At 37.3% G+C, this 288,358-nt stretch overlaps 16 protein-coding genes and 4 long non-coding RNA genes across 45 annotated transcripts in view; 6 read left to right on the top strand and 14 right to left on the bottom strand.

Annotated features, from left to right (window-relative positions):
• The window catches only part of ubap2a (ubiquitin associated protein 2a), a 19,863-nt gene extending 3,793 nt beyond the window's left edge, over positions 1-16,070 (bottom strand). Inside the window, exons 1-20 of one of the 6 annotated variants that reach the window (XM_081390860.1) lie at positions 15,948-16,070; positions 10,092-10,229; positions 9,502-9,579; positions 9,309-9,419; positions 8,505-8,667; positions 7,440-7,517; positions 6,768-6,831; positions 6,574-6,671; positions 6,431-6,489; positions 5,693-5,763; positions 5,361-5,538; positions 4,874-5,123; positions 4,412-4,701; positions 3,415-3,608; positions 2,941-3,196; positions 2,244-2,283; positions 1,953-2,124; positions 1,768-1,825; positions 1,477-1,681; positions 24-115 (exon numbers count right to left, since the gene is read on the bottom strand). In XM_081390860.1, coding sequence (XP_081246986.1) covers positions 24-115; positions 1,477-1,681; positions 1,768-1,825; positions 1,953-2,124; positions 2,244-2,283; positions 2,941-3,196; positions 3,415-3,608; positions 4,412-4,701; positions 4,874-5,123; positions 5,361-5,538; positions 5,693-5,763; positions 6,431-6,489; positions 6,574-6,671; positions 6,768-6,831; positions 7,440-7,517; positions 8,505-8,667; positions 9,309-9,419; positions 9,502-9,579; positions 10,092-10,187 — 2,553 coding nt within the window. In that variant the 5' untranslated portion in view covers positions 10,188-10,229; positions 15,948-16,070. Of the gene's footprint in view, positions 1-23; positions 116-1,476; positions 1,682-1,767; positions 1,826-1,952; positions 2,125-2,243; positions 2,284-2,940; positions 3,197-3,414; positions 3,609-4,411; positions 4,702-4,873; positions 5,124-5,360; positions 5,539-5,692; positions 5,764-6,430; positions 6,490-6,573; positions 6,672-6,767; positions 6,832-7,439; positions 7,518-8,504; positions 8,668-9,246; positions 9,420-9,501; positions 9,580-10,091; positions 10,230-15,947 lie in introns of all 6 variants that reach the window. The other 5 variants (XM_081390857.1, XM_081390859.1, XM_081390861.1 and 2 more) reach the window with 5 other exon arrangements.
• A 4,538-nt stretch (positions 16,071-20,608) lies between these two features.
• dcaf12 (DDB1 and CUL4 associated factor 12) lies at positions 20,609-33,354 on the bottom strand. Its single transcript, XM_081391283.1, has 9 exons — positions 32,914-33,354; positions 29,394-29,684; positions 26,770-27,048; positions 26,522-26,582; positions 25,765-25,958; positions 25,582-25,647; positions 25,309-25,471; positions 25,014-25,192; positions 20,609-22,307 (listed from the first exon to the last, which is right to left on the bottom strand). The coding sequence occupies exons 1-9, from the start codon at positions 32,968-32,970 to the stop codon at positions 22,149-22,151; spliced, it is 1,449 nt and encodes a 482-aa protein (XP_081247409.1). The 5' UTR covers positions 32,971-33,354; the 3' UTR covers positions 20,609-22,148.
• A 2,721-nt stretch (positions 33,355-36,075) lies between these two features.
• On the bottom strand, positions 36,076-46,041 carry ubap1 (ubiquitin associated protein 1). 2 transcript variants are annotated; one of them, XM_081391407.1, is made up of 7 exons: positions 45,832-46,041; positions 44,112-44,160; positions 43,867-43,991; positions 43,000-43,788; positions 39,979-40,137; positions 39,760-39,861; positions 36,076-38,784 (listed from the first exon to the last, which is right to left on the bottom strand). In XM_081391407.1, exons 2-7 carry the CDS (start codon positions 44,149-44,151, stop codon positions 38,644-38,646), a joined length of 1,356 nt encoding a protein of 451 aa, XP_081247533.1. In that variant the 5' UTR covers positions 44,152-44,160; positions 45,832-46,041; the 3' UTR covers positions 36,076-38,643. The 2 variants fall into 2 exon arrangements, with proteins under 2 accessions (XP_081247533.1, XP_081247534.1); XM_081391408.1 differs by lacking the exon at positions 39,979-40,137 and having other exon boundaries at positions 45,832-46,006.
• A 4,171-nt stretch (positions 46,042-50,212) lies between these two features.
• On the top strand, positions 50,213-60,617 carry ube2r2 (ubiquitin-conjugating enzyme E2R 2). The gene is made up of 7 exons (XM_081390034.1): positions 50,213-50,464; positions 50,785-50,965; positions 51,844-52,044; positions 54,090-54,176; positions 54,312-54,409; positions 55,264-55,398; positions 57,620-60,617. Exons 3-7 carry the CDS (start codon positions 51,868-51,870, stop codon positions 57,873-57,875), a joined length of 753 nt encoding a protein of 250 aa, XP_081246160.1. The 5' UTR covers positions 50,213-50,464; positions 50,785-50,965; positions 51,844-51,867; the 3' UTR covers positions 57,876-60,617.
• Positions 60,618-60,918: 301 nt separating this feature from the next.
• Positions 60,919-64,071, bottom strand: nudt2 (nudix (nucleoside diphosphate linked moiety X)-type motif 2). The gene is made up of 3 exons (XM_081391099.1): positions 63,937-64,071; positions 63,079-63,205; positions 60,919-62,003 (listed from the first exon to the last, which is right to left on the bottom strand). Exons 2-3 carry the CDS (start codon positions 63,200-63,202, stop codon positions 61,693-61,695), a joined length of 435 nt encoding a protein of 144 aa, XP_081247225.1. The 5' UTR covers positions 63,203-63,205; positions 63,937-64,071; the 3' UTR covers positions 60,919-61,692.
• Positions 64,072-64,201: 130 nt separating this feature from the next.
• Positions 64,202-66,464, top strand: rfesd (Rieske (Fe-S) domain containing). Of its 3 annotated transcripts, none has more exons than XM_081391098.1 (4): positions 64,202-64,523; positions 65,350-65,528; positions 65,729-65,763; positions 65,876-66,464. In XM_081391098.1, exons 2-4 carry the CDS (start codon positions 65,378-65,380, stop codon positions 66,185-66,187), a joined length of 498 nt encoding a protein of 165 aa, XP_081247224.1. In that variant the 5' UTR covers positions 64,202-64,523; positions 65,350-65,377; the 3' UTR covers positions 66,188-66,464. The 3 variants fall into 3 exon arrangements, with proteins under 3 accessions (XP_081247224.1, XP_081247223.1, XP_081247222.1); XM_081391097.1 differs by having other exon boundaries at positions 64,437-64,523; positions 65,353-65,528; positions 65,876-66,327; XM_081391096.1 differs by lacking the exon at positions 64,202-64,523 and having other exon boundaries at positions 65,259-65,528; positions 65,876-66,327.
• Positions 66,465-77,876: 11,412 nt separating this feature from the next.
• On the top strand, positions 77,877-102,539 carry rhobtb3 (Rho related BTB domain containing 3). The gene is made up of 12 exons (XM_081391095.1): positions 77,877-78,328; positions 79,156-79,396; positions 79,619-79,811; positions 83,628-83,785; positions 86,069-86,177; positions 88,109-88,498; positions 93,014-93,123; positions 95,288-95,390; positions 95,642-95,815; positions 98,100-98,266; positions 101,708-101,804; positions 102,403-102,539. Coding segments are annotated over exons 1-12 (1,863 nt in total). The 5' UTR covers positions 77,877-78,326; the 3' UTR covers positions 102,522-102,539.
• On the bottom strand, positions 102,397-104,400 carry glrx (glutaredoxin (thioltransferase)). Its single transcript, XM_081391100.1, has 3 exons — positions 104,101-104,400; positions 103,671-103,786; positions 102,397-102,536 (listed from the first exon to the last, which is right to left on the bottom strand). The coding sequence occupies exons 1-2, from the start codon at positions 104,302-104,304 to the stop codon at positions 103,673-103,675; spliced, it is 318 nt and encodes a 105-aa protein (XP_081247226.1). The 5' UTR covers positions 104,305-104,400; the 3' UTR covers positions 102,397-102,536; positions 103,671-103,672.
• A 2,768-nt stretch (positions 104,401-107,168) lies between these two features.
• Positions 107,169-120,904, bottom strand: ell2 (elongation factor for RNA polymerase II 2). Of its 2 annotated transcripts, none has more exons than XM_081390659.1 (12): positions 120,559-120,904; positions 116,530-116,577; positions 115,204-115,325; positions 114,955-115,118; positions 112,920-113,179; positions 110,836-110,960; positions 110,630-110,696; positions 109,320-109,983; positions 108,834-108,897; positions 108,483-108,654; positions 108,306-108,350; positions 107,169-108,204 (listed from the first exon to the last, which is right to left on the bottom strand). In XM_081390659.1, exons 1-12 carry the CDS (start codon positions 120,688-120,690, stop codon positions 108,088-108,090), a joined length of 1,980 nt encoding a protein of 659 aa, XP_081246785.1. In that variant the 5' UTR covers positions 120,691-120,904; the 3' UTR covers positions 107,169-108,087. The 2 variants fall into 2 exon arrangements, with proteins under 2 accessions (XP_081246785.1, XP_081246786.1); XM_081390660.1 differs by having other exon boundaries at positions 107,169-108,199; positions 108,300-108,350; positions 120,559-120,850.
• Positions 120,905-132,305: 11,401 nt separating this feature from the next.
• pcsk1 (proprotein convertase subtilisin/kexin type 1) lies at positions 132,306-170,542 on the bottom strand. Its single transcript, XM_081391306.1, has 16 exons — positions 170,407-170,542; positions 168,315-168,409; positions 151,392-151,530; positions 150,621-150,725; positions 150,054-150,179; positions 145,087-145,233; positions 143,342-143,418; positions 140,284-140,372; positions 139,807-139,979; positions 139,393-139,605; positions 138,932-139,032; positions 138,288-138,521; positions 136,899-137,056; positions 136,686-136,819; positions 136,399-136,560; positions 132,306-133,505 (listed from the first exon to the last, which is right to left on the bottom strand). Exons 2-16 carry the CDS (start codon positions 168,389-168,391, stop codon positions 133,101-133,103), a joined length of 2,340 nt encoding a protein of 779 aa, XP_081247432.1. The 5' UTR covers positions 168,392-168,409; positions 170,407-170,542; the 3' UTR covers positions 132,306-133,100.
• cast (calpastatin) lies at positions 167,595-209,491 on the top strand. Of its 14 annotated transcripts, none has more exons than XM_081391297.1 (33): positions 167,612-167,756; positions 172,127-172,183; positions 191,106-191,168; positions 192,165-192,323; positions 192,703-192,831; positions 193,186-193,290; positions 194,379-194,423; positions 194,531-194,626; positions 195,289-195,369; positions 197,064-197,114; positions 198,066-198,149; positions 198,746-198,823; positions 198,900-199,013; positions 199,148-199,255; positions 199,737-199,853; positions 200,035-200,133; positions 200,218-200,268; positions 201,117-201,167; positions 201,302-201,352; positions 201,739-201,813; positions 202,433-202,489; positions 202,677-202,763; positions 202,880-202,996; positions 203,128-203,241; positions 204,623-204,739; positions 204,829-204,933; positions 205,445-205,537; positions 205,619-205,672; positions 206,492-206,617; positions 206,712-206,795; positions 207,431-207,463; positions 207,809-207,914; positions 208,359-209,491. In XM_081391297.1, exons 1-32 carry the CDS (start codon positions 167,712-167,714, stop codon positions 207,905-207,907), a joined length of 2,745 nt encoding a protein of 914 aa, XP_081247423.1. In that variant the 5' UTR covers positions 167,612-167,711; the 3' UTR covers positions 207,908-207,914; positions 208,359-209,491. The 14 variants fall into 14 exon arrangements, with proteins under 14 accessions (XP_081247429.1, XP_081247423.1, XP_081247424.1 ...); XM_081391298.1 differs by lacking the exon at positions 167,612-167,756 and adding an exon at positions 170,413-171,504; XM_081391299.1 differs by lacking the exons at positions 167,612-167,756; positions 172,127-172,183 and adding an exon at positions 176,844-176,990.
• Positions 209,492-209,889: 398 nt separating this feature from the next.
• On the bottom strand, positions 209,890-213,408 carry LOC308705971. The gene is made up of 4 exons (XR_014031990.1): positions 213,199-213,408; positions 212,849-212,942; positions 212,259-212,737; positions 209,890-212,068 (listed from the first exon to the last, which is right to left on the bottom strand). It is a non-coding gene; the product is annotated as an uncharacterized lncRNA (long non-coding RNA).
• Positions 213,409-215,023: 1,615 nt separating this feature from the next.
• Positions 215,024-218,250, bottom strand: cd8a (CD8a molecule). The gene is made up of 6 exons (XM_081391290.1): positions 218,113-218,250; positions 217,291-217,605; positions 216,787-216,891; positions 216,579-216,680; positions 216,147-216,186; positions 215,024-215,791 (listed from the first exon to the last, which is right to left on the bottom strand). Exons 1-6 carry the CDS (start codon positions 218,183-218,185, stop codon positions 215,740-215,742), a joined length of 687 nt encoding a protein of 228 aa, XP_081247416.1. The 5' UTR covers positions 218,186-218,250; the 3' UTR covers positions 215,024-215,739.
• A 9,102-nt stretch (positions 218,251-227,352) lies between these two features.
• On the bottom strand, positions 227,353-237,132 carry cd8b (cd8 beta). Its single transcript, XM_081391195.1, has 8 exons — positions 236,967-237,132; positions 233,271-233,436; positions 231,367-231,717; positions 230,667-230,762; positions 230,491-230,577; positions 230,200-230,233; positions 229,802-229,854; positions 227,353-227,614 (listed from the first exon to the last, which is right to left on the bottom strand). The coding sequence occupies exons 2-7, from the start codon at positions 233,314-233,316 to the stop codon at positions 229,836-229,838; spliced, it is 633 nt and encodes a 210-aa protein (XP_081247321.1). The 5' UTR covers positions 233,317-233,436; positions 236,967-237,132; the 3' UTR covers positions 227,353-227,614; positions 229,802-229,835.
• Positions 236,434-244,378, bottom strand: zmat1 (zinc finger matrin-type 1). The gene is made up of 7 exons (XM_081391194.1): positions 244,083-244,378; positions 242,431-242,537; positions 242,260-242,346; positions 242,034-242,166; positions 240,511-240,771; positions 239,645-239,735; positions 236,434-239,101 (listed from the first exon to the last, which is right to left on the bottom strand). The coding sequence occupies exons 1-7, from the start codon at positions 244,210-244,212 to the stop codon at positions 238,126-238,128; spliced, it is 1,785 nt and encodes a 594-aa protein (XP_081247320.1). The 5' UTR covers positions 244,213-244,378; the 3' UTR covers positions 236,434-238,125.
• Positions 244,379-244,812: 434 nt separating this feature from the next.
• Positions 244,813-250,366, bottom strand: entpd2b (ectonucleoside triphosphate diphosphohydrolase 2b). Its single transcript, XM_081390683.1, has 9 exons — positions 250,167-250,366; positions 249,229-249,346; positions 248,879-249,029; positions 248,075-248,234; positions 247,276-247,503; positions 246,846-247,115; positions 246,655-246,774; positions 245,805-245,939; positions 244,813-245,616 (listed from the first exon to the last, which is right to left on the bottom strand). The coding sequence occupies exons 1-9, from the start codon at positions 250,281-250,283 to the stop codon at positions 245,407-245,409; spliced, it is 1,509 nt and encodes a 502-aa protein (XP_081246809.1). The 5' UTR covers positions 250,284-250,366; the 3' UTR covers positions 244,813-245,406.
• Positions 250,367-251,876: 1,510 nt separating this feature from the next.
• LOC308706336 lies at positions 251,877-253,784 on the bottom strand. Its single transcript, XR_014032027.1, has 2 exons — positions 253,594-253,784; positions 251,877-252,584 (listed from the first exon to the last, which is right to left on the bottom strand). It is a non-coding gene; the product is annotated as an uncharacterized lncRNA (long non-coding RNA).
• Positions 253,785-255,973: 2,189 nt separating this feature from the next.
• On the bottom strand, positions 255,974-278,463 carry grin1a (glutamate receptor, ionotropic, N-methyl D-aspartate 1a; the record flags this gene model as incomplete). 4 transcript variants are annotated; one of them, XM_081390064.1, is made up of 21 exons in its annotated part: positions 255,974-256,042; positions 259,727-259,837; positions 262,825-262,970; positions 263,309-263,418; positions 263,668-263,829; positions 264,278-264,435; positions 264,512-264,660; positions 264,753-264,865; positions 265,316-265,434; positions 265,622-265,786; positions 265,882-266,009; positions 266,844-266,979; positions 267,111-267,197; positions 267,406-267,550; positions 267,786-267,960; positions 269,751-269,872; positions 270,871-270,968; positions 271,741-271,803; positions 274,560-274,736; positions 275,534-275,668; positions 278,215-278,463. In XM_081390064.1, the coding sequence occupies 21 exons, from the start codon at positions 278,461-278,463 to the stop codon at positions 255,974-255,976; spliced, it is 2,817 nt and encodes a 938-aa protein (XP_081246190.1). The 4 variants fall into 4 exon arrangements, with proteins under 4 accessions (XP_081246190.1, XP_081246191.1, XP_081246192.1 ...); XM_081390065.1 differs by lacking the exon at positions 271,741-271,803 and adding an exon at positions 260,262-260,288; XM_081390066.1 differs by lacking the exon at positions 259,727-259,837.
• On the top strand, positions 258,877-260,196 carry LOC308705175. The gene is made up of 3 exons (XR_014031884.1): positions 258,877-259,391; positions 259,488-259,768; positions 260,093-260,196. It is a non-coding gene; the product is annotated as an uncharacterized lncRNA (long non-coding RNA).
• On the top strand, positions 274,625-276,462 carry LOC308705174. Its single transcript, XR_014031883.1, has 3 exons — positions 274,625-274,766; positions 275,529-275,739; positions 276,294-276,462. It is a non-coding gene; the product is annotated as an uncharacterized lncRNA (long non-coding RNA).
• Positions 278,464-288,358: the final 9,895 nt, after the last annotated feature.

The following is a 288,358-nucleotide window of genomic DNA, read 5'->3' as shown; positions in this document are numbered from 1 at the left end:
TTTAAGAGGATGAGTGTTCTTACCGGGTAGGCAGGCAGCAGACCTCCGGGTCCCATGATGTACTGGTTAGGTAGCAGTGGAGGAACCCCCTGAGAGAGATTAGGAGGAGCTTTACCTGCAACACAGACAAGGAAGAGTTGTTGGAGAATGAAGATTGCAGATAAGGGACTGAACTAAAATGGATGCATGAGTAGCTGATACGATTTAGGGATGTCACTGAGAGGAAATTTTCACACTGGTATATAAACTTGCGACAAAACCAGTATTACTGATGACACCGGGGGGAGGGGGGGTGTTTTGAATGCACTCTTTTTTTTTTTTTTTTTGCTTTTGAATTTGTGATCACACATACTCTGTGTATAGGCCTATAATTTGCGGGCATCAAGGAGCCGCTATCTATACGCTGAGTATTGAAATCGCTTTTAAATGCACGCACTTTCGCTTTTACGTTCCCCATCATGCGTACTCTGTGTATAGGGAGCAGCGGTCCTGACCGCACATGATTTTACAAGATGAGATATTTATCAATGACGCTCAGTATCTGTTACCAAATTCTCCGTCCTGTCAGTCATCTCTCCTTACTCTCTTCGTGTGATAAGTGATACTGCCCTGTGACTGCAGCCACTGCTGTACGGAGCAGAACAGACTCTTTCAGTTTATAATTGTAGTGTCCATTGTCCAACTGAACTAAATGGTTTTTATTTGTATAAAATAGCAAAACGACAGTGGCCTAATTAGATTAAAAGTAAATATGAAAATTATAAACACCTTTTCGTGTTTAAATATTATACATGCTTGGAACATGTTGACAGAATTATTACACAATTGTCCATAAATTGGCCATTCCTGATGTATCACAGATTTCACAAAAATATTAAGCAACTGTTTTCAACATTGCTAGTAGTAAGAAATGTTTCTTAAACACTAAATCAGCATATTAAAAAGATTTCCAAAGGATCATGTGACACTGGAGTAATTCAGCTTTGCCATCACAGGAATAAATTACATTTTAAACTATATTAAAATAGAAAACAGTTACTTTAAATTGTAGTAATATTTCACAATATTACTATTTTACTGTATTTTTTTATATCAAATTAATGACGTCTTGCTGGGCATAAGACTTCTTACATAAGACTTCATAAAAAAAATCTTACTCCAAACTTTTTAATGGTAGTGTTTGTACAAAAATCATTAGTTGGACAGCAAATTTCTCCTCAACAAGCCACATGATTTGAGGCATCATTCATGTCCGTAGCAAAACTCATAAGATGTCTTGCACGCCCAACCATGAAAAATTGCTTGGTGATTATTTCAAATCCCAAGTTTAATTAGTGAAGCTTTGTAGAAATAAATTAAGCAATAAGACTTCACGACACTCAACATCTAAATGACACAGATGATGTCATGATACTACATGGTATTGTGATAATTGCTGTGTGATCACAATATCGTAATGCGTGTGTGCTCTCTCACCGCTGGAGGAAGACAGTAGCGGGGCAGCCCTGATACCGGAAAGTGCGCTACCATTGGTACCATGACCCAAAATTCCAGACCCGTGCAGACTGTTGCCGCCACTCGTAGCACTGTTCACGCTGCCGCTGGACAGAGCGGACACAGGCTGGGAGGAAAATGCCATCGATGAGGGGGCGAGAGAGTTCACGCTGTCCACACTTGTATACTGAGGACACATACACACACGGAGTTGTTACAGACAGTGGAGGTGGTGAGGAGAGAGTGTGTGTCATTGTATCCTACAGCACTCACTGTAAGTGAAGATGTGGTGCAAAGTGCCGACACAGAGGGATGGCCACTGCTCACATGACTACAGGAAAAACAGGCAGTGTCACAGATATATGTAGCCCACATAACACTTGTCAAAACATTAAATCAAATCAAATGAAAATAAATGGGTAATACAAAGAAAAGGTATAAATAAACATCTCGCTCACCTGCTGAGGGGAGGTAAGCTGGCAGAGGACAGCTCAGATGCCAGGCTGGGCAGAACCGAGCTGTGTGGTGTAACAGAAGGGGGCAACAGTGAGGATGGGGCAGAGGGGGCAACACTTGTGCTGCTGACCAGAGAAGGAGACTCTTGTTTTGGAGTGGAGGAACTCGATGTGGCTGATGGAGAAGGCATAAAATGTCATACATTACAAAAAATTAAGCAGTTTAAAAAGCGTGAAGTTAAATCTTTAATGCATGACACAGAAAGAAGGGTAAAACTGATGAGTGTGACTTACTGTCTAAAGCAGCAGAGGTCCTCGCACCATTGAAACCGTTCTGTCAGAGATGCAAACAAAGTATACTGAATCAAATCTATATTAGCAGCATAACCTCCTTGATGTACGGTGCACTAAAGAAATAGTGCATCCATGGTACAACATGAGAGCTTGTGCACAACCGTTCAAAAGTTTGGGGTCACTAAGATTTAATTTTTTTGAAAGAAGTCCCTTTTTCTTACCATAGCTGCATTTATTCAATCAAAAATGCAGTATAAACAGTAAAAATGTGAAATATTCCTACAATTTAAAATAACTGTTTTAATATAGTTTAAAATGTAATTTAAACCTGTGATGGCAAAGCTAAATTTTTCAGCATCATTACACCAGTCTTCAGTGTAACATGATCCTTCAGAGATCATTCTAATATGCTGATTTGGTGCAAGAAACATTTCTTACTATCAATGTTGAAAACAGTTTCTGATTTCTTTCATGAATAGAAAGTTCAAAACATCAGCATTTATTTGAAATAGAAATCTTTTGTAACATTATAAATATCCATGCATATTTGCTGAATAAAAGTATTATAAAAAGAAAATCTTACTAACCCCAAAATTTTAGACGGTAACGTGACAATTTTGATTTTTGGTTGACGTAGCCCTTTAACTGAGAATAGCTCTGTAGCTGTGAAAACTAAGGTTTCTCTGTGTGCACCTACCGTCACAGGTCCAGAAAGCTCCTTGCTCTGAGAAAAGGTCAGTCTTGAGTGAGGGGCCACACCGCAGTCAAAGCTGTTACCCGCCGATGATGCAGCGGAGGAGGAAGAGGAAGATGAGGAGGACGAGGGGGCTGTCACAGAGCTGGGGGTGGTGTGGGAGGGGGCGAGGCTGGGGAGAGGTACCGAGGGAGAGGGGTAGATGCTGTCAGAAGAGGCCAGAGGCAGCAGCAAAGGGACCGGACTGGTCAGAGATTCACTGCAGGGGAGATCATGGGAAACATATTAGCATGCAGAATGGAGAGTTTTAAAGCTAAAGACAGCACACTGGTTTGAAAGACATGCGTTGAGAGATTTAGGAAAATCAGCAATACATGAAGTCCACTGCTCAAAGAAGAAGAAAAAGCACTTAAATTCAATTTAGACAACAGCGAGACCATTTTGTCTTCATTATGTCCATTTCTCCCACCGACTGACCTGATTGGTTTAGAGTAAAGGCTGCTCTGTGACTGAGGAACCACTGCAGCCTCCCTTAAGGGTTCACTGTTGCAGTTCTCCGACTGGCCGAAGTCTGGCAGGGCAGATTCTGAACCAAAGTCCAGGGCACCAAACTGCACATTTAGACCGGACACATCTGCTGACCCGGGCATCTCTACCGCTGATGCAGGAATCTGGATGTGTACAAACACATGTAAATTACACAGCATATACTGAAAAAAACATCAACGAAAACAAAAAAGCTATGTAACAGTTAGAGGTAAATGTTGTAAAACCATTCTAAAAGGACACATTAAATTGATCAAAACTGAAGTTTCCACTTTTTTCTACAATAATAATAAATGTTTCTTGATCACCAAATCAGAATATTAGAATGATTTCTGAAGAATCATTTGACACTGAAGACTGGAGTAATGATGCTGATAATCAGGAATAAATTACATTTTAAAATATATGAAAAAAAAAACCTGTTGTTTTAAATTGTAATATTTCACAATATTACTGCTTTTACTGTATTCCTGATCAAATAAATGCAGCCTTGGTGAGCACTTTTTGACTTTTCAAAAATGTTAATCTTACCGACCCAAATTCTTTAAACGGTAATACTGTTTACAGGAGTAAACACATATGCAAAAGAAAAATTTCAACAAATTCAAAATGGACTATCTAATTTCCTAAACCATGCTTGAGCAATTCATCTGTGTATTTTCTTCTTCATAACTTGCTCCCCCCTCCATTCTGGTAACACCCAGTTTTTACGATTTAATAAATTCCAGATGGATAAAATCAAGCCCCACCCTATACTCTTTTTGGCTGAAAATCTCACTGAACCCAGAAATAAGCCAGATTATATAAGCAAAATAGGTTGCGACGGCCATTTTATGAATGTTCATTTACAAACTGTACCAGGTAATAGAGAGCTCACCAAGAGATCTTACAAAGCATTCCACTTCAATGTTTTTTAAATCTCAGTCACCTTGGAAGTGGGAGGTATCCGTCGCTTTTGGGTCTTTATCTGCCGCTGCTGTGTGCTGCTGCCCTGAGACTCGGCAGCCTGTGAGGGGGCCATTGAGGGCCCGTCACGGTGCTGTGATGGTTCCGGCGCTTTCGGAAAGGCTTCCAGTGTTCCCGAGGCAGGCGAAGGGGCACTCAGTGGGGGAGGGCTGGGCTGCCTGGCTAGAGGCCCCGTGTGGGTCAGGGAGCCCTGCTGTCGCTGGGCAAGTTGGCTTAGCACCAAAGATGGCTCTGGCTGCATCTGAAACTCCCCTACAGGGCAAACAATACAGAAAAAGCCCATTCACACTTAGTCACGTGTGACTAAATAAGAAAAAAAGTCTGATTTGGAATGAATAGGTTAATAGTGTTAATGCATAGCTACGTGTTTGCAAGTATGACCAAGTTTGTGTTTCCGAGCCAGTAAAGCAATTCTAAAACTCACGACTGAATTGGGACGGGAGTGAAGCAGAGCTCTGTGTTCCAGGAGGTTTTATGTCCCAAGAAGAGGAGGGCACTGAAATCCCTGTCCCTACCAGCCCCCCTACAGGGGTGCAGTTGGTCCCTGTGCTGGAGGGCGGGGAGGTAAGCTGCCCAAGACCAGGCCCCTTCAGCTGTTCCAGTATTTGCTGCCCGGCCGTCTGCCCGAGTTTTGGACCACCAAGCTCCCCAAAACCAGAACCCAAAACAGAGGACTGGGAAAAGACACAAAGGAAAGGTGCCATTAGGAAATCCATTCAGATCTCGCTGTTTCAGCACTAATGATGTTGCACAATACACTCAGTCTTTTAAATTACTAGCTAGAAAATAAACACCTGAAAATGGATAAAGTTTCTGAAAAGGACCTATAAGAACCCTGCCAGTCACTGCCATTCATTCTCTAGGAAAACATTTGTGTAAGTGCTGTAAATCATGGCTGTGGATTGTCTCACCAGAGTGGCGTGTGTGTAGCTGTTGGAGCCAGAAGATGTGCCTCCGTTTCGAGCAGGCTGGTGGTGGGAGTTGGTGAAGACCAGACTGTGGCCGAGCCCCTGAGAGGAGCCCACGGCCTTCAGACCCCCCGCCTCTTCTCGATCCACAGGCTTCTGCAGCAGAGACGACAGATCCAGACTACAACAAACACACAATACAGTCAGTGAAATAAACAAGACGTTAATATTCACAATGCAATGCTATGATTGGTATTAAAAGAATAGATTTCCTAAAATTTGTCTTTGCTAAACTCAAACACATGAAAACAGAACCCCAGCTTTGACTTTATTACCTCTGGCCAGGTGTGATGTGGTTCTCAGTTGGAGGTGCACAAGAGGATGTGAACACTTTGGTCTCAGAGAGCTTTAGAGATCAAAATATGCCAGTTAGTGCTTTTATGTTTGTGGCAGAAAAATGCTAAATATAGTATATGACTATAGTGTACAAATATGAGAGAGATATAAAATAATACAAGAAAAATAGAAATAGTATATAAAATAATAATATATAATAATTATATTGCAATTCTATAGAATTATTATAGTATATATATATATTTGTTTCTTATATAATATATATAATATATGAAAAGAGATTACACAGATGTACAAAATATAAACACAGTGAATATAAATATAAATTACGGTGGTAATAATAATAATAATAATTGTACATAAAAACAAAAAAGAGACACTGTGTAATTAGTGATAATAAATAATTTGTATTATTCATATATCATCTACATTATATGATTCTTTAACATTTCATGTATAATTATATATTAAAGAATTATAACTATAAATAAATAATACGGTGGCAATAATAATAATAATTGTACATAAAAAAACATAAAAAAGAGATACTGTGTAATTAGTGATGATAAATAATTTGTATTATTCATATATCATCTACATTATATGATTCTTTAACATTTCTGGACAACACATATACCATGTCTTTTCAGGCTTATTCATTTCAAGCTCTGTAAATCCCATAATTCATAGGAGGTTAATTATAGAGCATGACTCACACTCACATCTTCACTCCAGTCTTCAGCTGCCCACTCGTCCAGAGTATTCTGCCATGGCACTGAATGTGTCAAAGAGAGAAAGAGAGACGAGAGTGGGCCAAAGGATTGTGAAAAGTTATGTGCAACAGAGGCGAGTCTCTCACCTGTCCCATCTGTAGTGTCGTTGGCCCCCGTCTCCCAGACATCAGCGTGCGAGTTTGATGTCCCACTGTCTGTGGTGTAGTCTGCAGGGTTAAAGGTCCTGCAGGAGGATACACAGAGTGTGAGAAGGGGTTTTAGTGGCTGTATGATAATGAAAATTGATTATAGGTTTAAATAACATTTGAGTGATACTCACCCCATCCCCTGTGCTGTAAACCTGCTGGTAACCGGAGCCCGACCTCTGCCTCTACCTCCAGACACTGTAAATAAATAAATAAATAAAACCTCATAAGCACTTATAAAAACTCAAGCACTAGGGATGGGTCAGGATGGTCAAACACCCCAATTGTCCAACAGCTCAATTTTTTTTCTTAGAGCTTCATCTTTAAGGTATTTAGCACTTCAAATGAGGAAACGAAACTTCTCAGAGGTTTTAATTCACTGCTGACAGGCTATAGCTACTATAACTGTCAGGGGGATAAAACCCACTAAAATCCCAGGAGAAATTCATCCCCTTTAAAGCACCACCAGACATCAAAGCACTGCTCTCAACAATAAAGACTTCAAATCACCTACTGGAAGTAACATTCTTATCTCAGTGTTTTATGAGGACCATGGTCAATTTGGTGTAACAAAAGGTTTGGTGGATTTATTTGTTGAATATGTGTCAGTGACCCTCTACTGAAGAGCCATAAAGCTCTAAAAACAAAACATGTCTGATTGGTGCCGGTTGGTTATGAGACTAATTATGCAAGGCTTCCCTAATAGAGAAAACCTGACTAATTGAATTTGTAAATGTAGATTTGCACATCCCTAGTAAGCACCATTGATGTGAATGATATGATGTTTATACTGTGTGTGGGCTCACCCCTGCCTCTTCCCCTGCGGCCACGGTCAGCACCTCTCTCAACAGGAGCAGGCTCGACACCATTCTCCTCTGTCCTTGCTATACAGATAAACAAAATTAGATCACAGATAAGCCTTTTAAATTTTAAAACCTACTTGACACAATCAAACTGAAAAAAAAAAAAAAAAAAAAGTACAAAAGTTGTTGCACAATCACTATTCCCTCTGAATCTGATGCCAATTTTCGTTTTATTATTAAGGAGGGTGGGGGTGGACTCCTGAATGAATTTTTGCCGTCCACACAATTAAATAACAATTAATAGGCATACTATAACTATAACCACAACGCAAATAAGAAAATAGGTCACAAGCAGGCAGATGTGGCGGCATTGATATCCATGTTCAAAATTGGACCTAAATATTGTCTAAATATTGCTGTTGGATACACTTATCCACTTTATGCGCTCTCTCTGATTGAATAGCTATACCAGGTGTAAATGCCCTCCGAAACAGACTGCAATCCGATCACCACAAAGGTGGTCTGAGACGCATTCCAGATGCAACTGGACAAGTGTAAATGTGTCTGGTTGTTGAAGCCAGATATGTACATTTTACTCCTCCTAAAATGGCAAAAACAAAGGTGTGAGCGTGTTATACTGGCTCCCGATAGCCAGATGTGAGACACATAGCCAGATATATACTGCTACTCGCGTCGCCACAGAAATGGCCCACCACAGATGAGTTGCCTCTTCAGCAAGCCGACACACATACAGCCACAATTAAACTGAAATTGCGGCATCGCATCCTGAAGCTCAACACGGTCATCTTCATTAAAGTGAGACTAAATTATCATACCAGTGTTGATGCCGCTCTTATTTGATCAGCTGCTTTTGTTGATGTGAACTGAATGTGTATATAATGCTGGAATTGAAGATCAGATTTTTATTTGTTTTGCGAACACAGTGTAAATGAACAATTTTAACAAGCGGGTTGCTATCCGATCAGTAAAAACGCATTAAGAGAGAAGTGTAAATAGGCCCTAAACAGCTATGTAAAAAAAACAAGGAAACCTCATCAACACACTCACCTGGCCTGTTGCGACTGGTCCCTCTGCCACGGCGACTCGCTCCTCCACGACCCCTGCTGCTTTCCCTCTCTTTCTTCTCCCTGTTCTCCTTGTTCTCCTTACTCTCAGTGGAGGTGCCATCCTTCCCAAGACTCTTCTTTTTCCCCACCGTTTCCCAAGAGGTCTGCAAGTAATAAAATGTCTACTAGTCAGAACAAACAAAAAGAAGTAAAAGAAGATAATTGTTCAGCAGATGTTAGGTGTCAATGAAGTGCCATTTACATAACCGATTTAAATACAGGTTTGCTAATCATCATTGTTGAATCCTTATTACTGATGAAGGACATTTGGGAGCTTGTATTTTGACACAGTGGTGGAGGCAGAGGTCTGTTATGACACAGGATTACCTTCTGATCAACACTACAGAAGTGACCCACTTTCTATTTTTGAGTTTCCTTCCCAGAAATAATTCAAACAAATCCTAGTCTATAAGAAGAGGCCTCTCAAATTTCACCACATAAGTCCCAGACTCTATATCTCTGAAATAGATTAGCATCAATCACATATGAATATGGGCATTACGTGCTGTTATGTTTGTTAAGCTGAAAAAGGAAAGAAAAAAAAACCATGCAGAAAAATAATAAAGCCCAGCTTGACAAATCATTGTTTTGCATTTTAAAGCCCAGCCACAAAACAGCTGACAGTAGCAACAACAACATTTTCAATAAAACCAGTTTTACTTCACCTTTTTTGAATAACTCACGCGTTTTAGTGCCTACTAAGTAGTCTAAGATCACATGTGCATCTGTTAGATGGAATTCTTACAGCATCAGAGGTTCCCTCAAGCAGGAAGTTGATGGCTCTGTTGACATCCTCGTTGCAGTCATGGAGAGCAACCATGCAATCGTCTTGGTTCTTCCCTGTGACCTCTATGAGCTATGAGCAAATATGGTCATCACTGGGGTTATCAGAGGATTTTAATCATAACTTTACTCTGATGGAAGAGAGCTTCTTATACCTGTTTCACTTTATCCTCAAAATCTGCATCGTTCTTGTCATAGATCATCTGAGCCAGTCGGATCTGTTCGGCTGTAGCCTGCAATCGGAAGCACAAGTTATCAGAATTCATTTAGCAGTTATCATCTCTGAAATAAAAATGTAGAAATTTAATCTAGTGAAAAATGTGTTGACTTTTAGTAGTGTAATTAAATAGCAACTGACTAATCAATTAGGGATGACGACTAGATTGTTAAATTCATCCTCTTTAAAGCCAAAACACATTAGTCTTGCTCTGATTTTTGAGGATCCTAGCATAAGCACTGTGTGAAGATTTCACTTTAAAACTGTTCAACTTAGTTGTTAGTTTAAAGGTGCGGCTTAAAACCCCAGCCATCCGTTTCCCTTTGTGCTCCATCTAGCTGTTATTTTTTAATGAAAGAGTGTCTTATGAAAATCCCCCTAAGGAAACTGGAAGGTCTAGCATATTGCATTCTGGGATACATTCCAGCAGAGTATGGTCATACTATATACTGCAGAAATAGTAAGAGCAGCATGGTAGTGTGTTATTCCTAACATAGCATATGTTTCAGTATGTTGTTGTCCACTCACCTGAAGCTGTTTCTGTGGCTGTGTGGTCTGTGTGGTAGTGGGCAGCGCTTTGTCCCGAGTGCCCCGGGCTCGTTCGATGCCCACCGAGGTCATCATATACAGTATATACAAAACAATGTATGTACAAAACAGAAAAATCTAGAAGAAAAACAAGGCCAAAAACAGGAAGTGGTTATTATTCGGAAAACACTTCCATGTCCTAGTTTCTAGTCCAAATATTTGCCGACACGAGATGAGGTTTTGTTCAAGCGAGCTAGCTGACGTTTTCTGCAGATCTTCCCTTCAGTGTCCCGCGCAGTGTTGGAGCAAACGCACAGGGGCCGTATCGGATTTCCTTTCTCCTAAACCCAGTTGGGCAAGATTGAGCAATACTCTGACCGCCAGAAACCCTTGTAGAAAAAACAATCAAGCTTATCCGAGCCCCGCTGAAATGAAGACCACGCCACAGCCCACACTGGTGTCCGCTAACACTTCGCAACTATCCTGTAGTGTCCTTCTAAAACGCTCACACTCCGATCACATCACATAGACATTCCTTATGCATACAAAACAATAACTTAGCCTTCTGGCATGAGGACATTAATGTTTATTACCGAAAATCCTTGAATCTACACTGAAGCATGTACTGGTGATCTAAAAATCTAGCTATTTCACAGACGAAATGTTTACATTACAGAAATTTTCTTTTTAAGGTGCCAGACTGACAGTCTTGCTCGTAAGTGACCCGTTTCATTAACCACGAAAAGCACATTGACATAACAACTTAAAACGTTGAAACAAGGTAATTTAAAGGGATGGCTCACCTTAAAATGAAAATTCTGTCATCATTGACTCATGTGGTTTCAAAACCTGTAAGATTTTCCATCTTTAATTATTTTCTTTTCATATAAGCTGTCCGTTTAGAAAAAAAAAAGCATCATAATTAGTACGATTAATGCTCTATTTTACAAGTCTTCTCAGTCCATACAATAGTTCTGTGTGAGAAAAAGGTTAATATTAACAATTAAATCCAGGGCTAGATGCTAAGGATTTTTCTACTGGGCCAAACAGGATAGTGGTTCAGATTTTTACTTGCCCTATCAAAACTTTCACTGGCCCAGTCACAAAAAAAGTGAACAATAATTTTTGTGTTACCGTTTTCAACCTTGTACTCTAATAAATAAGGTTCTGACGACGCCAACATTTTAGATACAAGTGAAATTTCAAAGTTCTAGACTAACTAAATAAAAATTATTAAACAAGAATCAGTTATAACCATAGACTGTAAAAAAGAAATATGGACGTAGTGTCCATGACTTCACCCGTAGGTTTCTGAAGAGCATTTTTGAAGCCCAAAGTGGAGCCGGCCGTCGCCATCTTGGCAGCGCGTCACTCCCGGATAAACGAAAATGGGCAAAAAGGCGAGATTAGCTGGCTAACAGACAGCAGACAAACTGCTAAATATATTTTTTTCTGCTGTAAAGTCGGGCATTGACTCACTTTTGGAGCCTGTCTCTAGCAGCCAGTCCATGAATTGCAGTTTAAGTCCCGTCCGTGTTGGATTCAAGAGAGAGACCGGAAGGTTGACGCTTAGTTTATTTAATTTGCATCTTTGTTCAATTGTTTATTTGATTATTTTTTCTTATTTTATTACAGACTGACAGTTTACTTGACTTTGTAATGTTCTTGCATTTCACGTAAACATTTTGGTGAGTAAAATAAAAAATGTACTAGCCAATGGCAACTCGAGATAATAGTGTGTCCATAGAGAGTTGATGTTTTTCTTTAACTAATTTGTGTAGTCTCAAAAATGCTCAAAAAATAAATAGATGCCTATGGTAACTAAGGGGCTATGTAAAATACATCTGGCAAGTGGCAACTGACTGTTGAAATCGACATCAGGGCACTTGTGAGATATCGTTATATGATAATATCATTACATTGCCCAGCCCTAATGGATAGGAAGTAGATTTTTAATGGATTATAATTTGGTCTGTTTTTCACACAAAGCAATCATATGGCTTCGACAGACTTGGAATATAGGGCACAAGTAAAGTAGAGTTTTTATGATACTTTTAAAGTGATTTTTGGAGGGTACCGGAGCTGGATAGCCACTGTCCTCTTTCTCTATCAATGCAGGATGTAGGGTAAGTGTACCTATTAAGCCCACCAAAGTCTAGTTTTTTTTCGTAGATACTGACATAGTTTATAAGAAAAAATATTTGTTAAGATGCAAGATTTATCTCTCATTTGAAAATGTATTAATTAGTTGATGTACATTATAGAATATAAAATTAAGATAATTTATGAATAAAGTCAGATGTCTGGCATGGGCTTAATTGGTACTTTGGCACCATTTAAGCCCGCATGTGTTCAAAATAAGCCCACATCATCACTGATTCACAAAATATAAAAATGAATTGATTTTAAGGAAGTAAAACATCAATATATTTATTCAGTGACAGGGAAGTATAAAAAAAGAGGCTCCAGACTCTGGGGTTTCGGGGGGTCTCCTAGTGGGCCCCCTACGGCTTGGCTCTCGAATTATGCCCGGTAATACATAAGGGGCTTTAGGACAAAATGGGCTCTATCTCATTTGAATGAATGTGTGTAATTTGTAGGCCTATCTAAATATAGCAGTAAATTAAGGTAGTAAGTAAGGTAAGGTTAAAAGGTTAGTAAGGTCAAAGCAGACAAAGAAATTATCAAAAACCAGTCCTGATTGAAAGAAAACAAGTTGACAAAAAGATTGAATCTAGTATTGGTGATAATATAGTATAACAAGTGATTTATAAGCTAGTTTTTATTGGCCGGTCATTTTTGACCGGGAACATCAAAAGTGTTATAGGGTTTTGAACACAACCAGAGGGTTAAAACAATTTATGATGTATTTATTTGTAAATTAATGTAAAATGAATCACAAAACATTTATTGTTTGCAGTTCACATGCTTAATTCTTGCCATCTGTAATGCAGTCTAGCCTTTCTGTAAGGCTAATGGTTTGACCTAGAGATTAAGCTTTGAACGCAAGCTAATAAAACTCATCTTTCCATTTAAAGGAAAATTATATAAAATGATAAAGTACTATTTGTTCATAAAAAAATAATACATTTATCTCTTATTTGTCATAATAACAATGTAGTTACCAAAGAAATGGCTGAAAATTGCAGAAATGTGTTGATTCTGAAGGGTCCCGAAACACCAAAGTTTTGGGGTGACTTTACCCCTTTTCCACCAAAAAAGAACTGGTCCGGAACTGGTGCTGGTTCAAAGTTGGTTCAACTTGCGAACCTTCTCAGAACCTGTTTGTTTTTCCACTGACTAGAGAGCCCAGCGAACGACATCGTTACGTCACTGTGTACGTTGCCATACGTCTTAGCTTTCCCAGAAACGCTAGCGCCAACTTCAAGCATAACAATTACATCGTCTTTCTGCAAATGTTTCTCCTGGCTTTGCGATCCTATATTGGGGTCAGAAGACGACGTTTAGAACACATTTGTGCTGCTCGTCTGGATAATTATAGACGGAGATTGCGTTCGAGAAGAAGTTCGACAATAACCCCGCCCCCAGCTCCCGACGTAAGCATGACGTGGTAAAAGAATGGTTCTAGACCAGCAAAGAGTTGGTACCGCTTTGGAACCAATTTTCCTGGCCGAGAACCGGTTCTTTGGCTGTCGAAACATAAAGAACTGGTTCGCGAGTAGACACCGGCTCCGAACCGGCACCAGCACTGCCTTGGTGGAAAAGGGGTATTTGTGTGAGGTCCCCTGAGACAGCATGCACATGGGTGGGGCTAACTCAACATTGCCAAATGTGATTGGTATGCAATACAAAATGCAAGGGAAGTAACAAATCACTGGACTGGTTAAAATAATAAACAGCATAAAATATTATTTTCTCTTTTAATTTGACTTCAGAGTTGAAAGTGGGTTTAAGGGGTACATGGGCTTAATGGGTGCACTTTACCCTATGCTACATTTCTGCTTTTGTGTTCCAAAGAAATCCGTCAAATGGGTTTGGAATGACATGGGTAAGTGACAGGATTTTCATTTTTCGATTAGCTATTCCTGAAAAACCTTCTTTAGATGATTTTCCACCAAATTAAAAACTCCACTTGTGAGACTACAGTACATTAGATTCTTCACATCCATGAAACTAAAGACTAAAACATCAGCAAGAATCACTGCTCACACAGAAGACAAGGCAACACACATAACATCTGTGATGGATACAGTGGGCTTCTTGGCTGCTAGACGAGATCTTATTGTGCATGTTTAATGCTTCTACGCAGTCACACAGAAAATGCCCGACAACAACGTTCCAGCTAGATTCTGATGTATAGAGATCACCAGATAATATCCGGCAAAAATTCCCTGCTTGCAGAATACATACACTAATAAAGATCTTGCTGGGGTGAAACTGGCTGTGCAAGCGCTGCTGGTCACCAACCATTTAATGATGACAGCAAGCAAAACAACCCACAAAAGTGATTCCACCAGCTGACAATGGTCTCATGTGGGGACATTTCTGAGATCGTTACAAAATGGAAAAACAAAGCCTTTCTCTTGGTCAGCAGACCACCCATAGTGTCCTCGAATTCACAGATATTCTGTGTATAAAGCACATTTAGAAATGCAGATTGATAAATAAGCCAAAAAACTCAGAAATTTCAATCAGTTTCATCTTTGATTATGAATAGGTAGCTAATGGAATAATTAGTGATCCATAATTAAACAGAAATTATTATGAAGATTAAAATTTACACTAAAAAAAGAATGGGGAAAAAAAAGGGAGGGGGGGGGGGATTTAATGAACATTGACTTTGACAACATTCACCAGAAATGCGCCAAAATGTAGGAAAACAGAAAATGTGAATTCTGAAATAGCAAAGTTATCAGATTTATTTTTTAGCTTTTACATAAGCATAATACCACTTCTGTTAACTGATCAAATGAGCATATTGGCGAGTTATTATGGCCAAATGATCTCAAAATGGGCAAATATTAGCCAAATAATTAGTTTATCACTAAAACAGACAACTTGGTTTGGGTTTTTCAGTTTCGAACAGTAAAATCTATAAAACTAGCAACTACTGACAAATTGCAATAAACATTCGTAATCAAAACAAAATACGTGATGGCTGCTCGCTCACATTAGAAAACTTTACACAAACGACCATAATCAAAGCACATGCACAGATGACTTTGTTTGCTTTCTGAGTTTCTATAACCATGTTCCATATACCCCCTCAAAAACTACATGCATAAACATAACAAGGTTAAAAAATATATATGTGACGGCTCAAACAAAGGGAATTTAGACCCAGGACCAGCATCCTGGTTTAGCTTTACAGATTCATTAGAGATGTTCGGATGGATTAAGTTACATATGGCATATTTTTGACCACATGAATGTGCAAACACTGAGTTTGTGAAGAGCATAAGCGCATACAGTCTCTGCTCTCCTTTGTCCATGATCTCTAATGTCATTTCCTCTCTCCAATTGTTGTAGCTTAGCTGGCTAACTCACGACCGCCCGGCGTCCTTGTTCATAACATTTAAACCCTTATGAGCATTTAAACACCAAGATGTATATCAATATGACGTTTTTAATGTAAGAAAAACTGGCTTAATAGTGATACGGGCTTGTTGTGAAGGGATATTTGAGGAAAACGGTCTCACAACAGAGCTACAGCCGAGTAAGCTAAACTGAGGAAAAACAAAGCCATCCAAAAGGCAACATAACCTCGAAAAACAGTCAGCGACGGATTAAAACAGATGAGCGACAAAGAAATAGAAATATTAATTACGTAACATCGGATATATAAATACCAGTTAAAGAGTCTGAAAGAGAGATTTGTTTTTTTTTATTTATTACCTGCTAACACGCTTCACTCAGCCAGCAGCAGACTCCGTCACGTGACCGTCACCGCTGCTGCCGATTCTCTCCATGCAGATCCTACAGGCGCGCTCCCGCACCAGCAGGCACATTCACAAGTGCGCGCACACGTACACAACAACACAATTTAACCTCTTAACAATATACAAGTAATGAATTAAAATGCAATTCATAAATTGTATAACATCTTAAAGAATCATTACTCGCCATTTCTCACTTCTCCATTTCTGAAAGGATATATTCTTTATGCTTCTGGATTTTAAAATAAAAGTTGTCTATTCTCTCTATTCTCTATTCATCTACTGAATGATGCTTTATTGTATCGAGTGATTGTACATGTATATTGCGGGTCCCTACAGATCATAATCGTGAACGAGCATTCTGTCACGCCACTGTTTATAGTCACAACCTATGGTCACAAATTCACAATACGATTTGCGCCCCCAGCGGTCAAATGAATCACTACAGTGCAGTGTTCCTCACAAAATGGATAAAAAAAAACATATATATAGTGAAAATACAATTACAGATATCAATAATTATAGTTTTTACTAATTGAAATTAAATTGTTGATATCAAGAATTAGCATTTTAACTAGTGAAAATAGTATTACAGATATCTAGAAATGTAATTTTTACAGGTAAGAATAGCTATGGTAATGAGTTTATGAATATTAATGAGAACTGGATTTCCCACACTCCTCTTTTAGCGCCAGTATAGACCAAAAATGGAGGAAGAACATCCAGTTAGAGAAACGCCTCCTTGTTTATTTATTTATTAGTTTCTTTGTTTTTGTTTTGTCAGTTTCCACAAATCCCTTCACTCGATTGGGATGTTCTCTTTTATTCTGGACGGCAAGGGCAGTGACTGTAACATCGAGCGTATTAAACACGTATTTATACCGATTTCATCAGGCTTCGAAAATTCTTCAAAACGAACATTTTTTGTTTTCTTCACTCTTTGTTCTAATGCATCAAATGAAAACACAATACAACCAAAACGAAAAATAAAACTTTTTTTGTAAATATTAGCTACCATTTGTACAGTTAAGTTCTCCAACTTTGTAGGCTATCGTACCCTTAACATCCTTCTGTGTATCCCCTCTCTGCAGTCACACCTTTTTCAGTAAGGGGCAATATTTTCCAGTGCATTTTTTACCTTTATAATATAAATAATGCTTTAAATAAAATAAAAATGTTCAATAGAGAAATATGCAATGATGGTAAAAAAGTGATGCTTTTAAATATTAAATTAAAACCGCCATTAGTTATTATGAGTGAGTCATCGAGTCATTCATTCATTCATTCATTCAGTAAGGAAGCAAGTGGCTGTAATTATGAATGAATCATTGATGCATTGACTCTCACGATTTGTTGCAGATTCATCCACAAACACTGCTGTGTGCTGCTGTTCTACTGTGGCTTTCGTGGAGCTATTATTTTGTTGAAAAAAATACGGACAATAGGCCTACTGTGTTTAAAATTAACATCACTTAATATTAATACCTTTCGTTTGTTGAACTGTTGTATAAAATCAATGTCACATTTGGAATCATGTGGATATTCGATTAATGTGATCAACATTAAACACTCACACAGTGTATGTTTTTGTATCGTAGAGTTTAAATCTTAAATCGATCTCTATGCACAGTCTGTGTTCATATTTGTCCTTCATGCTAGTAAGTGCTAAATCCCCAATTTTACAAGGCTACATGGTCAAGAACGGCAGTAGGCTATAGCGACTGCAGTTTTGACTCTTGACAAGTGCATGGACACCAACCGTCTCCGGAACGGACACCGGCAGGGACACCATAGTCTCCAGCACGGACACCATAGTCTCCAGCACGAACACCATCGTCTCCGGCACAGACACCAACATCTCCGGCACGGACACCCTCCGGAAAGGAAACCACCGTCTCCAGCACAGACACCAACGTCTCCGGCACGGACACCACCGTCTCCGGCACTGACACCAACGTCTCCGGCACGGACACCACCGTCTCCAGCACAGACACCAACGGCTCCGGCACGGACACCACCGTCTCCGGCACTGACACCAACGTCTCTGCCACGGACACAAACGTCTCTGGCACGTCTCTGCTGTCTCCGGCATGGACACCACCGTCTCCGGAATGGACACCACCGTTTCTGCCACGGACACCAACGTCTCTGGCACGTCTCCGTCTTCTCCGGCACGGACACCACCGTCTCCGGAACGGACACCACCCACCGTCTCCGGCACAGACACCGGCAGGGACACCACAGTCTCAGGCACGGACAACCACAGTCTCCGGAACGGACACCAAAGTCTCCGACACGGACACCACCGTCTCCGGCACGGACACCACAGTCTTCGGCACGAACACCATCGTTTCCAGCACAGACAACAACATCTCCGGCACGGACACCGGCACGGACACCAGTATCTCTGGCACGTCTCCGCTGTCTCAGGCACGGACAAGTGCACGGACACCACCGTCTCCGGAAAGGACACCAACGTCTCTGGCACGTCTCCAGAGTCTCTGGCACAGACACCACCATCTCCGGCACAGACACCACCGTCTCCGGAAAGGACACCACCGTCTCCAGCACAGACACCAACGTCTCCGGCACGGACACCACCGTCTCCGGCACGGACACCAACGTCTCTGGCACTTCTCCACCGTCTCTGGCACAGACACCACCGTCTCCGGCACGGACACCAACGTCTCCGGCACGGACATCACCGTCTCCGGAAAGGACACCAACATATCTGGCACGTCTCCGGCACAGACACCACCGTCTCTGGCACGGACATCACCGTCTCCGGAAAGGACACCAACGTATCTGGCACGTCTCCGGCACAGACACCACCGTCTCTGGCACGGACACCACCGTCTCCGGAAAGGACACCACCGTCTCCGGCATGGACACCAACATCTCTGGCACAGACACCAACGTCTCCGGCACGGACACCAACGTCTCTGGCACGTCTCCACCGTCTCTGGCACAGACACCATCGTCTCCAGCACAGACACCACCATCTCCGGCACAGACACCACCATCTCCGGCACAGACACCAACGTCTCCAGAAAGGACACCACCGTCTCCGGCACGGACACCAACGTATCTGGCACGTCTCCGGCACGGAAACCACTGTCTCCGGAAAGGACACCACCGTCTCTGGCTTGGACACCAACGTCTCTGGCACATCTCTGCCGTCTCCGGCACGGACACCACCGTCTCCGGAATGGACACCACCGCCTCTGGCACGGACACCAACGTCTCTGGCACGTCTCCGCCACGGACAACATCGTCTCCGGAAAGGACACCACCGTCTCTGGCACATCTCCAGTATGGACACCATCGTCTCAGGCACGGACACCAAAGTCTCTGGCACATCTCCGCCTTCTCCACCACAGACACCACTTTCTCCAGCACAGACACCACCGTCTCAAGCACTGACACCAACTTCTCTGGCACGTCTCCGGAACAGACATCAACGTCTCTGGCACGTCTCCGCCATCTCCAACACAGACAAGTGCACGGACAGTACCGTCTCCGGCACGGACACCACAGTCTCCGGCACGGACACCGTCTCCGGCACGGACACCAACGTCTCCGGCACGGACACCAACGTCTCCAGCACGGACACCAACATCTCCGTCACGGACACCATCGTCTCCAGCACGGACACCATGCACGGACACCATTAAAATTAACAGGGTAGGTGTGGCTACAGTGCCAGGGCTAAACTTTTGTCCCAGTCCGCCCCTGACAACTGCTGTTTTAGCCAGAGCAAGTGGATGTAGCAGTGGAGTTAAGTCAAAGGTGAAGTAGGCTAATGTCAAATTTACATAATTGTGGTTGTGATTTATTTCTGTTTTATTACATGGCTTGGCTGAATTCCAATATAGAATGCGGTCTGTTATTTCTTTATAACAGACCGCTGCGAAGTATAACAGACCGTTGCCATGAAAAACAGCGCGTTGCTATGGACGCGGAACGGACTATTTTCTTTAGCGGAAGCAATACAATCGTTTTTAAATCAATAACCCCTTTTTAAATCAATAATTCGCAGCAAACTATTTATTTATTTTGTAGGTAGCCATGTAATAAGCGGGATAATGTATAGTGAGCCGGTTGTTATAGTGAATAACAACCCCTTCAGGCTGATTCAAGATCCCTCCGCTTCGCGTCGGGATCCCGTTCAGCCTGTCGGGGTTGTTATTCACTATAACAACCGGCTCACACTATACATTATCCCTTACATAGTTGTCTTCAGCCATTTTTATGTTTGAATTTACATTCTGAAAAACAAGGTTTTGCAATTTTAACATAGTATCGTCATCATATCAGTGTAGATGTAGATGGACCAAAATAACCATTAAAATATCTTATTGTGCCACAGTGACACAGTGGCAAAAGTATTGCTATACCACAATACTCAATATGTTGTCCCACAGTGAGTTATTTGTCCCCGTTGCACCTACACAAAATTTGAGGGTTCCCCCACCTGCCAAATCCCACTTTAACCACTCTGTGCGTGTCTGTGTATATATATTGTTTTTTTCTCAATACGAATTATGAATTGATATTAAAAGCTTTAAAAGTCCTCAGCATACAGAAACATCATGATGCAAAGCCAGAATGGAAGAAAAATACATCAATAAAGTTTTATTCATTTTCTTTTTGAAGAATGTCTCATGTTACTGTTCTTTCGCTTGTTTTGTTTTTATATTGTACAATATCTTTACACTTCTGTAATCTGTAAAAACATTCAGGAAGTGTGTATAAAAAAGGGCACCACCAAAATAATGACAGATTAGTTCACTCACACACACACACATATATCCTCTGACATTTACATAAACTGTATTCTCCCTCTATTAGATTCCAAATATGTATACATATACATTTTATATATAAAATACATTTTAAAAGTGATGGTTAATTTCTGCTTAATATATGCCTGTTACTGTGGTCATTGTACTAACAATTTCGTGACAATTTCATGAAAGTTTCCATGTAAAAAAAAAAAGAAAAAAAAAGAAAAGAAAAAAAGAAAAGAAAAGCCTAAACAAATTCAATCTGCAAAAGTCTTTCACAGAAAGACTCTGGAAAGGCAACAATGTCACACAAAACTGCCCTGCCTTTGAGCAGAGAAGATAAGAAGCAACAATGCTAACAAATATGATTGTACCTGAACGTCATGAGTGCTAGTGATGGCAACAATACAAAATAAATAAGATGTCTAAATGTCACAGAGGGAAAATTGCAATCTTGATGCGAGTGTGTGCGTGCGTTAGTACAGAATCAGCAATAAAAGAGGCATTATCTAAAATACCTCCAACAGAACACAAACTGTATCTGATTTCCTTCAATTGTCTCTCCCTGCCATTATTTTTGAAAACATAAGGGAAAAATGAAAACAACGGGCAAGTCTTCATTGACCGCTATGCGATTCATGTCCATGTTTACTCCGTGCTCTTCATATATATGCAGTCTTGACTCCAGTGTCCAGTACTGCACAGTGAGGTTACAGGTCAGGCTGTCCGTTTAATTTACCAAGATTCATCTCCAAATGCCGATTCTTAGCCTTTTCAGGATGCACAATGTCAGTCCACTGCGAGCCATGAAAGAGGGCTGATCAGCAGGTCTTCGAAAATCACACAACAAAACAAACTCAACACGCCATGTTTCTAGCAACCAAAAAAAAAAAAAAAAAAGAAAGATGCAAACAAAAAAATAAATCTTAAGAGTAATGCCCAGCGAGACTGTTAAATATTTTCATATATTTTTACACTATTCCACAGTTCTCAAAGGTTCAGGCAGCCAATGCACATAAGAGGAAACCTCCTCCATTTTTTTCAGGACTCAAACGAACTTCTCCAGGAGATCAGACATCAGCCAGGGTCACATCTCTGCTTTTTTCTTTGCCGTTTTTTTCGTCACACACACAAACAGATGTCAATTCAGGAGTACAATAGGCAAATGAAAATTTAAAGACAGAAGAACAAGCACACACAAAAAAAAAAAAAACAGCTGAGAATCACATCTATGCTCCTGAGTCCTTTGAGAAATAGAGGATGATCTTTGATAGAAGCTAAACTGAAAGTGAAAAAGATTGAGGAGGAAAAATGGAAGATGGCCTATAAGCCCATGGTACGTGAGAGCGAAATGGAGGGATGAAGGACGGAGGTTAGCTCCAGAGGCCGGCGTAGTTTCCGTGTAGGCCAGAACACAGGGGTCCGCCGGCCACAAAGAGTTTGGTGCCGGAGTCGTCGTAGCAGTGTGTGTACACGGCGTTCGGGAAGGAGCGCACGTCGGAAAAGTAGCTTCTCCACGTTTCATCGTGATTCTGTGGGAGAAGAATCTGAATTTTAGCAACGGTACAAGAACCTGACTGATATTTTTGCTTTTCTGATATTAATTCAGCCTCAATAAATATGCATACACTACTGTTCATTTTGGGGTCGGTAAGATTATTTAAATGTTGGTTCAATTTAAATGAAAGATGTCTTTTATGTTCATTGATGCTGCATTTATTTGATAAAAAATACAGTATAAACAGTAATATTGTGAAATATTATTAGAATTTAAAATACCGGTTTTCTGTTTTAATATATTTTAAAATGTAATTTATTCCTGTGATGGCAAAGTTGAATTTCAGCATCATTGCTCCAGTCTTAAAGGGGTGGTATAATGCCCTTTTTTACAAGACGAATAAATAAGTGTTTGATGTCCCCAGAGTGTGTATGTGAAGTGTTAGCTCACAGATAATTTTTTATAGCATGTTAAAATTGTTAAAATACATTAAAATACATTTTTGAGGGTGAGCAAAAACGCATCGTTTTGTGTCTGTTCCTTTAAATGCAAATGAGCTGCTGCTCCCGGCACAGAGGGCGGAGCTTCGAGAGCTTGTGTGTTAGCAGCTCCTATTACCTCTTCTCAACATGGACTCACCCCCTTTGTTGTGTGTTCCCAGGGGTGGGGTTTATGTAAATTTTAGGGTTTGTGATGTCACTAACCCGTGAGGAAGCTCATGTAGTCTCTACCAGCCGTTTGTTGTAGTCCTTAAAAAAACGATTTCTTTAAAAAGCAAACATCTCCCTTTACTTTGAACTTTGAAAGTTGTAACTTTGCAGATGTTGTTTATGCTCAAACAGCAACATTATACACTAACTAAAGTTAAAAAAGTGAAATCATAATCAACCACCCCTTTAAGTGTCACATGATCCTTCAGAAATCATTCTAATATGCTGATTTGGTGAAAATTTTAGGATTCTTTAATGAATAGAAAGTTCAAAAGAACAGCATTTAATTGAAATAGAATTTTTTTCTAGTATTATAAATGTTTTTACTAACACTTTTGATCAATTTAATGTATCCCTGCTGAATGAAAGTATTCATTTCTTTTTTAAAAGAAAACTTTCTTGCTGACCCCAAACTTTTGAACAGTGCGTATATGTATGTAATAAGCAGGATAATGTACAGTTGGCACTTCATTATGACAAAATAGTCTCAGACAGGGAAATAAGGACCCTGATGTATGGAGTTGTTTATTTTTGCAATAATGAGTGGCTAACTGTGCATTATCCCTTACATAGTAAAATTATTCAAAGTTTTAACTAAAGGGCAGCAAATTAAGTGGGTCAATTAAACCAATCAAATAGCAGTTATACTTCCATGTGGACTCCTGATTAATGCAGCAGACAGCATTTCTGCTTAATGAACTTCCATATGGCAAGCAGAGGCTGATGCTGCAGGCAACCGACTGCTTAAGTAAGCACTTTGTAAAGGAGCTTATATATAGACTAATTAATTGCAAGGTTTGCCCATGGTAAAAATTAGGTAGTGGGTTGGTGTATAAAGCAAAAGAAGAAAATAGCAATATTACGTGTACATCAAATGAGTATGAAAGTTCCATAAATAAACAAAATGCAAAACAATTGTTTAGGTATGAGATTTAATTTAAAACGTTTGGTAATAGTTAGACTTTGGCTTAAACTGATGAAAAGTAACTAAAGATATTTATAATGTTATTTGAAATAAATGCTGCTCTATTGAACTTTCTATTAATCTATAAATATGCTTATATAAAATAAGTATAATGGTTTCCACAAAATATATGGCAGTACAACCGTTTTCAACATTGATGATAATAAAAACTGTTTCTTGAGCAGCAAATCAGTATGTAAGAATGATTTCTGAAGGATCACGTGACACTGAAGACTCGAGTAATGATGCTGAAAATTCAGCTTTGACATCACAGGAATAAATTACATTTTTAAATATATCAATAAATGTTTTAAATAATAATATTTCACAATATTACTGTTTTACAGTATTTTTGATCAAAGAAATGCAGCCTTGCTGAGACTTAAAAAAAAAATGTACCCACCCCAAACTTCTGAATGGTAGTGTATATTAGAGCTGCACAATTAATCGTGGAAAGATCGCAATCTCAATTTAAACAGCCACATGATCTTAGCCAGACAGAGCAGTTGTAACATGAATGAAACCGTTTCAGTTTTTTCAACCACACATTATCTCCGTCTTAAAATAATTCAAATGATCACAGAAGTACTGAGATAAAAGTTTATAGTTATATAAACACTAATGTCTACAGTAGTAAACAAAATGGCTACATATGACAGTTAAAAATGTATTTGACATTGAATCATTCATGCAAGACATTTATTCACAAACACTGATTCATCCCGTAAAACAAGTTAAGTCTTTATGAGTTAACTGATTTAAAAAAAAAAAATTAATGAAACACTTTTAAATAGACTGCAGCAACTTACATTTAGTAAGAACCTCTAGTGAATTACATGTTATTTGTTTTAGCTGTCAGTTCAGAATCGTGGGAGAATCTTGATCTTTAATTTTTTTTTACTCAATTTTTCCAGATTCATGCAGCTCTAATGTATGTAAAATATATTAAAAAATAAAACATTTATTTATTAAGTGCCTGCAATGGCCTACATCAAATAAAAGATACATAATCAATCAAGGTCTAATCAATATGTAAAATTTCAGCAAGCAAAATGGACAATCTTACCAGCCATCCTCTCCCTGTGGAGAGTTTAAGGATGCCCTCTGCTGTGCGATTCCGGTACCCGCCGGGTGTGCTGGATGGGCCATCCAGAAAACGCTGGGCCCTGATATCGTAGAAGAGCAGGGAACCTTGGCCAGTGCCTACTGTCACTATGTGTTCATAGAAGCTCACAGAGCGAATACCTAAGAAATAATCATTTTTAAGAAAAACAACAGAAAAATGAACACCAGTTTGCATTGCAAAATATCACTTTTTAACTTTGTGTGAACTATCTTGGAAGGGGAAAAAAAAAACATACCACTGCCACGCTCCCTGGAGCTCACGGATTTGATGTTCTGAGTCGATTCCCGGGGGTCAAGGAAGGAAACGTGAGCCTGAGACCCGACTGCATAAACAGACCAGTCCATCCCGTACGCCAGACACACATTCTCCTTACAGTAAGGAAGTTTGGTAGAAAGTTCCTGAAAATAAATTTAACGGAAAAAAACAGTAAAAATCTAATATTGAGCTAGGCATAAAAAGCCAACAGATGAGAGAAAAAAAATACTGGTACTGATACTGGTAACTGTACCTTACAAAGGTTGTCTTGTGCTTTCCACAGATGGAAATATCCATCTAGAGAAACGGCACCCAACTCCTAATGGATGAATGAAAAAGATAAAAGTGGAATTGGAGAAACGGTGAGCTTGAATAACGCACAAAGACAATTCATTTTGAGTCAGTACAGCCACACGAGTCAAAGACAGCCGCTGACCTTATGGCTGTTGTTGAAGGCTAGTGCGCGCACTTTGCAGTTGTAGGGGTGGGTGTACTCTTTCGGGATGTCCTTGAGAGCGCGGTGAGAAATGTGGGAGTAACTAGGAACACCTTTCTCATTCTGATGCTTCTCCGCTTGAGACAACACCTCCTCTGATATCTCCCACAGACCCATGGAACCGTCACGAGATCCTGCTCCAGTGAACAAAAAACATGCATTCTCCTTTAATGGAACAGTAGAATCTGTAAACCATGTACAGCATAGGATTGTGCACAACAAGAGATAATGTATAATTAATCTCAAAACACACCCAAACAGGGTAGTCAGGGAAAGCATGTTACAGGAGTATTGCATTGTGACAAATTCAAGACAATTTAGAGAAGAAAATCATTACTAGAACTCAAAATGTCATTCTCATTACTGTAATAAATGAAAGCCATCATGTCCTGACATTTTTTCTTTTTTATTCAAATCAGAATGAAATAGATTTATCTAAAAGATATAAATTACATGACAGTATGTTACTAAGAAATGCATGCAAGGCTGTGCTAAACTGTAATGAAAATAATATCAATCTTAATGTTCCGGAACTAGGCCACATTTTCTTCATGCAAAACATACTTTCTATTTCTTTTCTCCCTTTGCGCTTGGGGTGAAATATGACTTTGGCAATTCTTGAAATGTACACTCGTACTTAATGTGTTAGGACACGGTGTTAAGTGTTTGCTCAAAACTGGATCTGCAAGCTTCTTACCTGAGACTGCCATGGTATCACTGATCCACGCAATGGAGAATATCCAGTCGTTGTGCCCATCCTGTTAGAAATATAGAACCAAACTTTTGAGTCTTTAAATAACATAATTGTTTTCAATTAGGTTAGTTAAAGCTAGCCACTAAGAGCACTTTTGTTTTTCCTTTTTATGGAGGCAAAGGCTAAAACCACTAATCCATTGACATTTACACTACTTGCACAACTAGAAAGGGAGCAAAAGGCGGACTCACATCCCCGACACAGACAGGATCAAGTGTGGGAAGCCTGTACACTGCCAGGCTGTTGGGGTTGTCACCTCCGGTGGCCAGCAAAGTTTGAGAGGGGTTCAGCTCTATGGCATGGATGCCACATCCCTGCTGGACATCCAGGCCACCGACTGATCCTGGATTTTGGAAATGGAAATGGCCTCCCACTCCACCCAAACCCTGGGAGACATCTCCCATGCCCTCTCTGTCAATCAGCATGGGTATTCTGGTTATCTGTCCTGAGAGGACGTCCACCACAAATAGCTAAAAAAAAAAAAAAAAACAGGATTAGTAAAAGTCATCCTTGTAGGAATACTGTTTCAATCATAATTAGATCATTTTGGAAATCCACACATAAATAAAACACATAAATATGTGAAATCTATCAAGCTCTAAATTGTAGTCTGGAACACCTCAGAACCACGGTGAAAGTCTTAGAAGCATATAGCAAAACAGCTGGACATATTCTTTGTACTTTTGTGTCATATTGGAGCTTGACAGTTGCCATTCTCTTTCGTTGTATGGAAAAGCATGATGGAGATAAAAGAATTTGCATTTTTAGGTGAACTATACCTTTAAAGGAATATTAAAAGCCCCCTGTGGAGAAAATCAAGTTTTTAATGTTGTTTATAAAATGTCTATGTGGTGTTTTTAATATGCTTTAAGACAAATCATGTGCAAATTCATCAGTTAACACCATTGCTGAGTATTTTCTCATTAAACCTGCAGTGAAAAAATACCTTCTCTAAAACTTCTCTACATCACGAACGTGAAAAATCAGGTACATAAAGCAATACAGCGGGAGAATTATGTTCATGATATATATTATGTTATGATGGACTATTTGCCTTTCTCCACTGGCTTTCTAAGTTGTTCAAAGCATTTCTAAGGATACTGATTTTCAGAAGGCAGCCATATGACTCCGAGATGGTGAACGGGAACATGGTTTGAACATGTAAAATTAGCAACAACACATTATTAGTTGTTTGCTAAAGTAGTCAAGCCAAAGGCTAATCATCAACTTGTAGAAAAGCCTGTATAATTCGTTCTTCGGAATCAGTTTTTGGTTCAAACATATATGGCTGAATTAAACCAGTATTTCCTCTTGCCATCGTGTAGCGTGTGAGTGGAGGAGGAGACTAATATGCATATTAATGATTCCACGTATACTAAATTAAGCAAGGGTGTAGAGTTACATTGAAGCTATTTTAGGGCATGAAGAAATTATTTTGACAGGAAAAAAACATTTAAATATTTTAGATGAGTTTTAAGATGAGTTTTAAGGGGGACTTTAAATAAGTTAAACTCTATAACAGCATCAATTTACAGGCCAAAATTATATTCTGTTTCAATCAACAGCAAGTCACAGTTAGCCGTCAATAGAGCTCATTTAACCAGGAATATTCTTGTAGGGTGACATGTGCCTCGAAAACCTTTTGCAAACTGGTAGGGAGTGTTATTTTAGTATCAATGAGATTCAACATTTTTATTAATATTTTAAATTTTAGTTAAAGTTTAAGTAATTTTGCTGGGTTTTTGTCATTAAAGGGGTGGTAATGCCCTTTTCACAAGATTTAAAATAAGTCTTTGATGTCCCCAGAGTGTGTATGTGAAGTTTTAGCCCAAAAGATATTTTTATATAGCATGTTAAATTTGACACTTTTTGAGGGTGAGCAAAAACGCACTGTTTTGTGTCTGTTCCTTTAAATGCAAATGAGCCGCTGCTCCCAGCACAGGGGGCGGAGCTTCAAGACCTTGTGTCCTTTTACCTCACACAGACACACACTGAAAATTTCAACAACTTTTAGCCTTTTATATTCAAACCAGAAAGATGGAGAGACTCAAGAAGAAGTGACGACATGTAGAGTAACATTTCTGAATGGTTATTTGATGAATTTATGTAGCTTATGTGTAGTTATCTTCTAGTCATCTTCTAGTCATTGATTAGCATATTTTGTCTTGATAACCTATAAATCACGTTCCCGGGGGCGGGGTTCATGTAAATTTTAGGGTTAGTGATGTTATTAACCTGGGAGGAAGCTTGTGCCTACCAGCTGTTTGTTGTAGTCCTTAAAAAGCAATGTTTTTAAAAGAAAATATCTCCCTTTGCTTTGAACTTTGAGCATTGTAACTTTGCAGATGTTGTTTATGCTCAAACAGCAACATTACACACTAACTAAAGTTAGAAAAGTGAAATCATATTCAACCACCCCTTTAAAAAAAATACTAGTTGAATATATATAGATTGTAAACCATAATAATAGGAGGTCTACTTTTTTGCCTTTTCTCTTGGAAGATTTATGTCTTGCACTTTAGTAATGTAAATACCCAACTCATATGCAGAATATCCAGCAAGTGTCTCAGGGAAATTAAGTACGGTTAAGTAAATCTGGAGAATATAAGTAACTTGCATCCTGTATGTGTGGGGAGTGAAAACAAAAGAGTAAAAGAAAGTGTAAACTGTGAAATAGAGTAAACTATTTCCCAGTTTACACCAAACATCAAAATTAACAGTAAACTTTCAAATATTTCACGATTCAAATGTGAGGAGAGACCAGTACAGCATTGATGACATTACATACTGAAGTACTAATCATAAACCACCTCACCGTGTTGCATTTGGTCCCGCACACCACCTGCCTGTGGTTGAGCCATTGGGAAGCGAACACCTTGTTGAGGCGGCCGAGGGAGAACTCTCTCTCTCTGAGGATCCCGGGGATGCGTCCAGCAGCGAATCCACGCAGACTCCGCTGGAAGCTCCACTCGTGCTGCTGCTGTGGGCGAAACTCCCTCCCTCTCACAGAGCACACAACCGACCGCCGACTCTGCCACCAGTGCTGGGCATGACGCGCTGAGCTGGACACGCGGGCACGCTTGAATGCACTCTGACACCAGTCAAACTGTCAGAGGGACAAAAAGGATGTAACAAAATCTAAATGAAAACAATTTACTTTCATAATAAATGTGATTTTAAAAAATGCTATAATCTAAAACAAACTGTAAAGCATTTACTGGCAGTTACTGATATTTTCGGCATGGTTTCACAGACAGGGCTTAGACTAAAACTAAGCCTTTAAGTTCAATTAGGACATTTAAGTAGCTTTTATAAACGTGTCTTAGAAAATTAATGGCGCTGACATATTTTAAGATATGTCATAATGTCACTGAAAGGTGCTTTTAGTTAAAACAGCTCAAACATGCATTTTAGGCTGGGATTAGACTTAACCCTTGTCTGTGAAACCAGGCATTCACGTTTCATCTGATAAAAATCACAAAATAAATCAAATATATTTAACTAAAATTTAAATGAATTCAATGAATTACTAAAAACTCAAATCAATCATGTTAAATGCTACAAATAAATTTAAGCATCATAACATTAAAAAATTGATATTAATTTGGAAATTTACTAAAAATGATTATTAGTGTTTGCAAGAGTAGCTTTGAGTGAGCATTAGATACTCTTCATAAAACTTTGCTAATTTAAACCGTAATTCACAAAAATGCTCCTTGTTAGTAAACTGCATATTCTCTCTCTCATTCTGATTAACGTTGTGTAACTTTTTTCAAACAGAAACCATAAATTATGAGAACAACCTCACAGGACATCAGGTTTAAGGTGGCTCCTTTGCGATCCAGCACTGTGTATGCACTTTTGCAGCTTTTAAAAACAGCTTGCATTCGAAGAAAAACACCTGGTGGCACTGAAAATGCATCACCTCACCCTGCTAACAGCACTCTATACAATCAAACACAATATATTGCACCTAAACAGCCAAACAACAAAAGTGAGGGCATCCATCTGATGCTAACGCCAGCTGGCAGACAAAGCGATTCTGTGCTCCCGGCAAATCCAATATAGCCATGACAGGGGCGTGTAAAACCAATGGCTTGAAGTATATCAGCTCCCGTAGGCCCCACAATCAGTGTGTGTGAGACGGAGACTCATTCATTTTAATGCTTGTTCCCGCTAAACAGCACTGACATCATAATGCTTATAATCAAGACATCATCACCCATTTAAATAACTCTCGCTGAAATGACATAATCTGTCCTACGCGAGATCTAGTCATAAACACTGATGCGTTTCTACTCTAGTAAAGCTCTTCCAATCCTCCTTCAGGCCAGTGAACGTTGGCCCTCTATCTGACTGACCCAGATCCTAACGGCCAAATAGTTCAGGATAGGATCTTAGTCAATACACGGCCACCTTCCCATTCACAAGTGCAAGTGTATAATCATACCAAAAAAAAAGACCTTCAAGAGTGTTAAAAGTAAACTGTGGGAAAACCTCAAAGTATCAACATTAACAATCAAGCTGTACTACAAAAACATCTCATCTGACTAGTCCCGCCCCCAAATTCACACCATTGGTTGCTGCTGGGTTGTGCTGGTCGGGATCCACAAACAAACATTTTTAGAGGAATAAACCCTGCCTGTCTCAATATATTAAGCTATGATATGTGACCCTGGATCACAAAACCAATCATAAGTCGCACGGGTATATTTGTGGCAAAAGCCAACAATAGCCTACATTGTATGGGTCAAAATGATCGATTTTTCTTTTATGCCAAAAATGATTAGGATATTAAGTAAAGATCATCTTCCATGAAGATATTTTGTAAATTTCCTACCGTAAATATAGAAAACATTTATTTTTGTGAGTGAATGCAGGACAATCGAGAACATAAATGGACAAATTTAAAGGCGATTTTCTCAATGTTTCTATTTTTTTGGCACCCTCAGATTCCAGATCTTCAAATAGTTGTATCTCGGCCAAATATCCCATCCTAAGAAAACACAGGCATACATCAATCGAAAGTTTATTAATTCAGCTTTCAGATGATGCATAAATCTCAATTTAAAAAAATTGACTATGAGAAAATTGAGGCCTATGATATCAGTGATTTTTCAGCCTATGATATCAGTGATTTTTTTTTTAAATGATTTTCTCTTCTATATATGGCTGTCACACAGGGATACGTTTAGTGATAACCTGTGATAACAGAAATAAACCTTCAACAAAACCAAATAAGGAAAGCAACTAGTCAGTGTGTTGCACTGAAGACCACCTTCCCCCCATATGCCGGAACTCTATCCTGTCCTGTGAATCCACATTAACATCACTACAAGGCCATAATTAAGCCATTACTGGCCAATCAATCCATACAGATAAATAATCAACAGATTCAAAATAATTATGTGTCAGATATTCATCATGAATATTGATAAAACTAGACAAGTTAAAAATATTGACATTGACAATTGTTTTAAATTCAACAGCGCCTATATGACCTTGTTGAACTCATAGCAGGTAAAATACAGAAAGAGGACCATTCAGGATGAAGGTTGACTTTGATATTGTCTTTTTATATAAATGTTTTCATTAAAACGTCAGTTTTGACAGAAAGTACAGACACATCTGTGAACTGTGGCTAAGATTAAACTCTTCCTGCTGTCAGGACATAGTAGTATAGTAATGTTTCTTGTGTTTAAAATATATCTAATTATATACAATATTGAATAAGTCTGAAGAAATGTGGCTTTATGGTTATATAACAATAAAGAGATAATCGAATACATTGATACATATGTTAAGAACATTGAATGTTGATATTGAGACAATATCATTGTGCAGCAAAAAAAAAAAAAAAAAAATACATTGTGTTATTGATATTTCTCATCTTAATGATGGAATAATGGATATCTTAATGAACTATAGCAGATCTCAGTCCTACTGGGCGACTAACCAGCTAATGCTGTCTATAACGTATCTTGCAGGAGTATCATTATCCTGTAATCTAGTGCAGGATTAAGACGTACTCAGACACATAACCTCAATGTCCAAGGCAACTGATAAATGATTACACATTAATAAACCAGCTCACCAATGCCAGATCAATGTCAACAACAACTAAGTTAACAACCACACCATTAACGTTAGCCTTTAGCCAGCTGGTGCTAACATTAGACTGCAATCTGTTCCTGTTTGTAAAGTGTCACATTTCGAGCTTCTGTTTTACATTATACGTGGTTATTATTTCATATAAAACGAGAGGTTAGCATATGGCTACATATAGTGCTTTTTTTTAGGTATAACAGAGATCTGTATTTTTATTTTTTTTTTACCTGTTGTTCCTTGGGCTCCTCTGCTTTCCTTTTCCTGCTAACTGTTTTTCTCGCCATAGCCCGACACGCACAGTTCCCTCACCCACATGGAGGGTAGCAGCGACGCTGGGAAGTGGATCATATAATGGCGATGGGGTTATTTCGGCGGCCTCTGGGCTGGTAAAGCGGCGCGACTAATCGAATCCAACCAAGTCGCGTCGGCCGAGGATGAATCGAATAACCGTCCGATTCTGTTTTAGTGGCCGATCCCCGATCCGTTTGATTGAGATCTTTTTCAGGGCAGGATTGTTTGTTTTCCGTCTGTGTGGAGGAGCTACAACGGTACAGCTGCCCCTCCCCTGCACCCAGCTCACTTTTCACCTATCTTCTTTCTCTCTCTCTATCCGTCGTTCTCCTGACAAAACGCGTCATCCTTCAACGTACATCGCCGCGCGCAGCCGCACTCTAGTCAAACATCAACAAAAACAAGGTCAAGCGTACGCGTGCGCGTCGGTTGCGTGCGCGCGAAAGCTCTACCGTCTCACGTTTTACGGCTCACGTTTCATTTTCCGCTTGTAAATGATTTGTTCTGCTGTAGATATATATTCATTCTTACAATTCTGTGCTCCACAAAAAAGTTTATGGCATTTATAATGTACAATGTCTCCTTTTTATAATTATAATTGGCTAGATAAAAATAAGCTTGGTCATCAAACTCAAATTCAAGTCAACATAATGTATTTGGTGGTCGTCGCCTACATTTAATCGTAGTAGAAAATTATTTATTAGGTTAAAAAAGTCTATAATGCTATGATTTATTAGGGACCTCGCTAAGTTGTCAGTCAGTTTAAAATATTCCTGCAAATTATATGATTGTAGATCATTGAAATTAACCTGTATAACTTATGAATTTTAAATATGAAATATATAAACATTATTTAAATTACTTTTTAAGAGAAATATAAAGTAGGCTATTAAAGTTTGTTTTAAAAGGATGACTGAACAGTGAAGGAAAAGAGGAAATAAGTGTCCATGAAGTTGGTTGAAAGAAAGTCCAGAGTGTAAAGAGCTACATAATAACAAATTACTCATTTATTTAATTAATGAAATTTTGGAAATTCGCATTACTGAATGTGATGTATTGGATTATAATGTCCTCCTCTCTAATTATTGGATTGATTAATATCTGAACAGGATGAAAATGTTTCCCCAGTTTTAGCAATGCCATCTTCTGATTCATGGCTGATGGTTTATTTTGTCCAGCACACAATATGCTGTGTAACAACCTCATTCAACATGTGGGGTGTGAATTTCCTTAAACCGTGACCTTTGTTGCTGCTTACTTTCTGTTCCACTAGAAGTTTCACCATTGCTGCTCCTGGCCAAAATCTGTGCATCATAAACACCAGTGCAGTGACAGCCACACTTTTTTGAAAAGAAGATTAAGTTTTATCATACTGAAGTCTGAAATCATTTTAAATAAAACGAAACATTTTTAAACACTTTTAAGAGCAACAGATCTCTGTATCGTCAAGACAAAAGCCCTCTGATCTGCTCTACCTGTCCGTCAGGTTCAGCACATTTCCCCATTTACAATTATAACAATAGATCTGCATTTGAGCGCTGACTCACTCCAAGCCAGAATGCTCTTTGTGATGCATCCAGCAATGGGTTTGCTCTGTTCTTTTCAGCCTTTTCTAGTCCGTTCAGCCTAGACTGAGGGATGCTGACACAAACAGACGAGGAAGAATCATGTTTACTTTATTTGAATAATCAGTCCTGTATGGGATGGGTGAACCTCTTGAAATCTGTCAAGAACATATGCAGGTCATATTTCATCAAAAAAAAAAAAAAAAAAAAGTAGATTTTGCAATTTCACGACTATATATATATATATATATATATATATATATATATAGGGGTTGGACAATGAAACTGAAACACTGTCTAATATAGTGTTGGAGGTTTCACGTCTATATATGATATAATATGATATAATATTAACTGATTTTACATTCCATCAGTAAGAGCAGTGTGTGAAGGTTGAATTAGCAGAGCAATAGAACAGCTGAACATCAAATATTGCAATCCACACAACATAATGGGAGACATATCAGAGTTCAAAAAAAGCGGATCTGTGACCAGGACAGCAAGTCTTTTTGGTGTATTGAGAGCTATGGTATCCAGGGTAATGTCGGCATACCACCACGTAGGACGAACCACATTCAACAGGAGTAACTGTTGACGCAAGTGGAAGCTGTCTGAAAGGGATGTCCAGGCACTAACCCGGTTTGTATCCAAAAAACAGAAAAATACTGCAGAATTAAATGCACACCTTGACTCTCCTGTTTCCAACTAAATTGTTCATCAGGAGCTCCACTGAGTTAACATTCATGGTCGGGCTGCCAAAGGTTGATACTCGTGTCAATGCCAAGTCAGTTTCATTGGTGCCAACAGTGCAAATCTTGGGCTGTAGACAATGTGAAACATGTTCTCTGATGAGACCACCGTCTTTCCCACATTCGTGGGAGTTACGATGTGGAGAAGCCCCAAAGAGGCTTAACTTCCCAACTGTTGCTGCCCAGAGTGAAGCATGGAGGTGGATCAGTGATGTTTTTGGGAATGGCGTTCCCAACTGTGCTTGATGGGCGCTGCCAAGGACAAGCGAACCATTCCAGAGGACCATGTGCACCTAATGGTTCAAACATTGTACCCTGAAGGAGGTGCCGTGTTTCAGCATGATAATGCACTAATACACACACCAAGACTTGTGACAGAATGGTTTGATGTACATGAAAGTGAAGTTGAAAATCACAGTCACCACATCTAAACATTTTTGAGACACTTTGGAGTATTTTGAGGAGCAAGTCAGAAAACGTTTTCTTCCACCAGCATCACATAGTGACTTGGCCAATGTTCTAAGAGGAATGGCTCAAAATCAATCTGGCCACTGTGAAGAACTTGTATCTATCATTCCCAAGACGAATTGAAGCAGTACTGGCCGCAAAAGGAGGCCCTACACCATACTAACCAGGTGTTTCAGTTTCATTGTCCAACCCTTGTTTTATCTATATCTAGAGAGAGAGGAATGTATGTTTACGTAATGGTAACTCATTATAAGAAAATCCTAATATTCTAAATGCAAAGTTCACTTTCTTATTTTTTCTTTTGATTTTTGGGTGACCTTGACTACATGAGATCCACCTGCATCAACAAGCACCTACGCCATGTGGCACATCACAATTTAATCATGATTTTGAAGCAACACTTGTCAAAATAAATTGCACATGGAAAGTGAGCTTAAACAGGCTGTTTTTGTACCTATAAAGGTGAAAATTAAAAAATTAAAAACAAAATGATAACGCAGCATTTTTATTCATAATGGGCATTATGAGGTCCCCAATAACCTATATATCTGCCCCAGAGACATCTTTCAAAAGTGATTCCATACATATCAGAGGAAATTGCTTGGTATAATTTGAAGAGTATCAACAGTAACACACTCATGTTTCTCTGGACTATCTTGATTGAGGTTTTTAGTACCGTCTCATGCCAGGTAAAAGCCTTTTACAACTGAAGACTGCTGTATATTTGAAAACGTTAAAGAGTCAAATAAGGGTCTCTGGCAGCTGGGGCATTACAAATCTACATCTCAACCTAAATTAATTGGTGTGATGGGAACTGACACAAAGTAAAAAAAAAATGGCACACAATTTTTTAGGCAAATGTCACAAAACCTCTCAAGAACATATACAGGTCATGTTTCACTACAAAAAAAAACAAAACAAAAACCTTTTTTTTAAATTAAAGTCTATTTCTAATTAAGTATCATAAAGACCATTATTGCAGTGAAATTGAGATATTTTTTTGTTTTGTTACAAAATTCAGAAAAAGAAGAGAAGAAAACAAACAAACAAACAAACAAACAACAACTTATTGGTCCTAAAAATAGGCTTGGTTTTCTCCAATACACAAATACATTTTTTTAGGATTTTGGGGTGGAATATGACCTGGACATTTTTTTCATGACATTCACCCGCTGATAGGTCAAAATTCAGTATCAAAAAGTATGAGGTTAGACATTGGATCTACATTTGAGCCAAAAAATTCTACCGGAGTCAGATATGTTAATAAATTATGTCAGTAAAGTTCCAACATTGCACAGTTTCGCCTCTTTTTTCTGCTTTCCTCTAAAGAGAAAGCCATTCTCTGAGCAAGTTGGCCAGTATTTTAACAGACATGCACTTTACCTCTTGTGATCAAAGCTCAAAGTCCATTCAAAGAGTTTCTACTGGCCCAAAAGATGTGCCACAAGAATTCACAGTCTCAACTTCAGATCTATTGCACAACTATCATTTAAGGACACTACGGCTCAAAAGTTTGGGGTCGGTAAGATTCATTCATGTTTTCTAAGAAGTCGTCTCTTATGCTCAGGTCGGTTTGAGGTGTACACGTTATATCAATCAATTTCCTCAATTTGTAATAATTTACATGTATACATACATGTATACATGTAAAAAAATCTTGTCTAAAGTGTCACATGATCCTTAAGAAATCATTCTAATATGCTGATTTGGTAACATATCTAATTATCAAACTGAAACTTGTGCTGCCTAATATTTCTGTGGAAATGTGGTTTTCACATATCTCTTCAGTTCAGGAGCCTTTGATGAATAGAGGATTTATTTGAAATAGAAATCTTTCTAATCATAAAGGTCACTTTTGATCAATATTTGGCATCCTTGCTTAAGAAAAATATAAATTTCTTTAAAACAAAATCTTACTGATCCCAAACTTTTGAGTGCTAGTGTACACCTCCATTTTTCTTCTGCTTCGTCCAATAGATTTCAGAATAAATCTCATATTAATGTGTTAACCTCAGTAGGGTGTGTTAATGTTCTCAATTTCTTTATTACAGATGGAAACCGACAGTGTATCTTTACAGATCTTTAAATATGTTTATATTAACATCTGTGATTCAGTGTGCCTGTGCAGTATTCGCATGTCATTTGTTTGAAAACGTGGCGGCATCATTAAAATTTTGCAGCTCCAGCCGAACTTACCAATTTCTCTTGCCAAATGTGTTCATTCCAGTGCAAAAGCCAACTGGGCAAACTTACATAATGCTGATTAGTTCTGTTAAAGCAGTTCCTAACCATAGAGCAAAGAAACACAATCTCAAAAAAGGACAAATGAAGAAAGATAAAGTATTTCCACCTGTCAAACATATAAACAATGTATGAACAAACAAACAGCAGAGACAGAATAGAGAGAGGGCACTTCAGTGGGGTTTCTGTTTAGCCATGGGTTGTATGAGTGTTCAGGTTTCAATTTTCGAAAGCCTGCGTCCAGCAGCGGGAGATGGCAGCGTAATAGCTTCGAGTGTCACTCCGAGTCCGTAATCTGTCAAACCTGGCGTCAATGGGGCTCCGCTCAATTCTGTTTCTCCAGTCCCGCCCAGTCTAGCCTGTCACCATGGCAACAGAGACACTAGCCAATGCCGATTCTCGGATGAGGGTTTGAGCTCCTCCCACTCGTCACCGTTCTAAGATCACTTAACAGACATACAGCTGAAGAGGGATGAATGCACAGTTGAGCGGTGCCATCAATCCCTACTCCAAGAGGTATATCTTTATTAGGATACAAAATCAGTCGTCCTGTCTTAGAGAGAAGAGAATCACATCCTTCCACAGCCAGGACCCCTCGGAGGGCCAGGGGAGGGGTGGCTCCAGGCGGACGGACTCTCGAAGCTCAGCTCGCAGCCGCTCGGGCCATCAGATCCTCCAGCGCCTTATCCTGGTCATTATTGTGCACGAGTAGTACCTCTTTAATAGTGTCTCTCTCAAAGCCCATTTCCCCAAACCGTGACATCAGCTGCAGAAACTCAAGAGCCTATGGGAGAGAATGTTGCATAAATATAACAACGCACAACTGGAAAGGAAATGAAAATGTCATCATTTACAAACAACCTTGTTTTGTTTCAAATATTTATGAATTTTTATTCCATGGAATGTAATGCAAAATGTCCAGAATGGGCACAGGGATCCAAAAATAACAATTAAAGAGGAGACATAAGAGTAGCCGATATATTCCAGGGATTCAAAAACCGTGCAATAGCTTTGTGTGAATATAAAATGTTTAAGTCAATGTTATATATATTTAATGACATATTTGAACTGGATTTGTTACTGAACTGCCATATTTCAACTGAATTTGATGAAATCTGATTTTATTAAAAATACAGAAAAACAGTAATATTGCGAAAATGACAATTTAAAATGTCTGTTCTCTATTTGAATATGTTTAAAAATGTAATTTATTACTGTGATGCAAAGCTGCGTTTTTCAGCATCATTACTCCAGTCTTCAGAGTCACATGATCCTTCAGAAATCATTCTAATATGCAGATTTGCTGCTCAAAAAACATTTCTTATTATCAATGTTGAAAAACTGTTGTGCTGCTTAATATTTTCACAATATTTTTTCTTCAGGATTCTTTGATGAATAAAAAGATTCAAAGTACAGTAAATATTTTAAAACTAACCCTTTAATAAAACATGTTAATGTTACATATAAACGTAATAATCATGTTATGTGATTATTGTGAGCTAATGGTCAATAAAAGTTTGACCTTTGATCAGACAAGTTTTGTTACGTTTGCATCTGAAATGAACTATCTATTATGTTGCTGTAAAGACATTATATTTACCTCACAGACTCCTAAACGGCACTTGGTTCATACAAAGTATAATTCTTTTTAAATTCTTTATAGGATCAGTGTTTTCAAGTTCACATGGAAACAAGTATAGATGCAAATGTATATTCAAATTAGTAATTTAGTCATTTGTGGCTGTCAGAATTCACCAACCTTTTCCTCAGAGCCCTGGTACATCTCCAAGCACTCCTCCACAGCAGTCACATCAAAACCTCGATCGCACAGTCGACTGAGAGTAAACAGGTAGTCCAGCACCTACGAATGAGAGAAGTGGAATAACAACTAAGTAATTAAAGAGTCTCATTTAATCGTTTACATAAACAACACTATCACAGAGACTGGTAGTAAGGATAACCAAGCCTAAAAAGTGACCTGTTCCACATTCTGTCCTTGTCTTTGCATGGCTCTGAGAACACCCTCGTAAGAATAACCCATGCCCACAATTGTCTCCACACACTGTCGTTCACTGGGCGAAAGGCCGAGAAGGATCGTGGCAGCAGGCGGATGGTTAGTAGCTGTGACGGGGTTTGACTGCAAAGACGTTTAGAAGAAAATTAGTTGAACTATTTTCAACCTTGGCTCATTGGAAAATGTGGCTCTGTAACATAAGTACATAATATAGATAAGATTCACTGCAGTTTCCAGTTGAAATGACCAATAGTGACAGTAAAATATCAACCTTTATTCCTTTTTCACATAAATTATGATTAAAAGGCAGATTATTATAGATTGGTTAAAGTCCCCCTGTAGTCAATAATTTTATCCTTTCAAATTCATCTTTGATCACCAAAATTGATCGTTAAAAAATTTGTGAAAAAACACTCTTCGTGCCTTAAAATAGCTTGAAAGTAACTCTACACCCTTGCTTCATTTAGTACATGCAGATCTATGAATATGCTAATTAGCCCCACCTCCACTCATTCACACCAGCTCACAGATTCACTCGGTCAACTTAGGCAAACCACGTCGGACACATACCGGTAATTAATATAATTAGCCTTTTGCTTGACTGTGTTATAAAACAGCTAATAACGTGTTGCTAATGTTACATTAACCATGTTCCCGTTCCCCATCTCAGAGTCAGACAGCTGCCTCAGAATCCTTAGAAATGCTTTGAACAGAAGAAGTACTTATTTACATATGATTTGGGAACGTTCTTTAGTTCACCCATTCTGATGGAAAATTCTGGCAGTACTTGAATGGATGGGGTCTAATTTACCTGTGGAACCATGACTATACCTTCTTGGAGATAAATCAGTGATACCCAACATAGCAAAAGATACATTTACCCTTATTAAGAGTGGTTGTATTACAGGTGCCAGGATGATTTTACAAAATTGGAAATGCCCCAAAACCCAAGACCTGAAAGACTGGATTGATGGGATGATTGAAATTGCTTCATATGAAAGAATGTTGGGGAGACTGCATAATGAGAGAGAAAAATAAATAAATAACATGGGATCATTTTTGGCAGCATATAAATATGGTGTAAATGAATAGGGCTGCTTAACAATTGTTTAATTTCCATGTGCTTTTGTTTTGGTTGTATTCCACTGATGGTGACTAGTGGCTGAATGTGTAACCGCAAATGTGATTACTGATTAATGTGGTGACGTACTCTGAAGTTTTGACTGTTGAACAATAAAAAAGTTGAATTATAAAAAAGAAATGCTTTGAACAATTCAGAATGTCAGTGTAGAAAGGCATATAGTTCATCAGAACATCGTAATATACATAATTCACCCGCAATATCGTTAAATCTATCTGATTTTTCATATCAACAGAAAAATATACCAGGACAACCTGGCTTTTCTTGAGACTTCACTGCTTCAGAGCGGTCATAGTTAATGATATGCTAAAGCCCGCCAGCAAATATGTTATTGGTTACATGGTAGTTTGTGACGTCTTTAGATCACCGCAGTTTTAAAGAGAAAATACTCAGCAATAGTAATGACTTATGAATTTGCACATGGTTTGTCTTAAAGCATATTACACCACATAGACATATAAACAACATTAAAAACTTGATTTTCACCACAGGGGGACTTTAAGAAAGACTTGATTTACTATGTTATGACTTGATTTGTAGTGAACGATTTGTGAACTAATACATTTGGCGTCCGCATCACATAACCAGCTCCATTTGTATGGCTTTGCTGACGTAGTAAAATTGCTCGGTAGCTCACCTGGTACAGCTAGTCAGCAACCATTTGATTCTAGTGAAACGAGTCAAGAAAAAGAGCTCAAAGCAAGCTAAAACGGCATGGTTGCTTTAGCAAATACTTTGATGTCTCACGTTTGCTTATGTTATGGTCTGCGTGAACCAGAAATTGCAAACTTCCTCCAGAGTTGTGACGTATTTCCCAGTGAAAAGGAATATTGAACAGAGGGCAGGGTTTTACTCTAGCGCTCCTCCTCTCCATCTCTGCTCATAACAGACTAACGGTACGTTCACACGGGGCGTCAGCGTCAACGCTTGACGGAAAGCGTGGCTGAAGTTTGGCACTGACGCCATGGTCATAGCAGCGTCAGCCAATGAAATTTAAAATGTATCCTCAGTTTGCTGCTCTTGAACAGGATGAACGTGATTGGCTGCCGCCTGGCTACTGTATTTGCATAGAGCGATCCTATTGGCTGATGCTTCCGTCTGCGGCGCTTCACTGGCGTTGCTTGCGGCAGAAGTTGAAAAATTCTCAACTTCTGCCGCAAGCAACGCCAGTGAAGCACCGCCGACGGATCCACAATTCTTTTCGGCAACGCTTGACGTCACCCATTCAAAGTCAATGGGAAGCGTTGACGCTGACGCCCCGTGTGAACGTACCGTAACGGTTTGAGGGGAGTGGTTAAGCGTTTCCCAAACCAAGCCGTCAAACCTACGTCATCAAAGGTCCTCCAAAGCAGAGGGGAGGGGCATTTTCAGATTTTGATCAAAGATTACAAAGCCAAAAAATGTTTTTGTGTGGATTGACTTGCATGGATGAATTGTTCACCACAAAACAATCAATTTAGGCAAACAACGTAAATATGGTCAATTTTGATTTCATGTGGACTTTAACACTATCGGATAAGATTAGGGTATGGTTCAATGTAGGGGCTATGACATTTTCAAATGCGATTAAGCACGACTCACTGGACATTTCACTTCGATACGTACAACAAGCAATGAAATAAAACGTTGCCAGATTCAAGTTCATGGGTTTCCGATAAAACTAGAACACGCGTTTATCGCCACTCACTGGAGATTTTACTTTTTGCGAAACATGCAAGAAACTCCGTAATATAATTTTGCAGAAATGTCGTCAAATTCATGTTTTTCCACTGAACCTGTGTTGACTATTTTACATGCTAACAATCAGCACTGAAATGCAAATGTTTTCATCTATTTTTCGCTACCTGCTTCGTTGTTCCATTCTGAGCATAGACAGGTTGCTCTTGGGGGAGTGTCGTGTTGGATGCTGTTCTCTGCAGGGATGGTGGCATGCCGTTGGACAGACTGCGTGGTGGGTAAACGCTGAGAGGAGGCTCTGAGGGGGAGTCTCCTGGGTCTGAAAGCTTGGGGAAAGTCAGTGAGCGAATATTACATGGGCGGTCGGCATCAATCTGTCCCCGAGAGGTCCCCACAACCCCACCTCGTTCTAAGTCCAGCAGTCCAACCAGTCCGTTGGGTTTATGGAACATTCCTGCTTTGGCCTGAAGAGGAGGCGTAGTACTTGGAGAAGTGGGGCGATTTTCGGCTGGAGGAAGCTGAGGAGGTGAAATGGATGACTGCGGTTGACTCTGCAGGATATTTCGCAACTCTTCTTTGTCGTCCAGTGTCTTAAGCTCCAGTTTGTCAAAAGGGTCCTCCTCTCGCTCAAAGTCAGCTAAGTTCAGACTCTGCGGGGCCGGGCTGCTAGGTGCTGGTTGCGTCGGTCCAAAAGAGGGGGCTGGGAGAGGCGTAAGGATTGCGTTGTGCCACAGGCCAGCTAAAACCGGGTTCAATGCTGGTGGGAGAGCATCCTGCTCATCAGAGGGGCGGGCTTTCTTCCCCCCAACCAATCCAACATCTGCATCCTGAACAGCAGCTTGCCTTTCATTTTCAGAGTCCACCCGGGCGACCTCCGCCGCTCGAGCTTCGGCGGCTCGTGCTTTGGCAAGCTCCTCCCCCCACTGAACGCTCCGCCGCTCTAGACTGAAGTCATACTGGAGTAAAAGCAAAGCATTCATTATTTCTGACAAAAACACTTATATGATGAAAATTAGAGGGAAAATCCGACTTACTTGCAGATCTAAGAGTTTGGAATTACAGTCGGACAAAGAGAAGCCAATGGGAAGACCCACTTTTGAGGGACAGCGGAATTTCTCATTGAGCTTGAAGGGAACATCCTCAAGGTAGCAGACGGGTCCTTGAAACATCAAGTAAAGCAACAGAAGAACAAGGAAACCAAATGTGTTAAAATTAGTCATTTAAATGTTATATTTTTAAAATATAATAAACAGTCATGACAGCTGCTTGGCTGACTCACCGTTGTTGTGGATATCTGATCCAGACTTCCTCGCAGCCATTTAGAGTAACTAAAGAAATAAACAAACAACAGAAATTCACACAAACTGAGGACAGTTGCCTATTTTCTCTTCCTTGTACTTTGATTTTCTCGACAGAAGTTACTATTTTAACATAAGAAATTACAATATATATATCCTATATCACATAACAAGCAAGTTGTGAAAATCTTTTGGTAATACTCTGTTACAATTTGCTGAGAAGTATAAGAAATACAGAATTAGAATTATATTAAGATAACAACAGAATTGCTTGGTTGTGAGTGATTATGCCAACACAATACTAAAGAGATTTAAGACTCTACTGAAATATGCTATTTAAATTCAACGTTAAGAGCTGTAGTAATCTTACTATTGCTCTTAAATACAAAGAATTACACAAACTAAATTGAAACTATGTCATAACCAATGGAAAAAAGTTTGACCTATATTATACACTACTGTTTAAAAGTTTGATGTCAGTACAATTTTGAAACTGTTTTTTTTTTTTCAGGCCAGGGCTGTATTTATTTGATTAAAATACAGCAAATTCAGGAATATCATGAAGTATTATTACAATTTAAGATGAAATGTATTCCCCTGATGGCAAAAGTGTTGTTGTTGAATGCTGAAAACAGAAGTGATACTTTTTTAGGATTGTTTGATGAATAGAAAGTGAATTTGAAATAATAAAATTATGAAAAAAAATCTTTACTGGCACTTTTAAACAATTTGATGAATCCTGACTGAACAAAAATGTATTTAAAAAAACTCTACTGTGTATATTGTTTGCATTAATTACTCTTTACATAACATTTAATCTCAAGTGTAAAATGCATACCGTTTTAAGTTTAACAGTTAACCATTCCCAAAACAACAATAATAAAGCATATTAGGGCATGTTGTCGTTGTCGAATGATTTGATTACGTCAAAATGTAAAAGAATGGATATTGCATATTGGTAATCGGATACTGTAGAACATTTAAAAAAACAATATTGTCAGATCACTAGAAAACAAAGCACAGGCATAGTCCAAACAGCATTAAGTTACAAGAATCGCTTGGACTTTTCTTTTGAAACTGTAAACACACAAGCTTCTACATTTACAGGAAGTTTAGCACAACTGTCAATCTGCTTCATGATAACCAGGGAGGGAACTAGCCCAAAACTGTATCACATGCTGACATACAGGCTGATAAAACCGGTTTTGAAGTCATTTCACCACCCATGATGTCTTACATAAAAAAGCATAACAGCTGATCGTCTGTTATTACTACATACAGCCAACAGATTTGTTGCGTACTAAAGACAATGTAAAATGCATACAGACAGCAAGCTAGATGAGTCCAATACCAGTTTAAATTTAACAATAAATATTTAGATATACTGATGAGACAGCCTTTCGAAGTTGTTTTATATTGAAACTGGATGATGACACATATTTGTTCCTGGCATCTTACCAAGCTACTACGATTTTCTCTTTTCGATCTGACATGTCAATCAAATAACGAAAATATGTATGACCTAAAACCAAAGATTTGGTACTTCAGAACTAGAGAAGCAAAGAAATGAATGTGGACGCCTGGTTAAAAACAACTGTCTAGTTTTGTTCCAGTCCAGGTTAGTGAAGCGACCTAACAGGGCCCGACTTCCTCTGCCACCGCCCCTCAAACTGTCCCTGCACGTCCCACCGGTGTCCTTACCAATATCTGCTCTGTCTTCAGTCTCCGAATAAGTCTCTCACTTGTCCTCGGACATACAAGCTCCGGTCGACGCTCTCAAATGAGGAGATTTACTGAAAACCGAGTATATTTCCTGCTTCATCGCGGAACGCCATCTTGGTTTGACCGCCTCCTTCGGTTCCTGCTGTGACGACATGCGCTGCCACTGAATGATTACAGATTCGACCAATCAGCGAGGAGCAGTTGAGAAGACGTCATCTGTGTCGGACTTTGCACATGGGTTCAGCACGGGTTTGAAAAGGAATGTTTTGATCTATTTTAGTTTGTTGGATATTGTTGGTTAGTGTTATAACCATTAAGTAAAACATTGATAAAGTAGATCATTTGTGTTTGTCCATACACTTTCAATCTATCTATCTATCTATCTATCTATCTATCTATCTATCTATCTATCTATCTATCTATCTATCTATCTATCTATCTATCTATCTATCTATCTATCTATCTATCTATCTATCTATCCATCCATCCATCCATCCATCCATCCATCCATCTATCCATCCATCAGACTACACATTAAAGTTTGATCAACTCATACCAAAAAAACTCATTAAATAGACATTATGCAAAGTAGATTATTTTGACACAATAAGAATGATATACAGGCAAACATAGTAAGGCTTTTTTGAGGGAATTTAATTTTATTTCCCCTTACTTTTCCATTTTGATTTTGTCTTATTATTACAGTTTTTCTCAGTCGCTTTGGTGCATTTCTCACATCACTATTTACATTTGCACAACAGTTAGTTCAATCTCCACAACATTTAGTCATTTGTGCACATCATAGTAGCAGTTTCTCATTCCTTCCAACAAATTGCAAAGGCTTTTGGACATGCATCAATTGCTTTCATACAACTCTCTGCTGTTTTATAAAATGATCATTTGCTTATGTCATGTCAGTCAAAATTAACTATACTTGTGAATGCTGAATAGTCAGAGGTGGGTAGAGTACCCAAAAACTGTACTCAAGTAAAAGTACAAGTACTTATAGAAATATTTACTCAAAGTAAAAGTAAAAGTAATAATCTTAATAGTTACTTGAGTAAGAGTAAAAAAGTATCCAATGAAAAAACTACTCAAGTAGTGAGTAACTAGTTACTTCGGATCATATAGGCCTATATATATATATATATATATATATATATATATATATATATATATATATATATATATATATAATATATATATATATAGGAAGACTTCATGATGCAAAAGCCTCTTGAGTGCCATCTGAAATTTTCTTCTAAAACAATCATTTGTATCAAGCTTGTATATTTAAGTTCAGTAATTTCACTTTAATGACAATTAATAGGTAGGCTACTTTTCATTGACATTTAAGTGTGAACATAAACATACAAGCTTGATAAAAATGCTCTTTTAGAAGAAAATTTCAGATGGTACTTACAGGCTTTTGCCTCTGAAGTCGTCATATATATAAAATGATATTATTTAGATTTTGTTTATTTAAATGACTATTATTATCAGCTATCTTTGCAACAAAAACAGAAGAGAGACGTAAGCATTATTTCTGCCATCTGTATAGCTCGAAAATCATTGCCTGTCCTCTGGTTTGTAAAATAGTAACTTATACAACTACATTTGGATTATTAGACAATGTCGAAATAAAGTGAATCTGCAGAGTGTTGCATTCAAAGGTAGGCTATTTACAGAGAAGAGTTAAAAACTCTTCACATGTGCTCGCGCTCATGACTGCTACTGAACATCTGAACACACACAAAAAACAAGACAAATAAAAGTACATCAATGTCAAATGTATATTTCTGCAAGCATGTTTAAACTGGTTAACTGTCTACGGCAGGCAAAGGCATTCGTTTTCAAGTCGAGTTCGCACGCCACTGCGCAACAATACACACACACTACCGCGGGATGGCGGGTGTTCATAAACTGTGAACAGTGGTAGCTTTATTTAATGTAAATTAATTTATATGTCCAAAAAACGGGTAATGTCATACTTTCTAGTATCGTGGCGTAATAATCTGTTTGGTTGTAAAATGTATTACCTGAGTAAAATGAAATCCAATATATCGTCCTGACTCCTGTGGAATCATTCATTCACAGACTGCTTACGAAGATGTTCAACTAATAAAGATCTTCATCGCTGGCAAAAATATGATGCATTTGAAGATTTGCTCTCACTTGACTGTAGCTACTGTCGGTCCTCTGCCACTTCATCTAACGCTCTTGATGTGCTTAAATCTTCCTGTTACGACTCCGAGTCGAGTGTGAATTGAAAGGGCTTCAGACGATTCAGTGCGTCCAGGAACTGAACAGTTCATTCAAACTGATTCGCGAACCGATTTAGACAGATCTGCCAACTTGTTTGATGAAGTCTTTGAACAGAATCGACTCAAAAGAGTCATTCATTTGTGAATTGAGCATCGCTCAAGTCCAGAAAAAAGATACAGCGCGCTTGGAATAAACTACGCATTTAACAACACATATTGCATTAAAATAAAGTAACGAGAGGAACGTGGCCCAATGTAACGAAGTAAAAGTACAGTTTTTTCATTAGAAATGTACTCGAGTAAAAGTAATAAGTACCCACATTCAAATCTACTCTTAAAAGTACAATTTTTCTAAAAAAGTACTCAAGTAAATGTAACGAAGTAAATGTACTTCGTTACTACCCACCTCTGTGAATAGTCATTCCATATAAAACTAATAGTTCTCATTTCATTGCTTGAGTCATTACATACAAAAATGTTGAACTAGTTGTCAAAATCTGTCAAGCAAATTTTACACATTTTTTAAAATCTTTTTTTTTTTCTGAAAATGTCTCCTAAACTGAACAATTTCTCTCAGGTGAATCTCAGCTTTCACTGATGAGGAACGTCTGGATGTGCATGAATGATTACAATACTATGTATGTTGTATGTTCAGTTCCAATATGTACTGCAATATTGTTTACAGTTGTGCACAGCTCTACCAAAAGGGAGTTTATGTTTGTTGTAAATAAGGGTGTATTTTTTCTTTTGCACAATGCTATGAACAAATTAGAATTGCAAAGAGCATATGCAGTAAAAATGTGAAACATACATATTCAGTGTCTTGTACTCAGTAACCTTACTACAGTAAATATAGTAATGTGTAACTTTACTGTATTTTTCAAATGGCTGTGCAAATAGTATATAGTGCTGTCTTGAGCATTTTCAGGTAGTGTCATCAAGATTTGACTTTTTTGCATTGGAAAACATTTACAGAGTAAACTGTCATAATGAAAACAGGATAAAGGCATTTGACTATCTTGTTCATAAACAATGGTGTCAGGACTTTTCATCTTGATGACACTGACACTTTCATTGACATGAATACTTGCTTTTGAGGAATGAGCTATCCATTTTGAGCAAGTGACACACTTTTCCAGGTTATCAACTAGGTTTTGCAGTTTACTAATTGTTTTGAGAACTGCATTAACTGTTGTGCAAATGTAAATAGTGATGTGAGAAATGCACCAAAGCGACTGAGAAAAACTGTAGTATTATTAGTATTATCTATATTACTTCCTTACGTTTACATACTTAAATCGACTAAATCTTCTCCCCTTAATTCCCATATATATATATATATATATGAAGACTTCAAATGCAAAAGTCTCTAAGTGCCATCTGAAATTTTCTTCTAAAATGAGCATTTTTATCAAGCTCGTATATTTAGGTTCAGTAATTTCCCTTTAATGACAATTAATAGGTAATTTTCATTGCCATTAAAGTGAAATAACTGAACATAAACATACAAGCCTGATAAAAATGATCATTCTAGAAAAAAAATTCAGATGGCACTTAGAGGCTTTTGCATCTCTTCATATATGCTATACTATATATATATATATATATATATATATATTTATATATATATATATATATATATATATATATATATATATATATATATATATATATATATATATATATATATATATATATGCACATTACTACCTATGTAATAATGCATAACATTATGCTGTGTAGGCTACATATGTAATACATAACTCTATGGGACTGTACTATGGACTGTACTGTACTACTGTAAATTAAATAAATACTGAACATTTTCCCCAAGCAGAAAAGGGTTAAGCCTAGTCCCAGACTAAAAAATGTTTGAGCAGTTTTATCTGAAAATAACTTTCTGTGACATATCTTTAAATATGAGAGTGCAATTGCTTTGTCTCAAGATGCACACCAGTAATGTTTTCTTCAGAGGCACGTTTATAAAACCTACTTAAATATCCTAATTGAACTAAGGAATACCAAACATAATCTAAACCCTGATTGTGAAAACGGGCCTAAAAGTGTATTTACAGTTGAGTGTCTTGCGTCATGACGCACACGCGTAAAGACGTATTCAGGCACGCACTGTGATAACCGGAAGCATCGATAGACGCGATTGAGAAACGGCGAAAGAAATCATCACCTGTCGATATCGTTCATATCTGTATCTCTACTGCGCTCTCTTTAATCTCCATATCCCACTACCATAACACCCATACCATTACGTTAATTCGCTGTCGAGTCGGTCTGGACGGATAAAGCAGAGTTTGCAGTGTAATTCTGTGCGCAAACGGGGGGTTTTGAAGGTGCGTTGAAGCCTCGCACCAGAACAAATGTAAACAAGCAGCTGATCAGCTGTGCGGCCGAAGACCCGCAACGAAACGGCGTGATGACAGCGACCCGCAGGGTTTGACAAACATATTCTGCACCATATAAAGCGAATTTAGAGGTTTATTTGCATGCTGTAGAGTTTTTAGGCGTTAGGGCAGTACACGAGGACAATTCCCGACCCATCGCCTTCACCTCCATTGCGGGCAGCAGTAGATACTGAACAAACGGCTGCTTTATTTTTTTACTGTTTGTAATCGCGATAAATTGATTGATTTGTCTTTATTTCTGCTTGAAGACTGGACTACTTCACGGCTAACAGGAAAAGCAACAGGATTCGAAAAATAACAAAGGAAAATTGATGTTAATAATCCCTTCTGGGCCCCAAGGAATAAATAAATATCAGCAACGTATTAATACTTACATGAAGCTGGAAGTTTAAGGAACTCCAACATCACATTTCCTGAGGAGCTGCGCTGGTAATTAACAGTCTATCAACGTTTTTATTTATCAGAATGTTGTTGCATAGTTTTTTCTTACTAATCTAATAACATAAATTTGTAAACAAGTGTTTTTCTTTTTTCTTTTTGCAATTTTCTTTACCCCTCTCTCTCTCTCTCTCTCTCTCTCTCTCTCTCTCTCTCTCTCTCTCTCTCTCTCTCTCTCTATATATATATATATATATATATATATATATATATATATATACATATATATATATATATATATATATATATATATATATATATATATATATATATATGTGTGTGTGTGTGTGTGTGTGTGTGTGTGTGTGTGTGTGTGTATGAAGAGTTCAGATCCAAAAGTGCCATCTGAAATTTTCTTCTAGAATTATCATTTTTATCAAGCTCGTATATTTAAGTTCAGTAATTTCACTTAAATGGCAATGAAAAATACCTATACCTAATTTCAGATGGCACTTAGAGGCTTTTGCATCTGAACTCCTCATATATATATATATTAGTGCTGTCAAATTGATTAATCGCATCTAACAAAAGTTTATGATGTTTACATAATGTCTGTATATATATATACATATATATATATATATATATATATATATATATATATATATATATATATATATATATATAATTATATTTATATATAATTTATTCTTTATAATGTCTGTGTGTGTACACTGTATATCTTTTTTACTAGTAATAATACCTCTGTTAATACCACTATGCATAAATAATGAGTTGAGCAGCAAGATATTATGAAATATTATTATTATTATTGTCATAATGGAATTGCTAAAAAAAATATATAAAATAATAGATTATTCTGTAAAAAAAAAAAAAAAAAAAAATCCACATTTTCTTTGCATCCACAGTAAGGCTGAAGGATTGGGACTGCCATGGCACACCAGCAAATGCCGAGCTCTCAGAAGGCTCTGATGCTGGAGCTGAAATCCCTGCAGGAGGAGCCAGTGGAAGGTTTCCGCATCACTCTGGTGGAGGAGTCGGACCTCTACAACTGGGAGGTGGCCATCTTTGGCCCTCCAAACACACTTTATGAAGGGGGCTACTTCAAGGTAAGCCTGAAAAATGTTCTTGAATGCTTCCCATCGGATCAGGGTGTTTCGAGTCAGATCAACAATCACAGTTTTTATAATTATATTTCATTTTATAGTATATCTCACACCCCATGTTCTCCCATGTTTTGCAATCTCTAGTTCTTCTCTCCCTGGTGGTGTGTTCCTTATACTCTAGATCTCTATTAATAGCCTTGACAGATATTAATGCCATCTCAATATGAGAGCTAAAAAGAGAAGGACAGTGTGTTTCAACCATATCCCCCATAGTTATTTATTCTCAGTGGAATATTATCAACTGCAATAGTCAGTACTTTCACAGTGACGCATCATCAACTTTACCACAACAGAGTTCCTCCGCATTCCTTCAGAGTTATGTTATTGTATCATAACCACAGGTTACAGTCTTTTGGGATGTTTTAGTATTTTGAGTTTATGGTAGCAATTCAGTTTGACGGATTCATATAGTTTTAAAATGTGTCTTTATGTGCACATAAAAATAAACAATAAAATAAAATACATTTTTTCAGTCCCTTAAAAAGTTTTGTTTGTAGATTGATCCCTCATGAGTTTTGATCACCTTTTTATCTGAATTGTAAAACATTGATTATTTTAATGTGGTGCATTTTAATGTGGATTTAGCTGGGTGATATATGGATACAGCATGTTTTGAGGAAGATTATGGTATCTTTGTGAGCACAGGCTTGGGTTCCACCCATCAGACAAAGTATTTGCATTGATATAAATTTTGCATCTTTGGGAAACAGCATTTCTAGTTTGTTATAGATCAGATGTAATGTTCATTTACTATATATTTATGTAAGGTTTCCAGTAAAAAAAAAAAAAAAAGTTTTTCTAGCTTCAAAGAGCAGTATCGTTTGTTCCCATTTATTCCTAATGATCCCTAATGAAGTTAGATTACATCAGGTTGTTGCTTTCTAAGGCTTTCTAATTTATTTGACTGTGACACAGATCTTCATTCACACCGTCACAGTCACGCTACACTTAAGCACCAGCCAGTTCATCTGGTCACACATAATCAGCGGCCAACAACAGTAGCGAGTAGCAGGATTTCCTAAGGCAGAGAAGCAGCAGCACCGCACTCATGTTCAAAGCAATAGTTCACCCAAAAATGACAATTCTCTTATTATCTGTAGGGCTTCGAACATCCAAAAAGATGCAGAAGCAGTAAAAAATGACCATAAAAGTAGTCCATATTACTTATGGAGTATATTCCAAGTCCTACAAGTCATACGTTGTGAGGAACAGACTGAAATTTAAGTTGTTTTCACTGTTATTCACTGCAAAGTGCAAACCATGAGAAACCTGCCATAGCTCTACTTGGTGTGTTTGTGAGCAATGTCTACATAAACTAATCAAAAAATGTTTATTCTGATCCATTCAATTAATCAGTTCCTAAATCAGACTTATTGTCGCTCTGGTGTAACTCACTCAATTATCTGGTCGGAGGGGAAGATAATATAACTTTAATGATTTTTTTATGGTTCTTTTTGCAGCTTGAAAGACATTGTTTATTGTGTCTGAAAGCTAGTGCACTGTTCAAAATTTCTCCTTTTGTGTTCCATGTGAGAAAGAAAGTCGTATTGGTACATAATGCAGAATTTTCATTTTTGGCTGAACTAGTCCTTTAAAACAGTACTCATAGCCAAATAACAGCGACTGCAGTTGTTATAACTAAACTCAAAGCCACAATCACTTTCAAAATCACTGGTGTTATAATAACCACAATCACAAAAGTCAGCACAAAACAGTACTATATCAACAGTGGGCTGAAGAGAGTGCAGCATTTAACACAGCACTGCACTGTTTAGTTGAACTGCACTGTCGTCTCAAGCTCCCTTTTGGCTTCATATCAGAAACCTGATGAAGAGTACATGATGTTGAGATACATGAGCATTATATTTATACCAACCCTTTTAGTCTAATGTGTCCTTTCCATTTTGGGACTGATTTATAACGGCTCATTTACTAGCTATACTACGGCTCACATGCAGGCCAATAATGCGCCATGTCTTTTTCTCCAGGCCCATATCAAATTTCCTATTGACTACCCCTACTCTCCTCCGACTTTTCGATTCCTCACCAAGATGTGGCATCCAAACATCTATGAGGTGAACATGCTTGTGTGTGCATTTGATGTGTGTTTACTGCACCACCAAATGGATTACAACAGCTTAAAACTTACATTAGTAATCATATAGTAACAATGCTGCAATTGTTGCTTAATATACATCTCTCAACCCCAGAATGGCGATGTTTGTATTTCCATCCTCCATCCTCCTGTGGATGACCCCCAGAGCGGAGAGCTGCCCTCGGAGCGATGGAACCCCACACAGAATGTCAGGTATTAGGGTGAAAATACCCACAATTACCCACAAACCGCCCTGAATGACTATGGCTATATTTACACTACTGTTTAAAAGTTTGGTGTCAGTAAGGTTTTTTAATACTTTTATTCAGCAAAGGTGCATTAAATTCTGTCATTATTTACTCACCCTCATGTTGTTTCAAACCTGTGTGAATTTCTTTCTTCTGTTGAACACAAAAGAAGATATTTTGAAGAATGTCGGTAACCAAACAGTTTCTTGGTCCCCATTGACTTCCATAGTGTTTTTGTTCCATACATCAGTTGTTTGGTTACCCATATTCTTAAAAATATCTTCTTTTTTGTTCAGCGGAAGAAAGAAATTCATACAGGTTTGGAACGACTTGAGGGCGAGTAAATGATGACAGAATTATCATTTTTGGGTGAACTATCCCTAAGCGACAGTAAAGATATTTATAATGTTACAAATAAGTTTCAAGTAAATGCTGTTCTCTTGTACTTTCTTATCAACAGATAATCCTGAAAAAATCTATTAACACCAAAATATTAACTGTTTTCAACATTGATAATAATAAAAAATGTTTTTTGGGCACCAAATCAGCATATTAGTATAATTTCTGAAGGATCATGTTACACTGAAAACTGGAGTAATGATGCTGAAAATTCAGTTTTGATATTACAGGAATAAATTACACTTTCAAATGTATTAAGTTAAAACATTTATTTTAAAATGTAGTATTTCACAATATTACTGTTTTTACTGTATTTTTGATCAAATAAATGCAGCCACAATGAGCATAAGACACTTATTTCAAAACATTAAAAAATGTTACCTAACCCAAACTTATGGTAGTGTGTGTGTTTGTTTGCAGAACAATCCTGTTGAGCGTGATCTCACTGCTGAATGAACCCAACACCTTTTCTCCTGCAAATGTGGACGCCTCAGTCATGTTTCGCAAGTGGAGGGACAGCAAAGGCAAGGACAAGGAATACGCAGAGATTATAAGGTACCATCACTTTATCATTTAAACGACTTGCATTAAAAAAAAAACAGTCAGCTTTTTCCATCAAATTATATTAAGTTTAAAGGTCAGTCTGTTGCCTTTTTCCTGCTCTTGAATTTTTAATATAAACAAGATTTTGCTGGACCAATTTTACAGAATTTCACAGTTATTTATTTTGCGCAATGTAGAAAGTGCATAGCATATGCATACAGTTAAATGATTAATATATTATTTGAGATGCTAGCTAAAGTTTTTAAACTCTAAGTATTAAACTTCAGTGTATAACTTTTCCTGCACTGTCTGTGCTACTACAGAACTGAATAATATTTCAAAGTGTGAGGCTTGTTGTATCAGACTTACAATTGTAGCCTATTGAACCGTAAAACGTGTGAAAAAAAATCCATAGACTTACTTTGAAGTTGGGGTACTAAGACATTTCTAGAGATGAGAATATCATAGACATGTATGGTTTTGATCATTTAAGCAGTGAAGCTTAATTAATTTGTTGAGTGCAGTGATCAGAATTCATCAACATACTAACACACAAAAACTCAATAGCAACTGTATAGCAATGCTCTAACAGCAACATGAGGATCTACAACATAGCAGCGCTACTTACATATTCTTCAGGAAATGCCAAAATTGAATTATACCTCTGAAGTTGGCTGAGATCTAGAGTAAACATTGGCTGAGGCCAAATTTTGGCCCAACACGCTTACATTGCACCATCCCACTGAAGTTTAGGACATACTGTCCTGAGTGTCTTTGTTCCACTTTGGGCAAGTAAACATTAGTGGAAAATTTTTGAACTTTTCTCTTATTGACAATCTTTTCTAACAAAACATCCCTCAATAGAAAACTGAATGATTTTCTTGTTCTTTGGAAAAAGAAGTGAAATTATACAGTAACGTAAAAAAAAAAAAAAAGATATGTTTTTGAAAGAAGTCTCTCACCAAGGCTGCATTTATTTGATCAAAAATACAGTAAAAACAGTAATGTTGTAAAATATTATTGCATTTTAAAATCAGTGTTTTATTTATTTTAATGTAATTTATTCCTGTGATGGCAAAGCTGAATTTTCAGCAACATTACACCAGTTTTCAGCGTCACATTATCCTTCAGAAATCATTCTAATATACTGATTTGCTGCTTAAGAAACATTTCTTATTATTATCAGTGTTGAAAAGTTGTGCTGCCTAATATTTTTGTGGATTCCTTAATTAATAGATAGTTCAAAAGAACAATATTTATTTGAAATTGGAATTATTGATAACATTATAAATGTCTTTACTGCCACTTTTGATCAATTTAATGCATCCTTGCTTTCTTTACCATTCGAAATTATTTGGTCTGTACGTTTATTTTTTATTTTTTTTTGTGTATATTTGAGGAGCTCTTTTCCAAAATGCTATAAATCCATTTAAATAGTTTTCAGGAAAATTCAATTTTTTACCTAGACCCACGCATTTTGTGAATATTCAATTTATCCTGTTAAAATGTTTTTTTTTTTTTTTTTTTTTTGGCTCAGTCTGAACATATTGAACAATGATTATTAAATCAAACAACAAAATTGTTGATGATAAATTCAAAGTTTTTTTTTTTCTTTTTTTTTTCAAAATGCTATAAAAAAGAAAAAGAAAAAAAAAGGCAAGTCAGCCAGTAATAAATACATTGGCATTCAGTAAAGTGTCGAACCCATAAAAAGTAGAACCATTGTCCACTTTACATAGAACAAATCACGACATGACCATGTGTGAGTGAGTGAGTGGCGTTCATACCAAACGCGAATAGAGCGTCTGTCGCAAGTGATTTTCATGTTAAGTCAATGTAAGACGAGTTTACGCGCATGTGGAGGTCCTGCGGCGCGAATGAGGCGAATTGAGCGTCTGGTGCGATACGCGTGAGTGATTTGAGGGTGAGAGAGAGAGAGAATTCTGATTAGTCCAGAGGATGTATCGCGTTTAGGCTAAAAATAGGTTCGGCGCTTATCGCGGTTTGGAAAGGAACTGCATCTAGCAGTACATTTTAAAGAAGGAAATATAGCGATTTGGCATGAAATGTTGATGGAGCAGTGACTAGGTTCAGTACACAGCAAAATGACATAAACTAATTTTATTTTAAATGGCGTTTATCGCGTTTTGGAAAAGAGCTCTTCATTTGTAGACTGTGGTTACATTTAATAAACTGAATTGATTTTCTGACACTGTGTCTGCGTTGTACACAGGAAGCAGGTGATGTCCACTAAGGCAGATGCAGAGCGGGATGGAGTAAAAGTACCAACTACGCTAGCCGAGTACTGCATCCAGACCAAAGTGCCTTCCCACGACAGTAGCTCCGACCTGCTCTACGACGATCTATATGACGACGATATAGAGGAGGATGATGATGACGATGACGAGGCAGAGGCCATTGGGATTGGCAGCGAAATGGTCGGGGACTGTTTTGGCGACGAAGACGACTCTGGCAATGAGGAGTCTTGACCTCCTTCCACCATTTCCGTGACACTGACCTTCGCCTTCTCACTATTCTTTACCCCGACAGCCTCATGTTTCAGATTCTCTTTTCTCTTTTCCTATGCTTAAAGCTTTCATTTTTCACTCTGTTCCAAAAACCTTCAGATCTCTGTCCTTACAGCACCTCCCAGTTCCTCAGTAAAGTACACTATGGGTTCATAAAACCAGTCATTTGTAGTTACATTTCACATCCCACCTTCTCCTGCCTCTTAACCTCAGGGCTTTTGGATATTCAGAGCTTGTCAGGCCACCTTAAACATGTTCATTTAAAAAAATATTAAAAACTTTAAGGGCTAGTTCCCACAAAAATTTAAATTCTGTCATGATTCATCCGCCCTCGTGTTGTTCCAAAACCTGTAGGACATTCTTTCTTCCATGGAACAAAAAAATAGACATTTTGAAGGATGGTTGAGCTGCTTTTTCCCATAGATTATAACCAAAAAATCCCTGCCTCTGAATATGCCTACTTTCCTGCTATATAGTAGGTGTAAAACAGTACATGAAAATAGTATTTCTGAATTCATAGTATTAATACAAAAAATATCCGGATGACCTACTACTTCCAGCGAGATTCTAAAGTGAGCATCTGATGGACGCTTTACTATCCCATGAGGCCACGGGAGAGGAGTTGTGGCGTCAGCTGTGTTGCTTCACTGCCGTTCACAAGTAACATGACCGTTGCAAAGTTCGTTCTTTGTCAAATGTACTATGTGATTTCAGACAAGCTCCTAAAACGACACTAAAAACACCATAATAGTATGACTAGTGAGCTATATTCTAAATATTTTGTAGCCATACGATGGCTTCAGAAGAGGAATAGGCCAAAACTTAAGTTGTTATTCATTCTAAAATTTCATTTAAGCATTCATGTGCCAAATTTGCTTGATTCTTGCGGGTTTCGTAACCGAATTCAGTGTGCCAGTTTGAATCAAGGGAGCCACACAGGTTTGGAATGACATGAGGGTGAGTAAATAATGATAAAATATATATTTGAGGTAACTAACCCTTTAAACTCAACCATTAGCTAGTTATGCCTGGTAAAATCACCAACAAATGAATGTTCTGTTCTTTTCCCAGATTTTCAAGTATGTACAGATTCTTCATAACTGTCTTTACAGTATAGGGCTTCACTGATTCCACTCTACAGTATGTACCTAATTTACCACTTTTCCACAAAAAAGGTAAGTATTCAAGGGTGGAAAAAATGGACAATGAATAGACAAATGTTTCTTCCTCATAAAATTTAATTGTCATCATTTTGACCAGCCATCCACATCAGCAGGGTCACCTTCACAACTACTAACTACATACACCCTTTTATGCGCAGCTCGTACCCCCAAATCACTTAAGCTTTTTGAGCCATTAAATCACGGTGTCAGATTATATGGCACATGAAGGTGCTTTCAAGTGCTCAGCAACACAAGCATTACAGCTACTTCCAGCACACCTTCATTCGCTGACCCAGAAACTATGAGGAGACTGTTTAAGTCACTACGATGATGTCCCACGTTTGGCTTCGAATATTTGATCCACCGATTTTGGCTGAAGGTAATCATACTGTTATGCTTTTAAGCGTACACATACTCTTGGTAAGTGATCACGTATGACTGTCTGAGCTGCTGTACCAAACCATTTCTATTTCTCCTTTTCCTCACTGATTTTGGGGATAATCTTGGGTGTTTAAGTTCGGGGTTTGAGATCAGTGACTGCTGAGGACATTTCGCTTACCAATGTGAGCCCTCTCATCCCCGGTCTTATGCTTTTTTTTGCGTTGGCCGCGGTGGGCCGTAGCTTTCAAGAGCATGCTTGTGTGTTTTAATGTGTTTTATATGATGTGTCAATCATCCAATGAGGCACGCGAATCCCTAAGGTCTCATTAATGGGGGTGGAAGCGTATACGTTTATGCACATGGGGTCTCAGGTACACCTTTATTCCCGCAAACCAGCCAAGGACACGGATGCTGATTCCTCGTCCTACGAAACCCCTCCAAAAGGGAGTGTGGATCTGAGGATCTTGAGGGAACGGTGCTCTCTTATTCTGTCGAGCATCTGGAACTCACTGAACTATCAAGAACAATCGTTCCCGACTCAATCGCTCTCTTGAACCTCTGGACTATGAGCCAAGGGGGCTCAAAAGGGACGTGAATCGATTAAAATGGACTGGATTTTTCACGTTCAGCAAGAGACTCTGTGTATTTACACCCCTGTGCACAGCAAAACAACCAAGTTCATTTCAAAGTGTTGTGACATTAGTCAACTGTGGATTTGTCTTGAAGGATTTTATTATTTGTGTCATGATTGTTTTTAATGTTTCATTAAGGATTTTTTGTTTTTCATATGCTAATTCTTAGACAGGATTTGTGGTCCTCATCAAAACAGCCGGATTCATTATTTGCTCTTAAGTTCAATGCATTTCCTTTTTCTTGTAATGTTGTTAAAGGGAATATCATTCTAAAGATTCACGTAAAGAAGAATGGAAAAACAGTAAGAATGAATCTAAATTGATACCTATTTCTATTCTAAACGTAAGTATTTGAGTTTTGTGGTGGAGGTGCAGGTACGGGGCGGGTTGGGTGGGCTGGGGTGGGTGGGTGATATGTCCAGTATGATCATTTTAAGACTGCTTGTATGATCACAATTCAATTCATTTTTGTTTGTGTGTATGTACAGGAGTTAATGCTCCTTAGCAATTAAACCATTAGACAACACATTTATAGGTGCTTTCACTTCATGACAGTGTTGTAATTGTTATTAAAATTACAACACTGAACACAAAATTACAAAAAATATTTTTGTTAATTGAAATAAAGCAACTAACCGTAGCAACTTAAGTTTAAATTTAAGTACTAAAATAATTTAGAAATATATTTTTTAAAACTAATAAAAAAAATTACAAAAGCACATATAAATTAAAAAATATTTTAACTAAAATGAAAAAATAAAATTAAAAGCTAATTAAAAATATTATTAAAAACTACAATATATAAATAATACTAAAACAGCACTGGTTCACGAGCATTGTTTTTTATTTACTGGCTTCATTATAATTAATTTAGGACAATCTGCATAATTCAGGAGTTCACAAAATAACTTGCATACAATTCATAAATAATTTCTGATTCACTTGCTTAATTACTAGTCACATAAACTGCAACTTGGAAAAAATTTACAGTACGCAGAGAAACTTTTGTGGAAACAAGTGATAATTAGATTGGATAGTTAGGTGTATAAAAAGTGACCAAAGACCACATAGTCTTCTCTCGCAAAACTTGCCTTAAAGAAATGTTTCAGGTTAAATTCAATGAAAGCTTTATGAGGCACACTGTTGATTACCACAGATTTTTTATTTTATTTAATATGTTTATGGTGTCAAAATGCATTTACAAGCCTGGTAGACTTCCATTTTAAGTGTACTTTTTCAGTGTGTTTTTTTGTAGGGTGACTCAAAATTATTTTCTGGTAATTAGCAGCTTGGCGTCATTAGAGCTTAACTTGTATTGAAGCCGGAACATTCTTTGAAATGAATGGCAGCTTTGTTTTGTTTGTTGGTGGAGATTTAGTGGTTGTGAGTTTATCTTACCATTTTTAGCTATGTGGAAGCAATTTATTATGAGTTCAAATTAAATTCAGCTTAGCAAGTAGAGACGCAAAAAGCATGGGAGCAAAAAGGACGGATGTCAAATGTCTCTTTACACATAAATCATTTTCACTATAACAAATTTAGAAAGATGAATGCAAGTGTTCAACTCTGTCAGTGTCTAAATGTCAAAACCAAGTGTAAATGTTACTGTGTTTCTAGATGCCGCTGTGCTGCTGTAAGTGTGTCCTGTAAGTCCTGGTATTTTGCCAGCTTGCAGGCTTCCTCTAGTTTTGCCCAGCGGTAATCCTGGTGTTCTTCTGAGAGAATGACCTGTGTGTTTGGGTCACGGAGCTCTGCCAACCAGTAGAGGACTTCTTTGTCCTTTCCCCGGACCTGATAGCGCAACCTCTGCAGGAAGCCATCGACGATACGCAGGTGATCTTTACCTAAACCCGCTTCTTCCTGTGTTTCTCTCAAGGCGGTGGTGAAGTCGTCCTCTCCAGGGTCAACATGACCTTAGAGGGGGAGGACAATGTTATTCTTCCAGTAACAATACTAAGAAATTGCAGATAGCCACATGGTTTTACTGATAGATCATGTGACAAATTGTTGTAGTTGATTTAAAAAATAATTTCATATTTAAAATAGAAAAATGCAATACACGGTTAAATAATTATTATTTGTTTTATATATATTTTTTAACTCATGCTTATTAGTGTCTGTTGACATGGTGCATATCTTGACATGTTGCAGTGTGTGAGAAGACCTATTGTAGATATTTACCTTCTAGGTATTTGTTATTTTTGTAGAATTAGTCTCTCTCTCTCTCTCTCTGCTTCTGGTCATGTGACTTAAAGGTAGGGTAGGTCACTAAGTTAAGTGGTCTAAATGTATTTATATGTGTATATATCGTCTGTGGAAGGTGTAGGAGGACCATAAAATGTTCGCCCAATCATTGCATTCGGACCGAATTCACACCATAACTACAGTAATTTGGAAGAGATGGAAACCTGTGACGTTATACTCAGAGTGGTTCATTACTCGAATTTATGCGTTTCCATGGCAACACTATCGACGCCGAAATGAATCTGCAGCAGTCAGGTGGTACAGCTCTTTAAGCTGTTTATAATCATTATTATTTTAATGACATGTGGTTTGAGACATGATGCAGTTTAACGCCATCTCTCGTCTCATGCTCTGAAAGGAGGATGGGATCTTATACTTTCAAAGATAGCTTGCTCTTGCTAGCCACTCTGAAAACTGCCTACCCTACCTTTAATCACCAGTACTTGTGGCAGCGGTTGTGTTTTACTTTAATTCCTCAGCAAAATGTTTTTTTTTTTTTTTTTACTTGAACTGTAAATTTGTGTAAATCTTCATTTCAAGTGAGGATATTTATAGGTGGAGGATCTTCTGGTAATGCCTTATGGACTCATTTTCTGTTAGTAGAGATAGACTTTATGTTGAAAATAACCCATAATATGTTCTTTTAAATTGGCAGAGCTAAAGATAAACCTTGTGGTTTCAAAAGAAATTGATAGTCCAGTGAGTTCAACCCTAAAAAGCATCATGAGAAGCTGTGAGATGCACCTTTGGGTGGTGTCCAGTGGTGTTCTCCATAGGATGTCTGCAGCAGCAGGAACTCTATATTATCAGGGGGAGGGTGCTGGGCCAAACGCCGAAAAATGACAAATCCACATGCCCGCAATGCCATGACCTGGAAATACACACTCTAGTAAAGCACATGCAACTGTCAATTATAGTTTTAACATAGAACATGTTTCACTTTGCTTTCTTTATGAAAATTATATAATAATTATAATCACATTTTGAGATGAGACAATGTTTGAGAAGGCCTAATTTATCTAGATATTTGATTTTTTTTTTTTTTATCTTAGAATAAAAATGCTTGTTAAATCACATGCAACTGTCTTACAGTTTTAACACAAAGAGGTTTCAGCTTTCTAAAAGGAAACTGCAAAATACCTACTCAAAAACCCAACATAACTACTCTTTTATACTTTGATTTGTAGAATCCCAGCTGAGAAAACCACATTAAACCACTCAAAGTTGGTCTTAGCAGGTCTGTTTGATGGTTTTATAGGAGTTCCAAAGTCTTTACTGTCATGTTTAGCACATCGCATGGCAATGGATATAACTTATATGAAAAACAACAGTGAAACATAGTAGACAATTTGGGCACAAGACTTTTAAACCACCTGGTTTAAGATGATTTTTGCCCACGGCCACAGGTAATGCGCCCTACAAGTCTCTTGAAAGCGTTTTCAGTTATTTAAAATTGTGGGTTAGAAATAATAATGGACTAAATTGGACTCGTAAGTGTAGCATGCATGTACTTCCTAATCTAGACAAAACAGCAGGCTAACACCATTCAATAGCTAATCTTAAATTCTGGTTTGTTTTCATTTAAGAAATGATTCCACTTACGTCTAGCCGGTAATGATAGAATGTTCCTTTTTGTTTAGAACAGATGAGACATAACCTTGTTCATTAATAAGCGAATGACATAAAAAGAGCTAAATATGAAGGCTACTTTCTGTTTTGGCTGCGCAGCTGTGGCGGAACGATGATGCACAAGAGTACGCAGTCTAAGTCGCTATCTGATTGGCTCCCTAAGTGGTAATTTAAATAATAGGAGTGTATGCATTTTATTGTCTGTTTTAAAGGTAAAACATATATAAAATGTTATTTGGATGGGTAGAACGTATTATTTAATGAAAATAAAAATTCAAGAAATAATTGGTTTAAATAATATGATGCCACTAACAGATAGTTGGGCAAATTACAATCAAATGCAACTTTTTAAAACTTAGCTCTCGAAGTGTATTAATCTGTCAGTTAATGATGTGACGTTAAGTTTTATACGCGTTGAGTGGGTCCTGATCTGCAGGGCTGATAGTGCTGGACGCAACACCCGGTGGGCTTGAGATAACGGGATCCTTCAGACCAGAAGACATTTAAACGTTACTGGACGCACATTTCACAAGATTCACAACGACCAAGACAAGGACAAGGTAAAACTGTTTAAAGTTTTTGATCTGCAATGTCCATATATATTAGCATATATGTACAGTTAAAGAGTTCATTTAAATGATGGATTAAAACGATTAAATGTGTTAAATGCTAATGCATTTTGTCTTTTTAACTGATTTGAAACGGGGTTTGAGAAGCCTAGCTGATTTATCTTATAGATATTGGACCTATTATAGGCCTATTTGTATTCACTTTAGAACAATATCAGACTACTTTATACAAAATTTGATAGTATATAATAAAATTTTAGAAATTGGTATATTTTATTTTATTTGTAACTAGAAGGCCTGTGGTTTATATAATATTGCACAAACATTGGCACTTTGAAAAAAAGCCTAATATGCAGGCAACTTATTTTGATGATATGTTTGTGTGTATGTATATGTGTGTGTGTATATATATATATATATATATATATATGTATATGTGTGTATATGTGTGTGTGTATATGTGTGTATAATATATATATATATATGTATGTATGTATGTATGTATGTATGTATGTATGTATGTGTGTGTGTGTGTGTGTGTGTGTATATATGTATATGTATATGTATATATATATATATTATGGTGAATTCAGGTTGATTGGGACACTTTTTGCCCATTGAGATGACTGGATGATATATATATATATATATATATATATATATATATATATATATATATATATATATATATATGTATATGTATATATATATGTGTGTATAGTAAAGTGTCACTGAAATTATTTATTATAAATTTTGGTGACTAGTAGGTGGATTGCATTGAAATAAGAGAGTTATATTTATAAAACTGTTTCCACAGAAGACATAATTAAAAACCCACCACATCCATGGATGAAAAGAAGCCTTCCCGTTTGTATTTTATCGGCAAGAAAGAAGATCTCATTCAGGCCAAGAGAATGACTGTAACTCTGGACGGAAGAGACATTCTTATTATATATCATCAGAGAACTTTCCACGCAATGGACCTGCAGTGTTACCGTGAGTGGCATGAAAAGCATCTTTGCATATTTTTCTGCACTAGAGGGAGACAGAGTAGCAGACTGAGCACTGTGGCACTGCTGTTGAGCATGTGTGCCAACTATAATACTAACAGCACAAGCAAAGAACCAGAGGTCATTTGCTCGGGTCAGATGATTCTATATGTCTGCTAATGACACTTTTTTTTTTTTTTTATACAGATGCTGGCAGTAGCTTGGAGACAGGAGATATTGAGGTAAAACCATTTCTGCTCAAGCAGCTGAATCATTCAGTGATCCATAGAAGCACTTGAAACGCTTTGTTACCTCCCATTTGAACTCTGACCCTGTTTAATGTTTCATGCATAGGAAATCAACAACAAGCACTGTATTGTGTGCCCAAAGCACAAGTATAAGATCACTCTGGCTGAAGGTGAGGGGTTATACAGGGCTAAAAACCCCATGGAAGAAGACCCTACCCTGCGGTGGTATTCCAAAGGCATAAAGCAGAGAGTGCACAAAGTGACAGAAGTAGATGAAGACATCTTTGTGACATTGTCCCATTGCCCCGGGTGGATTGAGTCAGACTATTATCAGACTGAGACGGGCAGGGCAGAACTGAGAAAAGCGCAGGAATCGGAGGATGGAGAAGCAGACGTGTATGCAGATGAAGATTTTTAGTCTGGCAGCAACAGTGAGACGAGAGCTTCAGAGATCCTAAGGGAACTGCATATATTAAGATTGATGATTTCAGAGTCAGGCTACTTGAATAAAACTGCCATTTGACATCATGAATCAAAAAATATCATACCCTTTTTTGTGACCGTGCCAGGCTCTCTGTACACCTCCATGATAGTGATGGCTGTCTTTCAGCCCAATCTTCTCAACTGAACAATGACATACTGGAAATTGTTTTGTATTAGATGAAAAAGTGCATTCTTAAATGGATAATTTTTGGAAAAATAAAATACATACCATATATATATATATATATATATATATATATATATATATATATATATATATATAGTATACAGTATACACATATTTTGTATATGTGTATATACTTTTTACATTTATGCATTTGATACATGTTCTAAATGCTCTACTGTTTTAGTTACAGGAATGCAATAATAATTGTAAAATAAAGAAAATGAGACATTAAAAAAGATTTTAAAGATGGTTTAATAATTGGCCTACACTTTTCTCGTATTATGATATCTTCGGGTATAACAGAAAGTTAGTTCAATCTATTTTTTAAGCCGTGAGCTCATTGACATTGATAATGCCATGTTTAGTTTCCAAAATTTCAATTAATTACCAAGTTGATTACTGCACGAATATTTAACTTTGCATTCGATTATTATTCCATGCATGAAATATACTGAAGAGAAACAATGACCATCAGGCGAAGCAGAAAGAGTAAATGGCAAAGTGCAGGAAATTAGACAGTCTTGGCATACATCATAATTAATTTTCATATTGTAATAAATAATTCCATTTGTTTGGCTCCTGAATGCCTAGACATCGTCCCTTGTTGGAATGGTTTTACATTATAGCATAGTCTGAATGTGTTGTCTAATGGACTACTTGCACAACTATTTCCGCGTTCTAGTTAATAGTACATACCGGGAGTTTCCGGTTAGCGCGTTCAGCGCTCCTACGTTCATGAGAATGTAGATTATCACTATGTTTTATGGCTGCCAAATTAATTGATTAAAACTATGAATAATGATCTCTGTATTAATTATATTGAGTTGAGCCTGCTGAAATGTTCCTTTAAATATATTTTCTTTCCAACTGTGCATTCTGAATAAGAAATAGGCTAAATATATTTATCCACTAAGCTGCAGCAATCATATGCTCGTCTTCTCATTAACAGCTTTTTTTCTCTTTCTGACATTTCATACCTGTTGGGTTTACATTTTTAAATGAAATTGATTACTAAAAGGATTGCTTGTGTGCGCTGGTGTTTATTCCAGTCTTTTAAAATAGTCGAATGAATGAATGCTCGCGGGTGCCTGTAACGATGTTAAATAGGCTAGGCTATTTAATCAAGAACGTACACAGCTTAGAAGAGAATGACAGTCAACTACTTCGAATAGGCCTATTATGGCATTTTGGGCATAAACATGTAAATAGTGAAAAGATTGACATTGAAAAAATGACACAGAATTATTAAAATATTTAATCCAAATAAATAAATGTTCGTGGTTCGTACTGATGTTATTCATCTGTTCTCCTACACTTTAGTGTCACGAACACTGACACCCTGTGGAGAAATAATGCCGTATTTTTCAAGGGGACCTATTATGCAAAATTCATTTTTGCATGCTGTTTGGACATAAATGTGTGTTGGCAGTGTGTGTACACAACCATCCAATAGTGATAAAAATCCACTCTTTTTTATTAATCACCAGAAATCATCAGCAGTGTCTCCCAACGACCTGTTTCCAGAATGCGGCTTTAGTGACGTCACTAAAGCCACAGGCCCCGCCCACGAGTGTTGACAGACACTGCCGTTTTAACATAGACCCACCCTGATCGAGTTCACAGCGAGTTGTACCCATAGACAGTAAAATAAATGGACACAGCGACCCCATTGGATTCAACGGAGACAAGTGAAGTAAATTAGAAGCACTCACTTCCTGATGGCTGAGCGTACTGCGCAGACTCAAACTGAGCTTGACGACGTAGATGCGACGTGAGCAACCCGTCTGTCTTCTAGTAGCTGTGCCAAGAGAAATCTGAATCATTCCCTTCCGAATCTTGCAGAGACGGAGAGTGTGAGTAGGCGGTGTCCATGAGTTAGGAGCCGGAGAAACTTTTGCTAAGTATTCTGATTAATTACTTTGTCATTTTGCCTCCACGTCCCCCCGATTGCCCGCAAGCTTCTCCTCCTGTCCATACGGTAATTTCTCTACTGTGCGACAGAGAGTCGCGTGGTTATGACGCAATCGTTAGCCTATTTTTACAAAACCTGCATCTACGGGGGCATAAAGTAAGATACAAGGTAATGGAGCCTTTTATACATTTTCGTGTTTCTTTAGAAATAAATAAGGGACAAATGGAGTCTTTTAACGCCTCAGATGTAAAGTTATTTGCTGTCAAAGTGACGCCAAAATGAATGGGAGTCAATTGAATGCTAACAGCTGGTCCGCTAATTAATGGCGGCGCCCGGGGAAGCTTCAATGCTTTATGAAACCCTGCCCCCGTGGTTGTACCAGAGAATGTCTAATAGGAATCAGGCTCTGGTTGTACCAGAGAATGTCTATTACTTCCGGTTTCTGGACTGGCTGCAGTAACACGTCTCTGTCCATGCGGGGGCGCTCACAGGACGAGTGCAGAATGAATGGAGGTCTATGGTGCTATACCCATCAAAATCCACTTTTCTCAGAATATAATTTTTTGTCTAGTAATTTGAATGTTGTATTCGAAAGGAGATGCAAAGAAATTACACATGGCTGGGTGTTAGATTTTTTAGAGTCACTTATTTGCTTTAAAAAGTATTTTAAAGTGTCAGTGACGTCATACACATCGTACGACCAGAGATACTGCTTTACGGCAATCCCTCAGTCACTTTGGTGCTTTCGCGTTCTGCACTTTCTTTTCTCTCGAGGCATCGACAACACAGCTGACACAGGTAAATACACGCGCTAGAAGAGTTTTTGTTTTGTTTGTTTGTGGTCCCGCTTCAGATGCCACGATGCCATCAAGTGGTATCTCTGGTCGTAATCAGTCCTTCACTGACCAATCAGCGTTCATTAGCAGAATGCTAGCGTGTTATGGGCAACAATAACTCAACCTGTAAGAAATCGAAAGGACATAAGTACTCGTTCATTCAACTTTCGACCTATAACCCATGTTGAACTTGCAAAACCTACAATCAAATCTGAGATTTCTCAACGGCAATCGGGTGAAAGAGACAAATTTAGCCGTCTAGCCCCATAGACTCCCATTCATTTTGCACTCATGGGCGATTACCCCCAGTGGAACTCTGGTGGAACTACAACCACAATTCGGTACAATAGGACTTAACCCTCTGGGCTTCTTCGTCCGAAAAAGACCGAAACCTTGAACGTTTCGAATTGTTTAATTTTTTTGCTTCATCAGATGGGGGTGAAACTTGGTGACTTTTGTTGTATTACCTATATGAACACACACAAAAATCAAGGAGATGATTCTGATATGTTAAAGGGTCGTAAAAAAAAAAAAGTCACACTTAGCTTCCCGGTCAAAAACGGGCGACATAGGAAATGAATGGGAAATACGAAAAAATAGGAAAACTCAGAGAAACTTTTGGTGGTACAAGCTACAGATCAGCCACTGTGCTGAAAAAAAGTGTACAGCAATGAAGGGGTGACACTCTAGAACATCAAGAGTGCAAATAAGACACCCTCCCCCCCACACCCACACACACAAACACACACACTCACAGAGAGAAATGAACTGGTAAGACTGAAACAGCAAATTTTGCCCCAAACTATATAAAAATTATATAATCATAATAACTCCAAAACTATAGCAAGGAGAGTCAAAAGGTAGGTATCGTTTGAAAGAACTCTTTTTAAATTTTTTGAAAATATAAATTACATTGCATTTGGACATTGTCCTGCCAAGAAACGGCGGATAAAAGACAATATATATATATATATTTTTTTTATAATTTTGCATATCTTTCTTATTTGTCATGGAATAACTCAGGAAGGAAATAAGGTAGGAGGAAAATTCTTTTTTAGCGAAGTCCCCCTACATGTTAGCTGCATCTGGATAAAAAATAATAATTTTTGGATAAAGGAATCAAAAGTTACAGCATTTGGAAAAGAGATAGCCTTTTTGTACAGTCTTTGACACCCCATCATGGGCAATTTTTTCTCCATGAAGAATATCTTGTCATAAAAGCAATAGATTATGTTAATTTTGGCCTCATTTTAATTGTAATAATATGCTGTAAAAAATTAAGTGCCATTTTCAATTATCTGAGAATGTTTCATGAGCTGTATGATGTTTTTGACACATTGCAGTACATTATTTTATAGATTATAAAAAAAAAGAAATTATATTTATCAGCAAATAACTCAGCAATACTTAAGAGTTTTTCAAAGTGGATACATTCACTGTAAAGTTCAGACTCTAAGCTTTCAAATGACATCAACTTTGTGTTAATCAAGGCAAGATTTTTGAAAAATATGGTAATGAATATTTTTTAGCAGCTAGGTGGCGCCTGCTGGCGGTACACTCGGTTTTAGAGGGATTACTCAGCACTCGTTAGGAGTTAATACATATAATTAGATGCATTAAAAAGCTGAGATCCTAGGCTTTAAAATGATATATAATGTGTGTTGTTCCATTCAGTGGTTGCTTAGTCAAATAAATAAATAAAAAAGCTATAGGCCGCCTATGGGCGGTTATAGGACATGACACATATTTATACATTTTGAAGCCACTAGATGGCGCTCTTCTCAGTTGAATTTTTGTTTTTTTTAGGCCTGCACTCTATTTTGATGTAAAATGTTGCATTTATTGAAAAATAAAATAAAATAAAAATATATATATTAATTCTAATGGAAAAAATAGCTCATAAAAATGATATAATTAATGCAAAGTATCATAAAAAAATCTAAAAATTCTAAATAATAATCAGAAAACATTATAGAACAAAAATATATTTGATTGGTTATCCTGGGAAAAAGTAAAGTAAAATTTTAAGGCTTCGTCCGTTTTCGGGCGGGAGGAAGCTAAGTGTAACCAGAGAATGTCTAATAAGGCCATGAGGGCGCTCACAGGACGAGTGCAGAATGAATGGAGGTCTATGGTGCTATACCAATAAAAATCCACTTTTCTCAGGATATAATTTTTTGTCTAGTAATTTGAATGTTGTATTCGAAAGGAGATGCAAAGAAATTACACATTGCTGGGTGTTAGATTTTTTTGAGTCACTTATTTGCTTTAAAAAGTCTTTTAAAGTGTCAATGACGTCATACACATGTACGACCAGAGATACTGCTTTATGGCAATCCTTCAGTCACTTTGGTGCTTTCGCGTTCTGCACTTTCTTTTCTCTCGAGGCATCGACAACACAGCTGACACAGGTAAACACACGTGCTAGACTTGTTTTTGTTTTGTTTGTTTGTGGTCCCGCTTTGGATGCCACGATGCCATCAAGCGGGATCTCTGGTCGTAATCAGTCCTTCACTGACCAATCAGCGTTCATTAGCAGAATGCTAGCGTGTTATGGGCAACAATAACTCAACCTGTAAGAAATCGAAAGGACATAAGTACTCGTTCATTCACCTTTCGACCTATAACCCATGTTGAACTTGCAAAACCTACAATCAAATCTGAGATTTCTCAACGGCAATCGGGTGAAAGAGACAGATTTAGCCGTCTAGCCCCATAGACTCCCATTCATTTTGCACTCATGGGCGATTACCCCCAGTGGAACTCTGGTGGAACTACAACCACAATTCGGTACAATAGGACTTAACAGGAAGTGCCAAGGCTCTCCGTAGACGGGCTCTGGTTGTACACATCCGCCATTGCTGCACTGACGAGAATGTCTCCCAAGCGTTGTAGGTGTTGTGTGGCTGGATGTATTAATCCACATAGCTCTCTATTTACTCCCGAAAACTGAGGCAGCCGCTGAAGACGAGATGGAATTATTTTGTTTTTAAAGAAAATGCTCCATCAACTCTACCGAAATTCGTTTACTTGCGCACTTCTTATACTGTGTTTACTCAGCTCTTACGGTGATTTTCTGGAGTAAAACTGACGCTTCATCTTTTGTGTGATGTACAATTAACTTTATTAAACTCATCGGTATATTTTTGATCATCATTCGGACAGGGTCTGCTACAGCAGACTTGTAGGCTAGGATACAAGCAGATGACAAATATGTTATAACCGTAATTAAACTAAACTATACCTGTTCCATCTCTATACAGCACTCTGACTCTGTAGGCATTATTGTCCGACTCGAAATGAACACCGTTACTGAGAGTTTCTGATATTATCATCATTCCGTGAGATGAAATTGTCCTGAGACTGAGCGCGAGCTCATGAAGCTCCGCCCCCTGTGCCGGGCAGCAGCAGCTTATTTGCATTTAAAGGGCACACACTAAAACAGCGTGTTTTTCTGAGCACCAAAAAGTGACAATTTAAACATGCTGTAAAAAATGATCTGTTGGGTATTTTGAGCTGAAACTTCACATACACACTCTGGGGACATCAGAGACTTATTTTACATCTTGTGAAAAGAGGCATAATAGGTCCCCTTTAACACCCGCTGCTCTCTCAGAGCGGCTTGGGTTGGATTAAAACTTCATGTTCCGATTAATTTGGAAAATTATGCACACAGTAACCATCAGAATATACCTTCTCCTGTCAATAAAAATTTGTCAAATTTTAAAATCTTTTTGCGGACACTCATTTTAGGTGGCTTTTGTTCAACTCATTGACCACAGTATATTGAAAGTAAACATAACCGGAAATAAGTGAGACGTACTTTTCTAAACGGAAGTGCGTCACGAAGCTCAGTGCAAGTGGTCCATAGATGTTATATTCTAGGAATGATAAAACTGAGCTAGATGCACTGATCAGTGGCTAGACGTTTTCTGAAGAAGGGCCATGGTAGGGACCTTTTTGAGATGCGTTTATTATATAGTGGTTTTCAATTTGCAATGCAGTTACTGTAAAATATGTATTTTAAGTGTGGGAATGGTATATTTTGAGTTTTGATATTTGGGATATGACCAATAGGCTATTTTTGACTGGCCATTGGATTTTGTTACACAGACCTGGCAACCTATTCCACACTTCTGATTTGTCCTTTACAACTGACCCTTTTGCTCCTCAGGACAGTGGGTCCAAGATCAACGCTGAGCCAACAGCAGACGTCTTAGACCAATGGACACTGCTGGACTGAGGGGTCGCAGATAACATTTGACCTATTGAGTGTGGTTAGTATGGCATTTACTTTACACAACCGTGGGTTTTGAAATATGACTGCTTTTCTTATTATTGCTGTTATATTGTGTTGTGCTGATGCATACTTGTTTAGCCTGTATACTTTTGTGAGTGTTTTGAGTATGCTTTAATAATGTGCAGTTCTAAACTCTGCAGAATTGACAGACCTTTATTGAATACTTGATTCTGATTGGCCAGTAGGCCTGTATCACGTTCACTTACACTACTGTGCAAAAAGTTTATGGTTGGTAAGATTTTTTAAATAGAAATCTCTAATGCCACCAGGGATGCATGTATAGATTAAAAAATACAGTAAAAACAGTAATATTGTGAAATATTATTATACTATAAAATAACTTTTCTATTTTAACAAATTTTAAATTTTCATTTTAAAGCTGGCTATTCCTTCAGAAATCATTGTAATATGATGTATTGCGCTTAAGAAACATTTCTTAATATTATCAATTGTTGATTTTTTTTTCAAGATTATTTGACACATAGAAAGTTAAAAAGAACAGCATTTATTTGAAATGGTAATATTTTGTAACATTATTAATGTCTTTACTGCCTCTTTTGATAAATGTAATGCATCCTCGCTGAATTAAAGTAATATTAAAAATAATTAATAAATAATAAAATAAATGTAATGTAATGTTGCATAACTTGCCACAATATCTGGAAGATAATGCCATAGCATTCACTGGTTTAACAAAAGATAAACTATGCAGCAGTGTGCTGAGTAAGTGAAATTTATTAAATGATCCAGAATTATTGATTATGAATTTATTTAGCTGAGAGCAGAATCTTTAATAAACTCAAATGGTGCCTGTTTAACAAATCCCATGTTTCTCTCTTACACTAGGAACAAAGAAAGGACAAGAAAAGACTGCCTAGTCTTGACTAACTATAGATAGATATCCATTCATGCCTTCTCTTCTCATACTGCAGTTATGGACTCATAAACATAAACAAGGCCTGTTGTTGTTTAATGTCACTGAATGGACTGTTATTCCCGTTCTCAATGAGGGATAATGTGTGTAGCGTGTGTAAGATCAGGGGTCACACTTCCCTGTGGTGGTTGTGATTTCCGAGCCAAGAATGTACACGACGGGCACGTGATTGTGTGTTGGAGTAGAAATAAGATTCTGCATGGCAGATGACCTACAATAACCCACCCTGCCTTTTAGAAACCAATGTTCTCAATGGTACACCAACCAAGCAGCCTTAAAATAGCATATACACCTCTCAGCAATACTTGTAAAAAATGCATGTTTTTGAAGCGTTGACAAACAGAAATAATTTCTTTTTGCTTGAATGGAAAGGACTGTAGCTTGATGTCTGTCATGATAAATCCTCGTTAGATCATGAATTCTTATTTAAAGTAAATCCTACTGCACTGTAAAAAGGGATTTTTTTGAGGTTGTCAAAATGTGAGTGGTGCTCCCATGTGTAAACAATGTTATGGTGCTGAGATATGGCTTGTTTATGTTGCTATATGGTTGCTGGGGTGTGGATAGGCAATCGCCAGGGGGGTATTTAAAGACGACTTGGCAGTCTGAGTCAAAAGAGCAAACCCCCACGTCTTTATGTTGTTTTGATCCAGAGTTATGGCCCATTTGATTTACTACACGATTGCTTGGGTGCCCTTAATGGTTGCTAGGGTGTGGCTAGACAGTTGCCGGGATGAAACCTAAAGCCTACTGACATCCTGTATCGAAAGATACAACTTACATGTCTCTACGCTGTTCTGCACGTTGTTCTGATAATTAGAAAGTGCTAGCCAGTCTAAAAAGAGTCCAAAAAGACCACCCCCATGTCTCTACAATGTTCTGATCCAGAGATATCCATCTCATTCTTTTTCAGTGGAAGTCTATGGGGTAGTATCTAGGGTGCTGTAACTGCACTGTAAAAAATAAATGTTTCAACTTAAAAAAGTAAGTGTTTGTGCTGTTTAGTCAACTTGAAATGTGAAGTTGTACTAAGTGACAACTTGGATATTTGAGTTGACTAAACTAGACTACATTTTAAGGCAGCATAAACACTTACTTTTTTAAGTTGAAACAAAATAACTTTACAGTGCGGTTGCTAAGGCATGGCTAGGAAGTTGAAATGTTTATTGGCCCTATTTATTGGCTGCTTGCCAGGCCGAGTGAAATGAGCCCACTGCCAAGTCTCTACCACATTCTGATGTGGAGATATTGATGTCACAAAGTTATCGCTGGACAAAAATGGTATACACCCTATTGCTTTGCTTCACTTCGCAAGCACCACTAATAAAGAAAATACTATTTCGATTTTTCTATTTCAAAATTTCACGTTTAATTAAATTTATTGCTTGCCGTTTCTTTGTAGTTGTTTGTGAAATTTACTAGCTATGCAAATTGTTTCTACACCAAATAGTTTTTCAGTTTAGGTCAGTGAAATGAAATAACAACACCTCTATTGCATCCTGTAATTCAGCAATCTTCCTGCATGTAACGATAATGCAAAGCTTTTCTCTTCGTGTTCAACGTCGATGGGTGATGGACTATATTAGACCTGTTTGGATAAAAAGCTTGTTATGGTAGAATTAAAATAATCCTTTCAGGAGATCACAGACTGACTGATGGAAATAAGGTGGAATGGGAGCTTAGACTCGCTGCGGCTCAGGAGAGATGATGCTATTTTGGGGATCTCAGGGGGGGATCTGAAGGGTGCTGAGGCTTTTTTGATGTCATATTGTGGCAAACAAGGCAAATTAAAATATACACAACACTTGGCTAAAAATAGAAGTGTCAGATTTACTGAAGTAATGCAGCTTGTTTATTAGTAAATGGCATGTTGGGATAGAATTGTGGAAGTCTAATGGCAACTAATTCCTGGAGACAAAGAGAACAAACACCAGCTTTTATTCTTTGCAGATTAGGTTACAGGGTCAAATGCTATTTTTAAACAGCGTTTTCAGCGTCAATACTTCGCCTCAAGGAAATCGACTCTGAATTTACTACACCTTTGTTCTACACCAGTGGTTCACTAGGGGGCTTCAGTTAACGAAAAATGTTTTAAAAGATTTCGAACAAATCCTCTTGTTGCTGCAAACAATATTTAAAATATTTGTATTCTCAGATAAAATAGACTGTTTTTCACTATTCAGAAGCTGATTGAGCTGAAATTCTATAGCTATATATATATATATATATAATTTCATTTATTTATATATATATATTATTTATATATATATTCATTTATTTATAAATATATAATATATATATATTTAATAAATAAATCAGTTACCTGTTCCCTTTGTTCTAGTTTCCCGCCACTCATTAGTTACTATGGACACTTGTGCCATCAGCACACCTGTTCGTCATTTAGTTTGTTATCATTGTGTATTTAAATTCCTCCTTATGTTCAGTTCATGGTTGGGTGTTGTCATAGTTTGCACGCTGTGGATTACCTGAGTTTGTTTTATTAATAAATCTTTTGTTCATTGGAACCTTTTTGGACTCGTCATCATCATCATCTGGGCTAAACTGTGACAGATGCACTAAACTGATCAAAAGTGACAGTAAAGACATTTTAAAACGGTATAATTTTGTCACAAAAATATTAAGCAGCACAACTGTTTTCAACATTGATAATAATAAGAAATGTTTCTTGATCCAAAAATCGGCATATCAGAATGATTTCTGAAGGATCATGTGCCATCACAGGCATAAATAAAATTTTACAATAGAAAGTTATTTTAAATTGTAATAATATTTCACAATTTCAATGTATTTTTGATCAAATGCATGAGACCTCTCAATAACATTAAAACAAAAATCTTACTGAATTAGCTTTTGAAAAAAAGAAACCTCCAGCCTAAGTGATGCTCAAATATGGAGTCTAATCAATGTTTATTTGTTTATATCATGCAACAAATGCCTATTATTACCACTGCAACCTTTTATTAGCGGATCAGTGCATTGAAAGCCTATAATATTGAGGTAGTACAGTTGTGTGGGTCAGTACACGCGTCCCACTCGCATCATACAGTGGTGTCAGCATGCAGCATGTCTAATTTGTGTTGCTTGTGAAAGCAAAGCATAAATATTGTTATCTCACACCCAAAGGGCCTCTTGGTGCCCCTACGGGCCCCTGCCATGTCTCAGCTCAGGCATTGCGGTGGGCTTTTTTGACTTTGGCTAGTGTACTGAAGGACTGTGGCGGGCTCCCTGGGGCCCAAAAGCGAAGTGTTTTGTTTTGCATGCGAGCGTTATGCTTGTGAAAATCTGGCAGTGAGACTGCATTTTTATTTGTTGGGAGTAAGACTTTATAATATCATGTATTAATGACTGAAAGTGCCATTGGTTTGAACAGACAAAACAGCAGAGGCACAGCACTAACACGACCAGCCTGTGTGCGGTGTGGACAGCAAGTGTTCACGTCCGTCCGATCGTTTGCTGAGTCAGGAGGCTCCCACTCGCGCTGCCGCTGGTCTTTCTTGTTTAACCCTATATTCTTATCTCGTTGACCCATGAGCTTTGACGTTATGCTCAAGTGACGTCTGGTTACAGTGCTCACATCGTGCCATGCGTCCCGGGAAGCGCTGGATCCCTGTTTTCTGTGGAGTATGAACTTGTTTCTTCTAGCGCAGGATCCACTGGATCTTTTCTGCCTGGATGTGTGTGTTTACAGCCGGATCGTTGCGCACCTGACACTCTTTCACTTTTACAGCGCGTGTTTAATGAATGAACCGTTCGCTTTTTCATTCTGCTGACGGATTGTACCGTGCCCGACCTTCATTGCGGAAAAAAGCCGGAGACTGATGTGAAAACCCGCCGCTGAAGTACGTGCTCTACGAGCCTTGTTCCAGCGGACTGCTGTTGTGATCATGTAAGTATGCATATGATTCATGCTTTGCCATGCCCCAATAGCGCAAAATTGACAGTTATGCTACAGTACACTGAGGTAAATATCAATGCACTGTAACTGTTACTATGCATTGACATTTGCACGCATGCATAGGTTGCGTGTGCTATGACAACAGTTACTATGTATCTAGAAAATGGTCGATAAATAGATTATAAAAATGTGCACTATATGAATATAATACATGCATATTAATGCACTATAACATGCAATAATAATATTAGCCATTTTGGGCTCATATGTTATTATTTGGCCCTGCTTATTTTACCAATCAACATGCTCATAAAAAAATTCATTGTAATATTTTACCATAAAAATGTATTCTCATTAAATTGTTCATTTATACTTATCTTTAACATCATTTAACAGTACAACTACTTTGGTTTTATACATATATATATATACACACACACCGTAAGGTTACTTACAGTTTTTCGATTTAAACCCAATTTTCCCGTTAAAATTAATTGCAAATTTTTGTTTATTGTAAATTGTTAGATCCAGCTTTCTCTGTCATCTGTTTATTGGTAATTCATAGTTTTTACTTTCAAAAACCATACATTTACCTGTAGCCTATTTTACAGTTCTTCACCGTATATGGTAAGCTGTGTAAGTATGCTACAGTAAAAGCCCGTTAATTGGTTAACTGTATGGAGCATTTTTAGAGTTACTTCTGTAAAAATTACAAAAAAAATTAGAGTGTATCAGAGTAACTGAATGACTGTGTGAATGCTAGGCTTTGTCTGCTTATAAAAAGACAAATGGTTGTATTGTAATTTAAACCGCTGCAGGTCTATACACATAGTGGCGCTGGGTAGTGAGTGTCCTGGGGGCGTCGGTCCTGGGGATGAGACTGCCGGCCCGGGACAGATCCAGAGTGGTTTGTTGTGGAGTTACCTGGGCCACGGAGCTCGGGAATTGGATCCAAACTCCATGACGCCATCAAGACATCCCCTGAACCCTGCGTTTATAGAGTACCAGTCAAGAGTATTCGGGGATGTCAGAGTGATGGTGCGGGATTGTCCCAGTTGGGTGAGTAACAGAGTGAATGAGAGAGGGATGATGGGATTCAAAAGCAGGATTAGGGTTTCTGCAGACTCTGGGAAGGGAGTTGTTTTCACAATGATTGGAGGACTAAGAGGAATTTAGCTACAGCAGTGATATCCATAAGCTGATTGATGGAACAGATGCTGAGCTACTGAGATATGCCCTCTAAAACATCCCAGGTCGTTTCATCCTTCATTTTAATCGCAGGACCTTTTGGACAGTGACTGGGCGAGCGTGCGGAGCGTTCTGGAGCAGGCCGACATCGTGGTCATTAAGTACTCGGTCAACGACAAACTGGCCTTTCAGCAGGTTAGAAACGGCTATGCTCCAAGACTTCGCCCTCTTCTTCGACACTGGGGTCTTCCTGTGATTCTGGTAGCCATTGGGGCAAGACTAAATGGTGAGACTTCTGTTTTGCATTTGTTTAGTGTTCATTTAATTTATTTTTTCTATATTATGAAGTAGAAAACTAAAAGATAAGTCAGCCTTTGCAGTGCAGATGTGGAAGATAATGGACTTAATGGAAACAATTTAACTAAACTCTGGTTAAAAATTGGCATATGGTTTTCCTTATGGAATGTGAGCTTAAGAACTGTAAGCAGAGAAAATAATGTCAAGCAGTAATGATGCATTTAAGCCTAATTACTTAATGTCAATCAAATTATTAGACACTTAAATTGACTTTTAAACATTCCTAAAATGACAAAATGCAACATTCAATTCATTTAAATGGATGAAACATAGAAACACTATGGTATTATGATGTTGAACTGGTTATGCCTGCTACAGACTGTCCGATTTCGGCAATCCTAAGATCATTACAAATCACACTGTACGGTGTGATCTAATAATCTTGGGTACGACATGCAAGTCAGTAGACGTAGGTTGTAGCAGCAAAAACTGTGAGATGAGCATGCTAGATTTATGACACTGTCAGAAAATATTGCAGGCTATCCTTGGTTGCAAGGCCAAGACAGTGGCCATCTTTGAACCTCTCTCACTGTACGACCACCGTTTAGGCCACAGAAATCACCACAATTGGTCATCTTTCGTCTGGGACAGGCCAAAATTGATCTTCAAATGCAGCACAGCAGCAAATGAGAAGCTTCTGACTTCAAAGAAAAGGAAAAAGTGTGATCGAGCTGAGATTTGGCACTCTTTTGATGTGCTGAGCACGGTTGCACCGTGAGCGTTTGTTGAATATGCTCATAGCATAGGTAAACATTTATAGACTCATAGACTCAAAGCACTTAGACCACAGATTTGGCTCCATTCACTGTAGAAGTGGCGGCTCTTTGCTCACTGCATGACCTTTGAGATGTATAATTCAAGATGTGATTTCATCCAGCTACGACATTTATCCTGGAAGGATAATGGAGAAGGAACAAACACATTGCAAAAAGTTCCTGTAGCACAGGCTTTTTTAAACCGGGGTTCGCGAGTTGATGAAAAGCTAATAATTAATAAAAAAAGTAATACAAATATTATAAGTTATAAATTTTTTTATTATAAGTAATAAAAAATGTAAAATTTAAATAAATAAAAATAAAAACACTTACTAAATATTTAGTTTACCTGCATGTGATGTGATTATTAACCAACATTTGAACCGTGAATTTACAGAAAAAATTACTTAGAGCAAATGTTTTAAGTCAAAGGAGCTCCGCTGACAAAACTGCTGTAAAGTTTTGCTTGTCATAACTATATTTTTTATACTGTGAAGATAATGTGTGTTGCTTGCCCATGCAAAGCTCAGTTTGATGCTAGGGTGTTGATATGCAATTGCTAGGTTGTTTCTTACAAGTGGGGATCATACGTTTGATCACTAGAAAAGCAACAAGCATGTGTGTATTACAAACATAGACTGTAAAAAATATGGACAAAGCGTCTGTGACGTCACCCATAGACTTTCTGAAGAACGGTTTTGAGGCCGTTTATGGGGGGTATGGGCGGCGCCATCTTGGAAAATATTTCAATACAAATGTTCAGAAAGGATACAGAGGTGGTATGATGTGTTGTGTCAGATCATGGCCGAGACGTCAAATTTCAGGAATTCCACTCGGCGCAGCCTATGCTCATTATCAGCTGTCAATCAAGCTGTCGATCAAAGTTAACCACGCCCTTATTTATCATACATTTTATATCTAAATACGATCTAAACTAACGAGTTAGAAAAAAATTCACCCCCCTCACAGTTGTCAGGCACTCGGAACCTATCGAAAAATACAATAAAAGTCCATGGGACCAACCTGTAAAAACATGAATTTATGCTGGACATTTGCTCCCTTTTGGGACCTGCCCCTAGCGGATTTTCGATGTTTTGCAGTTTTTCGCACTTCCGGGTAGGCTTCATTTTTCAGATTAGAATGTTGCCGCTTGATTACAAAAGTGCAGAATGAGTTATGCAGAAAGTTTAAAGGGATAGTTCACCCAAAAATGTAAGTTCTGTCATCATTTACTCACCGTCATGTCATTCTAAACCTGTATGACTCTTTTCCTGTAGCTAAGACTTCGCTACAGCTACAGAGCTACATTTACATGCACCCAAATAATCGATTAATAGCTCAATCGGATTGAAAAGCCAAATTTCAGATGATCCAATTAAACTCAATATGAATGAAATTTCTTGGAGTGGTGTAGACCTGAAATAATCTCATCAACAGGGAAACAATTAAGCATTTAAACAAATGAATCTACAGTAACTATTTTCTTAATCGAATTCAAAAATAACTTGCATGCATGTGCAATACCGTGATGCCTATATTTACATTCGTTTTGTCAGACGAATGTTCATATTTACTTATATCTTATGTCTTACAGTGGATGAGACTGTATATTTACAAAATATTTGCTAAAAAGCCATTTTTCTTTTTAGATATGTCTTCAAGGCAAAAAGGACAATTAGCTCACAGCAGCGATGGTGATATTCTCGTGGTTCTAAACGTTGTGCATGCGCTGAAGTTTTGTTCTAAATACATGTAAATTAAATTGCCTTAAATTTTTAAGTACAATCAACTTGGATGTTTAAGTCATTTCAACTTAAATTACATTAAACTGACTTAAAAGATGAGTTGAATCTTGTATAACTTATAAAACAAGTTGACTTCAAATAAACTTATTTTGATGAGATAAAGCTATGTAAAAACATACTGTATGTTGTCATAACTTTTTTTTACAGTGAATATGTGAATCAGATTGCAACATTTGGGTTGGGTTATTCTGATTGGTAAAAATTAGTGCATGCAAACATACTATGGGGAACCCAAAAAGAGATATTTGAAAAATACAATGAAAGACAGTTGGGTCCCATGTTATTCAGAACCCAATGACTTTCAAAATATCTTCTTTTGAGTTCCACAGAAGACATAAAGCCATGCAGGTTTGGAACGACATGAGTTGAGTAAATAATGTCAGAATTTACATTTTTGGGTGAACTATACCTTTAGGACTTAAACTTAGTGGTTTTCTAATATAAGCATGAGAAATAGTAATATTGATGCTAATGAATTCATGTCATGATAATCATGCTGTATTTGCTTTTGCTCTGTACTGGAGAGACCCAAGGCAAAATGAGAGTGTAAACATGGTCAAAACATGCTCACACATACTCACACAGTACATCTTTTTCCATTTCTCTGAGGGGGGTTTATTAGCTACAGTGATTCATATCTCTTCCTGCCCGTGCCCTGTTCAAGTCTTTTTCTTCCACTCTTCAATTCCCACTCAATCTATCCCTCTCTCCATTTAGCTGTCTTTTCTTGCTATCATTTTACTGGCTCTTCTTTTCCCTGAGGCATTCACCCTACTGGCCGGCCAACTCCTCCTAACACACACACACACACACACACACACACACACACACACACACACACACACACACACACACACAAGCACTTTGTTTTTATCCAGCTATCCTGTTCTCTCATTCTGTCACTGCCACTCTCTCTCCACCCGTCCCCACAAACACATGATGTTTAAATTTACGCTGGTATAAACTTGAGCTGGCATGCATTGTTACGTAATAAAGACTCTGATTCCATCGCTCCATATGTCTGCCAGTTGACATGGCTCTGAATGTTATGTAGTCTCTGTCAGTACGAATCTAGATGGTTGCCTGCTTTATTTGGCCCCTTGCTCTACAAATGTCATTTGTGCTGTGCCTCAGTAATGCGTTTATATATGCATATATCACGTTTTTATTGTGTATCTTCCACAGATGAAGGCCCGCCGTGCACATGTCCTCTGTGTGCGTCCGACTGGAGCAGCTGTGTGCCCCACAGTGAAGGGCTCCAGCTGTCCAGGGACCTGGGGGCCACTTACCTGGAGCTGCCCTCTCTAAACAACTTTTTTGTGGGTCGTTACTTTGGCAGTGTGGTAAGTGTCTCTTTCTCTCTTAATCATTGTTAAAAAGTCTCATTAGTATGCAGAGGAACTACTTGAGGTTTAGTGGTTCCAGGCTAGTAACCATAAGGTTGGACGTTCAAACCTAGTAAGGGGTAATTTAAAAACTCCATGCCTGGGGTGAAACATAAAACCCATCCATCTCCACTAAGACCTTGAGGCCCGGTTGCTCCAGGGGGCCTGTAATAAGTGTACCGTAAGTCATTTTGGATAAAAGCTTCTGCTAAATGGCTAATTAGAATTTATATTTTGGGAGCGTTTAAGGTTTCTCGTCAGTATCTATCACATGCAATAAGGAGGCAATCATTTTCTCATTCTTAAGCTTGTAAACCCAAGCAAAACATGTTTATAGAAATGCTCTTACAATGGAAGTCTATGGGGCAAGACATTCCGGAAAGAACCCTCAAAGGCACAATATGTAAGATTATTAGATTAAAATATCCAAAAACCACTAGAACAATGTTACATATTTTGTTGAATTGTGTACTTACATTATCCCAAATGTTTCCAACAATGCAATTTAAACCAGTGTAATGGCCGTGTCATTGTGTCGCGTTGACTTCAAATCTGCGTAACCCTCGGTTACCGGTTTTACTTCCATATAAACCACGGAATCACCAAAGACGCTTTAATATATTATGTGTTTTATTACACAGGTGAGCAACTGTTTGGATACCTTTATCCACAGAAAAAATAATCATTGTTATATAGCCCAACACTGTTAGTCTTATTGTTTGAATCTCTTGATTTCTTGATTTACCGCGAGTAACATGTTTGTACCATGACTCTGAGACAACACTATTTTGTCAAGCGGCTTAAATAGCAAAATCAGAAAGAGCTTTAACTGTAGTAACAGTAATACAGTATTTTTTTCTGACATACAATATATTTTAAAATGAACTGTATGCCGTTTAGAAACACATCATCCAGCTTTTATTAATATGATATTCTAATATCAATCTAGCTTACTGCAATGTGCAACAAGTGTCTCACACACCCACTGAGCGAATGAAAAGAGAAACGTTATAACACAACTTTCAACACTCTCAAATGTGTTTTTAGTATGATTGTTTTGACCGAGTAAAATAGCGCTGCGTTACCTCACAATTTTAATTGGTCAAATAAAGTGACCTGATTACGGCTTTTTTATAATAATGTGAATTTAAAGGTGCTCTAAGTGATGTTGGGTGACGTCACTTCTTGTTGACGTTTAAAGTATTGTCAAACAAAACGGAGGCTAGCTGGGCCCTCCCTCCTCCTCATCCGCGCACTAACCCCCCTAACCCCCACCCCCAAATCCTTCTTGTCGGTTATTGGCTGGAACAGTTTGTTATGTTTCGTGGTGCAGGTTGGCCCAGTTTGTTTTTGTTGCCGTTTGTGGAGCCTGGGCTGTCTACAGAGACCGCGTTTTTTTACAGTGTGTTCAGGGGACAGGCGGCTAGCGGATAGTGAGGAGATGTTTGCTGTATGTGACAAAAAATGTTTTGGCCTAAAAAACGTGTGACATCGCTTAGAGCACCTTTAAGTGATCAAACTTAACTGTAACAAAGTTCAGGGAAGAAGGAGGCAGGCGTTAAACATAACTTTATTCGTAAAATAAACATAAACAACAATACGAAAGGACCGGCTGTTGATGACTTTTCATGTGGTCTTAACATAACAAAAAGTTGGTTTTAGACTTCATCTGTAAGTGAATAACTGTAAATGTGATTTTTGTTCATTTTTATATATTGACTGCTGAAAAATATTTTCTGTGGTGGTAATTGAGTCACAGATGCTATATTGAACATGTATGAAATCCGGACTTTTTTTATTGATGTTAAAATGTCAGAAATATCTATTTACATTGCAAACTCCAGATAATTTACCCATAATGCACATATCACTCCTATTTAACATCTATCGCTAATCTATCATTATTTTTGCACATAATGTAAAATAAATCTATTTGTTGCTATTTAAACTTGGTGCAAACTGTATCTATCACTATTCATACTCGATGCACAAAGCATCTAACAAAAAACTGTCAAAATTAGTAACTTTAGAGCACTAATATTCACCTTTTATGGGTAGATAAGGTACAAATTTGTCCTTTTACTGCCTCATCGGCAAGCTGTTGTACCCCTAAAGGTAATTTTTTTTATTTTTTTTACAGTTTTTAAAATCTAAATAAACACAAATATCCCATTATATTACTCTTGGCGTGATTGTGGTATATTTAGATGTTATTTACATGACCTTTGAATCTTCACACAGCTGGAATACTTCATGATTCAGTGTCTGAAGCAGAAAGCCAAAGAACGGCCAGACAAACGGCGAGGTCACAGGCTCAACGAGCCCCGCCCCCCTCATTTGGACCAGCCAGGTTAGTGATTTGTCCTCATTATTATGTACATTATGTGTCTAGACGTCGACCTTCCATTTTACTATAGGATATTTAGGCATCTTTCGACTTTTCTGTTTCCCTTCAAACCTGCATAATTTTGGCTAATCTCAGTATTGACTACTTGCAATTTGCTGGACATTTTATCTTAATCTCTGCAAACCACTCGGGCAGCACAATACGCACGAAATGACAATATTCATCAGTAACTGAGCCAATGTACTCATCTGCCATTTAGATAAAGGACTGTCTGCTGAAGGCTAGTAGCATTCTGCACGAGATGAGCATTGCTACCAGCACTGACACTTGGAAAGAGAAGCCAAGGCTTTCTGTAGTCTTCTGGTGTGGCTCCAGCACCACTTAGGCTCTTTTTATAGAGCACAGCACATAAAATATGAAGGGTATTGAATGCTGGGAAACCATTGGCGTGGCCTCAAATGAATGGTTATGGACGAGTGCATAAAAGTACAGCGGTAATATATAAAAAATGTGCCTATAATACAGACATGATGACTAAACAACATCTGTTTGTTGTATTTGTTCTGTTTCTTTTTAATGCCTGATGTTAATGTGCCCTTCTCTCATTTGGGATTTGCTTTCACGTCACTTTTCCTGTTGCTCCCGTCTTATTACATTATCCCTTACTCATCCCGTCTTCTCTGCTTTGCTTGTCTCATCATTCTTTTTCTCCACCTTGTTTCCATCACACTAAAAAATTCCTTACCCATCATCCTCCTCTGCTTAGCTCACCTTGTTTATCCCCCTATTTCAACTATTCCTTTTATCTTAATCCCGCTCACATCCTCTGTGCGTCCAACAGTTCCCTACAGGAAACAATTATCACAAATTAGATCTTTTTAATATCTCAGTTGATTCTCCTAGACATCATTCAAATTCATTTGAACAGCTGTGAGCAATATTGAACACATGCAAAGATGCATACTTTGAAAATGCATTGGAAATAGAGGTTTAGCATACTTTCAACATACTATGATTTGCAATTTGAGAATATTATTTTGAATTCTGATTTGAATGTAAGCAAGTAGAATTAAAAAAAGAAAAACACATTTAACTATATATTTTTCACTAGAAAGCATGACTTTTGGAATAAAAAAAGTGTACACTGGAAATAGTATGCGTCCGAGCATCTTTAGCATACTTGTGTCAACAAACTATGATTTTTATAATACTATGATCTCAATTGTTTCTCAGGCATCAATGAGACTAAATGGAGAGCAAATAGAGACTGTTGGTTAGTTTACCTACTTTATAGGGGTTTTTTTCTTGAGAAAAAGACCCCAGAATCTGATATATTACCTTTCAAAAGTATTGAAGGAATGGATGCATTGATCAAAAGTGACAGTAAAGACATTTATAATGTTGCAAAAGATTTTTCAAATAAATGTTATTTCAAATAAATGCTGTTATTTTGAACTTTCTATTCATCAAAGAATCATGTAGCATGCTTTCCACAAAAATATTAGGTAGCACAACCGTTTTTGACATTGATAATAATTAGAAATGTTTCTTGAGCAGCAAATCAGCATATTAGAACGATTTCTGAAGGATCATGTGACACCGAAGACTGTGGTTTTAAAGTGCATCTTAAAATATTTTCATATTGTCATTTTAAATTATAATAATATTTCACAGTCTTACAGTTTTACTGTATTTTTGATCAAACAAATGCAGTCAAGACACCAAAGTCTGCAATCAGAAGTCAGAGATTACCCTTTGAACGCATCTACTTACTGCATGTCAACAGCCGTCTCATTTGTGTCTATTTTAAGGCATTTAAGGAGAAACATCTGCGATCTGAAGTTAATATATGAATGAATCCTACCAACATTTAGTCGCCTGAGCTATGAAAGAGCAACATCTGTGCAATAAAGCTGTTCTATAATGTCTTCTAGCGCGTCTTCCCCCGGTGAGAGTGGAGGAGTCCAGCTTCTCTCAGGACCTGCAGTGGCTGCTCGAACGCGGCGTTCAGTTCGCAGATGTGGCGTTCTACGCTGGGGACGCTGGGAAGGAGCTGGGCTGGGCGCACGCGTCTGTTCTGTGTGCCATCAGCCCATACTTCAGACAGCTGTTGGTGGGACGGCAAGCCTGGGAAAGGCCCATCTCGCGCTGCACCTGTAGGGAAAGAGATGGCCCCCCCCACTCGCTTTTATCCACCTGGGATGGAGGTGTTGATGATCTACCCAGAGCTGACGGGCACCCTCCAGGACACCTCTCACGGCTGGTTGTGAAGGACCCGCTGCTGTGTTTGTGCCTGTGGGAGACGTTAATGTTTCTTTACAGAGGTGAGAGAGAACGTGCACTGCTTGCAATATTACGGCTGGTGTTGTTCAAGGCAACTGCTGTTAGATAAAGGTTACAGTATATTGACGTTTAGACACTCAAAAAAAGGTTTAAGCCTTTTTTTCAAGATTTACACATTTTAATTAATTGTAATATTCCATCAAATTGAATTGAATAATTATTACATATTATTAATATTATGAATGAGGAGCAAAAAAACAAAATAGAGCTTAATAACACTTTTTTTTATTAAAAGTCCCCCTGTGGTGAAAATCAAGTTTTTAATGTTGTTTATATGTCCATGTGGTGTATTTAATATGCTTTAAGACAAACCATGTGCAAATTCATGTCAACACCTTTGCTCAGTATTTTTAAAACTGCAGTGAAAAAAAGACAGTCTCAAAAACGCGGTTTGAAATCGCTGCTGTTTCTGATGTCACAAACCTTGTAACCAATCACGTATGTGCTGGCGGGCTCTAGCATATCATTAACTGCTGTGTGAAGCAGGGGAGTCTCAAGAGAAGCCAGATAATTTCTGTTGATATGAATAATCGGGTACATTTAGCAATATAGGGGGTGAATTATGTATTTGATGTATATTACCATATTGTGATGAACTATATACCTTTCTCCACTGACTTTCTGAGTTGTTTTAAAGCATTTCTAAGGATGCTGATGTTCAGAAGGCAATGAGATGACTCTGAGATGGCAAACGGGAACATGGTTCATGTAACATTAGTAACACATTATTAGCTGTTTGATAACATAATTACTGTTTTGTGTCCGACGCTGTAGAGAGCGATTTCCATTCTGATACATCTAGCTTGTATGGGTGAGTGGAGGCGGGGCTCATTTGCATATTAATGAATTTACATGTACTAAATGAAGCAAGGGTCTAGAGTCACATTCAAGCTATTTTAAGGCATGATTTATTTTATTTTTTTAATATTTAAATATGCCATTTTGGGTGATCAAATATGAGTTTTAAGGGATACAATTATTGACTACAGGAGGACTTTAATCTTAAACATTTTTTTTTCCGCACAAGTCGGATAAAATAAATGGTCCAATCCCTCGTTCCATTAAGATTTATACAAAATGTTTTAAGCTCTAGTTTTTTTTACTCATTTAAAATTCTTAATTCATAATATGAATAATATGCAAGGATTATTCAATTCAATTTGATGTAATTTTACTATTAGATGAAATGCGTAAATCTTGAACAAATTGAGTGTAGCTTTTCATATTCATAAGAAAATAAAACAGATTCTCAGTACTTTCTTTCTCAGTACTCAGCTGTTTCTGTTAGACGAAAATGAGATTAAATGGAGAGCAAATGGAGACCTTTGCACAATAATAATAAGTAATAATCAATATGAATGTGAATATTTTAAATCAATTTTAAATATTTGTTTTAATTTTTTTATTTACAGAGAACCTAATTCTCCTGAGCTATGAAAAAAACACTAATAATATATATATATTTTATTAGAGAACCTATTCTCCTGAGCTATGAAAGAGCTCATTTCCTCTGGGAACAGCTTTTATTGCTGGTGTGCTGGCGGCGTTTCTCTTTCCATGTTCAATCCTGTCACAACTGTAAATATGAAGCGAGATTAGCATTATTGAAGGAAACAGTTTGAAAATGCTTCCTCGGTTCTGCTGGTTTAGGCGATATAATTGAGTTACGCTTGGAATTTTCTCTCCCTTTCTCTGGCTTATCTCTTCAGCTCTGCAATTGTGTTTTCTTTTGTGTTTGAAAAAGAATGATATTTATAGGATTGTTTCAATATTAAAATGGCTATAGTTTGGAGGCTGTCTGTTTGTGTCTAAAGCCTGTTTGATTTATAGTTCTCTACACGTTCGTGTATGACGACAGTCCGCTCTATGAGACCCTGGAGGCTGATTATCATGGTTGGGAGGACAGAGAGATCTGTGTGTTTGTGTGTGTGCGCTTGTTTTTCTGCTTAAGTGTGTGTGTGTGACTGTACATGCAGATGTGGAAAATTAAAGAGAGAAACCAGGAGATGATCATAATTATGTATACTCAGCAAAAAAGCAATGTCTTCTCACTCTTTAACTTACTTTTTACCCAGCAAATTTCTTAATATGTGTAAATATTTGTGTGAACATAAAAAGATTGAACAGCTGAGAGCATGTCTATGGCATGGTACACATGTAATCGGGGATCATGGACATCTTTCTCATGGTGTTTTTCAGAGTCAGTGGAAAGGGCTAAATTATTGTCCTAAATTATTGTAACTGTGACTTTAATTGTCTACCGCCTGTAAACTGTTAGTGTCTTTGGTGTTTATGGTTCATTGAACAAGCATGAAAAACATTGTTTAAACCCTTTCCAATAAAGATATATAAAGTTTATTTGGATTTTACATAATTATCTTTAATACACAGTATTGCAAAAAATGGGACGTTTCTTTTCTTGCTTAGTATATGTGCCTCTGTAGAATGTTGTGAGTTTATGGTTATGCCATATTTTATTCCAAAATCAAAAGAAAGAATTCAAAAATTATGCTTTGTCTAATATTCTAAAAATGTTTTTGGACCGTTAAGAGTGGTTGCTTTGTGACATTATTTCCATGATTATTAAGTACATTTTCCTCCCAAATTCCCATAACAAACAAACAAACAATAAATCAAAATAAATAAATGTTATATAACCCAACATTAAAATAAATGCTAAAAAATTGTTTTGTTTAAATAAAATGTTGACTGTTTTTGGAACATTAAGATTTTCACCATTGTGACAATATGTTTTTATGACAATTAAGCACATTTTCATTCCAAATTCTCATTACCGTAATGTAAACATAAATAAAGCCTTTATTTTACCCCAAAATCAACAGAAAACTTTTAGCATTGTGACATAATTTTTTTTATGACAATTAAGTACATTTTCCTAAGAAATTCTCCTCACCGCAATGAAATAAGTAATTCGATACATTTTAAATTGTAAAAATGTATATTCCTGTCTTAATTTATTAAATTATATTTATGTAATTTACAGTACAAATTGAGTGACATACCACTCAGAATAGTGGAAATAACACAACAATTAAAAAATAAAGGTCATTACAGATTCATTAGGATTGCACTCAGTAATTTTTGGTCTTCCTATATATATATATATATATACACACACACATATATACGTAAATATATGATGTTTACTGTACATATATACTGTATATACTGTATATATATATATATATATATATATATATATATATATATATATATATATATATATATATATTTTACTGGCACCTAGTGGTATAAAAACAGCATCATGCAAAAGCAAATGTTTTCAGTTGCTGATGCTGTTGTAGAAATGTGCTATTCACAGTCAGCCATGTTTAATTTATTATGTGAGCTGAACTGTCTAATAAGGAGGTTACCAAAATAAAGCAAGTAGGATTCAGCTGGTCATGTGATCTCAACATGGCTGCCTCCAAGAGGCATGCACTCCACGTGTAAACCGCTTTTTTTAGGCCATCTCATGTCATTTTAAACAAGTACTGTTAATTTCGCTACGTTTAAAAAATTGAATGAGGGGGAAATCACTTTTAAATGTCATGCGAATAATGTCACAGAGCATTTTCCATATGCAAACTATATTTTTTCTTCTGATTTTGGGCTGAAGTGTGTTCTGGACGTTTCTGAGGTGTGCTCTGGATGTTTTCGTGACATTCACCCAAATACACAATTGTGATTCTATGCTCGTATAAGCCCGCCACAAAAATGCATTCCTCATAAGCCGGGAATATTACCTCCTGTTCACCGTTCTTTGGAGCCTCTGATGCAAAATGGAGGCTGGAAGGATGGACATGCATCTCAATCAGGAGGCTTTAACAGTTCAGGAAACAGGAATGGATATTATAAACTCATTTATCAGAGTGAAGCCATGCTCAGAAGGTGAGAAGGTGAGGCCCATACTGATGAGACCATCTCACCCCGCTGATATATCATGTGATTTTGCAGAGGCCGTTTTCATTCCTTGAGCCAAGGGCGGTCGCTACATTAACAGAAATGAAAAACCCGCTCGGTCTGTCTAGACAGATTTACGAATAAGGCTGGGTTAACATTACCTGAGCTGTGATGGATGAAAATTTGTATGTGATAGAACTGTGGTCTTCACTATGAAATAACAGTTAATATAACAAGTTAAATATTGGTTTAATATTCTTAGCTGTCACCAAGAAGAAGAAAAAAATCTTTCACAATTTAATTATTATGGAAAACAGCCGTATCACCTCATTTGTTGCCTGCTAGTATATCGAGACGAGAATGCTGAGAAAAGTGCTTGTTTTTAAAGTTGTAACTGAATTCACCAGCCCTGAGAGGTTGAACTATTAGTGAAAGTCCAGCAGATCTGAACAGCCAGTGTAAAAGGTCAAGATTCACTCCACGGTCAGCCGGACAGCCAGTTAATGCACGTGCGAGCAGGATGCGTTCATGGGTCAGTGCGTGTTGGTGATGATGATGTGTGTACTTCGCAGGAGCCTGGGAATGGGAATACCTGGAGGAAGCCATCGCTGAAAAACTGAAGAACCCTTTGGCAGTGGCCCAGCTGATGGACAGGATACGCTCATTCGTTGGGAGAGAAAAGGTATCACTCTGACAGACAGGAGGATGATTGGATCTATAGAACTGAGGCTGCATCCGAAATCACATACTCTCTTGAGTAGGTAATTATTTTAAATAAGTACTAACTTTGTAAGCGCTAAAAAAGTATGTTCTATGTAGTATGAATGCGTTTAGTATGAATGAAATCCGGACATACTACATGTTGTCATTATCATGTGACCTACCAGTGTCAGTTAAAGGGATACTTCACCGATTAGCATTAAGCTTTGTATCAGTAGAAACCCGGTAGTATTTTCCAATGACCGTGCTTCCCTCCCTCATGTCCCCCTGAGACGAGAGATTTCTGTATTGTGTGTCTGGAAAAAAAGCTCAGATGATGCAAAAATCGTAATTTTGCGTCATCGGAGGCTGTTTTGGCCAGAGGCTAGAGACTACAGCCAGTAGTTGGAGCTCGTTCCGCATGTTTTCAACCCGCCTTTAGGGGGATCTCACGATAAAACGGCGTCTTTTCAGTTTCGAGTCAACTAGTAGCCTAGTTGTATCATTTCTTCCGATACTGCCCTCTGTAACCGGGAGGCGAGGCTTGGGAGTGTCCTCGTAGGGCAGCGAAGCAAGTGCATTCTGGGAGTTGTAGTCTTTCATCCACATGAGCCAAAAATAAATTTTCTGGCTTTTCTCAGTCTAGAAGGCACCAACTTCTAAATTAATTTCACATTTCTACTACATAAATGACCCAATTTAAATACACATTCATCTTTCCATCGGTGAAATATCCCTTTAAGTCGCTTCACTGGCATTTGCAAATTCTCTCGCGGGATTTTTTTTTTAAAAATCCTCTTCCGTGGCCTCATGGGATAGTAAAGTGTCCATTGGATGTGCACTTCAGAATCTCGCTGGAAGTAGTAGGTCATCCGCATACTTTTTATCAGGGTACTGTGGATTTTGACCCTTTTTTTTTGGTCACTTACTGTTTTTCACCTACTATATAGAAGGGAAGTATATGATTTCGGATGCACTCTTGAGTTTTTGTTTCGCTGGCTGATACAAGACTCAAAACTTTATACTGACACCTTTTGGTGTGGTTGCAGCACTGAGTTTCTACCAATGCCAGAAATTGCCTGTTCTGGGATTTTATGATTATTTATTTATTTATTTATTATTCACCTATAATTTTATTCTGTAACCAAAAGTGTCCAAAAATAAGTGTGTTACTGAGATAAATTAGCATTTGTTAGTCTAAGTTAATACATTATAAATAATAATTATATTAAAATATCATTTAGATTATTAGAGGTGGCTGATATGACCAAATCAACTGTAAATACAATACACTGGATAGTTTCCATTGCATGAATTAATTAAATATACATTTATTCTTTTTTAAAGCTACTGAAGTTATTCAGTCAAGATCAATGTGTAATTTCATTTTTCTTTAGTTGTTTGATTAACATTACATTTCTAATTTATTTTTGTTAATATATGTTTTATATATACATCCATAAAAAGTTGCATTTATTAAAAATAGAAATCTTTACTAAAAATATTAAACTTGACTATCACTTTTTATCAATTGAACACATCTTTGATGAATAAAAGCATTAATTTCTTTTGAACGGTAAGTGTATATTGTTACAAAAGAAAGCAGCATAACTGTTTCCAAAAGTAACAATAAATCAGCATATTAGAATGATTTCTGAAGGATCATGTGACACTGAAGACTGGAGTAATGATGCTGAAAATTCAGCTTTGATCTCAGGAATAAATTATATTTTAAAGTATATTCAAATAGAAGACCCTTATTTTAAATTGTAATACTATTTCACAATATTACTGTTTTTTTTTTTTTTTTAGCAAATAATTGCAGGCTTGATGAGCATAAGAGACTTCTTTCAAAAACATAAATTATTATTATTATCTTCATTGCTACTTCTAGCACATTTACGTCATTTGTATAAAATCTACAATTATAAATGCCATAAATGTAATAGTAGGAAGATTATTTATTATTACGGTTTCCATTTTTTTAAATATCACACCTGCAGTTGGTGTTACTACAGTAAATCCATTGTGAATTTTTCCAAGGATTTGCATGGCTAACCTGGTTTCTCAATTATAAATGTTAAAGGTACTACCAGTATTCATCGCCTCAAATTGTGCACTGCAGTGTTGATTCGTTTTGGTTGCAGGCTCCCAGGGACACACCCACATCCCGCTCTCAACAAGGTCCTTTGACATTGGGAAGCCTCTTCAATTCCCCTCTGTACTCTGATGTCATCTTCATGGTCCAAGGCAAGAGTCAATGCTAACCCTGCATGTGCATGGACATGTAAACATAGACGTATTAATTTATTTTAGTTAGTTGCTAAGGCAACATGTCTAATGATTTTTAATAGTATTAGTTAACAAAAACAACCCTGAAACACACACACAGGCACACACAATGGCACATTGATTCTGAGTTTAAAGTGGTACTGTAAGTACAAGAGAAGGGCTTGTGTGTGTGTCAGAGCTCCTCTGTAATGCTGTGCGTGTGTTTTTAGGAAGCGTGCTGCCAGCGCACAGAGCCGTGCTTGTGGCCCGCTGCGATGTTATGGCTGCCATGTTTAGTGGGAAGTACGCAGAGGCACGAAGTCGCGTGGTGCCAATCCACGGAGTTTCGTCTGATACCTTCCTAGCTTTCCTGGAGTACCTCTACACTGACACCTGCTGTCCAGGTAAGGATGTGCTTTTCAAGACTTGTAAAAGGGATAACAATGCAAACAGACCTTACTCAGAGCGGCGCCATGACAGGTATGAAAGCGAGGCTGTACGGGAAAGGCTTGGTGTGTTTTCAATGGCATCTAGATCACTTATAATTTTCCACAGATCAGATTGTTGGGAGTTTTTTGTCTACTGAAATTTCTTGGAAACATATTTTTGCTGTGTTTTGTCAGCAGAACAATCCAAAAACACATTAAATAACAGTACAAGCCACTGAAGGGATGTCACAGCCTTACTTTCATTCCCGCTAAAAATCAAAGATGGCGCTACTGTGAAGGTCTATTGTCATCATTTACTCACCCTCATGCCCTTCCAAACCTGAATGACTTTCTTTCTTCTGTTAAACACTAAAGATCTTTTGAAGAATATTTCTGCTTTTGTACATACAATGAAAGTCATTGGAGTCCAAAGCAATACTGGGCTCCATTGACTTTCATTGTATGACAAAAAACAACAACCAAAAAATGTGAAACATTTTTCAAAATATCTTCTTTTTGTTTGGAACAACATGAAGGGTGAGTATAGGATGTCAGAGATTTCATTTTGGGGCAAACTGTCCCTCTCAATGCTCTTATCAAATAGATCGTTCAGGTCAATAAAGTGTTTCAACTGTGCTCAAATACACTATGTGATTCAGAAGACTTCTTGGACCAATGTCTGAGTATCAAATGATACATTAGAGGACAAATGAACACTTTTTTTTTTTTACCAAAAATCCTGGAATTTTCATGAATAATTTAAAACTTACAGTAATGCTTAAAAGTTTGGGCCTGGAAAGATAAAAAATAAATAATAATTTCTACAATTGTGCTTCTAAAAAGGATGGTTCAGAGTAATTTCAACCTAGGGTCCTTTGCACCATGACCTGACATTGGTCGAACATTATTAAAGTTAGAGCTTATTTAGAGATATCAGCTGAATGGCTTAGTGCAGGCGCTAATGGATCCAAGGTTGTATCTCGTAAATTACCCCACTAATAATGCCCAGAATGGTACCAAACTTCTACAGTAGTACAAATATGTTCTGTACTCATAAAACGAGGCATCGGAAAATTTGCAAGTACATCAGGAGTTTATTTAAATAACACTTGCCTGATGGCTAATGCTACCGCTAACCCAGACATCAAGGTCACTAACGTGATATGAGAAAAGCCCGTAAAAGTCCTGGCAGAAAGCGATGCATAAGGATGTAACGACAAATTATTATTTTTTCCGAAGTGTTGACAACTTTGTGTTAACTAATAATTGTTGAAAACTGGTACTACCAACAAAATATTAGTGCATTCCTGGAACTGGGCGTCGTTACACTACATCCTTATGCATCGCTTTCTGCCAGGACTTTTACGGGCTTTTCCCAAATCACGGAAGTGACCTCGACGTCCGGGTTAGCGGTAGCATTAGCCATCAGACAAGTGTTGTACTTACAAACTTTCCAATGCCTCGTTTTATGAGTACAGAGCCTATTTGTACTACTGTAGAAGTTTGGTACCATTCTGGGCATTATTAGTGGGGTAATTTACCAGATACAACCTTGGATCCATTAGCGCCTGCACTAAGCCATCCGGCTCATATCTCTAAATAAGCTCTAACTTTAATAATGTTCGAGCAAGGGAAAAAAGCTTCTGGGGGGGTGTTTGGCTCGAGGTCATGGTGCAAAAGAGCCTAGGTTGAAATTACTCCGAACCATCCCTTTAATAGTTGTGTAGAAACCATGATACATTTTTCTCAGGATTTTCTTATTAATAGTAATTTCAAAAGAACAGCATTTATTTTAAATAAAAATATTTTCTAACATTATTTATAAATGTCTTTACTGTCACTTTTGATCAATTAATGTCTTTTAAAAAATCATACTTACTCCAAACTTTTGAATGCTACTGTATGGTTCTTAATATTTGTATTATTAAGTAATAAAATATTAAATGTTATGAAGTGTGAATGAAGAGGCCTAACAATGGCCTTTTATATTCACTGTACAGTGCAACATAATCCAGAGGTTTCAATCATAATGACATGTAGTGATTCAGGTCATATTTGTTTTTTTAAACAATGGTTTAAAATGTCAGATTGCTTTACTCATTCTGTCAGTCAGTGTGTGATGGATGCTTTGCTGTTTATATCAAAGACATTAAACAACACTTGTGAAAAAAGATGCTAACAATGACTGAGCTTGATTGACAGTGGGCGAATATGAGCCGAGGTTGATGGATGGATGGTGGTGTGTGCGTTGTGTGTTCAGCCAGTGTGTTGCAGGCCATGGCCGTGCTCGTGTGCGCAGAGATGTACCAGGTGAAACGACTGCAGCACCTGTGTGAGGTATGCGTCTGCGCGTATCTTCAGAACATGCCCAGTCGAGAGCTGGCGTCTACGGGCATCAGCGTGATTCGCTTACTGAAGAAAGCAAAGGTGGGTCAAAGGGGTTTGTTTGATTACTTTTTAAAGGTTTCACTCATTTGCTTTGAGTGCTTTGGATCTGTAATATCACTATAAAAGTGCAACTATGTATGGAAGAAAAATGAACAATACTGGGATGTTTTATAGGCCACGTTCACACAGCAGCAGAATACAGTTGTCAGTGCTACATTCAGTATTTGAGTCCTTAATACGTTCACAGTTATTTACGGTAGGCTATAGCGACAACCACATTCTATAACCAGACTCACACAAGTACATTTCCAGGACTCACAACCACATTCTTGGAAAATACCCGCCCTGTGTGAACGGAAGCACACTGGACGACTAGCAGTCTGTCACGTCATACAGTGCGAGAGAGCTGCTCTGGGTTGCGCAAATGTGTGTCAGCCATGTGTTGTTGGTTTGGATGTGTGGTTTTGCTTTCGGTAACTTACAGCGATGGAGATATGAGGGTTTTAGATCCAGTCAACAGAGCTTCTCCCGTCAGTTTTGTGTTTTATGCGTGACTCAAATGCACTCTCCAGCAGATATAAACGTGGTTGACACTCATGTTCTCCTCGTTTCCTGTTTACACTCGTGGTGTTTGGGGTCAGAGCGACCTCAAAAAAAATGTACAGGGATTTTTTTGAATATACAAATGATTTTTTCTTCTCATCTTTATGTTTATGCTGTGTTTTAGGAGGTATGAATTACTTTTTAACCTATTTACTGCACAATTCCTCAACTAAACCATTAGCATGCATATGAAAAATTACATATTTATGAAAAAAAAAAAAACACTGTAATGATCAAAATTAAATATGAGTTGTTTCTGAATATTTATCTAGGTGTTAGATGCAGAATTCTGCCTTCTGCTGGTTAGAGAAAAATCTGTAGGAAACAGTTTTAGAAAAGTGTAATAACCATATACATCCAGCAGAGGCCCATTAGAGATCCATTCATTTTTCTCAATGTGGCCAACTGCTCCTATAACAGCGGTTGTCATATATATTTTGTGAATATACATTTAAAAATTAAATCAGTATTTCTGTCAAAGTTTAGAATTTGTTGTTGCTTGAAGTGTCTTGTTTTTGCAATAATTCCATATAAGTTCCCACTAAAGGATAAGACTTGATTGTAAGCACATATTATTTCAATAATTCAACTGTATAAAAAATAATACTTTTTTAAAAGTAAATACAACCAACAACAAAAAAATAAATAAATGCAATTAGTAGATATGAACAGGAGTGAAGAGTGAACACCTGTGTTTGTTTGTTTATTCCACAGTTCATTTGTGCTCTAGTACCAGGCCTTCATTTATATTTGGATATTTTCAGATTTATGCTGGATTAATTTTTTTGACAAACGAAAAATAAAACATTTTTTTCCGCTTTTCCCATTCATTTTTAATTGGGCCAAACGAGTGTGACTTTTTTTTTTTTTACTCACCTTCAGAACAACCAAATCAAGCCCAGGTTTTTGTGTGTTTGTGTATAGATAGATAATGTAGAAAAAGTCACACAATTTTATTTAACTGAGATGAAAGGAAACTATGTTTTTTAACTAAGAAAAGTCCCTTGGGGTCATCACGGTTGATTCATTACACTGAAAATGAAGGGTCAAGAACAATGCAACATGGGATATAATATGGGCAGTGTGTTTCTACCAGTGTTAGCCTATTTTATTATTAATAGTATTATTTAGGGTACGTTTACACAACAACAATATATGCTTAAAACGGAGAGGTTTCCGCGTATAGACAACACCATTGTCAAAACGATCCCCATTCACATGGATCTGCGAAAACGACTAAAAACATTATTCTGCTGCCAGGCCATTTGATGGCGATGAAACACTATAGATAGAACACGATTATGCATGACATCATCGTCTTCAGAGATACGTGTTTTTGTTGTTTACAGGTACCCTGGAAATCCAGAGTTCTCGCAAGAGCACAAGTTGAATTTGCTCAGCGAGTTTACTCTGGCGTCGAGTAATGATGCTCATTAAATATGCCCTTGTATCCGAGCTGCACCAATCACATCGGGTTATCTGATATAGGCGGGCCAGAGGCGAGCTAAACAGATGACGACAGTGCTGCGACGTCGAAGTCATAAGTAAACATTGAAAGATGGCTATAAATGAACACCAGTTGTTTGAAACGGCTTTGGCCGCTACAATGAATGAGTTAGACTTGACTTTTTATCTAAAAGAGAAACAGAAGACGGCGCTCGAATCGTTCCTTTGCAAGAAGGGCGTTTTTGCTGTTTTGCCGACCGGACACGGCAAGAGTCTAATCTACCAGTTAGCTCCGCTGGAAGCTAAGCATATGGGGCTTGTTGTGATTGGTCATAGTGTTAGCCAATTGCGTGCAGTGAGATTTTCAAACGCATGCTTGGTGCCGCCCCTCGAGCTGGCCGATTTTCATTAGTCGATGCCAGACCATTAATCTTTCAGATTTAGGTCTGGATGTCCAGGCTAGTTTAGAGGGAGACCGTGTTCAAAAATGTGCATTTTGAAACCCATTTTCAAAAGTTTATATTATTTCTATTCCATGCACCCAAAACGCCGTTGTCATGTAAATGAACGACCGAAACGCATAAAAAGTTTTGAATTTTTAGTTGAAATCGGTGTCATGTAAACAGCCCCTTATATTGTATTTTTAAACATTTTAAATTAGCTTTTATATTTTCAGTTTTCATTTTAATTTATCATTTTTTCTAATTTATGTGCTTTTGTCAGCTTTTTATATTAATACATTTAATTTGTTTTTATTTCAATTAATTTTTTGTGCTTCAGCTTAAACTTATTTCAAATAGCTAAGGGTATACACTAGAACGATGTACTAAAAACAGAAAAGGTTTTCCATCGCGTTTTTTCGCGTACAAACGTCAATGTTGTCAAAACAACCCCGTTCACAAGGATCTGCGAAATCTATTAAAAACACTGTATTATGCATGTCAGGCCAGTAGTTGGCGATGTCACTTTCTAATCTAAAGAAACACTACGCACCTATAGACTGAACACATGACGTCACCATTTTCACAAATTCACGTTTTTGTAATTTATATGGCGATGATAAAACTTGCACTTTGAAACCTGTTTTCAAAAGTTTGAGTTTTTCAAGTTCCAAAAATGCCATTGTTGTGTAAATGCACATTACAAAACGCTTGAAAAACTGTTCCTTTTTAGTTGGTGTCATGTAAACGGCCCCTACTATTTATATTTTATTTCAGCATTTGTTAAGTACTGAAAATTACTTGAAATATTTTTAGTTAAGTATGTAAACTACACATTTTATCACCTGTATCAGGTCCTTGATTTTTCCAAAAATTGGTAAAAAAATATATTTTTATGGTAGTTTGCTATTTGAAAAATACCTTCTGTGATACTTCCAACTTGTTTGTTAGTTAACATTCTGTGATCTTTTGTCACTCTCTGCCATCACAGTGTCACAACGCTGAGCAACTATATGTCTGGCTCCTGCATTTCATCGCTAATAATTACCTGATCTTCAGCCACAAGCCTGACTTCCTGGAGCTATCAGGTGAGCCGTCCGCTTGACCACCTGGAAAGGATGTTTAAGCGCATTAGAATACAAGCACACGCAATTATCTCTGACTGCCACAAAAACCAGTTACCAGCGTCCCGAGAGCGCTCCGAACAGCTGCTGCTGCAGACAAGCCCATGCAAATCACGACCGGCTTCTGTCAACAGCTTTATTATGAAACACTAAGAGCATTTGTAAGGTCACTTTTGAAACAAATGAATCATTTTCACACCCTATTAGTACATCTTGCCCTTCCACGTGCACTTGGCAAATAAATAAAGCAGTCACCTCATGGATGGTGTATGGATTTGTGAGTCAATGAATACAATAAGCAAGCAGTGACAGGAAAAGTTTTATTTTCATCATTCTCCCATTAGGGTTTTAAAGCAACCTTATAATTTATTCATGCATTATCTAATGAGAAACACATATAGACATTATAGAGACAATTACATATATTTCAATGGAAGTGCGAGATAAAGAGAAATCCGGTGGACGGATATAATGCTCCGTTTAAATGCTTTTTCAAGGGGTGGGTGGCAGCCAGGTGTTGTCGCAATACTTTCTTAGTCCCGATGATGCTTTTTTTTGGCAGATGAGGAGCGCGAGCAGGTGGAACGTCTGCGCTGGCCCTCCAGAGGTTACCTACAGGAGCTCAGCGAGTACCAGCAACGCAGGCGGCAGATCCGCAAGTCTCGCTGCAGCATCATGTGACCCCTTCTTGACGCCCTACGGACCGGAAGGGAGGGCGTAAAACAGAGGATGCAAGATCCATTTACATGCAGGATAAAAGAGACCTATGTTTGACCTCTGGTGGATTCTGATATACTGTATTTACACATGAACTTTGACCACTGAGCCTGTGATATAAAGCGGACAGCTGTGAACTCTCACCGGATTTGAGTGGATCCTGTGTGACGATGTCTTATAGAGCCCTTCTATGTGGATACTGTATCTTCTGTACAAACAATTACACCTGATTGGTGCAATAAACTTCCTCTGCGATGGATTAAACCCCAAAGTATTAAACAGGGTAGAGTCAACCTTATACTCTCTCCAGAGATTGATATTTCACTCTCATGGTCAGCCATGTTTTGTCATGGTGAGATTTCTTTCTTTATGAATTCAGTGGTTACTCCGGCAATATGACTTGAATAAACTCCCCTCCCCCCATGAGATTGATTTGAATTTGATGCAACTATTTTTGTAACATGTACATCTGAGATTTTTATTTCAACTAATAACATACGAAGTACGCATCCAGCATGTGGATCGCCTGTTAGTGCAGTTGGTGTGGTCAACGTAGAGCCGATTCTGGCTGTCTTTAGTCTAGTCCAGTTTTGTTGACCATCATCTCATGCTGAATAAAGACATTTTAGAAGGATGCGTGTTTGTTCTGAGAGTCTGTGACTTAAATCTAAACCTGTGGTTCTCAACGGATGGGTTACGACCCAAAAATGGGGCATAGGTCTGTTCTGATATGGTTGGTGATGATGGGAAAAACAATGCAACTGTAGATGAAAGCTATGCATGGTAAAAGGCATGATTATTAAATAATTAGAATAACTATAATCTCAATGATATTAAAAAAAACACTTTTTTTTGCCAGATTGCATTTAAATTAGAGGACAAATATGTTTTGTTTTGACTATGATATGTTTTGTGAAATTAAATTACTTGACGCTGAGAGAAAAGGCAGTTTTTGAAAACATTTGTGTGTACAATACACAGTAATGGCACTGTGGGCACTTCAGATCCCAATGTAAAATGTGGGCCCTGAAGCAAAACCAGTTGATAACCACTTGTGTAATTATGCTGTGTATTATTTACAATATTTCATAAAGAAGGACTGTGAAGTAATACCCTCACTGCAGAGATCCGATAGCCTGCAACATGCCTTTCAGTTCTCCAGAACGGTCAAGACTTTCGACATCACTTCCTCCTCCAATACACTTCTCCCCTATGAAGACTCGAGGAACCTACACATTGTACATGGAAAAAAAGCATAGGTCTAAATAAACTTAATAAATGACAATGGAAATTAATCAAACCTAAATACTCATAAAGCATTTGTAAGTTGAAATACATACGCTATATGTATTAAATATTTAATATCTGTAATGATCATGATTCATGGCCACGTGTGCAGGTCATGCTCTTTGGTGACTCAGCTAAAAATTCGCTAATTAAACTTTTAATTTATTTATTTAAAGTTATTTAAAGATTATCGCACATTACACTTTTTAGTCAATGTAATGTTACGGTCTTATTGTAACATTGTAAAAGTACTCACGGTGCGCCCGCCCGTGATCTGTTGCAGATAGTCTTGTATGCTGCCCATGTCACTGCGTCCGCTGATATCGATCAACTCCAAATGTCCGCCTTTGAATTTATACTTTGACAAAACATCCTTCGCGAGTACGCAGTAAGGACAGGACGGCTTCAAAAACACAACTACTTTGTCACCCTTAATTTGCGCTCTAACAAATTCTGCCATTGTTCTTTACGTAGCCTAACTAGCACAGCTTTTCATCACAGGAGTCAGCCTAGTGAAACAGAAACGAATCTTCCTTTGTTTACACCCTTAAAGCGTAGGGCGGGATTTAAGTTAACCACTCCTTGATCAAATAAAAATAAAAATAGACAATTTGTTGGAGGCAGGGACTATGATGTTTGTTAAAGAATGAATTCGGGTTCTGGAACGAATCCTTTAGAAAACGAATAGTTTTATTTCACTTTTGTGCACGGATGTCTCTTTTTGAATTGTGTGACCGCATTCCTGACTTCACAGACTGACGAACCAGAGCCGTTGAAAATAGGAATCGACTGTGGACTGTGTTAGAGTATTTAATCGGTTGGGTATATGTAAGGAATTATTGACGACGGGACTATTCCACTTTCTTTTGTGGGGAAATATATTTATTTATTATTCAGATTGCAGAGTTCGAAAGAAAATATATGTAGGCGAACATTTTAGCTGATTCAAGATGATTCATGTTAACGCAGAGAAGATGCTTCATTATTTTAATCATGACAGCCATAAAATATAAGGTTGGAGAAGGTACTTGTTTTGAGTAAGTAAATACTTCACCACGACTGCTAAAAAAAAGTACGTTCTTAATATGCATGTGCGTAGTATGAATGTAATCTGGACGTACAGCATGTTGTCATTATCATGTGACCTACCAGCATCAGTTGTGTCCCTTCATGGCCATTCACAAATCCTCTCCCGTGGCCTCATGGGATAGTAAAGTGTCCATCTTATGAACACTTCAAAATCTCACCAGAAGAAGTAGGTCATCCGAGGACTTTTTGCCTACTCTTTTGTCAGTACTGTGAATCCAGACATCCTTTGTCACATACTGTTTTTTTGCCTATAGTAGGGAAGTATGCAATTTCGGATGCAGCCTATAGCTTACTATTCCACTTTACTATTTGTGAATGGTAGTGAAGTGATGAAACTGACACTTGTAGGCCACATGACAATGACAACATAGCGATTGTGGTACGTCTTGGATTACATTCATGCTACACACATGTATAGAACCTATTTTTCAGCGCTCGCAAAGGACCTATGCGGTTCTGAATTCAGACACTGCGCTAGCTGTGACATAAAGATCTAACCTGTAGAATCAATCATTGAATGAGAACAGATTCATAAGATTCAAGTCACAAGGAGGAATCAAAATGTCTACCTAAACATTTAAATAATAGTAGCATACTAGTGCACTACTCAAATTTTTCAATTACATCACAAAAATGTTCAATATTTTGAACAAAGTTGAATAAAAAGCTAAAAAGATATGAAGATATCTAAACACTTGAATTATGCTGAGTTCTGGTCCTGTTAATACTAGTTAGATGACCGCAAAACATACACATTTATCATCTTTCAATTGGTTAATTTAGATCTTTGATGCATGGGTGTTTTAGTGAACAACTGTTCATTAAGTGTTAAGTGATGCGCATTCATGGGTGGAAGAAAAAAAAAAGAAGAAAAAAAAAATCAAGGCAGCAGATATGTTGTCAAGTTCACATTTTATTGAACTGATTTAATATATTTTAGGTGGACAGGTCAGGAATTCTTACAGTCTGAAACAACCCCCATCCCACCTTTAAAACAAGAGATGACAGTGTTATGAGATTCTTGGCTTATTATCCAACATTAACATCTCTCTTTAGTGGTGTCAGAGGCACAGTCTCTTCAAAAGGGAAAGAATACAGGTGTTGGTCACACACACCACCAAATACTTCCCCACCCAACCCAAATTACAATGATGCCAGGTTCTGTGTAGATGCACATTCTCCCTTCCAAGCAACACTTCTTGGTGTCATCCCAAAATCTTTAGGGTTCAGTGTGGAGGCTATGTGAATGCTGAGGATATAAGCATCTGTGAAGTAAAGTGCTGCTAAATTTCTGTTAAATAGCCACGACTTTGTAATCAGACATTGCGATCAGCCTATACATGGGGACTAAAATGAACAGAAGCTCACACAAAACATCTTGGTGAGTCTGAGAACACGCAAGTCCCTGAACGAAGCAGATAAGATGCCATCTGCCAACCCAAATACTGAAAACCAACATTTGTCGATGGCTATTTTGAGAATGGCTCACCCAGGTTTTTAAATTTCAATGAACAACACTGGAAAACAAAGGGAACACCTCCCCGCTTTTAACAATGGAATAATTATGATTCTAAGACGAGAGAGATCATTTGTTTTCAGATCTCAAAACGACATCCTAAAATGTGCAAATACAATGCAGCAAGCCTCAAGAATCACCTAGCCAATCAGAATCCACCATGGAGTTATTTGATCCAGTGAGAATTTGCATAATTGCAAGCAAAGGCTGATTCACACAGCTGCATTCTGGATATTTTCCCTAAACAAAGATCAAAGAAAATAAATATTACCAAGACACCATAAGTGTTCGACCACCATCTTCTTTTAGATACCAAAGCGTCGCTCAGAGAAAAGTCTTATTCCAGACTATCAACATAAGATTAAAAGGATTTTTGTTTCCTTTTTATTACTTTTTTGGCAAAACTTCCTACCACACAGGTTTTGTAAACATAATGTTTCCCTTAATCTTAAAGAGGTTTATCACTCATGATACCGTCAAATAAAGACTTCTATTTTTACGTAAATTTGATAAGTTTCTTTTTAATACTCAAAATTCCAGCAATTCCTTTTAATTCAAAAAAACAAAAACATAATATATATTGCTATTCATATTTCATAAATAACTCTGCGACTTGCAATAATTAATGAATACATTTGAAATGGATATACAGGTCTGCCTCTGCTCGATGCATTTCCTTATAAATCAGTAGCACCTTTGCCATTAAGATGGTTCGATCATTTTCTTAAACAGAGCAGGCCCAAATTAAGAACATGTAACATGAGCCAGGTTGATCCCGAATGCTCTGGCTGTTCAAAGGAGGAAAAAAAAAAAATATATATATATAGCAGCTTTTTTGGGGATTTTTGTTTTCCGTTTTTTTTTTCCTCTTTTAGTCTATATCCAACCCTCCTCCCCGAGCCTCTCTCTTCCTGTATTTTCTGACCCACAATCTTTCCCAAGAATGAACAAAAACACTGAATATTTGTCACACTCTCTCTCTCTCTCTCTCTCACTCACACACACACACTCACTCACTCACTCACTCCACACCTTCCATGAATGTGCGGTGGACCTGTGACCAGGTCATAACTTCTCCCCACTGCCCCGGGTGCTTGTAAGTCTCACTGATGCCACACTGTTATGTGTCTGTATTAATACCGTAAGGCATCATTTGCACTGTGGGCGTGAATACTGATGCTGTTCAAAAAAAAAAACAAAAAAAAAAACAGGGCCACAGGGAGAAAGGAAGTCTCAAGGCTCTTGGAAACACCCTCTTCTATGGCCACTTTTCACATACTGGCTCGATCACCCCTGTGCAAAAGGCTTCAAGAAATATGCGTCGTAAGGCCCACGGTTTTGCGTTGCGTAACTTTTCTTTTTGCGTTCAAACATGTTGAATTTTTCTTTGTCCTTTTTTTCTTTCAAAAAGTCCTTCAAAAAGAAAGAGAATGAAGAATAAAAGGTATGGGAAAGGATGAACAGGGAAGAAAATAAGAAAAAGAGTGATGAAGGCGGCCAGGTATGGGAAATCGGCGAGTGGGGAATCTGTAAATAGAATAAATAAGGAGCTGTTTGATCCCCACACTCCCCCACACAAGATGGTACTCCGGCTGAGGAGCGCTCTGATTGGCCGAGGTGTTTGCTTGGTCCCGTGCCCTACAGCCAGGACTGCGCCCTCCGCTGGTCGAAGTCAGCGATCAGCCTTTTGATGTGGGCCAGTTTGTTGTGCAGGTACTCACAGCGCTGTTTTTCTTCATAGTAGTTTGGGCTATGCTGTAAAACAAAGTGTGTCAATATACCATTTTCATTTGATTTGACAGTATGTTTGTTTACCAAAGGACCCAGATGGGCAAGACATGCTCAGTTACACTTACTTGTTTAATTTTTTTGTATTCTTGCAGCACCTGTTCATGTACTTCCTGGAAGGAAAAGACAGACACTTATTGCATGCAATACAAATAAATGTAAACATAAATCATAGTTCTTCATATAAAGAAAGTGTCACACAGTAAAGTACATTAAAGCAAAACAAACAAGTCTTGTTCTTTTACCTGGTACTCTTTAGTTCCTGGAGCAAGCCGCCTACACCGGTTGTCCAGTTTTGTAAAACGACGCGTAACGCTCTCAACACGGGCATGAAGGATACGATACTCATCATATTCAGCATTGAAGTCATCCTTATAATGCTGCCTCTGATCCATAGATATCACTGCAGTGTACTTACTGGAATAAAACAACAAAAACACAATGAGACTCTAGATAGGCATTTTGTTCATTTCTTATATATAGTTTGTCCATTGAAGTAAATGCAGAGGGTTTATGCGGAAACGCAATATAAAGGAGTCAAAGTTCACTTCCACTATGCAGAAACATGCACTACAAAGTAGTCAAAGTTCACTCACATTATGTAATCAGGCTTCGTTGGGATTGGCATTTCAGTGCTTTTGACAGGCTTGTCTTTGCCAGCTGTAAAGAGACACACCAGTCATGTACAAACATGAAAATCTGCCATTTCACAAGAACACGTAACACATGATCTTTGGGTCTTTAGGAACAGAATAACCTATATGATGTTGTGAACTAAAGTTCATGTTTCTAAGCCAAATGTAGCATAAAGCTATCAATCAGGTCTGACAATATGCTTACATTTTTAATTCACAATTCCTGGCATGCAGCTAATCATTTTTGGATCTTTGAAATTTGGCTGTTATTCGACTTAGTGGTACGGTTAACAAACATTGGTTGCATTGCAGGTTTTCTGTCGACTTTGATTCAGATCTTGCTGCTATTTGATTCAATGATTTATTAATTCAGTGACTTGTTCAACCAATGACCAATGATCAATTAATCATTAATGCGAATGCCACATGAAGTGCCACAAAACAAACCTTCTTTGTCCGATTCGTGGCTGATGTTGGCAGGAATGTGTTTATGTTCTGCCTCACTCCGGTGTTTCTTTCTGGGCTGTGCTTCCTTGTCACAGTGATCCTCCTTGCGATGCGCTCTATCCCTCTTCCGATCCTTTTCCTTATCCATCTCTCGTTCTCCTTCTCGCTTCTTCTCTTTATCTTTGTGCTTCTTGGCCTTCTTGGGCTTTTTGCTGCCATTGCCGTCACGGCTGGCCGTAGGAGACGCGGCAGAGGAAACGTGGAGGCCGCTGCTGGTGGTAGTGGTGGAGGTGATGGTGGTTGTCGAGACAGTACAGGTGGAGAAGGATGAGGGGGAGGTCGTGGAAACCGGCTGGCTGGGAGGGCTAGGCGTGTGGTTGCGGGGCGCGTAGCCCGAGGAGTTCCCACATATCGAGCTCTGGTCCAGGGGCAGATCCTGAGACCCCCGGCCCTCCGGCGTGCTGGGGGAATTTGAACTAGAGCCTGTGACAGGGGGAGGGTGAAAAGCGGGTCCAGGGCAGGCGGCCGTGGGTGCAGGTTTTTTGTCCCCAGTTTCCGAAGAATGACGACCAGACGAGGAGGGGGGTCCTCGGTTACTGAGATGGGAGATTCGAGGCTTCTTAGACATCAGAGGATCGATGAAGTCGGCCTCAGGTTGCTGTTTCTGAAGAGCAAGGAACAAAACATGATTCTTGTTTCTGGAAATTTCATGGAAATGCAATTAGTGACTATTTTTGTATGAAGCTAAAAAAAAAAAAATCTTATGTAAAAATATTAATACAAAATAAAGTATATATTGTTTATGTAATTTTTTTTTTTTTTTCAGTCATTAAACTCCAGAGGGCACAGGCTGATAGGTCCTTTACATCCAATCAAGCTCTGCTGATCCTGCAGCCAATTTGGTTGCTTGCTTAATATTTAAATAGTCTGGTTCAGTGTAGCACATTATCAGATCCTCTGAAACCCTCCACCTCCCCCAGTTCCACCTGTCTAGATCTGCTATGGGATTTATGTACGTCTATTCATGCAGCAGCAGCATATCTATTAGCATAGGGTGCTAACAGATATGTCCCTGTATCTATTAGCAGTAGCAAGTCTAAGTTTGCTCAGCAGCAGCATAGCAGATTTAGTCCTCCAAGACCAAATACATTAACATTGCCATATTCCAACAACAAGCTAAAACTATTTTGACAGTTGTCATGATTGAATATACACATACATGTGTGTGTGTGTGTCTGTGTATATGTATATATAAATAATTTATATATATGAAGAGTATCAAAATTAAAATGTTTATGTATGCGTCATACCAGTGGGGATGTTGGCTCTTTGGTTGGACTGCTGGATGAGACGGACTCTGAATTCAAGCCCAATTTACTGTTGGAGGGGGACAAAATCAAACTAATTCAAGCTTTGCAAAATACTCTTTAGATCTCCTGTACTGGCTCTCAAAAATGATTCATGCTCAATTACAAAGTCATTCTTCTTTTAATTGCATGTGACCCGCAAATCTTACCGTGCCAGGATCCTGTCAACCTGAACCCGTTCATCCTCCGTATAGCCCGGCCAGTCCCTCTGGACCTCACGGAAGATAAAGTCTTTAAGCGAATACGAGTTATCCTTAGGGTTAAGATTGGCCACCTATAGGAATGGAAAATATAGTGTTAATTGCTTTTTCTTTGATCAAAATACAGGACATAGATTTTTTTTTAAAGGACCAGTTTTAATATTTTTTAAATGGATAAAATAAATAAAAAAAGACAATCAATTTGGGTCTTAAAATAGGTTTTAAGTTTAATTTATTTCATTTAATTAGTGGTGCTTGCTAAGGCAAGCTTGAATTTTGAACAAACATTGAATAAAGTAATAACCTAGCTCGTCTTAAAACTGTAAAAATCTAGAAAATTCTCTTTAATGTAAAAATGTAAATGACCAATACGGTTTTATCAATTTTTGCATTTTTCTTTTTTTTCTTTTTAGCAACTAACTACTTATACACATTTGATAGGCAGGAGAATGAACATTTTGCATCCTTGTTAAGTCGGCATACTTAAGAGCGACAGATACACACACACACTATAAATAGTAATGCAAATGGACAGTTAGGCAAAGGGATATAGTGTTACTTCTTACATTACAACCCAACGAGGGGACCGTTTCAGATTCTCAGTCCTTCCTTAATTTCCAAAGAAGGAGAGAAGCTGTTTTCATACTTCCCTATTCAAATTCCTTCTATACTTGATAGAAAAGGATGAAAACCATGATATTTCTCCTTTGAAACTACTGGGGAGAACCGAAATTGCTCCTTCTACCCCTTTTGATGACAAAAGCCATTCAAATATGATGTCTGTCAACAGCATGACCTTGGATCAACTGAAATGAACTATGCAGGTCTCTTCAGCATGTGAGCTGTTTGAGTAAGCATGCATGTGCATAATTACACTAATAAGGTTAATTTATGGTTGCCTAATCTCCCACGTGCTATACATTCAGCTGTGGTGAATGCAAGTCTTTGTGTTTGGGCAGTTAAATGGTGACTTGCATTACGTGACACTGTGTTTCTGCAAAAGTGCCGCGAGTCAGTAGCCAGCTAGATCACAGCTGTGATTTGATGCTATCTATGCTTCAAGTCTCTGTCACCTATCCTGAACTAATATGAATGATTATGACAGTCCTCAAGCTGCATTCACAGAACTTGCACAGCAAGTTAAGTGCCATTAATGCCTTTCGAGTCTGTCATCTTGCTCTTTAAACATATTAAAGAATATGCGGATTGAACACAAGTTAAATGTAAATCAACAGCACTTTCAGCATAATGTTGATTAATTTATTTTGAGTCATCTCCCGTTTCCTTTCAAAAAAATGAGGTTGCAGTGAGGCACTTACAATGGAAGTGAATGGAGACAATTTGAAGATTTAAAGCAGAAATGTGGAGCTTATTTTGTAAAAAAGCTTTAGTTTAAACTCTCTTTTCAGTCGTTTTAAGGTTTTAGGCATAGCAAAATTTTAAGAATGTGTCAAAAATGTGATTTACCTTTACACAGAAAAGGTACACTACCATTCAAAAGTTTAAACAATTAATACTTTTATGCAGTAAAGATGCATTAAATTGATCAAAAGTGACAGTAAAGACATATTAAGTTATTTAAAAAATAAAACATTTAAATAACTACTGGTCTTTTGAACTTTCTATTCATTAATTAATCCTGAAAAAAAAAAATCATGTTTACGCAATATTAAACTGTTTTCAACATTGATAAATGTTTTACTGAGCAGCAAATCAGCATATAAGACTGATTTCTGAAGGATCATGTGACACTGAAGACTGGAGAAATGATACTGAAAATTCAGATTTGCCATGACAGATATAAATTACATTCAAATATATTAAAGACTTATTTTAAACTAATAATATTTCACAGTATTACTGTATTTTAATCATATAAATGCAGCCTCGGTGAGGTATCTTACAAAAACATCAAAAAACATCTTAAACTTAATTGCGTGGTGAATTAACATTAAGCCAGCTGTCGATTGATCTTAACTTTTTGCTTAAATCCTGAGACCTAAACTGATTCCACTCCACAATCTCACTCTCACCTGGTGTAGTGTTGTGCCCATAGAGTTGCGGTCTTTCTGGCTGACGCCGTCTCTTTGGAGTCTGGCGAGCACCTCTAGCTTCTTGTAGGAGCGCAGGGCCAGGAGGTGAATGACACGGTCCCGGTACGGACGTTGTGATACGGGGTTGTTGGTAAGGCACTTGCGGATGGTGTTGGCTGGGTTGAGGGGAGTGGTCTGCTTCCTCTCTGGAACCGGGTCGGGGGCTGAGGGGGCCGGTTTTCGATGCTGGATTTTTTTGTCTATGCAAAAAAAACATTCACAGAGAGACGGCCAATCAGAGAAGTAGTTAAAACAGTGAAATTTATTCTAAGAAATTCTGTGAAAGTCTCTTAGCACTTTACTGGCACTGGTATATTATATGTGGATATATGTAGGATTAGTGCTAAAGATGGTATATAATTTCCATTGGTGGGTAATACTGTCTAAGGGGCCATTTACACAGAACAAGTTTTTTCCATTCCAATGCTCTACTTTTCCATTGTTTTTCTATGTAAAAATGCAATACACTGACGTCTTTAACCGTCGCAGCGTCTCGCGCATGGCATTCTAAAAATGTGGCGCTCCAAACAATACTGAAGTACCTACATGTGCCTCAGAAAAGTTTCCTCAATTCTGAAATTCCTCAAAAGTTATTTAAAAGATTTAGGGTAGCGACTCTTTAACCATCGCTAACCGACTCTCTCTTACAGACTCTCCCTTGGTTTGCCCGAACATGTGCCGATGACTAGACGACATCAAGATACAAACTTTCGCTGTCTCACCTCCTGCCAGTCAGGTGAAACCCTTGCGTCAGTGGATAATAAGCTTTGGCCGTCACACATGTAACAGTGTACAGAAGACTGGGAGGAATCAAGGAAGGGAAGATCTTTTCAATTTAGGATAATACAGCAATTCTGCACAATTTTGAACTCTTGCTTGTGACTCTCAGATTACCCACACAAACAAAAGAGTGTGACTAGGCTTCCTGAGCACCAGCTGCTGCAAAGCCTTCCTTTTTTTGCACTTCCTTTTGCTGTGAAAAATGCACACGCACCCGATCGCTCCTCCCCTGCGGCTCAGTGCCGAGGGAGGGGAGTGAAACTAACTTTTCCAGTTTTGCCAGCTGTGGTGCGGAGATCGGGGGCTCCCAGAGGGGAGTGACAGCTGAACAGGTGCTGAGAGACAGGTTGTGTCTAGAAGGGGTGAAATATAATGAGCTGCATTTGAGTGTTAGTTAAAGACACTCTAAAAAACCTCAAGGGTTCTCCTTTTTTCTAAATTGTGATACCTTTTTACCTAAAACAGGAGATAAAGTGGGTCTCTAGAGTTTTTAAAACGCAAGAACGGCTGTTTTCATTTAACAACCTAAGCAGGTGTCTTTGCAGGTGACAAGAACCATATAAGATTTGAAAGATTCAGTCACTTCACAATAAACACTGGGACACACTGGTAATCTCAGAGATATGGGTGCACCACGACTTAGCCACGTCAGATAAATAGGATGAACTTTTACTTGCTTTTTCTCTTGACCCTAATCCATACATCACTCCCTCTAAAGCTCCCAATTGGTTTAACGCACATGGTTACGTGCTCAGGGACAACTGAACTGGGCAAATGTTAGAGGTCTATGTGAAAAATGAGGAGATCTGCATGATGGGAGATCACAAAATTATTATTTTTTTAAATCCATTCCAATCTAAAAAAATTAGCAAACTCATGTAACATTGTACTACACGAATGGAAATGAAAACAGAAACCGAAAAGAAAACCGCATCCTGTGTAGAAAGATTCGTTGAAACAGAAACATCTTGACTGAAACTAGCCCGAAATTAAATGGAAATGCTTGAAATGCTAAATTAACTGGACAGAGATTTAAAAAAAAGCCCCTTTATGGGCTTTTTACATGTTCAATTGTTAACATAGGGTCATTTTTAACTAATTAATGTAATACTGGGTACTCCCCTTATCTACTTGACCAGAATGTGTTGGTGTGTGCATGTTACAGGAGTTAAAATGCACTGGATTAATATCAAACCTCTGAACGGTCCTCCGGGTTTGATGAATTTGGTGCTGTTTTTGCCTTTATCCTCCTCTGCTTTGGTCACGCGCTCTTTGGTCACCTGGTAGGAGTCATTGGTGGCACATACTGTCATTTTGTCTTGAATCGTTCCCAAGGAGGACAGATTGGGGACCCCAGAGCTAACAGGCACAAAGAGTATTTAAAAATGAGAAACAACAGCAAAATGAGCAGTGGTTTTTGACAAGAAATTCACTCTACCCTTACCTAGATATGTACTGGTGGATACACTCAAAGCTTCCTTGAGGATTGTCTTTGCCGAAGTTGGACAGATAAAAGTCGAAGTTTTGAGAGCCATCGGAAGCATCTGTCGTTGGGATTTTAATGCGCTGAAGGGGTGGAGATAAAAAGTTTATTTGAATGCTAATAGGGGCAATCATCATAAAAAAAAAAAATGTAAAAAAAAAATCTACAACTAATATTAGATTACTACCTAGACAGTAATTTAAGGCATCTTAGGTTTTTATTTTTTGGCTGTTTCAAAAAGCAGTCATTATGCTGCCTTGTACCTAGTTTTGGACAAGTTTTAGGGTAGCATTGCATTGCAATCCCACAATGACAATATGGCAGATGGCAGAGTTGAGAGAAATTACAGTAATAAATGCTTTTATTTCACTCAATACTGATAACTATTGATAAAAATAGTCCTCTCTGATTACTAACAAATTAGAACTGTTGCCTAACTAACTGAGATAAAAAGTTTAAGTTGAGGCACTAAAATGAAAATAAATTGAAGCTAAATAGAAATAAACAAAAATGTATTTAAAAAAAATTACAAAAGCACATAACCACCATAACAGAATTACTGAGACGTAAACTAAAATGAAAATATAAAAATTCTAAATATTAACAAATACTACAATAATATATAAACAATACTAAAACAACACTGCCAATCACCTAGTAATTTCATATATTTATTTTCTGGGTTTAGGGTTATTAGCATAGCAACATGCAAATGCCAAACTATTGGGATCAACAGTCAGCATGAGTCAAGTCTTTTGACCATTTCTCATGAAGAGCACTATTTGCGATGTGCTTGACTGACAGTTAAAAAAACTGGCACCCATGTAGAGCGTTATAAATTATTCACCTATGAGGATCCATCACTGTTGATGGATCTTGCCTAAGACGACAGCTACCGAGATAGCAAGGCAGTTTTAGAACAGACTCATTGTGACACAACAGTCAGACTGCAGCACAGACACTAGTTAAGTAGACTATGTATTTAGAGAGAGTATCCATGGGCGTAAAACCAGAACCTTACTCGCCGACCCAGTATTTATAGTCACACAGCGTCTGAAGTAAACTACAGCGTGGTGCGCAGGGTCAGAGGTTAAACGGGTGCTTTCAAAGTGTAAAAGTGAGATACCTCCCAATTAAAGCACAGAAGGCTCAGGGCTCTCTATAAAGAGTCCACAAGGGCGCTTTGATGAGTAACTCACACCCTTCAGCCAGTGATGATACTCATTCAGACGCTGTAAAACTCTTATCAATTGGGTCTATTCCACAGGCAATGGAAAGTCAACTTACCCCATGAAGACCCTGAAAACGTATCGTCGCCTGTGGGGATGGTGCATTCTGGAAAAGATGAGAATATTCAAATGTCAACAAATTCATAAATGAAACCTGCCTTTAAAAAGTTAATCTAGCAAAAACATTCAAATACAAGTGACCGAATGGGTATCTGCTAATTTAAGAAAAACTATGAATTGCAGCGAGATTAATGCAACTATGCTCAACACAGCATACTTTTCATATTATTTCTGCAGCATGTATTTATACTTTGCACAGTTACAGTATGTGCATTTTCTGCATGCATAGGTTACCAGCAAGACCTACTACATCTGTTAAAATTGGCAGTTTATGACTAGACCACACTGCAAAAAATACCATATCCCTCAATGCAACGGACTTGACTTGAACTTTCAATTCCACTGGAACAGGTGTGATTTTATTTTATAGTACCTACCATGTTTAGAGTACATTCTGTGCAGAATTCATTCAATTGTTAAAGGAACAGATGCACGTGCATAGACCAAACTCTTTACTTCCCAGCAACCACACACCTTTAGATATATTCAAATACTTCCCAAAGCCTCCTCCATCTGTATAAGCTTGTTTAACCAGATAAGTTTCACAAGCACCCACCCCCCCCACCCAAAACACACTTGCACACAGACTAGATCAGATCACATTACACAGAAGTACCAAGAAGTGCGATTAAACACTCTGATGATTTGGAAACCTAAACCAGTGGTTCTCAACTCTTAAAACAGGGTTGCACATCTGTCTGTGTTGAGTCAGGGTCACGGACACAATGCTAAATGCAAATAATAAAACACCACTGTCCATATAATCGTGCATAATTAAGATAGTAAAATTCATCCATGACATACATTTGCATATTTCTGGGCTATGCGGTCCAGTGTTATTTTAATACATTTCAATATCTGACTTTAACAACTTTTTGGTGCTTCGTCAAGTCCCAAGTTTCGCAACTTGATGTCCAACATAAATTTTGCAGCAAAACCACCCTAATCCACAAGTGACAGACACAGGCAATGCAGTTAAAACAGCTTCCTTAGTAAATCAAACATTAAAAATAAATATAGACATGCTTTTGCAACTTGAGATCTATTATCAACATTTAGGGCCGTTAAAGAGATAAGGCACGGCTCCAGGATCATCACTGAGGTTCACGCATTCCCTGTCTTTGCCCCGACTGTCTTGTCCCATTGCCGAGAGACGAATAATGATTAACCAAGAGCTCAGCTAAAAACGGTAGCGAAAGACAAACAGAGCTGGAACATGACAACATGTGCCAAGACACTGTAAATAAATGCCAAATTCTGGTCAGTGAATCAAGCTAGCTGAAGACACAAAGTACATTAAGCATTCTGTCTATTTTGCAGTATTACGCCAAAGCTAGAGCAGGTATGGTACGGATGAACTAAAGTAATCCCTAACTATTATCTGATTAATATAGGAGGACGCTAAGCCCTGCATGATATGATCACTACAGTGCATTCTTTACACTAACTCACACTTCATACACAACAACATTGTTATGCAACCTTCTGCAGCCCTTTAATATTTCGTCATAGCATTTTTCGAACACGTTAGATATTGTCAACTGAACAGCAAGTACTTTGCTTGAAAACTAAAATATGTAATGATATAAATCACTTTTGTTGACTGAAATAGTAACAATATAAATATTAGATGAAAGTCTTAAACATAAGTTACATGAATATTGAAATGTTGCCTTGGCGACTGAGAAAAATAAGTACTAATAGTACTAAAACTAAAATAAGAATTAATTAGAGATGAATGCAAATATTAAAAAATTAAATGTCATTCTGAAACAAACTAAAATTAAAGTAAAAAAACAAACAGAAGATCTATATAAAAAATGCTAATTCAAAATATTAATAAACACTACAATAGTGCTAGATTAAATCAAAAGGAATGGTATGCGTGTTTTGGTGAGCTCTGAGCTTAAAGGGATAGGCTAGTTCACCCAAACATGAAAATTCTATCATTATTTACTCACCCTCAAGTTGTTTCAAACCTGTATGAGATATATATATGTATATAAATATATATATAAAGGTATTTTGAATAATGTCGGTAACCAAACAGTTTATGCGCACCATTGACTTCCATAGTATGGAAACAAAATACTTTGGAAGTCAATGGTGCCGCACAACTGTCTGGTTACCGACATTCTTCAAAATATCTTCTTTTGTGTTCAACAGAAGAAAGAATTTCATACAGGTTTGGAACAACTTGAGGGCGAGTAAATGATGACAGAATTTTCATTTTTGGGTGAACTATCCCTTTAAGCCTCATTCAGCTGGCCTCTCCAAGGGTGTGTTGTAACATTTTGAGTATCAACCAAACTGCAAGTCCTAATCAACAAAGACAAACAGAAACAGTGCCAGTCTAAAGCAGCCAGGAACTTGATGGATTATGAAGCTAATTTTAGTCCCAAACAAGCTTCAAGGTTCAACTTAACTCTTTTGAGAGGAATTCCAAACTATATGGGTTGACTAACTTTATAGGTGGCCTGGATCAGATGCATTGGGTGAATGTCCAATCATTCACAACCTAAAGCAAATCTTGGGCCTAAAAGTTTAGCTGGATTTGGCCTTTCAGGATTGAACGAACCTTCTCTATGAACCCGGTGCACAGTTTTTTTTCCCCTTCTTTTTTACAACGGGCCAGCTGTAGCTTTAAGTCAAACACTGCCTCGTAAGCACTTTGAGCAGTGTAGAGCTTTAAAAAAATCCAGACAATGCAGCTCTTCATTGAAGCTGCCTGATTTCTCCTAGTAAGCCAGTAGAAACTCTTTCAGGCTTTTGAAATGATAGAAATGTCCAGAAGGTCTTTTTTGTTTTTATCAATTTCCTAATCTTAGTGACATAGGCCTATTCATTACAGTTTTACACATCTTACTCACGGTTTGTACTCACTTGAAATGACCCAGATGGAAAGAATCATACACATCGTTTGTGGTCATGACTAGTTAAGAAAAGTTTATCAAAATTACATGAAAGATAATTTGTGCACCATTAAAAATGTACAAGCTAAATGGGTTTCCCCACTTTGTCACATGCCACACATCAAAAGCAAAAAGACTCCTTTCTGATGAATAATGAATTATATACTGTGTTTTTTAAGATAGATATGGATGCCTAGCACATGATAAACGACGGTTATGGTATAAAACGACAAAGTATCTTAATAAATCAAACTCCTCAGGTGTGTATAACTCTTCCAAGCTAACTAGCTAGCTCAGCAACAATATTTAGACGTTAATTAGACAAACTTAGATCTCATTTGGTTTCATTGTGTCTCTAAACCATGTTTATTTGGACTAAGAGTCATGAATATAAAACAAATTACAAAAATATCGCCACATTTGTGAACTTAATCATTGTTGGAGGACTGCCAGCTAGAAACATTAGCCATGCTATCAGCTAGCTCACCAAACTTCAATTTTCGTCAAACCCAAAGACTTTTTCGTATGTAACACGAAATATTTACTTTAACGAGTCTGTAAACTAACTAAAATGATCAAGATGTCGAAATGACAGACAGCTGATTCGACGTTATTCGTTTGTACAGAAAGTTTTATCTAACCGTTAGCATTGTAGCTCATATTTCGAGGATAAAACACAATAAAACATACAACCTACACAACATCATCGTTTTATCCAGTTTATATAAGCTCTAGCAATCACTCAGACTTCATAAATGTATAAAAATTTATTACATGTGGTTTTTAAGTGTTCAAATTACATGCAGAGTTCATAGCAGGTAATGGTGTGTTGGCATAATGCTCACTTCCTAGAGTCTTTTTTCTTTAATAAAATTTTTTTTCCAATCAATTCTGCCAGGACATCAGCCAACTGAAACCATTTATCAACTTTTAAGAGATGTTCTATTGTTTAGAGATAAATAAAACATAATTATTTGACACTAAGGCTTTTTGTGGGCGAGCAAGCTCTCGCTGCTCTTTTCTCTCTATAAAACTGTAAGTTTTCCAGCACTCACCTTACAGTTTTGGTAATTTTCTAGCGCTTTAAAGGCTGATTCTGTCAGTTTGACATGTAAAACTGATATTCTGTCGCTCTTGCGACCACAACTGAGTCCATATGTGCCATCCTCGCAGAGAGCTGCCATCATCTTCACCAGCCCTCCACCATAGTCCCTCTGACATACGTGCAAACTCTCTCTCTAATGCGGACACAGAGGGAGGGACCTTTGCAAAAGTAAGTTCCTTTCTGCTCTATAGCCTAACTGTTAGAAAGATAGGAGACTAGTTGGGTCTTTTCTCTCTATGTGTGTTACTTTGCAAATTTTTTTTCCCCCTATGCTTCTTATCCTGTTCCACAAGTATCCCAGTATTTGTATGATGATCAGATTTATGCTTGTTATTTCCACCATGCTTTTTTTTTTAAATTTGATAAATAAAATACATTAAAAATATACAAATTCTTGAAATGCTTCAATTATTGATAGATTAATTAATCTGCTGATATCTGGACATTTTGAGTTTAATTATGGGTCATTAAGCATGCCCGGTTGGCTGATTGGTAGTTAACCTTGTGTCAGTTTCAAAATCAGCCTTGTCAATTAACAATCAACATTTTCAGTTTTTATTAAGTATTAATTAAGTATGGCAGTAATGTATTATATAAAAATGTAATAATTGTCATTTAAATCCAGATATTTTAATTTGGTGTCATTAAATTTGCATACGTTTATGCTTATTTCCTCTGTGCTTGTTATTTGATAAATAAAAACATTTTAAAAATAGCATATCTTGAAATGTCCTAATTATTTGTAGACCAGTTAATCTGTTGAAATTTAGCTATTTTGAGATTAATTATGGGTCAATATCCATGTCCAGTTGGCTGATTAACAGTAGCGCTAGTAAACCATTGCTGAATTCGGAACCGCATACTAGCATACTACTCTTACTATTTCTGCCATAGAAAGATATGGTAAACGTAGTATGAGTAGTGTCCTAGAATGCGATTCCAAATTCAGTTTCAAAATCAGTCATGGCAATTAATAATTAACATTTTATTTTCAGAACTTTTTTGAAGTGAATTTAAATCTTACAATGAATATTCTGTAATGAGTTGAATGACAAATGATTATTTTTTAATTTGCTTGCTTTTTCTTCTGCGCCCTTGCTGTAATTTAAAGGATTATCAAACACAAAAACAAACTAACTACAGTAATTATAGTGTCCAGCTTTACTTTGGTGAAAAGGTGTGTTTTCTCCACCGCTGCTAAGATTGGAGTCAGATTTGGTTTGCCAGCTGTCATACTTTCCGCTCCCTGTTTTTACCATGGTATTCCTGAAAACACTACATGTGAAACAATTTGGCGGGTTGGGTCCAGCCTGCAGGTGTGTTATTGGACATGTCTCAGTGTAAGTAGTAAGAGACTGCAGCCATTTACAGTAATTTGCAGGAACAAGTTGAACAAGGAACAAGTTTCCAGAAATGTTTTTACAAGTAGGTGTGACAAACTACTACATTATTCAAATTCAGCATTATTCAGCAAACAAACCAAGCCTGAACAGGTATTTTAATGAACTAATTCTGAAGGTAGATCATCTAGACTGGATTTGGCCAAAGTGTCCGCTGAGAAGGTTATTCGTGAGCCAGCCTCGTCGTAAAACTTGTTTGGCAGCTTCTGGCTATTTCCCCCCAGCATGCACACCTGCTGTGTCTTACAGAGTCACACTCTGGGATGGAGTGATTATGCAAGAGTGTTTTGGTGTGGTGCAGTAGTTTTAGGTTGGGTGAAGGGAAGCCACTGTGAATCCTTGAGATTAGACCTGCATAAAAAAAAGCCTGCCACACCCTTGATTAAAAACTAGTTTATTTAGTGTTTTAAAATCAGCCCTGCAATGCATGCTGGTCCAGAATGCTAATGGGATTATATAAGTTGTGTTTGTATGGGATATTCTTAAAGTGATTTTTTAGCTGAACAGAGAATGAGTATTAATTAAGAGGGTGTTAATTAGTTTCTCATCATGCTGATGCATCAGTGTCACAATGACTGAAGAGTGGAAACATTCAAGGACATTAAAGTCAATGCATCTGATTACATTTCCAAGGCATTGTTGACACATTGTTGTCATTGTTGAATCTTGCATGTCTGGACTGCTTTTTCATAAACCCTCGTGCCATTCTGGAACACAATAGAGAACAGGCAGGACTGAAGCAATTAATTTGGTCGCCTTTGATTAATAAGAGAAACCATTAGTAAAGCTTCAACTTTAAGTCAAGACTATGAAGTTACACAAGAGCAAACAGAGACTTCTTCTTCTCGGATAATAGTTTCCAAACATATGTCAACAGTGTCATTTTATCTGTTTTTATTTCTCCAAATAAATTTTACATGAAACATCTGAGACAAAGTTGATTAAATTAAACATAATTAAAAGTCCATTAAGCTTTGTAAGCGCAAACTTAATATACTATCTTCCTCAAGGAATTTAGCATTGTTCAAATGGGTGTGAGTCTATGTGCAGTCACCTCAGCATGTTCTGCTTACTATCTGCCTGCATTAGATTACAGAGTTAGATTGTGGATCTTTTGGCATTAGTACTCCATGTGGAACTGAGACACATGCCTGTGTCCACAGAGACCAAGAAATGTGAGAGAAACCCACCTGGCCTTAAAGGGGTAGGAAAAATGGATAAACATAGTACAATATAATGCCAATGCTGTTGTGAAAGTATGAACAAACAGTGTCAATATTTAATAAAAAAAAAAACAATAACAAAAAGATTACATAAATGAATTTTCAATATAAAACTCTGTTTTAAAATCATTTTTGGCCTATGTGTAAGCATGCCATAGTCATCTCATTGAGTTTCACTGCAAGTGCATTAAAGCAAATTCCACCCACTGGAAACACATCAGTAACACATGAACCAGAAGGTCATTCTTTTAGAAAAGTAGTTTAATCTCAAATGGTCCATTTAGATGACGTCAAAGATGAAATGAAACCTTTCTTTTTATATCTTTTTTATTTTAATTTATTTTTTTACAAAAATCAATTTAGTGCATATAAGTCTGGCATGCAACTGGAAAATGTCAAATAATTTGATTGGACACCGGACACATGACCTTTAACTGCCATGCTCCGGCTTGGACGGACACGATGACCAGAACAAAGTTAAAACTCAAATTTGCATATGTAGGCTACGTGAGGAACAATTCATAAACGGGTAAGAGATGATACTTAAGCTCATTAGCAGATGATATACAGACTTGTATTGTTGACTTTGAGTCATTATCTTACATAATAGTTGGAACACACACACACACACACACACACGCACGCACACACACAACGGGATAACGTTGAGACAAGGGAGGACTGGAAGGTTGGATGATGGGAAATGCAGTCCGTGCCATTAACACAAACGGGAAGCCCTCCCCTCCCCTCCTTTAAAAAGTCGATAAGCCCATTTATTTTGCCATCCTAGATATGCACTATATAGTGCCTATGATAGTTGTATTTTCCCATTTAAAAACGTTTAGCTAACGTTCCCATTAAGTTATGAAAACATGATGTTTTTTGAACATTCAAAATGTCCCGTTCTTTTTTTTTATGTGCATAATTTAATGGAACATTCCATTTTATAATTTTGCAAACTTTATGGCAATGATACTTTTGAATGTTCACTAAACATTCTGAAACAAGTAGCCTAATATTTTAAAATGTTATAATATCCAACCAAAACTTTTTCCAAAAACAAATACCATGAACGTTGTATAGGCTAGCCTAAATAATGCTTTTCTGCTACATTTTGAAAACACCAAAACGAAATAACTTTGAATGAACGTTCTGTTAAAGTTATGGAAGAATGTTTTTTAATAACTCTGAGAGAACCTTGCCAGAACAATCGCCAATGTTCCCTATTAGCTGGTAGGCCTATTTATTTTGATCTAGCACCATGTGAACCAATTTCTTTTTTTTTTTTTTTTTTTTTTTTGAGAAAAAGTTGAGAAGCGCTGCTTTGATTAGTTGAAAGCCTATCGGTGACGAAACAATAGACTTTGAGCAGGCGAAATTCCCGAAATCCGATACTACTTCTCATGAGCACGCGTTTCCGGTCTCCAGCATTCGTTTGCATGAATGGACGTCAATGGAACGAAAAGTGTAGTGTGACCGCCTTTTAAACCATCTAGCAACCGTAAAAATTTGCACTTTACACTAATTCATTGCTTTGTCAACATACTCAGAGCGCAGAGTATACAATGCACACTTAAGTGCCACGCGACGACGTCAGAACAGGCCGTCTCTCAGGAAGGACATGACGAGTTTAGTATAGGTGATGCCGTTGTCCCGCTTGTCAGTTCTTTTTCAGTCATTTCCGGCGTTTTAAAGGCCTTGAAACGGCAAGCCCTGTTAATGTTTGACCATCATCTGGGAATACAAGTGGCACCAGCTGCAATGGTTCTTATCACATGAAAACACTAATGTTTGAGCCTTATCTCCCTACAGACACAGATGGCGTGGCTGGTCTCATGTTTCAAAACAGAGGTCTCTTTTTTAAAATAAAATACTGGCCCATCTGTATAATATGGTGGTACATTCCTCAAGTCTATGCATATTTTTCACTCATTGAAATGTCCAAAAGCACACCTCTCCACACGATTTGAAATATCTTTCATGTAGCATGGTAATCGTTTTAGTTGCCTCAAGTGCTATCAAAATCGTTCTTGAATTTTTGCAGAAAGTTCACATGCAGGATATTGAAATATCCAGTGTAGCCTATATGTATGTCTGTGTGAGGCCATAATCTCCCCTGCATAGCCTACTGTTGTTGTGGAGCTGCATAATCTTGTGAAGACAATCTCAGCACATTTTCATAACTTCCAAACACCTTTCACATCACCTCAGGCTGGATGGAATACCACAACATTCTGATGATTCCAGAAAAATGCAAAATGCTTCCTCGTGAATGCAAAGCAGAAGATGAGATTTACAGTGAGAGAGAGAGAGTGAGAGAGACGATCCACACGATCCCCCCTTCATACCCTCTTATTTCTCATCCCCACCAAGTCTCTTCTATTTGCACCTGTTCCATCAGTTTTATCCTAATGTTTTCTTTTCATTTTCAGCTTCTTAACTCTACTTTTCTTGTTCTTTATTTTATGTCCTCTCTGCTGGTTCTCTCACAAAATATCTCTGCTTCTTTCTCATCATCTGACTGGTGGAATCTGGAATCTGTTTCTCTGGCTCTCGACCAAAGCAGCCAGATTTGGAAGGAATCTGGGCAGAATAAACTCTTGGAGGACAGTTGATTCTAGCGAGGAGCAAGAGAGAATGAGAGAAATGAAGAGAGTCTAAAAGACACGAAATTGTAACCTGTTTCTTAACAGAATCTTTAAAAAGTGCAATATGCTAATGTAATGTATAATTCCACAAATCCTGTTTCATACATTTTGGTGCAACACATTTTGAGCTTGTTAAAGGTAAAGTATGTAATTTGGAGTGCAATTGCATACATTCAAAAAAGGAGGTCCAGAATGCGTGAAGCCAGATGAAGGGGGAAAATACAAAAATAAAAATGTAAATCTATTTTACATTATTTACCCTCCAAAACCAAATTGTCGCTAGCAAAACTACTAGGAATTTACTAACTTACCAACTATTTGGAATTTATACGTTGCAATATGATGAAATATTTGGGATTTATACGTTGCAATATGATGAAATATTTGGGATTTATATGTTGCTTACAAAAAAATATTCAGTCAGAATACACAGCTGTTTTGAATGGCTGTCAACAGACCTTAGTCAGATTAGATGCCTTATTGAATTTAAAGTCCCCATGAAATCAAAACTGAAGTTTTTTTGGCTTAGTATGAATATGTTAACCTGTTATCTATAAGATAGCGTGCTCCAAAACAATGACAAAATCCCCATTTAATCTCTCACTTCTGCCAATATGGATTAATGCACTCTGCACTTCTTCTCATCAGATTTTCTGTCAAATCAAATGCTCAGAATCTAAAGCGTCCCGCCCCTACATTATAAATAGACACTGAAGCTGCAGCTGAAATCGGTCACTTGTTTGTACATTTTCAACATGATGAATGGCACATTGTGCACTATATAGGTGATTTGCTTTTCCATTGGAGCGAATGAAGTCTGGTTTCACTCTATTGTCACGGGAACTGTCGCAGCGCGCACACAGTCTGCTCTGGTCCAGAGACACTATAGACCTCATGCGCCAGAGAAACGAGGGCACCACCATCTTTAGAATATTGTCTTTTAACTTCCGTTTCTGCGGTCGCGCTGCTGTCCAGGAGTAATTCGCTTTTTAAGTGGATTTACTTAATATAAAGTTAACGAAAGTTATCATGAGGACTGTAATGTTTAAAGCAGATGTCTTAACAAATGTCAGTATACCGGGAAGATTTTAAAACGAGCCGTTCATTCATAAATACGCAAGATCGCTGTGAAAATACAGACCGGAAGTCAAAAGACGAGCGCAGCGCTAAAAAGGGGCGGGGCTACATAAGGTCTTAATGTCTAATAGAGAGCCTAAGTCCCGCCCCTCCACTTCCGGCTCATGGGACCTTACTTCGGAAAAAATATGTATGGAAGTCAATGGCGAGAGATAACTTATCTTTTTATTCCGTCTGAACTGTGCCCTGAATTACACATATGATGTTTGTCAATTTAAAAGGTAATTATGAAAGTCAAGAAAGTCGCAGTTTGTCATAAAACAGAAGAGTAACGTTTAGTTTTATGTGAAAATCGCTCAATGAACTACATCTCTCGTCTCGCACTATGTACGTCACAAGATCCGTTGCTCGTATGTGTGTATTCTGGCTCAAAACACTCAGGCATGACGGCGTTGCGTTACGATTATAAGGTAAGACTATAGAAAAAATGACAGACGTTAGCTTCAGTAAAGTTAGCTTCATTCATTGAGAGAAAAGGCATGACGTCGCATGCGCGCCTTCTGGGTTTGTAGTCTTTCTAATTACGTATTTTCACAGTCTTATACCTCAGCAGTTTTACATCAAGCTGCGACTTCCTTGACTTTAAAATGTATCTTTTAAATTGATAAACATCATATGTGTAAATCAGGGCACAATTCAAACGAGATCAAAATATTTGTTGTCTCTCGCCATTGACTACCATACAATATTTTTCCGAAATAAGGTCCCATGGTGGTCGACCGGAAGGGGAGGGACTTAGGCTCTCTATAGGAAGAGAATTGGCACTCTGCTTACTTCCGGTTTCTGGACTGGCTGCAGTAACACGTCTCTGTCCATGCGGGGGCGCTCGCAGGCGAGTGCAGAATGAATGGAGGTCTATGGCGAAAAACCCTCAAAATCCACTTTTCTCAGGATATAATTTTTTGTCTAGTAATTTGAATGTTGTATTCGAAAGGAGATGCAAAGAAATTACACATTGCTGGGTGTTAGATTTTTTTAGAGTCACTTATTTGGTTTAAAAAGTCTTTTAAAATGTCAATGACGTCATTAGCAGAATGCTAGCATGTTATGGGCAACAACAACTCAACCTGTAAGAAATTGAAAAGAAATAAGTACTCGTTCATTCAACTTTCGACCTATAACCCATGTTGAACTTGCAAAACCTACAATAAAATCTGAGATTTTTCAAAGGCAATCGGGTGAAAGAGACACATTTAGCCGTCTAGCCCCATAGACTCCCATTCAGTCTGCACTCGCCCGCGATCACCTCCAGTGGAATTTTAATGGAACTGCAACCAAGATCGATACAATATGGGGCTAATAGGAAGTGCCAAGGCTCTCCATAGACGGGCTCTGTTATAACACATATGTGCGAGTCTGCGCAGACCAGGAAACGTATCAAATTTGGACCCATTAGAATTCTGCACATAATGCTATATTTTAAAGCGATATGGAGTAGATCAGGAGTAGAAACGGTTAGAGATTAGGAGAAAATTGCGGCTTTACCGACCTCAACGGCTCTGGCCGATCTGATTTAAATTAAACACAATTGGCTATTTTTAAAAGGGGGAGGAGCTGTTCGATATGTTCCACCCATAGACAGTAAAGGTTCCACCCTGTCTTCCTGTTTCAGTGGAAATACACTGGGAGTGGGAGTTCACCCAAAAATTTTGACAATTTACTCACCCTCATGTTGTTCCAAACCTGTATGAGTTTCTTTCTTCTGTTGAACACAAAATAAGGTATTTTTTAAGAATGTTGGTAACCAGACAGTTGACGGTAGCCATTGACTTCCATGGTATTTTTTTCCTACTATGGAAGTCAATGAAAATGAGCAGATGAAAATGAGGCTGTGAGGGATAGACGTAGGCCTACGTACAGTCTTTACAATGACACACACTGTATAAATGTCTTATTTCACGTAATTTTCACAACTCAAAAGTTTTTTTTTTTCTCGGAAACACGTTTCGTCAGTTAAACAACCGGATGTTAAACGACAGTAAACTCCATTGAACGCACTCCCTTACAGCCTCGAATTAATTCCTGTAAAAAAATAAATGTTGCGCTATCTAGAGGGAAAGATGCTATTTGCAGACATCTGTCAGCAGAGGCAAAAGGGTGACCCGATGAGTGACACCAAATAATGCGTTTCCAGCCCTGAACTTTGCTGTTTTAGTGTGCATTTTGTGTCACAAGATGGCGCAATGTTTCTTTATGAAATATCAAACACGTAAGTCTTTATTAAAACATGCAGTGGGAATATTAAACCAAAGCCAATTCTATCAGCCCATCAAAGCAAAAACAAAAAGCTTGCTTGATTAAGCCAGTGTTCGTTTCATTTTTAATCTTTGTTATGATCACAAGAACAGTTCAGGTTGTGACTCGCTAATTTACTGATTTAATGCAATTATGTGTTGTTGCATGTCCTTCAGCAAGAATATATTGGCCAGTTTACGGTTTATTGAGGTATGTTACTTTCGACATGCATGAGGAATAGCTGTTAAAGCTCTCACAAACCAGAGATGTTTGAATTATTAATGAAGTGAAGCAGGAAATGAAGTACTTACTCTCTTTCTCCACATGTGTGGAGGTGTCATTGAAAAAAAGCTCTTCCGCAATCCAACATGCATCCATACAAATGCATCATGGTATTTGAACTTTAAAAATTAAGAATGATTATTGAGTGAGTCTTACACAATGCATATACAAGAAATTTGCTTGCAATATTACTGTTCAGTTTATTATGATAAAAGTCATTTCATATTGATATACATAAACTATATATTTTGTAAACAACTTTGGACAGAAGCGTAAATTGGTATAAACACCAACCAAAAATTACAAGGTGTGTGTGTGTAAATGGTCACCTTTTTTTTTTTTTTTTTTTGTCACCTTAACACATTCTATTTGGATCAGAAGATCAGGCTACAGTTAAAGCCACCAAACCTGGCCTGGCTATTTTTAAATATAGGCTACTGTACAATTCATAATTTCCTCCACTCTGAAAAATAAAATAAAATTATGTGCTGAACCATGACAAACATTTATTAAATCATTTCTTTTTGACAAACTGGCATTTCCAACAATTTCAGATTATATCTTTAAAAAATAAAAACAGAACTGTGGTTTCTGAATTACTTTTGCATTCAACTTAAAAGGTAACTTAAAGGAACACTTTCACCGTTTTTTGAAATAGGGCTTATTCACCTTCTTTCCTACATTTAGATAGGTGGGCAAATGCATTTTTGTCTCAGTGCATTGTTTTAGTTTGACAGGGTCAGCGCTAGCTTAGCTTAGCATAATGAATAGAGTCCTTTGTTGCCAGCTAGCATGTCCTGAGTAAAAGTGATATATAAAAAAACCCCACCTAATTACTTCTTGTGGCCTGCCTATTCACAACGAGTACAAATAGCGATGTAGATTAACACTAGGCGATTTCCTATGCAGATATTGACTTGGGACTATATTAGGGGGAAGCACAGGCGAAGCACTGCTACTTGGGCGCAGAGATATCACGCCCAAGTAGCAGTGCTTCGCCTGTGCTTCCCCCTAATATAGTCCTTAATATATAAGTCAATATCTGCCTAGGAAATCGCCTAGTGTTAATCTACATCGCTATTTGTACTCGTTGTGAATACGCAGGCCACAAGAAGTAATTAGGTGGGTTTTTTTATTTTTTATATTACTTTTACTCAGGACATGCTAGCTGGCAACAAAGGATTCCATTCATTATGCTAAGCTAAGCTAGTGCCGACCCTGTCAAACTAAAACAATGCATGCACTGAGACAAAAATGCATTCGCCCACCTATCTAAATGTAGGAAAGAAGGTGAATAAGCCCTATTTCAAAAAACGGTGGAGTGTTCCTTTAACATAGTTAACTTAAAATGATAAACATTTGCACTAGGTTGTGCGAAAATAGAATAGAGCAGGAACATTCAAGCCTGTTTTACAAATGCAAATCACAGACAATCCCTTTCAGAGCATCATCACAACAGCTGGATAAAGTTTATTGGAAATAAGTCCAGAGACATTCAGGCTAAAGGTACAACAACATATACTCATAAGAGACAGGTAGGAATTGCGATTTAGGCTTATGAGGTAAATAGTGATTTAATATATTAGGGTTCTATATAGATATTCCTTTGTGTACTCATAAACTACTATGAACTCTTAGAAAAATAAAACTTTATCTTTGTTTTATGAATTTTAAAATACAAAACCAGTTGATACGTACTCGGTTGCTTGGGATCACTTTTCCATGAGTTCTAAAACCATAATTGAACTATTTAGAGATAATTTATAAAGCTGATGTTTCTAGAGAGAGCAGGGGAGAGGTACATGGTAACATTTGTGCAAAAAAGGGCAGAGAAATTTAGGCTTCAAGGTGTCCCACAGGTACATGTCCTCGGTACTGTACAGTTTACCGAATGATAGTTCTCTAATGTTGTCATCTTAAGTGTTACACTGATCTATAAACACTCAGTAGTAGAACCAGGTGTTACTGATGTCTTTTAGTCTAAAACAAGGTTTCCCAAACTTTTCTGTCTGCTAAACCACCTATATGACCTCAATTATAGTTATTATATATTATATAATTATATATATATCAAATGGTTAATCATTTAGTTTATCAAACATTTATTTTTTCAAGTACTTGTTTTTTGTTTTAGATAACAATAATTTAATATTAATAGATAATAATAAATTAATAATTTTAGCAAATTTCAGTATTTTAGACAAACACTTATCCCCTTCAATACATAATTATTAGCTTTAATTATGAATTTTATCATTTTGAATGGTCACGATGCTTCTATCATCCACCCAATTTAGAATAAAAGAGTGAGTATATATCTTTGTAAGTACAATTTTGTTTACAGATAAAATATGTTTACAGGAAAAAGTTTCCCAGTGCACCTTTTATTTGGCATTGGGATTTCTATCACAGTCTCACAGACTCCCTGTAGTTCCATCATTAATCACCCTAGGTCCATAAACCCTGGTTGAGAAACCCTGCTCTAGAAAAACAACAGTATTTAAATAATAAAAGCTATCAATTTGACCTGTGAAAAGTGTGTGTTTTATTTCAGAAAAGAACCATGGACGGATTGAAAGAGAAATTTGTGACTTCAGTCAAAAAGGCAAGTCGTTATATTTTGTTTAAGTATTAAGACAAACATTTATGTACTTGGAATAGCTTGCACTCACAAATGGTGCACAAGAACGTGCATCGAGTAAATCGGGTCAGTTTAGATTTCGTGTTAAGGACTGATTCTGCGAAGAATGAGAATTTCCCAAATCTTTACAATTTACAATCATCATCTTTATAATAGAATATTCTCATAAGATCCTATTGTAAACGGTTTCATAGCATGCAAAAGTTGGTGGCAGTGAAGGCAACATGAGAAAAATCATCAAGAGGGCAAATGGCAAGAGACGCCATGATTGGTCCTGTCATTGGTTTTATAACGTAGCAACCTGGTTCAAAACTGAGAGATAAATACAGCTGGCTGTTCACCACAGATATACAAACACTCACACTGACAGACACAGGCCTTAGAATGCTTATACTTGATAACTACATGTGCAGATAAAAACAAGCTTGTCTGGAAGAGAACAATATGCCATGTTCCTCTATGCATCTCATTTCATCCCCGTTAAGTTCCTCTACGTACCATTTTACTTATCTTGCCCATTCGCCCTGCTGAAAAGACTAGCTTGTCAGGTTCACCAGCTGCATTTATATAAGTTGCAATGCATAACTTGCTAAACTTAAATACCAAGACCAGTTTAACATGCTGTTTCACTAACAAAACCTTCCGAATCCAGTTTTTGCTGGTGAACAACCATGGCTATGTTGCTGGGAATGCTAAAGGCCCCAATATACTTCAAGCGAAATGAAGAACGAACTGCTGTGATGTAAAAACAGTGAACTTCCTGGTGTCGGGATGTTTGCTAACAGTATAGCGCTGCAAAGGTATTTCTTTTTACCCCCACAGCGAAGAATGAAAAAGTATATTGGGGCCTTAAGCTGGTCTTTTCAGCAGGGCATCCGGCCTCTTTTACCTACTCTTCCTGTCCTTCATTTTCCGTCCCGCTTGTCTCATTGCTGGTCGTCTCCGAGCATGTCAAACAGCGCCTGAAGCAGCCGGTCGTCTCTGTGCCTGTACGGTTGGGCTCTGTAGAAGTTGTCGCTGTAGTCACTGAACAGGCCGTTCTTGGAGCCCCTGAAGCGGTTCAGCTGGTCGAGGGCCTGGTACAGCTTCTGCGGTGGGATCCTTTCGCGCTGAAAGGTCTTGGGAGGAGCCGCAAGAACGTGCGGAGGAACCGCCGGCATCTGCCTGTTGAAGGCCGACTGGAGGAGACGCAGCAGGGCCAGATTGGAGAAGGAGGGGCCTGGAGCAACAGCTGGATTTTCCTCAGGGACACTGAAGGAGGCAGTGGAAGGAAGTGAGTCTGGATCCACCGGACTTGAAATTTCAGGTTTGTGAGCTGGAGTCGGAGGTTCCTGCCGGTCAGAGGGATAGGAGATTGAGTTAAAGGGCACCTATTATGCAAAATTCACTTTTACATGGTGTTTGAACATAAATGTGTGTTGGCAGTGTGTGAGCAAAACCACCCTAGAATGATAAAAATCCACCCAGTAGTTTTTTTACTATCTCAATAAATCATAAGCACTGTCTCAGAACACCCTGTTCTAGATTTTCCTCATTGTGACGTAGAAATGAGCTAAGCCCCACCGACGTGATTTGATTGACATCTGGTTTTGGCATAGACCCCGCCCTCGGTGATCTGCATCCTCCATTGTTCGACAGCCGGTAATGTCTCCTAAGAAGTGTGTTGTGGGATGTAAGAATGGACATACTAGTCTTCACTGACATCAGAGCCACTGAAAACGCAGCGGATGGATTCTATTTATGAAGAAAAGGCACCACTTAAACTTCCTAAATACGAGATTCATTTTCTGACTGACTGTTTAGTGAACGAGGGTCAAAGTTAATCCTCAAGTGTGGATCGTTGCCTACAGTTCGCGATCCAACGTCACCTCCAGAAGAAGTAAGTGTATTTTATGAATTTTGAGCAAATAGTCATTTCAATCGATGTCAGCAAGTTCAACAACAAATGCGTCTAAAGCTATTTATTGTCGTCGTCAACTCGTCATAGGATGTCTCAACAAACAACTTCAGACAGTTTTATGTCACGTAGGCATTTTTTTGCAGGATTTACAAATGTAAATAAATTAAGGTCTGCTCTATCTCCATAGACAGTAGGCTATATAAACGTCTATCTCCCTCCCCTTAAGAAATAAATAAAAAAAATTGTTTGTACTTCACAGTAATGTGTGTGTGTGTAGTTTCAAAAAATTGCGCGAACGTTATCACAGTTCGTGTGTGTGTGTGTGTGTGTGTGTGTGTGTGTGTTGCACATCCATAATGGCAAAAGGGACGCGATTAAAACTTTGTAAGTACATAAATGTATCAAATAACCATTCCGATACGTTTAGTCCATTCTCATTCGTGTTTATTCTGTGCCGGAGTCTCTTCATCATCTAGGTCCAGCAGGGCGGGGATTATGCAGCTCATTTACATTTAAAGTGGTACACCAAAAACAGGTCTTTTTAAAACAGGCCCCAAAAATGACATTTTCAAATGGTTATAATAAATTAACTGTGGCGTATTTTGTGCTGAAACTTCACAAATGCATTCTGGGGACACCCAAGACCAATATTACATCTTCTAAAAAGGGGCATAATAGGTGCCCTTTAAGACTGGAGGAATTGCATACCACTTCTTTCCAACAGGTCCATCAGACGCATGCAAATAACAGAACAGAAGACAACAAAAGCATGCATCCACAACTAATGCCGTTTTTGAAGTTCGATGTTTGGCCAGAGAGTGTATAAATTGTTAACACCCCCTTAGTGAAAAATAAATATACTAAAATATATTTGAACTAAATTTATTTTACGCTACAAATACATTTACATACTATGTACTTAAAGGGATAGTTCACTTTGAAATTAAATTTTGGTATGTTTTAGCTTACCTCAAGAGCATCCAAGATGTAGGTGTCTTTTTTTTTTCCACAGTAGTTTCAATTTTGATATTTTTAGGTCAAACCGTTCTTGTCTGTCAGTCATATCATGCAGGTCTATGGTTACTGTCTCAAAGAGCATGCACAGAGTCCAAATTAAAACAATTCCCCATCGTCCAAATTAAACAATTCCCCATCGTAAGTACACATTGATGGCCTAAGACACGAAACGAGCGGTTTGTGTGAGAAAACGAACAGTATTTATATCGTTTTTACCTCTTGTAACACAACCATGTCCAAGTGATCTGAGGGTGCGCGGCTGCGCGCGCATCCTGGTGTGTGACGTGTGCGCAGACTGGTGCATATATACACTAGATGTCGCCTTGGCTACGGCAGTTCATGAACGAATGTCTTTAAGGCGACATCTAGTGTATATATCTATGCACCAGTCTGCGCACACGTCACACAGCAGGAAGCGCCCCGCGCCCTCAGATCACTTGGACGTGGCTGTGTATAAGAGGTAAAAACGATATAAATACTGTTCGTTTTCTCACACAAACCGCTCGTTTCGTGTCTTAGGCCATCAATGTGTACTTACGATGGGGAATTGTTTAATTTGGACGATGGGGAATTGTTTTAATTTGGACTCTGTGCATGCTCTTTGAGACAGTAACCATAGACCTGCATGATATGACTGTCAGACAAGAACGGTTTGACCTAAAAATATCAAAATTGAAACTACTGCGAGAAAAAAAAAAAAAAAAAAAAGACACCTACATCTTGGATGCCCTTGAGGTAAGCTAAAACATACCAAAATTTAATTTCAAAGTGAACTATCCCTTTAATATAAATACCCTGCATTTGTACATTTGGTATACTAAACAGAAATACTTAAAATCTGCTAAATTGGAACAATTAATTTTGTACTTGATGCACTTTAGTTATCCGGAAATAGTGCTGAAGTCCAAATAAAGATTGATTGTGCTAAAGTGGAACTATTACAAGTATACTTTAGGTACACTTTAAATATCTTGAATTTAAAGACTGACCTTATAGAGAATGACCATCATTCTATCCTTACTAAGAGTGATATTAAAACACATTTTAAGGCTTAATATTAAGAAATGTGCATTGTGCAATACAGAAGTACTCCAAATAAAGTTTAAATATAATATTTATATCAGTAACCCTCAAGCATTACTGTATGTCAGTAAATATGTTAATGCATTTGTAGTATACTTAGTATGAAATAAATATATTTTGGTATAGGTTTTTTTCACCAGGGTCAGTATAGAAACTGTAGATATAGTGAACCTAAATTTCAACATTCTTCTCTGCATCTTCTAAAGTTTTGCTCCTTTTCTGACCTTGATCATGTCTTCCATCGGTTCCACTCCTCTGCGATCGTTTTGTACAGCATTATAGGGCAGGTACACCCTCGCCATCTTCATGTGGTCAGGCTTCTCAGATGTCCCGTGCAAAATCAACTTCCAGCTAAGAATCTGACCCTCATTCTCCATCCGTCCTGACTGTTAGCAAGAGAGAGAGAGAGAGAGAGAGAGAGAGAGAGAAAGAGAGAGGGAGGGAAATGGATTGTGATTAGCAGACGCTCCATGTGCATTTGATATTTGTTTGCGGAGATGCTGATATATACCGTATCAGTAATCTTCAGGGTCCAAGTGCCAGTGGGATTCTCTCCCCAGGAGTGCACGGACATGAAGGCCCAGTTTCGGAAACCATTGGATGATGTGTCCCTCTCTCTCTCCGCCAGCAGGACTGTGGTAGTACCTAATGGGACAAACCCAACAATCAGTGTTCTCATTCCCAAATGTGCACGTGCTAGTGTTTCATTTAGTATATGTCTCACCTGACGGAGATGTCAATGTGATGTGGAGGTCTCCTCTCCGTGTGTACTCAATGCTGACCTCCACCTGCACATGCTCCAAGGACACCACAGAATTCGCCTGTCCTGCGCAGGACTTAGTGGGGATCTCGATGGATATCTCTCCTGCAGCCTTCAATGGTCTGTATACAAAAAAAGTGTTAACAGTTAAACATTTTTTTGCAAATAGTGATTCATGTAGCTCGACAGGCAAAGCATGGCTTAAGCAACGACAAGATGGACAAGTGGAATACTAGTGTACTTTGAGCAGCAAATCAGCATATTAGAATGATTTCTGAAGGATCATGTGACACTGAAGACTGGAGTAATGATGCTGAAATTTTAGCTTTGCCTTCACAGGAATAAATTACATTTTAAAATAGTTTTTAAGAATAAAATGTATTTTAAAATGTAATAATATATCACAATATTGGTGTGTTTTTTTATCAAATGCATTCTCAGTGAGCATAAAACTCATTTCAAAAACATTTGAAAAAATTTATATTATTTATGTGTATAATGTCTCTATCTAGCCTGTAGCCATTTGTTTCACATGATAAATTTAGAAAGGATGCTAAAACGTGCTTTTATCATCAGCTTCGATCACTGAGTTTGAACATTAATGAAGGGATTTTTCTGCCCACTCTTCCATAGACAGATATGCATCAGTGAAATGCACTATAATCCCTGCAGATTTATTACATTGAAAAGCACAGAATTTGCATCAAACAAGAGCCGTGGTGATAATGCGCACCAAATGGTAAAACAATGGCGGATGGATAGGGGTGGGTGGATGGATGAATGGACGGACTCTCATTCTACAGTGTTTTAAATAAGGTGTAGCAAATACCAAAAATGCCAAGTGCTTCGCAACGTGCTGCTGTGTGTGATTGCGTGGCATTCTATAAACAACATTATGATGTGTGTCGTGACATTTGCATTAGAACATCCGGTTATAGTGAAATTCAGTTCCAGGAAAATAAAACATCTGTTCAGGTGCAGTTTTTCTAGCTGAGCTTTGTCTGAACACTAAAGCTTCACAATCTCAAGAGTTTTTATGATTTAAATGTAGGAGTGGATTCCAGTTCTAAGTTCTCAAAATATATCTTCCTATTAAATCCTTCTGTAGGAATTACAAAAGCCGTTGTAAAGAACCAACAGATGGGCGCAAATGCACACGCACACACACACGGAATCTATTGCATTAATGTGTCTATTAATGAATTGCCATAGCTGAGCGCAGTAGCAGATGGCAGGAGATCAGGCTGGCTTTGTCTTCCATGCGTGAGGTGCAACACCACTGCCTTGCCTCTGCTGAAAAAAAAGCTGAATTTTCTGCACCTAACATCTGGAAGCAAACTCATTAAACTCTACCTTGGTTGGAACGTCTCATCTCTGACGATGCACTGTTTCTTCTCCGGAACATGCTTCCAGACTTTGGGATCAGCCAGGTCCACCAGAGCTTTGGCGTTCAGGAGGCCAAACCCAAACCGACTGTTGACCATCAATCCAGCTCCGTTCCTTTTCCAGCCTGGGTTATTGGCCAGGGGGTCAAACTCAGACGTCCAAACCACCAAGTGCTGAAGGTCTCTCCAGGTCAGATCAGGACTAGGGTGGAGAGCAAGAGAATAGATGCACGTTTTTATTGAAATGCACACTCAAACTTAAGATTACATTTTTTATTTGAATTGCAAATAAAATTTGCATCCATTTTATTCCCATCAATTGCATTTCGAAAGTATGATTATTTAAATAAATAAAATATGCAAATAGTGAGTAATAAACTATGACATGATTTTTTGAGTGCAGAAATCGTACCTGTTTTCCTAAACTTTTTATTCATGCATGACTGATAAATATGCATGACATTAAATTTACTTAAAAATGGGTGGACATTTTATATGATATTCAAATACTTAAAATCGCTTCTTGTAAAAATAATTAACTCTGAAAACTGATGTAAATCCAATGAAATCCTACAAACAATATAACATACAAAATGCAAGATGTTGACATACTTTTGCTCCAAAGCCAGAGCAAATATCCCAGCAGCCAATGGGGCAGATGCAGACGTGCCAGTGTGTGTCTCTGTGCATTCATTGTGCAAATCGGCACTAGTCTGCAAGACAACCAGATAAAAGATTAAATGCCAACATAATAAAACCCAATAGAGAACAAGCTAACACACCAACAAAAAAAGACTCAACTGTCAAACAATCTATTTTTATTAGTGCTGCAAATCGATTAATCAATTCTACTAATATATATATATATATATATATATATATATATATATATATATATATATATATATATATATATATTTTAAACTTGAACTTTTATGTGAGCAGCACTAATTGACAGTTTTTAGTTTTTATTGATCTCCAAAGAGAAATCAAGTTATTTGACATAAGGAAAACCGAAAGCAATATAATAATTACGATCATAAGAGCAAGAAAATGTATAAGTGAAGACTCACAATTCTCTGGTCCGTGTAGTCTCCGCTGCTGTAGGCTGTGGCAAGCGTAGAGGAGCATTTCTCAGCGTACCACGGAGACAAACCCTGCTGAGATGCACTGCTGATGGAGATTGTGTAGAGACTGTCTGTGTATCCATCACAATCGCAGTTGTCGCCCTGACGCCCACCGTTACCAGACGCCCAGACGAAAATGGAGCCCTTCCCACCACGCCCCTGGAGTGAAAACAATTATTTCGAGATTATTAGATTATAACAGGTTTGTGCTAAGAGATCCATGCCATACGCACAATGCATTAGCTGGGTGGTTGCTAGGGTGTTCTGAATGGTTGTTAGGTGGTTTCTAATGTGTTCTGGTGATTGCTAGGATGGTAGTTTTAGATTTGGTCCAGTAAAACCAATTCCCACACTTCTCACCTTCTGGATACCATACTCAAAAGCTTTCTGGGCCAGACGCCCGGGCCCCTCCACGGTCTTCCCGTCATCGTTAGGGCCCCAGCTAGCACTGTAGATGTCCACGTGGTCAGGGTTGAAGCCAATCGAACTGGCTTCAATGGCATCTGTCACGATTCCATCCAGCATTCGTATTCCTGCAGATGGGAAGCACAAAAGATTACCCTTCATGGAGAGGTCAAAACAATCTAATGTACAATTGTTCATTGTGTTTGAATTGTGACGATTAAATGTGCTGCTGTAATGTTATGACTCACTAACGCTTATATGTCCAAGTGGACATGGACAGGTGGATTTTGTATTTGTATGACTGGTTGTACAGGTCAGTGCTGTTAAATAATCATGTTGTCATCTCATTGTTGCTGAATACAAACACCTGACTGGTTAAAAAAAAAAAAAAAAGATACCAAAAGTGGACAAACACATTTTGACAACACACACCTCCCACTTTCGAGTTAAAGGCCACTCCGACGCCACATTTGTTGTTGTCTGCTTGCATGGCAATCTCTCCAGCACATCTGGTACCATGCCTGAGGGCATACAACAGAGAATAGGGTTACAATTCAGTTCCATTCAAATTTAATATAGCTGGCAAGTTCAAAACCCATCTAAATGTGTGCACCAACACAGATTTGCAAGGTTACATAGTGGACTGGTGTGTGGTTGCTAAGGTCTTAGTGGTTTTTAGGGCATTACTACATGCTTTGGTGTTCTGTATAGTTGTAGGTGGTTGCTAGGGTGTTCTGGCTGGTTGCTCTGTGGTTTCTAGGGTGTTTTGTGTGGTTGCTATATAGTTGTTATTGTGTTCTGGCTGGTTGCATGACAGTAGTGTGTTTTAGTGGTTGATAAATGGTTGCTAGGTAGTTGTTAGGGGATCCTGGCTGGTTGCTTGGTGGTTTCTAGGGTATTCTGGATGGTTGCTGAATTTGGTCTGACTCTCAGCTTGAAGAAAACTGAAGTTATGTACCAGAACCCTTCAAAAGACACCTATAATCTACCCAAGATCAACATCAATGGCCATCCTCTGAACGCAGTGGACCAATTCACCTATTTGGGAAGCATCATTTAAAATGATGCAACAATATCCAAGGACGTGGACCACCAACTCGCCAAAGCCTGCTCCTTTGGCCGCCTCCAAAAATGTGCCTGGCAGAACCGCTCATTGCACCTGCTGTGCACTCTGCTGTGTGGTTCTGAATCATGGGTCGTGTACAGAAAGCACATCCGCCTGATTGAGCGCTTTCATCAACGGTGTCGCTGTTCCATTATGGAAACTCAGTGGCAAGACTTCAAGACAAATACAGAAGTTCTGGAAGAAGCGGGCTTGCCAAGCATTGAGAATATGTTGCTACTGTGTCAGGTTCGCTGGGCAGGACATGTGTTACGCATGGGTGATAAGAGGCTGCCAAAAGCAGTGTTTTATGGGGAACTTTGCCAGGGCACGTGAAATCGGGACCAGGACCAGCTGAAGCAACAGATACAAGCTGATACTAACCCTCAAGACTGGGAGATACTGGCATCTGATAGATCTAAGTGAGAAACATCACATTGAAGGCTGCCAGGGAATTTGAAGAACACAGAGCGAAAACTGCCCAAGCGAAGCGTAAATGAAAGAAAGAATTGGCTGCCCAAGACAGTACCCAACGACAGCGACCCATCCTTTCCCTGTCCCATCTGCTCTAAAGTCTGCAAGTAAGTTGAGTCTTTGTAGCCAATTGAGAGCTTGTCGCCTTAGACAAAATCCTTGTCATTGATCTTCGGACACAAGGAATACGCCAAGAGATGGTTGCTAAGGTGTTCTGGATAGTTGCTAGGTGGTTGCTAAGGTGTTCTGGATTGTTGCTAGGTGGTTGCTAGTGTGTTCTGGGTGGTTGCTAGTGTGTTTGGTGGTTGGTAGGTATTTTGTGTGGTTGCTCACTGATCCAAAACACAGGATATAGTTTATAAGATGTTTCTGACCATTTAATTGTCTGCCAAGTGAAAATCAAAAGTCCAGTCTCTTATAAAAGCAATCTTTTCTTAAGAAATCATATGATTTGAGACATCATATCATGCACTATGGGTATTAATATGGGTATCAATATTAATGAAGATGCTAGGTTTGTTCATATGCCTTATCCTGAGTGTAAGCAATATTAAAGATGATGCTAGTTTTAGCAATCACCAAAAAAAAAAAAAATTATATATATATATATATATATATATATATATATATATATATATATATATATATATATATATATATATATTCACAGAAGAAAAATAGTACTCAGTGGCTGATGTCAAAGATTAGACTATCAATGGATAACTGTTGAATTACATTACATTTTGCAGGGAATAATTTGCGTATAAATGATTATTTGTTTCCCTCCTCCGTGATAACCATCATCTGAAACACCAATGCATTTGATGCATGTAACACGGTACAGACAATCATAGCAAAGCACCTTGAGCACAGTTGACAAAAGAATAAGTTGATATGTGCGGACGAGAGGTTGAACGAGCTTGAATGTGCCTTTATAAGTGTTATGAGTGTTCGTGTGTGTGTGTGAGCAAAACAAAAAACTAGCTGCACAGTATGAGTCATTCACTGACATAGACACACAACCACATGGATGAAGAATAATGAGTGTTTCTATTTTTATGACCACTTATTTTTCTGTTTCAAAGCTTAATTTTCACTAGGACTGTCAATTTATCATGTTGATTTAATTAATAAATAACACAACACGAAATTACTGCAATTACATTATGCTCTCTGACCTGTATGCAAATGTGAAATTTGCTTGAATGTTCCCTGAGGCACTAATGATGTGAGACACTAATCTGCATTTGTACATAAAACAAAAAACACTGAGGGTACTTATAGTATATGTATATATATGTGTGTGTGCGTTTATAACAGTATAATACTTTGTCATTTTTGTAATCTGTTTATGCTTTCCTCTGGCACAGATATGTAGTATTGTAATATGGGATTAATTTGATTAAATTAAACAATTAATTCAAGAAAAAAAAATATATATAAATATTTTTGCTTATGCATGTATGCACTTTGATTACAAGTAATAGATGTGCATGAATTCTGATCCTCTTATGTAAGACAGCTCAAGTGATGTGTGTACCATTGGAATGGATTACACTCGTTCCCTGATGGAGAACAGACCTTCTTAGATCAGACCTACTGACAATGTCAGTTCTCTTTCATAGCAGCTTAAAGATGGAAAGCAATGCCAGCTTGGTCTAATTCTCCCTGAACAGATTTAGTTTGATGTTAAATAAATCTACAAATCTCTTTAAAGAGGGCAGAAAACAACTATGACACTCCAAGGCTTGTAACATTTTCCAGTCACTAATCAGTTATCGCTCCATGTATGTGATGCTAAAGATAATTGAAAGGCTAAAAACTTTGGATCAGCAGTTATGATCCTAAGATCTCTTGAGATTTTGTGTCCATTCATCTGGAGATATTAAAGAGTATGGGGATTCATTCACTCACTTGTTTTCATTGGTGGAGTCGTATCTGGGGAAGGGATCAGGATCGTTGTCATTAAAATCATAGCTAGCAGCAGGATCCTACATCGAGGAGAGCAGACAATTAGGGTTTCAATGATTGCAGACATTTTTTTCTAGCATACATAGAACAAATGTGACCCTGGATCACAGAACCAGTCATAAGTTGCACGGGTATATTTGTGGTAATAGCCAACAATCCATTGTATGGGTAAAAATTATAATTTTTTCTTTTATGGCAAAAATAATTAGGATATTAAGTAAAGATCATGGTCCATGAAGATATTTAGTAAATTTCCAACCGTAAATATATAAACCATTTATTTTTGTGAGTGAATGCAGCACAATCGCGAACATAAATGGACAATTTTAAAGGCGATTTTCTCAATGTTAAGATTTTGTTGCAGCCTCAGAGATTTTCAATAGTTGTATCTCGACCAAATATTGTCCGATCATAACAAACCTTACATCAATGGAAAGCTTATTTATTCAGCTTTCAGATGATGTATAAATCTCAATTTCAAAAAAAATTTACCCATGTGACTGGTTTTGTCGTCCAGGGTCACAAGTAGGCTATCAGTAGTGTCAGTATGTTGCAGACAGATGTTTTATAGGAAGAGAGAAACTACAGATATGTTCGTATTAGAAGCACACTACTCTTACTGTTTCTAATTACACTGAATTGCAAAGAGTTTTACTAGTACATATTAACTAGTGCTGTCAAATCGATTAATCGCAATTAAATCGCAATTAATCGCATCTAACAGAATATCATAAATATATATGCAAACATACACATACTTTTATGTTAGATGTGATTAATTGCAAGTAATCGATTTGAAAGCACAAATTTTATGTAAAATTGTATAAAAATATGTTAGGCCCTATATCCTGAGATGATGACTAAATGCCGAATTATGCTGTGTTCCCATAGTCAAATTACTGTAATTAACAAGATTATACTCAGAGCCGTTCACACATACGTGGCGTGATTTCAGCATGGCGTGAATGCAGCAACCTATGAATTCACGAGACAGTGTTTACAGATGCATACTTATTTACATAAAATTTTATAGTTTAATATTTACTGTGTTGGTTGTTACTACCTACTTTATTTATTTTAGTTTATTATATTTATATGCTGTTTTTTAAGTGACCTGTAAAACACTTTGAATGTGATGTACAAGTTTATGCAAATAAAGCTAAAAGGCATTATTAACTAATTTTCTATGTTTATTTCTATTCAGTGTGAGGGTGTGCGCACACATGAGTCTGTATTAAGCGGTCATTGCCACACTTGCCAGCATCAGACACATACGGGTCTCTTTTAAGGGTTTCTTTTTGTGAGACTGCTGTTTGTAAACAAGCCAACAGCAGCGCGACGGCTGATGCTACTATGTACTCAAATCCTAATAGGAGACAGATGTTTGATATTATCCTGTGATTTATGAGTCGTCTCTATTGCAAAAAAAGGGATGCTGGGCTCACTGCAGTCTTATGTAATTGGCACACATTCAGACTGAATTTTTAAATAGCTTTGAATGAGCGAGTGAGATTTTGTTTGTGGCCTTCTGTACTGGAAGTCCTTATCAAATGGCTTTGCTCGTGTCGTGGTAGGTGTCACTATGGATAATCCTCCGCACGGTTGAAGGGGTAGCCGTTGGCATGGAAACTACAGCGCAGAGGTTTACGGATGGTAGTCGAGTAGGCGTTGCATGACGACACACTCACGTAGTTAGGGTATATGTCGGTGTGGTTCCACTCCAGGCCGTCATCTAGCACGGTGATGACCACTCCTTTGCCTGTGATGCCCTTCTTCCAGACCGGGATCACGTGTAGATCCAATTTGGGGAGGGATGAAGACGTCCGGGTGTCTTGCTGATAGGGGAGGATGAGGAAAGACAAGACAGTTTAAGTGTGCTGAGTGAATATGTGAGTAATTCAGCGTCATATACATGAGTACCACTCAACGTTCTGAGGTACTCTCAACCTCTTCACAAAGACAAAAGCCTCTTTGTATGACACATCCACTGACCCTTCCAACAATAGCTTGTTTGCTTGAAAATGAAAGCCGGCGATATAATCGCCCATGCTGACCTTTTAGTATGTGGAGAGTATTTTCAGTCCATACTAGACCATGAGGGGATTTTTTCTTATTGACCGATAATTAAATATCAGAGAGCTTCTGCGCAGTGTTGAGAAATAAAGTCTAAGCAGCTAGTATATAAAATGCAGTTAACCAGAGTAGTGTCAAATGTATTAGCAGAGTTTGCCATCCAGTTAGGATTATTAGGATTTGGATTGATTGAATCTTTTGATTCTATTCACTAAAATGAATCAGATTAGTTCACTGATTCACTCAGTGACTCTTTCTGTAGATCACGACGAAATCGCCCCCTATACCCTCATTCACTATTCCCTACATCACTCCACTAATATAGTTCACTTGAAGGAGTGAATGAAAACGAGAGAGTGAATTCGGACACTGAAGGGCTGCCGCTTTTGCATAGTTTGTGCTTGCCGTTTAATAATCATTTGAAACTTAGCAAACTGGCAGCTCCAGTAGTAAGATGAAAAGATTTATCTTGAACTCTGTCATGGAAACTAGCATGTATAAACCTTACTTAATCAATTTAATAATCAAGTTAAAAGGAATTTATATCTGTATGATATTACGCTGTAGCCACATTGGACCAGCGGTTTGAAAAATGGATGGATTCAGCTGCGCATAGATTTGTATATATTTATCTATGGTTGTACACTCGTTATTGCGGTGCATAGTGAGATCGAATGAGTGCACTTGATGACTTCCACTGTGGTTTCCGACACTACAAATGGCTGTCCCCTCAAATAGTGCCCCATTTAAGGCGATTTTAGACACAGCCCACGACATATAGAAAGTGGTCACAAATGAGAGTCTTTTTGAAGTAATAATAATAAAATTAATGCTTTCATGTCATAACTATCCCATGTCCGAATTTGAGATAAGGTTGAAATTATGAGATATAAAGTCAAAATTATCACATCAAAAGATATTATGTGATTATTATGTAAGATATTATGTATATTATTAGATACAAAGTTGAAATGATGAGATCATACGTAGGTATATGGCATATATCATAATTACAACAGAGAAATTAAGCTTTTTATGTCAATGACGTTTCTCTTAATTTTGACTTTATGTAGTTATGCCTTAGCATCTCACTTTTATGATTTACCAAAGCATTTTTTTTATGTGAAAAAAGAGCTTCCATCACTTCTGGCTAAAAGGAAAAAAAGACAAAAATGGCCTAAACTACAAGCTTCAATAATGCCTCATCTATTCAGTTAATCCAAAAACAACAAGTTCCAGTCTATTCTGTTTGCTCACAATGCAGATATCTAGTTAAATCTGTGCAGATTTAAAACACCTACTCCATTAGAGAAGGGGTGTATTCACTCCCTATGCTTGTCCCACACAGCCTAGGCTATTTTCCTAGAATTGCTCTTTGGAAGCTAAAAAGCTATTAAAAGTGCTTCACAAAACACTTACATGGAAAATAATGAAAATGATTCGGTCATTAAAAAAAATCTTGTCACTTTATTCAAAACACAGCTATATGTATAGTATACATAGTTATGTACCAAAGCTTCTTGAAGCTTAATAGTGATAGAATAAAGGACAGAGAGGAAGAAAGAGGTCTATGATCTGCTCACGAATTATGCATAGACGCTGCAGTAACTCTACCATGAAGCATGACTCATAGCTGAGGTCTCACTCTGGAAAGACAGGAGGGGGAAGGGGGAGTGAAAGAAACGACCCGCCACACATGACGCCTCTGCCACACAGCACAATCACAACCAACATAACCTCAGGAGGACTGTAAACCGCACGTCACTCATCTGCTACCTCCATAGCACCTTTAAAGTGAGTCAAGAACTTTTACTAGGTGTCTCAGATATTGGTAGGTGCATAAACACTCTAGCTTGATCATGGCCTCAAAAGAGACGCAGTCAAACACAGTGCTACGTCTAAAAATGTTCCATGTACACAGATACAATACAAATAGAACCACACAGTGTTTTCAATACAGAGAAAAAAAGATATGATATGAGTCATCTCTTTAATTGAATTATCAGCAGTCCTCTCTGGTGAAATGTAATCTATTCTCCGAGCAGCCTTTCTCCTCCATAAATCCATATCCTTCTTTTCTATCTATCCTTTCATCTCCTTAGATTGAACGTCATTCTTTCTGTCCCCTTTTAACCACCTGCCTTCACTGCATCATCACTCAAATTGACCAATGGAGCACAAGGAGGCCGCCCACTTTTCAGCAGCATTTTTTTTTTCTGTTCATTTTCTCCATAGGGATTTCAAAAGATTCTGCATTAGAAAGGGTTAGAAGCCAAGCCAAACCAAACCAACATCTGAGATGAATCAAAGCATTACAAACTTTAATTTTAAGCAAAAACAACAACAAAAAACTATTAGCTAATAAACTATGCATTCCTTGAAGCTTTGCAAAAGACATGATTTAATCAGAAACAATGCATAATGTAAATATATGAATTATAGTCAAGAAAACGAGATGTATACTGTATAACAATATTTTTGCATTTTAATCACATATTGCTAAAAACTCAAATATACATAAAAAATACATTCAAATAGTAGGGAAACAGCTATGTCAATGCTTCATGGGAGTGAGAGGTCACTTCTAAGCACTTTTGGCACAATTTACGTGTATCGTTTTGCGCAGAATTCAGCAATTAATCTTTATTATTAGTAAAAATCACAGTTGTGGTTTGTACAGTAGCTTATACCATCACTTCACAACCTTTGAGCCCATGGTAGGTCTGCTTCAAAAGGTTCATACATTACTGTTTAAAATCCAATGAATGGGATATTTAGTTGAACTCAATTTTTCCTTTTGTATCTTTCATCTTGTTAGCCTCATGAGTTGATTCTGAATAAACGAACATCAGCTAATGAGCTAAATTTAGTGATGGGCACTGTTTAAAATAAACTGGGCAGGAACTTCATGAGCAATTAGGTTAAGAGGTGGCGGCGCTCGCACAAACAGGCTCGACACAGGAATGAAGAGGTTTAGAAACTTGTTGAAGCAAAAAGAACAAAAGGTCACTGCCGGTTCGTGCCACCGCTAAATTGCGTTTTAGAGTAAAATGTTTGTCCAAAAAATTAATCCTTCAGTCGGAAATGCAAATGGATGTTTTCAATTTTATTAGAGTGACTTGCTATATAAACCATGAGCTGTGATCCATATTAGAGCCAGCTGAATCCTTCCCATCTGTGACTGTACGGAAGCCATTCTCTGGCATTAAGAGCTTGGCTTCCATAAGATAAACCCATCAATCCATTGTGTTTCAGTAAATTGGTACTAATGTGTGATTGACTCTTCTGTTGTTTGGGATTAGATGGTCTCCTTTACCATCTAATTTTTGTTTAGCCATACTATGAGCTCTGAAAGCTTAAAAACACTGGGCTTCAACCGCACATTGGGCTCGAGTCCAGAGGGACAACTGACCCTGTACTAAAAGCCAACTGACAGGAAATGTAATTCACCAAAAAGGATTGTTACAATGGCTTTTACAACAAAGCCGTTTCATGATTTTAATGGGTTCCGCATTTGAGCACATAAGTCCATCGGTTCTACTATTGGAAATTGTTATTTTTTTAATCGAGAACACGTGAACATTTCAAGTCAAACTGTGATCTGAGGTTTTTAAGCAATGATATATAACACATATCCATCCAGTCTACCGAATGACTAACATGCTGTTACTATGGAAATGAGAATTAGCGAAAAACACCTTAGCACTGGCCACCCACTCCTATGAAACACTGCGAATAATGTAATCGAGAGAGTTTCCCTAACTTCTCAAACTATTATATATATATATTAGTGCTGTCAAAACGAATAATCGTGATTAATCGCATCTAACATAAGTTACTTACATACATGTACATATACAAACTAAAATACAAAGCACACACACATTATATTACAAACTAAAATACAAAGCACACACACACACACACATATATATATATATATATACTTTGTTAGATGCAATTAATTGCATATAATCGATTTGAAAGCACTAATAAATATAATTTATATACAGTATATACTATACAAATCTATCTATCTATCTATCTATCTATCTATCTATCTATCTATCTATCTATCTATCTATCTATCTATCTATCTATCTATCTATCTATCTATCTATCTATCTATCTATCTATCTATCTATCTATCTATATCAATGATTTATAGTGAATACTTTCATTGTTTCTGATTTGATTACATCATACACAACGCTTCATGGGATAAATCGTTCATTCTCTCATAAATGAGGTGGACACTATAAAAAAAAAATGCTTTTTCCCAAGTTGTAAATGAAAGATTACAGTCCGTTTTACAAGAAAATACTCTTTCAGTCATTCCACCTCAAAGTGTGATGTTTAATTCAATGGATATGTGCCATTTTTTTAACATCTTTGTGAAATTTAGCAACTTCTGAGTGAAAAAAAGAATTTCAAATTAAATTATTTTAGTGAAGTACATCAAGGTTTAGAACTTTAAGACGATGAAAATGAATGAGAAAAATAGCTCTGGAATCATTGCCTGAATATGTTGCAAATTCAAACAGCGCTTTTGACAAAGGAAAATGAAGATGTCGAGACTCACTAGATACCACTGTTGGTTCCACATGGGGTCGTCGAAGAGTTTGTCCACCGAACAGTCCTTACATTCTGTCCCCAGCGGGGCACGTTTGGCCCTTCGTTTCTCATACTGCTGTTCGGCCCAAGACACCTAAAGGAGAAGCCACAGGTGTCATTCAGAACCAAGTCCAAAACATTTATTTTTCATCTCCTACATCAGGGGTGCCCAATCCTGCTCCTGCCGATCGACTGTTCTGCACAGTTCATCTCCAACCCCAATCAAACACACCTGCCTTTAATTTTCAAGTGATCCTGAAGACCTTAATTGGTTGTGTTTGATTAGGATTGCAGATGAACTGTGCAGGACAGTCGATTGGCAGGAGCAGGATTGGGCACCCCTGTCCTACATCAAAAGCACATTCAAACTGTTGTGAATAGGAATGATTTGTTCTTTGTGAATATCATACATGACATAAGCCTCCGTATTTCATTTTTATTGATATCTCAGATGAGTTTTTGAGTCAAAAATGCCCATTTTCTTATCATGTACATAGAAAGAAAGCAGTGCAAGGGCTTTCGAAAAGTCTCATACCCTGTCATCTTCCGACAGACGTTTGGTGATATGATCTGCACTTCTTTTGGTCCTGCTAGGGTGACTGTGCCGCTTGAATAAATAATGGTTTTCCAGCGCCCCAATCTGCAGACAAACAAAAGAGAGAATTGACTCAAGAGAACGGTTCATATTTAGAGCTAAATTAAGCCTGGTCATAATGACGCAGTTCCCATCTGTCTGGTCTAGTCGGCCTGAAGCTACTTCACAAAAAATAGAATTATTAATAGGTCTAAAAATGCAGCATACTTGGGTTTCTTTTCATGTATAAAAGAGAGAACTACTGACACAACAGGTGCATTTTTAATTATATAGGCTGACACTGTGGCATGTCTGAATTATAGCAAATGTAGAAATTGCATGAAATATGTTATTGGTATATACAATTTGCATTGTTGCATTAAATGCTTAAAGAAAAAAATCAAGATCAATTCAGATGTCAGATCTAACTAACTATGGAGATTATACAAAAATAATAAGCATCCTAGTTGCAAAGCACATTCAACCATCACCCAGCAGATGCTTCAGTGTTTTAATGGTTAAGCAAATGTTCTGGCAACTGATTAAACACGTTTTTCTAATGCACATTCATATCGACATAACAGATCAAATATGATCTGAGCACTGTATGCAACAGTGTTGCTATGAATAAATGCATTACACAACATATTGGGAATATACAATTGCATGCAACACAGATGTGTGTGAGGCAAGTGTTTTACCCTGAAAAACACAGTGTTTGGTGTGACTTACCTGTCGGACTAATTTGTATCCGAGCTCGTCGGCGATGGATCGCGCATTGTGGGCTCCTCCTGGAATCTCCACCGCCCATTCGTTCAGATACTGTCTGTCCACAGCGGAGGACACCAGCGCACAGAACAGAGCAAGAACACTGCACAGCAACATTGGACGACATCTTTCTTCCATTTCAAATCAATTACAACCACTTAAAAATGATCTGGGTGATCACGACGAATGCAAAACTATTAAATAGAAATAAGTTAACAAATAAATACAGACTATGTAAACAAGAAATAGCAGTCCAGCTACAAAAAGCCTTCCTTGGATAACGCTAGATTCTCTTCTTAATTCTGATGCAGTGTGAGCGAGTAATTGAACGCGCATGGACAGCCACCAATGAGAGAGTCGTGGAAGGGGAAGGGATGTTTACACGTCACATTACGAACCGCTCTGACGTCAATTTCTACCTGGGGTAGGATGCTCCGGTCCCGGGGGGAGTCGGGCGGGGGTGAATTGCGCATGGAAGCGGAGGGGAATGCTTCTCTATAAATAGCCGACGACGCTTATTACGCTTAGAAATTGAGCAGGAATTGAAGCTTTTGTTCAAATAATTACACGGGCAATACTGCTCTCATATGTTCGCGAAACCCTCGTATAGGAGGTTCTGGGCTAGATCTCGTTGAATAGTTTACATCTGTTCAAATTAATATCTCAGTAGCCTAATAGACTAGAAGATATATCCTGATTTAAGGATATAACTTATGATGATAAATAAGAAGGGAACGGCTGTTCAGTAGGCTAATTGTTAAATAGTTGACGTAACCGTCTGCGTCATGAGAACGTTTCAGCACCGCAGCGCTGAACAGCTCCACTACACGAGCTGCGTGTGCAAAACATATATCCATATTAAACACCAATCATATGCATTCCCATACAGAAATCTGGCAACATGTTAAACATATGTTTTGTATACATTTGTATATATTTAAGGTAGGCTATGTCACACACTCACACACCACTATCCATCCATCCATCCATCCATCCATCCATCCATCCATCTATCTATCTATCTATCTATCTATCGACACACAGAGAGATAGACAGATAGATAGATGCATCAAAGACAGGATCTTTCAAGAAATCTTTTAAAAGCTTCTCAGAAAAAAGGAAAGTAAAATTACTAGTTTGGTTTAAAATAAAGCGATGAAACACAATACATAAAAAGTTTCCTAGATTTTTCAAAAGCATTTATACCATTTAAAAAAAAAAAAAAAACTTATGACATTATATTTTGACGAGTTTACACACCTTAACAAGGATTAAAACAACAATGATAATTAAATAATGATTATCAAGGGTTACTCGTTTGTACGGAAGCGTATTGCATTCACTTGAGGAAAAAAAAAATCTACTCTGTTTTTCTGAATTAACGAGTTAATTATCTCAGAATTACAAGATAATTTTTCATGAATTTTTTTTTGCTATGTTTTTCTGAATTAACGAGTTAATTATCTCAGTATTATGAGATAATTTTTCATGAATAAAATTTTTTTGCTCTGTTTTTCTGAATTAATGACTTAATTATCTCAGAATTATGAGATAATTTTTTCTTGAAATAAAAATATTTGCTCTGTTTTTCTGAATTAATAGCCGCTTTTCCACCGAAATTACCCGGAACAATTTGTCCCAGGAACTTTTTTCCCAGGAACCTTTTTTGCCCCAGACCGGTTGCTTTCTGCGTTTACACCGCGGTCTAAAGTACCGGGAAGGTAAACTGCGCGCAACTGCTCCTCCCAGTCTGCGACGGACAGTAATCAGTTTTGAGCGCCACATTTATAAGTTTGGAGGAGATTCAAACTGTGTTGCAGTTATTGGTTTACTAACGAGGTAATTAACATAACAAAATAGACGAGCACTGATACTAAAGCGTGTTCAGAAAGCTTGTATGCGTATAAAATTAAGACAAGGTACGTTGTGAGATGACTGGGAATAACGCGCAAAAATTTCCTTTTGCGTAAATACTCTTTAAAAAAAGCCTGAACCCCGTCTATCAATCATAAATAGTGACAGTCTTGTAAATAGTTGTTTGTTACACCTCAATGCGCTATTTCAATCCTGTTATAGTAAATTTGTAACATGGTTTGCCTTGAAATAGATGACAAATGTGTAAACATAATGACTTAATATTAAAAGCTGTGGCATAAAAGAGACGAGCACTGATAAAGCGTGTTCAGAGCTCGTATAATGCTAACGTTAAATATAAAATTGTATGTTATCAGCTATTGCGGACATTGGCCGTGAGATGGCTGTGACGAACGCGCAGAAAGTTTCCTCTTCCACAAATACCCAAATAATAAAGCCTGAAACTCGTCGCCAGTCCCCCAGTTTTTTTTATTAAATTCCATATTTGCAGACAGACAACTTTACTGCATGAAGCCACTTTTTAAAAGGAAGGTTAAAAATAAAGAAAATGCTGCGTGGAGTCATCCAACCAAAATGCGGCGTGAACACAACCAATCAGCTTGTGCAGCGCACAAGTCCCACCCCTGAAAGTTCCTGAACTTTGAAAAAGTACTACCTCGTGAGCAGGGACTATCGGAGGGGGAAATATTTACCCGGAACTTCATTTAGACCCTGGTTCCTGCGGTGTAAACACATCGAGTACCAGCCCAAAGTTCCTAGTTCCTGGGGAAAGTTCCTGCGGTGGAAACGCGGCTAATGACTTAATTATCTCAGAATTATGAGATAATTTTTTCTTGAAATAAAAACATTTGCTCTGTTTTTCTGAATTAATGACTTAATTATCTCAGAATTATGAGATCATTTTTCATAAAAAAAATTTTGTTCAGTTTTTCTGAATTAATGACTTAATTATCTCAGAATTATGAGATAATTTTTCATTTTAAAAAAATTGCTCTGTTTTTCTGAATTAATGACTTAATTATCTCAGAATTCTGAGATAATTAAGTCGTTAATTCAGAAAAACAGAACAAAATATTTTTTTATGAAAAATGATCTCATAATTCTGAGATAATTAAGTCATTAATTCAGAAAAACAGAGCAAAAACTTTTTATTCATGAAAAATTATCTCGTAATTCTGAGATAATTAACTCATTAATTCAGAAAAACAGAGCAAAAAAATTTTATTCATGAAAAATTATCTTTTAATTCTGAGATAATTAACTCATTAATTCAGAAAAACAGAGTAGATTTTTTTCCTCAAGTGAATGCAATACGCTTCCGTACGTTTGACATGAACAATGCTTTTTCATATAAAATTCCAAATATGTAATATTTCTAAAACACTTACTGACATTGAGACTGTTATATTTGGTCCTCTAAGGTTTTCTTCTCACATGACAACAAAATGGCTTCCTTCATGTTGGTTTCACTGATCTTGATTTGGCAGACTAATAGGCTACTTTCCAAATATGAATATTTTAAAATAAATATTGAAGAAATATAATGTGAAATAAACTCAAATGACATCATCGAAATACTAGAAGTCACTTAACTGAAAAACATCAATAATAAAGGGTAAGAAATATACATTCACGTTATATTTAATAATTCAAATATATATGCGGGGGGGGGGGGGTAACATAAGATGCTGTAAACATGAAAATATAAATATTTTAAACATTATGGACAGTGTGACATATCAACAGAAATTGTTATGAAATGTCATGCACGTATGAACATGGCTTTAGTGAGTAATTTGGGCTCTAGATTTTCACAAATAGAATTTAAAAACTGTGATCCACAGAATGATTCCCACCAGCTACAGCCCTGCGTATGAACAACAAAGAAGACCGTGAAGAGGAAGGCAAAAAGCCCTCATGAATAATCTCACAGATTTATTCATTGTCACAATGACCCAGACAGAGCGATCTGTCGAAGCTCAGTCCACTCTAGATGAACATGCTAAGATAAGTGCTTGTATTAAAGAGAGAGAGGCTGGAATCGTGCACTTTGAGCACGTTGAGACAGACACCGGTCTCTTTTGATCTCATGAAGCATCTTTTGTTTTGTGCCACATGTCCATTTGGAGTTTATGAAGCTGTACATGTCACTAGAGTGCTCCCGCCTACACTTTTGCTCTTAGTATCTCTGAATAGATTGTGTTATCCAGGTGTATATCGGTGGCAGCTGTATTTAGTTGCCTGGACTCCTGTAGAATTGCTTGTGAATTCGAAATAAACAAACAGGACAAGGCCATTATTAAGAACGTTTCACTTTATAAAAGACAGACAGAGAGTTGGTGTACGCTAACACAATCCTTATTCTTCAGCTTTTTACCGGTTTGCCTACACAAGTCCAGGCTACTGAAGCATTTCCGGGTAAATTTAACATTACTTGGTTCCATGGTTTATGCGGCCTCAAGTGAAGTCAAATATTTATGCGTTCCGAGCACACGAATGAAGTGTTTTCAAATGGAAAACTTGCAGTTGTTGGTGATGCCCAAAACACCGAGTTGTGACGCTGGAGCCTGTTGATGTGCAACATGGCGGCAAAAAAGGGATTCTTTTTTTTCAGCAGCTTAGAAATAGGCCTATGTCCCAAAACTTGGAGCAACTTTAACAAATAATTTGTGTTATCCTATTAACTTACATATAATCAAAATACTATTTAATAAAACTTCAATCTCTTTGTTTTGCATAAAAACAGTTATGTGTGTGGTATAGTTAAATATGAATGTTGTACAGTATGTAAATATTATGGGTTTGTGATTCTCATGGAACACATACTTCTAAAATCTGTAACATCTTGTCAAATATCTCCCGATAAATGGGTTTCATTTTCCTCTTTTTTTTTTCTTTTGGTCTATTGAGGCTTGGGACTGTGCGTGTTCTTGTAGTGCCATGCAACAACCAAGAAACTGTCATTGAGATGAATGGGAATGGGAATACTAACAAACAGTCAGACATTGTATGAAAATAAATCAACAGGTCTGTTCTCAGAGTAGGCCTATCAGATGCGCTATTGAGCAAACAGTCCATTTGCTGAAGCAGCTTCACTCATCCACGTCCACCTAGCAACACCTGTTTGCATTAAACACCAAACACGTTAGACTTTGCACCTGGAAATTCATGAGGAAGAGTCTAGAAAGGTTCATGAGTGACATGCATGTTTATATTCTTTAAAAAAGCGTTTGGAGAGTTGGACAGAAAATAGAGACCTCACGTAAGACTATTGGCCACTACACCATCTGTCTTAACTGCATCAACTTTGGCAGGAACTCAAAAGATTGTCTTAGTGTCCAAAGTACTCAGTCATGCGGAACGCTCCTTTTTCCTGTTTTTAATTAAAAAGGCTTCACTGATCAAACACTCACATGCACACTAACACGTCAAATGTGGAAAAACCAGATCAGCCAATTGAGATAATCTCTCACATCTGATTACTGCCACCTCATCTAAGCTGCACCGTAACAGCTGGGAGCTTGTCATTAAGAGACGCGGTAACGTCAAATGGTGGATGAACGATAAGCATATAGTGGGGTAAAACCGAGACCTGCGGAGGGGGGGATGGGGTGAAACAACAGGAAATGAAAGGTCTGATGGAGCAATGGACACTCTGAATCAGACCAGAAGACGTCATGGAGGCCATGATGGCTGTGTAAACAGTGTGTGTTTAAACTGCTGCAGATGAATTATGTGTAAAATGAATTGATGAAAGAGCGAAAGAGCTATGGTTTGTGCAGTCCGCTTGACCTATCGGTAATCATCTTTTGATCGGAAGGTTTTACATCAATAAGCCTTAATCACCACAGAAAAGAAAACCAGTATGAGATGGCTACTCAAAAAAATGTATAGGGTTCTAGTTGCTATAGGGTTCTACAAACTGTACTGCAAACTATAAAAACAGTAAAATATAGTAAAAGCTACATGGGAAATGTAAGAGCAAATTCAACATGCTGTCAATTTGTATTATTATTATTCTCAGCTCATTTCTGTTTTATGTGCAGATTATACTTGAAGTTATCCTGTATAGAGTTTACTTGAAGTTTTACTGTGCCGCATTTACTCAAAGTTGTCCTTGTGTATTTTCCTTGAAGTTTTCTTTGTATAATTTACTTGATGTTAGCTTTAAAGCCACTCATCCTTATATGTTCATACAAGTGCTGTTTTAGCTAGAGGGATTCAGGATAGGAAGGAGGAGAAGGAGAAACAGTATCTTACCGTCTGGCTGTCAAAAATGAGGAAATTGTCAATTTTTTTGTCTTTTACACGGTTTTAAGACATGTAAGATTCCAAAGGTATTGGAGCCATACTTGAACGCTATTTGGAAGTATTGGCCGAAAGAATTTCAAGGATTTTTCATGTTTTTGCGTTGGTGAAAATAAATGTGCAACACTTTAACGGACTGGCCATGTATTTTTGATGCTTAAGACACTTCAACTCCTAATAGAAGCAAGAAAAGGTGGCTTTGGTCCTTGTTTCTATAGGAAATTAAACTTAAAAGTTTAAAGTAAATAGGCAAATGCTAATGGGTCTATGATTAGATCATTATTGCAGTGATTATTATGTTTCTAGCATGTTATATGTTGGGCAACAGTTCCTCTAACCCTGAATGATGGAGTGTGTAGCTTTTCATTCCTTAAACAACCATGTAGGAAGACACATCATGGCCATATTCCAGGATGACAATGTCAAGATTCATCAGGATCAAATTGTGAAAGAATAGTTGGGAAATAGCATGAAGAATTATTTTCACACATGAGTTGGCACCTCTGAGTCCACCTTAAACTCAATGAAAGTCTTTGGGATGTGCTGGAGGAGACTTTACAGAGTGCTGGACTCTTGCATTGTCAATACAAGATATTGACCAAAACCTGATACACCTCTTGATTGAAATAAATGTTGTGATGTTCTTTAAATCAAGAGGTGCATAAATGTTTGGTTTCTTTTTAAAGATATTATCTTCGGATATTTTGAAGATAATATGTTGTTGGTAACCTAACAGTTGATGGACCCCATTGACTCCCATAGAATGGAGAATAAAAAAAACTATGGAAGTCAATAGGGTCGATCAACTGTTTGGTTACCAACAACATATTATCTTCAAAATATCTTCTTTTGTGTTCAGCAGAAGAAAGAAATTCATACAATCGACAGAATTTTCATTTTTGGGTGAACTATCCCTTTAATAATTACTATTTTACTTTGATGCATATAAAACGGTTCATAAAACAGCAGATCTTGCCAGCAGTCAATGCTATTCTGACTCAGACCAGGTATTCTAATCTTCGCTCTCTCTTTCTCTTTCTTCCTCACATGCATGCACAGATTCTTTTCTTATCGCCTACTCTTGTCCTCAAACTGTGTCATTTGTCTAGGATGTGTAGTTGTCATGGAAACCTTTCTCTCCTTCTTCGCCATCTCTCTTCGCTATCTTGTCATATCAGTGAAACAAATATTGAAGGAAATTAATCTGATCATATGGCCAGCTGCAGCCAGATTTATCGCACACGATGACAGCATTGGATATCTATTTTGCATAAAACATGAAGGAGGAAAAACTGCACAATTTACCTGTAAAGCCCACAGCTTGGGACAAATTATCAACGTGTCACTTGCCGATATGGACTTCGCACTTTATTGTCTGAACATGAGCGTACTAATGTTTTTTGCTATAAAGTGCAGTGAGTCAACAACATCCTGAAAAACAGTGTTTCACAACATCCCCCATTGTTGATATATCTGTAATAGCCTGGTGTGTCCTGTGCCGGTAATTGGGTTTCTGTTTAGTAGCCTGGGAGTTTCTAGAGAGAGAGAGAGAGAGAGGGAGAGAGAGGGAGAGAGAGAGAGAGAGAGAGAGAGAGAGAGAAGCTCTCAAAGGCACAAGGCTCCCTAAGGTTGAGTAGAACTGCTCGTTTCTATGGCAAATAATGACCAAAGTAGCCAATTAAAAGAAACATGCAATGTTTATGTGAATGCATAGAAAGAATAGAAGAAAAAAATAAAAAGACCAGAGAAAACTGACAAATTAGTGTTGGACAGTTTGCATCCATTTTTTTAGTTATGACAACTTCTAATGAAATTGTGTTCAACCAACAAACTACATTGAGTTAACCCTTAAATGCATGAATGTTTCGTCAATCATTAGGTCTTTAGCGACACGGATCTATTTCTAGCACGGATGGATCTCTACCTGTCACGATGATATAAAACTCTTCTGATATTAGAGTAACAATTACAGAAGAATAAAATAAATCATATTTTGTTAGCTTTTGGAGCTTGGAAGGGTTCGGTTTGAGCAGATGTTTTATACCATCATCACTGTCCTCGTCAGAGCTCGTTTCAGTACATTCAGCATCTGGCACATATTTGCGATCTCAAACATATTCACAAAACTATCAGTTTCAACATCTTTAAAAAATCTATGTTTTTATCGCTGATAGCTTCTTCACCAGATCCACCATCAAGTGACAGTGATATTTGATTGCGTTTAGTACTTGCTCTGCAGTAAATCGCTGAGCCGTTTCAAGTTTTGCTGATGATACTTACTATTCTTTTGTTTTCTGCCTGCGGTAACTATAAGTGAAACGTCACTTCATCATTGTGTATCAAACATTGCCACCTTGTGGAATAAAGGAGAATTTTTGTGCAGAAAAAATATACTTGCACTGCTACACACCTCGGGTCGTTAGCGACCCTATACAATTTTTACAAAAAATGCAATTCTAAAAATGAAATTATATTCTTTTATAATTTTTTTTAATTTTTGTATTGTTTATAATGAATTAATTGAGGAATACTAAGAGGATTGATGTCTAACTTAAAAAAATTAATGAGAAGGAGGGTAGTGAATGACATCCCGGGTCACTAAAGGCCCGAAGTATGTGTTTAAGGGTTAAAGGAACTTAATTTGAAGCATGAACACAAATTTTTAAGTTGAATTTGATTTGATCTATTTTAGTTAAAATGCGCATATTATAGCACATGCTAAATGTGATTTAGTTATCGTGTGAATTTGACGAACATATTTTATTATGTCACTGTCATTAGCACAGTCATTGCTGAAAGAGTCAATGTGATTACCTTTATGTCATCTACTCTTTAGCACAATGGTAACCAAAACTTTAACATTACAGAAACTCTTTTAAAAGTCAAACATAACAGTATTAAACACTAACAGGTCGTTCCCTTCCCTACAAAAAACAACCAAAATAACACTTAATTTCAACATTTATTCTCCTTATGCAAAGCATGCTGGGAACTAGAAACCTACTGCCCAATTTCCGAAGTTATCAAGAAAAATGAAGTTACTAAGCCTTACATTTTTACAAAAAACAATTAATGCAGAAATTTTAGTTTAAATTACACACAATATTAAGTTAATGCAATGATCACCATTATTACGTCAACAAAACTCAAATTAATGTTTGCAATAGAAAAGGTTGTGAATAATAGTGGTAACATGGTGCTCTAGACTAGGTTTTCCAGTTTTTGTGAGGGTTCTTCTTATCTGCTGTGCTGACAGAAGGTCACCTGAACATTGAGATATTTCTATATCTCAAACCATCACACGAGTCTGTTAACCTAAAGGCTAATTGCTCCTGCAGCCGAGAACAGTGACATCCGTGAGCCCGTCACATATCTGAACGTCACCCATGACCTTTCAAAACAAGGAGAGTGGAAAGTGACACTCTTCTCATGAGCATGACAGAGTAAAACTATAGGGAAAATGTTTACATATACTCTCCACTAACCTATTGTGCAAAATTATAGTACAAACACATTTTTTAGTAACAGAAACTTTGACAGCTTTGCTGTGTTTTACCTGAAAAGTCAATCAAATATTTTATGATAACTTGGGAGACCTTTAGTTTGGCTTTTAACCTTTGTAACCTGTGATTCTATCAGGAATGATAAGACCATTTGTTCTCTCGATTTTAATATTGGAAAATGACAAGCAGATTTTAACAATGAGCTAATGTTTTTCCTGTAATGCCAATAAAACTACAAAGACTCACTTACCCCACAATGACGAATCTAAACTGTATGATCATTTGTACTGACAACATTTCCACATCCGGTGGGCATTAAATACACCCCCCTAAAACACGACATTAATTATTTAATGTCCATTACACTTCATGGTAATTGCCTTAAAATGCCAGGAGAAATAACCTAGGATTTTAGCTTTATTTATTTAGCATTGACTAAGATTTTTAATTAGCTTTTATTTTATTATTTTCAGTTTTCATTCTCATTTTAGTTTAAGTTTTTGTAACTTTGTGTATGGTGTGCTTTTGTCCTATATGATTTGATTTGATTATTATTTCAGTTTTAGTTTTGTCAGGCAGCATTTCTGAGTTGGCAGTTGTTCATTAAAGTTTAAGTTGCTTAAATATAAGATATACATATAAATTATATTTTTTTCTTCATTTTTGTTCCATTTTCTTCCATTTATTTTAACAATATATTTTACATTTTAATAAACAAAAATAATTTTTAGTTTTAACAAGTCAATTTGATATGTAAATTACAGATTGCAAATAATAAAATAGCTCAACGTTCCTTGTCATTTCAATTAAATAGCATTTTCTTGGTTGTGATTGTGAAGACATTTAAGTACATTTCAGTCACGTAAATGTTATTGGTAAAGACAAGCTGCTATAGGATTCTGCAGAATGAAAGACTTGTTCATCTAATTGGCTTTAGTAAATCAATACTCCCAGCCACTAGCATGGACACAAAACAAACAGCTGATTTCATGAACTAGAGGTCAATAGATACTACAGTGGTGACTTGAGAACGGAATGATTTAAAGAGAGACGAGCCAGCGGCCCTATTTAAATGATTGTGTCCCTTCTGTCTTATCTGAGGTGGAGGACCTTTATCCACACACAGATAAAGACACACACTCATCCAAAAGGACGGCGGTTAGGCCGCTAGTGCCTTTGTGTGGTTGAATGTTATCACTGTCACAGGATGCCTGTAATTATCAAGCGTTTAAAGGTTCCTGCAAACATGATGGCTCCACTCTGGACACGTGCTGTATAGCAGATCTGAGTGTGGATGTGCTTCACTTCTCTACTTCAGGGTGTTCAGAGTAGAATGAGTCACACTGCCTTCCTGGCTGCTGCCATTACTGATTACTTTATAGACTGCTGGGAAATGAAAACCGATAGAGGATGATGATGTAAATAAAAAGGTGAAAATAATTGATCATGACACAACCTGCCTCATGCACACAATCTTAAATCATTAGACAGATGGCCTCTGTCCAGTAAACAATATTTTTGTACGCAATTATTGTACTATTTTGTTATTTTGTTGTTTTGTTATTTTGTATATAAATATAGTCCATACAAATTGTGTATGTGTAAATCATGCATGATATCTTTATAATATATTTTCGAATATATATTTTGAATTATTTATCATTTGATTATTTATTTATTTATTTATTTTCATTTTATTATTATTATTGGGGATTTTGGATTAAATTAACGATCTGATTACTATAAATAGTAAATGTCAGTGGTAGTATCTATTTTATGACATCAGTTCGCATCAGTTTGCAAGGTAGAAAACTCTCTGAGAAGTAAAAAAGCACGCCACCTGCTGGATTTTCATGGCAACTGTTGTTCAGTATATGGCCTAAAGACCCACTGTGGTAAACATCAAGATTTTACTGTTGTTTAAATGTCTATGTTGTGTTTTTAATGTTTTAAGACAAACCATGTGAAAATTCATAAGTCAACACCATTGCTGAGTATTTTCTCCTTAAAACTGCAGTGATCTAAAGACAGTTTCAAAAACGCGGTTTGAAATCGATGGTGTTTCTGACGTCACAAACTACTTTGTAACCAATCACGTCAACGTGTGATCATCAACGAGTGGATCTCTGAGCTGGTGTGAGTGCGTGGAGGCACTGCTAATTTACATATTCATAGACCCGTGTATACTAAATGAGGCAAGGGTGTAGAGTTACATTCAAGCTATTTTAAGGCATGAAGACATTTTTCAAGGAAAAAAACGTTAATATACATGTAATTTTTTTGATCACAGATGAGTTTTAAGGGATAAAATGATTGACTACAGGGGGACTTTAACATTAATTAGCCTATATATATATATATATATATATATATATATATATATATATATATATATATATATATATATATATATATATATATATATATATATATATATATATATATATATATATTGATATTAGCTAGTTGTTATATTACAGTTAAGAAAAACTGTGGTAATCAGACAGTCTGGTCAAACAAACCAAATGAACTGCAGAAAAATTCTGAAATCTTATTTCACTTACTGAAGGACTTTCCATTTTAAATTGTTATGATTTTGTAGTACATCAACCATGCCGGTAACCACAGTCATTTTTATAAGGGTCAGTTAAAAAATGATCTGCGCCAACAGAGGGTAGTATTGAACCCAAATAGGTCTACATGTTATTTATTAGCCTAATGATCTTTTTTTTAAGCCAATGAATTGCCATAAACAAATAGTAAAAAAGCTTTAATTCTAAACATGTACATGACGAGTCATGCAGTACGAGAAACTTTGTTGATCTAAATATGCCTCACCATGCCATTTACTGATTGATAGCTCTGAGTAACAATCTATTGCTGTCACTTTGGGCTTAAGCTTACAGGCAAAGAAGATTAAAATTGTAGCATAGATCAGTCATTTTGTCACAGATACTGAACTGAAGCGGGGAAACTATTTTAAGTGAAAAACAAGAGAAAAATTGTGTCACACCTGTGTGAGTAACCAGCAGCTTTCTTTCAGCTCCAAGCAAGATATAAGGTGTGTTCGACATCAAATGCTATTGCTCAAGAATGCTGGCAGGAGATCTTTCAAGAGCATTTCCTGCAATATCTGTTGTTTTTCTGGTGAAAACCACAGAGCCTCTTTCAAGCAGGAGGGGATAGTGGCTGGGTTTCTCTTTTTTTCTTTTGTGTGTCTAAGGAAAGCAATAACCAGAAAGAAAGACAAACAGAGAAAACATTTCATTCCAAAAACTTTTGATATAGGGCCTTGTTCCTCACATAAAGCTATAGAGCTGGTAAGTCCCGCCCCTTCCGCTAGCCCCGCTGGACCTCAAAGTTGAAAAACCGTCAATGCAAGTGAATGGGAGAAAATAATTATTTTCTGGTCCCGTTTGAATTGTGCCATGAATGTGAACATATGTTGTCTGTGAATTTTTTATATAACTTTTCGTGTAAAGAATGATACAATTTAGCGGGTAGAAGTTTGATACGGTTAGACTTTGTGTGTGAGCACTTTGTGGACTACAACTCTCGACGCGTTTGAAACGTCACCACCACTAGCACACGGACACTAGCTCACGGATCCCGCTAAACATGTCTGTGTCTTTTGTGCACTTCACCGCCTTCTTTCAGGGAGAGGACAAAATCTTTGAGGGTGGCGAAAACCACGGGTAAGTCAACTTTATGGGGTGACGTCACATAGGCGACATGTAGTCTTTCTCGTTATGTCTTTTCCACAACTGCTAGCCGAAGAATCATACCATAAACTGTCAAACTCGTAACATGAAAAGTTATATAAAAAATTCACAGACAACATATGTTCACATTCATGGCACAATTCAAACGGGACCAGAAAATAATTATTTTTTCCCATTCACTTGCATTGACGGTTTTTCAACTTTGAGGTCCAGCGGGGTTTTACGGAAGGGGCGGGACTTACCAGCTCTATTAGCCTATTTCATATCAGAATATAGAGAAAATGTATTTAAAGTATTAGCTCACATTCATTTTACTTGCATGGAATGCAGTTCTTCAGTATTTCTCCTTTGCATTCCATGAAAGACAAAAATGTCTTATTGTTTTTGAGGGTGAGTAAATAATGACAGTGGGATGAACTATACCTTTAAAGGGATCTATTATGCCCCTTTTCACAAGATGTAATAGAAATCTCAGAATGTGTCTGTGAAGTTTCAGCACAAAATACTGCATATCATTTATTATAGTCGTTTTTGTGTGTATCCTTTTAAATGCAAATGAGCTGCTGCTGCTTTCCAGAAGGGGGCGGGGCCTTTACAGCTCCTGCTTCGGATACAACAAAACACGCAGGGAAAATGAACGAAATTTTAAGAAGTGGTGTTCAGCCTTACATGTTCAAACCGGAGTCGGACAGTGATGAAGAGACTCAGGAAGAGGTTACAACTTTTAGAATGCAACTGGATGTTTCTGAATGGTTAGTGGATAAATGTATGTAGATGTTGTGGAGTTGATTCAACTCATCGACTACCGTCATGTTAATCTAAAAGTCTTTCAGAAACAACTTTTGTGCAAATCCAACGTTGAACTGACCTCGTTTGTAAAGCAGCGGGTGTAAAATGATATGTGGAAATATAGGCCTATAACACTTTAGCAAATTTCTTCGGCACATTTCTCTCAGAAATGAAATTCAACCTCGGTGTCCTCAGTGGATCAGTGCTGGGAGTCTATGGAGACTCTTACGTTCATTGGTACATCCAATAGCAGAACATTTGTAATGTTTTATTTGTGGCTCAGACACTGTATATCTCCAGCTGCTTCAGCGAGGAAACAAAAATGGCGGACTGCTGTGGTTCACTCAGGGAGGTATCTATGCTCATCGAGGGTATGCACGTGACGTCACAGTCGGCCGTATTGATTGCGGTTACGCCCACTGAGTGGCAAAAAGACTGAGTGGCAGCATTGGTTTTCAGCATGAATTCCGCAAAAAACACACAAAACACACCTAAAACGGGAAAGAGCTTTGAGATGGACAACAAATAGATTTGACAAGAAATCTGAGGGGTATTTTTAAAGACTGCCGAAAGCTACAGAAAGGAGAAGCAAATGGATCCCTGCAATTCACAGAAACCCCTGGAACCCAGGCAGCGAAACATGGATTTGCAGGGCAGTAATCTTTTTTTGTCAATATGCTTAATTTGGGGGGAAAATCATACCCTATATATTGCATTGTTATGTTTTGACAATTCATCAGTTACTTACCATCTTATATTCTGCATAATAGGATGTTTTTAGATAAACACAAACAAAAACTATACAAGTTTTAAGGCTGAATGATATGATGATAGGCTATATATAACATTGATATAAGTGATCACCAAGATTTAGACCTACACCTACATATATTTATATATTTATATATTTATACACATGTGTGATGTGTGCGCAGACTGGTGCATACACTAGATGTCGCCTTAAAGACATTCGTTCCAATGAACTGCCGTAGACAAGGCGACATCTAGTGTATATATCTATGCACCAGTCTGCGTACACGTCACACACCAGGATGCGCGCGCGCCCTCAGATCAGTGTATAGTGTATAAGAGGTAAAAACGATATAAATACTGTTCGTTTTCTCACACAAACCGCTCGTTTCGTGTCTTAGGCCATCAATGTGTACTTACGGACATAATTTGGACTTATCCCCATAATTTGGACGATGGGGAATTGTTTTAATTTGGACTCTGTGCATGATCTTTGAGACAATGACCACAGACAAATCATTATATGACTGACAGACAAGAACGGTTTGACCTAAAAATATCAAAATTGAAACTACTGCGGAAAAAAAGACACCTACATCTTGGATGCCCTTGAGGTAAGCTAAAACACCAAAATTTAATTTCAAAGTGAACTATCCCTTTAACTCGCGTTTTCGCAGTTCACACAGCTCTTTTGCCACTCAGTCTAGCTGAGGGGGCGTGGCTCCGGCGGGAAGGTGACGTCAATGCATAGGGCATATCATTACCAGTCATGGGCAAGCTTCTGAAACCTCTAGTTTGAAGACTGTTTATGATTTGGGGATTATAAAAGGAGTGGGTGGATTTCTACCATTATATGCTGGTTGTTTACATGTACTGTGGACACATATCTGTGTTTAAACACCTAAAGTGAATTTTGCATAAAAGTTCCCCTTTAAGAAAGGAAGGACAAGAGAGAAGAAGCGTTTGTGGGGGGCGTGGCACTGTTTGCCTCAGCAAAACAAACATACAACATACGCAGCACATTAAAATATATAAATAAAAATAGTAAAAACATCTAAATAAGTACAAATTAATAAATAGTTCCAAGAAAGACAGATACTGTTTGAAGAAAAAGCATTCATGCACACCCAAAAGCCACGCAATAGCCTCAAAACAAAAGCAAATTCATACTGACACTCTGAAAGCTGCACAAACGCTCTGATTTATTTAACTCAGCCTCTGGCACAGACTGATACGTTAACAGTCCACAGGAGGAGCGAACACTGTGCCACAAGTACACCTCTGGTGAAAACAAAACTGTGTTGTGTTTTTAAAGTCAGTGATCTTATTCCTTAGACATGCCGCGCAGAAAGAGAACTCATGGTCGTAAGAAAAATGACAAGGTATGTATTTTCCCCCATACAATTTACACTGCCTTGTGTTCTGTAACACTCTGTAGAAAGTTAAAATGTGCAGTTGGGCATTGGGTTATTTCTTAAAACGAACCTTTCTTGGTGTAGCCTAATCTAATATAATCAGATTGATTTAGCCATATTAAATAAATATTATTTGTTTTGACCTGAAGTTAAAAGGAATGGTTTAGGTTTGGGAACTGCTGTTCTTCTTAACCGATTTCCCTTTAAAAAAAACTTTTTTTTTAATGATTTTTAATCGTTCTCGGGCATGCATTCACTAACAGCCGAACTAAAGTTTACATTGATTAGCTGCTCTGCTATTCTGTTTACACTTTTCTACAGCGTTATAAATAAATAGAGCTGCGCAGACCGTTTCCAGAACGGATGACGAACGATTTACTCTTAAGGAGCTGGTTCTCTTTAGTGAATCAATTAATGCAGCGTAACCACTGGTGTAATCTGACTCCGAACGAATGATTCTTGTGAGCCGATTCTTTCAGTGAACCAAAACACTGCGTCCTAACGCTGCCTCCGGAGATAACTTACCTTGATCGATTTTTTTCAAGGCAGCAGATGTATCCTTTTCTTGGTTCGCTGATATTCCACTGTCCTGTGCTTTCCATTCTGTGACAGACGTTGAGCTAAAAAAAAAAAAAGTTGAAAGTTGCGTTTGCTGGTTAGTTTGTGTGCAAAAATGTACGTTTTTGACCAACTTTTTCCACGTTTGATTTAAGTTCTAGCGAGAAGTTATATTGTAGTCATTCAATTTTTGGGTCAATATCACTAAAAAGTGCCTTTGGTGTCCTCATCAGAATCGCTCAGTCATCATGAACATAATGCAAAATAATGAAATTCTGAGGTTGTATTATAAATGGCCAAACACTTACACACATTCAAGAACAATGATACGTCTCTTGAAATGTGTTTTTCTGATTTTATACCATTTTCTTTGATTGGATGTGTGCGATTTTGGCATGTCCCACACGCTGCTCAGCTAAATTCAGTGAGTGTAAAAAGTGGTTAAATTACATAAAATTAAAATACTTGTTTAATGTACTTATTGTCCTCAGCAAGCTATTTAATAAAACAAGTCATTTTGATTATTTATATTTTATGTTCATAATAATATTAAGCAGTTTGCATGTGTCCCTGAAATTGCTGTCCACCCTGTCATTATGGGGTAAACGCCCATTTAAGAAACCAACTGATGTACTCAGTGACATCCCCTCCCCCATTTGGTCTTCCTTCAGTGGATGTTAAAACATCTGCAACACGCACAATAAGTATCTACACTTATATTTCCTAATTTTCATCATATTGTGTTTGTAGTTGCGTGTTGTCAAGCTTAACATGTCCACCCTGTCATTGTGAAATATTAGTTAATAAAAAAACTTTTCAGAAATTCTAAATATACATTTTAAACAGTGCACAGTCAGCTTCAACAGTGAATCACTTTTCTAACTGCTGTACACCATGTGCTCATTAAATACTAACTTTAGCCAAAAAATGTCCACCCTGTTCCATGACAGGGTGGACATGGTTCATGACAGGGTGGACATTTGCAACTCCTGAAAATCAGCCTGAGCCAGGCCCCTTCTTCTTCTATATTGGTTAAGGGTTTCTTGAAGTTCCTGTTGTTTTTCTAATGTTCCCCCGTTCTATTTCACTCATTAAAGCATTTGTCCACCCTGTCATGCCAAGTTCCACCCTGTCACTTTGTTGTCCACCCTGTCATTTTCAACTTTTATGATGAAAATAATCTAATTATTTTAACAAGTTAACAAAACCTTGTGTGTGATTTCTTAATAAACAAATGAGGGCAGGTTAGTATTGCTTTAAAGTTTGACTAAATATCTTTGTTGTTAGATTTTATTTAGAATAGAATGTGCAACTATCGCATATTTTATTGGGCAATACATATTTAAGCAGTAACTTCATTATTATCAAAATACTTTTAATATTAACTAAAATGTTTTGTTGGGAAAGGGACACATTATCTTTCCACAGATCTACATTTTATAATCACTATGCAATGAAAATTTATTTATTCTACTATGAATTTGTCCATGACAGGGTGGACATATTTTATGGTTTGCTCGTATATTGTCAGCTTGCAGTTAATTTCTAAAAAGTGCTGGAGCTTGACCAATATGCATTTCTAACAGCCTAATGTCTCCTTAATACAACACATATGAAGTTAAATGGAAAATCTCAGATTTTTTTTTTGGAAATTGTGAAGTCTCAAAGGCACTTTATGGTGATTTTGACCCTTTTGCTGTAGATCATTCTTACCCTGGCTCAAAAGCCTGTCCGAAATCAGTTTCGTGAGGTAACATTAAAGGAGAACTCCGGTCAATTTTAACATTGAGCTCGTTTTTTTTATACATTTGGAGTGCTGTCAACAAAAATCGGTGTTGCCTACACCGTGTTATCCTGTTTTTAAAATTTGCACCCTGTTGACTTCAATGGGGCAAGTTTTAAACCTGCTTTTAGCCTCTTAACATCCTTATGTGTCATTACAAGTGCACTGTGCACAGGTCATGTGGGTGATTCCTTCGGGGTGAACGCGGGTTAATCTGACTGCAGTAGATGTGAAAGATATGAATAAAAATGATGTTTAGTCAGCCAGCGCACATACCTGTATTTACATCCTGTTTTCAGTCGAAGTCCACAGTAATCGATTGTCGAGTAGACTGCCTATGATCACGCGCAAACTATTCAACATTTCCGATTGGAAATTAACCAAGAGTGGTTCACAGTCCTGAAACCCTCAAGACAATTACAATTTTTGCGTAAATTAAGGTATGTTGTTAACTTTACTTTAACAAACTCATTTGTACAACAAAGGACCACAAACAGTCACATGGGCCATTTTTTTTAAATTGAGATTTAGGCCCTATACATCATCTGAAAGCTGAATAAATAAGCTTTCCATTGATGTATTGTTTGCTAGGATAGGACAATATTTGGCCGCGATACAATTTTAAAATCTGCAATCTGAGGGTGCAAAAAAAATGTAAACATTGAGAAAAGTGCCTTTAAAGTTGTCAATAATGTTCGCAATTGTGCTGCAATCACTCACAAAAATAAAAGTTTTATATATTTACGGTAGGAAATTTACAAAATATCTTCATGGAACGTGATCTTTACTTAATATCCTAATAATTTTTGGCATAAAAGAAAAATCTATAATTTTGACCCATATTGGCCATTGCCACAAATATACCCGTGCTACTTGTGACTGGTTTTGTGATCCAGGTACACAAATGTGTTTTTGATAGATAGATCAGTAAGGCTAACATATTCATACTGAAAGCCAAAAACCTTCAATTTTGATTTCATGTGGACTTTAAGACTTGTAATTAAAGTGTCTGTACGTACCAGCGTTGCGCAATAGAAAAGAATGCTGGTGTTCTTTGACTATCTGTAATTTTTGAATGCGCAATGCAAATTAAGCTTCAACTTTCACATCGCAAAATAAAATGCAAAAGATTACGCCACATCTAGAAACCAAGAAAAACCGCCCAGGTCATTATTTGCAGTAATTATCAGTAGTGTTCTGGTACCCACAGACATTCACGGGAGTGGCTTTTATCTGAGCGCGAGACAGCAACACACCTCACTTGAATGAAAGAAGCTGGCGGACGTTATTCGAGGAAGACATTAGGAGACTTTTTTTAACATTTTAAGCGACGCGAATTGAGCCATGGCGTACGCTGCGTATTGGGCGAGCATCGTAAGTAGATCCGCGTCATGCTTTGAACTGCAAAGAAAACTTTATCAACCAATATAAAACAACTCGGGTGGTCAAAGGAGTTTCCTTAAAAGAGTTGACGTATGTAAACACATCAGGATTAGGTTGACCGTTGTACTTGTACACACAGGCTCACTTACAAAAACAAAACAAAAAAAACAATGGGTTACTATAAGAAGTAGGGCGTTGTCTGATATAGCCCTCTGTTATTAGATTTGAAAGTGTTTGCATGGATTATAAAGTTTCCTGTTATGGAGTTGAGTCGCATTGCAATTGCAAAAAGTTCCTCAAAGAATGCCATGGCGTACACTGAAAAAATAAACCTAACTGTAAAATCAAAGTGTCAAATGTAATAAAATTAGTTAATTTATGTTATAATGTAGCATAAGTATTTAAGTATTATAATGTAAATTTCAAGGAGAAATCTATATGTCAAAAATATTTTCTCAGTTGATGCTTTTGACTGTTCTGAAGGGTTATATTTCTCAGTAGGGTTGTTTATTCATCATTTTGGGTGTAGTGACATGTTAAACCCTTAGGTTATTGTAATTTTTGGCAGGGAGCTAAATCACTTTTCTTTCTGTCTGTCTTAATTTCTTTCTAGAAAGGTGACACTTCGTTGCAAACACAAGCCTGTGTTCCTCAGACCTCAAGATTCCAGGTAAGCCATCATTTACAGTTTTACGTTTAATGTGTTGTTTTGAAATTATAATTCGCATTAGAATATGCTAATTTCAGATATGCTACAGGGTTCCCACGGGAATGGAAAACCTATCAGATTTTTAGAAGTGTGCTTTCCAGGCAATGAAAGTGATGCAAATGAGCAAAATCAAGAAAGTCAAGTTAATTTCTACAGTAAAATTAGTTTAATAGGTATCCTCATTGTATAATATTTCATTGGCTTTGTATCTGTACACAGTATGGCAGGAAAAGTCATGGAAATTCACACAATTTTTGTAATGTTCACACGAAAAAAGGGATGGTTCACCCCAAAATTGTATAAAGTGATTGAGTGTCTCCAGAAAATGTGCACTAAACTGCACAATTCGTATGGATTTTCCATTATGACTTTCTGAAGCGTTAAAGTGGTAGTTGCGTAGCTGTGTGTGGATAGTACAGAAAGCGCTCAGATTTTATCAAACCGTTTTTTTGCGCTCTGAAGATTAATGAAAGTCTTTAGTGTTTGGAACGACATGAGGGTGAGTAATTAATGACATAATGTTCATTTTTGGGTGAATTATACATTTAAGGCATAGTTCATTGATCAATATACTTTTCATGCTTTGGCTTCTAATGGAGCATTGCCACCCTCTTGTGGACTGTAATAGTCCTTGCGAGTCAAAGCCTTGCAGTCTAGTTGAGTTATTGCTCCCAATCAGGCTTGTGTGTCACAGATATAAACTGTAATTCTCCAAAGCCATGAATGTTTTATAACCCAGCTCTGCCATGTTTGCACATCCAGCCCAGTAAATGTAAAACAGCATTCCTTTATGACACAATACTCCCATCTACTTCAGAGAGCCGAACCCACAGAAACAACAGTGGAATGCATTTATGAATGTGCAGTGCATTAAATATATTGATTTTGTATAGCTAGAATGCACTTGTTTGCTTGTACACCCCTGGCTGGGCTGCAATGTGTCAGAGTCCCGTGACAGTGTCGTGAAATGTTCTCAGGGACATTTTGTTACTATATATATATATCCTAAAACTCATCAGGAGCTCCAGTTACAGTGACACACACCGGGCACCGGAATGGCAACACCACTAAACTCAGTATAAGGCATAATGTAAGATAGTATATTAGGATTACAGGGACATTTTAGGAGGATAAATTAAAAAAAGCTTAAACATGTATCACTGAGTTTTCTCAAGATAACACAGCTGGTTTAACTCGCTCAGTTAGTCCGCAGAAGAAATGCTCAGGTGTGTCTGCAAAGTGTCTGACATTATGGATGTTAGATAATCTCATGCATAAACATGTCTGTGGTTCAGAGATTTTTTAGAGACAGCTTAAACCATTAATGATAATTAGTCGTCTTCTGCCCTCAAGTGTTAATGTCAGTTAATATTCACAGTCTCACAAAGCTTGAGCCTAAGTGCTTCTGAATGTTACAGGAAGGTATGTGGGTGTGTCGAACCTTTTGTTTTACAAAAATCGTGTGTTTGTGTGTGTGCACGTTTGTGCACAAATGCAGGATGTTCCTCTGCGAAAGGTTGAGACTCCACTTTTTCCTTTATGTATTGAGTTATTCAAGTGTGGACGTCGTTGCTTTAGTTTCTAGGTTTCTCTTTTTAAATGTACAGTACCATTCAAAAGTTTTCTGCTCACCAAGGCAGCATTTATTTAAAAAAAATATTCAATGAAAATAATAATGTTGTGAAATATTATTCCAATTTAAAATAACTGTTTTCTATTTTACTATATTTTAAATTGTATTTTTTTCCTGTGATGGCAAAGCTGAATTTTCAGCATCATTACTCCAGTTTTCAGTGTCACATGATCCTTCAGAAATCATTCTAATATTCTGATTTGATGCTTAAGAAGCATTTCTTGTTATTCTTTATTCTTTATTTATCGTGAATCTGAGCATCGAGTTGGCGGGCGTCCAAGTGGTCGCTTTAGGGGTACCACGTTGTCACTTTCAGCGTCCATCGATCATCCTCTATTCGAGACATGCACTGCCCATCCTCCATGATCACATCTTTCAACCTTGACATCCCACACAAAAATTTATTTGTGATCTTATCTTTTTGCATGACTTCTAGCATTCTTTGCTCCATTGCTCTTCCAGTGACAGTTTCTGTTAATTTTTTTTTTTTGATAGAGACCATGTCTCACTCCCATATAATGCTGGTAGTACGGTGGTATTGAAGAGATGGGTTTGCAGGGTTGGGTCGCTGATTGTAGTGATAACCTCTCTAATTATTATTATCAATAGAAATAAATGGAAATCTTTTGGATTTAAACCAATAAATGGTTACTGATTCTTACTGTGACTTTTGATCAATTTAATGCATCCTTGCTGAATAAAAGTATTCATTTCTTTAATAAAACAACTTGTATATATTTAAAAGCTTTACATTTCAGGCTCTGTCAATACCTATGAATATGAAAGAGATTATCCTAGTTTAGGTTTCATGTTGAAACAGATAGACCTCTTAATTTAGATTTGAATTTAGTATATTTTGCCCTCTGTGGGACTATTATCTATTGCGTCGTTTTTGTATTTCGAAGAAGCTCTCTGGAAATAATTAGCCATGTGAGTGTATAATATCAGGTTCCTTTGGACTTCTTTCTCAATCGGACATCATGCTGTGGATTGATGCTAAGCGTTTCAGTGGGCCGCTGTTTATATGTTGAAATGAAGCCTCCAGGAATGCAAGTCAGCGTATGCAGTCAGGTGGTGAGAATTGAGAGGATTGATTTCTCGTAAAATTAAACAACAAGGTAGGAGGGGATGTGCTATATTCATACCTATTTGCAAAAGAAAAGATTACATACTTGATTTGAAATTATTCTCAGATCATATAATATAATAATACACATAAAATGGAAGATTAGAATTGCCTCTTTCATTGAAGCAACATTAAAACCTTGTTTTATGACGGCCTCTTTTCAACTGGGAACTAAAAAATCACCTGCCTAATCTCAGTAATGCTACAAGAATGAAGTTTTGTTGTTTTTAGTCAATTCAATTGAAATTATTAAGTGAAAATAACACTTTTTTCACTTTTTTTAACATTGCAAATCTGAGTCTACTCTGCTATACTTAACATTGATCGCACACGTTTCTGAAAGATTATTTAATGACTTTCAGGCAATGAATTAACTCCAAATAGAGTTTGTAGGTAAGCCAATTTCTCATATAAAAAAACTTTAAAGCTCTTTGACATAGTTTGGCTGTCTTCAGTTGTCTAACACGCATGACTACATATCCATATCTGATTGAACTTGAGATGTCAGTTGGACATTATGGATGTTCACACCCAGGCCCATTTCACTGAACAGGCATGCTTTGTTCTCATCATTTGGGGTGGATACTAGCAGCACACAGTGTTAAGGCACTTGAGGCGAATATTTCGTAAGTGCAAGTCCCTGATTTCAGCTCTGCACATTTGAAACATTATTCAGTGAACTGATGATTGGGAAGCTCTTGCTAAACACTCAGTGTAAAGATATCACACGTCCTTCCCTTGAAATGGGACTTCTTGCTGGTTACTCATGCTGATTAGGAGTATTTTTAGGGAATTGTTTGGCTTGCATGCTTTAGCTTAGTTTCACTTGGCAGCAGACCCAAAGCACAGGAAGTCTGGCCCTGACCCTTGCCTTCATACACTCACTTTTTGTTACATATAGTCCCTGACACTATTATAAGTCAGACGACCGCTGTTCCAATTAGTCTGTACTTTGTTTCATTTGTTGGTTCAGGTAATTTAGTGTCTGTATGCACATCTTTCAAATGCATCATAAAAATAGCCATAAACGTTTACCTTTGGATCATACCGTGTGAACATGCTAACATACGCCCTGAATATCCCTGCTTTAAGGCAAGTCACTACAGGCAAAAACAAATTATTATTTTTTTTTTTTGCACTGGTCATTTGTGAGATTTTGTGCTATTTGGCTTTTCATGTTTTTAACGTGTCAGACTAGTAGACAAACAACATTTTTATGCACTTTATCTATTTGCGTCTGTTGATTTTAATTACAATACATACCTTTAAATGCCTTTTTTTTCAAGCACTGGAACAGAAATCAGTAGCACTTATACACACCAAACTTTACAGTTTTTTATTCCTACTTCTATTCTGAAGGTTTTTATAGAGGTTTTTATTAAAGGGTTTTTTTTTGTGCCTGATTTTATACATTTCATTCTTAAAAACATTGTCATAGATTTAAAAATCCCCTCTAAAAAACCTTATATGTCAACAAAATGAAACAAGAAATTTGAACCCGGCTTTATCCAATGTCATATTTTTTTGTTCTGGGAATGTATGCAAATGAGTGCATATTTTATTAGGTTATGCATCATTTGCATATTTACATTTATTTATAATATTTGCATTTCGGAAAGCTTGTTATACAGAAAAATCTGCAATTCTTAATGGAATCAATCAACTGGGGAATAATTTTTTACCCTATTCCTATTCAGTGTCTTGCCTTAAAAGTGTATCTGACATCTCAGTCAGGCGGTACACATTCCATGTGCTTCCATATTTAGCCATTCCTCCTTCCCTCCCTCCTCTTGAGCCTGCCTCCAGTAAGTGCCCTAGCCACACCTCCTTTGACCCTGACCACTCCCCCTAGTCCCTCCCCCTGCTCCCTGTGCCTGGAACATGCTGTAGCTTAGACAGCACAGCAGACACAGCAGAGCCACAGAGACATAGACATGGGACAGATCATCAGCTGGATCCGCGGCACACGGGACGAACCGGGCCTGCAGGATGTCGCTGTAGAGCAACAGGTGCCGCTTACTGGATATAATCGCTTTGAGGTCTCAGAGAGTACCGTGCATGCATGGGTTTGCTTAAGTGTGTTTTTGAGGTGCAGTGACTAACTTGACATCGTGAGGATTTGATCGTGTGCTTTTCAACTTTTTGTTCCGTGCTCTGGTCAGGAGGTCTTGTCTTTGTTCCCACAGCAACCTTCTGAGGGAGGAGGAGTGCTGGAATGTGTGGGGAATGCCAGGAAATGTGTTAGAAAAAGTGTAACTATAGGGACTTTTAGCACTGAAATAAAGCTGCAGTTCCACCAAGGACTTTTCAGTCTCCGTTATCTGTTTTACTGGCAATATTACGACAAATCCATGTTGCAATGTGCAGTAGTTGTTCATTGAAAGCCTTTCTGGGTGTGTTTCACTGTGATTCATTTGACTATTAGTGATATGTTTTTTGCAGAATTTGCAATAATACTGTCTTACAATTAATTCATAATACCTGTGGTATTGCTGTCTTTGGTTCTGACTTTTGCATCTGATATTTTAGCCTATTCATTTTCCTACTATGTCAGTTATGACACTAATATCAATAGTTTGCTTCCTGCAACCTAAAACTGGTGTTATGCAGACGTCATGGGTAGCTGTGTTGTTTTGAGCATGAGCAGAGCTCTCTAAGATATGTTGGCCAATAGGCTTGTATCCAAGTGCTGCACATTCCCACAGTGCAACATGCCAGCCCGGTTCAGCATCAGCTAAGGTTAATGGCCTGAAGGAAGACACTCGATCACTTTCACTGTGAAGAACATGCATTGTTAATTTACATAGAGATATTTTAAAGTTTAACAAAAAAAGTTAAATAGTTGTGTTTCACTTTGTTTTGATGGTCCCTTTAACACATTCTGTTGACTATAAGTAACGTTGCACCTACATGTTTACTTAACTCTCATTCGATTGTTAGTAGAGTATTATTAGTAGACTGGTAGGGTTATGTTAACTGGTTAAGTTGTTGACATGTAGTTACTTATAGTCAACAGAATGTTCAAAAGGGACCGTCAAAGTTTCAGTTACCCGGTTTATTCTTTTTTTAACCTAATTTTGTCATATTGATTGATCTTAATGAACTATAATAAAACTAATTTATTTTGATTGATTTGAATATTGCCAGAACATATTTCTGAGCATTATTTTGAATGTCTCACAACTTATAATGATAATAATAATAGAATTTTAAAGTATTTATTTTATTTGAAAATACTTATATAAGCTAATATCTAACATATAATTATCAACTGAAATAAAGCATTAAAGATTTAAGAATTTAATAGGGATACTGGTAAACACTTGAGAATGATGTCACACTAATTGGAGCCTTTCGAAAGGTTCAAAGCAAGTCTTGGTATCTGTTCACAGATTAATCAAAGATTGCTTCATCACATGAGTATATTTGTATATTAATCATATACTTCATGTAACCAATGAAGTTTTATCTAGAGACACATTTTCAGAACCATTTTGGTTGCTGACATTACAGATTTTTACATTTATCAGTATCTGTAATTATTGGATATGTATACACTGTATGATGAAATTGAATATTTAATTGTTTATGCTCATTTCCCCTATTTTTACATTTATATTACCTTGTCATCTTTACTTAAATCTCTAAAAACTAATAATTTAATAACATGGTTAGATGTGTTATATAGCAAATCTCTTTAGCCTAAATTTACTGGTAACAATTAAAGTGATTTATAGTTGGTAATGTTTCATTTTTCATTTATTTTGACAAAATAATATAGAATTTTAATATAAATGTAATTTAATGATTAGTGTGAATAGAAAATCTCAAATTAAGGCTAACCTTAGGGCTAGAGATACAGTTGCAACACTTTTTTGTGTTCGGTATTTTAAGCCATTTTAATTCTGTTGTCAAGTGAGTTCAGTGTATTGTTACAGTGTATTGATCTACAGTGGGGGGGGGTTGTTCCCGCTCAGTTAGCGGCGCACTATTGATCTGAACAGCTAGCCTAGAGGAACGTGTTCCAGCTGCATGCAGTTCCAATAGCACGCAACTATTTCTATATCTGTATGTATGGGTGTGCACACATGCATATATGTAGGTTTATTTGTGGACTCAGCAGCTAATATTGGGTATTTAAAGCACGAGATGGTATTTTTGTACCCCAGGTTGTCTCAGAGATGGACTGTCAGATTTTTCAGCTGTCAACCTAATACAGAATAATACTAGTTTCCTAGCATTACCTGCGCTTTAACTTTTATGCGAACATTATATTTAAGTTGTGTTTTTCTGTCGATTTTGTAAAGGTTAAACAACATCATGCCTGGAAGGTTCAATGTTTGAATGCCCTTGAGTTCACATGGGGATCTCACACGTTCTGAGCATGACCAGATGCTGAATCAAAAAACATTACTTTTCATTGCCTAATCATTGTGCAAAGATGATGTCATCATGAGTTATGCACATTTGTGCAATAAGAGCTCTGTTTTTTACTTTTCACCAAATCCTCCCTAGGCAACATTTTAAGGCATCATATGTCTGAGTGGGTTATGCTGCCTTATAAGATAACTAATTTTGTTGTACATTTGTGGAGATTTAGCAAACCCTAACAAAGCAAATTCCAGAATATAGTACAATAGAAAAAACACGTTAATGACAGTAAAAGGAAATAATACAATTTTCTCTAATTGTGTATTTTTTGTATATGCAACATACTAATGTCAACTCAATCTCTTTCAATCTTTACACTGGCGCATTGCTTCCTAAGTAACAGGTCTATGTAGGCCGTAGACAACAAGGCAGCTCAGCTCACTAGATTTTGGAACAGAGCTTAAGATTTTGTTACTATACAGCCTTTATTCATGAAGGCAGACAGCAAACTGGCTTAAGATGCCCACTGACTCTTGGGCAGAAACTCAGTCAACAAACCACATGTTGAACAAACTACTAAATATAGACACTGTTGCAGCACACAACGTCAGGACTCAGGAGTTCCTTCAGCTGGTTTTAAAGTCAGTAATACTTTTTAGAGAAGGGGAGTGTGTGAAAAGCTGAAAGACACAGCTACAGCGATGTTTGTCAGATTTGGTATTTTCAAATGACTTTAGGGGGGTATATTCGCCTACTCGCCTGAAAGGGGCCCTCACAGGGCATTTGGCTACCTAAGTGAGATTTGTATGTTATGTTTTATTTGATTATTTTGTTTGTTACGGGCAAACAATGTGTAATAATATGCTGACTCTATCATGTCGCACCTGAGGGTTATTTCTTCATCAGTGCCACACCTTGTGTTTATATGCATGTGTATGCATGCTTGTGAGATGACGTAATTTGTTGGCTACTTTGCTGCTGTTTGTCCAAAAACTACTGCGATTACGGCATTAAACTTCTCTGTGTACATTTTAGGCTGTGTCTTTTCTCAGACCACAAATGGAAAGTCTTAAGTGAAAGGAAATGCATTACCTGTATCTTTAAGACCTCATGAAATCAAAATGGGAGTTGTGTGGTTTTTAGTCCATCAGACATGGACCATCAGGTTTGAAGCTTTCTATTTGCTAGTGTTCACCTAGAATTTGACACAATTAACTATTATGATAATGCTGATACACGCATATACGGTAATTCCCTTTTCCTGGGAAAACAAACCCAGTGATGTAAAGTAGAGATGCACCGATTACAATTTTCTGGGCCGATTCCGATTTCCGATTTTTCATTAAGTTTGACCTGCCGATACCGATTTTGGCCGATTCCGATTTCATTTTTTCTAACCACTTTACAGCACACACAAATATTTATTTTATATCATTTCTGTATTAGAACATTTTACAATTTGCATAGTTCACACACATCTAAAGTGCAGTGTTGTGGAAAAACCATTTCCTTTTCACATTCAATATCCAATAATTTTATATAGCCTATATATGTATTTAGCAAACGAAACGTCTGTATGAAAACAGGGAATGGCAATAAAATAATATATAAATACAAAATAAAATAAATATAGCCTTGCAGTATAAAGATATTTCTCAAAGCGCACACACACACAGGCCTATTGCAATCACTTGTACAAACTGAATAATAAAACAAGTTTAAATGGGTACATTTTCTATAAATATTAGTCTTTGTTTTCTTTTCTGACATAGCCTACTCCAGTTCTTGTTAAAACACGCAAATTCTGTGCATTTTGGGCACTTTTTTTGTGAAACCCTATTTAGGCTATTTTCCATCAAAAGTGTGCTTTCCCTTTAATTGAGCGCGAGCAGTGCAGCAAATAGACTAGGCGCCGAAACACGCGCTTCACTGCTCGCGACTCTCCTGCTTGACGCTCACGCGCTGCTCTTGCTTCCGTTGTGAATGCACTCAATGATTAACATGCACGCCGAAAAAAAATACGCGCTTGCGGTCTGAACGGACGTAATTCACGAGGTTTTCTACATGTGCTCCGTGTGCACGTGTGATGCTGATGTTGCGCGATGTTAATTATGCGGCGCCCGAGTGCATTTGACCGGCATAAAATCGGCATTTGTCAGACTGACCGGCCGGTCGCCGGTTACGGCCGATCACGTGAAAATCGGCCAATTCCGGTCACCAGCCGATCAATCGGTGCATCTCTAATGTAAAGTAAAGACCATTGGCTATTTTTAAAGGGGTATAAAATGGGAAAGCCCTCCCAGCCTGTTTCAATCGAAAACGTCGTCACAGGATAGAAAAACGCACTTTTATGAGGTCTCTAACATCTATAATTGGTTTGGTTCTTCAGGCTCTGAATAAAAGCACAGGAATTAAAATGGAAATAATGTTTTAATTTCCATTGAGATGAGTGGGAATGCTAACGGATAACTTTCTTCAGCTACAGATTTAGCTGTATATTAGAACTCAAGGACTGCCCAAACAAACAGAGCAGTGTTTTATTAGACCGCCCTCGAGTTGTGTACAGCGTTTACAGAGCCTGGTTTGTTTTCGAATGTTTTCCATAGAGATTGTCAGTTCTGAGTCTGCAGAACTTGAATTGCATTTACATAGACACTGAGAGTCATTCTTTGGCCTTCTGAGATTCATTATCACATCACCTCTCGACCTCTACATGTGGGTGGGGATCAGTTCTGATAAGACATGCTATGCAACACTCCTGTTTAGTCACTCTTTTGTTCTGCTAAGGCCTGCTTTATGTGTTTCATGATCTTAAAAGAATATTTCCAGATCATTCACTTGGGAATCATCATTTATGGAAGTAAAATGAGTTGGAAATGACAATTTGTGTTGACTTTAGTCAGATGGACGGTAACGAAATCCGACTTTGTTAGGGTGTTTTGTCAGGGGTAGATACTAAACTAAAGCACTGCAGTATCTGTTGTATCTGGTTAGTGGTTCTTTTCTGTTTTCCTTATTTGGCTTCATTCAAAGGTCCCTCGCCTCAGAAGTGGGTCTGTGGAATGCAACTACATTCCAGCATGCACATAACAACAAATATAGAAATTTGGGTGTATTTCGGTGTGTGTTGTGTTTCGTGAGAAGTGCGATGTGCATCACAAAATCTCCGCCCAGCTGCACCCACTGTGACTGATTTTGCTGCCACCGATGTGTGAGCTTTTTCACATGGATCTCACTTCTGTGAGATCGTGCAAGCAAGTTGTACAAAATGTACTTACATATCATATACAGAGGACGAACCATAGTAATACTGTGATTTTTGGGCACGACTGTTGTACTGCATACAAATGCACATGGCACATCTGTTGTACCGCTGGAAATCCAATTTCAAGACCGTCCAGTCTCTGGCCTCTCCCTCCAATTTCCTGTCTAGCTGTATCATCTTGCATGTTATGTTTTTTTTTTTTTAATGTATGTAGCTATGTGCACGTGTGTGTGTGTGTGTGTGTGTGTGTGTGTGTGTGTGTGTGTGTGTGTGTGTGTGTGTGTGTGTGTGTGTATGTGTACTATATATGAAGAGTTCAGATGCAAAAGCCTCTAGTGCCATCTGAAATTTTCTTCTAGAATGATCATTTTTATAAAGCTTGTATATTTAAGTTAAGTAATTTCTAGAGATGCACCGATTACAATTTTCTGGGCCGATTCCGATTTCCGATTTTTCATTAAGTTTGACCTGCCGATACCGATTTTGGCCGATTCCGATTTCATTTTTTCTAACCACTTTACAGCACACACAAATATTTATTTTATATCATTTCTGTATTAGAACATTTTACAATTTGCATAGTTCACACACATCTAAAGTGCAGTGTTGTGGAAAAACCATTTCCTTTTCACATTCAATATCCAATAATTTTATATAGCCTATATATGTATTTAGCAAACGAAACGTCTGTATGAAAACAGGGAATGGCAATAAAATAATATATAAATACAAAATAAAATAAATATAGCCTTGCAGTATAAAGATATTTCTCAAAGCGCACACACACACAGGCCTATTGCAATCACTTGTACAAACTGAATAATAAAACAAGTTTAAATGGGTACATTTTCTATAAATATTAGTCTTTGTTTTCTTTTCTGACATAGCCTACTCCAGTTCTTGTTAAAACACGCAAATTCTGTGCATTTTGGGCACTTTTTTTGTGAAACCCTATTTAGGCTATTTTCCATCAAAAGTGTGCTTTCCCTTTAATTGAGCGCGAGCAGTGCAGCAAATAGACTAGGCGCCGAAACACGCGCTTCACTGCTCGCGACTCTCCTGCTTGACGCTCACGCGCTGCTCTTGCTTCCGTTGTGAATGCACTCAATGATTAACATGCACGCCGAAAAAAAATACGCGCTTGCGGTCTGAACGGACGTAATTCACGAGGTTTTCTACATGTGCTCCGTGTGCACGTGTGATGCTGATGTTGCGCGATGTTAATTATGCGGCGCCCGAGTGCATTTGACCGGCATAAAATCGGCATTTGTCAGACTGACCGGCCGGTCGCCGGTTACGGCCGATCACGTGAAAATCGGCCAATTCCGGTCACCAGCCGATCAATCGGTGCATCTCTAGTAATTTCACTTAAATGACAATTAATAGGTAATATGCATTGCCATTTAAGTGAAATTATTGAACTTTATATATACAAGCTTGATAAAAATGATCATTCTAGAAGGAAATTTCAGATGGCACTTAGAGGCTTTTGCATCTGAAGTCTTCATATATATATATATATATATAATATAATATAATATAATATAATATAATATAATATAATACTGTGTGTATATATATACACATTCATTCATACAACATTCAAAAGTTTGGGTTCAGAAATTAATACTTTTATTTAGAAAGGACACATTGATGAAAAGTAAAAGTAAAGACATTTACAATTTCCATTAAAAAAAGACATTTTTTGACATTTCTATTTATCAAAGAATCCTGAAAAATATTCATCATAATTTCCACAAAAATATTAAGTATCTCAACAATATTCAACATTGATAATAATAAGAAATGTTTCTTTAGCAGCAATTCAGCATATTAGAATTTCTGAAGGATAATTTGATGCTGAATATCCAGCTTTGGCATCACAGGAATAAATTACATTACAAAATAAGTTAAAATCTAAAACCATTATTTTAAATTGTAATAATATTTTACAATGTACCGTTTTTATTGTTTTTCTAATCAAATAAATGTGCATATATATATGTATGTATATATATGTATGTATGTATATATATATATATATATATATATATATATATATACAGTTAGAATAATGTAAAATAAAATGTAATAATAATGTAATCATTTAAATGAAAAGTTTATATATGTGTATATATATAAATATATATATTTCAATAAATACATTATTATTACATTACATTTTATTTTATTTTACATTATTCTAACTGTGCTTCCTGTCTAGTAAAATGACCCTCAAAACAGCTTAATTAGCTTTATTAAGAATAATTATTTGCATATTAAGTGTGTGTGTGTTTATGTAAGTGCGTGTACTTGCACTCATCCAATTATTTTGTTGTTTTCAAGTCTTTCTCTCTTCTGCTGATTGCTCAGTCAAATCTCTGTGCTTTTTTAACTTCAGCCCTGAGGAATAAATTTGATGTTTCATAGTATCACAGTGATCAACTTTTGAGGTTTAACTTTGCCCGATATGTGCACCAGATGGCGCTCTTCCACCATAAATGTAGGCTGAGTTTTGCTCTGTTTGGCGTTTGTAATCAAAATGGCATCCTGTCTGAATAAACAAACCAGAATTGCCTTTTGTTTTACCAGTTGGTGGGCGTTTGAGGGCGCGGAGTGGCTACGTAACTACGCAGTGTTCCTCTTACATAAGCACTAGCACCAATTCTGCACCAAGTCCGAGCTTCCGTTTAAAGCAGGGCTCATGACTCACCCAGTTGTTTTCCGTTCTCTCTCTTTGACTTTCTGCTGTGCATCAATTCATTTTCTCTCTTTCTCTCTATCTCTCTCTCTTCTACTTTCATGTTCTGGGTGTGGCGGGTTGACGTGCATGTGATGCTTTTCTCTCTTTTCTCTGGGCTGATGGTAGGTTGTGCTGTTGAGATTCCAGAGCAGTGAGTGTACTGGACAGACACACCCTGCCTGACAGGCATGGACTGGGAGGTTTGTGCATGCAGCCCTGCGCTGTGTCTTTTTCTACACCGGCCTCTACAGAAAACTGCTTATCAGCTCAAACTGAACCAGACCCCTTCAGACCACTGCAGTCGGTCTATCTTTGAAACCCACAACCACCACCCCCAACTCCAACTTCCTTAGTTGTATGGAAACAGTCTTGTGTTTATTTTTCCTGGCTTGCTGTGCAGATAGGCGGACCTCCTCCTCTCTCGACCAATCAGAGCGCTTCTAAAGCGCATCATGAGTTAGACGAGGTGACTTCAGCTGTTGAAATGCTGGAGTGGGAGGAGTTCTGGATTCACTGCTGGGCGTGTTTCTGTTAGTATATGCGTGTATGTGTGCATGAGGGATATATTTTGTATATATCAGACTGAGTGAATTTGAAGTAACTCTCTTTTAGACTGGATTACAGACGAAAGTGAAACAGGACACCCTCTTGGTTTTGTTACAAATGGTACGTATCTACAGCTCTTGCATTTCTGCCAGTGGTTTCCTGCCACTGTACCACTCTGCCTATAGCTGAAGATTGTGCCAACTGCGCTGCAGTTCTTGGAAACTATTACCATTCTTTTGGCACGAAAGTGACTGCGCTTGTTTCATTGTCGTCTGATAGATTTAAAAGGCCTCAGTTTATTTCTTACTATATATCTGAACAGATTTGACTTTATCCAAACTAGAAGGAAATTGTTTAAAAAGCTGGTTTGTTTCAGGCTCTGGTTAAGTTGGTTACGTTGGTTTTGTTAACTGCGTTGGATTATAGTTTAGAAGGTTTTAAGTTTGTCATAAACAAAGTTGCTCTTGTCAGAACGACAGCCTGTCTGTCACATTTTTGAGATGTTTATGACATCAGTATGCCATTTTCATATTTTGTAACCTTCCATTTTGACTTGTGCTCAAGGCAAGAGGTAATATTTCATGTCTGGAAGTATTGCTGGATAATTAATTCATTTCATAATAGGCCTACAACAAGCGTGCTACACCCTGTTTGATTGGTTGCAGATTCTGGTTAAAGTTGACAGCCAGATCAAATCTAGCATAGACTTGCTAAGTTTACTCTGGTCAGGGTTGCCAGGTCATCCCAAAAGAAGTATCCCAATGGCCAGGCTCACAAGAACACAGTTACACCATCTACAAAACAAACCATTTGTGTTGAATTTTTCTTCAGTTTTGCTATAGTATACCATTCATGAATATGTATAGCCTATACCTTGCTGCTGGCCATTTAGTACATACTTGACTGCTTACAAGTAGCAACTTGTGGCCAGATTTTTTGGAGTTGCTGTTAAAGCTACTGTCAAGATTTACTGAAGACATAACAAGAAAAAAAGGCATGGACACAGGGTTATTTTTTGCGGCTGACCTTATTTCATATGCATTTGCTGGAGTTTCCCTTTCAGATGCAAAATTTTATTTAAATTAATAATGCAAGGTGATTTACTAAGGTTTGCACTAGTCAATTTACAGGTATTTGCGCCATTATTTAACACCCCAAAAAAGCATGTCTTAAACCAGAGGCTAATTCGTGCTGCTCTTGGTAGATTGCGTCGGTCATTATGGAAATGATCCGGCCGCGTCTGCATTCTTTAATGTGCATGTCGTCAGTAGATCTTGTGCTGAACTTTCCACTCCCAATGCCGTTATTTTGGAATTACATTTTCACGCTAATTTGCCCTGCTTAGTAAATTTGGCCCTTGAAGACATTTTCCAAAATTAGGATGTCACCTCATAATTATGCTATGCCATTTCTAATATGAAAGCTAACATTTTAGTCATTAGCAGTCACAAGTCTTGCATTATTCATCATATTTGCTTTAGTCCCAGAATTGACTGCAGTCACTTTACTAGTTAGTCTTGAAATACAATCTGCCCATTTGTCATGCTAATCAGTGCGATACTGAACCTCTCATTATACCAGTAAAACCTGCCCATTCTTGAAAAATCAATGCTAACATTTCGTCATTACTGTTTTGTTGTCAAAATACAGAAATGTTGTCACAGAGGGTATATAACTGTATTATTGTGGTAATTTGGGTGGAGACATGCATTAATCATGAGTTTTGTTAAAGGAAAGAATCATTTAATGGGGAAACTACTGCAAAATACCTACAGACTGAAGGTTTTCAATATCAAAACCCAACAAAAACCCAGGTTTCAACAAAACCCAATCCTGTTCAATGGTGCAGTTGAGGGAGTTTTTGGGATGTATGAAAATGCTAATGCAGCTTACTTATATTTACAAATCAACAATTGTTATGCTAAGGGTGTGTCTAAAGATTCAATGTGCGACTCCACCAAATATGCTTCTTCAATAGGATTGTGTTAGAAGAGGGCAGTGGCTCGGAGGCTAAAACAGGTTGGAGAGGACCATCTGTTGCGTAGTTTCTACCTAACCAGTGTTGCTTTCTTTGCCACATTTGCTAACGCCTGCTAACGAGCTGTGGTTTCTGGGAGAAGTTGTCAGGCTTGGACTGTGCTGCTGGATGCGCACACACATTGTTGTGTGAAGGATCCATGTGTGAAAGTTAGATTGTCCATCAGGAATTTTGACCATCATGAAATTGAGATGACAATGTGAGCTCATCATTTAACTGGACTGGACTGAGTCATGTGTGCTTTTTTGGGGTGTGTTTATGACAATGACAACAGCAAAACCTACCCTAGACAATTTGAAACGTCACAGCATTTAAAAGAAAAAGTCATAATCATCTGTTGTGGTTACATTAAGATCTGTGCTATGTTTAGTTCTGTTTTTAAGTGCAGTGAGTCAGCATCAAATTTATTTTGGCTCTTCTGAACACACACAGTGTCCTATTAAATAGTACCTTCCCTATTTACCCATATGTTTACCCATAATGCTTTTGTGTTTTTTATTGCTGAGCCTGCATAGTGTTTACCTGATTCAAAGCCACGTATCTAGGTGGTTTCTTGCACGCAACGTTTAGCTCTACACCCATGCTCATTCAAAACTGTACTCACACTATAGTTCTCTTATGGGTTTCCACCTTTTTTTTCTGTTGTATTGTTGTTAAATGGGTTGGGTTATTAGGTTATAAACCAAGTATTTCCAAATGTGCTCTGCTATGCTTTCAAGAGTTTTGTCCATCTGATAAGAATTAGTGGTTTTTCATGTTGTGGCTCATGTATCTTTATTTAGTGGCGCAAGGAAAGAACACTGAGGCTACCTTTACACTGCAGGTCTTGATGCCCAAAAAGCGGCTCTTATCCGATATCTGCATTTGCACTATAAACTTGGCGAAACAACTAAAGGTAGACTTGGTGACCCGGAAAAGCTAAGTAAAAAAACGGTGCGATTTGCAATGAATGCAGATGAAATGCTAAAACAAGCTTTTGCTTTACACACCATCTTTAAAGGTCAGCAAAACATGGGGTTGAGCCTTCGTCCTCCATTTTGCCACTGGACAAAAGAGTCATGTGATCTTGGTTGGTGTCCACCTGAGTTGATGTCATTCGCCGCGATCATTTTTTTTATTACGCATTGTCTGGGGAATATCCGATCTGTATGCTTGCATATCCGATTCATATTAGATTTATTTCCACATATGAGTGAGGCCTGTGCATGTGCTTTTTTCCTCCTTACACATTCGTGGGTCATATCCAATCTGTGCCACATGGGAGGACAAAATTGGAAAAATGGGTCACTTGAATCATGTAATGTAAATGTAGCCTGAGTGTTGATGTTCATTAAAGACATCTTATTTGGGGGCAAATATTTGACAGTCAAATTTCAGCACAATGGCTCTAACTTTAGCTTCAAAACTCCCTGACAATCCCAACTTTAGCTTCAAAACTCCCTGACAGTCTTGTGAGCCCTTTTTTCATATAAGATGTGGTAGAAGTGGCGGCCTAGTGGTTAGCGCATATGCTCTGATATGTGGTGCTGTTCTGGTTGAGAGTTTGTGTCTGGCTCGTTTCATTTCATTTCTCCTCTTTTCCCATCATTTTCTGTCCTTCTTGCCTATGAGGGTAAAAATAATAATATTTACAACAACATAATTTATTGTAATAATTAATATAATAATTATGAAAATATTACTGTTGTTGTAATAATTATATAAAGATAATATTTTGAATTGTAATAATAATAAGTATAATTATATATTTGTATTTATTGTTTGATGATTACATCCAATAAATTTAACTTTATAAAGTAAGACTGTATAATGCTTGATGCTTTGTTTTTTTATTATTATTATTATTTAAAATGATTTGATTATTAATAATAATAATAATGATGATTTTTAAATAATATAAAAATGTATTGGATTTAATTAAGCATAAGCAACATGAATAATAATTATAATAATTATTTTATAATATAGTATTATTATTAAAAATATATATTTATTCCTTAACTAATTTATCCGATAAATTAAAGAACTTTAAAAAGTTAGAAAGAAATGATCTTTTAAAATCTTTTTAAAAGGTTCCTCATGACCTTTTCTGTGAGTCAAGTAGGTCATGTAGGACAATGTGACACAATCATAAGATATGTTTGATTTAGAGTTATGTGGAATTTGATTTAGGACCAATGAGATTTCACAGTGGGTAAGGTTATTTGGTGCAACATTCTATAAAAAGAAATTTAGTGATAGACGAAATGTCCTGTCACTAATCACTTGCTGAGGTCACAGAGGACAAAAACCTCAGATTTACATGGAAGAGCTTTAATCACATGAACAACACTGATGTTTTACTGTATCCTCATCTCTGGTTCTTTGCATTTCATCATCAACAACCCACCCTCTTTCAGTACATAACCTAAAACCTGCTGAGCTTGTTAGAAGACTTTAAGGAACATCGAAGCAGTGAATCTACATGCTGGGTGCTCCTTTTATTTCTCTTCCGCCTAGAAGGTTTGTGAACATAGAACATGTAAAGGACAATAGAAAACCAATCCATCAGCTGTTACCATTTTACCCTTGAGCAACTGTCACTGTAATAAATAAATGGCACATCTGTGTTTAAAGGTTCATTTAAAGGTTTAGAGGGTCACATACAATGGATGGTAGAAGTGATTGCTGTGGGTAGTGGTTTGGTGGTTAATAGTCTTGTTTGGTATAAAAAGCCCTTATTTAAGATGCAATCTGTGAACCGGTAGAGCTGATGAACTACTTAGTCCTTACATTAAAGATCAGTTAGGATTGTTATTGCTTCAGAGTTTTTGATTTATCTAATAATGATGCATTATAATGCTGCATCTGATTTGAAATGCACCTTGCAGTTTGCATTCATTTGGTACTTTTTTGCCCGCATTTGAAATAATACACACATATTTAAGTGTGTTTGATAATGTGTTCACTGGGTTTCTCTTCTCTCTGATTCAGCATGACCTTATATTTTGTGCTAAACTCATGATTTGCATGTGATTCTGGCTGTTTTTAATGTAGCGAGGTCAGGTCAAGTAATGAGATCAATATTGCATGCTGCAATAATGCTTTTTCGTAATAAAGTAAATGCATTTCCTTTTCTCAGACACTCAACCGTCCTCTTTCTGTCTCTCTTCTCGTTGCAGTCTCAGCACGTCACACCGACCCCAACATCTCAGGTCTCCTCAGCGAAACCTGCACAATATGAGGTAAAAACCTTCATCCTTTTCAGTCATTTACTCCATTTATTCACATTAGCTCATTCATTTGTCTGATGGAAAGACTACACTCTACAACTTTATCAACCCATGGCATCTACACTGGATGTTGGTAGTCGTCTGCTTTTACTCCTTTGAAATATGCAGGTATCTGTACTGTTCTGTTAGGGACGCTACTGTGTTTTTAAGAGGTGTGGTGTCATTGCTGAATAGAGAGCTGGGAAAGTGTTTATTGCTATTCCTTTCAGTTGAAATGTAGACACTGTGTAACAAGCTTTTTCTGATGAACATATTAAGGCTACTTGCCAGTACAAAAGTCTCCACCACAATACTAGGGTGTTGTGGGTGGCTGTTGCTAGGTTGCTATGTGCTTGATTTAACAAGCAACAACATTAAAAGCTACAAGAGGGCCGAAAATAATCACTGCCTAGAGATAAAAATATAAAGAAGTCTTTATACACTCCTTTGTTTGTATGGACTCTAGAGAACTTTGTTGGTTGATTTTGAGACTTTTTGGTTGTTTTAAATGTTTTAATTTTTCTCGTGGTTATTTGTTGCCTTTGGACAGAGCATGTTTCTGCTTGGGATATTTGGTTGTGGCAGGACATGGTGTCTCCCATGAGAGGCGTCTATCCTATGACTCACTTTCCTGAATCTAGTTACAGCTGGAGTTTGCTTTTGATTTACTTCGAACTGCTGTTTGTGTGATTGTTATAGGTATCACTCATCCCCAAATCCCCTGGCTAACTAGTAACTCAGACTGAAAACAAAGATTACTAGCAAGACTAGTTGATACCTAGTGCACGCCATCCTGGCACAATTGAGGTGTGGTGCTCATGCAGGAGGCATAGGTTTGAATCTATCCTGATCCCATTGCCTCTCTCCCGAATAGTTTCCATCAATAAAACGTGGAATAACCCAAAAAGTAATGTGTGTGTGACACCCTAAACATGATATATGATTGACATTCTAACATCTGCATTGTAGAAAGGACCTTTGCAATCCTCCACTGCATCTACAGCTGTTAAACCCGGCACCAGCCCTGCAACCCCAGCAGTTTCTTCAGTAGCTCCATCTACTGTGGGAGCTGCAGGCGGTGGAGGCTCTACCACCACTCAGAAAGGACCTTCTCAAGTCACGCCACAGGTAGACACCATCCGTCTACTGGATTTATCGGACTTTGGGCTTGTTCACACCTTCCTCACGCTGGTTTTCATCAGGGTCATACTGCACTGTCTTTTTCTTAAACACCTAATCCTTTCTATCCTAATACCATCTTGCTTTCATTCTTGGTTAACATTTTTGGTGAGTACTAACACACTTTTGGGTTGTTTCTGGTAAACATCTTTAGGACCATTTGTTGCACAAACGTCTCTGTCTAATGGAGATGGTGCTTTTTGTCTGTTCTTTGGGTCTCAACGCTGACCACATTCATGACTTTCTGGGTGCCGCCTCGAGAAACATCATCTCATCTTCATATTTAAAAGTGCATAATGAGTATCTCACTCCGGCATGCTGATTGCAGGCCACAGTCTCTAAACCCACACCTGCGTCTTCAACTAAAGTCCAAACTGCGAGCTCCACTACTGGGCCTGCTGGAACGACAGGTGGAACAGGAGTGAAGCCCACAGACCCTGTGAAAGACAAGGCCCAGGTACACCAATGCACATCTTTCATTGGAGTCTCCTTATTCTTCTGCAAAACAAGACTTCATCAACATGATGTCGTCTTCTGCACGCCATTTATTGCTGCTTTTACTTCAAGAATTCTCTTTGGATGGATAGTCCTGCCTTAGCAATGTCTCATTCTCCGATCACCATGTTATTCATCTTTCACACAAAGGAGTTGCATCATTGCACTCCTGAAAAGATATGACAAGAGGTCTTATCTTTCTGTTCTTTCCTTCTCTGGATTTGCTTTGGCTGCACAATTGCTTTATCTCATTTATTATCTTCATGTGAAAGTTGGTATTAATACTCGGAATATTTGGCGCATATTCTTCTGATAGAGTACAACCGTTCCTTCATCCAAACCGGGACTCGCTAAAGTGGATCTGGCTGTTGGGAAGCCCTCAGCCACTGCTGGTGTCCAAAAGCAAACAAGAGCCCAAAAGGTACTTATGGAATGACAGAGGATCATCGGGAGTGCATCAAAATTACGTCAACATTCTTATTTTAACCTCCAGTTCTCATGCTAAAAGTGCAAAGGGATTTGTGCTTGAAAAGAAGCAACCAGCTTAATGGAATTTAAAAGGGCTATTAGGGGAATCTTTTTTTTTCAAATGATTAACGATTAGATTACCAACTAAGTTCAGGCCCATGCATAAACTCATGTTAATGCATTTCAAAGCATCACTGAACATAACTTCGGGATGTAAAGACACTCACGTTGTATGAAATAGAACACGTGTACACTACCATTTAAAAGTTTGATGTCAGTAAGATATTTGAATTGTTTTTGAAAGAAGTCTCTTATGCTCACCGAGGCTGCTTTTGTTTGATCAAAAATCCCGTAAAATCATTAATATTGTGGAATATTATTCAAATTTAAAATGAGTCCATTAAGAAAAATTTGAAATCATATCATTCGAATATGCTGATTTTCTGCTCAAGAAACATTTATTTTCATCAATGTTGAAAGTTTTGCTGCTTTATATTTTGGTGAAAACTATGATGCTGTTTTTCAGGATTTTTTTGTGAATAGAACATTTATTTATTTGAAATAGAAATCTGTCTTTACTGTCACTTTAAACTTCAATTTAATGTGACCTTGCTAAAAAAAACAAATATTTCTTATTACTGACCCCAAACCTTTTAACAGTAACTGTATAATGGAAAGACATCTATGAAATTGATTCACAGTGTTTCTATTTTGAGCATTTTTTCCCCCCAAGATTTTTGGCTAAAATTGGTATGAGTAGAGAAAGTGTATATTTTAGCTTTTGTGATTCATTTCTTTTACTGTAGGTTTTGTAAAAATGTTATAACTACTTTTTTCCCCATTTTAAATTATCATATATACCATGGAATTTACCATATCTCTCCACAGCATGTAAATTTAATACAACAGTTTAGTGAGAAACATATGGTCATCTTACATGGTTTCTTGGCAATTTATTGAATAATACCTTGGAATGTTTCAGTACTGGAGCCAGTCCAGGTATGTCGGTATGGAGAATAATAATTTTGCTTTGGGCTGCAGGTGCAAGTGGAAGTGGGTCCTCCAGGAGCTAAAGTCAGTACGAAGGTTAGTATACATGCTAAGTTTATCTTTGTGGCTTTTTGTTGTGTGGTCATCAGAGATTCTGTGTCTTAAAAAACATTCCAATGTGTTTATTTTGTGTGTGTGTGTAGGATGTAGATCCGTTTGATGCCCTGTCTGACACTTTACCTTCATCAGAACCTCTTGCTCCTAAAGTCCCAACATACACTGGACCAGAGGTCAAAGAGGTAATGCATGGGTGTAGATATTTGACTGATGTCTATTTAAAACTTAAAGGGAAAGTTATCCAAAAATGAAAATTATGTCATTAGTTACTCACTCTCATGTCGTTCCAAACCCATAAGACCTTTGCTCATCTTCGGAACACAGATGAAAATATTTGAAATGAAATCTAAGCAATTTCTGGCCCTCCAGTGAAAGTCTATTCACCCTAAATTCTTACTCTTGAAAACGTTCATAAAGAGAATGTAAAAGAAATCCATATGAATCGAGTGGTTAAATCCAAGGCTTCTGAAGAGACTCGATCACTTTATATGATGAACATATAAAGCGATCATGTCTCTTAGAAGACTTGGATTAAACTGCTTGATTCATATGGATTTCTTTCACAATCTCTTTATGAATGTTTTCAAGCGTCAGAGTTTTGGTGAATACCGGTAGACATTTACTGGATGGCCAGAAATCAATCAAATTTTTATTTGTGTTCTGAAGATTAAAACTTAGGGGTTTAGAAAGACATTAGGGAGAGTAATTGATGACAGAATTTTCTTTTTGGGGAGAATTAACCCTTTAAGCAATTATCTTAGCACGTGTTTGTGAATGCTGATTGTTTAACAACCTGTATTTTGCTATATGTGTGTTTTCTAATGGAGTGTGTTGCATGTCTCAGCTAAGTGTAAAACCAGAGACAGCTGATTTATGTGGTGTGAGAGATGACACACTTCCGCCCGGATACAGAAAGGAAGACCTGGTCAGTTGGCGATCATGCATATTCTTAACCTCTTTCTTTTGCTATTTCTTTCATCTTATCCGTAGTTAAAGGGATAGTTCATCCAAAAATGAAATGTTATTTCAAACCTTCCACTGAACACAAAATGAGGATTTTGAAAAACATACTGGGCATTCTTTTTCATACACTTACTGTTAATGGGGACTGAGGCTTTTAAGCTTCAAAATGAACAGAAAGGCACCAAAAAGCATAATAAAAGTAGCCTAAAGAAAGAATTCCACGTCTTCTTAAAGGGGTGGTTCGGGATTTTTGACATCGGACCTCATTTTTAAGTCAGCCTGGTTGTTATTCATCAGTGGAGACATTTAAAAAAAATAATTATCCAGTCCTTATATTTGGATAGTTAGCCGATGCTAGGCTAGCGCGAGTCAATAGGTATATGTTAGCCAGCCATTAAAAACCGTTTTACCCACTCCACAGTGCACCAAACGCAAATCAATTATAACACTAGACTATCGATGTATATGTCCGTTGAGAGAATAATGTTAGAAATCAAACTTACCTTTCATCACATTGCATTAGTTATAATTTGTTCCCTGTAATCATAAGCCTTTGTCTACAGCAGCAGCGGAGTTATATTGATTACCTAGGCAACCGAGTGAGCCGGTCCACACATGATGCAAGAGTACTGGCATTTACCTGCCGCAGGCACACTGTGTGTTTACTTTTTGCCGCATTACTAACCGGAGCATAGTAAAATTCCGCAGCTGCTGAGAAACTAGTTCCTTTGGGATCATTGAGATGAAAGGTAATGTTTGATTTCTAACATTATTCTCTCAACGGACATATACATCGATAGTCTAGTGTTATAATTGATTTGCGTTTGGTGCACTGTGGAGTGGGTAAAACGGTTTTTAATGGCTGGCTAACATATACCCATTGACTCGCGCTAGCCTAGCATCGGCTAACTATCCAAATATAAGGACTGGATCATTTTTTTAAAAAAATGTCTCCACTGATGAATAACAACCAGGCTGACTTAAAAATGAGGTCCGATGTCAAAAATCCCGAACCACCCCTTTAAAGGTATAGTTCACTCAATTACTCATTCTCATGTTGTTCCAAACCCATATGACTTTTTGTTCATCATTGGAAGAGATTTCTGTCCCTCCATTGAAAGTCTAGTCACCCGAAACTCTGTCAGTAAAAAACATTTATAAAGAGATTGTTAAATAAATCCATATGAGTCGAGCAATTTTATCCAAGTCTTCTTTATTCATTCACAAAAACATTGATCAAATAAACATTGATGTCTTGACTCTTCAAGAACCAAATCTCATTGGTTCTTGCGGATGCTCGATTGTTTATCACAAATATCTTCATTTGTGTTCTGAAGATGAACGAAAGATGAGTGAATGATGACAGAATTTTCACCTATGGGAGAAATATCTTTTTAAGCCATTCGATTGTTTTGTTTTTTTGAGTGAACTCTTCCTTTAAACAATCATTCCTTCTCTCTCCCCACATTCCTGATTTGTTTCCCTTTTTATAATACCTCCATCAGTCCTGCTTTTTTTATATATATATCTCACTGATGTTTAGAGTATGTTTTTAGTATGCTTCTGACTGTCTAATCCAAAGCATTTGTTTTTAGAGGAGCATGTTTTTCAGTCTTTTTTCAGTGGGTTTTAACCGGTGTTAATTTATATTTTCAGGAAAAGAAACAACCTACTGGAGTTCCTGAGAAGCCTAAAGATGTTCCCAAGGTAGGAGAGTTGCGGAGGCTTTAACTGTCAGTGTGTTCAGTGATCTGTTGTTGTTAGCTCTTTTCTTCTCATGTGACTTCCATTCTTCTAGTTAACACAGGTTTGAAGTCTCCAGTGTTGCCTACTTCCCAGCACAACATTATTGCTATTGCTGTCACACTGTTATTGTCCCATTCTTCCTGTCTTTAAGCCTAATGCACAAAAAATGCACTGAACTTATTTAACTTATTTAATAATCATGATTTCTGCATGAAAACATATGCACGCAATATGCACAGTTACTGAATGAGGCCCATGTTACACCCAGTCATATTGTCTATGACATGTCTCATTGTTATTGTCCCTGTCCCACTGATATTCACCTATGTCTTACCTTTGTTCTTCCTATCTCACTGACAGACTCTGTGTCTGTATTTTAGTGCCAAATATTTAGCTTGATTTAAGGGTGTTGGCTAGCAAACAGAACCAAACACAAATCACTCATTCACTTTCAGCACATTGTTGCTCAATCAGCTTTACCACACACACACATAACCTGTGCTGCATTTCACTTATTATACCATATGGCAAAATGATATAAAGATATATGCCATTAAGCCAAGTTGTTTTGTTAACGCCCATCGCCCACCCTTCAGTTCTCCGAATATAATTATCACGTCTCACCATTTTGTACAGCTTTCCCCTCAGATTATCCAGCAGCTGGTTGTTTTATAAGTTAGTGTGTGAACGGCAGTGTGTTGTTAATGTCGAGCTCTTGGTATGCAGAGGGTGTGCCTGTACTTTTCCTGTCATGACACATGCTGTTTGTTATTCCCCCGAAATTTAGCTTGGGGCTCCCTCTAATTGTCTTTTCTAGAATTACATTATCAATATATTATTTTTGACGTTTTGTGCACAATTCAGTTTTTTTTGTTTTTTTTTTTATTTACGTGTGCTTGTTTTTTCTGAAAGCCTATGAGCACAGACGATGCGCTGGAGTCCCTCTCGGTTGGGTTTGTGTCTTCAGCTCCAGCTGCTCCTAAGAAGACAGATGTGGTGAGTAGCCTATCTTGACAACAGTTTGTTGTCTTTTTGCTCAAATAGACCCGCAGTTACGATAATCCCCTAGTGAGGGAGTTTTATTTCAATTAAAATATAAAGCCAGTTTTATTTTTATAGTCTTAAAAATTTAAAAAATATTACATGATAAATATTAACTATTTTTTTATTTTTAACTTATTATTAACTGTAATTATTATTTTAAAAGCTTAATATTATGCATAATAATATTTTGTATTATTATTGTTAGTATTTAGTTATTATTAAAACAAGTGTTAAAATCAATATTGAGTTAAAAAATAAAAAAAGATCTTCCGCTATTATATTTTATTTGATCATTTTCTGTGTACCCCAGCACCATTGTGAAAATAGTTGCGCATAGAAAATATTTGCTTTTTTTATTTTTAACATAGTATTCATTTGAATTATTTTAATAACTAAATAAACATAATAATAATAAGGATTATTTTTAAGAATATTAGCCTATTACATTATTAAATCATATTATTAAATCCCTGGCTTAAGTCATATCAGATCATTCGGTTGTATATGCATAGTCTTGACTTGTTTGATATTTATTGGCTGTTTTTCAGAAAACTGAAACAATAGGAGCAGTCGATGTTCGTTCGGCTGGCATCTCCAACTTTGCTCCCCCTCCACCCTATCAGCAGGTAACAGCATTTAAAAAACTGCGACAATAACATTAGCATGTCTAAAAGCTAAGCATGTCTCTGTCTCCTTGAGCAGAAACAACCGGCGACATCTCAACCTGCTACTGTAACCAAGTCATCTGCTCCACCGGCTGACAAGAAAGCCAAACTAGATATCCACACACAATCCTCTAAACCAAAGACAGATGAGGTAAAGTCAAGTTCAGCCCAATACTTTGATAAAATAATGTTCATTGCATATTTTAAGGATTTGTCCTTAATTGATTTGAAGTCAATGTATTTTTATTCAAAATAAATTGAAATTGTGTCCATTTTCTATTCTAGTCAGACAGCTCCATGTCGCTGGATGCTCTCAGCGCTTTGGGCGACACACTGGGCGCTCCAGAACCACCCAAAAAATTGCCTGAACTCAAACCTGGACAGATAGTTGATGTAACAGTTCTGTTTATTCTTTCAGAATTCTTATTAGATTATTTAATTATTTTTATTAGGGCAGTAATATAGAGTATTTTTGTTTTGTTATTGTTTTATTAATATTTTTAATTAGCTTTTATTATATTATTAGTTGTTGTTTTTTTCATCTTAATTTTAGATTGATTTGTAGTAATTTCATTGTTTTTTTTTTCAGCCCCCCCCCACAAAATTTTTTTTAATATACAATTTTTTTTTTGAATATATATATATATATATAAAAAAACTATTTTATATATTTCCAGTTAATAATTTTTGTGTTTCAACTTAAATTTATATTAGTCTATTGCCAAGGCACCATCTAGTTTAAGTTCTTCAACTAATATTTATACTTTTTCAATTAACATAAATGTTTTTATTAGTTTTAGTAAATGATAGTAACCCTGTATAGAAGTACTCGTTTTCTATATATTTTTTTAATCATCTGCATGTTTTTGAGCAGGAGAAGAAACTGACATCCGAGAAGGGGGTTCGTGTCGGGGAGAGAGAAGACTCACTCCCACCAGCGTACAGATTCTCAGAGGAAGAGCTCAAGAAATATCCCCCTCCTAAAAAAGAGGTCAGACATTGAATACAATCTACAAGAGATTTCGAATCTGTGTCTTCTCTTATTCTTATTTAATACTTTACATCATTGAGAATGTTTACTTGTGTGAGGAGAGATGGGTTGTATTAACGGTGTGTTGTGATTGGCTATTGTCACTGGATGCTGTGTTCTGATTGGTGGATCTCTCTCTTAGCCCTCACTGAACACAGATGATGCACTAGACATGCTTTCCGAAGGTTTCATGACCCCTGCGGCAGCACCTGTTGTTAAGGCCTCTGTTCCTCCTGCACAGGTAATCATTTAAGTACAATATTACATTATGTAATGCTTACAATGTACATTTGAGTAGTTAAACATGATTAATTTGTTTAATCAGGAAAAGAAGAAACCTGATGCAGTTCCTGAGAAGACTAAAGATCCTCCTAAGGTAGGAAAGCTGTTTCTGTGCTGTGTTGTTTTTAGACATTTGTAGTCACATGCAGTGTTGGGGTAATGCATTACAAGTAACGCGAGTTACATAATCAGATTACTTTTTTTCAAGTAACTAGTAAAGTAATTACGCCAAGTAACTTAAGTTTCCCATGCATTGACGGACGCCTCTCGTCTCTCCATGTTGAGAGAAATCAGGAGTAAGAGAAGAGGCGTTGTGTGCGCTGTGTGAACATGATGGTTATTGTAGTTTTAGACTAAATGCGCGCATGCATTTACTCATCTCACTTGCACAAAAATGCATTTACTCATCTCACTTGCACAAAAATGCATTTACTCATCTCACTTGCACAAAAACAGATTCAGTATTCCTCAAAATGAATTTTTATTAAATGAAAAGTGTTTAATAATAAAAATATACTTTATGTATTTAATCTCACTTTATTAACTAATCTTTGCTCAACTCAACCACACTACACAAAACTGACTGTTTAGATAAACATCACATTTGTGTCTCTTCTGCATCCTATTCTTCTGCAATCCAGAATGGCAGCAAGGCTGAAAGGTTTGTTTGAGCTGCGCTCTCTACTCTACAGGAGTGAATTTGCATTTCCTTCAGCCCGAGGCTTTTTCATTTTACTTTTGGTGTTTGAAAGGGCATTTACATTTGCCAAAAATATAAATTTTTGTTATTAAAAAATAATAACGAGTAACGCAATATCCCCAACACTGCTCACATGTCGTTAAAGCTTCTGTTGCTCCTCAAAAAAAGCCGATAGTTTATAAAAACAAAACATTAGTTAACATTCAAACAGTTGTTTAACCACTGGTCATTTTCCGAATCAGGAAACAAAGAAGCCTGCTGCGGTTCCGGAGAAGACTAAAGACGTTCCCAAGGTAGGAAAGCTTTCTGTGCTGTTGCTTTCAGCCTTTTTGTTCTTCCTTGTGTGTGATTATTTTATGTTAACATTGCATTATATAGGTTTAAGCATTCAAGTAGTTCTTTAACCACTGGTATTTTTTTAAATCAGGAAACAAAGAAGCCTGCTGTGGTTCCTGAGAAGACTAAAGACGTTCCCAAGGTAGGCCTTTTACTGTCAGTGTTTATTTTGATATGATGATGGCTGACTGTACATTATACCACTTTTTACACTGCTACATGCCCAAGAAATTGACATGAAATATTGATTTGATTTGAAATTGCTTTATTATTGGATAAGGAAGTGACCGAGGAGTGAGATGAAAGACATGATACTAGCACAGCTATGTATGAAATTGGCAGAATTTGGAAAATGGTCAATAGTACAGTACAGCGTACATACCGGTAATAGAAATACATTTGATGACAGGATGCTGCGATTTAAGCAAGTTTTACAGAATGCTTTGTAATAATGCAAATAAGTTAGTGTTCGTGTTTGTCTTGCACATATTAACCTGCTTGCTTTCTGTCTTTCTAATCTTCTTTTAGCATAAAGTGGATGAATTATCAGCACTGGATGCTCTGGCTGGTGATTTTGTGGCTCCTGCAAAGTCTGCTTCTAAGGTACCATCAAATGCCAATAGCTTTGTTTCTATCCAAAGTTGTGAATTTAACTTTAAACATTTAAAACATTTGCGAGTAAAGCAGCGTTTCCATCCCATGTGTTCAAGAGAACAAAATCTCAGCTTCCTGGGAAGTTGCCGCAAATTATCTGTTATAAAAATGAAAGTTGCTGCAATCGGGTAACACACTCGTGTAAGTTCTGAGTGGTCATTATACCCAACCTTTTAAGTGACAAACTCAGTGACCAAACCAACATTTGAGATGCTGTGCAGTGAAACTGGTCCACTGGTTAGTCCAGTTATGCAATCACATCCTTTATTGAGGGAAAGCCATTTGAGTCTTTAGTTGCGCATCGAGGGATTTATTCGGTAAATGTCGTCTTATTGGATAAAAGAAACGATTCGCCTCAATTGAGCACATACGTTTTTTTATGCACATTTTTTGAATTTATGCACATCTTGGCATTTTCATCCAGATTTTTTAGCATAAAAATAGGTCGATGGAAACATGCTCAATTCAAATCTCAACTATTATTGCACTCTGTCCAGTATTTCCAGTATTTGTTTTCACTCAAAAGATAATAAATATTTGTTTTATATTATATTCTTGTATGCCGTAGGTTTCTTCGGCTGCTCCTATCCCTCCAGGCCCTCCGCAAAAACCACTGACAGACGAGGTATTGCAAATCCTTGACGAATAAAACAAAAAGATGTTTTCACATAAGTCACGGAAATATATGAAATTAAATTGGTCATATCAGTAGTATATATTGTTTTAATATTAGAACTGACATTCAGCTTTCTGGACCCTGTAGATTTTTATGTGGCTCTCTCTATTTCTCTCCTGCTCTCTCATATGCGCAGGACCCTTTCAGTGCTCTGGGCGACACACTGGGTGCCCCAGAACCACCAAAAAAACAACCCGAACTCAAACCTGGGGACATTGTTCATGTAAGAGTCACGACTCTTCTTTGATTTTTATTATCTTTTACAAATTTAGATATGGCATAGATATCATTGCTACATTTCTTTGTACTTTTTTCAATAATTGAATGTTTTTTGAGCAGGAGAAGGACGTGACATCCGAGAAGGGCGTTCGTGTCGGGGAGAGAGAAGACACACTCCCACCAGATTACAGATTCTCAGAGGAGGAGCTCAAGAAATATCCCGCTCCTGCGAAAGAGGTAATATACTGTCACAGTTATTAGAATTAAGTGACATTGATCTTGTTGTTATATGTGTTGTGTCTCATGGATGTGTGATGATCGGTCACTGTTCTTGTGATTTGATTGGTGGATGCTTTCTTCTGTCCCAGCCTTCTCTAGACACTACTGAAGCTCTGGATATTCTGTCTGGTGATTTTACCACCCCCACTGTCCCATCTGCTGCCAAGACCCCTGTTTGTTCTTCCTCTAAGACTCCTGTTAAGGTGAGACTCGTGAACATCCACATACAGTAGGAAACAAACAACTGTGATGTATTTGATGTCTTAATTGTTTCTCCTACATAGCAATGATATTAAATGTCTGGGGTTGGTAAGATCTTTTTTTGAAAGAAGTGTCTTGTGCCTCACCAAGGCTGCATTTATTTGATCAAAAATACAGTAAAAGTAATATTGTATTACAATTTAAAAAAATGTTTTATTCCTGTGTTGGCACAGCTGAATTTTCAGCACTCCAGTCTTCAGTGTCACATGATCCTACAGAAATCATTCTAATATGGTGATTTACTGCTCAAAAAAATTTTTTTATTATTATTATTAAAGGAGAACTCCGGTCAATTTTAACATTGAGCTCTTTTTTTTTGTAAATTTGGAGTGCTGTCAATACAGAGAACAACGACAAAAATCGGTGTTGCCTACACCGTGTTATCCTCTTTTTAAAATTTGCACCCTGTTGACTTCAATGGGGCAAGTACTAAACCTGCTTTTAGCCTCTTAACATCCTTGATGTGTCATTACAAGTGCACAGCTAATGTGAGTGATTCCTTCAGAGTGATCACGGGTGAATCTGACTGCAGTAGATGTGAAAGATATGAATAAAAATGATGTTATTTCAGCCAGCGCACATACCTGTATTTACATCCTGTTTTCGGTCGAAGCCCATAGTAATCGATTGTCGAGTTCACACGCATAGGTTTAGTTACCTATGATCACGTGTGTGAACTCGACAATCGATTACTATGGGCTTCGACCGAAAACAGGATGTAAATACAGGTATGTGCGCTGGCTGAAATAACATCATTTTTATTCATATCTTTCACATCTACTGCAGTCAGATTCACCCGTGATCACTCTGAAGGAATCACTCACATTAGCTGTGCACTTGTAATGACACATCAAGGATGTTAAGAGGCTAAAAGCAGGTTTAGTACTTGCCCCATTGAAGTCAACAGGGTGCAAATTTTAAAAAGAGGATAACACGGTGTAGGCAACACCGATTTTTGTCGTTGTTCTCTGTATTGACAGCACTCCAAATTTACAAAAAAATGAGCTCAATGTTAAAATTGACCGGAGTTCTCCTTTAATGTTGAAAGCAGTTGTGCTGCTTAATATTTTTGTGGAAACCATAATACAACCGTGAATAGAACAGCATTTATTTGAAATGGTACTCTTTTGTAACATTATAAATGTCTTTACTGTCACTTGATCAATTAAATGCATTCTTGCGGAATTAAAGTATCAATTTAAAAACAGAAAAAAAGAAAGAAATCTGACCCCAAACTTTTGAATGGTAGTGTACTGTATGTTTAATCTCATTAGCCATGTTTATTTAAACCTCTCTCCTCTCTCTTCGCATTCTGCTCTTTAGCCTTCAGGTTCAGCTTCAGATTTTGCTTTAGATGCTCTTGCTGGTGATTTTGTCGCTCCTTCTTCTGCATCAAAAGTTCAGTCTGCTGTCTCTGGCCCCCCACACCCTGACAGACAGGTACATTTCTAGTTTATCCATATTTTCACATATTATACATGTTCATACTTTCCTTTCATACTGATTTTCTCTTCTACTTTTTGGTGCAGTTGTCAGAAAGTACCTCATCAGCTTTGGATGCCCTCTCAGATACTCTGGGAGACATAAAAGCAGCCCCCGAGCCTGCCCCTGTCCCGCCTAAAGCCATCGTTAAGGTAACACACTTTTTAACAACTGTGTCTTTCCACTTTCCATACACACAACTCTGCACCAAGCAGAATCAAGGCCGACTCACACCAAATCAGATCCGATTACATGACCAGCACTACTAATTTTTGTAATTGAAAAATGCCGTCACCATAAAACTACAACAACCGATTGTAGGACCTTGATCTTTTGATAATAAGAGTTTGATGCACTATGAAAACAAAACCATAACAGCACCCCAACTTCCTCTTCAATTCCCCCCCAAAAAAACATGTTTATTTGTTAAAGAGATCAATGCGAGATGATACACCAAAACTTGTGTTTCCTGGCATTGTGTGGTGCCTGCCGCTCTGCATATCCTTCCGTAGTATCCCAGTGTTAGGAAAAACTTGACTGAAGATTATGTTACTGACCCCAGACTTTTGAACAGTAGTGTATCTTTTCACAGGCATCTTAAAGGCAAAATATGATCATGTAAACTATATTATGACAGTATTGCTTTTTCTCTTCCCACCACAGGAAAAGGATATAAAGGAGGAGAAAGTGAGTAAACCAGGTGAGAGAGACGACACCCTTCCACCAGATCATAGGTTCAAAGAGGAAGGCCACAAGGTGACTTTTTGCTTTTATGTATCAAACTAAATATTATGTATTAAAACTTAAGATGTGACAAATTTTCCACTTGTTCTTCAGTCTTCTTCACAGGCATTTGAAGCCGCAAAGCCAAAAGACGTCAAACCAAAGCAGGTACTTTATGAATCACTGAGTGTATAGGATATATATATATATATATATATATATATATATATATATATATATATATATATATATATATATATATATATATATATATACATATATATTGTTTAAAAGAGAGATCATGATTTCCCCATGATTCTGAATAAACAACTAAATAAAATAATGTGTAATTTACTAGAGGTTGACAAAATGTTCATTTCTGCAGTCCATTTAATTTTTTTTAATTAATTTAAATGAATTGTTTTTTTAAAGGCTTCAAAGAATGATGTAATGACTCGCTCATAAAGACTTCACTTGTTTCATTACTGGATGAATCTGCGTTTTTAAATGAATCTCTTGAATGATTCAATGACAAATACATTTTTTAACAGTCACTTGTTGCCATCTACTGGCATAACGATGTAATTGATACAATCTTTATTTGCTCTATTTTGATCCGAACTATAAACTTTTATCCCAGTACTTCTGCGATCATTTGAATTATTGTAAGACAGAAATAATGATACGGTGTGGCTGAAAAGACTTTTTTTGTTTGTGAAGCTGTTTCATGAACTGCTCTCTGGCTCAGTGGCAGCGCCAATGCAGATTTGAATGTTCCACTGTGATCGTACTTTTCAAAGGTTTAATAGATATAGTCGAATCGTTGCCATTTAGGAATAAGATCACATGGGTGTTTAATTCGAGATTGCAATCTTTTAACGATTAACCATGCAGCTTTAATACATACAACTTCAATAAACAATAACTACAATTCTACAAATTTTTGTTTCATTTGACTTTGATTTTGTTTTTCTGTCCATCTCTCAGACATCAATCGATGACACAACGGCCCTTGACATGCTGTCTAGTGATTTTTCAGCAGCACCGACCATTAAGCCCTCTGCACCTGATGCCCAAAAATTCACCCCTGAACCAACACCGCCAACCCATAAGGTACCACAAACAAACCTGCATAGATAACTAAACATCCCTCTAAATTCTTTACAAAAGTACTATGTTTGATTATTTCTATTGTCTTTGTTTACAGGCATCAGGTCCAGTTATGGATCAGCTGGCAGGCAAATTGATTCCCAACCTGACCGACCCCAAAGCCAAAGACAGCAAACCAAAGGTAAGAATCAGGCCACAGGTCAATTGTCATTATGGACACTTTTCACGGACCGTGATGATGCATTTCCACGTATTTGTCACATTTAAATTTTTAAAACATTTAATATACATTTATAGTGCTATTCATTGTCACATTATCTTGACAGTAAATGACAAAATCCCAATTAATGCCACTGCGAGGGTGTTTCTGAGGCAGTGATGGCAAATTTGACATCTTTCTCTTTTCTGACTTCTCAAAATTTTATCCTCTTTTTGGAAAAGTCATGGATATTTTCTTTTGCTATTGGAGCACATGGGAATTCAAATATTATATTTGCTGTCATCTCTTATTCACCACTATAGAAGTTTACCTAACTATAATGACTTCCGCTTCTGACAACCCCAGAAATGTGAAAAGGGTCCTTTATCTGGATGCTGATCATCACTTTTTTCCACATATTCTGGACATTCTGTTCTTTCAGAAAAATAATGTTTGATTTCCCCAATCTTCCTCTAAAAAAAAAAAAACGTAGCGGGAAAAAATTAAAAATAGCAAAAATCTGTGCATTCTATATACTGTATGAGCACCAGACTCCCCCCCAGACCCTTTATACTGGTTCAAGCCAGTTTATATCAGGGGTCTCTATCTGATTACAGGCAAAGGGGGCCAAACCAAAGTCTAAGCCAAAGGTAGGTTCTAAATTAATTGAAATGCATGAATTTAGTTCTTATACTGTAGCTTTGGCTCATGAACAGCAGCATGGAGAAACACAAACTAAAAATCTCATTCGGTCACCATTCCATCGGCTGAAACGCAATCACATGGCTGTATATTTGCATATTCATCCAAACATCTGGCAGGTTTGCATTGTTTGAACACTGTGGCTGGTCTGATACTCAAAGGCTTTGCGTTTATAAACCGCTGAGGATCACTTGATTATTTCATTTGCACACATGTAGTGCTGTTATGCCACAAAGCCACCAACCATATGCTTGAAATGTTTGCATACTTAAAATTCTGATTTTGTGTCTCAGAAACAGTCAGTAGAAGATTCTTCAGCCATGGATCAGCTGCCCGGCAAAGTGAGCTCAGATGTGGTGTCTTCATCTTCCACGAAGGGAGGAAACAGATAGATTGCACGTTAGTGTCTCTACAAACTTCTTTGAATTTAATTTAGGTTTTTATATTATATTTACACTACTGTTACAGTAAGATTTTTATTTTATTTTTTTAAAGAAATTAATATTTTTATTCAGCAAGGATGCATTAAATTGATCAGAAGTCACAAAAATGTATTTATAATGTCAGAAAAGATTCCATTTCAAATTTCACTTTCAATTCATCAGAGAATCCTGAAAAATATATATATTGCGGTTTGGTTTCCACAAATAATTAAATAATTAAAATAAAAAATTCCATCACAGGAATAAATTAAGTTTTAAAATATATTAAAATGAAAAAAGAACGTTTTTTTTTTACTGTATTTTGGATCAAATAAATGCAGCCTTGGTTGACATCTTTATTTTTTTATATTATTTTCTGTTTTTAACTGTTTTTACTTTATTCATGTGATTTATTTCTCAGATTTATGGTGCGTCTCCTCATCCCTAACACAAGAAACCATTAAAGGGAGCTGCTCGGACAAGAAATATATTTAATGGTGGACACGGAATAAAATGAAAAAAATATATAACTGCACAGAGACACTTAAACGTGTATTTTTTAGAGCCCCCCCTCCTCTCTCCTCCTAAAGCAAAGCAAAAATAAATCGAATGATCTTTTGTCTCCTTGTGACTGATAGAACATGTATGTACAGAAATCGCATGTATTGTTCTACTTTCGGTCATCTGTTTTTGGTGTGGTGTTGTGATATAATTTTTTCCCACAGTAAAAATATTATAACATATACTATTTTATTTTTTCCATCTTTAACTGGGGGTCTCTACAGTCTTCCGGTTCACAGACATGACCGTCTATTGCTGTTTGAGGATCTATTGAGGCGCTAGTAGGTTATGAATTCATCGTTTACAGTACAGGGATTCCTGTAAGGAATTGCAGATTATGATTATGATGCCTTTTGAATGCTGTTGTATGTTTGTATGATGACACTAGTCAAAAAAAAAAAAGGTTTGTGTGGGAGGTGTTTTTTTTCTCTGTAGTTTGTTTCCTCAAGTGCACTTACAAGGATGCTCTCGATAATAACTGTAAAATTATTTTGCAAACACTAAATGATCCATTGGCCTGTTGTCATCACAAAGCCTTGGGAAATAATTTGGACAATTTCATGTTTCACTGCTAAAGTTTTTTTTCCACTTGATATCGGGGGTCAAATAAGAACTGTATTTTTAGAGCCACTGGTGCAGGTGTTTAAGGGCAACCACAACATTGCCATTTTGCTTAACATCAGGACTCGCTTTTTGACGCTTTACAATGCTCAAATAGCTTCCATAACTGACAGTAGAAACTAAAATATAACTTTTAAACCCAGCAGTGTCTTCCATATTCTTTTGCTCATACAATCTTCAACAGATCCAGACAGGTTTTTCTAGAGCGTTCAAAGATGTTGTGTACTATTAATTGTCGCAGGATGGTATTTTCAAGAAGGGATTTTTACTCTTAAAAAATAAAACTAATAAAAAAAAAACATTTTTGTTGGTTTTGTTAGTTTGGAATGTTCTGTTCTTAAAGTCTTTATGCAAATAAAGATGTAATGATGATGGGGGCTCAGATACGTTGTTTTTGGGTGTGTTGACGGTGTTTGCTTTCATTAGAACTGATTTAGTCCATCTTTATGTATGTTGTGATCAAACCTGCAATGCATTTACACCCTGTAGAAGGACAATGTGACGTTTCTGGAAGATTGCAAAGCATGCAAGGGACAGTGTTGCCAATTCTTGGGGTTTTCCCACTGCTTAAAGCTCACTCGCCCATTGGGCTATTTTGGGCAATCATTAAATTTTTGGTTTCTTTTTCAAACCATTGTATACCTTCAGAACATTTGGAATATAGCCTATGGAACGAGTTGAATGGGTTTATTTTAATTACACCTTGCGTCCTTGCAGAGATAGTCACTGAAAATAAGGCGTGAAGAAGTAAATAAACTAAAAAGATAAAAGTTCACCAATGATGGCGATGTGTAAGCTTCTCAAAACAACTGATCAACGGTTTCTACTGTAAATGTTAGTGCTTATTTTTAGACCACCAATTTATGAGATGTGATTTCTTGCCTTTTTTTGTAGAATCTTAAGGGAAGAGATGACTTTTTTATTGTTTTTTTAATTGATTTATGAGCAGCTGCCTATTATCTGCCAAGTTATTTCCATAGTCATGTGATGATTTTTAAATCGGTTGATGCTGTTGGTTAAAGGGTTAAAAATGAAAATTCTGTAAGTAATTACTCACCCTCATGTTGTTCCAACCGCGTAAGACCTTCGTTCATCTTCGGAACACAAATTAAGATATTTTTGATTAAATCTGAGAGCTGGATCACTTCTCCATAGGCTGCTAGGTGACCGAAACTTGCTGGCCCAGAAAAGTTATTAAAGAGATCGTTAATATAGTCCAAGTGACTCCAGTGGCTTAATCTTAAGTATATCAAACGACGAGAATACTTTTTGTGCGCAAAAACAAACAAAAATAACGACTTTATTCCACTATTCATTTCCTTCTCTCTGGGCCTCGTAGTGTTTTTGCACAGCGCGACTGTGTTGCACGTCAACACGCATCACACATATGACCAGCTTCGGCCAATAGTGAGCCTACGTGGTGACGTGTAACACAGATGCGCTACGCAAAAACACTACGTGAACCAACTAGAGGCCCAGAGAGAAGGAAATGAATAGTGGAATAAAGTCGTTATTTTTGTTTGTTTTTACGCACAAAAAGTATTCTCGTCGCTTGATATACTTAAGATTAAGCAACTGTAGTCACTTGGACTATATTAACGATCTATTTAATAACTTTTCTGGGCCAGCAAGTTACGGTCACCTAGCAGCCTATGGAGGAGTGATCAGCTCTCAGATTTAATCAAAAATATCTTAATTTGTGTTCCGAAGATGAACGAAGGTCTTACGCGGTTGGAACAACATGAGGGTGAGTAATTACTGACAGAATTTTCATTTTTGGGTGAACTAACCCTTTAATGTTTTACTGCAGCTTTGTCTTTTTCTCATCTGTCGCGCATGTAATTGAATTGAATTGATATTGTTACGTGACATTGTTAGATTGGATGACGTCATCCGAACTTGCCATACTTTGACTTTTAGTGATTTGACGCTACTGGGTAAGGGTTATGTGACACTATTTATAACTACAGTATCTGTATATAAAACAATAGAAGTGTAATTTCCCCATTTAGATAAGTAGATAAGTAAACATGCGTGCGTGCGTGTGTGTGTGTGTGGTACACACAGGGAAACTGCCCAATTGGAACATGGAGACTGAAAGTCAAGTTTATCCTTCAGAGTATCTCCATGTATCCCAGTGGTAACACTTTAATAAATCTATCATTATTTGCAATTGTTTCTATAACCTTTATTACATTTATAAAATATATACAATATATAAACATAGTCAAACCAAAATTTATTCCGAAATCTTCAACATTATCACACTTTATTCGCTATAGTTTAAAAAATGGTAATAAATTTTGACAAGAACTTGTATCTTTTTTAAGAAGAGTTATCAAATCAGTTGATATTTCACTGGTTTTGGCCATCCTTCTGTTAGATTGTCTCACAAATGAATTCGGTTGAATATCTATTTAAGTACACAATTAGATGATACCAATTTAGGTCAACCGATGCTTAATTTTGTTCAGTCTGTGGTGTAAAAAAAGTCGCATTAGCAATTAAGGAAAAAACACTTAAGCAAAACATAGTCAGGTCAAAGTGTATGAATAATTTTTGGTCCAACATTTTTATACATTTTACTGGTAGTCCACTGTTTGAATAATTTTTGGGTATAATATGTCACAGTTTATTTTGCTATCCTCACTTACGTAAACTATAGTGTCCTGCACCCACTAGTAAAAAAATTATATCTGGTGCCTGAATCATTTTTGGTTTGACTGTTTTTATTTCTCAGTTTCTTGATGTAAGAGAGCTTGATGTTTCTCCAATGCAGGACTGGAAGTCTCTTTCTCAGTATCGTGGTCTCTTCTGGTCTGTATTCTGGTCTAGAGTTTCCCTCTCACATCACGTCCCTTCTTTGATGGCACTAGATCTTCTGAGGATGAGGATGAAGGCTGGTCCGGGAAGGGCAGCTTCTCTTTCTTCCCAATAGTGTAGGCCGCACTAAACAGATCAAGCACAAACAAACGCAAACAGACGTTGTCTACCATGATGGCGACTGTGAGATTTAAACAAACACTAGAACATGCACCAGGGCCAAGTACCCCAGAGAGCAACATCTTTATGACACTTCAATCCAAACATTGAAGTTCAATACAGTGCAGCAGAATGTATTTCTCATTTATTTCAGTACCTTTAGAAGCTGATCCAGTGAAACGGATGAAGAATCATCAATCTGCTGCTGAAATAAACATGAACACAAACAGGAGTTTACGTCTATGACGAGACACAAGGCTTATTCAGGACAATGCTGAGGTCAGTCGGTCTAGAGCTAGACGCTTGTCTGCAGAAAGCCAATCAAAATGAACACGCAGGGCCTTGAATGTCAGGGAATTAATACGTTTTATTGCATAGCGTTGCAGGAATTATAAAATATTATTTAAAACCATTGTGTAAGTGGAACTGGTCTTACCTTTGTCTGGAAACAAGCAAATGTATTTTCCTGACAGTTTGATCAAAACATAGTCGCCCATGTGCCATACGTTATAAATAATAATACACTTCAAAATGGGAAACCAGGCAAAAGTGCTCAAATATATTCAAACTTTAGGGAGTTATTAGACTTTTCTACATACGGTTTTTGAAGATCCACTTGATGGTTCAGAAAAATAACTGCAAACCAAAACACCAAAGAGTTCAAATGACTAAAACGCCAATGATAGACTGATGATTCTTCACATTACATCTAAATGATGAAAGCTGTGTTCATGTCACGTGACTTACTTCACAAATCCTTTATGGGTTTCCGCCAAGCAGCAGGGATTTGTCTGATGATGACTGAGGTGTTGTTGGAGATAAGCTTCATCATCAGTGTATTCTGCCAGCAAAACACCAATAAGACCAGTTTCTCTCTCTCTCTCCCACACCCACACACACACACACTGACAGAAAGTAGGCCACCATATAGTTTCTTTGAGCTCCATTAAATAAGGTATTACTATTTGACACCATCACTGTCATAACGCTACAGTAGGCTACTACAGCAGCAGATTAATGAATGTTTTATTGAACATAGTTTTTTTTCTAAAAGGATTAGTTGTGTTCTGAACTGATCTGTAGATTAACTCTCTTACCTGCATTTGTTTGTTCGCTGCTGTGCTGATCTGCAGGTCACAGAGCTTCAGTCTCTCGCGCCTCATAACTCGGTGTTTCAGCTCTCTCAGGGTGATGTTGAGAGTCCTTCAAACTGAACCGTGTCGTGGGTGAGTTCACTTGGAAACTTGTAATGAACACAAGGCATGTTGAGTTCTTGTGTTCAGATTCCACCACACAACAATTTAAACTGTTCAATCGATCGACTCAGATATCAGCTCAATAATCGTCGAAATAGTCGCCACGGATGATTGTGGAGAATGATGCTGATGAGACGGTCAGGTTTACAAAAATAACAAGCGCATTCATCTAAAATTCGTCATGACGTGAGACGCTCCTGAACTAAACAGCAAGGCAAAACTAGTACAGGCTTGTTAAAAAAAACGTTTTTATGTGGTGTTTTTCTTTAAATACTACTAGACTATAGTCTATATTTTGTGTTTCCTAATAAAGCACTGGGGAAGAAACAATAATTTTTGGGAATTGTTTTGCATGCTGTTTTAGTTTAGTGGCCTAATAGTTGCGTCCTTGAGCTTCCAGACCCACACCTTTACTAAATATTACTTTTGCCAAGCTAGTGGTGGGAATTGTGAATTAGCAAAGCAACTCGGAAAAAAATCATTAATTGACATTGTATATTTACGCCAATAGGTGGCGACAAATGGACGACAGTCCTACTAAAATCAGTGAACAACTGAGAAAAAGTAAACAAACTTCAACGACAGGCAGACAGACAGACTGACAGACAGACAGACAGACAGACAGACAGACAGACAGATAGATAGATAGATAGATAGATAGATAGATAGATAGATAGATAGATAGATAGATAGATAGATAGATAGATAGATAGATAGATAGATAGATAGATAGATAGATAGATAGATAGATAGATAGATAGATAGATAGATAGATTTTTTTAAACTTATGGTCTACTCTAAAATCTTAACATGATACCATTAAAGGGAGCTCATTGGACCTTAAGGCCTTATTCACTTAGGAAAATGACCTGTTGCAATGTTAAAGTTTTTTTCCATTTGATTCATGAAGTTAAATGAGAATCGTTTAGCTTAAGCTCAAGGTTTTACACTTACTTTTCAGAACCCCTAATCACAGGTGTTGCATTACATGCGGTAAAAGAATCTTTCACTTTCACTTTAACTCAGTTGTGTTGGTTTAAGGGCTGCCGCAAAATTACCATTCTGCTTAACATCAAATGTCTAAACAGCATCCATAGTTCATGACTGAAACTGAAATACGACCTTTAAACCAAGCATTGTCTAACAAAAACGTTTCTTTCTGCTCATGAAATGTTGAACGGATCCAGGCAGGTCTTCCTAAAGAGTTCAAAGACGTTATTGTGTTATTAATACACATTTATGTTCTTAAAATCTTTATGCAAGTAAAGATGAACTAATAAGAACTCTGGGTCACACTTTAGATTAGGGTCCAATTCTCACTATTAACTATATTAACTACGACTTTTGCCTATAGCTCCTAATTACTGTTTATTAATGGTTAGTAGTTGTTAAGTTTAGGTATTGGAATTAACTGATGTAGAATAAGGTCATCCAGAATAAGGCATTAATATGTGCTTAATAAGTACTAATAAACAGCCAATATCCTAGTAATATGCATGTTAATAAGCAACTATTTAATAGTGAGAAGTTTACCCTAAACTAAAGTGTTACCAGACTCCTACATTATTTTTGAGTGTATGTTGTTTACAAAGAATGTAGTAAAACATTAAAATCATAATGTTGTGATCAAGCCTGCAATGCATTTACACATTAACGACTTCAGCATATCTGGAAGATTACTTTATTCTTCGGCAGCTTGTGACTATTGACCGTTCGTGCTGTCACCTCCAGTGTTATTTATACTGAAATTGTTCATTTTAAATTCTTCATGTCACTAGGATGAATGCATGATACAGGCCTATTACTTCATCCAAGAGCCTTTTTTATTTTCAATTGATTTTCATTTATTTACAATTAAATGTAGAAACAGACATCAGTAGGAAAGCAATTTGTTCTGTAAAGCTGAGTCGTTCAGTAAATAATGTACAAGACTACATCTGAGGTTCATATCACTTGCCAGCAGATGGCAGAGATCTCAATTATTACAATATATCAATTATTACAATATATCTGTTACAATTTTACAACTTTGTATTGTAAAGATGCACTTGCACACCACACAAATGCATCAATTTAAGCCATAATAAGCCCAAATTAACAAGCCTACATTGAAGCAAAACATAAAACATTTCACAGATTAAGACTATCAAAAACCACATAAAGAAAAGATCTGATTATTGTCAGTGACAGAAACAGACATAACTATAAAAATCACCTAAATTCATTGAAACCGACATTTTCATTTCAGAAACATTATCATTTTGAAAGATTAAGATTTAACGTTCTAGAGACTGAATAATAATGAAGGAGGAAACCGCTTTTAAAAGTACTTAATGAGAAGAAAACTGAACCAACGAAAACTTTCCTGCTTCTTTACTGGAGCTAAAAGTGGTTGTTGGGCAGTTTAGCGTGGCCGACGTGTCTGGGTTGAGGTCTGAAAATTACAAATTGAGATATTGAATAGACACTGTATTGTATAAAAGGGAAAAGAAAATTTACTCGCCCTCAAGTTGTTCCAAACCTGTATGATTTTCTTTCTTCTGTTGAACACAAAAGAAGATATTTTGAAGAATATGGGTAACCAGACAGTTGATGGACCCCATTGACTTATTTTTTTTCTACTATGGAAGTCAATGGGGTCCATCAACTGTCTGGTTACCGACATTCTTCAAAATATCTTCTTTTGTGTTCAGCAGAAGAAAGAAACTCACACAGGGTTAAAACAGCTTGAGGGCGAGGGTGATTTTTGGGTGAACTATCCATTTAATGATTGTGTCATTGTGACTTACTGTCTTTTGTAATGGTGGGGACATCGTCTTGTTCTTAAACCTAGAGAAGAAAAAAAAACATTTGACAAAAAGTTTTAAGCATGCTAAAACTTAATCAGTCAAAAAATCATGAAAACATGTTTTATAATATAAAATATTATTATAAAATAGAACTTATTTTTTTAAGTGTAAATACATCTTTGGTTGTGTTTTTATAGATTAATAATAGTGTAATTGTTCTTACATGTCCTCCAAATAATTATGTGTAGGAGTTTTGAAAATCATTTGCATGCATAGTTATTGTCTCTCACCATTGAAAAATGGATTTACACATGTAGGCTATTATTAGCATAATTGTGGATATGTTTTAAATGTCTGTGCTCAAGTCGAGCAGTAACTGTGTGCGATAACTTATATGTTCCAAAGCTTGTGCATACTGTGGATTTGACTTACGGTTGCAGTACAAAATTGTGACGATCAGCAGAATGAGGAGAAGAGCACAGCCAGAGGCGAGAGAAGACAATATCCAAATCTCACAGATAATACCAGACTTCCCTGTGAACAAATACACCTCCTAATCATTACAAAGCTGTCTTATGATACAAAGATTTATTTTGTAATTAATTTCCATAACATAATATATATATATAGCACAACAAACCTGTTTTTTTGCACGGACACTGTGATATTGTTGTAGATTTGGTTGTAGATTTTGTTGTAGTCACTAAGATCGGCTCTGCTGGTTTTGGAGGTTGGGTTGTTGGATCTGAAACAGAAATATTAGCAAATCCAATGATATTATTCTTTAATGTAATTCTATATTTCCACTGGCAAGTCCCCCCCCCCCCCCTATTTTAAGCATATCCCTCACTTTGTTGTAGTTAAATCTATGCTAAAAACAAGACAAATGAATTTGTCAATAAGGTACCAAACTTAAATGTAGACAAATTACAATTGATTCTAAACAAATGATTCATATATGTAGTTTTGCTTCTCAATTAAATTGATTTGTTTTAAGGGTGTTTATGTTTTTTTTTTACTGAAAAACAAGACAAAAATTATTTTTGCAATGCTCATATATCGCATGACCCTTTTGAAAATTCAGATGTGATCAGTGTTTCTGATTTAACCTGAAAATGTTAATGTTTAACAGTCAGATACCCACCTGGTTCTCCTTTAATTTCAGTCAGCCCTCCAAAGAAGAGTTTATTGCTGTTCATGGTTGCGCAGGTGTAAACACCACTGTCTGTTTTTTTCTTGAACGATTCAATGACCAAATGTGCCTTACCACTTTTGTCTACGACGATATCGTATTTTCCCTCTTGTAAGGCTTTTTCCTTTATTTCCGTATTTCTAACAGTGAATAAAAAGTCTGCACCTGCACTGTTTATTCGAAACCAGAATGTCAAGGTGCCGGACTGTTTAATGTCACACTCAACTCGAACCTTCGCTCCTTCTTTATTGATCTCTGCAGAGACTCCTGGAGACAAAGAGAATAAGAGATGTGTTTAGATTAAGAAAAACAAGACTTTTTAATGCATGTGTGAACAATACCATCTAAAACTGATTTAAACAGAAATGTTTTTTATTCATATGGTCACATTAAAAGTCATGTACAACTGAATTTCTCTGCATTTAGTGGTGTGAAAATAGAATTAACTTGTTTCACCATTGAATTAACTGAAAGCAACTTGTATGTAGCTTTTTATACTTTTAATCATGCCAATACAAATATATATATATCATCATTTATGTGTTGTATCATCATTTCCATGCTGTTTCTGTGCTGAGGTAGTTAGGCTAAATGTTAAATAAAAATGATTATTTTACAGTTAAAATGACTGTAACGGCTGTACATAAAAACAGCAGGCAAATTATATTTGGTCTAATCAAAATCGTAAACAATCTGTCCATCCTGTACACTTTTATATCTTTCACTACATTTCATATAATGTAATTGCGATTTAAGAGAAAATGTTTAACTCACCATAGATGAGAGACAAACTCACACAAAATCCAATGTATATTTGATACATTTTTTCAATTCTCAGCACAGACATTCAGTTCTTCTATAACGACAGGAACAAAACTACTGAAAGGATGAAACGAAATCTCCTCGTCTGCCCCTCCCAAACCCTCACTGTCTTGGTTTCAACTGAACTGCAAAATTGTACTAAAGAAAATAAATGCACTATTTGTTTTGTTGCTTACTAATTGAGGCATTATATATAATATATATATATATATATATATATATATATATATATATATATATATATATATATATATATATATATATATATATATATAAATAAATAACATTTAAAGATGTAAAATGAGTGGCCCAGAAACAAATGGTAACCGAATGGTAAGTAAACAGCATAAAAATATGTAGAATTACAGGTGCACAGTCAATTTTTTGTGTACATTCCATGTAGTAAAGATAAGGTTTATAATCATTTCACTACTTTTAGTTTCTGTATATACTATATATATATAGCAGCTATTGGGGGATGCTGTCACACTCTTTGGTGTAAGTTGTCACAATGCCTTATATGGTATTAATCACAATTTAAACTGTAAAACAATTATGGGAACCATAAAACAATAGAAGAAACAGCAATATTTGAAATTGTAATTGTGCAAAAAATATATATATATATATATATATATATATATATATATATATATATATATATATATATATATATATATATAGTATACCCTGTAGGTCAAGTAAGGCTAAAGTTACATAACATGATTAGGTAGAATTCTGTCAGAATGGTTTATGTAGAAATTTTTTTATATGTACATTTTTTTTTTTTTTTTTGGATCGATGTGGATCATTGTTAAAATTTGGTCTATAAAACAGGTGGTGGTTGTTTTTTAAGTGGCTTGACGTATTGTCTGTGCAGTGGTGCAGCATGCTCTCAGCGTGCACCTGAAGGGGGGTCTATGCACCAGCAGCAGCACGAGCACATGCACCGGCGCGCGCAGCTCTTTGATCGCGCGTCAAACCGCATGTGACGCGCTCCTCTGAGTGGGGCTGTACTGCAACTCTGGACCCCTAACGTTCAGCTTAGAAAATTTGTCGTTAGGGTGTACAAAGGCTATTACAGATGTGCACGGAATGTTTTTGCGTCCACGCGCTTTGTTCGTTTACGTTTCTAAGATCTATTTATGCACAATTAAATGAAGGGAATATTCTCACGCTCACTTTCAAAGACATTTTCCATTTCTTTCACTTTAACTCACTCACACACGTCTTAAGAAAATCGTAGTCATGATATACTTTAACAAATGCAGTAGCCTACCAATGCAGAATTGAAAAGCTAAACAGTTATTAATGCATGGATAACCCAGAGAGAATGCATCTTAACCTCACTTTTCTGCAGACGGCTACTCAAATCAAGTAGGCCTAGTACTTGAGCTAAGGGTAGGATAGGCCTACCCTACATTATAGATAGCCTTTCCTAATCAAATATTACTCCAGTATAGCCTATATTTAAGCAGGCCTACTCATTTCCAATTTTACTTAAGATGTACGAAATTATTTCGTTTTTAATGTACTTAAGTAGCCTAACGGTAAAAAGTAGGCTATACTGATCGAGGAACCATGTTTATTTTTAGCCACTACTGGTGTGTCTGACTCAACTTGAAAGAATGTATCTAATTAAGCAGTTACTGTCCACAACTGCTTTTCTGAACCAGTGTTTGCAATTATTTTTAATTAATTGGGTTTCAAGGTAATAAGTGGATGTATGAAGTCAGTTCTCCTCAGGTTTACAGGTGTAATACCACATGTGTAGTTCATTACTATCAACATGTTCCTTTAACATTTGAGGACCAGAACGCAACACGACACTTTTTGTTTTCATTTGAGACACTTTGTGATTTCAAATCTCCATTTTGTGAAATGTTTCGCTTAAAAAGTGTATTTGTGCTATCTTATCTCGCTGAGGAAAAACTCACAACAGGTCTGCGTATCACCTGACGTCATGACGGTATCAGAATATAACGTTTCCCAAGAAGAGTGGAAAGATGTTCATTTGTTTTGTACGACAGCTTCAGACCACCTTTGTTCTGAAGGCGTACAGAGAGAGTCTAAATAATATGAATGTGAAGGGGATGCTGCCCACACACGGTTACATCACTAACAACAGCGCCCCCTTTCTTTCTCATGTCGCAACACGGTCTGACGTAATGTACATTTACGTCTCCTGTCCTGGAAATTAACGTAACATTTACATTGGCCATGTATTTTGGTTAGTGGAAATATGAGTTTATGACATTATCAACAAAAACAAATCTGTTGAAGACCCAGTTAGGTGTACACTAAAAAATGAATAGAATGTGTATTATTGTTATTTTATCAAATGTTGCCTAAGTGTTATATAAGATATATATAGCCTACTGCAGGGCTATTCAATTAGTTTCATTCGAGGGCCGCATTATCAAATCGAAAAGTTGTGGTGGGCCGGTGGGTTGGTTTGGGGGTTTATCTTATTTATTGAAACATAACAGTTTCAATAAATAAGTTAAAGTAACCCTAAAAAAGTGTGGTATTTACTTGGAAATGTGGTACCCAACAGTATGCAAATATATAAAACCATAATAAATAAAAAACTTGATAATTTACAGCTGTGTACAACTATTTTCCTTGGAACAAATAAATTAATTATACAAACTCGTAGCTGTTGTTGGTGAGAAATAATAATTATTTTATTTATAATATGCTTAAATGACAATATTCTGACAGTGAGACTTGTTAACCACAGGCTCCCACTGTATAAAAAATGCCTAAACACAAGTTAAAACTATACGCACCTTTACAAAGAAACTGACATAAATTCATAACAAGCATTAATTATATATTCCTCTACCCACCTAATAAATCTAATGCAATATAAATCACTATATTTACTATTATACTGTATAATATTATAGTAGGCTATATACAGTATATTTACTATATTTATTTATTACTACATAGTATTCAATATAAATATTGCACATTTCTGCCCAACCATGGTAAATTACTACAGTACATTCATGGTAAATGTTTGTAAGGGTGATTAGGGGATTTAAAGTCTTCTAATTTCGTTCATGCCACAGTGTTTCTCCTGCTGTGCTCATCAGTCTTGTTGGGAATGTTGAGGCTGTTTCATCCGATTTAATAAATCATCGAGTGATTTGTGGTTTGTAGCAGAGAGGTTTCTGTCGAACTGAAACGCTCCCTACTGGTTGACGCAACGCTGTTTAATATAGTGTCCGGGACCGGGAGTAAACGCAACTCTGTGCTGGGCCGTGTTGAAACAACTAGTGAAACAACTGAAAACAGCGCTATTTGTTGTAACTGTACTGGCCGAGAAACCGCTTCAGATGATTCAGTGACGGAGCGGTCCGAACGAATCCGAATAGTTTTAGACCGTTTTAAAAGCGCGTTTAGAATCGAACCAAAAGAATGATTCATTCACGAATGATTGGTATCGCTGGTTCAGTCAACATAAATTCGGGACACATATAATAACTGCTGAAATATTCGCACGTAAAACGTTTCTCAGGTCAATCGGAGCGAGTATCAAACTGAATTAGCCGCACCACCAGGAAAAGAGGAGGAGGGAGGTTGGTGCCGTCGGGCCGCATGGAGATGATTGGCGGGCCGCATTTGGCCCGCGGGCCGCCAATTGAATAGCCCTGGCCTACTGTAAGCCTAAAGAAACAAATGCAAAAAATAAATGATAATAATTGTATTTATATATATAAGGTAAAAAGTAGGCTATACTGATCGAGATATATACATATATACATGTGTGTGTGTGTGTAAAATTATTTTATCATTATTTTATTTAAACTATTATCAGTTTTTTTTGTGTGCGTCCAATTGTTTATAAGTGACTTTCTAATGTTGCAAACTCACTAGCCAATGTTAACAACTACAACAACAATAATAACAATAAAAATAATAAGAAATATTATATAAAGTATATAACTCACTGTAAAAAATCGTTTAAAATCGTGTAAAAAAAATTTAACGGTAAAAGACTGTAAAAATGCTACAGTGAAAAACTGTTAATTGGTTAACAGAAAGTTTCCGGACTATATACGGTAAATAACTGTGATAGATCTAATGGTACATTTTACTGTAAAATACCGTTAAATTTACAGTGAAGTGAAAAAGTTACAGTTGAAAGTGAAAAAGAACAACTCATTGTATAATTTACAGTGAAAACCCGTACATTGAAATTCCCACAAAAAGTATTTTTGTTGAAATAACTATGTTTCTTCATAGTTTTCTTCGTTTTTTCTATTCAGTTATGTACATTAGGGTTTTATGTTACATTTAATGTTATTAAATGAATGTTTATTGCATTTTTAAAATTTCATGTGTTACCATGATGGTGTTTAATGTTTGTGTGAATGACACTGTGCAGCTTCTATAGCATTAACATTTTTGTAGAAGAGCTGCTTGTGATGAGCTTTGATTGATCATGTGACTCTCATCACTGCTTTGATTGGTGGTTATCAATGTATTACAATGATACAAAACATATTAATACTTCAATAGGACGGTAAATTCACATTATATCAGATAATAAAATACTGTTTATTACTGTACATTTTAAGTTAAGTCTGTAAAACCAATAACGTTGCTACCGTATTTTTGACGGTAAAGTTCTGGCAACCACAGTTGCCGTTTTTTTACAGTGTGTGTATATATATATATATATATATATATATATATATATATATATATATATATATATATATATATATATATATATATATATATATATATTGTTACGTCCCCAGAGTTCTGGGTTCGTTTTATAGTCATTTTGTTCTGGTATTGCTTGTGGTTTGTGTGTTTGTGTTTTTCTACCAGGTAAGATGGCTTCTGTGACTGTTCCGGCAGCTGCAGCTGGCTGGGCTCTTTAAAAAGCTCAGTTTTGGATCAGTTCTCTCTCTCTGTTCCTGCTTTTGGTTTGGTTTGTACCGTGTGTGTGTTTGTGTGTGTGTGTGTGTGTGTGTGTGTGTTTGGTTTTCTGACATTTTTGATTGAAACATTTGAGAATAGTTTTAAACAGTTTTTTGTGTGTTAGTAAACCTAACTTGTGTTCCATTTTTGGAACTTGTAGTAGCAGGACGGAACACTTGTGTGTTTGTGGATTCTTATAATTTGTACTAATTACCTTTTTTCTCTGTTGTTTATAGGGAGTTGGGGAGTAGATTTAGAGCTACCCCGGGGTATACATACATCACCCGTAGGTATACTTCTCTGTCTAGAAACACCAGCTAGACCTGGGCGGACCACCAGTTGTAAGTTTGGTTAGGGCGCCTTGATCGTGTGCCAGATAGGGATTGTATTTATTTATTTATTTTTTATATTATTGGGGATTAGTATAGGTTAGGGGTGGGGTCCTTTTTGTTTATTTCTTTGTTTTGGTCCGTCCAGTCCTCCCCTTTTCCCAGAAAATGATTATTGTTTATTATTTACAATATTACCGTGGCTAAATAAAAGCTTAGTTTTTTATACGGTATTTGGTGTTTGTGTCCTTTTCTCGCACCGCGACTCATACCTCCTTTGCTGGCATCGGTGGGCCCGAGCAGTGGGTTGTCAGGCTCCCCTCCCTTTGGGGAGCTAGAACGTTACATATATATATTTATTTATATATATATATATATATATATATATATATATATATATATATATATATACTATAGAAAATGTTTGAATGTATGTGAACAGCTGAGCTAAAGATGAACTATATATTTAGAAAACACATTAAACAGTAAAAATGAAGAAAAACACATTTGATCACTTCTCTAATCAAAAACAAAGGCAGGGACCTTATGACTGTACAGTAAATCTCACATACAGCGTTGATCCTTCATAAAAGGGAGGTCTGTTTTTCATATCTTGCCGGTGGGTGTTCAGGAAGACCTCCAGTCAGACAGAGAGACAGTTTCTGACAGGCGGTCCACCCTCAGTTTCCATGGCCCCCCATGTAGTTTTGAGTCACTTTCTCAGTCTGGGTAATTTCTCATCATCCACTGATTTCGTACCTGGGGATCCCTGTCTGACTCACCAAAAGAACCTGATCTCAGAGACGTGGGTCTCAGACCCAAAACACAGCTCAGAGACCAAGGCAGGGATGAGGGGGATGGGGCTTGCCTGGGGATTCCTTGGAGGAAGAGGGCCAACTCATCCTCACACACACCACAACAGAGAATTATTACATGCAAGCCCACCTCAGACAGCAGCCCACCTCAGACAGCTCAGTTTAGAGAGTGATCAGTAAAAACAGACTTTCAGTCACTGCAGCAATTACAGCGTTAGGATTCTCTTCATTCAAACACTGTATCCATTCACCTGAAGCTCAGAGGGAGGGATCAGTTACAGATCACAACCTGATGTAAGTATACTTCTGCTTTCTTGGTGATGGTTGTATACCTTCAGGTCTCAGAAATCCTGAATGTGCTTAAATAATAGTCATTTCTAAAGTAACTTATTCTTTTCCTTAAAATTATGATATGTTCCTCTCATCTAATCAAAACCCAGTTAGCAGATATTATCAAAGCTGTAGAGCCAATATAAAAGCATACCAAAGCATACAAGTGCATTTTTTTCAGAAATGTTATATTTTATATGTTGCTTTTTATGGGGTGATTTAGTATATTTATCAGTGACTTATAATAGTTTCTGAAAGCCAGCTGCACTTGATACACATTCACAAGTGCATTCGTGACATTTTTTTAATGTCCTCCATTATTACCTCTTGTTTCTCGAAACATTTGTAAAGTGACGGGTTGCTATAGGCTACATATAGTTGTGTGATTTGTATTTTACTTATTGCACAGGCTGATAAAATAAAACAAGCTGTTTTAGCATATATATACATAATACTTTATTAAATTATATATAAATACAGTTTATGAAAGTATTATATTCATAGTATATGCAATATTAATATTGAAATAAATGCAATGAAATCTCAAATACAAAGTGGTGTGATAGTATTTTAGACGATTTATTTTTAATGAAACACATTCGCAATTGCATTCATGGCAGGATTTTTCAATGTCCATTATTATCTTGTTTCTCTAAACATTCATAAAGTGACAGATTGCTATTGGCTACATTTTGTTGTGTGATTATATTTTACTAGTATTATTGCACAGGCTGATAAAATAACATAAGCTTGTGAACATGCATCTGTTCTGTTTTGGCGTATATATACAGTATATGATTTATGTATGTATATGTGTGTGTACACGTATATACTGTAAGAAATTTTAAATCAAAACTGAAGGCTTATTTGTTTGAAATAGCTTTTAATCGATGATACAGTGTCATGTTATCTGTTTTATTGTCTGTTAATTTGTTTTACACTATTGTGTTTATGTCTATGCTACAGTATGTACAGCACATTGGTAAACAGTTGTTGTTTTAAATAGTGCTTTATAAATAAAGTGACATTGACATACATACATAATGTATGTAAAATATACTGTGTACTGTAAAATGTACTGTTAAAATATATATAATACAATTATATTTATAATATGCAATATTACAATTGAAATGAATGCAATGAAATCTCAAATACAAAGTGATGGAATTGTATTTTAGATGTTAATGAATCTAGTATTGTGTTTAAATATAATATTTTTAAATGAAGTATTCACTTGTCATTGAGGGTTAAGAATGTGATATTCTATGTATGTAATTCATAAATATCATTTATATGCTGTCATTTTTAACCCTTCAAATGAACTGGTATTGTGTCCCTTTTAATGGATTTCGTCTTGAGACAGAACAAAGATGAACGCACATGGTAATTAAAAATGGTAGATTTAGCACGCAGTGTAACATAAAGACCTACAATGGGTAATTGGGTAATTTTTCAAAAGGCTTTAAATACAAATGGTTTTATTTCATGTTCATGTGTGCTGATGCTTATCGGTAAAGACAAAGATCACAAAGAAACTTATCAAGACGCAACAAAGGATAAGAACTTCAGTTCTTTTTTCAGAACATTATAAGTTTAAGGAAAGCTACCCCTCAAGTATGACATGTATTTTATTCATTTTCGAATACCCACTTTATTGATATTAAATGTATTTTTTACAGCTTATACCTGATATTTTCTGCGAGTAATGTGCTTTTTTTTTTGCTTCAAAGAACTGTACACTTAAGATGACCCTACTAATTTGCCAAATGTAGTTCTGTGCACTTTTTTGTATTGAAATAAATAACGCTAGATGTAGGTATATGAATTTAATGTATTGTTTTAACATTTTTAATGTAACATGGTTTAACATGTTTTTTCTACAATCAATAAAGAAATGAAGAAAAATGTTTCCTTTCCCCACAAAAAAAATCATGTTTTTCTATTTTTGCACTCATCTAAATTATTGAAAGCCTATCAAAATAAATAAACTAATAATAAAACATTGCTCTTACAGTTCAGAGACTGTAGAGCTAAACAGTGTAATGGAGGTCTTGTGTTGAGAGTCTGTGACGCTCTCCATGCGGCAAGGTCTGTGGTCTCTCTGTGGTGGTTTTGTTTTAGTGTAGCGCTGAGGAGCTCAAAGCTGAACGAGCGATGCGACAGAGATAATGTTCTGTCTTTTTGCACAGGAAGAGGTTTGTTCATTTGCCTCAAAGTATCAGGAAGAACAGCTGCATTTTCAAATTGAATGACAGCACAGCTTCTCTCATACCCACATTTTGTTTATTTGACACAGACCTTTTATTTAATTTTTGACTGTATTCATTTTCCCCTTAAATAGTCCTTTTGATTTTAAATGTTATTTGTCCAAATTTATTTTGTATTTTAGTTGTTGTTGGTCATTTACCAGCTTTTTTACTGGTGTTTTTGCGAGTTTTAGTGGACGAATAAAGTCAGTCCTCAAATTCCTATACAGTAACCACAGGTGTAGTGTAGTTCATCACATTAACTATCAACATGTGCATTTAGTCTTAGGTAGTCTAGTTGATACATAATAAATATTTCAAGCTAATCCTTGCTGTGTTCAGACATCAGGCAATATCATTCGGTATAGTTTCATAAAGGGAGCACACACCCTCAGAGGGAAACTTGATAACACCCAAACACATAAACCAACACACCCTCAGATATGGAAGACAGGGGGACACCATACAAACAAGTGTCATCACAGAAAAATAAGCTGCAGAAATACTCAATAATACACCCCCATTTGAGAGAAAACATGAGTTTAATTTAACAATTAATACAAACTATTTAATGAGCATAACATTTAAAGCATGAAGAAATCAGAAAACTGTACATTCAATCGCAAATGAAACATGCTGTGTTGTCAAGAACAAAACTCAAAGCTTGATAAAAGCGTGGGTTTAGTCCGGGTTTAGGGTGAGTTCAGTTTTGTGGTGATCCTGGTGGTACGTTCAGCTCTGGTTTAATTCAGTCAAGCCAGACAATGAATCTAATTCATGAAGTGGGCTGTTGGTTGAATAATGTCCAATGAGACACTGAACTGTGAGTGAATTTAAAGGAATAGTTCACCCAAAAATGAAAATTCTGTCATCATTTACTCACTCTCAAGTTGAAGGGCCCTTTTTTTCCCCCATACTGTGGAAATCAACAGGGCCCATCAACTGTTTGGTTACAAACATTCTTCAAAATATCTTTGTTTTTGTTCAGCAGAACAAATACATTTATACAGGTTTGGAACAACTTGAGAGTGAGTAAATGATGACAGAATTGTCATTTTTGGGTGAACTATCCCTTTAAGCAATTATTTTTATTCACACACACACACACACACACACACACACACACACACACACACACACACATACATTGTTTTATAGACAGGTTACTTTACAATAAGGTCTTATTAGTTAACATTGGTTAATGCAATAACTAATATGCACTAAAAATGAGCAATACATTTTGTTACAGTATTTATTAATATTTGTTAACATTAGCAGTTCATGTTAGCTCTGGGGTGCGTTTCCCGAAAGCATCGTTAGCCAACTATGGTCGCAAGTTCCGTCGTTATCAGCATAGTTCAACGATTTGGTGTTTCCCGAAACCATCGTTCCAACGAACGTTCGCAAACAGCATCGCAAACTTGTGTGGTTGGAACGACAGCTCTCGAGCTGTGGTTAGAAGCATAGTTTCTAGTTTACATGAGATTTAGACTGAATAAATCCTTATCTTTAGCAAAATAAGCAAGCTGACATTCAGTACAACCCGTGTTATTTATTTAGAATACATACAAATGTAATGTACGTCTTTTAGTTTGTCAAGAGATTTAAAGCACCGTTTTTGAAGACTGCGCATGTGCGAACGTGCTCTACTATGTAAGAACGAGACAAATATTGAGTCTGGTAATAAAGCAAAATAACTGAGAAAAATTAGAAATGGTCTTCAGATGCCATGTCTGTAACTTATATGACAAAATCTAGCGTTAATTCGATCTCAAACAGATGAATTAAAATAAGTTATTAGTCCACCACGTGCGAGACGTCATAAACCAACGTGGTTGAACGATACTTTGCGACATACGGTTTCGGGAAACAGTCGTGACCTATTTTTTACAGTCTATGGTCGTGACTAGCTAGTTGATTTCTCCAACGATACATCGTACTATGGTAGTTAAGCAGCGAGCTATATAGTTCTACGGGAAACGCACCCCAGGTCAATTAAATAATATTAACAGACAACTTTAGATTTTTCATAATGTATTAGTGAATGTTGAAATTAACATGAACTCAGAGTAGTGCTGGGCGGTTTACCGGTTCATACCGAATACCGGTGTTTATTTTTGTTACGATATGAATTTTTAATATACCGCAAAACCGGTGTATGTCGCTTTAATCGGAACGCGGCGCTGCGCGACACAGTCTCACTCCTCATTTACAACACACGTCTGCGGCGCATTACAGCTGCGACAAGGTTTTATTCCGTCCTCCACGTGGTGCGTCAAAATAGACCAGGCGCCTATATTTAGCGAAGCGGCGCGGAGAGCCGCTTCTGGGAAGCTTCGATCTGAAACACAAGCATTGACTAGAGTGGGCACGAGACGTGTGGGGGTGAGAGTCTTTTTTCTTGCGGCGCGCGTGTTTTTATACTGTATTAACGTATCTGAAGTGAACTGACGGTCTTTAGAAAAGTTTCTTTGTTATTACGATTGAATCTTTCTTTATCTTTCCTGATAAAGCAGTGTTTATGAGCGTTGCTGCTTTGTTTACAGCCGTTACCGGGGAAACCACTGTTTCTGCCGCTCCTAAAGCGCGTCCTGCTGGCACCTCTTTGTAAACAGCCTTGCAAACCTGTATTATTAATATTAGTGTGGATTTTTTCTATAATATTCACTCATGACAATAAAATAGGGCATTATAAGTAAATCTACTGCACTATTTCCTCTCTCACTCAGTAGAAAATGTGGTAAACACCCATCATGCTTGAGAAAAAAAAAAACACAAAAAAAAAAACCGGTAAAAACCGTGAAACCGGTATAATTTAGAAAAAAACCGTGATGTTGATTTTTGGTCAAACCGCCCAGCACTAACTCAGAGTAATAAATGCTTTAGAAGTGTTTGTCTTTGTTAGGTAATATTAACTAATAAAACCTTATTATAAAGTGTAGGTATGTAATGTGTTTTATCAAATTGTAGATACTTTTTGTTTGGAGATGAAGAGTCTGTTCTCCACTTCATCGCAACGGATTTGTCCTATGGAGAAAATAGCATAATAAACGTTATTTTAAAAAAGCTTAAAAAGCTCATGATATTGGCAGATATAGTTAAACAAATTATCAAAATTTCAATGAGCCTATAAGGCTGTCAAGACACAGGCAATGCAAACACACATGTAAGGACTCTGATGCGAGGCGACGAGTGTCGCAAATCAACATTAACCCACAACTATAACATTCCTGTTTAGTTGCTTATTTTCCCCGCTTGAAAGACAAAAAGATCATTTAAGGGATGTTTTAATCCTAGAAATAACATTAATTAAATAAATGGTTTGATTTAAAAAAACAAAAACAAAAAAAAACAAATCTCTCCTCAACTTACTTGGTGAATCGATGTCTGCATTTCTTAGGTAGACCTGTTGTCTCAATGTAAATAAAAAAAAGAGAGACATTCACACAAATGTTATATAAAATCCCAACCTGAATTAAATTCTTTACACATTTTTATAAAATAACTTGTTATTTGTTTAACAGTTTAAACTGTTACTGAACTATAAGCACTGTGAAGTACATTAAGTACTTAAGAAACTTTCACAATGGACATCTACATGGGGAGAGATTTGTCATATGGAAAAGGATATGGAAATAGTACTATGTGTGTGTGTGTACTCACGACTGAAGTAGAAAAGTGTGCCTGCAAGTGTAATGGCCAAAAGCAAAAGAGCACCAATTCCCGGCCAAAGCACCAAATGTTCACAGCCTGCAACACAATACAAAGAAACCAATCAAACCAAACAGTATAAAACAGCAAGAAATCAGCAGCATCTAACAGCATGCCTTTGTCCGCACCTTTAGGTGAGTTTTTTTTGTTGCAAAAACAGTTTCTGTTAACCTTTACAGGTTTCTGGGTCTTGGCTGTTGGCGGCTGAACTGTTGGAGGATCCACTGGAGAACAAAGAAAAAAGAATAATCAAGACATAAACAGTTTTTGCCTCCATTGTGGACACTGATTCAAAAGGAAAAAATCTGACCTTTTAATGCCCAATGAAATGGGTGAGGGTTATAATTCTGAATATGAAGAGACAACTAAGTCAACATGTCAGGTCATGAACTTCCCAGACCAGAAGATCCCAGACAAGTCAAGTCTGCTTGAACGGAACTCTGGGATTCTCAGGCCAAATATCTCGCTGTTTGAATCTCTCCTACCACGCCTCACATGAGTCACATCAGTAATTTATTTTAAGCTACATGATCTTTTGATGTTCTTAGAGCACCATGAAAGAGGATAAAGACTGAAGATTTGGAAACATCTCCACCTTCACGCCAGGTGAAGATGTCCTCACTTCAGGGATGGAAACCTCAATGCTGGTGTGATTTTACTTAGATGACTCTGTATCTAAGTGTCATTGCTTTGGTCTTCTTGACTTTTTTCAGCCTAAAATTGCCATTCTGGAACTATCGACAACACCATTAAAGAGGGAAACCCAAGTTTTAACAAGAAAAAAACAGGGTAGGGGACCAAAACAGAGAAGGAGAGCACTGCCCATACCTCCAGGCATAATGTAATATCCAACAGGAACAAAATGCTTAGTTTTAAACATGCAGGAATAGAAGCCGGCGTCGTCTTCTTGTAGCTCCATGATGCGCAGGGAGTAGACCACGTTCTTTACAGTGGACACTGTACCCTTGAACTTAGAGGCTGCGATGTTCTCTTCATGTTTTTCTCTGCCGGCGCTGTTGACATACATCAGAAACTGAAGAGTGTTCGTACTCTCAAGGTACCGGTACCAATACACCTCCTGGCAGGTATGATCTGGACATTCACAGTTCAGACTTTGCGTGTCATTGATTTTGGTGTAGAAAACATTCGAAGTAGCTTGGAAGGAGGGCAGAACGACCGCTTAAGGAGAAACAAAGGAGAAATCATGAGTCCTGCTTTGTCCGTTATGGACATTTTGAATTTAAGGTTTAAAAGTGCCATCTGAAATTTTCTTCTAGAATGATCATTTTTATCAAGCTCGTATATTTAAATTCAGTAATTTCACTTAAATGACAATGAAAATTACCTATTAATTGCCATTTAAGTGAAATAACTGAACTTAAATATACGAGCTTGATAAAAATGATCATGATATATATATATATATGTGTGTGTGTGTGTGTGTTATTTTAAAAGATTCTTTAGGAATACCATTTTTACAGAACAATACAAAAATTCAAATTCAGTATTCAAAATAAAATAGATAACAGAATATATAACAACAGTTTTCTTGACTTCTGCAGACTTCCTAATGCTAAGCTGATATTACTGTAGCTCTTAAGTCCTGGTTTGTTCGTTATGCACATTTTGATTTTTGAGTTCAGCTTCATGAAATGTTAGATGGTACCTATTCAAAGGACAATGATAGTCAATGATGTAGTGTAAAGTCAGATCTTTTTATGTAACACTTTTCTGTGTCGAAAGTATAAGAACACAAAGGTTAAATATAGAATTAGAAACTGAAAAATAAAATAAAAGGCTGAAAAGACATTTTTACGACAGACTAGAGAACTAGAAACACAGTTAATTTCCTTGTTATGTAAGAGTGGAAACCTGAATAGACAGATCTCTTGGGTGTATAGGCGATTATGTTGTCTATATTCTCTTGCAAAACAGTTTTCCTCTCTTATCAGTGCCTGAGGGAAAATGGCACATATGTGGGCATTCATACAGTATGAGCAGAAAGAAACATCATAATTAATGTCAGAGAATGGAACAAAAATCCATTCACGCAATATATTGAGTTTAGTACAAAAAGCAAAATAGGCTGAGTGGATTATCTGGCTTGATAACTTGATTATTATCTGATAACACTTTTTTCGATAGTCCACTTGAGACATTCTACTAACTATAATTAACTTTTCAACTACGTCACTAGTATTAGTAGATTGTCTGCTTAATATCTGCTAACACTTTATTATGATGATCCTCCAACAGACATTTTACTAACTACATTAGTACTACATTAGTCAACTTATTCTACTAACCCTAACCTAACAGTCTACTTATACTCTAATGAGAGTTAGTTGACATGTAGTTGCAAAGTTACTTATATTTAGTAGAATGAATGTCTAAAGTGGACAACCAAAATCAAGAGTTAAACATACAAACATTTGTATCAAATCTAAATATTTTCAAACGCAAGATATTTGTAAATTGCCTTAGGATGCAAAACACCTTTCGTCCTAAAGCGAACCACTGAGGTCATCACAAATATATTATAAAATATTCTTTATGAATACCATCTTTTGCAGACTGTCACAACAATTCTAAATCAGTATTCAAATAAAATATCTTCGACTTGTGCATACTTCTTTACGCTAAGCTCATATTACTGTAGCACGTAAGTTTTAGGTCCGGTCCCATTATAGAATTTGACGGCTCTTAAATATAATACAAAGAAAAGTTCTTACCTGCCATCCACACGAACACATAACAGCACATGCAAGAGAGGGTCATCTTTGGGCGTTCGTGTGTGAGCTGTCAACTGTGTGTCTGTGTTTTCCTTTCTGTTCTTCATGTGTCACACTGAAAGGAGGGCCTGCAGTGTGTGGGGCCAATGAACCAATTACTGAAAGCCTATCAGAGAATGAGTCAGAGGAAACACACATACACAGAAAACATCAAGGAAAACTCAGGAGACTTTTCAGAAAAACACATATTTCAAGTTTCGTTAACAAGTAAATTGCAGCTATTAACTGTTAAAGGCAAAAGCATTAAACGTTTTACTAAAAACTCTGTACTCTAAAGTACAGTTATCTTTCAGCGTGCAATGTGTCAGCGCTTAGATTGATTTTTCTAACGCACTGTTGCGAAAAAATTTATGTGATTGTATGTCATTCAACACATTTTGAAGTGTCCTGACAAAACGTAGATGATTTCAGAGGTTCTAGATCGTTCACTCTCGTGCATCAAGTAACTTTTAACAGACACGTTGTTAAAGAAGTTTGAGGATTTAAACTGACGTATAGTTAAAATCTAAACAACATGCAAGAGTATACATGAAATCATAACTGAAATGATCTCCAACTTCTCCAAACTCACATATTTACAAAAATGTAATAAAACCCTATTACTTAAATAGTTCCAGTGAATGCTAAAATAATTAGTTCTTCTCTTCTCTGAAACAGATTGCGCAGGCAAGCCTTCTCTAAAATGATCTTTAAGCCAAACGCAGGTGTGTGACCTGAGAAACACCTGCATCTGTCCGCAGAGCACCACAGCTGGAACCGCATCAAATCAACACAAACATATAATATAAAAAAATATAAAAACTCGTGTGAAATGAATCACAGATCCAACTCAACATACTGCTAATGCTGGATTAATGAACAAACAACCAATAAAATCTCTTAATGAATTAATCAATGCTCACATTAAAACTGAAAAAGTACAGATGGAAGCATATAACCAACAATATTGCAGCATGGCAAAGCTTTACCTCAAAGTGTTGATAGAGTATAGGCTACATGCATTTCCCATTTCTGACAGTATGGTGATAGATTTTGAGCGTCGTAAGAAGCCTAGTAAAAGTGTGCGACACTATGATATATCCTGGACTAAGATGGAATAAGGAAACAAATTTGTCGGGAAAGATGACTGAAATGTGTCCAAAATGTTTGACATATTCCTTATATAGCCTGTAAACTGTATAACTACATGTATAGTCAAGTTAATTGTTAAAAGTGTCATTTAATTAATTGTTTAAACAATTATTTTCCTCATGTTATACTGAATTTCTACACTTTCTAAATATTTTTATATTAAATTATTATTATATAATCATTATATATATATATATATATATATATATATATATATATATATATGTAATCAAATTTAATTGTTTTTTTTAACAAATCACAGCTTGAGTACATATACATTTCCAGAAAATAATTAAAAGAAAAAAATAAATAAGAAACATTTTCATAGCTTCACGCAAACTGTTTATGATAAACTTTTGTTAATCATGTTATGGCTTGGAGATATCTTCTTATATAACCAAAACTTTTTTAACGACTTTGAATTTATTTACTGAAGAAAATCAAGAAAACAGATAAAAGTATTGATGAACTAAATTATTTTTGGATTATTTTATGAGTTAAATGGATAAAAATTTTAATACTGATATAGTAATGAAAATATTAAATTGAATGTACTCAATCTCATGTCATATTGGCTGAATAAATAGTTAGGTCAAACTAACAAAACAGATAAACCCTGATAAACTTGCTCAAATTAAATCTGCATGCTGGAACGCATCTTTTTTTCCACACAGAGTAAAACTACTTTTACACTGCAATCACATATCGATCGAGCAGATCACAGTTTATTCCAAGGCCTCTAGGTTGGACATACGCATTTAGTTCATAATACTTCATAAATAAATGAAAATTTGTTTATTATTCCGTACCAAATTTACACTCACGTCAGTAACACTAAAAAACCTGAAGAACAAAACTGCACTTTAGAAAGATTTGAAGAACGTTAAACTTTAACGACACGTTGGTTTTGTTCAGAAGAACAACATTTATCAATTCATTGAACAAGCCAACATGCTGGTTTTCCACTCCGCGTTCTAGATAAACTGCGCTAATGAAGTCTTTGAGTGTGTGGGCCTCTGGAGCCTGAAGCTCAGGGGGGGCTTGTGTGGGAGTTTTGAGATCTCGCTCATTGGCCCTCGTCTCTTGAGGAGGGCTGAAGGGGCTCATGGGCCCGTGGAGGGGTCGTGAAGAGGGGAGGATGTGGGAGACGCACATGCCTCGGAGGTCGAGGCTACGACTAAGACACAGGGAGTCGAACCGCACGATTCTTTGAAAACAGGAGATCTCAGGGGGCTCGAGAGAACGCTTCAGTGCGACTGTCGACGGAGGGCTTTCAACTCTGTGGTTACAAAGGCTTAGGAAAAAAGTTCATAAAGTTCTGAAGTACAAAAACTGCGTGAGAAGGAACAGGTGTTAGATCCACAATTTAATATGCATTAAAGTGCATTTGAAGATCAAAACATGATCATTAGAATTACAAACATTAGAATTCATCCTAGATGCAAATTAAAGTGATAGTTCGATAGTTCACACAAAAATGAAAATTCTGTCATCATATAGGCTACTCACAATCATGTCGTTCCATGTACACTACAAGTCTAAAGTGTGGTTAAGATTCTTTGTATGTTTTTGAAAGAAGTCTCTTCTGCTCACCAAGGGTGCATATATTTGATAAAGAAAAAAATACAGTAAAACATTAATGTTGTGAAATATATTCACAAAGTGTATAGTGTTTTAAAGTGTAATTTATTCCTATGTTGGTGAAGCTTAATTTTCAGCATCATTACTCCAGTCTTCAGTGTCACATGATGAGTCTTTGTGCTTATGCATATTCAAACTCTATCAAAATTGGAAGCAGAAAGTGTCATGCAGGCATCATTGATGATTGGTTACTTTCATTGATGTCAAATCTCACGTTGAATCTTTGAATAGGTGCAGACAGAATAATGAATTTTAGTCTGTTCATGACTCTTAAAAAATGTGTATAGTTTCAAAAGACACGGAATATAGCACACAAGTCTTTTATAATTTCATGATGCGTTTTATTGTAATTTTGGATCTTACCAGCCCAAATCCCAATTTGCATACGCATTTGGAACGACATGAGGGTTAGTAAATTACAGAATTGTCATTTTTGACTGAATCATCCCATTTCACATGCGAGTGTGATGAACTCATTTGAAACTCATTTACAATCGTTTTCCCCACAATAAATATGTTCCATGAGTAGTCAGAAAGTTCTCTAAAACGAAGAATTGAGCTGAGAATTGTTAAATGAAACCATTGGAAATCAGATACGCATGATTTCTTGATTGTGATAATAGTTTGAACTCTCAAAAAGGGAAATGCAGCTCTATGCAAGAAAGAGGTCAACAGAGTAGCAATCGTGTCCTCATTTAACTCCTGCACCTGTTAGACCTGCAAACAAATATAATCCTGTATGCTGCTGCATCGAATGAGGCTGATGTTACCTTACTGTTTCACACACACACACAAATAAAACAAAAAGGATTGCAGTTTGAGCTCTCCTGATACAGGGAAATGTTTATGATGTGCAAATCTGACCTCTATTCAGATAACTCTTCATATAATTCTCGCCGTTCATTATTGACGTCTTTCTTGAACACAGAGTCAGGGTTTGAAAGGCGTTTCTAGCAGTTCCAGATCCAGTGTACATGCTGGCAATCAGCTCCCCCTTGATGCTAAAAGTGGAAATGCTTCAATTAAGTCATGTGCATAAGGATATCTTCATGTATGAGATCTTTAGAAAAAAAATCAACAATAAATACTAAATCTATGCTGACATAAACAGCGGGAGGGGTTTATTTGATCAAAGCATGAAGCAAGTTGAAGGATACACGAGTGGATGGCTCATGTAGTGTGTTTTTGCATCACAGCACAAAGTATAACATTTCTACTGATTTCTCCAACAGAAGAGTGCAGCTCTAGAGACATCCTATATAGTTTGTAGTCCTGAGCATTTCAAGGAATAGTTCATCCTAGAACGATCATTTCTCACCCTCATGTCATTCCAAACTTGTATGACTTCCTTTATTCTGTGGAACACAAAAGGAGAGGTTTAGGATAATGTTTACACTGCTCTTTTCCACGCTGTGAAAGTGGATGGATGCTGTCAAGCTCTACAAATGACAAAAAAAGCACCTTTTATGTACCAGGTAGTTCAAACAACTTGTGCAATATGAAGTCTTTTGGTGTCATGTTATAACATTGCATTTGACAAACCTTGTAAGGTCCTTAAGTGTCACAGCAAGATGAATAGCAGTTTGAATATGTGGAATTGGAGACGACAATATTTTCAGTGAATATCAACATAAATTTTGATCTATACATCACAAACATATAGTGCATTAAGTTGTATTGACTACATATTTTTGATATTTTTAGAGATTGACAGCTTCCATTCACATTCATTGCATTGGAAAATGCAGCATGAACATTCTTCAAAACATCTACTTTTGTGTTCCATAGAAAAACAGAAAGTCATATGGGTTTGAAATGAAATGAAGGTGAGAAAATGACAAAATTTTCATTTTTGATTCCTTAAAAAGGAATTGAGAGCAGATGATTTTCTGTATGAAAGAAAGGCCTTAAGAGTTCTTCGGAGAGCATAAATTGTGAGATGGGTCCAGTAGATTTTAGCGCTCTTCTGAGGTCCCGTGCAGTTTTATTACAACAATACTGTCAAACCATCATCGGACAGTCTTTAAAAAACACCAAGAATAGTTTCATCCCAGAGCCTTTCCTCCTCTGTCCTGTTGTCTTCTTGATTCATCTTCTCTTTTCCTTTTTTCTTCTCTTTTTTGTGTTTTTGTTTGCCATCTTTCGTTTCTGTCCTTTCCTCCACTCTTCCCTGTGCTTCCTCATTTTGCACCACAACCTCTTGTTTCTCCAAGAGGTTCTCTTCCTTTTGTCTCTTTGCATGCTGTCCATCCCCGTGCCTCCTACTTTTCTTGCTTGGTCTTCTTTTACTTCTGCTTTCCTCGTCTTCGCTAGAGCTTCCGTCTCTTTTTCTTCTCTCCTTCCATTTCTTATTCCTATCCTCTTCTCTTTCTACACTTCCTCTCCTGTCTCCCTTCAGCCTCTTTTTCCTTTCACCCCGTTCCGCTTCTCCTTCCCTCCCTCTCCTTTCCGTATCAGACCCATCCTCTTGATCTCTTCTGCTCTTCCCTCGCTTTCTCATCCTCCTCTTCCGTCTCCTCCTCTCTCTGCTGTCATCACTGCTGCTGCTGTCACTACTGCTGCTGTTATAGGAGGAGGATCCTGAGAAAGAGGAGGAGCTAAATGACTCAGGGCTCCTCCCTTTTTTATATAGTTGACCGGGTATGAATGGAGGACGGGATTGTGGCATATATCCAGGCCGATAGTGTGGGACAGGGCCTCTCACCCCAAAGCCAAACTGAGGGACCTGAGACTGGAATTGTGGGGGCCAGTGAGGTCGAGGAAAACCAGGAGGCGGAAAACATGGCATCAGCTGGCCAGGATGAGGCATTTCTTCTCCTTTTAGTGGACCTTCCGTTGTACTCTCATCCAGAACATTGCTTGCTTGTCCCAAAGTGCCAGGCCCTGCTTTGGGCTCCAGTCCCCGGGCCTTCTGCACCTGGATGTAGTCAGCCAGCTCATCCTGGAAGGAGTCATACACTTTCTTCTGAGATTTGCATAGATCCATAACTTTCTTCTCTCTAAGGACCAAGATGAATTACAAAGTCAGTTCCACTGATTCAGATGGCTGATAACAAGCAGATTAGGATTAAAATAGTTGCATGTAAACTATTAATCAACCAATACAGGTTTTCCAATAGCGTACGCAAATAAGTAAAATGCATTTTACTTTTCTATTTTTTTTTTAAAAAGTCAACAGGAAATTTGTTAATTTGCAACATTTTATTTTACTAATCCTACATATTTAAATAGAACATTCAAAAAAAAAAAAAAATCTATGGCAGCATTTTATCGATGAAGGCATATTTAGAAAGTAAATAAGATTAATTTAATTCTTTGAAAGCAGACAATGTTCACTTGGAAGTTCATTCATGAAGAATCCATGGTTATATCATCGATTATGTAAAAATGTCAAATACTGGCTGACTAATTGGCCTAGCCGATATATAGGCCTTTCGCAAATGAAAGCTAAAGTTCAGTCTTCTAAACCAAGATCCAAACCCTAGTGGCTACAACAAAATATGGCATCAAATGAAATAACTAATGAAAGTGACGTCACTCACTTGGTGAAGTGTTTGTTTCCCTGCATGTGTGCCTGGTACATCTCTATTGAGCTGAGCGCCAGACAGCAAATCGGGCAAGTCAGGGAACTCACTGTAGTGTGTGAGAGGAAAACAAAATAGTATGAGAAAGAGGATTTAATAACACAAGGAAATAAAGCAAATCCTCAAACCATGAATCTTCAATAATAAGTGAACTGACTACAACATTTCTGTTTACATTAATGGATTACATACAATATGACCTGTTTTGGTCGATCAGATCACAAGTGTTAAGTGTACAACACAAAATACAGGTGTAAAACGTTCTGAGCTTGTCCACTTTCGACAACTTCCAGAGTTAGTTGAAAACGGATTTGAACAGACACAAAAGACCGGCTTCTCTCCGCCGACTGACTTAATGTGTAAACATTATGGGAAGCGTGCTAGCGAGACAGGATTTAAACTGTCTGCTTGAGACCCAAGTTTGGTTTGAAGACGAAAAACGTACCAAGCACAATGTTCTCTCACCATTCCTGATTTCTAACATGCACTCGAAACGAAAGCTGCTTCTCGCCGTATGTTTTCCATCGTCTTTCTGCATGTTCATATGTACATTTTGTGAGCTTATTTTGTCCATTAGTTCGAACTTCGAAATATATGAAAATAAATGTACTCGCCCATAGACCCTCCCCTTAAAGAAATCAGGACAGAAATGGTCGAAAGTGGACAAAATAGACGGATTAAAAATGCATTTAATTGAAATAGTTTTAATAAATTAAAATTAATTAATTAAAAAACATTATTATAAATATTATTAAATCAAAAGATTAATTAATTTTAATATTAATAAACTAATTTGGTAGATGCAGATGTATATTAATGTATACCATGTTCTGACTGTTCCCCCATCTGGTCCAGCATCTCAATTCGGGCCTGGTTCCTCTGATGCTTCCGGCCGCTATAGTGCTGCTGAGCAACCAGAGGGTTGTTGAAGGAAGCGCTGCACAGCGCACAGTACTTGTTGGGGTCATCGAGGTCAACCTCTTGATCGGCCGAACCAGAAGTATCGCTCTGCTCCTGACTGATCGGGTTTTGTACAGCATTCACTGATGGGAGGGCAACTGGAGATGTGGATTCCAGGACGGGCACTGAGAATCAATTGAAAGGTGTTTATGAGAGGTTTTGCCCACAATGGTGAAGAGCCAAACTCAACAGATCCCAGTCCAGGGCTCCAGACTGCGACCAAATGGTCGCATTTTGCGACCAAAATTTGAGAGTGTGCGACTAAATTTTACATCCAGTCGCACATGTGCGACCAGTAAATTTCATCTCGTTCATAGTGGGCGACAACCGACGTCGCGTCTGCGATGCTTTGTTTACGATATCACGACAATTAATTTTTTAACGGTCCTCCATGAAGGGTTCCGAGTGAATGAGTGTGTGTGTGTGTGTGTGTGTGCGCGCGCGCGAGTGAATGAGTGTGTGTGTGTGTGTGTGTGTGTGTGTGCGCCCGCGCGCGAGTGAGTGAGTGAGTGAGCGAGCGAGCGAGCGAGAGAGAGTGAGAGTGTGTGCGTGCGTGTGTACATGTGCGAGTGAATATGTGTGTGAGACGGCTCGAGATGACTGGTCGTAAAGCAATGTGTAGTCTGACAATGTTTCTTGTCCAGGACATGACAAGATTTTTAGGAGTCGAGACTCGAAATCGTGTAATCTGATACATTGACTATAGTAACAGACAAAAAAATTGCGTATTCTGAACCAGACATAACTATAACTATGGTATACTGTGGTTATGAAAGTAGCCTATCTTTTTACAGCACTTCAAAACTATATCCTATTAAAATATTTTTTTTTTATGTGTCGACCAAAACATTTTTGTTCATCCTTTAAAGATTGTCTCTATTTATAAAACTGAAAGTTTCAAGAAGTAGGAAAACTCACACTTATTTTTTTTAAAAAGAAGACTAAATTACCATTGTAAACAGCTGCTGAGGGTGCTTATTGGCTATTTTCACTCCCTAATATCTATTTTGTCACTCATTTTGCTTTTGAAATAATATTAAGACATTATGAAGGATAATAATTAAATTTAACTTTATCTATACACCTCAAATTTAGCTCAGTGCTTTATCATCCCACAGTGCTACCAAATACTTTCTGTAGAACTTAGAGCCGCGGCCCTCAGATGTTAGTCTGGAGCCCTGTGATCTTAAAATAAAACTGCACCATAATTTCTGTACGCTTAATCTATTTATTATCAAAGCATTTGTCTGTAATAGTTATTTAGGGGGAAAATGTGAAGGTGTGCCCCTAAATTTTCTGCTTGCGCTCCTAAAATTTTAAGTCAGGGGCTACAGCGCTCCTAATAAAAAAAGTTAGTCTGGAGCCCTGCAGTCTGAATTTTACTCACCTCCAGGAGGTGGAGGATTGTTTTTTCTCATGTTCTTGGCATGAACTTTGCCCTCATAATGTGACTTGGCCACGGTGGGGGAGCTGAACACCATGCTGCACAGCTCGCAGAACTTCTCAGCAGACAGACCTCTCTGTAACAAAAAAGAACAAAATATGAAGAATTAAAGCACGCTAACACACACTTAAAAGCAATACATGCATATTCTGTATGATCTGTTACATACCAATAGGCCTCCACAGTCTTGGCTCGTCATGTTCACTTTAGCTTTGTTGTTCAAGTACATCCTGACTCTTTGTGCATGCTTTTTTCCCTGGTAGCATAGAAAGCAGTGTTAGAAATATGACTGCAGCCCTTTTGAGATAAACTTGAAACAGAAAAACTTGATTTCACAAACCTCATAATGAGAAACTCTCTGGGACTCGTGAATCAGGGTTGCTTCACACACATGACAGAAGTTATCAGTCAACAGGCCTTTGAGAAGATCACTGTCACTTTGAGATCCTGCAGGAAAATCAGACAATAATGTACACATTTAAACAGAGTGGCTTTAAGGATTGAAATAACTTGAACATTTTTGTGCAAGGTAGCATGAGTGATGTGATTTGTATAGACGGGATCTCATTAGCACATTTTTACAAATCAGATTTTCATGGGGCATGACATTTATGATTAGAAACAGATTTTAGATTCACAAGCGAGGCATTCAGTAATACTAGTCAACAAGAAATGGAGAGTACTGTACTGTGTCTCTTAGAAATATAATTATATCTGGTTATCAGTATTTATCAAAATTGATTTAACAAATGACGAGCATAGAATGAATTCTGTTCATGAATTAATGCTCACATAAACTGTTGGACTGATCTAAATACAACAATTCATACAAGAATGGTATTACGGACGATTTACAGCGGAATTCGTTCTGCTCATATTTCATGTATGAGGCCCAGTGTGTGCAAGCAAAACATACTACTAATAATATATACGGTTTTTGTGGTGCAAAACTAAATAAATAAATAATAGAATTAAGGATGCTCCCATAGATATTTTCATGCTATGCTTGACTGATTAATGACTGATAAATGACAGATATAATTTTTTTAAATTATTAAAAACAAAGTTAAAGGCCAATAGTTTTAAATGTTAAAACTGAATCTAGGCATCACATTATAATGTAAAAACTAAATTCTTAAAATGTCACTGATTTTAAAAATTATAATAAATTATATTGTGCATCACTATAGACAATTAGTGCATGCTGTGGTTTCTTTTGCCAATATTTTAATGAATGCACTGCTGCAATGTACATATCTCTAAATGAAAGAGTGATGTTCATGTCAAACTTACATGAATTCTACGTCCATTATTTGCATAAAATGGTGATTTCAATTCACTCGACAGGGCAGTTTGTTCCCTGAATTTGTCGTTGAACTCTCAGTTCAAACAATTTAGTCACAAAATGTTACAAGTAATAAAATTTAATTAAAAAAACTAGATTTGGATTTATTAATGTTCATTTGTTTGTACTGCTGTCTCAAAGAAAAGACGCATTTTTGATACAAAAACTATTTTTTAATTTAAATAAAATGACAAATTAGTTAGAAATATAAATAATAAGAAAACAGCTGAAAACGCACTAAAACGTTTTAGATTTGCACAAACCAGCTGTTATTTTCAAAAATATGGATTAGTTTAGGCTAAAAATACATTAGCTATCTGGCTAGATTGTGGTTTAATCGTCGAATTAACCGATCTACACGATGTTTTGTTTCATTAAACCCACGTTTTGTGTCGTATCGTGTATTTCCAGCCGATGCACTACTTAAACACAAAATATTGTTGTTAAAAAAGGGATTTTTGTGGTGGTTGTTTAAGGTGAATAATCATGGGTGTTAATATTTAGCCTAGCCTAGCTTGTTGGCTCGCTAAGCTTTATTACCACCCATGAATCCATCTCAAACAACTCAAACACAAACATTCGATGCAAATAAACTCCATATGACTGCATTTTTTAAGTTTTTGAAGGGTTTCAACTGATAGACTCACCTTCTTCAACCTGAAAAATATTGGTGTTAGTGTTTTGTACTGTTTCTGGATTGATATCGTCTGTATTTTTGATATAGTCAGTTTCCGCACACTGCGGAGAACACGATACACTAGCTTCAAGCTCGGACATTTCTTTAAACCTGGAAATAAATCAAAACTGAAGCAAATTTAGCTAAAATGCCAGAGAGCTCTACATGGTAATGTCTAGGATATGAAGGGAAGTGATGTGCGCAGAGCGCATGCGCAGTATGATGATCATGATCGCGTTTCTTTACGTGCCAGCCATTGAATTGAGCAGATGCTTACTGCCACCATCTGGTGTTTTTATGTTATTCAAGATTAAATAGCCTACCTATCATTAAATAGAACCTTTGTATCATTAAATAAACCAAATTTATCATGATGCACTACATCTTATATGAAGTATGCAGTTATATAGTCAATGGTAGGCCTATAGCCTAAGCATAGTTTCTGCCAAAATAAAAAGCATTCAGATATTATTACTACTACTGTAAAATAATAAGACCGTAAAATGGGATCTCATTTTAACAGTGTCAGAATCAACGTCATTTTGCTGAACTTCTTTTTCTGTGTTGGCTAACCGGTTAAACTGTAGCCTAACTTAGTATCTGGTAAACAGTTCAAATATAGTAAAGAGTAAAATATAGTTTCAAACAAAACAACTTATTTGGCATAACAGAAACCTGCATCTGAAATGAATTCAGGTTGGTGAATTATTAACATTATGATTTATTCCTTCAGTCTGAGAAACAGGTGAAATGCCATGCATTTCTACATTAACTGAAGACAAATATGAACTGGGCAAAAACAGAGACGAATAACTACAGTTCTGGATCACTGAAGACACTGGAGACAGTTCTCATAGAAAATATATATAATTCCTTGAATAAAGTTGATTAGTGTATAACACAAGAAAAAAAAGACTAGGAAATCAACTGAAATCTGTTAAAATAGTGACAATGTTACTTATAAAACTGTGAAGGTATAATACAGTGATTGAATCAAATGATAGTGAAGGACTGTCATATTATACCATTTAGTATTATTAATTCCTTGTCTCATGAATTGAATTTCAAATTACTTTCATATGTTTGATGCAGCACATAAATCATATCTTTCAGTAACCATTTGTCAGAGGCAAAACAAAAAATCCCTTTCTGTTAAATTAGAGCAATATTGTCACTGACCGTTTATAGGAATGCATTACTCATGTAAAAATACGTTTTGTGGAGCGTATTTGAAGACGAGTCTGTCCAAGCAAAGAAACAAAACACAGAAAATATCTGTATGGCATAAGAGTGTGCTATGAGACACCTCCATTCCTCCTTTTCTTCCGGATCACTAGGAGAGCCATGTAACAGACGGTGGCAGTGAGGAGGACGGTTAGGAGAATCAACAAACTGATCCATGCCGCAGGACACAAGCCCTTCCTAATCCCCACAGGTTCCTCTGGAAGAAGACTGCTCACACTGAGTATATAACCCAGAGCCCAGCCCACAGAGGCCTCACCTGCCTGAAACATATAGTAGAGATTGAAAGTTTTGTTTGGGGGGGGGTTTGCATACTGCACATTCACATAGTTGTCAAATTTTGCATCTTAATCAGCAACAAACTGGAAAAATGGTTCGTCTTGCCCAATTCAGAAGTTAAACTGGTTCTGTCATGTACAAGTATACTGTATCACCATGTTGATAAACTCACCTTTTTCTGGAAAGCAACATTTTGGAACGAATGTTCATCAAAGCTATAACCCCTAAGCATTAGCACTTGTATATACACTGCAAGTGCACAATAATCCTTCAGGTATTTTTTCAAGTCAGGGGCTTTCTTGGTCATCTATAATGAACAGGAGATATTGATATGAATTAGATTTAGGATTTCTGATTTGCGGCTGTGTATTTATCACAAGCAGACACACATTTTTATGAGCAGTACCTCACCTTAAAAAATACCCATTTAATATTTCACCCTGAAATCTCTTTCTAATATATATATATATATATATATATATATATATATATATATATATATATATATATATATATATATATGTATATATATATATATATATGTATATATATATATATATATGTATATATATATATATATATATATATGTATATATATATATATATATATATATATATATATATGTATATATATATATATATATTCTCGTTACTGTAATGCAAATTACAGTAACCTCATTCTAATTTCTACTGTACAATGCTTGAAAAACTAATGATATATTATTTAAATGGAAAGGTACATCATGTTTCATACATCATAGTAGTATTTGTTTTACTGGTTTTAATTTATGCTGATAACATTTTGAATTAGTATTTTCTTGTAAAAAATTGTAAATCAAAATATAAAACAACTAACCATCTAACTAACCAACTATATCCTAGATGCAATTCGATTTGGGTGAAAATGTGCTTAATTGTCATTTTCAATTTGAGGTGACATGGACATATCATGAGATTTATTTGATTTATTGGCAAATGGTGCTATTCTCACACATATGCACACACACTCACACATATTATACCTCTTCTATGGTCATATTACACACAGCCTGTGTAGCCTCCTCTAGCTGAGCAGAGGTGCTGATCTTTATCCCTGTACTTTGCTGGAGATAACTGTGAGTGAAGAAATAGGCGGAGAAGGCCTGAAAGAAAGAGAAATGCATAAGATGCTATTCTATTAAACTCATATTATGACCATTTCTGGGCCCCTCACCATGAAGCCCCCACTGATGTTGGGCTGGAAAACTCCATTAAAGGAACACTGAGAAAAGGGGCAAGAGTGGAAGGAAAATATTTCAGAGGTGTTGCCAAGGCAGCTTTGGTAGTCCCCAGTGCCTTGCACTCTGATCCACGAATGAGGGTCGTAAGTTTTGGGTCTCCTTGACGCTGCACAAGGCGAGTCAAACACTTCCTCCATCTTGAAGACATCAGTGAAGTCAGATGGGTAGCAGGGATGATACACACTGGTAGTATTACCCTGCGACTGAAATTAAGACATACTAGATGAGTGTTAACTGTGATGTTATTTACTCACAGGACAAAAAGAATCAGGACAAAAAGAAGTTTGTTTATGACCAATAAATAAAAAAAGTGTCTACACAACATATATATTGCAGTATCATTTGATTTGTGATGCATCATACTGTAACCAGGTAGGCCAGGATCATGCGCAGAGCCTCTTCTTTACCATAGCACAGGTAACTATGTGTGTAGAGGGAATACTCTTGCCCGTAGAGACGCAAGGTCATGTGGTTTCTCTCGTTTTCAACTTTCTCTGGGGTCTCAAAGGTGATCTGTGTGGACGCCCCACCTAAATCCAGCGCTCCGACTGTTTTTCTGCCAGGGTTAAGCCACCGGCCCACATAGCCATACTACATAGTGTGGAAATGAGCAAACAAATACAGAAAACGGCCACTAGATGGCCCAAGCAGTTGAGAAACTGGTAACCATAAATCAAAACACTGGCTTAAAGGAGAACTCCGGTCAATTTTAACATTGAGCTCAGCTGCTCATTTTTTGGTAAATTTGGAGTGCTGTCAGTACAGAGAACAACGACAAAAATCGGTGTTGCCTACACCGTGTTATCCTATTTTTTAAAATTTGCACCCTGTTGACTTCAATGGGGCAAGTTTTAAACCTGCGTTTAGCCTCTTAACATCCTTGATGTGTCATTACAAGTGCCCAGCCACCGTGTTCACTCTGAAGGAATCACTCGGTTTAAAACTTGCCCCATTGAAGTCAACAGGGTGCAAACACGGTGTAGGCAACACCGATTTCTGTCGTTGTTCTCTGTACTGACAGCACTCCAAATTTACAAAAATGTAAAAATTGAGTTCTCCTTTAATATTTAGAATTCTGTTTTGAAAAGAAGTGACAAAGCTTAAGTATAATTATTGACTTTCAGCGACGAGAAAAGATCATACTCTAACAGAATGAAAGTACCTTTATGAAGTTTTCAAGGAGGTAGTTCACAGTGATCCAACCGTAAACCCCCTCTTCTTGACCACTCAAAATGACTGCTCCTCGAAAGCTAAATGGAAAAGATTTGATTTTCTGTTTGACTTCTTGAAGAACCTTAAATGCTTTGTCGGGATTGGTAATTCTGGAGAAAGTAAAATACAGTGAAAATGTAATGAATCTGGAGGATAAAAAAAAAAAAGCCAACAGCAAATGTCATTCTGGCAGAACACAAATACATTTATTTAATAATCTTTAAAGACAATTGATACATGTTTGTCTCTTATTCAGTAATAGAAAATTGTTTGCCACCACAGTCACAATTAAACTATGGGGACCCTGTTGTAACATCCTACAAGGTAAAAAAAAAGAAAGAAAAAAGGATGACATCTAGTCGAGAAGACTAGTAGGCTAATAATATTCACGTTAATCAGATATTGGTTGTGTCCGAAATCACCCCATACCATCATATCAATATCAAATTTATTTCTAGAACACAGTTCCAGTAGTGGGATTGAATGTGAGATTGAATAAGTGTACTCAATAACGTCCACAATGGTTTTGGACACCCAAATGGCTGTTCCCTCAAATAGTGCCCTATTTAAAGTCTCTATGAACAGTTTTTTTTTTTGGCTTTTAGTATGAATAGGCCTATGTTAGCCGTACTGTTATCTATAAAAAAATAACTTTTTGACAACCAGAACGTTTTTTTTTATAATCTTTCTTTTTATGTATGCATAAAAACATTCAAAACTTCATGTAGTAACATAAGAAGAAAAACACACTCACCTCAGAAGTCTCATACCAGCAGTGGCTCCCAGATACACAGGGGTGCGGTGATGTCTATCTGGGGGAACGTCCTGCATGGCCTGCTTCAAGCATGCTTCAAGGCTGCGGCCCGCTGCGCCCTGCTGACCAGCATAAGCAGAGATTCCTCCTCCTGCGCCAAAGGAACACAAAACACATACAGTATTTATTTACTTACTTACTATTTAACTAGTATTACTGTTCACAGAGTGATGTTTCTATTTCTATTCACAGTTTCAAGATGTTTTTTGCTTTAGATGTTTATCTGGATGTCAAATATCTTCCCCATTTATCTGCCTGTACATTTGAAGAATTTCAGTAAGTCTTTTGACCTTTGACTTGACACTCGCTGTGCTGGGCGACCACGCCTGTGCCATTTAACTTGTCCGCTGGCCATCTGTAGGTGTACAAGGCAGTATGTGAGGAGCCAGCGTCCAGCACAATCCCATACTGCAATGGGAGAGAGAGAGAGAGAGACAAACAAAAAAAAGTTTAAAAATCCATGTTCAGTTTGCTTTTTAGTACGTGATTAATGTATTGTCATAACAGATGTTCTGACAGTGATTTATTCGCAGTGAACATTATTGTATCTTGTATCACTATATTCTGCGAAAGCCAGCATATTTTCCAGTACAATAACATAAGCATTTGTACAAAATGTGTTTCTGTGACCTGTCACGCACAATTATTTACCCACAGCTCCCAGGGGTTTACATGCACCTGGTGACCGATGACACACTCTTGGAGATGCAATTCCCAGAAGAATCTGATATAACAAACTGTTCTGAGTCTGCATCTTTATTTGTTCCAGGGTTCACAAGAAACAAAATGACTTTTCTCAATGTTTACCTTGTGAAGGCTACCTCCTCATGGCCACAAAACTGACTAAGTATCTTGTTATAATGTAATTTCAGATTTGTACTTGTGGTTTAGGATCTGTCTTTCAAATTTTATGTTAATGTCAATGACCCAGAGATTGGATATGAATTACTAAGTATCTGAGGGTGAATGTGAAATCATATACAGGTAAAGTACTATTCAGAACTACTTTGAGAGATAAATTACCCATTACACAACTAGCACAGCATATTAGTGTGTGGTCAAAACATAATATTTCAAAAACACAATTCCTCTTTGTACCGTTTGCCAAAATCATGCCTCCCTCTAATCAAGATAACCTGCATAAAAATGCAAGTTAGTGGAAGGAAGAAAGAAAGAAAGTGTTTTTACATTTTTTAATTGTCAAGAAATTATAAGTAATTATACTAACCATGTACTGCGGCTGCTCTCTCAGTTCATGTATAGGTACAGTTAGGAGTAGAATAGACACGATTCCAAACAGAAGGAACGTTCCTGAGGCAACAAACTTAACAAACAGTTTATCCATCAGTAAAGTTGGGGTCTGCCTGGTGCAATTCGGATGGTGAAGGAGCGAGGGCAACTCCTCCACCCACCCCTGCTCCTTCACAAAAGTACAAACTTCTCTACCAGCCCCCCTAATAGAAACAGTCAGTGACAGTTTCAATCTTCCATACACAAAATAAATATATTTGAAATATATTTTCAGTATATATTTTGGAATATATGCAAATATTTGAAATTGGCCCAATAAATATATTTCACACTTAACATCATATATTTTTGTTATATTTCAATGTATTTGGAATATATGCCACATATATTTTGACACTTTTGGGGACCCATACAGAAAAAAATACATTGAAATATATTCTGAAATATAAAAAAAATATATGATGTTAGGTGTGAAATATATTTATTGGGCCAATTTCAAATATTTGCATATATTCCAAAATATATTCTGAAACTATATTTCAAATATATTTATTTTGTGTATGGGCTTGATACTTAATTTACAATTAATATTTATTATGCATTGTTGTATCTTGAATTAAATGAACAAATTGTTGTAGATTGGAGTGGAAGCAGAACATGCACTAATAATAAATCTAAAAATCTTTTTTTTTTTTTTTTATCTTTTGTGGAATGAGGGCGTGTTCCAAACATTCCTAAATTATCTTTTGTATCATCTGTTTGTGACTTCTAATGGTGTGTTCACTGGTGCTTCTGACTAGAATCCTGAGTCTGAGTCATTCTTGTGCAGGACTAATGTGACGGAGAACAGATTTATTTACAAGGGTTCTCTTCATTCAGTGCTCACTGCCTCTATTCAAAAGCGGACACAGAAAGCATGCTCTGAATAGGACAGTTCCTGCCAAGAGCAGAAGCACTTTGCATTAACAAGCCTACTTTGTATCCACAATGCACTACTCTACATGTGGTAAGAATTTCCTGTTTGGTGTTGAAGAGGGAGGATGAAGAAATGTGTGACATCATCTACATTTTGGTGAAATATTTTGCACTTGAGCATGCTTGAGCAGTAATGTTATTTCATGACAAAATAGAATGACTAAATTAAGTCTGCCCAAACAACCCCATACACAAATGAAATATATTTTCAGAATATATTTTGGAATATATGCAAATATTTGAAATTGGCCCAATAAATATATTTCACATTTAACATCATATATTTTTGTTATATTTCAGAATATATTTCAATGTATTTGGAATATATGCCACATATATTTTTGACACTTTTGGGGACCCATACAGAAAAAAATACATTGAAATATATTCTGAAATATAACAAAAATATATTATGTTAAGTGTGAAATATATTTATTGGGCCAATTTCAAATATTTGCATATATTCCAAAATATATTCTGAAAATATATTTCAAATATATTTCTTTTGTGTATGGGGTACCTAATCTTAAATTGAACAAGATGTCAAAAATATGGCAAAGGTTTTGTTTTTGCTTTAGTTTTTATATACAGTACAATACAATCAAATCATGTACTGAATGGTATTATGATTTGAGTTTGCATTAGCTTGTAAGGAGAATTGAAAACATTTCTCATGAAACATTCAAGTTTAAGGTCCACAAGCAGTCAGCACAAAGTTTAAACAAGAACCATTTTATGTACAGTATTTAACTACATTTCAAGCGCCACTTGATAAAGATTAACAATTTTAAATAGATGGATAAATACAGTGACTTGGCACATAGGCATAATTTTCAAGACCATGTAATGACAAACCTTAGGATGCCATTTAAATAAATACAAAACTAAAAATTCAGGAACTTAGTAACCTGAATGTGTGAATAATTTCCTTAATGCACACACAATTCTCACACTGGAAACTATTACTTCAGTTCCTCAAACAAACAAAACAGCAACATAATGCATAAATGCACCAAATACTAAAACAAAAACAAGAAAACATGTAACTTCTCAGTCCTGCTTTTCCAGCTCTGGTGTAGTGTTTTGAAATATTGGGGCAACAGGCTCCTCCTCTTGACACAGGCGCCAAACCACAATGCAATAATAATTGAGCAGTAGAAGAAGCAACATGACAACCAAGGCCAAAACGACCAGAAGGGCCACCACAAGTCTCTTTCTGGTGTAAAATGGGTGCGATGACCAGTGGTCATTGTGGGACGCTTCCTCCAGTGAGTGTTTAGGCGTGGACAGAAAGTGTTTAATCCAGGTCCCAACGGGAGCAACAGGTGAAAACAAGCATGCTTCTCTGTCACCCATCATCACAGAAAGAAAAAGCCTCTTGTCCACAGAGCAACTGTCACTACCACCTGCCAGTCAGTGACTGAAAAAGAAACATACAGTGATATGGTTAAATTAAGCAGCCTATAGTGCAAGTAACAACAAACACACACACACACACACACACACACACACACACACACACACACACACACACACACGTTGGTACACCTATCATTACGAGGACATTCTATAGACGTAATCGGTTTGGGTTTCCATGTTTATGGGGACTTTCCATGATTTTTCTTAGCCCTAACCCTAAACCTACCCATTACAGAAAACGTCCTGCATTTTTACATTATAAAAAAAACATCGCTTGGTATGATTTATAAGCCGTTTTCCTCATGGGGACAGAAAAAATGCCCCCCTAACCCACCCTAGCAACTACACAGCAACACACTAAAACATACCAAACCCCTTTAGCAACTATGTAGCAATGCCATGGCAACCCCCTAGCAACGTGAGTTTTCCACAAACCAGCGCCACTCGCATTTTCTTAAGAAATAAATCCATAACAATTTACCACGGCATTTTGTTCACGCTTTAAGAATCTTTAAGTTGTTTGTATAATTTGTTTTTCAGTTAACTTATTTTACGACAGTGACGACAGCGGTGGCAGTATTATGACAGAAGAATCTGGCAGCATAATTTGGCGCAAACTTTACTTGAGTGAAAGCAAAAAACAAAAACAAAACAAAAAAGTAAATTACGCTTAACCAGTTAAAGCCGAATTTCTTTATCTGTTTTCCCATCAATTATGTTGTCCACTTTCACTTTTATTGTTTACGCAAGAGAATTAGCCTACACCGGTTTAGGAGAGGAAAAAGGCTTGTTTAGAATTGGAGAATCTCTCCTGACGTTCAGTCAGTGGAATAAAGAGACACCGTAAGAACAGGTAAGATGACACCACGCTCGCGCACTTTATTGATGATAATTAAATCGTCGTGTTCTAGATGGTGTGAAACAGTTTAAAATCATTTCGACAGACTGAACATGTTTTAATAATCGAGCTATCATTTAGTTGTGCACAGCAAAGACTAAAGCAAACTTACCTGTTATAGACGTCAGTGTTTGGCAGAGGAACAGTCTTCCCCTCGCTATAGATACCGCCTCTTAAATAGACTGTCGGGCGTTTTCATCATACTTTCAAATTCATATTGCGAGATAAACAAGTCACTTTTTGACCACTACCCCCATAACGTAGACGTCTGACTAATTTATGCATCTCCACCTCTCCAGAACTGACAGTAGCTAATATTAAACTTTCTGGGAAATGCATAGTGAAGTATGTCGTTATTTACAGAAATAGGCTACTATATATATGTGTGTGTGTGTGTGTGTGTGTGTGTGTGTGTGTATGTATGTATGTATGTAGCCTATATGTAAATATGTAGCCTATGTATGTATGTATGCATGTATGTGTGTGTGTGTGTATATATATATATACCTGGATATATTTAAAACATTAATGGATATTTCTAAAGTTAATATAATATTACACACATTATGCTCACAAAATTGAGAAGACAATTAGGCTAGTTGTGGTCTGGAACTGACATGGCACAAATTTATTGGCACAGAAATGTTATTTCTAAATATTTTTGTCAAAATGCAAACATGTGTTCGTTTGAAGAAATATCTTAAATTAACTGAAACATATATGTAGCATTTATTTAAGTATGCACAGGAGTGTGTGTTGTATGTGTGATGTAATTTATCTTGTTGTTGTGTGTCATTTACAGTGTGACAGTTTCTCATAAAAAAACTTCCTTTCAACATTTTCATATGACAATCTAGCAGTCCAGGCAACATGAGCTGAATTCAAATTTCACATGCCCTGAAATCAGGTATAATTGTTCCTCTAGAGAACAAACCACATTCATTGACACAAGGAATGAGAAAAACATACTGGGCATACACCTGTCAGTTTAAAAAGGCTAAAACCTAAAGTAGTAGAAGTCAGCAGATAGTAAACAGAGGATATCTGCGGTATGTTCCAGAAGAATTTGACATAGTTAGAAACAAATCTGTCTAAATCTCTTGATATGAAAACTAGAAAATGAGTGTTTTGTTCAAATCAAACAGCTGACAGTTACACATAACATATTTCACATTCTCAAATGTGCATTTTCATATCAAGTACGAATATTACAATCAACATTTGGCAAATTGCATAATTCCATATGCATATAGCTTCTGACAGATCCACATTAAAGTGCTAGGTAAGTGATCTCTCTTACAGGGGAGTTTCCATAGGTCATATAAGTAAACATTTACAGTAATCTGTCCTTATTTGTACAGCTTTTGTTGATGTTTCTCAACTCCAGAACTTGGGAACGGGCCAGTTTTGCCATCTAACCAATAGGTGTATACGAAACTGCAGCACCAGCGTTGAAAATAAATGGGCACACTTGGGGTTTTCTCATGTAAAAGATCTCTGGGGTTGTCTGTAGGGATGACACACAGAGATGGTTTTGCATGAGATGCCAAGTGCTAGTTGGATGAAAAAACTTGGCCCCTTGATGCACCCTTCAGACTGAAGTTGAGAACGACTGCGTAAGAACTTTAAAGAGGAAGAACTGTTTGTACTAGTTGAGTTTGAAGGAGAGTTTGCATGTGCAATTAGTCAAATCTTCATTCTAAAATGTTAATTATATCTCTTTTCTGTGATATGTGGAGGGGTATACAAAATATTTCTGTTGTCCCTAATCCTTGAGGGACAATTTTGCATGCAAATTACATGCAGAGGGATGATAGAATTAATATGAAAGACAATGATATTTGAAACAGCACAGTTTATGTGCTTGATTGGCTGACAATTTGCTTTATAGATTATATAGACAAAGAATAAAAAACAATGAACAGAATGCAAGTAAAACAATAAAATGGTTTAAAGAAGATAAATAGTCATATGTATATGATGAATATAATTAATCTTATACGTACTACAGCTAGTTAATTCATTAAATAGCGGCCTTAGAATCGGCCTTGCGACATGAAAAGTTTTGCTCTTTGTTCTAAATTATACTGTACAATACTTAAACCACTAAATCAACATAGGAATAATCACTAATAAGAAATATTTCTACATAATCATAAAGAATGTATAGAGAAGAAGTTCTGGTGGATGGAATGATGATGATAGTGTATACTAAGTTTAGCTTCAAGCTGAATGTGTTTATGTGTTTATATGGTCTGTGTGTTGGCAGCGTTCCAGTGCATTGCAGTGTCATGCCATTCCTTTCAGTCCACCATCAAGTTCCGAAATTGGACCTCCATAAAGGTGAAGTGGCTCAGTAGTTCTCGTTCGTGATGGATCCATTGTGCAAAACCTAGAGGAGTGGTACTACAACGCTCCTCTCTAGTTCCATTTTGTTTTTCTCTAAAGAATGAACATGTCTTTATGTTAAACTCTCCCTCTCTCTCTCTGCCTCACACCACCGTGCTGACAGACGGGTCGGACAAGTTGAGTTGGCCCGTAATGTCTGTGGGTGGGAATTGCTGTAGAAAGAGAGACAAGGTAGAAAACACACAGGATAGAGAGCATTAGTGCGACTGTTACCTTTCATCTTCCCCAAAATCCCAGAAAGATATTTCCTTCTTAACCCCTAAGGCAGCACGTAGCATACAAATCAGAAACAAGGACTCAATTATTGAATGCTTAAGATGTCATCACAATGCATTTTGCTCAATTTTGGCTTTAGGCCAGGACTTGAACACATTTTAAAGGCTATGTTTTGCAATTGAACGCAACACTTAAATATTTTATAACCATCCAAGGAGGTTTATAAAAATTTGAAACAATGTGGGAGAAGTGTTCTTCTAGCTATCCTGCTGCCTTAGGAGGTTTTTAGAATAATATTCAAAGAAGAGGAAGCAGGTTCTCTGCTGTGAGATTGTTTTTAGGTCACCTAATAACCTTTGTGTTTATTTATATCAGCAGTATTAGGTCAAAAGTCAAAATGTATTTGGACACTTGCGATATACCTAGTTAAATATATATGAATGGCATTGCATAATTTAAATATAATGTAAACCAACTGTAATATAACCCAACTGACATCTGCAAACCAGTGATGCCAACCAATGACCTTTGCCAAGCTATTTTTGCAATTGCTTTTAACCCAGTTGGCTCAATGTGGTTTCTAGTGGATAGTATCAGTTCCCCTCACGTTCAGACTAACGTCCTAGCGGAGTAAACAAACACAGTTGTAGTTTATCTGGACATAGTTGGTTCAATTGTTGACAACCAGAAATTGTCCAAATACTTTTTGTCTTTGTTTCGAACAGTGTTACATTTGTTTTATTTATAATTTAAAACCTAAAAAAGTAAAATATTTGACTTAAGAGTTTGTTGAGGAATACATACCAGGTGCCTTCATGCAGTATTTTGTTGTCTAATGCAATGACATTAATACATATTTCAATTTGGCTTAAATGTCTAAATACTTTTTGGCCACTGTATATTTATATCTATAATATATTTCATTTATTTTCATTCTGTTGCAGTTCCTGTTTCCTCATCTCAAGCTTAGATGTGTTAGAAGGGCAACAAGCTGTTTTCTCACATGGGCATCTGCAGTGTCGAGTTGGCAAAACACTCAATGGCATGCAGGTGCCCAGTCAGAAGGCAATTTCCACAACAAAAAATTTTTTGCTTTCAATTTCCGTTTTTGTAAGCTATAAAATGTCTCTCAGTGAGGCTTGCCATGTTGCAACTGCAAGGACATTTTGATTAAGCAAAGTGTTTTGCTCTAACCGTATTATTTAATTCTTATTTATTTTTAATTCTGTTCCTTGCTGTGGCACACTGTGAAACTGAGGCACAGAGAGCTTTTTTTGGTTAAGATGTAAGTGACACACGTTTTGCAGTCTGTTAATCAAGACTGACTAAATGTGAAGTAAATATAATATGTACACACCTAAGGAATACATTTACATTAAAAAATGCATATATTGATGGAAAAGCAGCAGCGAAGACTTTCAGATTGCTATACATTTTAAAAAATAACAAAATTGTTCTGCAAAAACCAAGGACACATGCAATGTTTGGGTGTAAGTTTTTAAATAAACAGTTATGCATATTAATTATGCATTTAAAATGTACCATACTAATTATAGCATGTGTCCTCTTTTATAGCTTACTGTTTTTTATTGCTATGGCATTGCCAATAATTAAGCATAAAAGCTCAAAATATGATGCAACAACTCTAAAAGCTAAATCTTAAGGCAAAGGTTCTCATTGTCAAAATCATCATTGTCGTATTGCAGAATAGATGTATTCAGCAATACTACAGATGACACCGGGAGGCTTTTTCATTTATTTTTTTTCTTCCTTGGTGTTGCATCAAGAATGCCCTTAGCACGCCTTAGAGAGAATGAGAGAGTTCTTGTTATGTTCACTCAGAAGGCTTGCTGTTGGCACTTCCAAATCAAGCCCACAGTGCCCCCTGGTGAGAGACAGTGAATCAGCAAAAGAGACAAAAAGTGTGTGTATCATCACTACCACAAATAAATGCAACTACTTCTACTAAGGCAACCAAAACACGTCTCTACTTCTACGACAGATATATTGCATGCTTGCAGAGGAAGAGAGAGGCTGTGTAGCATGTACATCATGTGGGGGACGTCGACAGTTATAAATCCATATAAATCCACTTATATAGAAAGAGAGGCGACACTGATATCAAAAAATAAAAGGATGAATTAAACACTGTGGATGGTTACTCTGGATTGCTGTGCCTTCTCTTCACCGTTCACCACCCCACCCCACTTTCCCCATTCTTAAACATTCAAAAGGGGAAAAAATGTAACATAATTCCTAAACAAAATGTGAGAAAAATTGCAATTTAGTGCTAAAGAAAAAAACAAACAAACAGAAAATAGATTTTGTCTAGTATTTAGTATAAATACCAATTCATAGTATAAGGATCCATTGTGTTTAGAACTGTCTCAATAACTGGAAAGGTTTAACCATGGCAGCACATTCATTTATTATTTTAAGTTATTTAAAAAATAGTCATATTAATTATTATGTAGTGAATAATTTATCATAGTTTTGTGGTTAGCACTATATTCCAAATCTTCTAAAAGCACACAATTTTGTGTGAGGATCAGACTGAAATTTGAGCCATTATTCGCTGAACGTTTTTCATAGCCCTCAAATTTAATTCATGCCTAAATCCAACCTTGCTCGTCACACCAGGTTTTATGTCATTGATATCAAACGACATTAGTTTAGCATGTCTTGTGACTTATTTATAAGACTTGGAATATAGCACATAAATTGTTTTTTTATCCCTTTTAAAGCTGCTATTATTGAATGGAGAAAAGCAACTTAGACATCCCTCTAAACATCTCCTTTTGTTTTCCATGGAAGAAAGAAAATCATACAGATTTGGTGAAACATGAGGGTGAGTAAATGATGACAGAATCTTCCATTTAAATTCTCATTCCTTGAAATAAACTTTGTTAGGACCTTAAACAAAACAGTTGTACAAAAGAAAATCATTGTTAATTGATGATTCCAAACTCTGAAAGGGAAGTTCCGCTGTAAAAAAAAAAAAAACGTTATTCCGCATGGGATCGGTTGCTCTGATCAAACACCACAACACGAAAGCATGCCGTCGGGGAAACAAACATTGCAAGATTTGACTGTTCATGATATCAATCACGTCAGGCAGGTTTGCGGACAAGAAACACAAATACGCACAACATCCCACCAAAAAGAGGCACACACGTCCACCCGCACTAACACACGCTTCCACATCCAGAGGTTGCAAAAGGGAGAGAAGCAGCCCAGAAACATCAGGAATTGTGCAGCGCCCCCTCCTCTTGGAACAGCTCTTAGGTTAGAACTTTTTCCCTGATTCTGACATCATTGGGTTTTAAAAACCTTTCAGCTTAACTCTTAAGGATGGCTATGCTCTTAAATCCTAACTGACAGATGGGGTCTGGATGGTGACTCGATGACTGACTGACAGACACGTGGCCGTGGCGCCAGGAATGGAGGAATAACCAGAGAGAAATGCGGCTCTCTTGGTTTCAGACATGACATGTCATTTAAGACAGGAGAAAGTAGATACAGAGAGAGGAGCGGAAGAATAGGACGAGAGAAAGACAGACGAAGAAAGAGGAAGAGAGACCGGTCGAGTAAAAAGAGATGCCATTCCTTAACCTCCTTACCGTGTCTTTGGAGGACCTACGTCTCTTGATGCTGGAGGCCAGGTTGGTACTGATGGACCTAAAAGAGGGTTTCGTTTTTGGGTCGCTGTCTGCTCTACCACTTTTCCTATCCTAAAATAAATATACGTAGAACAATTATTCATGTTCTCTGGCTGGTTTTCAACTGGCAAAACCACATCCCTTAATTCCCCGATGATTAACTAGCTTAAACCCAACAATCTATAAATATGAATGGAAGTCAGACTTGTTTGACATAAAGAGAATTGGTAGAATGCAACAGATTTGGTTGCAAAGAGTGGCAGGAATTTCAAATGATCTTCCTTGGCATCTGTTTTGTGCTGTTTCATAAATACTTCCTGTTAACAGGTTATGGTTTTAGGCACAGAAGAAGATTAGGACCTTTTTGACCCTTCCCTCCCACCGTCCAACAAAGGTGCCCCACACCGCTACTCTCTGGCCTCTACAAATGGTACTAAGGTAATGCACAAGACTGGGTGTGTTTGTGTAAGAAAAGGTCGAATTAAGGTATTCTTACATCCTGAGTCTCTACAGAGGAAGAGGGCTGCATTGGGGAGGAAAAAAGAAAAATAAATAAATATTTATCCACTTGCTTTAAAGATCATATGACTTTAAGATCCATAAGCAAAAGCAGAAGGCAGCAAAATGAGCTTGCTGAGGAAATAATGACATCAAAGCCAAGCAGTCTGTAATATCACAAAACAAAACAACACTCTTATAGGGAAGTACAGCAACCAATAAAATGCCAAAAGAGCACAGGATATGAAATAATACTGATCAATACATGAATACTTATAAGAACCCTCTTTTAGCGTTATACTTTTTGTAGGGTATAACGGAAATTCACACCACACATAAGGGACGTACTGCATCAGGTTATCGGAGAGTTGGGAGAAGCGCGGTGTGAATTTCATTTAGACTCATGCAGAGGGCGGTAGGAGCAAGTGTATGGATAAAGTAAGCAAAATGTGGACAAGCATACAGTTGACTTTGGCTGATGGAAGACTCTCAGGATCATCTTCACCTTTGTTTTGGCCCTTTAAAATGAAAATCATTCAACCCCTGCTACTAATTAAAAATCTCCCACTTTGGGACTTACCACTATGTCGTTGCGGTCTAAGAACAATGCGAAACACACTGTTGTGTGTCCTGCATCAATTTTATGCTTTTCACTAAGAAAAAAAAAAAAGAAACAGCAAAAAGCCCCATTTGGCTGTTGTCAGAGCACTGTCTGAGCATTAGCATGCTGGACCAATGTAGACCACCGGCACAGTGAGACACATAACTGGCTGCAAGCCTCGACATAGTATCTCATGAGAGCACATTTACGCTTTATTTAGTTTCGCATCGTCCTTTTTTTCAGTGTTTCCTTTTTGTTTTCTCATTTTCCTGAAGGCAGTGCACTTCTGAATGGGCTCTGCTCCAAGAGACAACCATTAACCATTGAATTGTGGGCAGCATGTTTTTGATATTTCTGTGCTTTTAAGATGACAACAAAACAGCCCAGTGGACAAAACTGCAAATTGGGCAGGTTATTCAGAGGTGCAGTGTGTGTGTTACACGCAGATCCCTGTATGAAGGTGCAGTACACAGAAGTGCAAATGGGGTATTTGGATATGAACATTCATATTGAAGTACACACACAAAACATTTATAACCTTTACACACGCAAGCTCTCAAAGATATCTCCTTTAAAAAGTTGTGTAAATTCTTATGCAGAAAGGAATAGCTGACAAAACCATTCTAATACGCCTCTGTTAATGATCCATACAAACTAACTTTAGTGATAGCTTAATATTAACCCTTCACTTTTATCAGGCATAGATCATCAAGGCTCCAAATGTTTTTTTGTTGTAGTTTATGTACGCTTGACCTTTCTGCATAAGAGCCTACATGCATGTACATACAGAGACGATTATACGTGTGAGGCAGATGACAGACATTGATAGTAAATTGACCTGTTCACAAAGACAAGAGACTGTGATCTTACCTTTCACTTCCACTGCTGTTTATTCTATTGCAGCAGTTCTGACCTTTTGTCACTCTGAATAAAGAAGCAGCTTGAGGCTCTCACAGCCTCAATGTACTTCTGCCCAGTCCCCATCCCACTGGCCCACCCCTCACCAAATATCACAGTCTCACTGGGAAGACCTCCCAGGACTTCCCACTAGAAGACATTGGCCTCAAAGGACACACAGGTGAGCAAGAGTTTGTAGCAGACATTTCGAATGGACTGTGTTAGACTATAGCATGGATTTATGCTGGATAAGGCTTTTGAAATATTGGCTTCGATAATATGTTTTACGTCAACACTTGCACTGTATTTAATGGTATGGGCTGGGATATCTGTTGCTAATGATGACATTGTCCTGTTTTCTTAATAGCGGTCTGTTCTCTTTAGTATAGCTTGATGACGTACGCTAATAGTATACTTAATCAACATTAACTTTTTAATATTGTACACATTAATTTTGCAGTCTACATTATCTTCAGGGTTTTTTATTTTATCTAACTTTAATACGCAAAGTGGTTTGAAGCATTTAAGTGGTTCATGCCATGAAAGCAGCTTCATATTTTAATGAACTAAGCATATCAGCAAATTTTAAATATACTAATTCGCTTAGCAAGGATGACGTGGCAACAAGACGGATCAGCTTGTTTTACATACTAAAGATGGAGTCCCAGCCGCACCCACAGCTTGACTCCCTGAGCTCTCCTTATTGTCCTGTTGGTACAGATAAGAAGAAGGAGGCTGATTGAACCAGAGCAGCCTAGACAATCTTAGACCAGCCATGAAAATGGGAAAGAGGGAAGTTTTTCTTTGTTGGCTCTTTTAGAAGCCTAGGAACACGCAATGTACGTAAGATCGTCCACCTTTGGTCACGACACCAAACAGTGCCATCATAGATCTGTTTAACAGTGCAACCAAGGATTTGTTTTTTGCAAAGTTATGTATGAAAAACTTGTGAACTAAAGCCCTTGTACAAAAAGTAGTTCTTATGCAAAAGTCTGTTGGGAGGTCATTCCCTCATGTTCACCCTTCTTTTTACCGCTTGTGTTGTAGGAGAGAGCTGCCTTACCTGTAGGTTCTTCCTCCAAACGTTGACGGCCGCAAAGGCTAGCTGCATCTGCTTCCTGCGGGCGTCTTTATGGCGCTTGTATGCAATTTCGATAAAGATGAGGAAGATCCCTGCTGCAATGCCCCCAGCAACTAGCATGAAGACACCTGTGAATGAGAGGGATGAAGGAGACTGTCAGACGATTAACGGAGACACAGTACTCTTCGAATCAACCCATAGAGGAGCTGGAGGGGATGGAGCCTCTGTGTGATGGAATCCTACATGTATTGCCCATACTGAATATACTTAGGGCCTGCTGCTGAAAACCATGCAAAATGGATGGATGTTAAAGGTTAATGAGTTTGTTACAAATGTGAACACCAACATAGGTGAGCATAAAACAACAACTAAAAGCATTGGACAAAAAAAGGCCCCAATACATTACCTACTGTACCTTTTTTGTCCAATCTCTTTTAGGTTTCTCTGTACCTTAAATGGACCATACCTGCCATATTCTCAAAGGTGAGTGTGGCTGGGGCATTGCTCCTTGAGTCACACTCCTGGTATCTCACCCAGGTTTTATCTAGGTCCTCCATGAAGCCATTCTCATGGGAACTGCAAGGGGTGGTGGAGAGCAGGAAGAGAAGTTCTAAAGTTACTAAGTTGCTTTTGGGAGAAAGTACCGATAAATCCCACAAAGTAACCACTAGCACAAACACTTATATGTTCAAGCACACAGAATACAGAGCAGGGATGGAAGAGGGGAAATACACAGAGAGAGATGATTAAGTGTCCAGTGATGAGATTTTATACAACATAAAACTATACAGAAGCATATAATATGCTGCTTCGGCTGGGACAGACCTGAGAATAGCCAGGGACACATTCTGTTTCCAGGGGCTGTCCTTGCGCATGCCTATGCCAAAGCCCGAACGGAAAAACAGCTCTCCCGTGGTCACCAGGTCGCACTTCTGCGAGGCTTCAAACTCCAGCACCGCAGAGTCCCAGATGAAAGCATGCAGCTTGCTGTGGGGGCAGGGGGAAGGGAGGAGGACGGGAAGGGTGGGGGGTTACGGTGCAACAGTACAGTGAGAAACAACACACTCGAGGCACCCGCCCCCACCCACCCCTCTTGTGCGACTTGTGTTACCAGAAAACTAGACTGCAACCTCATAGGCAAATGAAATCCAATGCCGGACGAGTGGAGCTTTGTCCCCCATTGGATTCCCTCAATGACGTTTTTGCTGAAAACCTGAAAAAGTTGTTCTTTAGCTTATTGTTAATATATGTTATGTGTGGCACATAGCCGGGCCTCTTGTGAGAAGGGATATGGGCCAGGGTCACAGGTTAGTGCAGCAAGTTCTGGCACTGATTTATATACCTGAGACCTACAGGCCCAGGACCCTCAACACTGTGTGACTGACTGACTGACCGTGAGGCCAGATCTGCTGGTGTCTACCCAGCAGGGACTCACTTGTCCCGAACAGCCTGGATGGCTTCAGCGGCGCTCTCATAGTTGTGCTTCTCCATGTGGCGGTACATGGTGCTCAGCTCAACTTGTCGCCGGAAGTAAATATCCACCGAACTCTGCTTTACTGTGGCGTAGATGAACTTGTCTGATGGGTTCCTTAGCTGGAAAAAATGCAAACTTACTGTATACATCTTAGAAAGCTTTACTTTGGTACTTCAAGTGTTTAGAGAAACGTACCCTTGGGTCATTGATGCCGGTGATGCGCTCCTCAGGCCGGTCCAACACCAGGAAGGCAGCCAGGTTGGCAGTATAAGATGCTACTATAATCATAGCAAAGCCAGCCCACACCATTCCCAAAATTCTCGCTGAAAAGCTTCGTGGGGCACCTGGACAACATGTAAGTAGTCAAACATATGTCAAATAAAATTGATTTGTTTAATTTCACATGACCAGAAGCAAAGTCTGACTTTCACAACACCTTCTCCTATTCCAGAGTTCAACAAGACGCCCCAGGAAAACCACATAGCTGAAGATAAGGTGAGGGCATCCTCTTCTTCTTCTTCACTGTTTACTTTAAACCTTCCAAATGGGCTGGAAAAACCAGGTGAAACAGTGAACATGATCAGAAAGAAAATAGGTAAAAGAAACACATAAGAAGTCTTTTCAGTATCCCAATGAGAACCAATTTCTGGTTTCTGGTTCACTTAGCACTTGCCAGTACCATAGAGAGAATTACAAAAGCCGTGGAAGCAAAGCAAAGAGACAGAGAGAAGACAGGAAAAGACAGAAAGAGAGGGAAAAGAGAACAGGCTCACATAGTGCAGCCACTCAACCTTCCCCACCTCCATGGCGACACTAACAATGAAACGTGTTCAGCACTCTCATGTACTGTTGAGACATCCTGAAACAAAGGTGCTACATGATCCCAATGAGTGAAACAAACTACCTAAAAAGACAGAACAAACAACACACACACACACAGCACCCTATGAACACACATGGAACAGCTAGCAACACTCTCAACCCAATGTCTTGTTGTACCTGAACCGGTCTAGTAGGTAAAGCATCACCGCCACCACATGTACCGATAGACCCACCAGTAGCCACAATGTGCTCTGAAATGGCTGCATAAACGAGTCCAGTGTACTACGAGGAATTTCCTGAAACACACATTGCATGGCCACTTACATACATTTAGCACATTCCATTCACTCAACACCTGCTCTGGTAGGTACCAGCAATACGATAAGTGGTGACTACCAATGCTGCTATTTTCAACTGTGTTATACTGACGATCTGTAATGAAAACACAGATAGTGTGTGGTAGTTTGAGTAGTTTAATTGTACCTTTTTCACAAGGATAGTCAGTCCCTGATATTTAAAAGGCTTGGAGAATTCTATGTACTGGGCTCGTTCGTTGTTGATTGTCAAGGGAGCAACAATCATATCAGCAAGGCCACCCAGGAGCTCACCCATCATGCCGTTCCATTCCTTCTTGTTACTGTTATTTACCTATGCCACCGAATGATAAATAGAAAGTTGTTGTGTGAATTTTTCATATGATAATCAGGTTGCTTATACTTGACAAAATAGGAAAGTATACTTACTCTTTCCTGTGTTCCAAATTTTCCATCTGCCACCAGGTGTACTTCATAAGTAAAGTTCATGGTCATTGCCAATTTGATCAGAAGGTCAACGCAAAATCCGTAGCAACATTGGGGAACAATTGGGCGTCCTGTAACCAAACCAGAAAAAGTGAAATTTCATTCCATCTGATAAAGTTACATGAGGAAAGTCTATATTTTGAAAGCCCACCACTCTTACTCCACTCACCCCAATGCACTCAGTTATTCAGAGATTGTCTTTCTCTTTTAGATAGCAGTGCTCTCAACTGTTAGACAGCATTGAGGTCTGATCAATTCCATTTCCTAATACAGCTTTCGCTCTGCTACTCAGCCAGTCATAGATTGTTTTACAATTATAACTGAATAAAATATTAACAAGCTTTGCGAATAAATTTTGTCAATTCATCTATGGTACTGGCTGAATTAAAGTGAAGTAGCCGCAACTCTTGTGGTCAGAATGACTCAATAGCCAGATGGGAGCATCTAAAAGAAGTACAATCCTTCCATACTGACTTTCACACTTTACCTGTAGCTTATCTAGACTACAACACAAGGCATACCCACAGCTTGCACTATACGCAAAGCAGAATGCTACGATGGAAGCCCAAGCAACACACAAACATAGTTTGCAAACATCCAGCACATGCACACACGTTTTGCATCAAGCAGAAATAGTCACACGCTCACAATGTAAAATACACACACACACACACACACACACACACACACACACACACACACACACACACACACACACACACACTCAAAATCGGCTTTAAAACAGACTTTCACACAAACTCACATGCCCACAGTCAAGTCACACTTGCTACATTCATACATATATAAATACCTGCTGCATATATATGTATGTATGTACAGTATGTATCTCCAGACGGCGGATGTAGAAAAGCACAGTGACAATATAAACGTCCCTGATGGGTTACCTGGGATGGTCTCATTTGGTCCAGTGCAGATCACCTTTTTAATTAAGACTCCATTAGGTGTGTACTCTTCCTTGCAGGTCCCTTCCAGCGTAGTTGGCTTCACATACACAAAGGGTTCCTGATGAATGGTCACTATCTGCAAAAGATGGATGCGATTTTGTTCAGTTTTCCTATATTAAACATATATCAAGCATTCAGGTAATTTTCTGATTCATGGCCCTAATTTTTTTTTTGCACGTTTTTAAACAAACAAAGTAAACTCTATACCTTTAATCGAGTAGACATCTGGAATCCTCTCGGTCTCTCTGTTTCACCTCCAGGCCAAATGATCTTCCTCTGCTTATTCATCACCACCTAATGAAGATAGTTATAGTTGATAATTAACAGGTTTATTGTCATAATCATAATCTTTGTTCAATCCTCTAATCTAAAATAATTTGCCTGTATATAGATTCCAAAAGTGCCATTACAGAGTTTTTTGTATGTCTCACAGGAACTAATGCATGATTCAGGACCCATGTCATGAAATTATAAATTAAACACTGTGAAAGAAGACTTGTACTTGTGTTCCATTGTAAATGCCGACTTGAATCAGTCTGCTCTTCTGGTAGTTGAGAATGCTGTAATGAGCGTATTTTCTGTCTCCGTCGTCATTGAACTCGACGCGTCCTGTTAGGCCCTCTGGGTACTTAGAAGACATCAATACCCTGTGAAGTGCAGCCAGAATTGACATGTGAGTAACTTTTTGTATATGTATGTAAAAATTGCATAGATGAAATATCATGTGATGTGACAGCGCATTAGATCACATTGAACATCTGCCTGTGGTTGTCAAAACCCATCAAAGAATGAGGCGGATGCCCCCTCAAGCCGGACATTGAGGAAAATAATAACAAATCCTAGAAAATCAAATAAACAGGTCAGCTGTTTAGTAGAACTGACCTTTTAAAGAGTGGCCCGGTCTTCCAGATGTTAGTATTGCCCACGCAGCCCCTTGGAGGTTCTGTGATGTTCTCTTTCTCAAAGAGCTCTTGGATTGACTGGGCTACGACAGCAACGGCATCGCTGATGTGTGCCGACTCATTCTTGCCGTTGATGAGCTGGAGGCCAATCAGCCCTATGTGTTGACGTCAAAAATGAAGCAGTGAGCTGTTCACCCTTGACATTTACGAACCCTTTCCAATGCAAAAAACCCATAGGGTCGCCCTTTGAGCCAGCATGGGTAAATGACTCTCAAATCAGATGTCAAATCATGTTTTGTCAAATTTTTTCCACTGGTAGATTAAGCCAATTAGAGTCAGCATGTAAAATTAATATTTTTGTCCTTCACAGGTACTGTATGTTACTTGAGACATTTTGCCCAAAATGCAAGCTTTGACCCTTGAGGTTGGATTGACTGAACTAATCACACTAACGACACCTTCTCCCAAACGGTGGTAAGTCCTGTCCAATTAGTGAGACACTAACACACAGTGATTGATTAAATATATTAGAATTAAGGTATACTTCATATTTAAATCCAACTTCAGCTGAGTTTTTGTTTATTGGAGCAGGGATAAGATCCAGTTCTGTAAGAGATCTCCAAAAGTTTACCGTGAAGACTCAACAAATGTTTAAGTGTGGACAAAGACAAGAAAAACACTGCAAGGGTAAAAGTGAGCAAGTGTATTGGGAGAAACAATGACAGTAGTGTGAACTGGTGCTCTTCGTGTGGCGGTCAAAAATTACAGATCTTTTTTTTTTTTTTTCTATTAAATGAATACTATATTTTAGTTTGATAATGTTTTTTTATTTCATATTTTGTATTTTTAAGGGATTTTATAGTAATATGTTTCATTTATGCTGTAGTTATTATCCATTTGTTCACTTTTTATTCCGACTTAAACTGTCATAAATCTTGAATGTTTTCTAGCATAACTTAAGCATAACTTAAGTTTGGTCTTTTTTTAAAGACGACACATGGCAGATTATTGTTGAAGTGAAAAGAGTTTTAAAAAGTGAACTTAAAAAAGTTATAGAATTTTACATTTATTGTTATGAAAAATGCACAAAAATACTATTTTACATTTTTATATGAAATATGTCTTTTCTCAAAACACATTTACTCTAAAAGGTTGATATCTCAAAAAATAAGCTTTCAGTAAGATTTTGTTTGGGCGCAATACCAGAAGTTTCCACTAGGTGAAATTCGTTTTCCTTACATTTCGGGTATTTTTGATCGCGAGGAGTACAAATGTGACTATTTATTTCAGGACAATTTAACCTTTTCGAATCATGTCTATGATTTTTTTTGTGTTCACTAGCAAATGCCAAAACGTTTACCAAGTTTCGTACCATTCCGATAAAGGATATATATATAAAAAAACATGCCCGCTAAAAAATGTCAGAAGAGCACCAGAGGGTTAAAAAAACATTACTTGTGCAGTGCCTGGGACATAAAAGGCTATTTATAGCTTACCAATACCAGAAACACGTCAAAGGGAGGGTTGGAAAAACACCCTTTATAAATTTGCGAAAGTCAGACTATTAATATAATAAACATGATAAAACCACACATTTTCAATTTCAGCAAAAAAAACAAAAACAAAAACAAACACTTAATGACAATAACATACTTTTGGTAACTTCTTAATTAAACCTCTAGAGGTCAACATGAGTACATGTGAACCAGAGAACGCAACCGTTATGGTGTAAACTAAAGTGACTCGTTTAAAACCTTTAAACACATAAAGTGCTTAAATGTTTAAACGGTTCATTTATATACAAACACACGCACACACACTAACATTCACAACTCGCTACATCAATAAAACCTCTCTAGTCAAAGTTAAAAGAACAACTGAGACAAATGGCTTCTTTTCCTCTGCTTCTGTCTCAGTTATACTGAGGTGGGTGTACAGTACGTACCATCAGGGGCCTCGCTCAAAGCTTTACCGGACATCTCACGCTCCCCGACCAGCCATACATAGCCTGAGCCTGTCATGTTCAGGAAGCGTGCTGTTTTGTACACGGCGGCTGCATCTTCCTCACTAAAGGCAGATAGACAGGTTTACAACCGCTGACAGAAATATGAGAAGCTCACTGAAGTATGAAATTGCTTTGTAAACCCATTGTTTTGACTTTTCAGTATTATTTATTTCAAAGTTTTCGAAGGCCTACCCTGCTGAAAAGACCAGCTGGGTAGAACTGTTTTTGTGCTGGTTTTTGCTGTTGATTTGAAAAAATCAAGGATAGAGTGAGGCACAGACAATGGAAGTAAATGGGCCAATTTGTTAGTACTCCTTATTTATAAAATCACTTACTTATACATGAACTCATCTATTAAATCTGGTATTATTTTAGCCATAAGTAGGCCATTTTAGGGTTTTAGGCAATATATTCTCATAGCAAAAAAGCAGTGTTATTTTAGTATTATTCACTGTATATACATTATAGTTTTAATTAATATTTTGAATTAGCTTTTTTTTGTTTGTTTCAGTTTTCATATACATTTTTATTTCATTTAATTTTAAATCAGCTTTTTATTTATTCCCAGTTAGTAATTTTAGTGTTTCAGCTTAAACCTATTTCAGTTTAGTTGCCATTTCTAATTTTCATTTAGTTTTTCCATCTCATATTTATATTTTATTTTCTTTTAGCTTTATTTCAATGAACAAAAATGTTTTTAATAGTTTTAGTTCATTATAAACACCCTACAATGAAGTTGTAAAATTGAATATAACTTGACACAAAAAAGGGTAGAGGTTAAGAAAAGGAGAAACCATTGGAACAAACTTTTGTGGTAATAAAAATCAAGCCACAAATTCTGTACATTTAACTTTTCTTGTATCGAACCTTGAACATTCCCTTTAGAAACACACGCAGCCAAAACATATGCTGGTCTATTCAGCAGGGTGAAAAGAATAATAAATATGTGGATGACTCATTCTGATTCATTATACTCTTTTGCAGGTAATTATACAGTGAAGAGCGAGCTGCAGAGATTTTGGCGGGCTGCTGAGATAACATCATGCGGTAAACCTCTTACCTGGCTGAGAGAATGATCACTCGAGCCTCCAGCTCTTTGGCCTCCAGGAGCAGAGCAGTTAAGTTAGTCTCTTGGTTGAACTGAAGCACTTTCTCGGCCTGAGATTGGGGTACACAATCAGTCAAAGAGGCTATTTACTTCCATAACTGAACCATGCTGCCTCATTTAGCACTTTTGGTTGTTTTGGTTGTTTCTGTTTTTTTTTTTTTTTTTTTTTGGGGGGGGGGGAGAGGGACTGAAAAGGGGGGAAATTATAGAGTTCCAGGAAAACTGCTTCAAAATGAAAAATAAAAGAATAAAAAAGCTTGAAAAAAAAAAAAAAAAACTTCGGCATTGTCGCATGCAAACTGAGGGTTATCAAGGCTTCAGAGAAAGGACGTGCATGTTAGAGGTTTCGGGGAGTGAGACCGATGCAACCGGAAACTAAAACCAGGTGGAAAGGGGAGTGACAGGTGAGAGGACGTCATTTCCCCAAAGAAAAAGAGTTGAGAAAAAAAGAGCAACGAGGGGATGCTGCAATAGGAAGTAGAATCTGAGAGAGTGTTGAGTCCCAAAATATCGGATCTCCACAAAGGAATGGAATTGCTTTTTTTTTTTTTCTGAGTCATGCATCATCCTTTATTAAGAAGGAAAAAATGGTAATGAAAGAAGCGGAGCGTTTTAATTTTTTTTAAACGGAAATAATCGTTCAAAAGAAATCCATTCTTTATTTAAATCATAAAAAAGGGAAAAGTAACTTCTCAACGTAACAAGAAACACGTGCTACCAAGAGAAGGGCATTTCTGGGTTGGCCGGTGATTGTTTGGGCTGTTTCTAGTAGCTACGTTTAGAGATTTTGGAGGGCGGCGTGCATTGACCATGCAAATATACCTTAGGTCCTCTCTTGTTGTCATAGGACAGTTGGTCTTGGTTTTCATAGTTCCTTTTTTTATTCTGATGAGTAATGTGCACAGAGAAAATATGCAGACACAGAAGAATATTATAAACAGTTGAAAATGGTGGGCAGTAAAGCAACCAACAAATTTTCACTTTTCTGCTCCAAATTTGAATCCCTAACACTGGGACTTGCAAAAAACATCATATACCGTGTGACAAGATCGTAGACCTAAACCAAGAAATGGCAAATTGCAACAACATTACAAACTTAAGGAACCAAGTGGTGCGTTTCCATCAATCCAGATCAACTGCTTGCAGCAGTGTGTGAATGCCTACCGAATTATTCATGTGACGTTACTTTAAATTCAATTAAGATGACAGACTACTGTGACAGGCTGCCAAGTTAACAAATGGCTCAATAATAATGTAGATATTTCTGAGTGCTGTATGATTGCAGAAGCTCACTAAGATGACCTTTTTCTCCTGCACCATCTTGAGTTGCTGTATTTTTTGAGGGCAGTGGTCTCGGGGGGAAACCCTGGCTCAAACGGTGCCATTTTGCAGTGATATAAATAAACCTCCCCTGCATAGACACACAACACTGCCCGAATAGCGCGATAGGCCTGATGTGCTCTCATGCGATTCGCCTTTCAAGCTTCTGAAATTATGCATGACCTATATGTGTGTCGTGGCATTTGCTCATTATGGCACCTCAAAGGAAATTAGAAAGGTGAAAACACAGTGTCTCTCTATAAGTCTATGCGAATTGGTGTTGCTAAAACTTTAGCTATTTGGTTATTATCCAGTAACTCAAGCGGCGTAAGTAACTTTAGAGGAATAGCTGACATTTCAGAGCAAGTTATTGCATTCTCAATAAAGATTATGATTACAAACATGAGGAAAAATGACCAAAACTATACCATGATATCTGGAGCTACAATTTTGCACATAAATTAGAAAAGAGGTCAGAAGTACGATTAAAAATACACCGTTAGTTTCTTGTATCAGTGATACATCATTGTGCTTAATCTAACCCTAAAGAGTACATATTAATATCAGGTACAGAGATGTATCTTTTAATGTACTCTCCCAGGGACAAAGTGTTGTACCACAATCTTTTTTCCTGAAAGTTTAGAGAGAATGATGTTCTGAATTCTAAAATGGAGTTGCACCTCTAATAAAAAAGAGAGCCTGATAGAAAAGCACATTATACAAGCACCACAAAATGGCTGCAGGTTAAAGAAACTATTCTATAAGTCAGTTCAGAAGGCAATTTAAAACTTCAGTAGCAGAGCATAAAAGGCCAAATAAAAGAAGCATAAAGAAATTTAACATGTACATTGTTTAAATAATATATCTGGAATAATGTTTTCCTGCGAACACTTGGTGGGCTTTTTTAATGGTCTTATAAAAATGTAAATTCATTCCAGTGTGTACGGCTTCTCCCGACTGCAGCACACATGAAAAGGACCCACTAAAATATGACGTGAATTACTGTGATTTTATCTTCACAAAGCCTTAATCAAACATAATTTTGCATTGAAGTAAGTCAAAAAGCAGAAGCTTTTCATGCATAATAAATAGCAATGAGTCATTCCTATTAATGACTCAACTACAAAATGTGATAAAAACCTAGGCAAGACAAGGCAAATGGATTTATTTAGCACATCTGTGCTTTAAATTAACATATTATAGAAGAAGAGAAATAAAGACAAATACAAATCAAGTTTAATAATTTACGAACAGAAATATGAATAAGAAAAGAGTATATTTTAAGAAATATACATATATTAATGCATCTTCCTAATATATATATATATTATGTTATATATATATATATATATATATATATATATATATATATATATATATGTGGTTTTTTTTGTATTTATTTTTTTAGAATATTTTAATATGTTTTCAGGTTGTAGTAAATGGCACAGTACATTAAAGGTATTTGTTTAAAAGCTGTGGCAGAAATCACCCATTTACATGGTAAGGTCAATTGCTTTAAAATGAATAATTATATTTATATTAAATATTTACAGAACAAAGAGTAAGCTTGTGACCCCTTGGAAAAAAAATTCATGATGCCTCTGATAATAATAAGAAGAAGAAATGTTAGAAGAAATTCCAATAAAGCAGCTATGTGGTATTTCAACAGTCTTCCAGCACCAGAAACGTCTCTGTGGGAAAGTTGCTCAATTCGCACCATACCTAAATAGTTTCACTGTTAATAATCTCTCGCAGCAATGAGGGCAACAATAATTACCTCAGCGCCGAGCAGGGGGGATGTGGGATGGTGATTTAGCTTTCATCCCCAAGGAAACTGAGTAGAACCTCTGCAAGAGTAAAATTCCCACAATGCACCACTGTATGAAGCAATCACAGCTTGAACCACCTCATGAGACACTGATGATAGACTTATATCTGCGGCTCAAGGCTACAAAAATACCAGTTTAAATAGTGCATAAACAAATGGCATAAATATGTAAAGAGTCACTGATGCTTTGCAACGCCCCAGGTTATGGTTTTCATTTTGCTCCTGTTGTGGATAGACACAGGAGTTTTTGACTATGGTCGAAAGCAATATGAAATGAGCAAATAACGCACGTTTAGTCAAATCAGACCACATTAGACATGGCTGATGCTTTTGGTTTTAGAATGTTAGCCAACATTTACAACATGGCATGAGAGATGTGATCACATGACAAAAAAGTAAAACAGTTACGTACATAGAAGACCTTTGCGATTGATACACACACGTCTGCATACAAGCACGCACTGGGAATCCTGGAACTGGAACTGGATCTTACCTTGGTCTCTCTCTCCTCCAGAAGAGTTTCTAGTCTTTTCTGGGCCGCTCTGCCTTCATGGTCGTCACTGACGATTAGAATGATGTGATTCCAGCGGAACTCCCGCATCATGTCAAACCACACATGTGCCTGGTGGGAATATGGTGGTACTGTACGCAGGAACGAGAGATGGATGCTCTGGAAGAAGGATAAGAGATAAGAAGAAAGGTGCGAGACATAAAGTTTAAAAATTACACTGTTTTTATTTTAGTAAAATAATAAAAGGGTGTTTGCTGAACTACAGGCATTTTTTCACTTTGTTAATTTTTTTTCACTCTCTAGAGTAGGTACTTATTTTGAAAAATGTATTAATTACTTTGCGACTGCCAAAAATAATATTTTCTATATAGTATGATGAATGTGTGTAGTATGTAATCCTGACGTAATGCATTCGCCATGTTGTCATTGTCATGTGACCTGCCATCGTCAGTTGCGTCGCTTCACTGCCATTCACAAATCCTCTCCCTCGGCCTCATGGGATTGTAAAGTGTCCATTGCATGCACACTTCAGAATCTCGCCGGAAGAAGTAGGTCATCCGGATACTTTTTGCCTACTTTTTTATCAGTACTGTGAATTTGGATATATTACTCTTGGCATATTCTGTTTAGTAGGGAATTTTGCGATTTCGGATGCAGCCAACCAATTATTTTGTTCTTAAATGAATCAGTTTTTTCAAATGAATCTGTTCGGAATCTGAAACCAAGTCATAACGAAAGTCACTTTTCGCCACCTGCTGGCGTAAGATCCTGCAGAAAGAGTCACTGAAACCCCCATCACTGATCTACAGAATGGCATGTAAATATCACTTGTGAACAGAATATTTAAACGCACATCATTTCCAATCAAGCTGCAATTAAACTCGTGATAGTATGAAAAGTGTTTTTCTAACACCCAAAATGATTCATACTGAAATTTCTCTCTCAATGCAGCCCACCTTGTCTGAGTAAATGGACATCCTGGTGGTGAGCCCTACTACAGGTATGCGGTAGAACCCGGCCGTGTAGGAGACCGGCGTGGGCGTCAGATGGTCATTAGACTGTGGTGGATGGCTCACCAGGATGGCGTACACCTGCAAACAGGATCACAGAACTGGTTTCAATACAAACTTACTGTCAAGACTGGATCACAGCGGAGTGATAGGTATGACTCATGGATCTGGGCTCATTCTCTGACTAAATCTATAAATCACTTCACAGTCAGGCAGATTGACAATTTGATTGATTGAAGAATCTTTGGTTGGAGCAAGAAAGACAGAGGAATTTGCCTATCATATATAAAAGGGAGGCTTTGTTCCAATTGTACTAAAGTTATACACTTCATTTGATTAGTTTTCATCAGCATATATAATACAATACAATATACTTTATTGTCCTCTTAGGGAAATTTGTCTTGGGCTTAGTGTATGCTGCATTTCCAAATCAATCAATCAATCAATTACATATATTTCACCTAAACAATCCATAAAGTGGAGCAGAATATGTAGATGAGCGTCATGTTGCACAGCTAAAAAAAGGCCACTGTTATTGCACAAATAACGGCTGCATAAACCATAAGACCAGCAATAAATAACAATAACCAACAGTAATTAAGAATTATAATATAAAGCAACTGCTATTTTTGTTTTTTAATAATATGATGTATTGAGAAGGAAAAACAACGAGAATAAAAGGTTTGGCAACATTATGTATTTCCAGAGAGACCCTCCGGCACTGGCTCCATCTGTCATAGAATGTCTCTTCTTCAGAGTGGGCAAAGACATCAGTGAGCCAAAGGCGATACAGATTGAGCGATACAGCAGTTTCGCATGGAAGAATCTCACACAACCAAATTAATTCAGCAATTATCCTGACATTCTGCTAACAAGCCGCACAACCTTACGGCCCCAGATTTGTTGAAGGTATGTACATAATTGAGTGCTGAACACCCATTGGGTTGACCGGGGGAGGTTGGTGTGAATATTAGCGAGAGAATGAGCAAGGCAGAGCGAACAGGACGGGAGGGAGTGATTCATGTTCAGCCCCGTTTTTTGTTCAGTGCAGTATCCAGCCCTGAGATAGACGATAGACTCCCACCTCAGCACATTTGTAATGACATCACCGGCCCAGAGAGCACTTAAAGCAGAACCGCTTAATGTGATTTTTTGCGTGTGCAGGCTTTTAATGAAGCAACGCATCAGGCTGAATTACTCCCACGAGTGTGACAGTAGTTATTCAGTAGTGAAAAAAGTCTCCCATTTACACTTCATGTAGGACATTGCCACTGCAGTACTTGAAGGTTTCTCCTCTTACACTTCTCAGGCTATAGCATGCTATTAAAAAAAAACCCTCAAAACTGAATACATCCATTTGTATCTATCCATCCATCTTTGTATATCTCAAAAATATTTGAATCTTAGCAGTTTATTCATATTTAACTTTAGTGTTCAGTGTATTTATAGTGAACATTAGCTGTATATCCTCCTCAAAGACATCTTTGCAGATACTGATACTATGTTGACCTCTCCACCCCCATCTTTATTTTTATCAAGCACAGTAATACTCTGTGAAAATAGAAACTCAGTCATTGATTTTTCATGCGTCACCTAGTTCATTTTGCAGCTGCTGCCCTGGGCGATGAGTGTGGATGGAGAGAAGTGTGGTCATCTCACTCATTTCTGACATCAAAGCTCTGTGGGGTCAGCTACAGTACGTTAACCTTTCTTCCCACCGTGGGTTTATTGACCTGTGTGTATCATCAACTGGCAGGCTGTCCTGTTTAGACATCTAAACGAGTTACGCAGCTTCAATCTACTGCCACAATCCAAAACAAGTTTCGACTGCCCAAGCAATTCTCCACAGGTCAATGCCTACACTGTAGAAATGTTTTGTTTACTAACCTAGAAAAATGTGCTTCATGTGGTAACATCCGAATTTATTTATATAGGTTTTATTCAAGTCAAAAATATTATTGAATATGACTTAACGGTGCTACATTAGGTTACATTTTAAGACATTTTAGCTATTTTAAGGGTCAAAATATGTAGCAATGGATCCTTATGCATGATATCAACTGATATTTTCAGCAATTTTTTTCTAAAATGACAAAACACCACTCAATATATGCTGTAAAAAATGTTTGTCTAAAAATATATAAAACGTTTTTTCCATCTAACCCAAAAATGCGCTTCATGCGGTAACATTTCAATTAATTGGATTGATTCAAGTCAAAAATATTATTTAATATATCAACTGATTTATATAATTATATATGTTATATAATTATATAAGTTATGTTATATAATAATTAATCATTTTTAAGGGTCAGATGATAGAATTAGTTTTTTACAGTGCGGTAATTGCTTAGAAATTATTAATTGACATCAGTATATTTGAAGCTCTTTCTAATTTTCATATTTAATGCTACACTTTTCTATAACTAAAAAATGCTACTTGTAATGTATAATATCACGCATTTCAAAACACCATCTTATGAAAGCTAAATAAATTAATTCACTCTGAAGGGTGCATATTGCATGTACATGTTTACCCCTCAGGCAACATTTACAGTCATGTCATTTAAGATTAGATCTTGCCACATGGAAGTTTCACAGTGCAACGATGTTGCTAAAAATCCCACCTGACTGGAAATAAGGTCCTCACACACAGACAGCGCCATCTGAATCGCATTGGCTTTGTGAGTGACAGAGATTGCGGTCAATTTGAATTTATCCCTTCCGTACACCTGGTTCGCCTGGGTGACCGCATCCTTGAACACCTGCTCGTATCTTTTCTGGCTCAGAACGGCCCCGATGTTCACAATCTTGGGCTCGCAGCCGCCCCGCACGCAGGAGCAGGAGAACAACGCAGCCAGCAGTAGCAGACGCATCGTGTGGAGGGCCAGAAGAGCGCACGGAGAGCCCCAGTATCCTCTCCTGTTATCGCTGCCGGAGGCTCGTGTGGGGGCTATTCGGTTGAGGAGATTGAAAGCAATGTCCAGTGTGGCAATTTTTAGAATCCCAGTTGCGAAATGCACACACACTGCGGCGATGTGTTCATGGTGCCCAGTTCATTTAGGCGATGGCATCTGAGAGACCGGCATTCACTGCAGCCTTTTTCTTAATTCCCCCTTGAAGTCAGGTTGCAGACAGGCAGAGCAAGAAAGTCACATACTGCATGAAGCCTGGCAGCAGAATTCAGTGATGCGTATCGTATCGTCCTTCTCTTCTCTTTGCGCGTCGGCTGCTGTTGTTCTGCAGCGGAGCTGTCCTTGGTGCTGACAGCTGTGCGCGCACTTTTACGCGCGCCCCCGCACCTCGCGTTGGCGTTGTGCTCAAATTAAAACGCTTCGATGTCACAAACAGTCCATGCGTGAAATGAAAAAAGAGGGAGAATTGTTCCTCCATTTGGAGTAAATGCGAATCGTGTGTTTTCATAACAGCATAAACGGGTTTAAAAAAACATGTGGTTTTGACAGTGTCGCGTCGACCATTTATAACACCGATAGCATTTCCGACCATTTACTTTACAATTTAATGGATCTAATAAGAGTTACTGCTGTATCTTACAAATAGTTGTCAACTGTTGATTTAATGTGAACGCTGAAACATTATGTTTTTTGCCCCTCTGAAAGACCAAATGAAGCATGTAAAACATCTCATTGATACAGATATCATATTTGGTACATACAATAAAGGGTCTAGTATTATTGTAAATTGCTCTCATATAAATCATGTGAAAAACTAGAGGCCCACTGGTTTTGGAGACATTTGGAGATTTCAAATTACATTGAATTAAATAAGTAAATCTGTTCTTGGATTACTGGATTGTATAATGTTACTTTATTGTTTGCTATACTTCCATTGGGTGCAATTGAGCAACTGTTATAACTGTGACCATGAATGATTTTTGTTTTATTGGGCTATCCAGGAAGTAAAATACATCTGAGAACATGTGGAATTCAATTTTTTCCTTATATTCTTTACCAAAACACTGTTTAAGACAAAAAAGTATATATTTAGAAGAGATATAAAAATGAAAGTTCTCCAAGGCTCAGCAAAGAAACCTCTCAGCAAGAATGCATTTTAACTGTATTATCTTTAAAGCACCCACACATAGATGATTGTATAAAGGTTCTCCTTGACTTTTTGGCTCCTGTATTTTTAGATTCTACCATTGACTCCCACCCAAAAAAGACTGATTTAAGATGGCTAAATGTTACCACCAATGCTCAGAGATTTTAGATCCGATGATCAATTATGTAAGCACGGCATCTATATTTCAACATTTTCAACCATGAAATCACTCGCTCAGTCTCTCAAACCTAGACTTTAAAAGTAATTACATAAAGTAGGGAGGTCTTCCAGCTTCCCTGAGCATCCCGGGCTTTAAGTGCTGTCTGTTTTCAAAGGGCATCTGTGCACAACTTTATTTTTGCATGTTTTAATTCATGTCAAACCTCCAGACAAAAAAAAAGTGTAATGCTTGCTTGCGGGGAAAAAGGGTAGCCCTCTCTATGCAGGTGCATGTGCTGAGCAGCATTATGCACTGGTAGGCTCATAAGGACAAAAGGGGAAAAAACGGTTACCAAGGAAACAAGCCTCTCTCCTGAAGTGTGAAGTTTCAAAGTATTCACATGTAGGCATTTTGTACGCGCTGGCAACGCAGGGTGTTAATGAGATGAAATGACAGTAGCGCGCAATAAGCATGCGTTACGAATCATTGAAACACCTACAATAATGTCGACTTATTAATATGCAGATTTTCTTGTACACGCATTTGTTTTGTGATTTTTGTCATGCTCCACTCATTGTGATTTGATTTAATTTCCCCGTGTTAGAGAACCTGCCATCGAAACCTTATTAATATTTGATTATCCGTGGGAACTAATCCAGCTTCATGTGAATGTCACAGTCTGATATGAAGAGGGGATTCGTAAATTAGGTCACAATTGATCTAGTTATTCCGCCGACTTTAAATAATGAATCACGCGCCTCAGGGGGCTGCACGGTTTTTTTATTCTTTATTTTTATTTTTTAACTATACATTTGTATTATAAAGTCTCATTTTAGCAGAGAACAATCTTTAGAAATCTAAAAAAATATATATTTTTTGGTATTCCATTTATGTTTTTAAAATGGATTAAGAGTGAGTTTAGCCGTGAACGCGCTTGTATTGGCGCGTGCTTCCTCTCAGTCTGAGGTGTTGGAATACTTGGATGTCTCTCGCTTGCTGGGAGTCACACAAAAGGCTGACCAAGCGACAAGGTTCTCGCTGGCCTCGGTCGTGTTCTGCTCCCTCCCTCCTCCCCCCACTCCCACATCTCTGCACATCAATACAGCTGGGCCAGCCTGCACTGCAGCCGTTATATAATGACGCGCTCCACACACATAGAGACGGACCATTTACCAAAAAATAGTCAAGACTAATTAGAAGATGACACATTTCTAATGTGTGTGCGTATGCGTGCGTGCGTGTGTGTGTGTGTGTGTGTGTGTTGGGGGGGTTGGTGGTAAAATGGTTGATGCATAACATGGGGTCACAACAGGTCCTGTAGAAAAAAAACATTGTCAAATGATATCCTGAGGATTAAAATAAATGAAACATCTGTATTTCAGTAAATTGTATTGTATTTTGACAAAAAATATATAGAAATAAATTTGTGCAATGTCAGTAGCAGACCACAGCTAACTGTCTTCTCAAATTCGTGAGCATAATATTAGATTTTCTACGTTTTTTCATCAAAATGTGCATAAAGTATTTGCTAATGCGGCTCTTAAACACGGGGGCGATGACATGCATCATAATGCATAACGTATGAACACAAATTAAGTGTTTGATAAAATTATTTTTTATATAATCATCCACTTAATAAAGACAGTATTGCATTTTTTTAAGTATATTGCTTCAAAAACCCAGAATTATTTATCGTTTCGCCTGTGTGTGTGTTTTCAGGCTGGTAATGGGTTAAGAAGAAACCTTTTGCTGCTGTTCTGGTGTGTCCTAGATGCCAGCTGAGGACCTACATGATGTGTTTCTCATGTATGTGGTATGTAAATCTATTATTGATGACTGACCCTTTCATCTCTGTCCTTCTATCGCCATAAATAGTGACTTGGTCTACAGTAGTACTGCAGATTGTATGTGCAGCCTAAATGCAAAAATGTCTCACATAAATATTCTAAAGACTGTGTTGCAGATGGAAAACAGTAAATATGTCTTGCTCAGACAATCACCTCTGCCTACCTGTAAATCTTACGTTTTTCAGGAAAGATTGGGTAAAATAATAAAAAAACAAGACGACGAACATTGTGGGGTAAAGTATGCACACAGAAGTACTGTGGCATTGCACCAACCTCAGAGGGTTGCTATGGTTATAAATGATGTCCAATCTCTTCTTCAGAAAACTAGGACGCAGACCAAGAGAACTTTCAACCAGCCAAATGTTACACCAAAAATATGCTATTTAAAACCAGAAAGAGGACTGTCTGTTCTTAAAGCGAGGCACAATATAGCTGCTCTATTTTTGACTGTTTTAATCCATATCAAAAGACATCTAGACAATGATATATGTGGCTCCGCCAGTGAATTTGAGACATTTTATTATTTTAAAACCATATGCAAGCGTGTCCTAATTATTGATAAAAGGGAACAGGGAAGACTTTAAAGTGTTTCAAGGTTGTGCAGAGTGATGTATGATTGTTTATCGATTTGTCAAAAGTAAAAAATGTCAAAATTGTATGTATTATTTAGGCTATATAAAATATAGTTTATTAGAATGATTTGATTTGAAGGATAATGTGACTGAAATGATGCTGAAAATTCAGCTTTGCATCACAGGAATAAATTACATTTGAAACTATACTGAAATAGAAAACAGATTTATTTATTGATCGATCATATTTAGGGGTAGCCCTGAGAATCAAAACTTGTGCTTATTTTAAAATGATATTATATTCTATTATATGTGCTTAATAATATAATTTAATATAGACTGATATTGAAGGAGAGAGCAAAGTCATATCCAGGATCCAGAACACCTTAGCAACCGCATAGCAACACCCTGGCAACCACCCAGAACACCCTAGCATTTTGGCAACGGGTTTTGCATGGGCAAGCACCGCTCACATTTATTTCAAATTTTTTTTAGTGGCATCTGTTGTCAAGTTCAATAAATTAGTTCACAGTTGGAGTTCTCGGCCCGAGGCTAGTTTGCAAAAACAAACAACAGGGCTAGGAATGGCAAGGAAAACAAGAATGAGGCAGCTGTGTTAAATTGCATTATCCAGCATTCTTGAATCTCATTCGTCAATTTGCACAAGCCTCCAAGCGAGTCCAAAACAAGCGCACTGTCTCAGATGAGAATTATGAAGTTTTCTCTATAGGTCTCCCAGAGTAAAAGAGGGGTTTTCTGGCGTCATAGGAGGCATTTAACACGGCTAGAGTCTGCAGCACTTTTGGCACTCTTTATGGTCACAGTTCAGGAATTCCACGCGATGCTCGCCCGCGGAGCTGTACGATTCATTGCAAATTGGGCAATCGGTGGATTTGGAGCTCAGGCTGGCCATACTGTCCACACATGGTGGTCTCGAGCTATCAGATTCCTGGCTTATTCTTCTATATGTCATGCTGATCGTTCCATCTGTCGGAATTGGTTCTGGCTCGGTGCACGGAATTCCCTGTGGAATCTGTTCATTGAAATGTTCAATAAAAGAAGATGAAATCTGATCAAATCATACCACCGTTGCATCTGTGTTCAACATCACTGGACATTCGCTATTAAACTCTTTTGCTTTATCGTGAAGGTTATTTAGAGGTAACAGAATAGTTTTGTCATTCTTTCAGAATCCCCATCAGGACCATCTGCCAGTGCTTGGACATGAGCCATTACAGAAGGTGATATAAAATCAGATGTCAGGTGAGTTACCTCCAGCTTCTTTATTGCCAGATCAGCAGTCCCAAGGTCAGAGTCTCAGTGCGTCAGCGCTTTAAAAAAACTTGTCCTACTTCCAAAGTGCATGTGATTCGAAGCAACATCACAGACACTGCCTGAAGTTATAAACCTCTTGTGTTGTGCAATGCACCTGGAATATCCTCATGTAGTCTATAAAGAAACAAAAACAGTGGCATTCTATTTCCGCTGGTCTTTTTAAGGTAAAACCTCTCTGAGCTATGCAGTCCAGTTCAAATGAATATATATAAAATAGATCTGAGAGCCAAACTACGTAGTCTTGTACAGTGTATTTTAAAAATCTATGAATATTAAATCTCAGGCTAATGCAATTATGCAAATAATGTGCATAATCAGTTCTCCAGAAACACATATCATGTCTAATTTACATTTTACTGGCCTAAATGCTGTATCTGTTTGCAATGGCTCCTCCATTGTAAAGAGAAACCAAATTGTCAGTTTAAATTTCGGACACGGTTGTAATACAATATGCAATTTACTCATTTGCATTCAAGAACATCATTGCATATGCATTATCTCAGATGGTCAGGCTAATACAAACTAAAAGGCATTGACAATGCAAACAAAATAGTTAGTAACTAAAATAAAAATCTGTAATTCATAACACACACACACATACACCGATGAGCTAAAACATTATGACCACCTAACATGCCTTCGGCCCTTCTGCCTGCTGCCAAAACAACGGCGACCTGCCGAGGCATGGACTCTACAAGACCTTGAAGGTATCCTGTGGTTTCTGGCACCAATAATTTAGCAACAGATCCTTCAAGTCCTGTAGGCTGCGAGGGGAAGTCGCCGTATAATATATATTATTATATAATATATTTTAACCAGAATTTTCAGCAGCCATTACTCCAGTCATCACTGCCACATTATCCTTCAGAAATAAGTCTAATAATCTTATATAATGGCTGATTTCAAGGCTGATTTCTCACCTTTCTTAGGATCATTGAGACCCCACGAGGTGAGATCTTGCATGGAGCCCCAGTCCGAGGGAGATTGACAGTCATGTTTAGCTTCTTCCATTTTCTAATGATTGCTCCAACAGTGGACCTTTTTTCACCAAGCTGCTTGGCAATTTCCCCGTAGCCCTTTCCAGCCTTGTGGAGGTGTACAATTTTGTCTCTAGTGTCTTTGGACAGCTCTTTGGTCTTGGCCATGTTAGTAGTTGGATTCCTACTGATTGTATGGGGTGGACAGGTGTCTTTATGCAGCTAACGACCTCAAACAGGTGCATCTAATTTAGGAAAATAAATGGAGTGGAGGTGGACATTTTAAAGGCAGACTAACAGGTCTTTGAGGGTCAGAATTCTAGCTGATAGACAGGTGTTCAAATACTTATTTGCAGCTGTATCATACAAATAAATAGTTTAAAAAAAATCATATATTGTGATTGACCTAATCATAGATTGTCTCTCACAGTGCACATGCACCTACGATGACAATTTCAGACCCCTCCATGATTTCCAAGTGGGAGAACTTGCAAAATAGCAGGGTGTTCAAATACTTATTTTCCTCAATGTATATATATATATGTTGTATGTATTTAATTTTCCTTAGAACCAAACAATGGTGATTTCATAAAAAACAAAAACTAAATTTGTGTCTAAAAGAATCATTATTCAATCATAGATCATCTCATTCAGAGTCCCTAGAGGCTGTCACTGCAAGGTCTGTCATAATTTTCCAGAATTTCACAGAAAGGCTCAGCAAATGATCAGTCTGTACAGCCATGCATGCTCTTTAAACACAGGCCCACAAGACACTGCATGCACGACAGGAGATGAGCTGTTCAGAAGGCTTAATTGACCAGGCCGAAACATCTGCATACCAGCACATGTTTAGGGCAGTAACCCAGAATGATGATCGCTCCATCTAGATGACAATCAGGATGTATTAACAGGGCAAGACCATATGGTGCATGTCATAGACACATCCTGTCTGTCAGCATGGTCAAACATATTCATTAATGCCACTTAGTGTTATGAGACAGACAGTGGATGGAATCAGTCCCTTTTGAGTGGATAACCATTATTGATGGTAATTGATAGCAACATGTCCGGTAATTGCACTACCTACTTGGCAGCTATTTGGTAGACACTAATTTCCACAGTGTGTTTTGGTCTATTGGATAATGGCAGGTGCCTTTAGTTATCTGTCTGTCTGTCTGTCTGAATGATATATGATATAGATCACATAATGGTAAGCTCATTCAATAAAAACCTTTCTATTTGTATGTTATTCTAAAATTAAAATTATAAAAAATTAAGTGTATGTATATAATTATAGTATATATGAAGAGTTCAGATGCAAAAGCCTCTAAGTGCCATCTGAAATTTGCTTCCAGAATGATCATTTTTATCAAGCTTGTATATTTATGTTCAATAATTTCACTTAAATGGCAATGCAAATTACCTATTAATTGTCATTTAAGTGAAATTACTTAACTTAAATATACAAGCTTGATAAAAATGATCATTCTAGAAGAAAATTTCAGATGGCACTTAGAGGCTTTTGCATCTGAACTCTTCATATACACTCACCTAAAGGATTATTAGGAACACCTGTTCAATTTCTCATTAATGCAATTATCTAATCAACCAATCACATGGCAGTTGCTTCAATGCATTTAGGGGTGTGGTCCTGGTCAAGACAATCTCCTGAACTCCAAACTGAATGTCAGAATGGGAAAGAAAGGTGATTTAAGCAATTTTGAGCGTGGCATGGTTGTTGGTGCCAGACGGGCCGGTCTGAGCATTTCACAATCTGCTCAGTTACTGGGATTTTCACACACAACCATTTCTAGGGTTTACAAAGAATGGTGTGAAAAGGGAAAAACATCCAGTATGCGGCAGTCCTGTGGGCGAAAATGCCTTGTTGATGCTAGAGGTCAGAGGAGAATGGGCCGACTGATTCAAGCTGATAGAAGAGCAACTTTGACTGAAATAACCACTCGTTACAACCGAGGTATGCAGCAAAGCATTTGTGAAGCCACAACATGCACAACCTTGAGGCGGAAGGGCTACAACAGCAGAAGACCCCACCGGGTACCACTCATCTCCACTACAAATAGGAAAAAGAGGCTACAATTTGCACGAGCTCACCAAAATTGGACAGTTGAAGACTGGAAAAATGTTGCCTGGTCTGATGAGTCTCGATTTCTGTTGAGACATTCAGATGGTAGAGTCAGAATTTGGCGTAAACAGAATGAGAACATGGATCCATCATGCCTTGTTACCACTGTGCAGGCTGGTGGTGGTGGTGTAATGGTGTGGGGGATGTTTTCTTGGCACACTTTAGGCCCCTTAGTGCCAATTGGGCATCGTTTAAATGCCACGGCCTACCTGAGCATTGTTTCTGACCATGTCCATCCCTTTATGACCACCACGTTCCCATCCTCTGATGGCTACTTCCAACAGGATAATGCACCATGTCACAAAGCTCGAATCATTTCAAATTGGTTTTTTGAACATGACAATGAGTTCACTGTACATATATATATATATATATATATATATATATATGTGTGTTTAATTTTCCTTAGAACCAAACAATGGTGATTTCATAAAAAACAAAAACTAAATTTGTGTCTTAAAGAATCATTACTCAATCATAGATCATCTCATTCAGAGTCCCTAGAGGCTGTCACTGCAGGGTATGTCATAATTTTCCAGAATTTCACAGAAAGTCTCAGCAAATGATCAGTCTGTACAGCCATGCATGCTCTTTAAACACAGGCCCACAAGACACTGCATGCACGACAGGAGATGAGCTGTTCAGAAGGCTTAATTGACCAGGCCGAATCATCTGCATACCAGCACATGTTTAGGGCAGTAACCCAGAATGATGATCGCTCCATCTAGATGACAATCAGGATGTATTAACAGGGCAAGACCATATGGTGCATGTCATAGACACATCCTGTCTATCAGCGTGGTCAAACATATTCATTAATGCCACTTAGTGTTATGAGACAGACAGTGGATGTGGAATCAGATGAACTGCACTGAAACTGCACTGCCGCTATGTCCCTTTTGAGTGGATAACCATTATTGATGGTAATTGATAGCAACATGTCCGGTAATTGCACTACCTACTTGGCAGCTATTTGGTAGACACTAATTTCCACAGTGTGTTTTGGTCTATTGGATAATGGCAGGCGCCTTTAGTAACAAGCTTGGAGAATAAACAACTAATTACGATGAAACTTGAAACCTGAAGAAGTGCTTTCAGCCAAGACCTGTCACAGTAAACAAATCAAAGCTCAATAAAATATTAAGCTTTCGTTGAATATCATCTATCTATCTATCTGTATGATATATGATATAGATCACATAATGGTAAGCTCATTCAATAAAAACCTTTCTATTTTTATGTTATTCTAAAATGAAAATTATAAAGAATTATGTATATAATTATAGTATATAAATAATATATATATATATATATTATATAAATATATATACAATTATATTTATATTATAATTATATATTTATTTCCTACAGAATGATTCCTTAGAATAAGGCCCGTTCACAAGAACGATAACTATAAAGATAACTGTAATGATAACTATATTAGCATCTACATTAGTAGATAATTTTGTTCTGTTTATTCCAAGTGTGTGCTGCAGTTATGGGACGAGTTATGTGCCAAAGTTTAATACGAAACAGTTGTATCTACGTATCTGGGGGCAGAACAACACTCATGCATTATTCAAGGTACATCTAAGAGAACTTCTGGGAACTTCCTTTTGCATCCATGTTCACAGTGTGCACAGGTTTGTGTACAAGACCTGACAAAGACAAAGGC

This window comes from Scardinius erythrophthalmus (assembly GCF_964197995.2).
Source record: "Scardinius erythrophthalmus genome assembly, chromosome: 17".
NCBI lineage: Eukaryota > Metazoa > Chordata > Actinopteri > Cypriniformes > Leuciscidae > Scardinius > Scardinius erythrophthalmus.
This window is presented reverse-complemented; position numbering and strand designations above follow the sequence as displayed.

Excerpts from the sequence above, each read along its gene's own strand:
- cd8a (XM_081391290.1), bottom strand. The coding sequence starts at position 218,185 with ATGTCTGTGCTGAGAATTGAAAAAATGTATCAAATATACATTGGATTT. Across the intron at positions 217,606-218,112 it reads GAGTTTGTCTCTCATCTATG|GAGTCTCTGCAGAGATCAAT; the intron begins GTGAGTTAAACA and ends CTTTGTCTCCAG. Across the intron at positions 215,792-216,146 it reads CCCCACCATTACAAAAGACA|ACCTCAACCCAGACACGTCG; the intron begins GTAAGTCACAAT and ends TGTAATTTTCAG.
- ell2 (XM_081390659.1), bottom strand. The coding sequence starts at position 120,690 with ATGATGGCAGCTCTCTGCGAGGATGGCACATATGGACTCAGTTGTGGT. Across the intron at positions 115,119-115,203 it reads ATCCACCAGTACATATCTAG|CTCTGGGGTCCCCAATCTGT; the intron begins GTAAGGGTAGAG and ends TGTGCCTGTTAG. Across the intron at positions 109,984-110,629 it reads AAGAGCCAACATCCCCACTG|AAACAGCAACCTGAGGCCGA; the intron begins GTATGACGCATA and ends CTTGCTCTTCAG.
- cast (XM_081391291.1), top strand. The coding sequence starts at position 176,916 with ATGGGACAGATCATCAGCTGGATCCGCGGCACACGGGACGAACCGGGC. Across the intron at positions 199,854-200,034 it reads ATCCCCCTCCTAAAAAAGAG|CCCTCACTGAACACAGATGA; the intron begins GTCAGACATTGA and ends TCTCTCTCTTAG. Across the intron at positions 205,673-206,491 it reads AAGACGTCAAACCAAAGCAG|ACATCAATCGATGACACAAC; the intron begins GTACTTTATGAA and ends TCCATCTCTCAG.
- ubap1 (XM_081391407.1), bottom strand. The coding sequence starts at position 44,151 with ATGGCTGCGAGGAAGTCTGGATCAGATATCCACAACAACG. Across the intron at positions 43,992-44,111 it reads ATCAGATATCCACAACAACG|GACCCGTCTGCTACCTTGAG; the intron begins GTGAGTCAGCCA and ends TGATGTTTCAAG. Across the intron at positions 43,789-43,866 it reads CCAAACTCTTAGATCTGCAA|TATGACTTCAGTCTAGAGCG; the intron begins GTAAGTCGGATT and ends CTTTTACTCCAG.
- rhobtb3 (XM_081391095.1), top strand. Across the intron at positions 86,178-88,108 it reads CCCTCATTTGGACCAGCCAG|CGCGTCTTCCCCCGGTGAGA; the intron begins GTTAGTGATTTG and ends AATGTCTTCTAG. Across the intron at positions 95,816-98,099 it reads CACTGACACCTGCTGTCCAG|CCAGTGTGTTGCAGGCCATG; the intron begins GTAAGGATGTGC and ends TTGTGTGTTCAG.
- dcaf12 (XM_081391283.1), bottom strand. The coding sequence starts at position 32,970 with ATGGCGAGAAAAACAGTTAGCAGGAAAAGGAAAGCAGAGGAGCCCAAG. Across the intron at positions 26,583-26,769 it reads ATCCTGTCTGTGTCGGGGAT|GATGGGCACAACGACTGGAT; the intron begins GTGAGTCCGCCT and ends TATTTCTAACAG. Across the intron at positions 25,959-26,521 it reads TGATACCATGGCAGTCTCAG|GATCTCGTGACGGTTCCATG; the intron begins GTAAGAAGCTTG and ends TCACTGGAGCAG.
- nudt2 (XM_081391099.1), bottom strand. The coding sequence starts at position 63,202 with ATGGCATTGCGGGCATGTGGATTTGTCATTTTTCGGCGTTTGGCCCAG. Across the intron at positions 62,004-63,078 it reads CCACTGGACACCACCCAAAG|GTCATGTTGACCCTGGAGAG; the intron begins GTGCATCTCACA and ends TCCCCCTCTAAG.
- ube2r2 (XM_081390034.1), top strand. The coding sequence starts at position 51,868 with ATGGCACACCAGCAAATGCCGAGCTCTCAGAAGGCTCTGATGCTGGAG. Across the intron at positions 54,410-55,263 it reads AACCCCACACAGAATGTCAG|AACAATCCTGTTGAGCGTGA; the intron begins GTATTAGGGTGA and ends GTTTGTTTGCAG. Across the intron at positions 55,399-57,619 it reads GAATACGCAGAGATTATAAG|GAAGCAGGTGATGTCCACTA; the intron begins GTACCATCACTT and ends CGTTGTACACAG.
- pcsk1 (XM_081391306.1), bottom strand. The coding sequence starts at position 168,391 with ATGGAAAGCACAGGACAGTGGAATATCAGCGAACCAAGAAAAGGATAC. Across the intron at positions 151,531-168,314 it reads CTTGAAAAAAATCGATCAAG|TGTTCTTGCTCTGTTCTGTG; the intron begins GTAAGTTATCTC and ends GTTGCTGTGCAG. Across the intron at positions 133,506-136,398 it reads CGATGGAAGACATGATCAAG|GAACCTCCGACTCCAGCTCA; the intron begins GTCAGAAAAGGA and ends TCTGACCGGCAG.
- entpd2b (XM_081390683.1), bottom strand. The coding sequence starts at position 250,283 with ATGGATAAACTGTTTGTTAAGTTTGTTGCCTCAGGAACGTTCCTTCTG. Across the intron at positions 249,347-250,166 it reads GAGAGCAGCCGCAGTACATG|TATGGGATTGTGCTGGACGC; the intron begins GTTAGTATAATT and ends CTCCCATTGCAG. Across the intron at positions 246,775-246,845 it reads ACATCAGTGGGGGCTTCATG|GCCTTCTCCGCCTATTTCTT; the intron begins GTGAGGGGCCCA and ends TCTTTCTTTCAG.
- cd8b (XM_081391195.1), bottom strand. The coding sequence starts at position 233,316 with ATGACCCTCTCTTGCATGTGCTGTTATGTGTTCGTGTGGATGGCAG. Across the intron at positions 230,578-230,666 it reads CAAAAAAAACTCACCTAAAG|GCTGTGAACATTTGGTGCTT; the intron begins GTGCGGACAAAG and ends ATTGTGTTGCAG. Across the intron at positions 230,234-230,490 it reads CACACTTTTCTACTTCAGTC|GTCTACCTAAGAAATGCAGA; the intron begins GTGAGTACACAC and ends TTGAGACAACAG.
- glrx (XM_081391100.1), bottom strand. The coding sequence starts at position 104,304 with ATGGCAGAATTTGTTAGAGCGCAAATTAAGGGTGACAAAGTAGTTGTG. Across the intron at positions 103,787-104,100 it reads AGATCACGGGCGGGCGCACC|GTTCCTCGAGTCTTCATAGG; the intron begins GTGAGTACTTTT and ends TACAATGTGTAG.
- rfesd (XM_081391098.1), top strand. The coding sequence starts at position 65,378 with ATGGATGAAAAGAAGCCTTCCCGTTTGTATTTTATCGGCAAGAAAGAA. Across the intron at positions 65,529-65,728 it reads AATGGACCTGCAGTGTTACC|ATGCTGGCAGTAGCTTGGAG; the intron begins GTGAGTGGCATG and ends TTTTTTATACAG. Across the intron at positions 65,764-65,875 it reads TGGAGACAGGAGATATTGAG|GAAATCAACAACAAGCACTG; the intron begins GTAAAACCATTT and ends TTTCATGCATAG.
- zmat1 (XM_081391194.1), bottom strand. The coding sequence starts at position 244,212 with ATGTCCGAGCTTGAAGCTAGTGTATCGTGTTCTCCGCAGTGTGCGGAA. Across the intron at positions 242,167-242,259 it reads AAGACTGTGGAGGCCTATTG|AGAGGTCTGTCTGCTGAGAA; the intron begins GTATGTAACAGA and ends TTTTTGTTACAG. Across the intron at positions 240,772-242,033 it reads CAATCCTCCACCTCCTGGAG|TGCCCGTCCTGGAATCCACA; the intron begins GTGAGTAAAATT and ends ATTGATTCTCAG.